The 284,631-nt window shown below is 37.8% G+C and overlaps 20 protein-coding genes, 8 long non-coding RNA genes, 1 other non-coding gene and 4 pseudogenes across 102 annotated transcripts; 10 read left to right on the forward strand and 23 right to left on the reverse strand.

The window, feature by feature from the left end:
* Window positions 1–17,426: 17,426 nt before the first annotated feature.
* On the reverse strand, window positions 17,427–21,443 carry LOC103424006 (uncharacterized). Of its 4 annotated transcripts, none has more exons than XR_011580632.1 (7): window positions 21,218–21,443; window positions 21,053–21,118; window positions 19,645–19,689; window positions 19,467–19,545; window positions 17,937–18,221; window positions 17,749–17,849; window positions 17,427–17,649 (listed from the first exon to the last, which is right to left on the reverse strand). It is a non-coding gene; the product is annotated as an uncharacterized lncRNA (long non-coding RNA). The 4 variants fall into 4 exon arrangements; XR_011580631.1 differs by lacking the exon at window positions 17,937–18,221 and adding an exon at window positions 18,487–18,558; XR_011580633.1 differs by lacking the exon at window positions 17,937–18,221.
* Window positions 21,444–21,970: 527 nt separating this feature from the next.
* LOC139195746 (uncharacterized) lies at window positions 21,971–31,709 on the reverse strand. Its single transcript, XR_011580635.1, has 6 exons — window positions 31,518–31,709; window positions 31,323–31,404; window positions 30,663–31,162; window positions 30,364–30,574; window positions 30,185–30,252; window positions 21,971–22,793 (listed from the first exon to the last, which is right to left on the reverse strand). It is a non-coding gene; the product is annotated as an uncharacterized lncRNA (long non-coding RNA).
* A 102-nt stretch (window positions 31,710–31,811) lies between these two features.
* On the reverse strand, window positions 31,812–39,131 carry LOC108174887 (uncharacterized). 2 transcript variants are annotated; one of them, XR_011580634.1, is made up of 9 exons: window positions 38,971–39,131; window positions 38,648–38,881; window positions 38,321–38,392; window positions 37,884–37,967; window positions 37,471–37,590; window positions 37,227–37,376; window positions 36,228–36,387; window positions 33,512–33,585; window positions 31,812–31,932 (listed from the first exon to the last, which is right to left on the reverse strand). It is a non-coding gene; the product is annotated as an uncharacterized lncRNA (long non-coding RNA). The 2 variants fall into 2 exon arrangements; XR_003773520.2 differs by lacking the exons at window positions 31,812–31,932; window positions 33,512–33,585; window positions 36,228–36,387; ... (1 more) ...; window positions 37,471–37,590; window positions 37,884–37,967 and having other exon boundaries at window positions 38,206–38,392; window positions 38,971–39,126.
* Window positions 39,132–39,486: 355 nt separating this feature from the next.
* Window positions 39,487–42,090, reverse strand: LOC103430805 (ankyrin repeat-containing protein At5g02620-like). The gene is made up of 3 exons (XM_008368944.4): window positions 41,324–42,090; window positions 40,581–41,101; window positions 39,487–40,432 (listed from the first exon to the last, which is right to left on the reverse strand). Exons 1-3 carry the CDS (start codon window positions 41,955–41,957, stop codon window positions 40,130–40,132), a joined length of 1,458 nt encoding a protein of 485 aa, XP_008367166.2. The 5' UTR covers window positions 41,958–42,090; the 3' UTR covers window positions 39,487–40,129.
* Window positions 42,091–55,681: 13,591 nt separating this feature from the next.
* On the reverse strand, window positions 55,682–58,176 carry LOC103415975 (ankyrin repeat-containing protein At5g02620-like). The gene is made up of 3 exons (XM_029102715.2): window positions 57,478–58,176; window positions 56,651–57,180; window positions 55,682–56,477 (listed from the first exon to the last, which is right to left on the reverse strand). Exons 1-3 carry the CDS (start codon window positions 58,103–58,105, stop codon window positions 55,797–55,799), a joined length of 1,839 nt encoding a protein of 612 aa, XP_028958548.1. The 5' UTR covers window positions 58,106–58,176; the 3' UTR covers window positions 55,682–55,796.
* Window positions 58,177–73,923: 15,747 nt separating this feature from the next.
* Window positions 73,924–75,156, forward strand: LOC108172971 (uncharacterized). Its single transcript, XM_017331263.1, has 3 exons — window positions 73,924–73,987; window positions 74,074–74,357; window positions 74,998–75,156. Exons 1-3 carry the CDS (start codon window positions 73,924–73,926, stop codon window positions 75,154–75,156), a joined length of 507 nt encoding a protein of 168 aa, XP_017186752.1.
* Window positions 75,157–81,300: 6,144 nt separating this feature from the next.
* LOC139196219 (uncharacterized) lies at window positions 81,301–89,474 on the reverse strand. The gene is made up of 3 exons (XM_070821890.1): window positions 89,123–89,474; window positions 88,652–88,900; window positions 81,301–81,863 (listed from the first exon to the last, which is right to left on the reverse strand). Exons 1-3 carry the CDS (start codon window positions 89,472–89,474, stop codon window positions 81,301–81,303), a joined length of 1,164 nt encoding a protein of 387 aa, XP_070677991.1.
* Window positions 88,975–89,081, forward strand: LOC114825298 (small nucleolar RNA R71). Its single transcript, XR_003773940.1, has one exon. It is a non-coding gene; the product is annotated as a small nucleolar RNA R71 (small nucleolar RNA).
* A 4,921-nt stretch (window positions 89,475–94,395) lies between the features above and the next one.
* Window positions 94,396–125,937, reverse strand: LOC114825148 (kinesin-like protein KIN-14Q; annotated as a pseudogene).
* On the forward strand, window positions 105,452–115,059 carry LOC139195749 (uncharacterized). 2 transcript variants are annotated; one of them, XR_011580660.1, is made up of 5 exons: window positions 105,452–105,538; window positions 105,750–105,815; window positions 114,266–114,336; window positions 114,421–114,519; window positions 114,776–115,059. It is a non-coding gene; the product is annotated as an uncharacterized lncRNA (long non-coding RNA). The 2 variants fall into 2 exon arrangements; XR_011580662.1 differs by having other exon boundaries at window positions 114,303–114,336; window positions 114,776–114,983.
* On the forward strand, window positions 112,620–113,028 carry LOC139195957 (uncharacterized). The gene is made up of 2 exons (XR_011581041.1): window positions 112,620–112,701; window positions 112,869–113,028. It is a non-coding gene; the product is annotated as an uncharacterized lncRNA (long non-coding RNA).
* Window positions 124,315–124,850, reverse strand: LOC103413491 (cyclin-B1-2-like; annotated as a pseudogene).
* Window positions 125,938–141,547: 15,610 nt separating the features above from the next.
* Window positions 141,548–153,748, reverse strand: LOC103407625 (ankyrin repeat-containing protein At5g02620-like). Of its 50 annotated transcripts, XM_070821148.1 has the most exons (18): window positions 153,307–153,748; window positions 152,940–153,004; window positions 152,212–152,378; window positions 151,965–152,028; window positions 150,739–150,794; window positions 150,160–150,237; window positions 149,843–149,905; window positions 149,062–149,094; window positions 148,655–148,782; window positions 147,787–147,871; window positions 147,065–147,137; window positions 146,132–146,223; window positions 145,582–145,701; window positions 145,128–145,430; window positions 144,437–145,040; window positions 143,398–144,049; window positions 142,597–143,124; window positions 141,548–142,434 (listed from the first exon to the last, which is right to left on the reverse strand). In XM_070821148.1, exons 16-18 carry the CDS (start codon window positions 144,023–144,025, stop codon window positions 141,749–141,751), a joined length of 1,842 nt encoding a protein of 613 aa, XP_070677249.1. In that variant the 5' UTR covers window positions 144,026–144,049; window positions 144,437–145,040; window positions 145,128–145,430; window positions 145,582–145,701; window positions 146,132–146,223; window positions 147,065–147,137; window positions 147,787–147,871; window positions 148,655–148,782; window positions 149,062–149,094; window positions 149,843–149,905; window positions 150,160–150,237; window positions 150,739–150,794; window positions 151,965–152,028; window positions 152,212–152,378; window positions 152,940–153,004; window positions 153,307–153,748; the 3' UTR covers window positions 141,548–141,748. The 50 variants fall into 50 exon arrangements, 29 of the variants coding, with proteins under 29 accessions (XP_070677249.1, XP_070677251.1, XP_070677255.1 ...); XM_070821150.1 differs by lacking the exon at window positions 145,128–145,430 and having other exon boundaries at window positions 144,437–144,553; XM_070821154.1 differs by lacking the exon at window positions 145,128–145,430 and having other exon boundaries at window positions 144,437–144,553; window positions 145,582–145,704.
* An 11,556-nt stretch (window positions 153,749–165,304) lies between these two features.
* Window positions 165,305–174,018, forward strand: LOC103453159 (uncharacterized). Of its 2 annotated transcripts, none has more exons than XR_003773522.2 (6): window positions 165,305–165,454; window positions 165,632–165,718; window positions 165,909–165,999; window positions 166,083–166,167; window positions 166,345–166,394; window positions 173,781–174,018. It is a non-coding gene; the product is annotated as an uncharacterized lncRNA (long non-coding RNA). The 2 variants fall into 2 exon arrangements; XR_003773523.2 differs by lacking the exon at window positions 173,781–174,018 and adding an exon at window positions 166,703–166,980.
* Window positions 174,019–174,354: 336 nt separating this feature from the next.
* On the reverse strand, window positions 174,355–177,052 carry LOC103415976 (ankyrin repeat-containing protein At5g02620-like). The gene is made up of 3 exons (XM_029102716.2): window positions 176,169–177,052; window positions 175,413–175,942; window positions 174,355–175,239 (listed from the first exon to the last, which is right to left on the reverse strand). Exons 1-3 carry the CDS (start codon window positions 176,794–176,796, stop codon window positions 174,556–174,558), a joined length of 1,842 nt encoding a protein of 613 aa, XP_028958549.1. The 5' UTR covers window positions 176,797–177,052; the 3' UTR covers window positions 174,355–174,555.
* A 1,160-nt stretch (window positions 177,053–178,212) lies between these two features.
* LOC108171182 (uncharacterized) lies at window positions 178,213–187,929 on the reverse strand. Of its 8 annotated transcripts, XR_011580659.1 has the most exons (12): window positions 187,562–187,929; window positions 187,306–187,369; window positions 186,080–186,135; window positions 185,501–185,642; window positions 185,185–185,247; window positions 184,673–184,705; window positions 184,406–184,438; window positions 183,997–184,124; window positions 183,123–183,209; window positions 179,723–179,795; window positions 178,786–178,877; window positions 178,213–178,333 (listed from the first exon to the last, which is right to left on the reverse strand). XR_011580659.1 is itself a non-coding variant. In XM_029102751.2 (11 exons), exons 5-11 carry the CDS (start codon window positions 185,239–185,241, stop codon window positions 178,863–178,865), a joined length of 426 nt encoding a protein of 141 aa, XP_028958584.1. In that variant the 5' UTR covers window positions 185,242–185,247; window positions 185,501–185,642; window positions 186,080–186,135; window positions 187,306–187,369; window positions 187,562–187,929; the 3' UTR covers window positions 178,617–178,862. The 8 variants fall into 8 exon arrangements, 7 of the variants coding, with proteins under 7 accessions (XP_028958584.1, XP_028958577.1, XP_070677275.1 ...); XM_029102751.2 differs by lacking the exon at window positions 178,213–178,333 and having other exon boundaries at window positions 178,617–178,877; XM_029102744.2 differs by lacking the exons at window positions 178,213–178,333; window positions 178,786–178,877 and having other exon boundaries at window positions 179,554–179,795.
* On the forward strand, window positions 180,400–182,615 carry LOC139195750 (uncharacterized). The gene is made up of 4 exons (XR_011580663.1): window positions 180,400–180,633; window positions 180,824–180,960; window positions 181,567–181,625; window positions 182,494–182,615. It is a non-coding gene; the product is annotated as an uncharacterized lncRNA (long non-coding RNA).
* A 15,839-nt stretch (window positions 187,930–203,768) lies between the features above and the next one.
* On the reverse strand, window positions 203,769–209,264 carry LOC103401215 (kinesin-like protein KIN-14Q). 2 transcript variants are annotated; one of them, XM_029102753.2, is made up of 16 exons: window positions 208,937–209,264; window positions 208,785–208,859; window positions 208,489–208,572; window positions 207,984–208,387; window positions 207,680–207,890; window positions 207,525–207,601; window positions 207,345–207,444; window positions 207,141–207,239; window positions 206,877–207,053; window positions 206,491–206,776; window positions 205,893–206,054; window positions 205,574–205,789; window positions 205,444–205,481; window positions 205,144–205,307; window positions 204,891–205,016; window positions 203,769–204,811 (listed from the first exon to the last, which is right to left on the reverse strand). In XM_029102753.2, exons 1-16 carry the CDS (start codon window positions 209,007–209,009, stop codon window positions 203,945–203,947), a joined length of 3,159 nt encoding a protein of 1,052 aa, XP_028958586.1. In that variant the 5' UTR covers window positions 209,010–209,264; the 3' UTR covers window positions 203,769–203,944. The 2 variants fall into 2 exon arrangements, with proteins under 2 accessions (XP_028958586.1, XP_028958587.1); XM_029102754.2 differs by having other exon boundaries at window positions 207,984–208,381; window positions 208,937–209,192.
* Window positions 209,265–209,755: 491 nt separating this feature from the next.
* Window positions 209,756–216,693, reverse strand: LOC103445760 (translation initiation factor IF-2, chloroplastic). The gene is made up of 12 exons (XM_029102755.2): window positions 214,496–216,693; window positions 214,318–214,350; window positions 213,985–214,098; window positions 213,646–213,795; window positions 213,404–213,502; window positions 213,253–213,315; window positions 213,019–213,174; window positions 212,837–212,902; window positions 211,662–211,898; window positions 211,109–211,384; window positions 210,789–210,977; window positions 209,756–210,261 (listed from the first exon to the last, which is right to left on the reverse strand). The coding sequence occupies exons 1-12, from the start codon at window positions 216,017–216,019 to the stop codon at window positions 210,094–210,096; spliced, it is 3,075 nt and encodes a 1,024-aa protein (XP_028958588.1). The 5' UTR covers window positions 216,020–216,693; the 3' UTR covers window positions 209,756–210,093.
* Window positions 216,694–218,022: 1,329 nt separating this feature from the next.
* LOC103453152 (heat stress transcription factor A-1-like) lies at window positions 218,023–237,894 on the forward strand. 4 transcript variants are annotated; one of them, XM_070821173.1, is made up of 4 exons: window positions 218,090–218,438; window positions 219,271–219,374; window positions 220,015–221,337; window positions 221,795–222,220. In XM_070821173.1, exons 2-3 carry the CDS (start codon window positions 219,354–219,356, stop codon window positions 221,290–221,292), a joined length of 1,299 nt encoding a protein of 432 aa, XP_070677274.1. In that variant the 5' UTR covers window positions 218,090–218,438; window positions 219,271–219,353; the 3' UTR covers window positions 221,293–221,337; window positions 221,795–222,220. The 4 variants fall into 4 exon arrangements, with proteins under 4 accessions (XP_008390927.2, XP_070677273.1, XP_008390928.2 ...); XM_070821172.1 differs by lacking the exons at window positions 219,271–219,374; window positions 221,795–222,220 and adding an exon at window positions 237,509–237,894 and having other exon boundaries at window positions 218,025–218,438; XM_008392706.4 differs by lacking the exon at window positions 219,271–219,374 and having other exon boundaries at window positions 218,025–218,438.
* Window positions 224,520–228,129, reverse strand: LOC103453218 (G-type lectin S-receptor-like serine/threonine-protein kinase At4g27290). The gene is made up of 7 exons (XM_070821143.1): window positions 226,811–228,129; window positions 226,554–226,688; window positions 226,283–226,437; window positions 225,995–226,205; window positions 225,681–225,918; window positions 225,355–225,505; window positions 224,520–225,178 (listed from the first exon to the last, which is right to left on the reverse strand). The coding sequence occupies exons 1-7, from the start codon at window positions 228,096–228,098 to the stop codon at window positions 224,882–224,884; spliced, it is 2,475 nt and encodes an 824-aa protein (XP_070677244.1). The 5' UTR covers window positions 228,099–228,129; the 3' UTR covers window positions 224,520–224,881.
* On the forward strand, window positions 234,323–237,480 carry LOC103409298 (uncharacterized; annotated as a pseudogene).
* Window positions 237,895–239,194: 1,300 nt separating the features above from the next.
* Window positions 239,195–242,766, reverse strand: LOC139195747 (G-type lectin S-receptor-like serine/threonine-protein kinase At4g27290). Of its 2 annotated transcripts, none has more exons than XM_070821142.1 (7): window positions 241,408–242,766; window positions 241,151–241,285; window positions 240,880–241,034; window positions 240,592–240,802; window positions 240,277–240,514; window positions 239,949–240,099; window positions 239,195–239,772 (listed from the first exon to the last, which is right to left on the reverse strand). In XM_070821142.1, exons 1-7 carry the CDS (start codon window positions 242,693–242,695, stop codon window positions 239,476–239,478), a joined length of 2,475 nt encoding a protein of 824 aa, XP_070677243.1. In that variant the 5' UTR covers window positions 242,696–242,766; the 3' UTR covers window positions 239,195–239,475. The 2 variants fall into 2 exon arrangements, with proteins under 2 accessions (XP_070677243.1, XP_070677242.1); XM_070821141.1 differs by having other exon boundaries at window positions 241,151–241,294.
* Window positions 242,767–243,585: 819 nt separating this feature from the next.
* On the reverse strand, window positions 243,586–244,422 carry LOC114825149 (G-type lectin S-receptor-like serine/threonine-protein kinase At4g27290). The gene is made up of 2 exons (XM_029103520.2): window positions 244,257–244,422; window positions 243,586–244,202 (listed from the first exon to the last, which is right to left on the reverse strand). The coding sequence occupies exons 1-2, from the start codon at window positions 244,420–244,422 to the stop codon at window positions 243,586–243,588; spliced, it is 783 nt and encodes a 260-aa protein (XP_028959353.2).
* A 4,956-nt stretch (window positions 244,423–249,378) lies between these two features.
* LOC103430321 (uncharacterized) lies at window positions 249,379–250,884 on the reverse strand. The gene has a single exon (XM_029103521.2). The coding sequence runs from the start codon at window positions 250,882–250,884 to the stop codon at window positions 249,379–249,381; it is 1,506 nt and encodes a 501-aa protein (XP_028959354.2).
* Window positions 250,885–250,924: 40 nt separating this feature from the next.
* On the reverse strand, window positions 250,925–252,157 carry LOC139196221 (uncharacterized). The gene has a single exon (XM_070821891.1). The coding sequence runs from the start codon at window positions 252,155–252,157 to the stop codon at window positions 250,925–250,927; it is 1,233 nt and encodes a 410-aa protein (XP_070677992.1).
* A 3,697-nt stretch (window positions 252,158–255,854) lies between these two features.
* Window positions 255,855–256,357, reverse strand: LOC139196002 (uncharacterized). The gene is made up of 2 exons (XR_011581096.1): window positions 256,299–256,357; window positions 255,855–256,213 (listed from the first exon to the last, which is right to left on the reverse strand). It is a non-coding gene; the product is annotated as an uncharacterized lncRNA (long non-coding RNA).
* Window positions 256,358–257,900: 1,543 nt separating this feature from the next.
* LOC103439093 (G-type lectin S-receptor-like serine/threonine-protein kinase At4g27290) lies at window positions 257,901–259,175 on the reverse strand. The gene has a single exon (XM_029103522.1). The coding sequence runs from the start codon at window positions 259,173–259,175 to the stop codon at window positions 257,901–257,903; it is 1,275 nt and encodes a 424-aa protein (XP_028959355.1).
* Window positions 259,176–261,025: 1,850 nt separating this feature from the next.
* LOC103428096 (uncharacterized) lies at window positions 261,026–262,673 on the forward strand (annotated as a pseudogene).
* A 221-nt stretch (window positions 262,674–262,894) lies between these two features.
* LOC103428097 (uncharacterized) lies at window positions 262,895–264,920 on the reverse strand. The gene is made up of 4 exons (XM_029102757.2): window positions 264,697–264,920; window positions 264,486–264,569; window positions 263,955–264,026; window positions 262,895–263,567 (listed from the first exon to the last, which is right to left on the reverse strand). Exons 1-4 carry the CDS (start codon window positions 264,895–264,897, stop codon window positions 263,301–263,303), a joined length of 624 nt encoding a protein of 207 aa, XP_028958590.2. The 5' UTR covers window positions 264,898–264,920; the 3' UTR covers window positions 262,895–263,300.
* A 2,222-nt stretch (window positions 264,921–267,142) lies between these two features.
* On the forward strand, window positions 267,143–269,128 carry LOC103439090 (putative pentatricopeptide repeat-containing protein At5g59200, chloroplastic). Its single transcript, XM_029103523.1, has 4 exons — window positions 267,143–267,443; window positions 267,580–267,833; window positions 267,973–268,143; window positions 269,033–269,128. Exons 1-4 carry the CDS (start codon window positions 267,143–267,145, stop codon window positions 269,126–269,128), a joined length of 822 nt encoding a protein of 273 aa, XP_028959356.1.
* Window positions 269,006–272,300, reverse strand: LOC103439089 (G-type lectin S-receptor-like serine/threonine-protein kinase At4g27290). 2 transcript variants are annotated; one of them, XM_070821144.1, is made up of 7 exons: window positions 270,998–272,300; window positions 270,746–270,877; window positions 270,475–270,629; window positions 270,187–270,397; window positions 269,872–270,109; window positions 269,629–269,779; window positions 269,006–269,451 (listed from the first exon to the last, which is right to left on the reverse strand). In XM_070821144.1, the coding sequence occupies exons 1-7, from the start codon at window positions 272,283–272,285 to the stop codon at window positions 269,155–269,157; spliced, it is 2,472 nt and encodes an 823-aa protein (XP_070677245.1). In that variant the 5' UTR covers window positions 272,286–272,300; the 3' UTR covers window positions 269,006–269,154. The 2 variants fall into 2 exon arrangements, 1 of the variants encoding a protein (XP_070677245.1); XR_011580636.1 differs by having other exon boundaries at window positions 269,313–269,451; window positions 269,629–269,753.
* Window positions 272,301–274,242: 1,942 nt separating this feature from the next.
* On the reverse strand, window positions 274,243–282,015 carry LOC103436216 (uncharacterized). 6 transcript variants are annotated; one of them, XR_011580665.1, is made up of 11 exons: window positions 280,851–282,008; window positions 280,479–280,598; window positions 279,646–279,775; window positions 278,281–278,768; window positions 277,980–278,060; window positions 277,749–277,853; window positions 276,045–276,158; window positions 275,834–275,917; window positions 275,633–275,658; window positions 275,303–275,374; window positions 274,243–274,915 (listed from the first exon to the last, which is right to left on the reverse strand). XR_011580665.1 is itself a non-coding variant. In XM_070821180.1 (10 exons), exons 2-10 carry the CDS (start codon window positions 280,515–280,517, stop codon window positions 274,649–274,651), a joined length of 1,380 nt encoding a protein of 459 aa, XP_070677281.1. In that variant the 5' UTR covers window positions 280,518–280,651; window positions 280,851–282,012; the 3' UTR covers window positions 274,243–274,648. The 6 variants fall into 6 exon arrangements, 4 of the variants coding, with proteins under 4 accessions (XP_070677281.1, XP_070677279.1, XP_070677280.1 ...); XR_011580664.1 differs by having other exon boundaries at window positions 275,633–275,673; XM_070821180.1 differs by lacking the exon at window positions 275,633–275,658 and having other exon boundaries at window positions 280,479–280,651; window positions 280,851–282,012.
* Window positions 282,016–284,631: the final 2,616 nt, after the last annotated feature.

Raw genomic sequence — 284,631 nt, forward strand, 5'->3', positions numbered from 1 at the left:
AAAAAAAGAAAGAGAGAAGAAGAAAAGAGAGAGATAGATTTGGAGTGAGAGGGGAGAAGGGAGAAAAAAGAAAAGAGTGAGTTTAAGTTTAAAAACTCTAAAAACTCACTTTTTATGTTTTTAGATAATAGATTATGTTTTTAAGTTAGTCTTGAGTCCAGTTTTTGAAAATAGTCATACCAAACAAATTTTTAATGCCTAAAACTTGAAAATTGCTTTTGAGTTTAAAAAATTGAATTCAAGTATAATACCAAACAGGCCTTTAAAAATTTTGTTGTGGGAATCAAGTATACATACGAAAATAAGGCATACCAAGTAACAAGTCGCTTAAGAAGGATCTTGCTCAACGGTAGCTGGACTGGGATTCATATCTCAGTTAAGGATATTGATATATTATCGACTGTCAATATGTCATACTCAATAACTAAGTTGATTATACAGTCGATATGGATCATGCTACAGTTATATGTTGATGGGATTCCGTGCATAAGAAGGGTCTAGTACCAAGCAATGTCATGAAGTTAATTACCTTTGTCGGTGAAGTATTTTCGAGTGGCTGCGGCGTGCAAAGCTGTCACACCATTTGTTCGCTGAAAAGGAGATATATGAACGGGAGTCTCGTTCAAAATATAACCAGCAATGCTGGTAGACTTGGCTCTAGCAGCTAGGAACAAGGATGACTCCTTGGTGCTATAACATGAACAACACAATTCAGGATCAAAAACTTCAATACTCCAGCATGATAGTATCGAACAACAACATGCAGTGCTGTATAAATTAGTCATTCGGAGTAGCTTTTTGTAAGCTTCACCATCAATTGGTTGCTCTTCTGGATCAACTCCTTCAATAGGTAGCGATATTGTGCGGTCAATGAGGAACGTTAGTACTTTATCACATCCTACTCTCGCAGCAACATGTAGAGGAGTTTCACCATTCTTGTTGGTTGCCCAATACCGGGGAGATTCATGATTTATTTTCTCTTTTTTGAAGAAGTTTATTTGCTTTAATTCAGCTGCGATATGAAGAATATTGTTCTCTTTAGACGTTTTCCGAAAGAGATCAGCTGTTAGACGACCGTGTCCAATGTTTTCCAAGAAGCCAACTTCACCAGTTGCAGCTGCTTCATACAGAGAATATCATGCCTTCCATCTCTCTCTCAGATTTCCTATGAAGTTTTAGAACCAATCAAATATGGATTATATAATATGTATAACAATTACACAGTTTATATAGAAATCTAATTCAGCTATATAATTAAACCACAATATGAATAATTAAATGAAGTTGAAAATGAAATCACAATAGATATCACTGACTTGTTTTCGGAATATAGAGGCTTACAGTAGCAATCTCTTGAGACAGAAATATATCCCACACTTGTGCAGTAGTTCTTGGACGTCTATCTTGCAGAATACAACTATCTAATCTAAGTTCTTGCACTTGAACTTGGATACTTGCCGAGTTGATGTGTATTTCTTAGTGAAAGAATAGGAAGAGAACGTTGGAATTGAATGATATGCTTAATCCTACGACAATATTTATAATGGCTTAAACCAATAGTTATGACTGTTTGAATTCAATCTTATCCTTTCAAAACAGTTGTAACTGTTTCGTAAACAATTGTATCATTTCGTAAAAAACTGAATAGTAAAAACAATAATGTAAATACAATACTTTAGTTTTTAGCCCAAAAGCAACAAGGTGCCCATCTTTGACAGATAATATGCACTCAAATCTAAGGCCCAAGATCCATGACTTTGACTCAATTCTTTTCAAGCAATAAGTGAGAGGACTCACTAATGGTATTGTACATCGTCTAGCACGCCATGCTCTTCACATGGCATTGAACGCTCCTCTCTCAACTTTTAATAATCAAATTAGACACCAGTTAATGGACAAGAATGAAGGACCACAAAGTACGTGCTCTGTAATTAAGTATGAATCCGTGGTTTACTCTCTCACTCTCAGCTTGTCTTGTCTTGCAGTTAAGTCAATTAATCAAATTAAGAAGTAGCCAAAGAAACCCGCGGTTATGTTAAAAATCTCACACGGTTTGTGACCTTTAACTTCAATTTCCTATGACCTTCAACTTCAATTTCATGCATTGACGTTAGGAAAAATAAGATAAAAAACTTACTGGTTATGAAAGTTTAGAATCTTTCATAACTCACACGGTATGTCCTCCTTAACAACAATTATACAGCTTAATATGAAGGTATTTAGTAGGTGTTTTCTGATGGAAAAGATCGCACCATTGGGTGATTTTCCTCTTGTTGCCCGATGTACCCCAAGAAAACAGCTCACGTGGACGGCACATTGTCTTTTAAGACCGAAAGTTTGACGGCGTTGATCAAACAGACCAATGGTGAACGTTTTGTTACATTTAAGGATGTAAATTGACGAAATTTTAGTTCATAAATGATTCTAAACACGGTTACAAATTTAGGAAGGAATCCTGAAGTTTACTCTAATGAGTAATGTTAGACTCCAAGTATTTCCCAACCCTTTTGCATAGTATCGTTTCTACATTTCTCAATATAATTCATTTCATGCAGAAGCACTTCCAATGTGCTTAAGTGATTATAATTTATAACCCTCCCATAATTACTTGACCATAGACAGATCTCATGTGCAAGTGGTGTAAGACTTGGGACGAGACAAACGCCACTAGTAGAATAATGTAAATAGATGATACTAGCAATAATGTATGCGCGTTGCTGTGGGTGTTAAAACTACTGGATGTAAAAATGTATAAAAAACATGAGAATATGGTGTAAAATGATATGTAAGCCAATTTTGTACTGAGAAGGCAGGCACATATCTTAATGAAAGTGAGAAATGATGTCTGAGGATTACATTTAGCATATTTCAGCCATGTTGCAAACTTGGCTAATTGAAAAGCTTCTGAATTTATGGCCTAAATCAGCATCACATCATTAAACCACATTATTAAATTGGAATTAAAACATTGAAAAACATATGAAGTCATGCCCAACAACATGAAAAGTTTTTAAAATGTAATCTAAACTAATGTTTTCTTTCTTCCTCTCCCTGTTTGTAAGACAGAAGGACAAAGCTTTGCAAAATTCCAACGAATTGTCTCATTTCTTCCCAATAATTATAAATCTATTTTAATCCAACAATTATCAATGCATTTCAAAACTGGAAAAAAGCAGGACATAAAACTTACCGAAAATATAAGAGCAGCGTCACAGGTGCTAGCAAATGTCAGATTTATTAACTGAGCAACCAAAATGCAAAATACTCTTTTAGCCGGGAAAGGTCGAACAGAAAGTATAATCACAGTGAATTCTTGGTCCATTGATTGCAACTTTGGAAATCTTGGAAACCAATTTTATGAGTCTCCTAAAAAAACTCTAGGTTTAAATAGATGCAGAACGGTCGTCGAAGCAGAGAGCACAAAGAAAATTCACGAAATCAGGAATTCTTCTTTGTTTTGGCATTGTTTAGGTTTTTAATCAGATGAAAACGATGTGATCTGTGACATACCTGCAGCTACGTCTGTGTGGTCAATTTTAGTTATGAACATTGGTAAACAAAATATGAGACACTAATCATAAAATTGGGTTAAAAGTGTTATGATATCAATGTAAACTTGTGGTGGAGAATCATGAATAAGAGGGTAAAATGATTGTCAAATTTCAAGCAAAGCATTATTAAATGAGTAGAATAGAAGGTGAAAAAGATTCAAAAGTTGCATTCAAAATGGATAAAAAAAATGGGAGTAGAGTGGAAGAAGACATGCAACGCAGTCTTATGGTGATTTTTGTTGTAATAATGGGGATAAAGAATGTTGAAAGATGGATAAGATAGAACTCACTTGGTGTAGATAAACAATCATCATTTCCATCTTTCCTTATAAGAGAAATTGGCTGTTACAAATTTATACACAAAGACTTTCTTTGTTTGATGTGCTATTGATGCATGTCAAATTACTTGGTTAACCACTAAAGGGTTTAAGATGGACATCCAAAAATATAAATGTAGATATTTTAAGTAAATATATATTGTCTCCACATGATTTAATTGAAATAAAGGACATGTTAGGAACAACAGAATTCGAAAAAAAATTCATTGTTTGAATGTTGTTTGGGTTAATTAAGGCATGTGGAATGGGTGCATTTTTGGTGACAGTATGTTCACCAATGCTTTGGATGTCCTGGTTAACTCATTAGTGGGGAAAAAGGTAATTGGACATGCGTTCAGAGCAAATGAAATGAAGATAGTGTGTGCATACATTGGTAAAAGCCAATTTCCCTGAAGAGAAGCATTAGTGAAGGTAGAACTTAAACCTAAAACATTAAAAAAGGTCGTACCCAGTGCACAAGGCTCCCGCTTTACGCAGGGTCTGGGAGAGGTGAATGTCGGCTAGTCTTACCCCCATTTATGGAGAGGCTGCATAAAACATTAACGAAAAAAAATTGAAATTTCTGAGTATTTTGAGATACCGTTGGTAGTTATACAAATGTGTCGACAGAAGAAACAGAGCAGATGATTGGCTATCAAAACCTAATTTTTAGCAATAAGGAGATTTATATTAATATGTTTTATAAGTATAGACGATCTTTTCATGCATATGTTTTTATGAAGTATTAGATAGATGGCAAATCATTTGTTAAAGCTGTTTTTTTTTTTTTTAAATGTTATGCAGCAAGAATGTATGCAGATTATGGAATATGAAATTGGAAAAATGTTGAATCCAATAACGAAGAGAATTTTCTCAGTGCAGAAAAAATAAAAGATTGTTTTAAGAAAAAATGTAAAAGAAAATGGTGAAATTGCGTACCTGAGCTGGAAACGGTTTTAAAGCATGCAGAGCAAAGATGCAAAAAAGGAAGAGGATTGTATGCTGAAACAAAAAGAAAACCAAATTGTTTACATAAAGGAGCAGGCAAAAACTAAAAGAAACGAAATTTTGAAAATTTTGTGAGGGTGGCTTCCAAATGTTTCAAAATGTCAAAAAGCTGCATCATAATTGGTTAATTTATTATGCAAGCAACAAAAACACTTGGATTGAAACTGATGCAAGGGTTTTATTGCAATGGGGAATAAACGCTGTTCTTTATGTAATTTTGGCATTAATCACATTGTTTTTTTTGGGTATGGGAAACGTAAATCAAACAGATTTTAAGCAGTTAAATAAGCATCTGGTTAGAAAGGAACTTGTTTAGGGCTTAGATTAAGTAGATGTGTTTAGATGGGAACAATGGTAGGACAGAGTTTATTATTGTGTAGAGATTAGTTGAACATTAATTTTGAACCAAATGAGAAAGAACAGAAAAAGCAAATCATTGTTATGCTAAAATTTTGGCACTGTTAGTTGTCGTAAATATATAGATTAAGGGAATGGAAATGAAAACAAACCAACTCAGTTAGATATGACCATGGTTCTCATAGGTTTTTATTAAGCTGTAAGTTAAAGGCATATGATATTAGTGTAATAAATTTTGGAGCAAGAAATGAGAATGACAAATAAGTGCTATAATGAGCAAGATTACGTGGCTACTAAAATTTTGGACCGAAAGAAATATAGAATGCAGGTAAAGAAAATGGTCCATCTTGAATACACCATATGTAGTGGATGATAAATTAAGAAAGTAGGAAAGGAAAAATGAAATGGTATGAACTATATGCTGAATGATGACAGAATTGAATCCATTTGATTCTTAGCTTGTGATCATCGGTCCAGTTAATTACCACGCACCTTAAGGTTTGCTCCATAAATGTTCCTTGCAAGCAATAGAGATGGAGTGGTCTCTTTTTCCAAAGACTGCACGTGCGGTTCTTTCTCAGCAGCAAATGCATGCACCATTATTTTGTCCTGATTGAATAGCTGATAAGAAAGCAAAAATAAAAAAAGGAAAAGAATTGGTAAAACGGTTGGTATAGTACTCGCAGAGAGAATATGGTTCATTTTGAACAACGTATATGCAGTGGATGACACAATTTGATCACAAATTTTGCAGGACATCTTTAAAAACTATGTTTGGAGAATAGTTGTTTACATTATTTTCTTCATCTGGAATCAAAATTTTGAGACCTTCTTTTAATGTAACTCTAGATAACGCCACATAAGTGAAAACAGGTTCTGGAAGGTATAAACCAACTTGTTTCAAAGATTGTCCTTGGCTCTTGTTAATAGTCATTGCATAACATGGTCTAATTGGGAATTGACGCCTTTTAAAAATAAAATGCCACTTATTTTTTGTTGCTGTAAGAGTGATCCTCGGAATAAATACTTTGTGGCCATTATTGTTTCCAACAAGTATTTTAGCTTCTATAATTCTGCTAAATAACTGAGTGACAACTAATCTAGTTCCATTACACAAACCCAAAGATTGATTTAAATTTTGTAACAGCATAATTGACATTCCTATCTTCAAAATTAGGTTATGTGTAGGTAAACCATTGAAATCCAATTTATTCAAAAATTCAACAGGATATAATGTTCCCAAATTTTCAATATTTCCATTTGAAGAACACAAAGAATCATAGCTTAGAAACACATGTTGTTCACCAGGTAACAAATCTATAACATAATTGTTTATATCTGTAATAGTTGTGTTTCGAGGTGTTATAATAGCACGTTCTCTCAAATAGGCAAAATTTTCAAAACAATTTTCAAAATCAGGATAAGTTGCAAGAAAAATTGATAAAAACAGATTTCCAAAAGAGTGAACTATCTAATCTTTAGGTATTTCAATCAAAGATGTGTCCTTATCATCTAAACTACTTTCAACAATTTTTCCATCACCTATTTGTAAAATCCAATTTGCAAAATCATTTATTTTTATCTTTTCATCAATGCTTAATCCATTTTTTGATAATCTCATGTTTTCTTTTAGATAAAATATTTTAAAATGCAACCACAAATAAGAACTATTCAAAGAAGCATTTATTATAGGGAACTTTAACAAAAAGTTTCCGGTACTGTTCACTTTAACGAAAAACCACATTTTTACACTAAAAAGTCAATCATGGTACTATTCACTTTATCCTTTATTTTGTCATTGCAAAGTTATACCGGGAGAGAGCTTGACTAATCAACATCGCTTGTTGGTGATGGATGTACATATCAAAAGAGTGAGGAAAAAAAACAAGACTTGGAAGTGCCCAAGGACTAGATGGTGGAATCTAAAAGGAGAAAAACAAGCCATTTTCAAAGAGAAAGTAATCACCCAGTGTGGGTGGGATAGAGAGGGGGAAGCTAGCCAAAGGTGGGATTCCATGGCTAGTTGTATCCGAAAAGTAGCAAAAGAGGTATTAGGAGAGTCCAAGGGCTTTGCTCCACATCAAAAGGAATCTTGGTGGTGGAATGAGGAGGTACAAACAAAGGTGAAGGCTAAGAAGGAATGTTGTAAAGCCTTATACAAGGACATGACCGATGAAAATGGTGAAAGGTATAGAAGAGCAAAGCAAGAGGCGAAGAAAGCTGTGAGAGAAACTAAATTAGCGGCTTATGACGACATGTATAAGAGACTAGATACCAAAGAATGAGAGTTGGATATCTATAAACTAGCTAGAGTAAGGGAAAAGAAGATAAAGGACCTAAACCAAGTGAGGTGCATCAAGGATGAGGATGGAAATGTTCTTGCTACAGAGAATGCGGTCAAAGACAGATGGAGTGGTTATTTTCATAATCTTTTCAATGAATGACATGAAAGAAGTACTTCTTTAGGGGAGTTAAGTAACTCAGAAGAGTGTAGAAACTACTCATTTTATCGTCGAATCAGGAAGGAAGAAGTGGTTGTAGCTTTGAAGAAGATGAAGCATAGAAAAGCAGTGGGCCCAGACGATATACCGATCGAAGTATGGAAACTCTTGGGAGAGATAGGTATAGTATGGCTCACTGACCTTTTCAATAGGATTTTGAAAACGAAGAAGATGCCAAATGAGTGGTGAAAGAGCACTGTGGTGCCTATCTACAAAAATAAGGGCGACGTACAAAATTGCATGAACTATAAGGATATTAAGCTAATGAGTCATACAATGAAGCTCTGGGAGAGAGTCATTGAGCATAGATTGAGGTAAGAGACACGAGTTTCGGACAACCAATTCAGGTTCATGCGAGGCCGCTCAATCATGGAGGCAATCTATCTCTTACGAAGATTGATGGAAAGATATAGAGATGGGAAAAAGGATTTACACATGGTCTTTATAGATTTGGAAAAAGTGTATGATAGGGTCCCAAGAGACATTCTTTGGAGGATTTTAGAGAAGAAAGGAGTACGAGTAGCATATATCCAAGCTATAAATGATATGTATGAAGGAGCAAAGACTGCCGTAAGAACTCATGAAGGACAAACCGAAAGCTTTCCCATAACTGTAGGATTACATCAAGGCTCATCCTTAAGTCATTACCTTTTTGCGTTGGTAATGGATGAGTTAACAGGACATATTCAAGATGATATTCCTTGGTGTATGCTTTTCGCAGACGATATAGTATTGATAGATGAAACTCAGGAAGAGGTAAATGCGAAGCTTAACCTTTGGAAAGAAGTGTTGGAATCTAAAGGTCTTCGCCTAAGCCAATCAAAGACAGAATATATGGAGTGCAAGTTCAGTGCAAATGGAGGCCAAAATGAGTTAGGGGTGAGGATCGGAGATCGGGAAATACCAAAGAGCGATCGTTTTCGCTACTTAGGATCTATATTGCAAAAGAACGGAGAATTAGATGGAGATCTCAACCATAGAATACAAGCTGGATGGATGAAGTGGAAGAGTGCATCCGGCGTGTTGTGTGACCACCGTATGCCACTGAAGCTCAAGGGAAAATTTTATAGGACGGCAATAAGGCCGGCGATGCTGTATGGCACAAAATGTTGGACGGTGAAGCATCAACACGTACACAAAATGGGTGTAACGGAGATGAGGATGCTTCGTTGGATGTGTGGGCACACGAGAAAGGATAAGATTAGGAATAAGGATATCCGAGGTAAAGTAGGAGTAGCCGAAATTGTAGGAAAATTGAGAGAAAATCGGTTACGGTGGTTTGGACATGTGCAAAGAAGGCCTACTAACGCTCCGGTTAGAAGATGCGACTACGGGACAGAGGTTCAAGGCCGAAGAGGTAGAGGAAGACCTAGGAAAACTTTGGAAGAGACTCTAAGAAAAGACTTAGAGTATTGGGATCTAACAGATGACATGACACAGGACCGAGCACAATGGCGTTCTAAGATTCATATAGCCGACCCCACTCAGTGAAGAAAGCTTTGGTGTATTTAACATAATACGTTGAAATGAAGCAAGCTTATTTATTGATATCTCCGATAAGTTACAAATATGTACATATACATGAGTCAAAATAATCAAACAAGAGGGAGCCTTCACAAAGGTTGCTTAGGAGAAGTCTCAACAGTCGGTAGAGCCTTAGAAAGAGAAGGCACCGGAGAGGGATCATTCGAAGCCTCAGTACTGGACAGAACCCTAGAAGGAGGAGGCATCAGAGGTTGATCATTTGGAGCTTCATTACGCGATACAACCTCAGGAGACGAAGGCAATAAATGCCTTTGGAACAAACTCACAAACCGCTGATGATTAAGTAAAACCTCATCATCAGATTCCTTCATCTGGTCAAGCTTCCTCTTTATGTTTGTAGCATAGTCATGTGTGAACCAGTGCAACTATTTATTCTCATGCTTGAGCCCTCTAATTTCCTGTTTGAGACTCATCACTTCAGCCGCCAATGATTCAACTTGGCGGGTTCGAGCAAATAGGCGTTGGGCCATATTAGACACAGAACCTGCACACTGAACACTTAGAGCCAGAGAATCCTTAACAGCCAACTCATCAGACCGTTTGGAAAGTAGTCTGTTATCTTTGGGAGTGAGAAGGTTCCTGGCCACCACTGCAGCAGTCATATCATTCTTCATCACGAAATCCTCAACGGTAAGAGGACCAGTAGGGGATAAGAAGGATGGGCGCCATATGTTGTCTGGACAAGGCGTGGCTTCCTCTTCAACAAGGTTCAAGTCAAAACGACGGTCGGAAGGGCCAGACATTTTCAAAGGTGTTGAAGAGAGAAGAGGTCAGACAAATCAAGATCTTAGAATTGCAATAAGGGAGCTTCTACAGGTGAAGATTCAAGTGTGCTTTGGAACTTAATGCCAGCCTCCATAAAAATCTGCACTTGACGGAGCTTCAGAAATCGAATAGGCGTCTGCCCAGAAATCGAAGAGGCGTTTGCTTTCTCAAAAGCTGGGCTGCTTAGAGACCACGAGGGCCGATCTCAGAAATCGAAGAGGCGTTTGCTTTCTCAAAAGCTGGGCTGCTCAAAGACCACGAAGGCTAATCTCAGAAATCGAAGAGGCGCTTGCTTTCTCAAAACCTAGGCTGCTCAGAGACTACGAGAACCGATCTCAGAAATCGAAGAGGCACCTGCTTTTTTCAGCCTTGTCAGAACCTGTCACATGCACACTCAGCTTTGCTGAAATTACGGGCATTCTGTTGAAGATTTCTGGTGAAGTAGAAAGCACGTGAATCTTACTGTTCAATCATCCACTTTCCACACGCACCATCAGCTCATGGGTACCACAGATAACTTTGCCAAAGATCTTTGACAAAGTTTAGACACATGAAGCTTGCAGCTTCCACTACATCGCTATGACCAAGAAGGGTAAAAGAATTGCAAAGAAACAGCATTAACAAAGTTTAGACACATAAATTTTGAAGGTCTAACTACCATATTATTACCCACAAGGGTAAAGGAACAGCACCACTGCTGGATAATTGGAAAGTCCCTGTGTGTCATCCTCTGTACTCCGTGCCAAGGTAGACTAGCAAACATGCCCAACCTTTACTCACATTCTAGAAAACACTCCCAACAAGATTGCTTGCTCCAAAATCGAAGAGGCACCGTCCTCCGAATCTCAAGAGCCAGACTCCCAATATGATTACTTTCTCAAAAATAAAAAAGACATCGCTCTCCGAATCTCGAGAGCCAGACTCCCAGCAGGATTGCTCTCTCAAAAATAGAAAAGGCACCGTTCTCCGAATCTCGAGAGCCAGTTCCCCGACAGGATTGCTTGTACGAAAACCGAAGAGGCACCGATTTCTCAACTTCGAGAGCCAGATCTCATTGGATAAAGTTTGTCTGTAATCTTCACACGCAACATCAGCTTTCCAGATACCACAGACCACTTTTTCAAAGTGCTCTGACACACGTGAAGCTGGCAGCTCCCACTACCGTGCTATGACCAAGCAGGGTAAAGGAATAGCATTACTACTTGTTGTTAGGGAAACTCCTATATACGTTGACCTCCATCCTCAACGGACAGGCAAACCTGCAAAAATGCTCAACCCTTCCTCATATCTGAGATGGCACTCCCAACGAAGCCTCTCGAAATACTCAGCTTTCTTTCCCCCCGATAATACCTTTGCAAACAAGCTACACCAGAGCAAGAATATCTCATATCATCAGGGTTAAAAGCAAGAGTATCCCATATCATGCTTTTTCCCTATCTTTTCCTTTGGCCTTGTTCTTACCTGCAAGACAAGGAGAAAGAGAGTAATCAGTCAGCACTTGGAATCAAGCTCCTAGTCAGGAACTGACTGCCTGGAACCCCTTACCTGATTACTTACCTGGCATTGCTCTCGAGTACTCATCTTCAACATCTTATGCTTCTAGAGAAGATACCACATCTGCCTGATGAACAGATAGGGAAAGTGAGAAGGATACAAGAAAGCATGTGGAGACAAGCGTAACAGAACACATGCCGATACATCCACTACTTTGTCAATAGCAAAAGTATCCCATATCAGCAGGGTCGAACGTACTCTAGATTTGATGGACTTGTTTTGACCCTCAAATTCTTCAGTCGGCCTTATACTCTGGAGGAAACCAGAAAATCCTTTAGCCCAGTTCAAGAATAAGCTTGTGGAAAGTTACTTCTTCAAAAGCAAAAGTATCTCATATCATGTATTCTCCTTTTCTTCTCTTTATCATTCATGCTGCCTGCAAGATAGGGAGAATGAGAACAATCAGCCGGAACTCGAAATCAAACTTCTGATCTGGGACTAATTGCTTGGAGCTCTGATTGCTTACCTTGTCTGTCACCTCTTTCAGCAGATCCCCTAGCTCGGCGACTTGGGGGACTCCTACTACATGGTTTGTATCGCGCTTGACCAAGCCTCAAACTACAAGTAAGCTTCAAGTGAAATTGATACATTACCTTGTGCATCTCCACCAGTTAAAGATACCACCCCTGGATGGAGTAAGAGTACTTCCAGAGAAGATGTCACATTTACCTATGAGACAGATACGGCAAGTGAAGACGAGAGCTTGAACCTATGTCATTTGTACTAAATCATTCACTTGTACTCACTAAAGAAGAGCTTGAACCTATGTACTTGTGTAAACCCTTCACAATTAATGAGAACTCATCTACTCCGTAGACGTAGCCAATCTGGGTGAACCACGTACATCTTGTGTTTGCTTTCCTATCTCTATCCATTTACATACTTATCCACACTAATGACCAGAGCAATCTAGTGAAGATCACAAACTTAATACTTTCTGTTGTACCAAAGTCCTCACTGATTTTGTGCATCAACAATCCTTAAGTCCTTACCTTTTTGCGTTGGTAATGGATGAATTAACAGGACATATTCAAGATGATATTCCTTGGTGTATGCTTTTCGCAAACGATATAGTGTTGATAGATGAAACTCATGAGGGGTAAATGCGAAGCTCAACCTTTAGAGAGAAGTGTTGGAATCTAAAGGTCTTCGCCTAAGCCGATCAAAGACAGAATATATGGAGTGCAAGTTCAATGCAAATGGAGGCCAAAATTAGTTAGGGATGAGGATCGGAGATCAGAAAATACCAAAGAGCGACCGTTTTCGCTACCTAGGATCTATCTTGCAAAAGAACGGAGAATTAGATGGAGATCTCAACCATAGAATACAAGCTGGATGGATGAAGTGGAATAGTGCATCCGACGTGTTGTGTGACCGTCGTAGGCCACTAAAGCTCAAGGAAAATTTTTATAGGACGGCAATAAAGCCGACGATGCTGTATGGCACAGAATGTTGGACGGTGAAGCATCAACACGTACACAAAATGGGTTTGGACATGTGCAAATAAGGCTTATTGACGTTCCGGTTCGAATATGTGACTACGGGATAGAGGTTCAGAGCCGAAGGGGTAGAGGAAGACCTAGGAAAACTTTGAAAGAGACCCTAAGAAAAGACTTAGAGTACTTGGATCTAATGGAGGACATGACACAAAATCGAGCGCAATGGCCTTCTAGGATTCATATAGCCGACCCCACTTAGTGGGAAAAGGCTTTGTTGTTGTTGTTGTTGTTGTATCGTTAAAACTCAAAGTTTTCAAACATTTTTCATTAGTTTTCCTTTTATTATATCCTCTTTGCTTCCTCCGAGTATAACAGGTAATATTAGCCGAAAAACACCACCTAATAAAAGAGGTTTACCACCAAAAGAAACATTACTTTCTAAACCATTTAAATGGGACATAATATCTGAAAGAGATTTATCTAATGCCTCAAAACAATGTTTGTGATTCATAGGTGCTTCATCCCATATAATTAGATCTGTTTTTTTTTTCAATTAATGTAGCAAGATGAGTTTTCTTTTTTATTACACAAATTGAAGAATCAGTAAGGACCAAAGAAATTTTAAACCTGGAATGCGCTGTTCTACCAGCTGGTAATAACAACGAAGCTATTCCTAATGATGTCACGGCTAAAACAATTTTTCTCTCAGATCTAAGCTTACTTATAATAGCATCCCATAAGAAAGTTTTTCCAGTGCCTCCATGACCGTAAACGAAAAAATAGACCACCTTTTTTTTTATCTACAACATCTATAACAGAATCATATATAAATTTTTGACCTTCATTAAGTTGCAATTTTAAAAATGTGTGTTTTTTTTGACAATTCTTCACAATCATAATTTAATTCTTCTCTTAAAAGTTTATTTTTAATTTCCAACATTTTTGTTGCATCATGCATTGGTAAATGATATTTGGCCAAAGAACCTGATGCATTATTAAAAAGTAATTCTAACTCAAACAATACAAAATTTTTTAATTCATCCTGTGGTATGATCATATCAGGAATCGCAAAATTTTTTCGCAAATTGTACAAAATGTCATCATACATGTTTTGCCAATGAGTGTCGAAAAGAATTTGAGGATTTCCCACATCACAAAACAAAATTATTGTAACAAACAATTGTCGCAATTGATGAGACGACGCTACATTTACAACACTTGATAAGGCTTCAATCCATTCTTTATCATCTCCTAATAATCCTAATGATTGACATGCAGCATGATATCAAGGATGTATAACACCATTAATAGTTCTTAAATCATCAAAGCTTAATGCACATTTTTTCAAATTCAAAAGCATTCGTAAATAATATAATTCACCAAATGAAGGATGCACATATGCTATTCTGCCTATTGAACCTTTTTGTTTTCTAGGTATCCAAATTTTTTTCCGCGTGTCATAAAAATTTGGAAGGAAATTGTGCATAAGTGAGTGAGTGCGCTTCGTTATAAATTTTGTTAGTTTCAAACCAACTTGTTAACATTGTATGGTTAGAAGCATTTTGTTTGATAATTGAATGGAGCGATTGATCCCCACTAAAAACAATATTTTGTTCTAATGGTAAATGCACTGGCAATCGCTCCACAGAAAGTTCCCTATGGTGTGTAGAATATTGAAACAATCTCCAAACAGCTTCGTAAGGCGATATGTATCTACAGTTTAGATATGTTAATATTTCATCATTTGGATCCTATTGAAGAACTAACCGTGCTCTATCTGAACCTTTATTTACATATTTGAACAAATATTTTATAAGCATTGATTGACAATATGATTCAACATTTATGTGAGCATTATATCTTAAAAGCAATTTAGCATTATAAGGAACAACAAAACTGTTATCAATTTTGATCCCATTTTTTATAACATATTTTGTATCATCATCACGACGCTTATAAACTGGAAAACCCTGCTCTTCAAAAATTGTCTCATTTTTATATGGTTTAGGAAAGTTTTTTTAACACTTATTTTCCTGCATGCAAGGATAATTTTGATTAATATGCCCAAATGGACCATGAATCATAAATTATTAACAATTTCATAAAGCTGAGGGTTGAGAAATTTGTCTGGTAACTCAACAGAAATAATTGAATCATATCCAACGCCATGTAACACTTGAAATTCGATTTTAACCATATTAACATATGAGAATGAGGCAAACCTCTTTTTTGAAATTCAATCGTACAAACATCTGTTTGCAAAGACAATTGAAAGAGACAAAAACCCCAAACAAAATAAAAGAAAAGAGTTAGTTTAATGAATCAAAAAAAGGGAAAAAATTAAGATAAGAGAAGGAATAAGTTTTTGGAAACTTACTTGCCTCAACCTCTCCGAAAGGCTTTCCAAATTTGATGAAATCAAGTATATCATCAAGCTTCATTTTAAATATTCTAGAAATTATATCAGGTCTGTCCTCAGGTTTGTAGCTTGGTTTTTTTTTCGAATTCTCTTACAATTTCTGGCCACTTTACGTTACATGTAAATGTTATGAACAAATCAGGATGACCATATTCTCTACAAGTAGTCATGGCATCTTGATAGTTATTAATCATATATCTAGGACTTCCTGTGTACGAAGCAGGTAACACAATTTTTTGCCCTAAATTATTTGCATCATTGTCACCTCTCAACATTGCATCGTATATTCCCTTGTAAATTTCACTTTTAATTTTTTTTGATTTTGACTAATGTAATCCAATCTATCTTCTTCAAGTGTTGCATAAGAATATACCAAATACTGTTGAAAAAGTCTACTTCCTTTTAACAATGTAGTTAAGGACGGATCTCTTTCTTGAATTTGATAAGCTATATAAGCTCTAATAGGTATTCTTTGTCTTTTTGTTGTTGGACCATTATAATTTTCATTCCATTTCAAATCTGGTCTATACCAATCTTCACCATACAGAAAAAGAATAGGATACTAAAGAGCCATAAATTTCGGATTTAATTTTGTAACACATTTTAAACCTTCACTTTTACAGTCTATAATAATATCTCTATTTGAATCAGACAAACCTATGTCACCAACTATTAATCCACCAATTTCATCGCTTGTTGGTTGATCGTATTGCTTGCTATCATTTGGTTGTCTTCCTAACAATGTGAATTTTAAATTGACTAATCCAACGGTTTCAAATTTGTCCCTCACTGTTCGAAAAAGTTTGACCAACCCATTTGACTCGTCAAACATTTTAATCAAATTTTCTACAATTTTTGAATCAAACCTTTCGTTTCTTTCACCACAATTAACAGCTCTTAGTCGATTCTGTGTTTCGTTATATGTGTCATAAACATATAATTGAGCAAATTTTGGAGCTTCAATATCAACAGGTCAAAGAGACCCCATCAGATAACAAACTTGACCACTAACTTTAAAAATGTAAGGACTTAATCCGTCATTAATTGAATTATCAACTTTTGCTCCCATTGAAGTAAATGAAAACATGGAGTTGTAAGCTCGGATATTTTCTCGAAATAATAGACTTTTTTGACCTCCATTTGGATCAAGCAAGGAATCCAAAAAAATGGGTGTTGGTTTTGGAGCTGAAAATTTTATTTTTACTTGTTGACAACAAAGAGTAAAAATGGGTTCCTTTTTTTTCCAGCTTCATTTAAGAGACTCTTTTAACCAAAAGTATGCACCACAATAAACACATTTATAAGTTTTATCACCCTAACTTCATGTAAGAAAATTATTTATTTTCAAGCATAAGACATCGAAAAAATTATACTTAGAAAAACACTTCAAACTCAATAATTTAGAAACACAGGAAGACTAATTTATTTTGTATTGAGAGAGGGAAACAAAAAAACTTCAGGCTTACAAGTAGATAGATGATGAGTTTTGTTTTCCATTTGAACTTTGAATGTGTTTTTGAATAAATCGTGAGGTGTTTTTTTCTTATTTACTAACCTTGTCAATATGGGACTAAAAAATAATGAAGTTTTCGAGTCTTTAATTGATATGTATTATTAATGAATGGGCACTAAATTAAACATTTTGATGACACGTCATATAATTTGCAAATTTGGTCTACGTATTATTCTTTGTTGAAGATTAGACTTGAATTAAAACGAATATTTAAAAATAACAACCCACATAGCTACTAGATAGTAACTAAAAATAAATTAACAACCAAACAAAAATTTGTAAAAATTGAAAAGAATAAACATGCACATAGCATTTCGAACTTAGGACCTCTTGTTAATTTTAAACAACAAAAATCATTGTTTCTAATTAAACTTCTTGATCCTTTAACCAAATTTTATATATTTATACTCTTATAAAAAGAAATTTGTAAAAATGGAAAGTAAATAAGCACATATGATGTTTTGAACCCAAGACCTCCTCATTATTTTCAAATGACAAACCACCACTTCTAGTTAAATTTGTGTGTCATTGAACCAAATTTTATAAATTTATACTCTTATAAAAACATATATAAATATACCACCCTAATAATTTTGGTGCCCCTAATTTTTTTGGGCCCTGGACGGTCACCCTGCTTGCACTGGGCCTGGGCCGGCCCTGCATATAACGTTCAACAACCCCTACAAAAACAACACATAAAAAAATCACTATACGGGAGCAGCAAAATGTTAAAAGATCTACCCAAACGAAATAATAAATGCAGAAATTTTAACACGCACCGTTTCTGTTTTTCTGAAAAAATGCTTGACCCTTATTGATGGCAATACGATTATCAGCAACTAAGGTTTTTTGAACTGTGTTTTCAGAGCTGCTCAAGAAACTAACAACATTTTTCCCTTTTTGGTCAGAAACAGAATTTTCTTTTTTAAACGGAATGGTATCCAAGATTTCTTCATTATTTACACACCTAATAACAAACTGGTCAGCAGAAGATGCACTGGAGCAACACTGATATTTAATGGATGAATTTTCACAAATAAATGTGTTAGCGGAGGATGCAACAACATTTTCAGAATTATGCAGATAACTTCCTCTACGTAATCTTTTTCGCTGGTCATTATGGTCAACCAATGTATTATATTCACTATCTGCGACACTTTTACCTCGTTTTAAACCATTATTTGTTTCATCATTTGTACATTTTTTAGGCATCAAGGAAACAGAAGGTCACACGTATTTCAAAATGAAACAACTGCAAAACAAAAGGGAAATAAAGAACAAATCAATAAAAAGCTAACACATGCATAAAAACAATAATCATGACACTGAAATGAATGACAGGACCACAACGACAACAACAAAGCCTTTGAAATGAATGACAGGACCAAATCAAAATTTTAATTTCAATCTAACAAAATGCAAACAACATGTCCAAATTCATTCCAATCATAAGAAAAATCAAAAGAAAACGTTTGGCTAAACTTTTAATAAGTAAATGCAGGAGTTGAATTAATTACCTTGAGGACAAAGCACCTTGAAAGCAAAGAACAAAGAGGGCAAAATCTAGAATAACCAAGATTTTTGAAACCCTTTATAAAAAAAAAAAGAACATCAACCATGATCAAACATAATTCGATTCAAGTTGACACTAAACTGACAAACATACTTTAAAGTCAGCAGATGCATAATTGATTTAAAAATATTTAGTAAATTAGATCAAAAAAGCAGTCAAAATATAGTAAAAAATAATAAAAATGAACTGCTCATACTCAGTTATCTTAGTCGGTCAACCATCACAAACCATGAAATTAACATCAAATGACCAAATTAGTGAATCTCAACAAAACAGTACACCTCACTAACCAAGCTTAATAACTTTCACAGCATCTCTTTAGTTTCTCCATTACTTTCACACAACAGGCTCATTGATGACCAATGAACTCACATTTTAGACAAAGATAGATGACATCTCATTCGGTTTAATCCTTAACATGTAAGCAAGCTCAAATACAAATGTTGCTGAAATTAAATGAATCATAACTTTTTCTCTCATCATTTTTTCTCCAAATCATTGTCACCCAAGCAGTGCAATGAAAAAAACCCAAAGAAATGACTACACACAAATAAATCACTCCATCAGTCAAAATTTACAATGATGTATGAAGGAAGCTCAATTAATCGTAGGAGTTTAAATCAGCTACCTTTATATACCCGTCTATCAATTGAAGCAACAAAAGTTGTAAAACTGAAATCATAATTTAAGCATTCTATATCACTGCGCATCATTTTTTTGTCAGTTTCTTTTAAATTAAATCTAAACGAATCACAATGAAAAAATATACCAAACAACATTTATTATCCCGCTCTCCAATTTAATCCATATGGCACAACGCCAAATCAAATAAGTAAACAAAGCAAATACACCAAACTGGTCACAGATATTTAATCAGCAAGCAAAGTTAATAATAGTGTTAATTTATAAATGTCATGTACTCACAGACAAATAACGATCTTGGTATTTGCAAATTGTGGATAAGTTGATCTGGAAGCAGAATTTGTAGTATTAGTTTTGAAAGCTGCAAGTGAACAACAATATGTCAGAATAATACTATTTTGTTTTTGCATTAATCCATATGAATAAGACAGAACGGATGCAAAGTTAGTCATGTACTCACAGATAAATAACGATCTTGGTATTTGTAAATTGTGGATAAGTTGATCTGGAAGCAGAATTTGTAGTATTAGTTTTGAAAGCTCCAAGTCAACAACAATATGTCAGGATAATGCTATTTTGATTTTGCATTAATCCATATGAATAAGACAGAACGGATCCATAGGCTTAACAAATCAAACACCCATCTAATCCACATGAGATGAAACTCAAACATGTCAACAAAATGTATGTCTTTCAAACCAACTGATATATGGTTTTATCCACTGACATTCACTTTAAGACTCAAAGAGGTTTTTGAGCTGTAAAAAAGGATTAGCACAAATAAAACAGACAGCGATACTTAACTTTAACAAACGAAATAGACATCCAACCCCACATGAGAACAAAATGAACATGTAAAAAAAAAGAATTTTGGCCCCTGTTTGGGTACTATTGGAAACCATATTTTTCTTCTCACCAGGTAGCTAATTGATAGGGTTTGAGGGGTCTAACTCTTAAGGATATACACACACACACACATGCACATATACATATATATATTGAACAGCAAGCTGTATGTTACTCTCAACCAATCCAAATTATATCTGTAAAGTAAAACATGCAAGTCTATTTCTCTCCAATAATTCATCCAATTCAAAAACCCTCACCAAGCCTTCTATAAAAAAATGATGAATAGCTAGCCACTGTGAAAACATGCAACTATAAGATAACGATTAGGGTGTTGGTTCATCAGTCACCATCATCTGCGTGTTGTTTTCTTCAGTACTATATGTAGACTGCTCTCTGAGTCCAGAATCACCTAAACCTAATCATCTTATACTAAGAAGACAACATTCAATAAGAATGGATTTCTTACACTGCAAACTGTGTATCTACAATTTGATAGTCTTTTTACCGGATACATACCAAATCGCATTAATGATTATTAAACTTGAGCCTACACTACTTACGAAAATTTACCCATCACTCTCACAAATCCAAAATAACGTAGATATCACTCTTCCAATTTTATCACCACTACCTCAAATCTTATGAATCAAGCATAACCATCACAGCAAGTCAAATAAAAAGAAGAAGCTATGGATTTAAATAAAATTGCTACCACAAAAATCAGCACGAAAATATGCATCACCAATTAACAACCCAAACACGCTCAGAAAAAGTCCCAACTCACCTAAACAAAACCAAAAAAAAAATATTCAGCAGCAATGAAAACAAAGGGAAAAACAAATAATACATTTATGTACCCTCAGCACAGAGAGTTCCAAGAATCAGAATCGAAAATCCAAAAATCTGAAAGGGACCGTTTCCCGAATCTAGATAACAAAACGCATCAGACACGCACAACAACGATCCAGCGAAAAACAGAAGATCAAAACCATATAAGCTGATAAACATGCACAACTCACCTGCAAACGCCGGATTAGATCGGTCGCAACCAAGTTCGAAGCGAACCCAAGATAGGCACAAAATTTCTGAAATAAAAAAGCAAAGGCCATGAGATATTAACAAAAAGCATCCAAAAAAACATGGAAAATCGAAAGCCCGTGCGGTAATATACATGTAAAACTCACTTGGAAAACCCGGATCCAACGAACCAAAAACCCAAAAAAATTATTGGAATCGAACCAAAAAGGCAGAGAAATTAATTGTGACCACTAATCGAAGAACAACTAAGCAAAATGGTCCACGTTTTGAACAACGAAGCAACACGATGAAGATAACAGAAGCGAAAGCGGAGAAAAAAGGACAGCCAGAAACAAAGCAAATGGAGATATGCGAGAGAGAATAGGCGAAAGCAAAAGAAAGATCCAGAGTAACCAAAGCCAAAACATCCACGGATGATGGACACGTGGAATCAAAAGGGCAAAACAGACCTTTCACTGTACAGAAGCCGAGAGAAACACAGCTGAGACAATTATTTTGAGGGCATTTCCGTCCCGGCATTATTAATGAACAGTGCCGTTCCCAACCCAGTTTTAGTATATACTAGAAATTAGGCCCGCGCATAGCCGCGAGAACCAACTGGTTCAAGCGTAATCAGATGAATAAAACACATTTAAGTTGAATAAATTCAACACAATTATGAACAAACAAAGGGATACATGAGTGAATAAGGTCGATAAGATAAACAGTTTTGCTTTTATATACATTCAAGTGAGTTGGCATATAAACACATTGTACAATGAGTGGGAAGAAACTGAATGTCTTTGATTAGAAAGAGATGGTTTCCCAAAAAGTTATGTTTCCTTAAGAAACATAAGAAACATTTAGTTCACATATAATATGTGTCATGCAGTGTAAGCAGCCATTTGAACAGGTAATTAAAAATAGAAAGTGTTGAGGACTTGTTTAAGTAGCTAATTTTGTAACCACAACTGTTCAAAGGCAAAAAAATTTAGAAGGTTTGTTTGCATACGAAACTGAAGAAACAGAAGCAAGCTGCAGTACACATATTTTGCCGCTGCAGTTAAGACGACAAAATATATGCCCTGCAGCACATACCTCACTTGTGCAACATATGCCTTACACTGGAAAAACATCAACAATCGAATACAAATTTGTAAATCATGGACGGATTTTGTTTTACATTTTTATAATCAAATCAAGTGGCAGTGTAGCACATAAAATTACAAACTTGAAGCAACCAGAGAGAGCATAAATTAAGATGTAGAGATATTCTCAAACTTGCAACATACTGTATGAAAGCTAACCGTAGAGGTTTGTGAAGCAAACTGCAGAATGAGTTGTAGTCAATTGAACAAAAACACAGTAGTTTAACTTTGTAGTAAAAACTGTAGGCAAATGAAGAACAAGGTTCTCTTTCATAATGAAAAATTTATCTTAATCACTATCCTCATTAGCCAAATCGTTTCACAAATCCAAAAACACAGAATTATATCTTGAACAATGCCAATTAATGATTTCCCATTTACTTAAGCTCAACATCAAAGCCAATGAACTAATGAAAGAGCGAAAAAGAGAAACAACAAACCTCAATTAGCAATTAAATGGAGTATTACTTGATAGAGCTGGAAAATTACCCAATTCTTCAGAAATAGGATCACGAATGACTGATGAGAGTGCAGAGAAACGAACGATTGAGAAATTCAAGCTCTGAGCTCAAAAGTTGGGGCTTCCACTTTCCAACTGGGGGAGAAATAACAGAGAAAACACAAAGAACCACAACAACAAAGCTTTTTCCTACCAAGTGGGGTCGGCTATATGAATCCTAGAACGCCATTGCGCTCGGTTTTGTGTCATGTCCTCCGTTAGATCCAAGTACTCTAAGTCTTTTCTTAGGGTCTCTTCCAAAGTTTTCCTAGGTCTTCCTCTACCCCTTCGGCCCTGAACCTCTGTCCCGTAGTCACATCTTCGAACCGGAGCGTCAGTAGGCCTTCTTTGCACATGTCCAAACCACCGTAACCGATTTTCTCTCATCTTTCCTTCCAATTCGGCTACTCCTACTTTACCTCGGATATCCTCATTCCTAATCTCATCCTTTCTCGTGTGCCCACACATCCAACGAAGCATCCTCATCTCCGCTACACCTACGTGTTGATGCTTCACCGCCCAACATTGTGTGCCATACAGCATCGCTGACCTTATTGCCGTCCTATAAAATTTTCCCTTGAGCTTTAGTGGCCTACGACGGTCACACAACACGCCGGATACACTCTTCCACTTCATCCATCCAGCTTGTATTCTATGATTGAGATCTCCATCAAATTCTCCGTTCTTTTGCAAGATAGATCCTAGGCATTGAAAACGGTCGCTCTTTGGTATTTCCTGATCTCTGATCCTCACCCCAAACTCATTTTGGCCTCCGTTTGCACTGAACTTGCACTCCATATATTCTGTCTTTGATCGGCTTAGGCGAAGACCTTTAGATTCCAACACTTCTCTCCAAAGGTTAAGCTTCACATTTACCCCTTCCTGAGTTTCATCTATCAACACTATATCGTTTGCGAAAAGCATACACCAAGGAATATCATCTTAAATATGTCCTGTTAACTCATCCATTACCAACGCAAAAAGGTAAGGACTTACGGATTTTTGATGCACAAAAGCAGTGAGGACTTTGGTACAACAGAAAGTATTAAGTTTGTGATCTTCGCTAGATTGCTCCGGTCATTAGTGTGGATAAGTATGTAAATTAATAGAGACAGGAAAGCAAACACAAGATGTACGTGGTTCACCCAGATTGGCTACGTCCACAGAGTAGAGGAGTTCTCATTAATTGTGAAAAGATGTACGTGGTTCACCCAGATTGGCTACGTCCACAGAGTAGAGGAGTTCTCATTAATTGTGAAAAGTTTACACAGTACCTAGGTTCAAACTCTCCTTTAGTGAGTACAAGTGAATGATTTAGTACAAATGACATTAGGAAATATTATGGGAGAGTGATCTCGTAATCACGAAACTTCTAAGTACCGAAGTGTGGTATCGTCTTCACTTGCCTTATCTGTCTCACAGGTAAATGTGGCATCTTCTCTGGAAGTACTCTTCCTCCATCCAGGGGTGGTATCTTTAACTGTTGGAGATGCACAAGGTAATGTATCAATTTCACTTGAAGCTTACTTGTAGTTTCAAGCTTGGTCAAGCGCGATACAAACCATGTAGTAGAAGTCCCCCAAGTCGCCGAGCTAGGGGATCTGCTGAAAGAGGTGACAGACAAGGTAAGCAATCAGAGCTCCAAGCAATCAGTCCCAGATCAGAAGTTTGATTTCGAGTTCCGGCTGATTGTTCTCATTCTCCTTATCTTACAGGCAGCATGAAGGATAAAAAGAAGAAAAGAAGAATAGGTGATATGAGATACTTTTGCTTTTGAAGAAGTAACTTTCCACAGGCTTATTCTTGAACTGGGCATGAAGGTTTTCTGGTTTCCTCCAGAGTATAAGGCCGACTGAAGAATTTGAGGGTCAAAACAAGTCCATCAAATCTAGAGTACGTTCGACCCTGCTGATATAGGATACTTTTGCTATTGAAAAAGTAGTGGATGTATCGGCACGTGTTCTGTTACGCTTGTCTCCACATGCTTCCTTGTATTCTTCTCACTTGCCCTATCTGTTCCTCAAGCAGATGTGGTATCTTCTCTGGAAGCATAAGATGTTGAAGATGAGTACTCGAGAGCAATGCCAGGTAAGTAATCAGGTAAGGGGTTCCAGGCAGTCAGTTCCGAACTGGAAGCTTGATTCCAAGTGCTGACTGATTGCTCTCTTTCTCCTTGTCTTGCAGGTAAGAACAAGGCCAAAGGAAAAGACAGGGAAAAAGCATGATATGGGATACTCTTGCTTTTAACCCTGATGATATGAGATATTCTTGCTTTGGTGTAGCTTGTTTGCAAAGGTATTCTCGGGGGGAAAGAAAGCTGAGTATTTTGAGAGGCTTCGTTGGGAGTGCCCTCTCAGATATGAGGAAGGGTTGAGCATTTTTGCAGGTCTGCCTGTCCGTTGAGGATGGAGGTCGACATATATAGGAGTCTCCCTAACAACAAGTAGTAATCCTATTCCTTTACCCTGCTTGGTCATAGCACGGTAGTGGCAGCTGCCAGCTTCACGTGTTTTAACTCTGTCATAGCACTTTTAAAAAAGTGATCTGTGGTATCTGGAAAGCTGATGTTGCGTGTGAAGATTACAGATAAGCTTTATCCAAGGAGATCTGGCTCTTGAAGTTGAGAAAGCGGTGTGAAGATTACAGACAAGCTTTATCCAAGGAGATTTGGCTCTCGAAGTTGAGCATGTTTGCTAGTCTACCTTGGCACGGAGTACAGAGGATGACACACAGGGACTTTCCAATTATCCAGCAGTGGTGCTGTTCCTTTACCCTTGTGGGTAATAATATGGTAGTTAGACCTTCAAAATTTATGTGTCTAAACTTTGTTAATGCTGTTTCTTTGCAATTCTTTTACCCTTCTTGGTCATAGCGATGTAATGGAAGCTGCAAGCTTCACGTGTCTAAACTTTGTCAGAGATCTTTGGCAAAGTTATCTGTGGTACCCGTGAACTGATGTTGCGTGTAGAAAGTGGATGATTGAACAGTAACATTCACGTGCTTTCTATTTCACCAGAAATCTTCGACAGAATGCCCGTAATTTACGCAAAGTTGAGTGTGCATGTAACAGGTGCTGATAAGGCTGAAAAAGCAGGTGCCTCTTCGATTTCTAAGATCGGCCCGCGTGGTTTCTAAGCAGCCCAGCTTTTGAGAAAGCAAGCGCCTCTTCGATTTCTGAGATTGGCCTTCGTGGTCTTTGAGCAGCCCAGCTTTTGAGAAAGCAAACGCCTCTTCGATTTTTGAGATCGGCCCTCATGGTCTCTGAGCAGCCCAGCTTTTGAGAAAGCAAACGCCTTTTCGATTTCTGAGTAGGCGCCTCTTCGATTTCTGAAGCTCCGTCGAGTGCAGATTTTTATAGAGGCTAGCATTAAGTTCCAAAGCACACTTGAATCTCCACCAGTAGAAGCTCCCTTCTTACATTTCTAAGATCTTGATTTGTCCGACCTCTTCTCTCTTCAACACCTTTGAAAATGTCTGGCCCCTCCGACCGTCGTTTTGACTTGAACCTTGTTGAAGAGGCAACCACGCCTTCTCCAGACAACATATGGCGCTCATCCTTCTTATCCCCTACTAGTCCTCTTACCGTTGGGTGTGATAACAGACTACATATGGCGCTCATCTTTCTCACTCCCAAAGATAACAGACTACTTTCTAAACGGTCTGATGAGTTGGCTGTTAAGGATTCTCTGGCTCTCAGTGTTCAGTGTGCAGGTTCTGTGTCTAATATGGCACAACGCCTATTTGCTCGAACCCGCCAAGTTGAATCATTGGCGGCTGAAGTGATGAGTCTTAAATAGGAGATTAGAAGGCTCAAGCATGAGAATAAACAGTTGTACCGGCTCGCACATGACTATGCTACAAACATGAAGAGGAAGCTTGACCAGATGAAGGAATCTGATGGTCAGATTTTACATGATCATCAGAGGTTTGTGGGTTTGTTCTAAAGGCATTTATTGCCTTCGTCTTATGGGGCTGTACCGCGTAATGAAGCTCCAAATGATTAACCTCTGATGCCTCTTCCTTCTAGGGTTCTGTCCAGTACTAAGATTCCGAATGATCCCCCTCTGGTGTTTTCTCTTTTTGGGGCTCTACCGACTGCTGAGACTTCTCCTAAGCAACCTTTGTAAAGGCTCCCTCTTGTTTGTTTATTTTGACTCATGTATATGTACATATTTGTAACTTATCGAAGATATCAATAAATAAGCTTTGTTTCATTTCAACGTATTGTGTTAAATACACCAAAATCTTCTTCACTAAGTTCTTTGAATTTTTCTTTTGTTGAAGCTTGTATGTTGAAGCTTCGTGAGTGAAGCATGTAGGATGAGGTAGTGTTCCCTTAATTTTCCGAGTGAGGAAAACTTCTTGGTTGAAGACTTGAAAAATCCAAGTCACCGAGTGAGGAAAACTTCTCCGTTCTTTTGCAAGATAGATCCTAGGTAGCGAAAACGGTCACTCTTTGGTATTTCCTGATCTCCGATCCTCACCCCTAACTCATTTTGGCCTCCATTTGCACTGAACTTGCACTCCATATATTATGTCTTTGATCGGCTTAGGCGAAGACCTTTAGATTCCAACACTTCTCTCCACAGGTTAAGCTTCGCATTTACCCCTTCCTGAGTTTCATTTATCAACACTATATCGTCTGCGAAAAGCATACACCAAGGAATATCATCTTGAATATGTCCCGTTAACTCATCCATTACCAACGCAAAAAGGTAAAGACTTAATTTGAGCCTTGATGTAATCCTACAGTTATGGGGAAGCTTTCGGTTTGTCCTTCATGAGTTCTTACGACAGTCTTTGCTCCTTCATACATATCCTTTATAGCTTGGATATATGTTATTCGTACTCCTTTCTTTTCTAAAATCCTCCAAAGAATGTCTCTTGGGACCTATCATACGCTTTTTCCAAATCTATAAAGACCATGTGTAAATCCTTTTTTCCATCTCTATATCTTTCCATCAATATTCGTAAGAGATAGATTGCCTCCATGGTTGAGCACCTTGGCATGAACCCGAATTGGTTGTCCACAACCCGTGTCTCTTGCCTCAATCTATGCTCAATGACTCTCTCCTAGAGCTTCATTGTATGACTCATTAGCTTAATACCCTTATAGTTCATGCAATTTTGTACGTCGCCCTTATTCTTGTAAATAGGCACCAAAGTGCTCTTTCGCCACTCGTTTGGCATCTTCTTCGTTTTCAAAATCCTATTGAAAAGGTCAGTGAGTCATGCTATACCTGTCTCTCCCAAGGCTTTCCACACTTCAATCGGTATATTGTCTGGGCCCACTGCTTTTCTATGCTTCATCTACTTCAAAGCTACAACCACTTCTTCCTTCCTGATTCAACGATAAAATGAGTAGTTTCTACACTCTTCTGAGTTACTCAACTCCCCTAAAGAAGTACTCCTTTCATGTCCTTCATTGAAAAGATTATGAAAATAACCTCTCCATCTGTCTTTGACCGCGTTCTCTGTAGCAAGAACCTTTCCATCCTCATCCTTGATGCACCTCACTTGGTTTAGGTCCCTTCTCTTCTTTTCCCTTGCTCTAGCTAGTTTATAGATATCAAACTCTCCTTCTTTGGTATCTAGTCGCTTATACATATCGTCATAAGCCGCTAACTTAGCTTCTCTCACAGCTTTCTTCGCCTCTTGCTTCGCTCTTTTATACCTTTCACCATTTTTATCGGTCCTATCCTTGTATAAGGCTTTACAACATTCCTTCTTAGCCTTCACCTTTGTTTGTACCTCCTCATTCCACCACCAAGATTCCTTTTGGTGTGGAGCAAAGCCCTTGGACTCTCCTAATACCTCTTTTGCTACTTTTCGGATACAGCTAGCCATGGAATCCTACATTTGGCTAGTTTCCCCCTCTCTATCCCACACACTGGTGATTACTTTCTCTTTGAAAATGGCTTGTTTTTCTCCTTTTAGATTCCACCATCTAATCCTTGGGTACTTCCAAGTCTTATTCTTTTTTCTCACTCTTTTGATATGTACATCCATCACCAACAAGCGATGTTGATTAGCCAAGCTCTCCCCCAGAATAACTTTGCAATCCTTACAAGTTATACGATCCCCTTTCCTCATTAGAAGAAATCTATTTGTGTTTTTGACGACCCACTCTTGTAGGTGATCACATGTTCTTCTCTCTTCTTAAAGAAGGTGTTGGCTAAGAAGAGATCATATGCCATTGCAAAATCCAAAATAGCTTCCCCATCCTCGTTTCTCTCCCCAAAACCATGGCCATCATGGAAACCTCCATAGTTGCCTGTCTCCCTATCCACGTGTCCATTTAAATCTCCTCCTATAAATAACTTCTCCGTCTGAGCAATTCCTTGCACCAAGTCTCCAAGGTCTTCCCAAAATTTCTCCTTCGAACTCGTATCCAACCCTATTTAAGGTGCGTACGCACTAATCACATTGATGAGTTCTTGTCCTATTACAATCTTGATTGCCATGATTCTATCTCCTACCCTCTTGACATCTACAACATCTTGTGTCAAGGTCTTGTCCACGATGATGCCAACACCGTTTCTCGTTCTATTTGTGCCCGAATACCAGAGCTTAAACCCTGAGTTTTCTAGATCCTTTGCCTTAAGACCAGCCCACTTAGTTTCTTGTAGGCACATAATATTTATCCTTCTCCTCACCATAACTTCCACTACTTCCATAGATTTTCCCGTTAAGGTTCCTATATTCCACGTTCCTAAACGCATTCTACTCTCTTGAACTTTATCCTTCTATCCTAGCTTCTTCACCTTCCCCTGTCTGATAGGATCAAAGTACTTCTTTTGTGTGTCCTGTGTAAAGTTGATAGGAGCATATGCTCCCAAACAACTTTGAGTGGAGTCGTTCGAAAAGAAGTTTCTATGGCCCCCTTGCTCATTTAACACTGCATCCAAGTGCCGATGGAGATACAGCGACCCTTGCTCATTTATCACTATGCTCGGACCACACAGCGCGCCACTTACGGGTGACGTCCTAGCTTTAGCGTGATTTCGTTCTGGATTCATTTTCATAAGGATTCGACGTAACCGAGGAGTGCCAGCTGTCGACTACCTGACGCCCTCCCCCTCCTCCTTTATCCGGGCTTGGGACCGGTAATGTAAGATAAACTTACATAGACGGAGTTAGAAAACACAGAGAACCAATCCACCAAAAATATTAATCAAATGGGTTTCTTCTAATTCAAAATTTGGGTCAGCCAAATTCTGATGAAGCAATAACCATTCAAAATTCCAACAGATTGAAGCCCTCACAGACTACAAATTACCAATACCCAGCAATAAAAATTTTGAAAACAGTAATAATGAAGGAAAAAGAAAATAAAGCTGCGAGCCATTCTCTAAATCTCAGGCACCAATCCAAATTGCCAGTAATTTGCACATAATGATAAGAATCTAGCAGTATTTCCATTGTTTAAAACCCAAATTCAAGGAATCATGAAAAATGTAAACCTTATATGGTAATTGAAGTTTTACCTACAGATCAGCAGCAGCAAACGGAATCTAATGGCATGTATCTCAAAAGTGAGAAAGAGAGCTGAGAGCTGAGTGAGAGAATCGATAAACAAAACCCCCAAAATCACAAAAGGAAATTGAAAAGAAAACAAATTTGCAAATCCAAAATCACAAAACATTGAGAAAGCTGTAAAACTCACCAGGAAACACTGGCTTTTCTAGGTAAAAAAATAATTCGAATTAAATTGAAGAACTGAGGCATCCGTCTCAGCCTCTCCAACAGCCTTTCCCTGGCGAGCAGACAGACCCAGGAAGTCTCTCGCTCCCGCTCAAAGTGCCACTGCTTCTGGCGACCCTATTTCCAGAACCCTGGTGGATCCCACCCTGCTTGAGCCCAATCGTTGCCCGCTCCTGCAAACAAACCCAAACGCAAGATAAGCCTAAACCCAAACACACGATTCGATCAATTACCAAATTGAATTGCAAATTACGAAATTACCGGGAGGTAGGTGTGGTGGCAGCGACTATGATTAAGGTTGTGACTGGCAACTGTCGGAGGAGGAGGGAGGGAGTCGAACCCTAGATTGGTGGCGGTTCGGCTGTTGTAGCAAGACCTCCGGTCGTAGAAAACCTCTGAAGCGCACATCATACACACCAATCGCCTTGTTTTTTTTTCTTCACCTTGTCCTCCTCAAAACGTGTCTATTTGTTTCAGATTTTTTGACGAATTTACAGTGCTTTTTCGCAGAAACGGTTGGAACGTAATAGGAATGTACTGCTGAGAAAATGGAGGGATGAGGGGATTTGACGGATGGTTGCAGAGAGAGTCGAGAGAGGAAAAGAGGGAAAGAAAAGGGGATGGAAACGGAGTTGAAGCAATCCACGATCATTGACGCATGGGCGCCCTACATGGATAGCTGAAGCAGAACTGCCATTGTATCCAACATATAACAAATTCGCCAAACTTCAGTTTGGATTTAACAGTGTCATGAGGGCCCACTGGAATCACAAAAAAAAAAACAAAGATATAGTTACAATTTACAATTGGCTTAAGGAGATTCTTTAAACAAAGAATATCATCCAAAATAAATGGAAAAAAAAAATCATGAAGAGCATATGTAAGCTAATTTAAACAGGGTAGCAATGAAAACGAAGATACCTCAGACAAAAATGCATTAAGAGGTAAATTCCCACATGCCGTTCTCTTTGCAGCATCCTTATAAGGAGCTTCACTCCAAGGACTGAAAATTCAGTAAACAGCATATTAAAATCTATTTTTGGAGAATAAAAAGAAACCATGATAGGAACATAAATTATTTTATCCACAAATAACAAAAGGGTAAAAGGAACATACTTTATTTTACCCTCACCAGTCATTTATAAGTCAATCCATACCCGTGGCATTTTGTACTCTTCTGGAGGTATCTCCGTAATTTGCTTACTCTGCTTCTCATTTACCAGCTACGACTCATTTCCACATAAAGATACAAAATCTGGATAACAGCAACTAATGCCAAACCACCCAGCTGTCCCTTTACAAACAAAACTGTTTACAATAAGCATATATAACATGATTTGGTCTGCAGTGCTTTCACCAATAGTTATAAAAACAAAGATTCTAAAGATATGAATGCAATAGAATGACTATTACCTCCAAGTAAGCAGTTGCACGGTTGCAATCATAAGTTGCACACATCATGTTCAATCTGATAGCTTCAGTATAACACTCGACAACATTATTTCAGGCTTTTCCTTAAATGTAGTATTTCCTTGGGAAAAGATGAGTAAACATAGAAATTGAAACAGTACCCATTAGTACATTGGTATCACAGTTCTTTTGCTGATAGAAAATGAAATTAAACAGATATAAGCATAATATTTGACAAACAAAGCAAAGGGAAAGTAATTTTCTGATATTTCATTTAATTACGGGGATGTAAATTTCTCTTATTTTCCCTCTCTTTCTCAACAACCAAACAGCAATCGAAAATTACCAAAAACTGAAAAGATTGAAGCACCTGGGCAAGTTGGAATGCCTGGGTTGCCATCACCACTTGGTGTAAAAAAATTAGGGTGGGCATCTTCAAGAGCACCTAAACCTTTCATCCACAAACGTATGTATAAAAATCAACAAAATAATCTTGTGATTACATTAATCCGTAGAAAAAAATATGCTAAAATTCAAAGTTGGGGTGTAAAAACCTAATTTTCAGCAATCCAGAGTCACAGATCCGAGGCATTCAAGCACACAACAGAGAAGAGAGTATATTTTGAGGCACAAACCGAGTCTCCACTCCTATCAATCAAACCCTCAACCTTACAATGTCTTATAACTATGTGATTGATTCAAGCATTTCTTTTCTTTTCTTTTCTTTTCAGATACAACCAAATTATGAAAACAAATCATTGTGATGCAAATTAGATCAGTTTTAGTTGCCTTAAAGCATTCGAGTATATATTCTCTTTGGATCCGGTAAAAAGTGCGCATAAACAACTTTCACCACTTTGATCATATAGATTATTATAGAAATGTAACAGAACAATCAACCTTTTCTTTTTCTTCACTAAAGAACATATTCTCCTTAAAATAAACATATACAGATCTAATCCAATCTATGAACATTATAAATTAGTTTAAATCAACTTTGCCTAATTTACTATTTAGCTACAAAAAATAATAAAACAGAAAATTCATCCGCTGTGAATGCGGTATCTTTCACAGTTCTTAAAATCTCACAGGAAAAGGCTCTGTTTGCATAGTTCGTATATGAACGTACAGATCTGTGGAATGAATTCCCTTTATTTCCAAAACACACACCTAATTTTATCTTAGGGCAACACAACAACTACCCATTGATGCTGCTTCCATTTGTATGTCTGTCAAAGAGGAAGGTTTCTACTGAGAAACTTGTTTGAGAGGAAGGAGACTGATCAGGTTTTATTCATTGTTAACATCACTAATTACTGTGTGAAGCTTAATTACCTTACTACTCCTTATATGAGTCCATATATATATATATTAGAGTGATGTTCACAGATAACTCACCAGGCATGATACAGACCTAGAGGTTATTGATGCACTGTTCAGTTTAGAGATTCGAACAAAATACATCTCAAACATAAACAGACTTTATATAAGCTGATCAAATTAGTAGTCTTTAATTGAAATCAAGCAAGATGGTATCTTCTCGAATATTCAATCACATATTCAATCCAAACAACATGGCTAATATTCAAGAACATGTGCAATCTTTAAGCACATTTACAAAACAGATTTAGAACATTTTAAAATCCTCTTAGCAGCAGAACATAAACATAAAAATCCCACAGAAAGATAAAGCAGCATACCAGTTCTCTATCTTCTATGCTGTTTTCATGTGGATCTTCCTAACTCGTCCCAAAAAACCGTGCACCTAGTTCACCTGCAAGCATCATCCCACAACCAAAAATTAGACAAAACCAACAAATACATAAGGAACCAAGAAATGGGAAAAAAAAATCAACCAACAGAAGAATGAGAAGCAAACACCAGAAATTTTTGAAGAAGCACAGAAATAAGGACAGTGAAACCCAAAAATCGAATGATGGTTCTAACAAAGCAAAAGGAAAACAAAACAACAAATCATTATTGTCAAACAGTGCATAACCTATTGAATCAGAAGGAAAAACCGAAAGGCCATAACCTGCCATACACCCATCTCTGACTCTCTTCTCACCGACCCTGCGCACTAACCCATTAATTAATCCCAACAAATGCACACAGCCATGCTTTCTCCTCTCTCTGTCTATCTCTATCTCCCTATCCATCTCTCTCTAGAAAATGACAAATCTCCCAAAACCAGACCTAACATACTAAAAAAATCAGAAAATCCAAGGCAACATTAAAGAATACAATTAGAAAAAAGAAACTTATCTTTGGATTTGAGACATGCAGCGCAAGATCCTGCACACCCCACTCTTAGTAGGGTTTATTGATGACCCCTACCCCGTCTCACTGAAATCCCGACAACCCATATGGTCTTCTCTGACCATACTGACCCTCCCATCTGCATCAACAGTGCCGAGACCCCTACCCTTCCCCCTCGCTCTCCTTCCATCGCCATCTCTCTCTCTCTCTCTGCCTCTATCTCCCTCTCTCTCCCGCCCCCCTTCTCTCTCTCTCGCAAACCCTCCCCGAAACCCTAATTGAACGGCATCAAATGATAGCTGCCCGTTGACCCTCTATCTCACCCAAAACAGAGAGGACAAAATTGCCCTTCTTAATAGACCATCCCCACCATCGGATTGTAATCTTAGATGGGAAAAAATGTAGTTAAATAATTTGGGCCTCACTGAGAGCCGGGCTTCCCAGCCAAAACCAACACATTTGGGCCTGTTTCCTTAAGAAACAGAAGAAACATGTAGTTCACACACATAATATGTGTCTTGCAGTGAAGGTAGCCATTTCAACAGGTAATTAAAAACAGAAAGTGTTGAGGACTAACAGAGGGACACATGAGTGAATGAGGTCAATAAGATAAGCAGCTTGGCTTTTATATACATTCAACTAACATCTTTTATTGTCGTAGTCTCCAATATATACGTAAGGTATGTAAGCTGAACACGGAAAGAGAGGAAATGACACAAACGATGTTTTGAGGGGAATGCCAGAACTGAACCATGAGGGGAAACTTACACAGAAAATGACCAGATTTGCTGCAATAGAAATTAAATTAATTTATGGTAAAGTCCAAGTTGTTCATTATACACAGGTAAGGAATTATTATTTTTTTTAGAAGAAACAATTTTATTAAAGAATATAGTAATACACAGAAGTGAATAAGAAGTCCAACTATATTAGAAAGGAAAATCCCAATAGGATTTGGCTACAGCAGCCATTTCTAGACCTAGCTCACTTAACTGCTGCTAACAAATCCCACAATATTTGAGATAGAGAGCAATTATTAAACTCTTTAGTGACCGAAGCCCAAAAAGCTGCCCAATATTTTACTCTCCCCAAAAGTACTTCTGCCCCCACTCCGGTATAGTCTTCAAAAATCCTTTTGTTGCGTTCCAGCCATATATTCCAAAAAATTGCCGATACCAGGCAACCCCACAAAGCTTTGGATTTTTTCCCTTTTCCAAGTGCCTTAAAATTTGTACCTAGTAGCTCGAAACACCCTTTAGGAATGACCCAACTTACTTTAACCTCCTGAAACAGTTTCCACCACAATTGGATCGAGTAGGAGCAATGAAGAAAGATGTGATTTACACTCTCTTCCTTAGCTTTGCACAAACTACAACAATGTGGGGATAAACACATAAGAGGGTTTCTCCTTTGAATTTTGTCGCGAGTGTTGAGATTCCCTTTGGCCACAAGCCATACAAGTATTTTGACCTTTGGAGGAGCTTTTGATTTCCAAATCTAAGAGTAGGGTGGATAATAGTGCACAATCCCATTGTTGCTCAGTAATGAACGATAAGATTTGCATGTGAACAAACCTAAAGCTTCCAGATTCCACCTTCTGTTATCCATTTTTGATGGAGACAAGCGAACCTCTTCCACTTTTTGTAATAATGTGGCCGCCTCTTCTATCTCCATCTCATTCAGATTTCTCCTAAAGTCAAAGTTCCAACTCAAGGAATTTGACGAAACTTCTACGAAGCTCGAGATGTTATGACTGTGCTTCCTCGATAGTAGGAATAATCTGGGGAATTGCTCCTTCAGTGGTCCCCCTGCTAACCACCCATCCTCCCAAAACCTCACCCTCTCTCCGTTGCCCACCTCAAACTTGCAACATCTAAGAATGATTTGTAGTTTTACATATTCCTAAAGCGAAGTGTTACCGTGTCACTCCAAAAAGTTCATCATAAACTCCTCGATGTGCAGTTTTGTTCTTATATTTTTATACAAAAACTTAGAAATCTTGGACAACCAAAATGCAAATTGAAAAAAGACCCAGATCATGAAAACATAACAAATTACCTATATCAAAGAATGGAAAAGCATCAAGAAAACACATGAAATCAGATAAAAAACATAATATTGGACAAAACATGAAGAGGGTGAGAAAAGGGAACTGACATGTATGAAGATATTCGCCTATGGTAGTGGCCTCGCTTGTCGCAGAGATTGGAACATATCCATGTGTCTGAGTTGTGTGCAAAGAAATGTTGTTGGTAGACTGAATGTACGTAAACTTGTAATCACATTTCGAGAACCATTGACACATTTGAACTATCGTCTGCACAAAACGGAAACACATAGAATACAGATGATGAGGTCTCAAGAAGCCGTAACAATATGCAAAATCCACAAAGCGCCAACATTGAAATTATTTTGCTACCAAATTTGTTAGATAACCAGCTCTGGAATGCCATTAGTACGTTATTGCTAAAAAATTAATATATAACTACTCAATCAAACCAACTAATCAATAATAACACACCAACAAATTAAAAATGCAAGCTTTATTAATTTCTCACATGAGATTGTATCAATACATGAAATTAATAATTTACCCAATTAAACCAAGCAAGAAGAACCAACCAATGATCTAGGAAGTGAAGGGAGGATGCTCATATCTACTGTGAAGCAAAGAAAGGAATTAACATTGTGACCACGTTAACAAACTGGGCATTAGCAAATACTTCAATCGAAACATAAAATAACCACCAAACATTAGAATTCCAAAAACCTAAAAGACAAAGCAAACAATTACAGTTAAATTAATATTTAGCAAAATCAAATTAACAAACACTGTATACAAATTCCTTTTCCTATTCTCTCTATTTCCTCTCGGATTCTCTCTTATCTTGCGGCACATATGCTCATCTCAAACGTTAACTCAACCTATTCATTTATAGTAACTACTAATATCAAAGAAGAGCTACCAATTTTCTTAAGTATACAACTGTCCTTTAGTAGTTAAAATTTGCTATAAAACCTGAGTAAGTACTCCAATGAACGTTTTATATTCAACAAAAATGATATAGACAGAGCCACGGTTTCACCATTGGTTTTTTTTTTTTCAATAATCATGAAAGTTGAGGTGCATAGCGGTGAGCACAAATAGGGTGATACCTTTAGAAATTCCCTCTGTTCTGCATATTTCCTGAGAATAGTTTCCCCAATAGCATTGGTTTCTTCAAGCATGTGAGCAGAGTTACGAACTGAGTCCCCTGCTTGCGCCTCCTTGTCGAAGATTCTCATAACATGAGCACCATCTCCATTCTACATCACAATAATATAGGCATATATAAAACAAAAGGCATACATGATACTGAAGCAGTAAACAGAAAGTTCAAAGCGATTTCTGGTTTAATACGGCTCTTCCAAGCAACTCTGCCCTCTCTCTCACTTCGTCACCCTCTTCTGATTCCTCGCATCATACCTATCCAAACTCTCCTTCAAAGACTGAGCCTCTTCCGCTATGTGTTCCACTTTTCTGCATAACAAAAAGCAAATCAGGATCCAATTTAAATAATCCCAATCACAATTACAACCACCATATACAAAATTGACAAAATCCTACCTCAACTTTCAAGAATTAATGAACAAAAAACCCCATTCCAATTACAATTACAATTACAATTACAATGTCCAAAAATAACAAAAACCCAACTCAAAGATCATAGTAATTAACGAAATTTAAAGAAACCAAGTCGAATTCCAATTACAAAATGCAAAAATGACAAAAAACCACGTAAAGGTTAAAGGGATCAATGCAAGAAAACCAACCTTTTCCAGAGATCGTGTTGGGATTTGGCGCCAACAGATTGCCCTTTCTCTCTCTCGAGTTTGGGTACAGAGCTTATCCCTAATCTTCCTACCAGAAAAGAAGAACATGAAAAAATTAATCGGAGTTTTCAAAAAATACAATACCTAATTACCTGCTATTGGAAACAAATAATAAATATACAGGGAGTTTTATAGAAAATTACAAAATAGTTCAATTGCAAGCAATTTAATCGAAATTTGCAGAGGAAAAAAAAAACTCAAAATCTTAGTAAAATTAAGAACAAAATTTACTAAACACTTCTCATGATTTCATCCAAAACCATCCAACCAACTGTTCTTAAGTAATCATTTGAATGTCTCCATAATTTTTCTCAGCAACCAATCATAAGGTAATTTTGTGAAGAAAGACTGTAAATTTGACTGTAAATTTGGCTAACCTTCCACATGAGGCTCTCCATGGTTGAACTCTCCCACAACCAATTGCTTATCCAATACAATGAAAGTCTGCTCTGCAAAAACCATTTTCAAATCTTCAATCATTCACCAAACCACTAATACAATCACACAAAAAATCCTCAATCATTTGTCAAAACTAAATTGAACCCTTTTTATAATTTTCCTGATAGATCAAACCTTCAATATCAGATTCCACAATTACCACTTTTTTGTCAAACCCAGAAAACCCAATTCAGTTTTTGTTATGAAAAAGCAAAGGAATCTACCAAAACCCACACAAACACATGTAAGAGAGAGAAAGAGAGTACTGTTGGGGTCTTGGGTCCAGGTAAGCTGCATCTAGTATTCCTGGTCGAGGGTGAGGGGCTCGGAGCCGGTGGCTTGGAGGAGAGCTGGGTCTTTCATCCACTCATGGTATTTTGGAACGTGTTCGTTCATGTACGGCACCAGAATCACTCTCCCTCCCTCCAAGCTCACTCTCTCTTTCTCTCGCTCCATCGCTGGTTCCCTTGCTCTCTCTCTCTCACAGTCGCACGCACAAACTGACAGTCACAATTAAATTACTGAAATAAAAACCCAAATTCCAGAAATGAAGAAAGATGGAACCCCAATATGGAAATTGAAGCTTTACCTGTAGATCGGCAACAGCACATGGAATCCAACAGCAGGTATCTCAAGAGTGAAAGAGACAGAGCTGAAGATGGGTTACACAACGACATGCACCTCACCATTGATTCGAGTTCTGGTAAGGAGTGTGACGAAGAGAAGGCGAGGTGCGCGACACGGAGAAGCCAAGGAGGGCTTGAGAAGGAAACGGAAAAGACCTGCTTTACCATTGTTATTCCGTTCCCGCGATCATCAACGTGTGTGCAAATCAGCGGCAGAGAGAGCATGTGGCAAATTTGTAAATAAGTTGAAATTCACCCCAAAACACTGTTCATTTCTACCGTGCCAATTCCAATGCTTTATTTAGACTAAAGTAATAATGTGCTACGCACTAATTAATTTAGTACTTATAGGACACCTTTAAGCTAAATGCCGTCGTCTAACACCATACCAAACGTTATAAAGTGATGAATATATGTAATACACGATAATAATACACAAAGGTTGTTTGGTAATAGCCGTTGTCGGATACAAGTATGTATGATGGTGAAAAACCGTTGTGGATTAACTTTAAATTATGACACACTTAAGCACAACAATATTGTGAACGATCATTTTTTACATTCGTCTAGCTATTTTTTTTAGGATTATAATTCTTGATTCCACTAATTTTGGAATGGTAACGACGGTCAATGTAATAGAAAATTGGAAAGTAATATAGTTACATTCATTATTGTTGAAAAGTATAAATTATTTTTAAATTGAAACCAAACAACTCCCCAACATTTCCATAAATACCAATTACTTGTAACTTCCAGGAGCCATTAAATTACGTGGTTCCGGAAGTCGTGGATCCTTCTTTTCCGCATGATTATTTGAAATAGAGGCTTCGCAACCGAGATGCCAACTAGTGCGCCTACAATTCCACCAATAAGCTGGAGCGTATTAGAAACAACGGTTCCGTCGCCGTACAAAACATATTTGACCGTACTTTGCGCGGGCCGCTTGGGCTCCACTGCCATCAGGGCTGCAATAAATGCTATCACCATTCCAGCAATGGAAAAATTAATAAGAGACGCGGGAGTTGGTAGGACAGATATCGGATTGGATTCAATATATATCGCAGACACTGAGAGTGCGAAGGATAGCCCGTTAAAACCCGAAAATACTTTGTAAGCTGCTTTTTATCTTAAAACTGATGTTCCATCTTCTTTAAACCCTCCAGGCGGGTTGATAAGGGCTGTAAATGTAACGGTTGCAATGAAGGTCGCTACCATAAGTTTCGCATCATTTCTATTGAAGGTCGGACCCGAATAAGCCTGCAAGTTTTCTCTCGTATTTGTAGTATTGACTAGCGTCTCAGACGTACTGCTCTCCTCTTGGGATTCAAATTTCTTGAACTCCTGCTTGATTTCTTGTTGAAAATGTGGCACGGGAACGACAATGTCTCCATGGTATTTGAAAAAATTGCGACTTTCTATGATTTCCTAAAACATAAATAAAGTACTACACTTTTAATAAACATATACAGGACTTAAAAACAAAAAGGTAACGAATTTGGATTAAGATATGTTCTGCCTTTGATAGAGAGTTCAAAGTTGAAATCCAAGGGAAATAAATAAAAGATTTGCATACCTTTCTTCCCGTGTTCTTGGCGAGCAAAATGTCGCTAACTTGCAAAAATTCTTTATTGATAGCAGTTCTGTTCAACCTACTGTCTCTCCTTAAAATAGCAACAATTTTACTATTTTTGTGAATAGCAGCTAGATGCCAAGGAGTGTTTCCATCGTTATCTGCTTTGTTTATAAGTCTCGCAAGCTTAGGCGTCTTCAAAACGTACTTCACAACATCTATTTTTTCACCTAAAACTGCTGCATGTAGAGCTGTTTGGCCTTTCTGAGTGACACAATCGCAAATATCAGGACAACGTCGAATCAACTCGTCAATAATTTTGGTATGCCCTGCATATGCCGCGACGTGGAGAGCTGACATTCCAATTTTGTCTGGGATGTAACAAGCAGAGTTAGAATTTTGAATCAGTAGTTCAGCTGCTTTATGGTTCCCTTTCAGTGATGCGTAGTGTAATGGAGTCCACCCTATTTCATCAACTTCTTTGATTATCCCAGGATTTCTGGAAACCATAGATTGCACAATTCCTAAAATGTTGATATAGAAAAAATTAGAAATTTTTCTGTGGAATCAAGTATAAACATGAAATAAGGCATACCAACTAAAAAGTCTCCTAAGAAGGACCTTGCTTAGCGGTAGCTGGACTGAGATTCATATCTCAGTTTTATGGATCATGTTCCAGTTATATGTCGATGGGATTCCATGCATAAGAAGGGTCTAGGACTAAGTAGTGTCATGAAGTTAATTACCTTTGTTGGCAAAGGATTCTCGGGTGGCTGCTGCGTGCAAAGCTGTCACACCATTTGTTCCCTGAAAAGAAGGAGACAAAAGAGCGGGAATCTCGTTTAAAATATAATCGGCAATGCTGGTAGACCCGGCTCTAACAGCGAGGAACAAGGGTGATTCCTTGATGCTGTAACATGAACAGCACAATTCAGGATCAGCTCTCATCAAAAGCTTCACTACTCCAGCATGATTGTATCGAACAGCAACATGCAAAGCTGTATCCATTTCCAAATTAGTCATCCGGAGTAGCTTTTTGTAAGCCTCACCGTCAATTGGTACCTCTTCTGAATCAACTCCTTCAATAGGTAGCGATATTGTGTGGTCAATGAGGAACTTTACTACTTCATCACATCCTACTCTTGCAGCAACATGTAGAGGAGTTTCGCCATTCTTGTTGGTGGCCCAAAACCGGGGAGATTCGTGATGTATTTTCACTTCTTTGATGAAGTTTATTTGCTTGAATTCAGCTGCAATGTGAAGAATATTGTTCTCTTCAGGTGTTTTATGAAAGAGATCAGCTGTTAGACGACCGTCTCTAATTTTTTCCAAGAAGCTAACATCGCCAGTTGCAGCTGCTTCATAAAGAGAGGGATTCATGCCTTCCTCCTCTCTCTCTCTCTCTCTCTCAGATTTCCTATAAAGTACGAAGTTGAAATAAAAGCACAACGCAAATTGCAATGGAGGATTTGTGAACAATGTGTGATCACTTATAGGAGGCGACCAGCAATTCCTAAATCCAATTGGATGACAAGCAGGCATATATATAGATATACTAATAGTCAACAATAAGATATCATATAATGCTGATAAACTGATAATTTGCTGATTTTTAATTAAGATTCTAAAAGACGCTAGGTGCTAGTTGGGGGGTAGGATGGGGCGTAGCACCTAGACAGCTAGGTGGAATTAAATAAATCTATTACATTTCGTGTAAACAAATGTGTTTATGCTTAAAATATATATAATTTTATCATAAACAACAAAATAGAATGACATATACATTATGAAGTATGGGAACATAATGAAAACCTGGGGAACAAGTGTATAATGTGTGTTCATTTCATTTATGTATTCAACAAGTCTCTTACAATTTATTGAAGAAAAAAATGCAAAATGAAAGTTATATATTTTCTCTCTAAGTGAGTCGACACCTAGACGGGTGCCTAGGCGGTCTAAGCGTCCTTTCTTAATTTCATACACCTAGGCATTAATTGAGGCAATGACTAGCCGCGGCGCTAGGCGGGGATTTTTAGAATGTTTTTATACGAAGTTGTCCTTTATTTTAGGACGTTGTTATTAGTACTTCAAAAATCTCATTTTGCATTCCAAAATTTTTGTAATTTTTTTTTTTGAACAAACGATATTATCTCAATAAGAGGGTGGGCTTAGCCTCACAATGAGTTAGCAATAATGTTGTTCAAACTTGCTTTTAGTGAGAATCGAACCTAAGACCTCTCACTTACAAGTGAAGAGGAATACCACTAGACCACAATACTAAGTGGCTTTCAAAGGAAAAAAAAAACTTTCTATAATTAGAAGAAAAAAAAATACATTTGTGAGAAGATGATAATTTGGAGTGCTAATAACAGTTCTATTATTTTATTAATGTACGCTTATTGATCGACATGGTAACAAATCTAAATTTAGAAATACTTGATAATATTAATCAAAAAATATAAAATAAACCTTGTCTTTTGCAAAGAAAAATATGTTATTATCATTTTTTTTTAATCATAGCAAGTTGACATGTTATGATACTTATTCATTTTTATTAATTGAGTAATGTTACACTTATCATATTTTTCATATCACATTAATCTAAAGATGAAAGGAGTAGTATCAAGTAAGCCTAGTTGGGAGTTAGACCCCATACTTGGCGTACAAATTAATTTAAGGATCAAATCAACAGTATCAAGTAAGCTTAGCTGGGACCTGGCAATTTAGAAGCCATACTTTGTACAAATTAATCTAAGGATCAAATGAGCAGTATCAACTAAGCCTAGCTGGGACCTGGGAATTTACAAGCCAAACTTTGCCTACAAATTAATCTAAAGATCAAATGAGCAGTATCAAGTAAGCCTAGCAGGGAGTTAGAAGCCATACTTTGCGTACAAATTAATTTAAGGATCAAAGCAGCGGTATCAAGTAAGTCTACTAAAATGACAAAAAATACAATCAATAATATACAATGAACCAAAATTATTTGACAAAAAATGAGGGTATTTTTGTCATTTTATCCTTATTTAGTGAAGATTTTTTTCGAAATGACCAAAATGATTGATGGTAGACAAACTCAAGACCACTTTTATTAATTTCAAATCTAATGGATCAAAGTTAGATATGCTAACTTGAGGGACCATTTTGGGGGAAAAAAACTTTTTTATAATTGCTCAAGTGGCACTACCCTTCCAAAAACATCGAAACAAGGGATTCATTTCCTCCGATGATCTTGTTATATTATACCTATACTAAAATCCAAGCAAGAAAGCATTGTTCATTAACAGTGTACGGATTGTTCTGCCCTCCAATTCCTTTGTGTTTTGTTATTTTATTTCCTGTTTGTACAACAAAAAGATAAATTTATCCTTTCAGTCCTAGCGTCTATCATCAACTTTGGATTCTTTTCGTATTGCCTGCTTTGTACAGCGAAAGGACTGCTTGGTCCTAGCTCGGCAAGGCATTAGGCGGGGATTTTTAGAATGTTTTTAATACGAAGTTCTCTTTTATTTTAGGGCGTTGTCATTAGCATTCCAAAAATCTCATTTTGCATTCCATATTTTCTATAAAAAAAATTTTGAACAAACGATATTATCTCACTAAGGGGGTGGGCTTAGCCTCACAATGAGCTAGCAATAATGTTGTCAAACTCGCCTTTAGTGAGAATCGAACCTAAAACCTCTCACTTACAAGTGAAGAAGAATACTACTAGACTACAGTACTAAGTGGCTTTCAAAGCAAAAATAAAACTTTCTATAATTAGAAGAAAAAATATACATTTGTGAGAAGATGATAGTTTAGAGTGCTAATAACAGTTCTCTTATTTTATTGATGTACACTTATTGATTGACATGGTAACAAATCTAAGTTTAGAAATAGTTGACAATATTAATCAAAGTAGTAAAAAGGAAAACCTATCTTTTGCAAAGAAAAATATTTTATTACCATTTTTTTAATAATAGCAAGTTGACATGTTATGATACTTATTCATTTTTTATTCATTGAGTAATGTTACGCTTACCTTATTTTTCTTATCATATTAATCTAAAGATCAAAGCAGTAGTATCAAGTAAGCTTAGTTGGGATGGGAATTTAGAAGCCAGACGTTGCCTACAAATTAATCTAAGGATCAAATGAGCAATATCAAGTAATCATAGTTGGGACCTGGAAATTTAGAAGCCAAACTTTGCCTGCAAATTAATCTAAGGATCAAATGAGCAATATCAAGTAAGTCCAGATAGGAGTTAGAAGCCATATTTTGCGTATAAATTAATTTAAGGATCAAAGCAGCATTATCAAGTAAGTCTACTAAAATGACAAAAATACGCTCAATAATCAACAATGGGCCAAAAATTATTTGACAAAAAATGCGGGTATTTTTGTCATTTTATCCTTATTTAGTGGAGATTTTTCACGGAATGATTAAAATGATTAATGGTAGACAAACTTAGGACCACTTTTATTAATTTCAAATCTTATGGATCAAAGTTAGTTATGCTAACATGAGGAACCATTTTGGCAAAAAAGAACTTTTTTTTATAATTGCTCAAGTGGCACTACCCCTTCCAAAAACATTGAAACAAGGGATTCATCTCCTCCGAGGATATTGTTATATCATACCTATACTAAAATCCAAGCAAAAAAGTATTGTTCATTAACAATGTGCGGACTGTTCTACCCTCCAATTCCTTTGTGTTTTGTTATTTTATTTCTTGTTTGTACAACAAAATGACGAATGTATCCTTTCAATCCTAGTGTCGTCATCAGCTTTGGATTCTTTTCGTATTGCCTGCTTTGTACAGTGAAAGGACCGCTTAGTCCTTGCTCGGCAAGGCGCTAAGCGAGAATTTTTAGAATATTTTTAATGAAGTTGTCCTTTATTTTAGGGCGTTGTTATTGGCACTAAAAAAAAATCTCATTTTGCATTCCAAACTTTCTATAAATTTTTTTTTAACAAACGATATTATCTCACTAAGGGGGTGGGGTTAGCCTCACAATGGGCTGGCAATAATGTTGTCAAACTCGCCTTTAGTGAGAATCAAACCTAAGACCTCTCACTTACAAGTGAAGAGAAATATCATTATACCACGGTATTAAGTGGCTTTTCAAAGGAAAAAAGATAACTTTCTATAATTAGAAAAAAAAAATACATTTGTGAGAAGATGATAATTTTGAGTACTAATAACAGTTCTCTTATTTTATTGATGTACGCTTATTGATCGACATGGTAACAAATCTAAATTTAGAAATACTTGACAATATTAATCAAAGTAGAAAAAAAAACCTGTCTTTTGCAAAGAAAAATATGTTATTACCATTTTTTTTATAATAGCAAGTTGACATGTTAATGATACTTATTCATTTTTATTAATTGAGGAATGTTACGCTTACTTTATTTTTCATATCACATTAATCTAAAAATCAAAGCAACAGTATCAAGTAAGCTTAGCTGAGATGGGAATTTAGAAGCCAGCGTTGCCTACAAATTAATCTAAGGATCAAATGAGCAGTATCAAGTAATCATAGCTGGGACCTGGAAATTTAGAAGCCAGACTTTGCCTACAAATTAATCTAACGATCAAATGAGCAGTATCAAGTAAGCCCAGATGGGAGTTAGAAGCCATATTTTGCGTATAAATTAAGTTAAGGATCAAAGCAGCCGTATCAAGTAAGTATACTAAAATGACAAAAATACGCTCAATAATAAACCATGGGCCAAAAATTATTTGACAAAAAATGAGGGTATTTTTGCAAAGAAAAATATGTTATTACCATTTTTTTAATAATAGCAAGTTGACATGTTATGATACTTATTCATTTTTATTAATTGAGTAATGTTATACTTACCCTATTTTTCATATCACATTAATCTAAAGATCAAAGGAGCATTATCAAGTAAGCTTAGATGGGAGTGAGATGTAAGATCCCACATCGTCTAGGGATGAAGATCATGTAAGCCTTATATGTACATTCCCATCTCTACCTAGCATGAGGCTTTTTGGGAGCTCATTGGCTTCGGATTCCGTAGGAACTCTGAAGTTAAGCGAGAAATGGGACAAAGCATTCCCAGGATGGGTGACCCACTGGGAAGTTCTGCTCTCTTGAGTTCCCAGAAACAAAACCGTAAGGGCATGGTCGGGGCCCAAAGTGGACAATATCGTGCTAGTCGAGCACGAGATGTGGTGGGAGCTCAAGGCGGGGTGTGACAATTTGGTATCAGAGCCACTCCCTCTTTACGCAGTGCACAAGGCTCCCGCTTTACGCAGGGTCTGGAAGAGGTGAATGTCGGCTAGCCTTACCCCCATTTTATGGAGAGGCTGCTCCCAAGTCTCGAACCCGAAACCTACCGCTCATGGGCGAAGGCACTTGCCATCGCACCAAGTGCGACCTCTATTGGAACCAAACTTAGTTGGTGCTAAAAATGTATAGAGCCTTTAACTATACCATGAATGCAATGTTAGCCAATAAATAATTATAAAAGTAACTTTGTCATGGGCTATAATCATATCCAGCATCGTTCCATGATGATTCTTACCAACCTTTAAAATCAAATTTAGCATCAGTATGTTTGACCTCTCTGTTTCAATCTCAACCACTAGCAGCTACAATTTTGTATTAATCACCGTTATCGATTGTTTATAACATATGATCATCAGATCCCAATATGTCGACCGTCGTTTTCCCTACCTTATCGTATGTGAAACGATTATATTTGCACTCACTTTTATTCATTGGAAACAGTATTTGTGTCTCTCCGTATCCAAATCCTTGGTGCAAAATGTTTTCAATTTGAATCTGTTTCAGCTTCCTATAGCCAAATTGGAATCAATCTGAAAGAAATGCGTCTATTCGCGGTCTTCAAGCTATAACATTGATCACTCTCAAGTTTTAATTTCTTTTTCAACATTTTTTCCTTATGCATTTCTAAAAAACAAACCTTTATTCAATATATACTGATACGGTCACTTATAGCATAAAAAAACTTCATCTTTTTTGTCAATATTTAAGTTTTTCTTATTTTTCTTCATGAACCAGGTCAGCCCATAACTCTGTAACCATCCACGTATAGAACTTATCCATTTTTATCATTGTGGTATCAATACAAATTTACTCTTATTTTTTGAGGTGGGATTGGTCTTAAAACACAGGAACCAGAATTTAAATGATCCCATTGTTCTGTACACAAAAATTCCATCGACCCATAAACCTTACTTGGAAAACAAACGTATTTACCTGTTTTTTTTTTCCTGCTTCTCCTTAGTTTTTACCTATTTCATTTTTTTTTCGCATCATTCTCTCTTTCATGATTAGGTTTAGCACGCAGTGTTTAAACCTCTTAAACCCTGTTCGTTTTAAGTGTTTGCTTCATTATTTAACATTCATTTGGATTTGTGATTGATATCAACTTGGTCAGGTTTTCATTACTTGCAAAGCATCTATAGAGTAATCCCTTTAAACTGTGTCAATTTTTCAATGAAAAATCTTGAGAACCTTATTCAGTATTTGGCGATTAGATGAAACATCAACATAATTTCCCTCGCTTTGACTGATTCTCTGTGATTAAAGTCCGGGAAAATACAGTGAAAAAGATGCAACTTTTTTATGGGATTGACAATTTTCGGTTTTGTTTTGGCTAAAAAAGAATTAGTGTTACTTATTAAGTTGAGTTAACAAATTTGTAGGATGCAACAGAGAACATAGAGCAAGTTTTCAAACGAGTTAAGAAGATCCAGCTGAAAGAGCATACAAGATAGAGAACTGGTATGCTGCTTTGTTTTTGTGTTGGATTTTGATGTTTAGGTTCTGCTGCTCAGTAGACTTTATAGTGTTCTAATTCTGTTTTGTAAATGTGCTAAAAGATTGGACATGTTATTGAATATTAGCCATGTAGTTTGAATTGGATATGTGATTGAATATTAGGTATTTAGTTTGAATTGATTTGGATATGTGGTTTATTGAATTGGAATTTGGATATGTGCTAATTTGAATTGGAATTTGGATATGTGCTAATTTGAATTGGATATGTTGAATTAGAGATGTGCTACTTTGAATTGGATAGGTTGAATTGGAGTGTGCTATATTTATAAATGATGAACTGATGGTTACAGAACACACCCGCACACACTCACCAGTCATCACATACTTTGGGGCTGCATAACCATAGGTTCCCATAACTCGTGTCGAAACAAGAGTTTTATCACCCTCAAGACCATCTTTCGCAAGTTCGAAATCCAAAAGCTTGGCATTGTATATTTCCTACCCAAAGTTTCCCAAACTGTGTTCTCAAACCGCTGCATCGACATATCTTTCCAACTTCTAATGGTCTTTGGTGCTAGAACATCTTCTAACTTCATTCTAAAAAAATTGATTCATAAGTAAAGACACCTAAAAGCAGCTAAGTAAACAGTTTAATCAAGAAGCAATTCGGAAGTAGAACCAAATAAGCCACAGTCCAACTTTCGCACACCCTCCGGCGTAATTTAATATCAGAAACCATCTCCTGAATTCAAGTTTGCCTAGAGCTTCTAATTTTGTGTGCCCATCGTGTCTTTCTTGGTCTACAACCAAGGACTGATTAGTGAGAGCTTCAAAAATAGATAGTTATCACAAACAAACAATTGATCACAATGATGTTTTTTGTAATTTGGGTTTATAGTGCTTCTAAATGCTGTTTTTATTGAGTTTTCTGTGTTTGGTCGATTTGTTGTTTTGGATGGGTGTTGTGTTTTTTTTTCTTTCAGTTAGGAAACGGTGCCTTTCAGAGTTTGTAATTTTTTGTTGGGTTTTTTTCAAGCTGCTGTGTTAAAGGTATATGATGTGTTTTTTTTCTTTTCGTTTTATTCCTGCTGATTTGGGATGGTTTTTACATTGTATTTTTGTTATGAGTTTGTTGTCCCATTTTTGTGATGGACTTGGAATGAAATGGGATTGGAGGGTGATAAAAATTTGTAGCTAGCTAGGGAAAGGTCACAGTGTTCACATTTTGCAGGTGGGATATTAGGGTGAGGGAAAAATGGGAAAGAGAGCATGGAAGACAAATTTAGGATTAGAGATAGGAAACCTAATCAAAAGATTATGACACAGGAATGGGTTGGGTTAATTTGGATATTTTTTATATTTTTGACTGATTTGGGATTTTTTTTTTTTTTTTTTTTATGTGATTGCCAAGTCAGCTTGAAAGAGAGCAATAACCAAATTATTCGAAGATAGGTTCTCAACATAATTAGGGTTCACGCCTGTAGCTGATTTCCTTCTCCATGCATATATGGAAAGGGCCTGCTCATACTCTTTGTCAGTCAGGGATTTTGTCGAACATGTCCCGTGCATTTCGGTAATTGAAATGTTGGCCAAACTGGATATTGTACTGACATTAATTTGCAAAAACAGTGTCTTAATGCTGTTAACGGTGTCTTCGTTTGGTTGAACACTATTATGCGATATGCTCTCCCTGTTTGTAAAGCAAAATAAACTGGTTGGAGTATCTTCTAATGGGCTCCTGCAATCTTATAATGTGCTCTTGCAATCTTTTTAATTACTCTGTTATTTCCTTTAGTTATAGGTATCTGACATTCTGTTTTATTTCTATGTATGTTGTTCCAATGGAATCAAGTGCCAAAATTATAATAAACATCCTTTAGTCAAGTTGGACACTTTTCCATATAATGTTTGGTTCAGGGATCCTTATACAAACATAATATTCTTATGTATTTCAATCAGACTTGACCCTCATGGTTTAATATGTGTAAACTGCAGCTTGGTTCTATTTCTTCAGTTTCGTATGGAAACAGACCACCTGTTTTTTTGCCTTTCAACAGTTGTGTTTCCAAAATTAGCTACTTGAACAAGTCCTTAACACTTTGTGTTTTAAATTACCTGTTGAACTAGCTACCTACACTGCAGGACACATATTATATGTGTGAACTATATGTTTCTTCTGTTTCTTAAGGTAACAAATTTTTTTTGGAAACCATCTCTTTCAAATCAAACACATACAGTTTCTTCCCACTCATTGTGCAATATGTTTATATGCCAACTCACTTAAATGTGTATAAAAGCAAAACAGCTTATCGTACTGGCCTCAGTCACTCATGTATCCCTCTGTTTGTTTGTAATTGTTTTAAGTTTATTCAACTTAAATGTGTTTTATCCATCCGATTACGTCTGAAACAGTTGGTTTGCACAACAACGTGCCGGTGTAATATCTGGTATATTCTAACCTGATATATTTTGTCTTTGTCAACTATAGGGGATGTGCCATGAACTTTCTAAGCTAGAGAACACAAATATCCATCGTTGCCGACGTGTATATAGAAACTTTGCTTATTGTCAACTTGCTTATTGTCAACGACTTCAACTGCAACGATCACTTCCATCATTTCTTTGCAGCTGCACTCAAGTCAACTTACACAAAATTGAAAACAGAACGACCAAGTTTTCAAATAATAATGCGTCATTAACAATGACTTATGTGTCACGTTAATATTAATGGCGATTGGTTTGATTTCAGTATTGTTACATTGAAGAATTCTTAGACGCAACGACTATTCTCCTTTTTGACGTATATGGCTGGTTTGGTATTGCTGTGCTTTGAAAAAAAACTGCTGTGAGAATAAGCGGCTGTGAAAAAAATCAGCAGAGTGTTTGGTAAACTTTTTTGTAAAAGTGCTTTGAAAAAAAAAGCAGTCTGATAGTGGGTCTTTTCATTAAAGGAGCACTGTAGCTCCGTGTGCTTTGAAAAAAAAGCCAGTTTTCCAAAGCTACAAATAGCAGCTTCAGCTTTTTCCTTTGATTTTAGCTTATTCTCACAGTAGCATCCAAAATAAGCCATTTTTTTTCAGTTTACCAAACACTTAAAACCCTCACAGCTTTTTTTCATGGGTGTTTTTTTTTTTAAGCACCTCACTCCCAAATCACCCCTTAATCAGGTGTCACCACAAAACACGTATCGTTGACATTCTCAAACATAATCGAAAGTTCTGTACACTAGTAAATAAACAAATAATGAGTTCTCTCCCTCCCTCTCCATGCCTGCAGCTTACAGGAATATGACCTCTATGCTCATCCCATAGCTGAAGTACATACATCGTCATCAGCTTTTAGTAGCTGTTCTCGCCGCTGTACCAATTACATCATTGATCATGCAAGCATCAAAATTTTCATGTCACTGCTTAATTAGGTGCTTGTTTTAAATCATAGAGAGATTTAGTCAACTTAAATACTTTATTCTCTAGGCCAACTTCAACAAAACCTTCGGGTTGGTCCATATAGATTTCTTCACCTAAATCTCCTTTAAAAAAAATTGGTTTCGCTCCATTTGATGAATAATCAAATCATGAATAGAAGTAATAGCAATAAGCAATCTAATGGATGTTGCTCTAGTAACTGGAGAAAAAGTATCAATCAGTTTTTTGTTTAAAGCCCTTTTTAACAAGTCTGGCTTTAAATTTTTCCATAATTCCATCTAGTTAGAGTTTCTTCCTAGGGACACATTTGCAACCTATTGTTTTACAACCTGGTGGTGAATTCTACCAATTTCCAAGTATTATTTGAAATTTGTGATTCGCTTTCATCATTAATAGTTTTTTTTTTCCTGAAAATAGCATCAGATGAAAAAACATCTTTCAAAGTAGTGGATTTTCCTCAACATTATAAATAAAATCATTTGGGCCAAAACTTTCTTGAATTCTAGCTCTTTTACTTCTTCTTGGTTCAATCTCAATATTTTTTCATCCTAAAAATTAGGAGTAGAAGAAGAAAGTTCATATAGGTTATTTTATTGACCTCCACTATTTTTAGATTAAAAGAAAATTTTTATTCATGAAAGATAGCATCACTTGATTCCATAATCACATTATTTTCAATAGCAAAAAATCTACAAGTTGTACTGTTTAAAGCAAATGAAAAGCACAAGTAGTAGCTTTATCACCCAATTTATGCCTTTTTGGATCAATTAAACTTACAAAGGTTAAACAACCTCACACTTCTATATATACAATTTGGTTTACGGCTTGCCCATACATCAAAAGGTGTAATTTTTTATTTTCTTGTGTAGCCCCCTGTTCAACGCATAATAACCAGTTCAAAGAGCTTCACCTCAAAAATTAGAAGGAGCACCTAAATCAATTAGCATAGCATTTGTCATATCAATCAAAGTTCTATTTTTCCTTTCCGCTATGCCATCAGGTGCAGGAGAATATGGTGGTGTAGTTTCATGTATTATTCCTAAAAATTGTACAAAGGAATTAAACTCAGAAGACTCATATTCTCTCCCTGTTACTTTGAAGTTTTTAAAATTTTCTTCCTAGCTGATTTCAACTTCTAAGAGGGACTCTACAAATTCACTAAATGAATCACTTTTATTTTTTTACCAAATAAACTTAAGTATATTTGAAAAAAAAATTCTTCAATAAAAGTGAAAATATCTATCTCATCCATGAGTTAAAATTCCTTCAAACTCACAAATAACAGTATGAATTAATTCTGAAAATTCATAATTTCTTTCAAAATTTTTATGAAGCATTTTAGTGATTTTACAACTTTCATATTTTTCAAAGTCTTTTTTCACGATTGGAATTAGTAGAGGGAAGGATCTGATCTCAAGAAACGAACATCTCCGGATGTTGCCGTCTTGTAGAGGGAAGGATCCATGGCATGAACGCTTCTCTCTCTCAACTTTTAATAATCAAATTAGACACCGGTTAATGGACAAAAATGAAGAACCACAAAATATTAAGTATGGACCGGTGGTTTAATCTCTCTATCTCAGCTTGTCTTGTCTTGCAGTTAAGTCAACTAATCAAATTAAGAAGTAGCCAAGAAACCCGCGGTTATATTAAAAATCTCACACGGTTTGTGACCTTCAACTTCAATTTCATGCATTGACGTTAGGAAAAATAAGATAAAAAAACTTACTGCTTAAAATCTTTCATAAGTCACACGGTATGTCCTCCTTAACTACAGTCATATAGCTTAATATGAAGGTCTTTATTAGGTGTTTTCTGATGGAGAAGATCGCACCGTTGGGTGATTTCCCTCTTGTTGCCCGATATACCCCAAGAAAATAGTTCACATGGGTGGCATATTGTCTTTTAAGACCGAAAGTTTGATGGCGTCGACCAAACGGACCAATGGTAAACGCTATGTTAAATTTAAGGATGTAAATTAACGAAATTTTTGTTCAAAATCGAATCCTAAACTCAGATGCAAGTTCATGAAGGAATCCTGAATTTTACTCCAATGCGTAATGTTACCACTAGAATAATGTAAATAGACGACATGTGCTATACACACTAATTAATTTAGTCCTTACATGACACCTTTAAGCTAAATACCGTCGTATAACAACATACTAAACGTTATAAAGTGATGGATATATGTAATACACGACAGCAATACACAAAGGTTGTTGGTACAGCCGGTTGTCGAATGCAAATATATATGACGGTGAAAAATCATTGTGGATTAACTTTAAGATAAAAGTAGGGATGGGCAAATACCTATTGATTATGGGTAACTGCGGTTATCCGCTCCTTTAAATTTGACGGTTACAGTTATGATTAACCGTTTAGATAAATAAACGATTATGAGTATAACCATTTATTCGTGAAATTTAAATGAGCGGTTATAGGTATTACCTGCGGTTATAAATGGGTACCCATTTAACCGTTTATTTTAATATATGTAAAACTAAAAAAAAAATTAGTTTCTAACAAAGTTTAGAATCCCAAGATATATTTGGTTATAAAGGGCCATAATATATATTAATATATATATATATATATATATATATATATATATATGCGTCACTTGAGAGAAAAATATAGTTGATAGAACGGGTCAATGTTTAATATATGTGATTGAATGTGCTAAAACATTAGAGTATTCGACAATTTTGTTTTGAAGTCTTTTGGAGATTTGGCCAATTCAAGATAATAATTACCTTGAGCTTTTAGAAACATGTTATTGTCGGCTGATGCGTACCTCTCTCTATATATATTAATTTAATTAGCCTCGAGTTTTCAATAAATATTTGACCCAAAAATTAGAAATCGATTAAATGGCTTGAATCGATGAACATATATTTCTAAATAAAAATTCAAATATTATCAAATTAGCTTATTAGCAGACTGATGCGTACTTACAAATACACACACACACATACATACATACATACATATATATATATATATACACATACATACACACACACATATACATACACACACACACACACACACACACACATATATATATAACACACACATATACATACACACACACACACACACACACACACATATATATATATACATACACACACATACACACACACACACACACACAAGAATATTAAATAACCTAATACCATGCATGATTCTTGTAATAGATTGACCGTCAAATAATTGGGAGACATCGCATATATTCATAAATAATATTGCCGTTAATACAAAAATACATGTTAAATGTACTTATAACGGTATTTAATTGTTAGAAAAAGAAAATTATGACAAATTTCTTTTTAATTTTCAAGTTGTTAAAAAAATAGGTAGACGAGTAAAAAAAAAGTAAACGGGTTAAAAACGGGTAAACGGTTACGCGGTTATGGTTAAATGGATATGTAGTTATGGGTAAATGAGTATGCGGTTATGAGTATGTTAACCGTTTATAAACGGTTATGGGTATGGGAATACCTGTTTATGTAAATACCCAACGGGTAAATGGTTATGCGGGTAAAAGGTTAAACGGTTATGGGTAAATAACCGCGGTTATCCGCCCGCCATAACCGTTGCCCATCCCTAGATAAAAGCCTAGATGTTTTAGGGTTTGATTGTTGTGTATTATTCTTCTCCATAGAGGTAAATATATATTTGTACAAGAGGTCCTATAATAGGAAATAAGTATCCCAATTATACAAGGAATCAATCACATAATTATATTCTTAAACTAAATGGTTGACTCACACCAACACTTTAAACTACGACACATTTGAGCACAACAACTTTGTGAAGACGGTTTTACACCGTCGTCTAGTTACTTTCTTTAGGATTATAATTCTTGATTCCACTGATTTTGGAATGGTAACGATGACCAATGATTCAATGTAATAGAAAACTGGAAAGTAATAATAGTTACATTCATCATTGTTGAAAAGTATAAATTGAAACCAAACAACCCCTAACATTTCCATAAATACAAATTACTTATAACTTCCAGGAGCCATTAAATTATGTGGTTCTGGAGGTCGTGGATCCTTCCTTTCCCCATGATTATTTGAAATAGAGACTTCGTAAAAGCGATGCCAGCTAGAGCGCCTACAATTACGCTACCAATAAGATTGAGGATAGTAGTAACACCGGTGTCGTCGCCGAACAAATAATATTTAACCATACTTTGCCCGGGCCGCTTGTGCTCCACTGCCGTCTGGGCTGCATTAAATGCAATCACCATTCCAGCAATGGAATAACTAATAAGACTCGCAGGTGTGGGTAGATGGGTAGATAGGACAGGTATCGGAGTGGTTTCATTAAATATCGCCAACACTGAGAGAGCGAAGGATACCGTGTTAAAAAACCAAAATACTTTGTAAGCTGCTATTTTTTCTAAAACTGGTGTTCCATCGTCTTTATACCCTCCAGGCGGGTTCATAACGGCCGTAAATGTAACGGTTGCAATGACCGTCGCTACCAGAAGTTTCGAATCATTTCTTTTGAAGGTCTGATCCGAATAAGCCTGCAAGTTTTCTCTCGTATTTGTAGTATTGACTGGTGTCTCAGAAGTACTGCTCTCCCCTTGGGATCCAAATTTCTCGAACTCCTGCTTGATTTTTTGTTGAAAATATGGCACGGGAACGACAATGTCTCTTCCCAGGTAGTTCAAAACATTGCGACTTTTTATGATTTCCTAAAACATAAATAAAGTACTACACTTTTAGTAAACATATACAGGACTTAAAAACAAAAAGGTAACGAATTTGGATTAAGATATGTTCTGCGTTTGATTCTCTCCAATATAAGAAAAGAAAATAGAGAGTTCAAAGTTGAAATCCAAGGGAAATAAATAAAAGATTTGCGTACCTTTCTTCCCGTGTTCTCGGCGAGCAAAATGTCGCTAACTTGCAATTTTTTTTTATTGATAGCAGTTCTGTTCAACCTACTGTCTCTCCTTAAAATAGCAACAATTTTACTATTTTTGCAAATAGCAGCTAGATGCCAAGGAGTGTTTCCATCATTATCTGCTTCGTTTATAAGTCTCGCAAGCTTAGGCGTCTTCAAAACGTACTTCACTACATTTATTTTTTCGCCTAAAACTGCTGCATGTAGAGCTGTTTGGCCCTTGTGATTGACCGAATCGCAAATATCAGGACAACGTCGAATCAACTCTTCAATTATTTGGGTGTGCCCTGCATATGCCGCGACGTGGAGAGCTGACATGCCAAGTTCATCTTCGATGTAACAAGCAAATTCGGAAGTTTTCGAATTTTGAATCAGTAGTTGAGCTGCTTTAAGGTTCCCTCTCAGTGATGCATAGTGTAATGGAGTCCACCCTATTTCATCACGAACTTCGATCATCCCAGGATTTTTGGTAACCATAGATTGCAAAATTCCTAAAATGTTGATATAGAAAAATTAGAAATTGTGTTGTGGGAATCAACTATATATATGAAAATAAGGCATACCAAATAACAAGTCCCTTAAGAAGGATCTTGCTCAACGGTAGCTGGACTGAGATGCATATCTCAATAATTAAGGGTATATTATCGACTGTCAATATGTCATACTCAATAACTAAGTTGATTATACAGTTGTCGATATGGATCATGCTCCAGCTATATGTTGATGGGATTCCGTGCATAAGAAGGGTCTAGTACGGTAGTACCAAGTAATGTCATGAAGTTAATTACCTTTCTTGGCAAAGAATATACGAGTGGCTGCTGCGTGCAAAGCGGTCACACCATTTGTTCCCTGAAAAGAAAGAGATTTATGATCCGGAGTCTTTTTTAAAATATAATCAGCAATGCTGGTAGACCCGGCTCTAACAGCTAGGAACAGGGGTGACTCCTTGGTGCTGTAAAATGAACAACACAATTCAGGATCAGCATTCAGCAAAATCTTCGCTACTCCAGCATGATTGTATCGGACAGCAACATGCAGTGCTGTATCCATTTCCAAATTAGGCATTCGGAGTAGCTTTTTGTAAGCTTCATCTTCAGTTGGTTCCTTTTCTGGATCAAGATCAGCTACTTCCATAGGTTCCGATTTTGTGTGTTCAATGAGGAACGTTACTACTTCACCACATCCTACTCTCGCAGCAACATGTAGAGGAGTTTCGCCATTCTTGTTGGTGGCCCAAAACCGGGGTGATTCGAGATTTTTTTTCACTTTTTTGAAAAACTTTATTTGCTTGAATTCAGCTGCAATGTGAAGAATATTGTTCTCTTTAGGTGTTTTCTGAAAGAGATCAGCTGTTGGATGTCCTTCGAAGAAGCCAACATCACCAGTTGCAGCTGCTTCATACAGAGAAGGATCCATGCTTCCACCTTTCTCTCAGATTTCCTATAAAGTATAAAGCTGAAATAAGAGCACAAATGCAAATTGCAATGGATGTGAACCATGTAGGTTCTCACTTATAGGAGGCGACTAACAATTCGGAAATGCTAATTTATTGCCAATTGCCTGCCCCAGTTGCAGCTGCCTCATACCAACAATTCGGAAATGCTAATTTATTGCCAATTGATTCCTTTTCTGGATCAACTCTAAATTATACTTAATTAGGCTCCCAAGTCGCCTCGAGTTATATTGGGGATGAGGGATGTTAATTCAAACTCGGACATTTTTTTCGTCTACTACTCCAACTTCCATAATTTCTTTGCACCTGCACTCAGTCAGCTTAAACAAATTGAAAACAGAACGACCAAGACTTCAAATAATAACACGTCATTAACAATGACCTATGTGTGATGCGTCACGTTAATACTAATCGCGATCGGTTTGATTTCAGAATTGTTTTAAGACTATTGTCCCACATTAGAGAAAACAAGATTCTCAATGATCTTTATATATGTTTTGTCATCTATAGTATTAGTTAGGTGTTGGACCACTTGGAATGGGAATTGAGGCTTAAGCCACCAATTGTGTGGATTAGGCTTGATGATTATACCATAATATTAATATTAATTAATCAAGACAAGGGCCTTGGGCACTTAGGGCCTAATAATTAAAATTAATCTGATCAATTAGTTTTAATTTTTGAATTAAGTTTTTAATTAAAATTAATTAAAAATGTTTTTAGATACATCCAAAAGGTATTTGAAGAGGTATGAAAGAGCCTATATAACTGGAATCCTCAGTTCCAATCCATATATCTTTTCTTCCTCCTTTCTTCTGTACGAAATTTCCAGAGAATAAACACACAAAGCAAATTCGCTAAAATTCTAGAATCCAATGCGGATTATAGAATTAGGTAGTTGAATCCTGATCGAGCAGACGTTGTTGAACCACAAGCACAAGAGTGGGACATAAATACTGTTCGAAGGACATAGCTATTACGCTAGCCTCTACCTTTTGTAATCACGTTAGTACCATTGATATTTTTGTATTTATTTCTATATTTCATTCTGCACTGCAAGCATTTTGATTAATAAATATTCTACAATTTAGAGTTCTATTAATTTTATTTATTTCTGAATTGTTCTCCAACAATCTTCGAACAGTATGGAACAATCAGGAACTAAACCTTATTCTGAGAAGCCTGAGAAATTTAAAGGCAGAGATTTCAAAAGATGGCAGCAGAAGATGCTGTTTTATTTGACAACACTAAACTTGGCTAATGTACTGCGCGAGACTGAGCCTACTGCAGATGGAGAAAATATTTTTTCTGCAGAAACTTTAACGACTATTGATGCCTGGAAACATAATGATTTCCTCTGCAGAAACTATATTCTTAATGCATTAGATGATTCGTTGTATGATGTCTATGTGGTATTCAAAATAGCCAAGGAACTTTGGGAATCACTTGAGAAAAAATATAAAACCGAGGATGCTGGTTCAAAGAAATTTTTCGTGGGCAAATTTTTGGACTACAAAATGGTGGATTCTAAGTCTGTTGTCTCTCAAACTGAAGATCTCCAGAAAAGCATCCATGACATTCATGTTGAAGAAATGGTAATCAATGAGTCTTTCCAAGTGGCATCCATTATAGAAAAACTGCCACCTTCTTGGAAAGAGTTCAAGAGTTATCTCAAGCACAAACGTAAGGAGATGACCCTTGAGGATCTCGTTGTAAGGTTGAGAATTGAGGAAGATAACAGAAAGAATGAGAATGGCTTGGTTTCGAGTATGCAAGCCAAGGCGAACGTTGTTGAAGGAAGTTCATCAAAGCAAAGGCCGAAATTCCAGAAAACTAAGAAGAAGGAAAACCACTTTATCCCTGGTGCGAAAGGCAAAGACTTTAAGAAAATCAAGGGAAGTTGCTGGGTTTGTGGAAAGCAAGGCCATATGGCTCAAGAATGTCGCCATTGAAGGGATTAAGGTCCTGGAAATCAAGGCAACAACAACCATGCAAACCTGATTGAAAACAATGTGGATGCCCTAGCTGCAATGATTTCTGAAATCAACCTTGTATCTGACCACGCTGATTGGTGGATAGATACTGGTGCGACTCGCCATGTTTGTGGTGACAAAAATATGTTCTCTTCGTACCAGAAAATCAAGGGAAACCAGTAGCTGTTTATGGGAAATGCATCTGCATCTGTTGTGGCTGGAATAGGGAAGTGTGTTCTGAAATTCACTTCTGGAAAGGAATTAACCTTTCTTGACGTGTTGCATGTCCCCGATATAAGGAAGAATCTTGTTTATGGTCCTATCCTTAGTAATAAAGGATTCAAACTAGTTTTTGAGTCCAATAAGTTGTATTAACTAACGGGGGAATGTTATGGGAACGGGTTACCTTGCTGATGGATTATTCAAACTCAATGTACTTGATAATGCTATGAATGAAATAAATAATGCTTCTGCTTATATTGTTGATTCTTCTAATTTATGGCATTCTAAATTAGGACATGTAAATTTCCATTCTCTTTTTTGAATGCATAATTTAGGTTTGCTACCCAAAATTGATTATCTTGATAATGTTAAATGTGAAACTTGTATAGAATCGAAATTTGCAAGTCAAAGTTTTAAATCAGTGCATGAAAAATCCAATGATTTGTTAGATTTAATTCATAGTGACTTGTGTGATTTTAGATCATATCCAACTCGTGGTGGAAAGAACTATTATGTAACATTTATAGATGATTTCAGTAAGTATTGTTATGTTTATTTACTTCATAGCAAAGATGAGACCTTGGATATGTTTAAGACATATAAAGCAGAAGTTGAAAATCAACTTAACAAGAAGATTAAAGTCTTAAGGTCTGATAGGGGAGGGGAATATGAGTCTCATGCTTTTGCTGAATTTTGTGCCACACATGGCATAATTCATCAAACAACAACCCCCTATACGCCACAACAAAATGGTGTTGCCAAACGGAAAAATAGGACTTTCAAAGACATGATCAATTCTATGTTGAATAGTTCTGGGCTTCCACACAATTTGTGGGGTGAAGCTTTACTTACTGCAAATAAAATTTTGAATCGAATTCCACCTAAAACGAGAAAGGAGTCACCATATGAATTATGGTAAGGAAGAACTCCAACGTTTAAATTGCTTAAAGTGTGGGGTTGCCTTGCAAAAGTACAAGTTCCATTGCCAAAGAGAACAAAATTAGGGCCTAAAACTATAGATTGTGTTTTTATTGGTTTTGCATCTAATAGTTTAGCTTATAGATTCTTAGTTTTTCATTTAGAAGTAAGTGATATACATGTCAATACTATTATAGAATCTATAAATGCAATATTTTTTGAGGATATTTTTCCATACAAAATAGGCAAGTCTAATTTATTGAAAAAGAGATTACATGATGATGTATATGAGGTTATTGACGAACCTAGAGAACATGATGATGGTTCATCCTCGTCTAGAGTTCAAGCAGAAGAAGAACTTGAACCTAGAAGGAGTAAAAGGACAACAATTTGAACGGACTTTGGGCCTGATTTTGTGACCTTTTTAACCAAGACAGAACCTCAATCATTCAAGGAGGCCATGTCCACTCCTGAAGCTCCATTTTGGAAGGATGCAGTTAACAATGAGATAGATTCCATTATGCAAAATCATACATGGGAATTAGTCGATTTGCCCCTTGGCAATAAGCCAATTGGGTACAAATGGATCTTTAAGAAGAAATTAAAACCAGATGGTACAATTGACAAATATAAGGCTCGTTTGGTAGCTAAAGGATACCGTAAAAAACATGGTTTGGATTTCTTTGATACATACTCACATGTAATGAGAATTACTTCAATAAGACTATTGATTGCTATAGCTGCACTCCCTAACATGGAAATACATCAAATGGATGTAAAGACTACGTTCTTAAATGGAGACTTAGATGAGGAAATATATATGGAACAACCCGAGGGGTTTGTAGTTAAAGGTAAAGAACACAAAGTGTGTAAGCTTGTGAAATCGCTATATGGGCTTAAACAAGCTACAAAGCAATGGCATGAAAAATTTGACCATGTTATGATCACACACGATTTTAAGATAAATGAGTGTGATAAGTGTGTCTACACAAAAACTCAAAATAATGCTTGCGTTATGTTGTGTTTATATGTAGATGATATGCTTATAATGGGAACTAACAAAGAGATAATAAATTGGACCAAGAAGATATTGAAATCAAGTTTCGATAGGAAAGATCTTAGACTACCTGATGTGATTCTTGGTGTAAAAATAAAAAGAAACCAAGAAGGATATATTCTTACATAGTCCCATTATATAGAAGCTACACTTAGGAAATATGGTCATTTGGAAAGTAAAGATGCAATTACTCCTTTTAATGCCAATAGCAAACTTAAGAAAAATAGAGGTGATGCTATATCTCAATGTGAATACTCACAAGTTATTGGAAGCCTTATGTACATTATGAAATGTACAAAGCCTGATATAGCATACTCTGTGAGTAGACTGAGTAGATATACATGCAATCCTGGGCATGATCATTGGGAAGCTTTAATTCGAGTTTTGAGATACTTAAAGCATACAATGAATTATGGATTGCATTATATGAGGTATTCTCCTGTGCTCGAAGGATTTACTGATATGAATTGGATATCAGATAGTACTGATACGAAATCCACAAGTGGATATGTATTTACTTTGGGAGGAGTAGCAAAATCTTGGAAATCTTCCAAACAAACATGCATAGCCCGATCAACTATGGAATCAGAATTTATAGCTCTTGATATGGTTGGAGGAGAAGCTGAGTGGCTAAGAGATTTTTTGGAAAATGTTCCCATATGGCCTAAACCTGTAGCGGCAATATCGGGCTATGAAGGCATAATACCGAGCTAAATTAGACGAATTAGACGAATTAGACGAAGGCATAATACAATAAAGCAATGGCTCTCTAGTGGTGTAATTTCTATTGACCATGTCAAGTCAAAAGATAATATTGCGGATTCGCTTACTAAGGGCTTATCTAGAGAGCAAGTTAAGCATTCATCGAGGGGAATGGGTTTAAAGCCAATAGAGTAAAATGAAACTGCCAAACAGAAGCCTAACCTAGCTGATTAGAGATCCCATGGTCTAGGTTCAATAGGCAAACTGGTTTGGTTAGTTTCAAAGAAGAAACACACTTACATACCCATTCCTATTATGGAAGAAGTGTGGTGACTATTGATGGTGTAGGATATATTAGTTTAATGATATTGGTACTTGTCAATCAAGTGGAATAGTAGCAGCCTATTCATAATCAATATCACCTATATGAGAGTAAATGTGGGGTCGCATTTATGAGAATTACATGACTACATTCTCTAAAGCTCTCATGAATTCAGGATTTGTTCAGGACCAAAATGAACACAAACGTATGAATTTGCGATGTGTTGGTGTGACATATGTTTTGCTTATTGTCTTGGTTTACTGCGGAGATGAACAGTTCAAGATTTTATATTCACTGCGTCATCTAGTAAATCCGATAAGTATATACTAAAGTAGGTTCAAGTCCAAAAGACACCTCCTGATGTATGTCACATCTATTGTTTACTCTCGTGTCTCAGTTTCTTTAGGACCAAATAATCATCTCAAAATGTGGGGTATTGTTAGAGTTTTGAGACTCTTGTCCCACATTCGAGAAAACAAGATTACCAATGACCTTTATATATGTTTTGTCCTCTACAATATTAGTTAGGTATTGGACCACTTGGAATGGGAATTAAGGCTTGGGCCACCAATTGTGTGGATTAGGCTTGATGATTATACCATAATATAAATATTAATTAATCATGTTTATACCATATTTAGGGCCTCGTATTTAGACCTCATATAAATACTCGGGGGACTTAAATGTAATTATGTAATAAAGGAAGGGGCAAATATGCAATTAGGGGAGGAGCCCTATAAAAGGGCCTCCTCACCCTCACAAACCCTAAGCCTCTCCTGTCTAGAGCAAAGCTTTCACACTCTCTCCCTCACAAATACTCTCAGAGAAATACAATCAGTGTAGACGTAGCCCAAACCTTGGAGTGAACCACGATAAATCTTGTGTTATTTACATTTTTTGCAGATTCACGGTCGGATTTACGTTGTTCCAAGACCTCCGGTTTTGTGCATCAACTTGGCGTCGTCTATGGGAAACGATACAAAAAGTTATGTCGATTTTCTCTCAATTCTTCATCTCACCACCGTGAATCTGCAAAGAAAACCTAGGAAACAAATCTCTCATCTCTCTGTCTTGTAGAGCCTTCAAGACCCACACGGACTCCAACCCGTCCAAATTCCTAAACCATCACCAAAATCCAAATTCCCGAAGAAAACAAGCTCTCTGTCTCTGCAGGTGCACCAATCCACTGTGCCTAGCAGTAGTTTCGAGGCTCGGAGATGGAGCCAAGGATGGTTTCGAACCTGGCAGCAACAGCATCTCCGGATCTGGAAGAGCACGAGCCCAAAGAATGGGTGGCCCAGGTGGAGCCCGGAGTTCTCATCACGTTCGTATCCGGATCTGGAAGAACGCGAGCCCAAGGAATGGGTGGCCCAGGAGGAGCCCGAAGTTCTCATCACATTCGTCTCCCTGCCACGTGGCGGGAACGACCTCAAGAGCATTCGATGCAGTCAAGAGGTTTTCAACAAATGGCAAGCTTAGAGATCCAAATCTCTTATTTCTCTCTCCGTATTTTCTAACCCAGATCTCACCATCTATTGGAAGACCCGACTTTCGACTTCACCGAGGACTCTCGCCAATAGGTCGAGTGTGCCTCCCCGATTGTCGGCTCTTGGATCTGCATCATCGACGCCCTCCCCGATTGTCAGCTCTTGGATCATGACTTAGTCATGACTCGTTCCAATGTCGGCAAGTCCCCGCTGCTCAACTTGCTCGTGTGACGGAAGCGCCTCGCTTTGACGTCCAAGAAACTTGGTGATCAGAGAGAGAATCACGATGATAAGGTTGGGGCTTCTATTGCTCACGACATCTACGGTTACATTGAAAACGCTGCCCACCATGTAATCCAGCCAGTCTGCTTCATAAGTCTACCATCAGGAATGAGTTTCCCCGCGTCGCCAACACTGTTACCAATCAGGTTGCGGGTAACTTTTACAGACCAGATCTGAAGTAAGCTGCCCTCGCCAGACTCAGTATCGTTCACAGGAGCCTCAGGGTTGCTAAGTCTGGTGCGAAGAAGAGGAACAGGCAGGCCGTCAAAACCTCTGACTTTAGCCATTTGACCGGCGAAATCAGCAGGTTCACCGAGCAACAAACCTTCCTTGTCGCCGTTGCTGCAGCCTACGAATCCGAACGCTTACTAGGTTCGCGCTTGGGTCAAAGGCAGAGTCACATTTGGAGGTGATGTACATGAAGGTGAATTACAATCACGTGGTGGGGAGCGCTGATTCGGAGTCGTTTAATCTGATTAACCCGGATCAGTGTTCGAGTCAAGAACTCAGTATCTTCCTGCTCCGGTCCAGGCACTCTTGGGGCTAGCGTACACCAACTGGTTTTCAGACAGCAGCAAAAGAAAAAGAGAAAAGAGAAAAGAAGATGTCTGCCACCTGCTGGAAAAAAGACCTCGGGGAAGGCTAGAACGTGCAGGAAAAGAAAAAAAAATTGAGAAAGAACAGTTGTGGAGCCATCCATCCATCAACTTGTCAAAAAAAAAAAAAACGAAAGCAAAAGTAAAGCAATTTTGCAAAAGCAATAGCAAATCTACCAGAGAGGGTGAAGGTAGAGAGACAGAGATGCAGTGGAAAGAAATCAAGAAAAGCAAAAGATACCTTGCAAAGCAACATGGGTGGACAGAGAAGGAGTAGGGACATCAACAAAAGCAGAAAACAAAAGCAAGGAATAAACACCCCACTAGAATGATGTGATTCACTTGTCTGGTTTTTGTATGATGTAATTTATTCTTCTTATCTTTCGGAGACATCTGTATAAACCCCATCAGAGGGTAAAAAAAAAAAAGGGCAAAGTCCAAAACAAATGGGCTGGCATGTTGTGGAGGGCGAAGACCCATAAGCCCGAAATAGCACCAACCAGGTCATCAAAAGTAAGGCTAGTACTCCACAATTATCCGGCAACCCGTCGCTATTACCACCAACCAGGTGATAAAAAATAAGGGTAAAATTCCTACAAGTAATAACTCTCTAAATGTACTTTTTGCACACAATTGGTGCCCTTATAAAAGAAAGGGCAACAGGGCTGTTGGTTCAAAAATCGAAGAGTCACCACTCTCTGGATTTCAAAGAGGCACCACTTTCCACACGCAACATCAGCTCATCGAGTACCACAGATAACTTTGCCAAAGATCTCTGACAAAGTTTAGACACATAAATTTTGAAGATCCAGCTACCCTACTATTACCCACAAGGGTAAAGGAACAACACCACCATTTGATAACTAGAAAGTCCCAATGTGTGTCAACCTCCATGCTCCGTGGCAAGGCAGACTGGCAAAAATGCCTAACCTTTACTCACATTCGAGAAAACACTCCCAACAAGATTGCTTGCTTAAAAATCGAAGAGGCACCGTTCTCTGAATCTCGAGAGCCAGATCCCCAACATGATTGCTTGTTCGAAAATCGAAGAGGCACCACTCTCCGAACTTCGAGAGCCAGATTTCCTTGGATAAAGCTTGTCTGCAATCTTCACACGCAACATCAGCTTTCCAGATACCACATACCACTTTTTCAAAGCGCTCTGACAAAGTTAAAACATGTAAAGCTTGCAGCTCCCACTACATTACTATGACCAAGAAGGGTAAATGAATAGCATTATTACTTGCTCAAAAATCGAAGAGGCACCGCCCTCCGAATCTCGAGAGCCAGACTCCAAACAGGATTACTTTATAAAAAATCGAAGAGGCACCGCTCTCCGAATCTCAAGAGTCAGACTCCCAACATGATTGCTTTCTCAAAAATTGAAAAGGCGCCGTTCTTCGAATCTCGAGAGCCAGATCCCCGACATGATTGCTTGTTCGAAAACTGAAAAGGCATCGCTATCTGAACTTCGAGAGCCAGATTTCCTTGGATAAAGCTTGTCTGCAATCTTCACACACAACATCAGCTTTCCAGATACCACATACCACTTTTTCAAAGTGCTCTGACAAAGTTAAAACACGTGAAGCTTGCAGCTCCCACTACATTGCTACGACTAAGAAGGGTAAAGGAATAGCATTACTACTTGTTGTTAGGGAGACTCCTATATGTCGTCATCCATCCTCCACGGACAGTTAGACTTGTAAAAATGCTCAACCCTTCCTCATAGCTGAGAGGGCACTCCCAACGAAGCCTTTTGAAATACTCAGCTTTCTTCCCCCCCAATAATACCTATGCAAACCAGCCACACCAGAGCAAGAGTATCTCATATCATCAGGGTCAAAAGCAAGAGTATCCCATATCATGCTTTTTCCCTGTCTTTTCCTTTGCCCTTGTTCTTACCTGCAAGACAAGAAGAAAGAGAGTAATCAGTCAGCACTTGGAATCAAGCTTCCAATCAGGAACTGACTGCCTGGAACGCCTTGCCTGATTACTTACATGGCATGCTCTCGAGTACTCATCTTCAACATCTTATGCTTCCAGAAAAGATACCATATCTTCCTAAGGAACAGATAGGGCAAGTGAGAAGGATACAAGGAAGCATGTGGAGACAAGCGCAAAAGAACACGTGCCGATTCATCTATTACTTCGTCAACAGCAAAAGTATCCCATATCATTAAGGTCGAACGCACTCTTGATTTGATGGACTTGTTTTGATCCTCAAATTCTTGAGTCGGCCTTATACTCTGGAGGAAACCAGAAAACCCTCCAGCCCAGTTCAAGAATAAGCCTGTGGAAAGTTACTTCTTCAAAAGCAGAAGTATCTCATATCATTTCTTCTCCATTTGCTTCTCCTTATCCTTGTTGCTGTTTGCGACATAAGGGGAAGGAGAACAATCAACCAGAAGCTGAAGTCGAACCTCCGATCCAGGTTGCTTGCTTGGAAGTCTGATTGCTTACCTTGTCTGTTACCTCTTTCGGCAAATCTCCTAGCTCGGCGACTTGAGGGACTCCTACTATAAGGTTTTGTATCACACTTGACCAAGCCTGAAACTACAAGTAAGCTTCAAGTGAAATTGATACATTACCTTGTGCATCTTCATTAGTTAAAGATACCACCCCTAGATGAAGGAAAAGTACTTCCAGGGAAGATGCCACATCTACGTACGAGATAGATAAGGCAAGTGAAAATGATACCACACTTCGGTACTTAGAAGTTTCGTGATTACTCAATGGCTTGGATCTTGCAAGTCCCCAACCGAGGAGTTTCCCTCACTCGGGAACTTAGGGGAGCACTTTTTGTACCATACTTGACCAATCTCGAAACTACTGAGCACCGTCAACGTTATACCGTCAAGGACCCAGAAGAGTTTCCCTCCAACCAAGAGGCCAATCACAGCGCGACACATGTCGACATCAGAAGCCAATCATAGCGCGACACGTGTCAATGTCAGAATGAAACTAGAAACTCTCTTCTATAAATAGAGATCGTTCTTTCAAAATATTTCCTAATGTCATTTGTACTAAATCATTCACTTGTACTTACTAAAGGAGAACTTGAACCTATGTACTTGTGTAAACCCTTCACAATTAATGGGAACTTCTCTACTCTGTGGACGTAGCCAATCTGGGTGAACCACGTACATCTTGTGTTTGCTTCCCTGTCTCTATCCATTTACATACTTATCCATACTAGTGATCAGAGCAATCTAGCAAAGATCACAAACTTAACACTTTCTGTTGTACCAAAATCCTCACTGATTTTGTGCATCAACAAATCAAGACAAGGGTCTTGGGCACTTGGGGCCTAATAATTAAAATTAATCTGATCAATTAATTTTAATTTTTGAATTAAGTTTTTAATTAAAATTAATTAAAAATGTTTTGATTAATAGACAGATACATCCAAAAGGTATTTGAAGAGGTATGAAAGAGCCTATATAACTGGAGTCCTCAGTTCCATTCCAGATATCTTTTCTTCCTCCTTTCTTTCTTACGAAATTTCCAGAGAGTAAACACACAAAGCAAATTCGCTAGAATTCTAGAATCCAGTGTGGATTGTATAATTAGGTAGTTGAATCCTGATCGAACAGACGTTGTTGAACCACAAGCATAAGAGTGGGACGTAAATACTGTTCGAACGACATAGCTATTACGTTAGCCTTTACCTTCGGTAATCACGTTAGTACCATTGATGTTCTTGTATTTATTTCTGTATTTCATTCTGCACTGCAAGTATTTTGATTAATAAATATTCTACAATTTAGAGTTCTGTTATTTTTATTTATTTCTGAATTGTTCTCCGACAACCACATCGTACTCTCGTAGCAACATGTAGAGGAGTTTCGCCATTCTTGTTGGTGGCCCAAAACCGGGGTGATTCGGGATTTTTTTTTCACTTTTGTGAAGAACTTTATTTGCTTGAATTCAGCTGCAATGTGAAGAATATTGTTCTCTTTAGGTGTTTTCTGAAAGAGATCAGCTGTTAGATGTCATTCCAAGAAGCCAACATCACCAGTTGCAGCTGCTTCATACAGAGAAGGATCCATGCTTCCACCTTTCTCTCAGATCTCCTATAAAGTATAAAGCTGAAATAAGAGCACAAATGCAAATTGCAATGGAGGATTTGTGAACCATGTAGGTTCTCACTTATAGGAGGCGACCAACAATTCGGAAATGCTAATTTATTGCCAATTGCCTGCCCCAGTTGCAGCTGCCTCATACCAACAATTCGGAAATGCTAATTTATTGCCAATTGGTTCCTTTTCTGGATCAACTCTAAATTATACTTAATTAGGCTCCCAAGTCGCCTCGAGTTATATTGGGGATGGGGGGATGCTAATTCAAACTCGGACATTTTTTTCGTCAACTACTCCAACTTCCATCATTTCTTTGCAGCTGCACTCAGTCAGCTTAAACAAATTGAAAACAGAACGACCAAGACTTCAAATAATAACGCGTCATTAACAATGACCTACGTGTGATGCGTCACGTTAATACTAATCGCGATCGGTTTGATTTCAGAATTGTTACATTGAAGAATTCTTAGAAAAGACAACTTTTTTCTTTTTTGATATTTTTTTGGGGTGTTTAAATATAGGCACCTCGTTTTTCAATTTCATTGATTAAACATATGTTTTTTTTTTAAGAATTTGATTAAACAGTTTTCTTACAATTTTATTACAGCACGTTCGAATGTATGATCGTTTGATTATATTGGTACGTTTGATTACCTATAATATGGGTACATATGGTTTTATGGTACTGTTGACCCTAAAAACTACCAAACATACATGGCATGCTAGCCTAGTAATCAATAAGCTAACTACGTCATTCGGTTGTGTGCGGGGCATACCAACTAGTCGGTCCAGCTCGGCCGGAGAGTAAAATTTGTTGATGTCGCGTTGGGCGCGCTGCTGACTTCTTGATCTTGCGATTGCGGTCGAGGAAGGAACATGTATTGACCTTTGGGTTCTAGAGCCTGAAAACAAGGCTGCTAGTCTTGCGAAGTTCACAGATAGTCGACACTGGGTTCGGTCACGGTGATTATATTCGTAAGAGTATAAGCACGCCGAACTGGCACCAAACTATACGGACACAAGTACTAAAAAAAGATGCATGTCTTGATGGTGAATGTAGTTCGACCGTCAGAATGTCGAACTCTAAAACTTACTTGTGAATATCTAATCATAAAACAACTCGGTGTTTAATGCGCCGAGCCCAGTAATCTGTAACACTTCACTTCGCCGAGAAGGCTGATGAGATGACCTCTACCAACAAGGATTCGAAAATCCTTGTCAATCGAGACTTGGATAGGTAATCAGTCGATCGAGAAGTAGTGTTGTTTATCCAAACTGAAGGTGCTCCTTGATCGGCTGATTCTACGACTCCAGTGCTATTTATCCAAACTGAAGATATCACCAGTTGCCTTCACAGTGTTGTTTATCCAAACTGAAGATGTGTCGGCGAGAAAAAGAAAATAAAAATCTCAAAGTTGTTGAGAGGTTTCGCGTAGAGTGAGACTTTGCGCAGGGCAGTTTGTGTGTTGAATTGGAGAGAGCTGGAATGATTCACACCCTTTCCTATTTATAGCAATCTCTCATAGCTGAGCTAGAACCACTCCTAGATTAGGATTCCTCAACCTAATCTAACTAGGACTCGGCCAATCCTAATTCAACTAGGACTTTGAACCCACCTTTTAAACAAGCCAAATTCACTTCCTGAGTTCCACAGTATCTCTGGGACTCCTTATCATACCAGGTCTCGACAACTTCACCTTTATCCAAAACAAACTCCTCATAACAGGATTCAGCCAACCTTGATAAGGCCGACCCATGACAAGATTTTAAACAAACACCTTTGGGTCGAGGATATTTCTGAGCTTGACCCAAAATAACATTTTGGGTCCAAACATTGCCCCCTCGCTTCTGAGGTCCTTGGCTTAAACACCTAGTCGAGCCTCGACCTTGAAAAAGTGAAATCAAACCTTTAGTATATCTTTAAAAGACAACGAAAAGTCTTGATATTCCGTTCACTCAGGTGCATTTATGAAGCACGATTGCACGATCTTAATTGTGTCAGATGCTCTGCCACGTGATGATCCCTCAGCTTACTCGTCTGCATTTAATAATGACTCTTGAATCGTGCAACCATCGATACGTCTTTTCACCATTAAACCCGTCGCCACATGCAATTGTGCATCCTTTCCACGAGTTCTTCGGACTCTTCACTTGGATTTTTTGAACATTCATCATGATTACAAAATCCTCTGTCGATTTTATCACCCATTTAAAAAAAAAACTAAACTGTTGATCTTCCTCCAAAAATGCCTATAAATACTCAACTCACTTTCATTCGAATTTTACACTCTTAAAATTATTGAATCTCTTGCCAATTGCTCTCACAACCTAGAAATCTCAAACCCAGAAAAACTTAAACTAGAAAATCCCTTAAGTTTTCATCAACGGCTTCCAACACTTTTATTACCAACCTTTCTGAGGAGTGCACCAACTGCAAGGACTTCATCAACCAAAATGCTATCAAGACCCTACGGTTTGAAGGCGATTCAAATGCTACCCACCAAATCTTAGGACCACTTTTCAAAGATGTCGTCCCAAAGGCCATCATCGACATGCTCAAGGTCTAATGCTTGAAACATTTGCTCAAAGGGTATGATTGGTCGAAGTAGGATTTGGCCAGGCCTCAAGGAGCCTGGCCCTCGACCCCTGTATCTTAGGCGGCTTGGGTCGAACGAATGGAAAAGTTCTTCAATACGGAGTGGAAAACTCTTGGCATTTATGATGCCATCAATCTTTCAACTGTTGAAATTGTCATGGACCGGGAGCTTCTCATAGTAGCCCTGAGCTTTTGGTGCTTAACCACCAACACAATGATACTCTCTCTCAACCCTATTGGCTCCACCATGCTCGACATATCGGCCATCCTTGGCACTTCTCCATCTGGTCTTCCAGTTGATACCGTCATTCCTGGGTATCAATTCGACTTAGACCTTAAATCATTATTCAACGAGCGTGCCGCCGAGGCCCTAAAGAAGACAGACCAAGAACCCCTAAAAGATGAAGTCCAGGAGCTGCATAAGAACTTCTTTAACTATAACACTCTCATCTACCACTTTGCTGGCCGAAAGGAGGAAAACCTACAGAAAGGGGAACATGAAGCCTTCATATTCTACTGGTATAACAAATTTATTGTTTGTACCAAGTCAAATAAATGTTTGATCGAAAATATGCCAGTGGCTGAAGCCCTGGCCAGTGGTCACACCTTAGCTCTTAGTTCGGCCATCCTTGCCAACCTTATGCGTTGCCTGGCCGAATCAACAGTCGCCAAAATTGACCCACACCAAAACGACAAACTCTGGGTTTTTCCAGCTCTGGCTGCAGGTCTACTTCACCAGCTTGAGGCCAGAAATCCCCAGCTTCAAGTCCTCTAAAGCACTAGGTCTTCAATTAGCCTTTAGACTAGTTCCTCCTCACTCGGCCGAAGAAGTCTTCAAGTACTTCTTCGGCCTAAAAGATCTTTCTAACGATGAATTCTTGATCGGTCGTCTTCAAAAGTACCCATCTTCCATTAAGCTTCCATCCTCGGCATGGGATGAGACCAAAGACACCATCCTTATACAAAATTGGGGGGCGTTCGTGCTAACTCGCGACCTCCCTCTTGGTTGTGACGCTCGACGCGCGAATTGGGAAGTCTACCACCCCCACTTTACCATTTGGCAACTTGGCTTCCTCCAAGGCTACCATGTGCCTCTACTTACCTCCCAATCTCTTCTAAGTCGAGAACGTCTCTCTAGTTCGTCTGAGAGAGAGTGTAAAGAAGCCGAGAAAGAATTTTAAGAGAGGTGCACGAAATTCCACCTTTGGCCAAATGTCCCGGAAACTCACAGCACCAACACCTTTGCTGATTGGTGGGACACATACATCCAAGAATTCTTTAGCACACCGATCGAGGATGTTGTCAAAATTCTTTTCAACAATCGTCCAAGGAAAGCTCCTGCCCTAAAATCTAAAGAAATGACCCAAGGCATACGTCTTTATTTATTTCTATTTCTTGCCCAAAACTATCAACCTAACTTAAATTCATTTTTAGTAGGTTATCCACTAAAGCGGGCCTACACGACCTCGACGGTTGTAGCAAAAAAGAAGCTTGCTCCCCCAAAGAAGGCTACAACTCTCCAAGTTCCTGCAGCTTCTCGTACTCCAATGGCGGCCACTACTGTGTCAGTAACACGGAATAAATGGCCTCGCCCAGAGATTGGGGTGGTTGGTAAGTTTTCCCCACTCCAAAAACGCATAAAAAGAAGGCAAAGAAGGGGGAGCGAGAGATTCTTGTGATCTCAAGTCAAACAACAGGGGCAACTGTTCTTAGTGTGTTTCTCCCTCCTCCTGTCGTTGATGTCTCGGTGAAAGGACCGCAAGATCATTCGATGGATCAACCGACTGAAGTTCACCCCACTATTCCGGTTGTGGTCGAACCAGTCGTTGTTCCATTGGTCGAGGGTCCTGCAATTCCAAGGTCGGTTGTTACTCTTGTGGTCGGCCCAGTAGCTGCTATTGTGAGGAAGGTGGCAACTTTGGCTGAGAAGAACCCTTCCCCAAGTCCAAAAAAGAAACCAATAATTGTTGTTGAAGAAGAGGTACGACCAGTTTGTTAGCAATTTTCCTCCTCTACCTTACTGGATGTCCTAATTAATGAACAACCTTTTTCTGTATAGGAGGACGAGAGCGAAGAACCCCCAACTGGCCGAGCTGCCACCCACCATTCCTCAGCCGGTAATCGAAATGGCTGGCCAAGTCAACCCTTTTGCTATCGAAGTAAATGCAAGACATGAAGCAGTTTCTTCTGTCGAAATGGAAGCGACGGTAGAAACGCCGATTCATCCCTAAGATCAAAATCTCGGCATTTCTTTACAGGAGGTTACTTCGGCCTTCGTAAGAACCTTCATTATCCTTTTATTAGCTTTCTGGTTTAGAATTCTAAACCAAAAAAATATTAAATGTCAAGTGCCCAATTACTCGTTTCATCGAAAATTCTATACGCCGAAGGGTGTCATCTATATTTCATGGCCACCTCAGTAGCCGTCGAACATAGATAACCTTAATCAGCAGCGTGAATTAAAAAGTAGTCTTAAACACTGGGCTCGGCCATTAAGCTCTCTAGGTTCGAGCAATGAAACAGGGGACATGGCCGAAGTCTTCTATTAGCAGGTCTAAAACAAATTCTCTCTACTATCTTCTTCACGATTTTCCTTTTTTCTAAAATCTTTTCATGTGCAGCCTTCATGGGAAGTCGAGCTCGATGCTCTCCTCTCGAGTACTTCTAGAGTAGCCGGGCCTTTTGTCGCATCGACCGAACCTTCTGCGATTGCTACCGAATCCAATGTCTCCGCCAAGTTGCAGGAACTCCTATCCTTTTCGGCCTCTCAAGTCCTTTAGTGTAAAGGCCTTGACTTTGTAGGAGAGTGCCTAAACGATCTTGTAGCCTGTGGCTTGCTAAGCACCGAAAGTGTCGTCCACTTATCCGATATCCTAGAGTGGACCCGGCAACACTTTACTGCTTTTGAAAGGGCTCTCTCGGCTGAGGATGACCTAAAGGTTGCAAAGGTTGCTCATGAAGCCAGTCGACCGGAAGTTGATGTCGTAAAAGAAAAGAAAACGCGGCTAGCCGACCTTGATCATCAAATTGCCGAACTTCAATGTGAAGTTGCCAAACTTCAACTGCAAAGGTCGACTGTTACTTCAGAACTCGAAAAGGATTTTGAAGTGAATATGGCTCGACTAACAGACTTCGCAGCTGGCGCAAAGCAGATACATCAACTTCAGCTTAATAAAAGAACAAGACAGGCCGAAATCACAATGGGTGAAGTAAGGTGGTTGGAATTAAAAACCACTCTTGAAGCCTCCCTTCCCTCGACCCCTTAAGATTTTGATTTTAGTAATAAATTGTTGGAATTATGTGTAACTTCACTTGTACACCCTTTTGCAAAATTAATGAAATGAACTTTTTATTCTCACATCTCCCAAGTGACTGGATAATAATACTTTAAAAATTTCCCATTGATTGGTAGTTTATGAATTAGATCTGTTCGGTTTTTCATATGGTATGCCCCATTTGCCAAGAACTTTGTGGACGATGAATGGTCCTTCCCAATTCAACGACCATTTTTCGAATCTGAGGTCCTTAATTCCTATTGGTAGCATAGTTTGCCAAATTAGCTCCCTTTCGCTGAATGTTTTTTGTTTGACCTGTCATTTATAAGCTCATTAGGCGATATTTTTCTATGCTACCAATAAATTGTAAGCATCAAGCCAAGCTTCCTCTAAATCCTCTAAATCTTGCCTCATGGCCTAATTATATTCGGCACTACTCAAACTGCTTTGCTCGACTACTCGTAACGAGTTTATACTTAGTTCGACAAGTAGCATCGCGTCGTGCCCGTAGGTCAACGCATATAGGTCGTCCCCGTTGTTGATCGGAGTGAAGTTCGATATGCCCATAAAGCCTCGTTTAACTTCAAATGCCACATGCCTGGCTTTTCTTTTATCATTTTTTTCGAGAATGCCGATCAAAACTTTATTACTTGCTTTGGCCTGTCTATTTGCTTGTGGGTCATACGACGTGGATTGTTCGAGTCAGATTCTCAAGTTCGCCGTATATTCTTTGAACCTATCGGCTGTGAAGATTGTGCTGTTGTCAGTTATGATCGATTCTGGTACAACGAATCTTGTTACAATATTTTCCTCCATGAAAATACAAACCTCTCTCGAGGTTAACTTGGTTTATGACTTTGCCTCGACCTATTTGGTGAAATAATCAATTGCTACGAGTATCCATGCATGCTTTGCTGATTCAGAAAATGACGTAACTTTACTGATTACATCCATGGCCCATCCTTTGAACGGCCAAGGTTTGGTGACCGAGAAGTAATTCGGCCAGGACTTTTTATATAGGCCCATGAATTTGACATTCTACACATCCTTGTGCATACTCGATACAATCCTTCAATATACTCAGCCATAAATAGCCGTGTCGGCGAAGCAGCCAACACGTCTTGCATCCAGATTGATGAGCCCCACAAATTCCTTCGTGTACTTCTGCGATTGCTTAGGCAGCCTCCTGTAGGCTGAAGCATAATAACAATAAACCATCCTCACCTTTCTAGTACAACTCATTCTGATACAACACATAATTTGTGGCATGGAGCCTTGTCCTACGGTCGTGTTTGTCACTGAGGTTATCGAGATATCGCATGATTGACATTCTCCAGTCATCTGGTAATGTCTCGACAACACACACATCTACAGGATCTCCTCATTCTAACAATGAAGGTAAGGACATCACTCGTGTACGGATCACGTGGTCGTGTTAGAGAACTTGTTGATTAACAAGGCCAGGTGCGATTGTCGTACTACAGGTATCAATCGGCCTAACATGCCCCCCATGAGTTGTGCTCCGAAGGCTATTTGAGCCAGTTCGTCTGCGCCGATGTTTCGAACGCGGGATATGTGTTTGAACATGATACCGTCGAACGACTCAGCCAAATAGCTGGAAACCATGTGATAAGGCGCCAGAGTATAACTCATGCAATGACAAGTTGCATTGAGTTGGTTAATCACAAGTTTCGAATCCCCGAGGACGAGTAGGCGGGCTGCCTGATGAACAAATTATATTTCTCTCAAGTGCACGAATTGATATGATAGTATAGCAAGCAAGTGTCGTACCCACAGGGATTTGTAAAGTCACCTAACTAAATCCAATTTTGTAGTACCCACTAGAATTAAAATAACGAAAACAACTAAACTACAAAATTCAAATAATTAACCAAAGAGAAGTTGATCAAGTAATCTTAAGTGTAGTAAATTAAAGAGAATTTATGTAAATAATTTTTGAAAACAATGGTTGAAACACTAGGTATCCTACTTCACCATATCAATCCAATTCTATGTCATTAGATAACTTAGCAAGAACAATTGAATTCAGGTTCTAGGGTTCGTTCTCTCTTTATTATGATTATCCATTAGGCGTCTGGGTGTAACCAAGTATTCTTAATCATCAACTTAACCATGGTGTCTAGTCTAAGTCAATAATAAAAAATCCATTAAGTGCAAGAAGAACAAAGAAAACCAAAAAGTGTCTTAGCATGGGGTCTGCATCAACAACAATTCATTCATCCAAGAGAGCTATCTCAAGGCTAACCATATGGCGTCTACTATAATGTTGTCTCATACATCTAAAAATTCATATTAAAGGTAGCTAATCAATAACATGAACATAAATAATGATTTAAGCACAATGAATGAAACTAGAAACCCTGAATTGATAAAAGAATAAAGTTAACTAAGACATAGAATTATCATGAAGGCTACATCGGATCCCTAACAAAGAATTAGTTCATCACGACCATCAAATTATAATAAGACATAATTATCACAATCATGATCACCAAGTCTGAAAAGATGTAAAAGAAAACAAAGGAGAACCCCCTCGGCGTTGGCGTCTTCCTTAGGTCAATTTGCTAAAACCGTATGATGAACTGCATTCCTCCCCCTTTCCACGTTGCTGCCCTCTCTTCACGTTCCTCATTTTTCTTCTTCTTTTTACAATCATCCAAGGAATATATAGTTAGGTTTAGGTTAGGCTTTGCTTTGCCGCAATTGTTGAATGCCAGCCCAAACAAGAATCCCAACATGTTTCCTGATTCACATTGGACTCCACTTCCGCGTAGAATTCCTGAACTGACCATCTCGTACTAAAACAGGTATAACTTCTTCTCGAAGCATCCAAATCATGATCTGTAAAATTCTACCAAAACTAGACATCCAGAGATTTCCATACATATGTGACACAACACCCAGTTCATCCTGATGAATTTTTGAAGTCCCAACGAAAATGACAGTTCTGCGCAGCACCTTCTAGCTCCAGTTATAATTTTCACACAGCAGCCATTAAATTGTGGATTGAACAATTTAACATTTCATGATTGTTGGAATGCTTCTTGACTTCAATTGTTCTCAATTTTGATCCTTTTTAGTCTTGAAATCACCAAAAGACTCCAACGTCTTCTCTACAGTCCATTATCTACAAAATATGCACTGAACACATCAAACAACCAATTTCACAAGAAAACATAGCATAAAACTTAGGAAATATGGGCAATATAAATGTATAAATATTGTGTTATCACTGCCCTCAAGTCGTGAAGGACGTTGAGGCCGATAATAAGGGCTTCGTATTCGGCCTGATTATTTGTACAATCAAAATCAAGCTTGAGAGAAAAAAACCAGCAGTGTTGATCTGGGGATTGAATGACGATCCCAATATCAACCGAGGCTAAAGTATTGGAGCCATCAAAATACATCATCCAATAATTATCACGTGTTTCCACCATGCCGAGTTCGACGTCAGTGCCCCTGAAACCATATGGAGAAGGATGTTGAGCCAAGAAATCGGCTAGTGCTTGCCCTTTGACGGCTTTCTGTAGCACATATTGCAAACTAAATTTGGACAGTGCCATTGTCCATTTCCTAATTCGGCCTTTGACCATTGGTTGAGTGAGCATATACCGAATAACATTGGTCTGGGTGATGACCTGAGTGACGGAATGGAGCATGTAATGCCGGAGTTTAGACGCAGCAAAAAACAAAGCTAGGCAAAGTTTTTCTACGGCTGAATAATTGATTTCAGGTGAGTTAAGATTCCGACTGAATAAAAGATGGCCTGTTCACGTCCGACATCGTTGTCTTGTGCAAGGAGGCAACCGATGAACTCCTCGACCGCCAAAATGTATAACTTAAGAGGTTTACCACGCCGAGGTGGTACAAGGACGGGTGGGGTTGTAAGGGAAACCTTGATTTGTGTGAAAGTCGCTTCATGTTCTTCACGCCACTTGAACTTGTCCGAATCCTTGAGTTTGAAAAGCGTAGAGAACGCCTTCATTTTTCCTGCTGAATTAGCTATGAAACGGCGGAGAAAATTTATCTTGCCGAGTAAAGATTGGAGTTTCTTTTTGGTTGTTGGGGGTGGAGCGTCAATGATTGCGCGAGCCTTATTTCTGTCCACCTCGATACTGCGATGGTATACAAGACAAGCCAAGAAGTTATCGGCTGATACACCGAGGGCGCACTTGGCTGGGTTCATTTTGAGATTATGTTGGCGCATACGAAGGAAAGCTTGCTGAAGATCACCTAGATACGTTCAGCGGCTCTTCGATTTAACTACTACATCATCAATATATACTTATATGATCGTACCAATCAGGTCATGAAAGATGGTGTTCATAGCGCGTTGGTATATGGTACCAGCATTTTTAAGGCCGAATGGCATGACTACCCACTCGTAGGTCCTAAGTGCCCCTAGGCAACGAAAAGCAGTTTTGTGAACATTGGCTTTGGCGATAAAGATCTGGTTGTAGCCAACATGGCCGTCCATGAAGGACAATATTTCATGATTGGCGACAATGTCAATTAACAAATTTGAGATTGGCATCAGATATTCATCTTTGGGCGTTGCCAAATTCAAATTATGAAAATCGATGTAAATGCATAGAACACTGCTTTTCTTAAATACTGGTATGATATTCGCCAAACATTCGATGTATCGAGTGGTTCGAATAAACCCGGCTTTTAAAAGTCGAACTAGTTCATCTTTTATGTCGAGTTGTACTTTAGTCGAGAATCACTGAGAGGGTTGGCGAAAAGGCTTACAACCAACTTTAATGCGTAATTCATGCTCGAAAAGGGTTCAATCTAAACCAGGCATCTCATGGTAACTCCAAGAAAAATAATGTTTAAACTCGTTGAGTAATTTACAAAGTTCTGTTTTCATAGATTGGGATAGCAACGCATTAATAAATAACGGCTAAGGGTCATCGGCCGTTCCAACAGTTATTTCCTCTAGTGGGTCTTTGACTTAGGGCTGACTGTCTTCGAGCTCAGTCGGGGTAGCTTGGACTTTGTTAGGGAAATGACGAGACCATTATCTCATTCGGCGAGCAACTCCACGAGGTTTACGCCTGAATTCAGTTGTTTGGAAATAGTATACCAGTGGACCAGCAGTCGTTCCATGGTAGATGAAACCGCGACCCGTCGTTCGACCTATTTGGTGTTAGACATCAGCATCAGTAATGAGGTTAGCCAAGCCGAGTCTCGTTGAATCCTGGTGAACAGTCTCGACGCCAACCTCGATGGCTTTCTGAACTAAAATCCAAGTCGACCGTCCTTCATCGTTAAAACCGTGCAAGGTGATGTAGCCGACGTGGTTGTCATAATAACGTGCTTAGATTATGTTAGCTTTGAATAGATGATCGTTGGCTAGATAAACTACGACCGATTTGCCATCCTAGAAAATAAAGACTTGATATAAAGATGAAGGAATACAGCTTGTTTGATAGATACAGTCCCGACCGAGCAGTGCGCTATATTTGGTCTTTGAATCGACTATGAAGAATGCTGTCATGTGATTACGACCTAAGATATTTACTTCTAACGGAAGCACCCCCTTTGTCTGGGACTTGTCACCGAAAAAACTACTCATGGTGATCCCTGATGGAATAAGTTCGTCGTTAGAGCGACGTAGTGCCTTCAGGATGGAGATGGGTATGATATTGACCGTAACTCCGCAGTCGACGAAGATTTTGGAAACTGGATACCTTCGATGTAAGCTGTAACATACAATGACTTTAAATGATGAAGGTTGGCTGAAGAAGAACGGGGAAACAACTCCGCAAGAGCTGCTTTGAGTTTGTCTTCCTTTGTGGTCAGCTGATTCTCTTCAGTGGCCATGAAATTGACTTGTGGGGCTTCTTCGGCCACCACGTCCCTGTCCAAGAAAATTGGTTGGGATGCAGTTGGCTGAAACTCAACGGGTAAGACATGAACCATGCTGATTTCTATGTTGTTGAAGACCGAATGACCCATCGAGTCGTGATCTACTTCCAAATCTTCTGGCGACGTGTGTATAATGTTGGCTTGGTCTTTCTTGGCTGGCGCTGGAGTATGTTCCTGCGATATGTCTACAGGAGCCTTCTCGATTTGTTCATTGGCCTTGGGATCGTTGAAAGGTGGAATTGGGTCTGTGACTTGTGTCGTGGTACGAGCTTGCTCTTGATATGTGATTCGGGCATTTTTGGTGTCGAGGTAAGCTTCTAATTGTACAACGCGTTATGTTTCATCGATCGAAAGGTCGAAAAGGAAGAGGACGAAAAAGACTTAGAAATGGCACCATAAATATTGGAGGTCATCGAGAAAGAATGGAAGTTCAACCACGTCAATATTAGTGTATGGATCTACATCAAAGCTGAGGACTCAAGCCTCACGTATATGCTGGAACCTAGCTTTCAAACCCGGGTCTGAAGTTTTTTGGATGATTCGTTCAGTATCTGGGCATGCTAGAATGAGGTCAATAGTATCTTGGCATGCTTTCAGAAAACCGTATAAGTCATTAGCTGAATGTTTTTTATGAAACTCCTGCTTGTACTTTAAAACGTCCCTGAGGAACGGTGGATGTAAATTTCGTCTGACTTTGATCAATGGTTCCTTTGTGGGTAATAGAGGAAGTTTGCTCTTGGCTTCCTTTCGAAAGTACTCGAGGATAACTTTTATTTCTCCGAGCCGAAGAAGGAGTTTGATCCACTTTTCGGGCTCTTCAATCATGGTTTCAAAGTTACAATCGACTACCTGTTTTCCTTGGAGCAATTCGGTCATAATCGTCGGAGGCTATCGTTCTTCTTCATTGTTGTCTATTTCCTTCAGCTGCCATTTGGGGGCTGAGGTATCTTGGGCTACTCATCGGCAAGCCATATAGTCTATTCTTTGCCATCGACGTTTCTATGATTTGGTTAGTGCATTGTATACACCTTTAGGGGAATTATAGGTATACCAACACTAATCATATGGCTCAGGAGGTCTAAAGGTGGGCTGGTTTACGGGTGAACTTGAACTACCAGAGCTGCGCGTATAATAATCTTCGTTATAAAATGACGCGTCGAAATCAAGGCGTCATCTTGCAGAAGATAGCTTAGTATCTTGGACCTGAGGACCAAGCCTATCAAAGACCTTATGACATTGGCCTATTCCAAGCACATGTTGAGGCTTCATTGCAGCTGTGAGCACTTGTTGTGGTATTCCTACATGACATAGTTTTTCTTTCAGCTCGACATTCGCTTTACACCGACTACATAGGATCATCGGTTCTTTAATTTCCTTGGTACTGGAACTTGACATTGATTCAACAGCAGCTGGCCCAGTTAAATCTTAGGTGGCTCGTTTGAGAATAAATCAATTTTCACTCGTGGCCGAGAGTTCTGTTTTAGGACAAACCGTATTGGGACGAACTCGGCCTTTCCCCTTCCTTTATCCCCAAGCAGACAAGCGTCTACCATGTTTATTGTTGCTGTTGGGAATGGGTCGGTGTCGACGCCCATTTTCTTTTCAGGGAACTTGAGTTTACCGTTGTCGATCCAGCTTTGGATGGCATCTCGAAACACGACGCAGTTGTTCGTTGTATGATTGTCGAGTTGTGGTATTTGCAATAAATTTTCCCTTTTAAGTTGTCGACCTTGGGAATATTATGTCCCGGCGGAAGCTTGTCAATTTTCGAACTCAGTAATTGGTTAAAGATGGCATCGACCTTCGTTATGTCGAAGGTATAAACCTTCGATGTTTTAACGACTGTTTCTACACTAGTTGAGCAGGTCTTGACATCTTTGGAGTTGGCATGTGCCAATGCCTTGCATACATAAGGCTTATTAAACACTATCTTGGCCGCATCTATGTTGACACATTGAGGTTCTTCAACTTCGACTGATGCATAACTGACTGCAGGGTTCTTATAGATCGTCCATCGAGATGAGGGCTTCAAGATCTTTTCTTCTCGAAGTAGATAATCATATTGTTCAACGTGTTGAGCCAACTCATACATATCTAGAAAGTTTTCCCTCAGGAATTTCTTTTTGTATTCCATGTCTAGCCCATTCAAGGCGAGCTTGACAAATTTGACTTAAGGGATAAGTACTCGGCACTGGTTTCTGGCCGATTTAATCCTTGTAAGATAATCCATTGGTGACTCATCAGATGCTTGAGCCATCTTGGCCAATGAAGAAACTGACATTTCTATTCCCGATCGATAGAATTGCTCATGGAATTTTTCGACTAGTTCCTCCCAACTCTAGATGGAGTTAGGTAGAAGGTTGATGTACCATGCGAATACTGAGCCTGTCAATGAGAAGTTGAATAGTCATAGTTTATGGAAGTCGCTATTAACATCTTTGCATTGCGCAGTGAACCGAGCTACATGTTCTAATTAAGACATGGACGATTCTCCAGCAAAAAGGCTGAAGTCTGGGATTTTAAAGCCTTTATGATATTCGATTTTTTCTACATAAGCTGGGTATGGATTGATGAATTTTGGGAACTTCGACCCCTTTTTCAGGGCCGAATCGATCATTCTTTGGACCTCAACCATATCGACGGATGCCGTTTCTGCTCCTCGGTCAAATTCATCCTCCTTGCTGCTTGATCCACTTCTTTTTTCCATATCAATCATTTTGAGCCGAGCAGATCCTGTCTAGGCCGGTAATGCCAGTATTGGATTGTTCTTTGGAATAGCTTGTCTAGATTAATCAGTATGTCCAATATTCTGGGTATTACTACCCAGGACCTTGAGCAATCTAGTGTGCATGGCGCTATAACCACAAACTTCTTCGAGTATCCCTTTTATTTATTGGCTAAACATTTGCTCAAACTGCCGAGATTTCTCATTAAGATGTCTTCAGAAAAACGACCTAGTTGGTGGATCAGATGCTTCACCACCGTCCTCGTCACAATCCTTTACTATTCATTCGACAAAAATTCCTTTTGTCACTCTGGCGGTGATCTCCGCATCATGAGCCTGTCTGCTGAGACTGACTTCTTTTTCTCGGCGTGTCGCACTTGTGGCTTCAGGTGTGATGGCAACAGGAGGATTATGTGTCTGTGACAAACCATCATGATCTAGGTTTGGACCATCGGTGGAATGTTAGTCATGGACTTTCCCATGACTGTTTTCCTTTTAGCCGATCGTGTCTCAATAGTCATGAACTTCGTACTTTTAGCACTGGGTCCCATCGAGAGTGCCAAAATGTTCACCCTAAAAACTACCAAACCTACATGGCATGCATGCCGAGTAATCAATAAGCTAATTACATCCTTCGTTGTGTGTGGGGCGTGCCAACTCGTCGGTTTCGCGTAGAGCGAAAGTTTGCACAGGGTAGTTTGTGTGTTGAATTGGAAAAAGCTGGAATGATTCACACCATTTCCTATTTATAGCAATCTCTCATAGCCGAGCTAGAACCACTCTTAGATTAGGATTCCTCAACCTAATCTAACTAGGACTTGGCCAATTCTAATTCAACTGGGACTTTGAACCCACCTTTTAAACGAGCCAAATTCACTTCCCGAGTCCCAGTGTCTCTAGGAATCCTTATCATACCAGGTCTCGACTACTTCACCTTTATCCGAAACAAACCTCTTCATAACAGGATTCGGCCAACCTTGATAAGGCCGGCCCATGACAAGATTCTAAACAAACACCTTTGGGCTGAGGATATTTATGAGCTCGGCCCAAAATAACATTTGGGGTCCAAACAGGTACATTTGGATTGCTAGTACATTTTGTGTCTTTGCACATTTATAATCTAAACATACCAAATGTCGATACGTTTATTTTCTAATGTACCATAAGTTTTAAATACATTTTTTTTATATAAATATACGCAAAATGTTAACAAATAAATGAAGTTTTCTAAAACAAGTATTAATGATTTTTTGATGAAGGAGAGACTAATTAAATATAATAACAAAAATAAAAAGTTATCTCATTTTTAGTGATAATAACGAATTAGTTAAGTTAATTTTTTTAATAGAAAAAGCCACGAATTTAAAATTCCTAAATTGTATGAAATTAGTTGTTACCTACTTAAGTGGATATATCCCAGAAGTTTGGATCTTAACATTGCACTGCAATTTGCTCTGAAATTAAAAAAATAAAGAGCTGGTTTTGTTTGCTCATGTGAAATTTTTAGAATTAAAGTTAAATTTCAACGTGTATACTCCACTTTTGGCTTTGTGAGTAAAATAACGATAATATAACTGGATGCTGGAACCTTCTCATCTCTGCTAATCTAAAATTAATTAATTAATCATGTTGATACACAAAATCAATAAGAACTTTGGTATAACAGAAAGTGTCAAGTTTGTGACCTTCGCTATATTGCTCCGGTCACTAGTGTTGATAAATATGTAAATGGATAGAGACAGGAAAACAAATACAAGATGTACGTGGTTCACCTAAATTGGCTACGTCTACGGAGTAGAGGAGTTCTCATTAATTGTGAAGAGTTTACACAAGTACATAGGTTCAATCTCTCCTTTAGTGAGTACTAGTGAATGATTTAGTACAAATGACATTAGGAAATATTGTGGGAAAATGATTTCCTTTAATAAAAGAGAGTTTCTAGCTTTGTTCTGACATTGACACGTGTCGTGTTGTGATTGACCTCTGATGTTGACATGTGTCGCGCTATAATTGGCCTCTGATGTCGACATGTGTCGCGCTGTGATTAGCCTCCTGGTTGGAGGGAAACTCTTGTGGATCCTTGATGGTATAACATTGACCGGTGCTTAGTAGTTTCGGGATTGGTCAAGTATGGTACAAACAAATCACTTGATACTTTTTTTACGATTAAAAGGAAACAACTGGTGGCAAGTCACGGTTATTCACTTTTTTCGAATCCGGAGAGGTTATGGGGAATTTCACCATACCCGTGGCCATAATCAAAGCAGACTCACCAGTTCAAAGCATCGAACCTAAGACTTCACACATTTTTTTGTTTATTAGAGAGTCGCAGTCCACTTGCTATAGATTAACTAATGTCTTTTTTTATAGGCAAAGTACGTACCAAACATATGTATAAAGGTTTCTCTGAAAAAAAAAAAAAAAAAACATATATATATGGTCAATGGGAAGCAATGGAAGTGGCCCCACGTGATGAGAGGAGGATTATCTTCCCTCTTAAGCTTTCTCTCATTTTCTCTTCTCTTACTTGAAGTCACGTTGATATTTTATATTTATTTTTTTACGAAAACAATAAGATAAAATGAGAGAAAGCTCTCTGTAACCACACATTTTATATTCATTCTTTTACGAAATCAAATGAGTGGTTACAGAATTGCTCATTTGTTTAGCTAATTTAAATCTAAATTATTCTTTTGTTTCATTTTACAAAGAAAAGTTATTTTGTTTTGCTCAATTGTATTCCCAAGATTTTACAGAGCAAGACCTATCAACACTTGTAGATCAACTTGACATTTATATTCGTTCTATGTGTTTGAAAAGTAATTCTTCTCAGTTGCAAAGGATTAATGATTTTGCTTAAAAACGGTGAAAAAGGATTCCATCTAGTATTTCAATATGTATATTTACTTATCGATTTGGGTTTGGTTTTACCAGTTGCAATTGCTTCAGGAGAGAGAGCATTTTCTGCCATAAATATCATTAAAAGTTAATTCCGCAACAAAATGGGGGATCAATGGTTAAGTGGTAGCTTATGGGGGATCAATGGTTAAGTGGTAGCTTAGTTATTTACATTGAGAAATATATTTTTCTTGTATTGGTAAAATCATTTTTCTTAGGCATCTTAAGACAAAATAGTCTCTTAAATTGGCATAACTCCACACTTTGGTCCTTGGGATTGGAAATCGATAAAAAGTGGTCCTTGAGTTTGCCTATCATCAATCATTTTGTTCATTCCGTGAAAAATCTCTTTTAAATAAGGACCAAATGGACAAAAATACACTCAATTTAATAAACAATGATTCAAAATGATTTGATAAAACTTGATGGTATTTTTGTCATTTTGTCTTATTTGATAGAGAGTTTGTGTGAAAGGACCAAATGATTGATAGTGGACAAACTCATGGACCACTTCTATTGAATTTAAATGCCATGAACTAAAATAAAGAGTTATGTCAATCTCATGAACCATTTTAACTAAAAAGCTTTTTTCTTATACGTGCATTTTTTATTTATCTTCTTATATTCATATTTGATTTATTCAATTCAAAATTCAAAATTAAACAAGCATGCATAAGAAGAGAAAATCAGCGAGAGCGAAATAAATTTCTTTCTTTTATGTGTTTTTGTATTTGTTTTTTGTGAAAAGGTTAAGGTATCCTTCAACCTAGAACTCTGACCAACAAAATGGCACCACTGGGGTGTAGCCATGTAGGTCCAGGATTCTTTGGGCGTTTACATATTGGATTTAGTTTTACTAGAAAAAAATTAAGTGCCAATTAGTAGGGCCATGTGGCAATTGCATGTGTTGACTTTAAAAACTATCTAGCCTATGTGGGGCGTAGACCAAGTAATTAATAAGCTAACTATGTCATTTGATTGAATATGGAGCATGCCAACTCGTCGGTCTAGTTTAGCCGAAGAGTAAAATATGTTTTGGTGTGGCATTGGGGGCGCTACTAACTTTTGCGTCTAGCAATTGTGGCCGAGGAATGAACTCGTCTCAGCCTTTTGGGTTCTAGAGCCTGAAGACAAGGTTGCTAGTCTCTTTGAAGTTCACGAATCATCGGCGTCGGGTTTAGCCTCAGTAATTATATTTGTGAGAATATAACTGGTACTAGACTATATGGACGCAAATACTCGAAAGAGATAAATGCCTTGATTGTAAAGGTATCTAAGTTAAAGCTTCTTCCCAAGAAGGTTTCTTGGGTTCTATAGGCGCTGCTCCTTGTTGACATGGCTTGGATCCTTGGTGAAAATTATTCTTCCAAGCTAAATTAGGATGATCTCTCCTCCCAGGATTATAAGTATTTGAGAAGGGGTCATTTCGTTGATGGTTAAACATATTGACTTGATTAGCCGCTTCAACTTCTGGACAAGTACCACTTTGAGGACAAAGATGAGTAGGATGGGTCTGAGTAGCGCAAATCCCACACGGTTCTGCATTCCTTGAAAACATATTCACCACAGCATCCAATTTCCTTGATAATGCAGCCACCTCATTAGATGAACTTACTTCATATGCCGAATTTCGAGTTAACTCTCTACTATCCCATTGAGATGAATTTGCAACAACATTCTCAATGATAGTAGTAGCTTGCTCTGGTTCTTTTCCCAATATATTGCCAGCAACTGCAGCATCCAATCTATGTCGGCATTCATCACTCAAGTGTTGGTAGAAGTATAAAATTAGTTGTCATGGTAAAAACTGACGGTGTGGACAACTAATTATCAAAGCTTTAAATCTCTACCAGGCTTGAAAAAGTGGTTCTCCCTTGTTCTGCCTAAAGTGAAATATGTGATCCCTCAACCTCTGAGTCCTAAATTGAGTGTAAAACTTTTGAATGAACTTACTAGAAAGTTGAGTCCAAGAGGTAATTGATCTCGCTGGCAGAGTTTTGAACCAGGTTCTAGCATCTCCCATGAGAGAAAACGGGAAAAGCTTTAGGCGAATGAACTCATCGGAGACGCCTTTAATATTATGTGTCCCACAGATATCCAGAAAATTATCTACATGTTCACTAGCATCTTGATTCTCATCCCCAGAAAACTTGGGCAACATGTTAATAAAATAATCTTTGATCTCATAAGAAGAAGTAGCATCAAGTTCAGGATAAACTATGCATGATTGTCGTGAAGAAAATTGCGGAATAGAGAAATCTTGAATGGTTCGAGGTGCACCATCGTTATTGCCGTTCGCAACCATCTCTTCTTGTTCTTGCTCCTCCTTTGCCTTCTCTTCTCTTTGTTCCTTGCGAATTTGCCTAAGCTTTCATTCAATCTCTGGTTCGAATCTTACAAGCTACCCTTCTGAGGAATGAGTATCGATCATTCACCTACAAAGTACCAAGGACTGATTTCAGTAATATGCTTGCAGAGGTGTCTCAAAGAATCTGATGATGGGTAATTGTAGAAACAGAATTCCAATTGGAAGACTAAAAGACTCGGGGGTATAGGAAAACTAAAAGCCAAAAGAAGAAAGTATCTACTGGACAATGATAACCAAACACTAATAGTCAAACAAGGAAAAATCTAATGACAATTAAAAATTTATGCAATCAGAGATTTTTATTTTTTATTTTATTTTTCGGAATATGAAAACAAAAACAAGATAACGAACAGAAACAGAGGTAAAAATAAACTAAAAGAAAAAAATTTTAAAAAAATTAATTAAGTAAAGTGTAATCAACAAGCCGAGTTGGGATTAAGGGGCAATCCCCGGCAACAGCGCCAAAAACTTGATGTATATTTAAACTAACCTAAATAATAGATTAATCTAAACCAAATTAAACTCGTAAGCGCACGAATCAATTGTAGAAATAAACGCAAATACGAGGTCGATCCCACATAGATTGCTTTTAATACCAATTCAACCAATTGATTACGTGAAACTTAACTTAACTAGGAAACGAATGATTGATTAATTGATTATGAAAAAATAATTAAAACTTCAACTTCAAATTAGACTAAGAATACGAATAACGAAAACACGCAACAAATGAAAGTTTAAAAGAAATTAATGTGATGAAAGCCTAAGGTCATGAATCCACCAATAACAATGGCATGTAATCAGACAATAATCAACAAGATACTTCGGAAATAATCATGTCATGGCTTCATCATAAACCTTAGAAAAATAGTTTAGTTACACATAGTCATAATAAAAATCACAAAAGAAATCATGGAAAAAGATAAAACCCCGGAAAAAATGGTAAGAACACGCTAAACGGCCCTCCTTCACTTTGGACGAATTTTCTTGTGTGTATTTCGTTCCCCTCTCAAGATAGCCTTTGGTACTCTATTTATTCCAATAAAATCCTAAAAAGTCTGATAAAAACTATCCTAAAGGAAAACAAACTCCAAAGTAATTAATGAAACAAACTAGGAAAGAGTCCTTCTTGACTTGGGAAACACGGCATCTGTCTTGCACGCCAGATTTGGGGTCGATTTATCTCCTGGAAAATTCTGTAAAAATATGGGAAATGTAGCTTGATCTCTTATCTTTTCAAGCATATGTCTCACGCCACTAGGAAAAATCGGGAAAGCCTTCAAATCTTCATTATCCCACAGCTGCGCAGCTCTGACGGGAAAGTTACTTATGCGGGATTGATTTGTAAAATTGGAACGTTTGACTCCATGAAAAATTACGAAATTTGGACACAATGATCTTCCACCTCTTAGCTTCCTTCTACAATTGGCCTTGCATCAAAAATCCACCGGAAAGTCGAATTATCATCAAAAACGTCTTGCATGCGCAGATTGGCTGAAACAGAGAAAATGAAAGTAATAAGGTTCTTTTAAGACCAATTCCTTAACAAAACTTAGGGAGAATTAACCTGAAAATGTGATAAATAATGCACCTATCATTGGTCCACTCAGTACCTATAACATGTTCAAATTTCAGAAAAATTCAACAATGCGATCATCAATAGCAGATGTTTGAAACACCAACCCAGTTTTCAATTCTGCAAAAATCTGGACAGTCATCTTATGAGTGCCAAAACCCCATTTTAGCATTCATATAGAAATGATATTTTCACAAAAGTTATTCGTTATCCTCTCATCCACATCATACTAAAATTTCAGTCAGATCCAACAATTTGATCTTCCTATAATTGTCAAACACTACTGTTGATACATGACCATGATTAGAAAGAAAAAGGGAAGTGTAGTAAGTTAATATTTACTTTTTCCTTATCATTATTAATCTTGTTATTAATGTGACTGGTGCGGTATAATCGACCATCATACACCATATATATTGTAGTATGAATGGTACGGATTGATCACCCTCACCCTTACTTATGTTATATATATTTGTGAATGGTGCGACACTATCACCCTTCTTACAATAACAATTAGGGAAATTTTATTTGAACCCATATAACATCTTTCTACACCCAACTTATTCTTTACACCCATATAGTTTTTAATTAAATTATCAATATCTCTTTAAATCCAATTTTACTACCTAAACTACCCTCACAAACCTAATATAATATGCAAATTTATCTTTACACCCATTTTAAAATAAAAATCCAGAATCAGTGTTCTACAACTTGTTTTCCACAACTCGTTGATTGAGAGTGTAATGTCCATACATATATGGAGTCGTGTTTGATGAATTGGTCAAACAAGCAATCTGGAATCGGGAAGTTATGTGAGTAGACAAGATTAGATGAAGTAATTAACTCATATGTTACGATGTTTTTGTGCTTATTTGAGATTGAAATGTTAAACCAATATGCTTATTTCTCTTACAACAGAAATCGAGTTGGTTTTAATCCTTGTGTGCTTTATCTGAATTGCATTCCCGTTGTTTTTATCCCATCGCCGCTTCATAAACAAATGCAGTAGTGTTTTTCAAATGCTTTAATCTCAAGTTTTTACCTTGGTTTTAAGATTAGGTGTATTGGGTGGTGGAGTTGTAATCCATATTCTTAGGCATCACTTGGGTTTTAGCCACAGTAATTCAAATCTGCATGAATTATAGGACTCAAAATCATTTTATACATACACATACACTAGTAATAATAATTAACTTAGGCCCTCAGTTGTCATTGGAACCGGAGGTGGGTATATTGATTAGTGGGTTTATTGATAAATTTTAGTTTGATTTCTGGTTTCATCTTGTATTTGGTAATTATACAATAGGGTAAAACTGACCATTCACATTTTAAATTTAAGTTAGGTGTAGAGTGAGGTTATATGGGTTCAAATAAAATTTCTCTAACAATTATTGTCTTTAAGTTTTGATATTTATGTGAATAGTGCTGAATAAAATCCGTGTCACAATCATTACTTATCTAAAGCAATTTATGTGTACTTAATTTTTATGATGAGTATATATAGGATCTGAAGTTCCTTGATCTTTATCATATAAAAAGATTGGACCTGAAGTTCCACCATATAAAAAGATCGAACCTGAAGTTCCTTGATCCTCATCATAGATCGGACCTGAAGTTCCTTGATCAAAATAAAACCTAAAGTTTTGAATCAATTGAGAGAACAACAGTTCCTCAACTTAATTGAAATCACGGTCATAAGCACCTCAATCCACAGACTATTAAATGAGAACCAGAAGTTCCTTGATTCATGTAAATGAGAACCATAAACTCCTTAATCCATGTACAGATTAAGTATGAGCATGAATTCCAAAATGTGAACCTAAAGGTTCTAATGGTGTCGATATCGAGAATAAATTTCTAGTACATATGAATAATGTTTTGGCCTGAAGTTCAAAATATAAATAATGTTAATAACTTGAAGTTCTAACACTTTTGTGTGGACGTGTTTATATGGTATGAATTAAGCAAGTTTTGTCATAACTGAATTTCTTTCTTTCGGGAGTAAGAATATGGTGAACTTAGCAAAACTCGATGTTGTTACCATGGACATTTTATACAAGAGATAATTTCATGAATTCATAATGCCCGAGAATTCATGTGGAAGAATATGATATTAGAAAACATCTTTGCTTAAAAGCTCATTGAATCATATTCATGGAACCAGAAGTTTCCATCGTTTCTTCATTGATTCATATTAATGGAACCAAAAGTTTCCACAGTTTCCTATATCTAACAAACTGAACCAGAAGTTTCAGACATGTAAAAGACCATAACAGAGGGAACTTTTCTATACATACGCGTGCATACACATGAATTACAACTACAACAATAAAATAAAAAAAAGAACAAAAAAGGTGAGCTTTCGCAAAGGTTGCTCATGTGAAGCCTCCGTACTTGGCAGAACCCCAGAAGGGGGAGGCACCCGAAGATTGATCATGTGAAGCCTCAGTACTTGCGGAACTCCATAAGGTGGAGGCACCGGAGATTGATCATTTGAAGCCTCAGTACTTGGAAGAACTCCAAATAGTGGAGGCAATGGGTGCCTTCAGAATAAAGCCACAAACATCTGATGGTACCCTTGAATCTGATGGACAACAAATCTATGGAGGTATTTCTTCTTGTAGGAAATTTCGCTCCAACATATGTTCAATGAACTTATCTAAGCTAGAGAACACAAAATTCCCCTGTTGCCAACATCTATATAAACTTTGCTGTCAATTAAGAAACAGTCTTCTAATACAGAAATATCATCTTTAAATGATACTCAACTCTAAATGATACTTAACTAGGCTCCTAATTTGTCTCGTGTTATATTGGGGAGAGGGGAAGGTAATTCAAACTCGGAATTTTTTTTTTGGTGGACGACTCCTACTGCAATGATCACTTCCATCATTTCTTTGCAGCTGTCTTTGCAGCTGCACTCACTCAGCTTACACAAAATTGAAAACAGAACGACCGTCTTCAAATAATAATGCGTCATTAACAATGACTTATGTGTCACGTTAATACTAATCGCGATTGGTTTGATTTCAGTACTGTTACATAGAAGAATTCTTAGACGCGAGTCGAGACGACTTTTTTCTTTTTTGACTTGTATATCAGTTTTAATCAGGTGTCACCAGAAAGCACATACCATTGATATTCTCAAACATAATCTCAAGTTCTGTACATTAGTAAATAGACAAATGATTAGTTCTCTCCCTCCCTCTCCAAGCCTGTAGGATACAAGAATATACCCTCTGGCTCACACCATAACTGAATGAAGTACATACATTGTCATTAGCTTTTAGTAGCAGTTCTCGCTGCTGTACCAATTATATTCCACCCCCTCTCCTTTTCCCTAAGACTAATAGGCTCCTGGCTTTCTTTAGTTCCCGCTCTTCTGCCATTTCCTAGCAACACCTTGTGCGCCATCCTCCCTCGGCTTCCAATAGAGACTCTAACCTTCTCCATCCCTACATTCACGCCTTTTCTCATGTGTGGCGGCATTGGGGACTTTATCTGGATTTTCTTTTGGAGGCTTCGTCTCAATATGCTGTTTAGCTTTTTGCCGCCATTTCTGATGACTTTTGGACTGCTACAAGGTGTCTGTTCTGGCAAGTAGTCAGTCTCACGCACCTCTGGATCTACTTTCTTATCAGCATGGCATGCTATGGGTGCCAATGGTAATGCAAGTGGCGGGGATTGGACAGGGAATGGTACACTTGGGAGTGGGATTAGGGAGTTGGAGCTGCGGTTACTGGAATCCGCTGAAATGTTGGACAAATAGATACTCTTCCTGTTTTCTTTGGAGCAAGAAATTGTTCAGCCATTTCAGGGTTGTTTTCTTTCTCTGTAGCATCAACATGCTTGACAAAACCATCCGATGTATGAAAAGATGGTGCTGAGGGTTTGTTGTTGGTCTTCTCCATTAGTGGTTGCAAAGGGTTTACTTGATCTTTTCCCAATGCACTGCCTGTTTCACTGAGGATCTTGTGACTTGTTAATGGTCGGTTTGTAAACGGTGGCCTTGTGGGTGCAATAGATTGCTCATCTTGTTGATGTTTGATTTGCTGCTGGTGCTGCTCGGCTATCTTTGTGTCAACGTGCTGACGTGCCAGCTTTCTCTCGATTAAAAGTTGTGCTTCCAATTCTTTTACCTGGAAAATGTACTACATTAGTACCTGAAACTCTTATACTTTATGTATATAAACTGAAAAAAAAGGACCTCTTGTGTACAATACCTTGTCTTGCAGGTTTTTATTCTTCAGGTCTCTTTCTTTTATCTTCAATTCTAATCCATGAACTGTTTCCTCCATCTTCCTGATCTGTACATCTTTGCTCTTGACGTCTAGCTTGGTTTTCTCAAACTAGCATACCAAAGATCCGAGATTGTTAGAAATTTAATAGATGAATTATTCAATCAAAATGGTAGCAAACCGTCAAGGTTTTAAACAAAATCTGGAATCTGCAGTAGCGTCAAGCACAGTAAATTACCATCTGTTTGTATCTCAAAATTTCAGAAGTGTCCAGTTGCCTCTTTGCCGGACCCAACTCTATCCCTCGCACTCTACTTGCAAAGTTCAGTGAGCAAAGTGTCTCACTCACATCATTTTCATTAGGACTTATCTGAACAAACATGAGTGTCTTTGAGTCTCCTCCTGAAACAACGAATGATATTCATTAGTTTTACGTTTAATTTATCCAAGAAACCAGAGAATAAAAAAAATATGAACTTGGAATATTAAACAACTCAGAATAAGAATTGTCGATTCTTCTGTGATCCAAATGAAGTACCTAAAGAGTCTTGAAGCAAGTGGGTAAGCTTCGAGTTCCTGCACAGAAGACATAATTTAGTAAAAGAACGTAATAGCTGAATGCATAATGTGGCAACTTGGCCAATATAAACAAAGAGCTATTCATTAACCTGAAAGGTATGTGTGAGCTTTTAGTTGCAAGTGCAGATATGACATCACCAAGGGAAGACAGAGATCTATTTATGTTTTGAGTTTCCTTGAGTTGTTCTCCTTGCACTTCTGTCTTCGCTACACGCTCACACCCTGCTAGATCCACCAACCAGAGCTTACTTCTTGTGCATTCCCCATTCAACAAATGCTCTCCCTTCACCATTACACAGTGTATGCTGCATTTAGAGAGGACCACTCGAACATTTAGCAATCGATCTTTGTTCCAGAGCCTATTTGACACAAATTATTATTTTATTACTTTAGTCTAAAGAAGACTTTTCAACTCCGCCTGTGTAAGTTTATCTTACATTGCCGGTCCCAAGCCCGGGTAAAGGAGGAGGGGGAGGGCTTCAGGTAGTCGACAGCCGGCACTCCTCAGTTACGTCGAATCCTTATGAAAATGAATCCAGAACGAAATTGTGCTAAAGCTAGGGCGTCATCCGTAAGTGGCGCGCTGTGTGGCCCGAGCACAGTGATAAGTGAGCAAGGGTCGCTGTATCTCCATCGGCACCTGGATGCAGTGTTAAATGAGCAAGGGGGCCATAGAAACTTCTTTTCAAACGACTCCACTCAAAGTTGTTTGGGAGCATATGCTCCTATCAACTTTACACAGGACACACAAAAGAAGTACTTTGATCCTATTGGACGGGGGAGGGTGAAGAAGCTAGGACAGAAGGGTAGAGTTCAAGAGAGTAGAATGCGTTTAGGAACGTGGAATATAGGAACCTTAACGGGAAAATCTATGGAAGTAGTGGAAGTTATGGTGAGGAGAAGGATAAATATTATGTGCCTACAAGAAACTAAGTGGGTTGGTCTTAAGGCAAAGGATCTAGAAAACTCAGGGTTTAAACTTTGGTATTCGGGCACAAATAGAACGAGAAATGGTGTTGGCATCATCGTGGACAAGACCTTGACACAAGATGTTGTAGATGTCAAGAGGGTAGGAGATAGAATCATGGCAATCAAGATTGTAATAGGACAAGAACTCATCAATGTGATTAGTGCGTACGCACCTCAAGTAGGGTTGGATACGAGTTCGAAGGAGAAATTTTGGGAAGACCTTGGAGACTTGGTGTAAGGAATTGCCCAGACGGAGAAGTTATTTATAGGAGGAGATTTAAATGGACATGTGGGCCGGGAGACAGGCAACTATAGAGGTTTTCATGGTGGCCATGGTTTTGGGGAGAGAAACGAGGATGGGGAAGCTATCTTGGATTTTGCAATGGCATATGATCTCTTCTTAGCCAACACCTTCTTTAAGAAGAGAGAAGAACATGTGATCACCTACAAGAGTGGGTCGTCAAAAACACAAATAGATTTTCTTCTAATGAGGAAATGGGATCGTATAACTTGTAAGGATTGCAAAGTTATACCGGGAGAAAGCTTGGCTAATCAATATCGCTTGTTGGTGATGGATGTACATATCAAAAGAGTGAGAAAAAAGAACAAGACTTCGAAGTGCCCAAGGACTAGATGGTGGAATCTAAAAGGAGAAAAACTAGCCATTTTCAAAGAGAAAGTAATCACCCAGTGTGAGTGGGATAGAGAGGGGGAAGCTAGCCAAAGGTGGGATTCTATGGCTAGTTGTATTCGAAAAGTAGCAAAAGAGGTATTAGGAGAGTCCAAGGGCTCTGCTCCATACCAAAATGAATCTTGGTGGTGGAATGAGGAGGTACAAACAAAGGTGAAGGCTAAGAAGGAATGTTGTAAAGCCTTATACAAGGACATGATCGATGAAAATGGTGAAAGGTATAGAAGAGCGAAGCAAGAGGCGAAGAAAGCTGTGAGAGAAGCTAAGTTAGCGGCTTATGACGACATGTATAAGCGACTAGATACCAAAGAAGGAGAGTTGGATATCTATAAACTAGCTAGAGCAAGGGAAAAAAAGACAAGGGACCTAAACCAAGTGAGGTGCATCAAGGATGAGGATGGAATGGTTCTTGCTACAGAGAATGCGGTCAAAGACAGATGGAGAGGTTATTTTCATAATCTTTTTAATGAAGGACATGAAAGGAGTACTTCTTTAGGGGAGTTGAGTAACTCAGAAGAGTATAGAAACTACTCATTTTATCGTCGATTCAGGAAGGAAGAAGTGGTTGTAGCTTTGAAGAAGATGAAGCATAGAAAAGCAGTGGGCCTAGACGATATACCGATCGAAGTGTGGAAAGTCTTGGGAGAGACAGGTATAGCATGGCTCACTGACCTTTTCAAAAGGATTTTGAAAACGAAGAAGATGCCAAATGAGTGGCGAAATAGCACTTTGGTGCCTATCTACAAGAATAAGGGTGACGTACAAAATTGCATGAACTATAGGGGTATTAAGCTAATGAGTCATACAATGAAGCTTTGGGAGAGAGTCATTGAGCATAGATTGAGGCAAGAGACACGGGTTTCGGACAACCAAATCGGGTTCATGCCAGGGCGCTCAACCATGGAGGCAATCTATCTCTTACGAAGATTGATGGAAAGATATAGAGATGGGAAAAAGGATTTACACATGGTCTTTATAGATTTGGAAAAAGCATATGATAGGGTCCCAAGAGACATTCTTTGGAGGATTTTAGAGAAGAAATGAGTACGAGTAGCATATATCCAAGCTATAAAGGATATGTATGAGGGAGCAAAGACTGCCGTAAGAACTCATGAAGGACAAACCGAAAGCTTCCCCATAACTGTAGGATTACATCAAGGCTCATCCTTAAGTCCTTATCTTTTTGCGTTGGTAATGGATGAGTTAACAGGACATATTCAAGATGATATTCCTTGGTGTATGCTTTTCGTAGACGATATAATGTTGATAGATGAAACTCAGGAAGGGGTAAATGCGAAGCTTAACCTTTGGAGAGAAGTGTTGGAATCTAAAGGTCTTCGCCTAAGCCGATCAAAGATAGAATATATGGAGTGCAAGTTCAGTGCAAATGGAGGCCAAAATGAGTTAGGGGTGAGGATCGAAGATCAGGAAATACCAAAGAGCGATCGTTTTCGCTACTTAGGATCTATCTTGCAAAAGAACGGAGAATTAGATGGAGATCTCAACCATAGAATACAAGCTGGATGGATGAAGTGGAAGAGTGCATCCGGCGTGTTGTGTGACCGCCGTATGCCACTGAAGCTCAAGGAAAAATTTTATAGGACGGCAATAAGGCCGGCGATGCTGTATGGCACAGAATGTTGGGCGGTGAAGCATCAACACGTACACAAAATGGGTGTAGTGGAGATGAGGATGCTTCGTTGGATGTGTGGGCACACGAGAAAGGGTAAGATTAGGAATGAGGATATCCGAGGTAAAGTAGGAGTAGCTGAAATTGTAGGAAAATTGAGAGAAAATCGGTTACGGTGGTTTGGACATGTGCAAAGAAGGCCTACTGACGCTCCGGTTAGAAGATGCGACTACGGGACAGAGGTTAAGAGCCGAAGGAGTAGAGGAAGACCTAGGAAAACTTTGGAAGAGACTCTAAGAAAAGACTTAGAGTATTTGGATCTAACGGGGGACATGACACAAGACCGAGCATAATGGCGTTCTAAGATTCATATAGCCGACCCCACTCAGTGAAGAAGGCTTTGGTGTATTTAACGCAATACGTTGAAATGAAGCAAAGCTTATTTATTGATATCTCCGATAAGTTACAAATATGTACATATACATGAGTCAAAATAAACAAATAAAAGGGAGCCTTCACAAAGGTTGCTTAGAAGAAGTTTCAGCAGTCGGTAGAGCCCTAGAAAGAGAAGGCACCGGAGGGGGATCATTCGGAGCCTCAGTACTGGACAGAACCCTAGAAGGAGGAGGCATCGGAGGTTGATCATTTGGAGCTTCATTACGCGGTACAGCCCTAGAAGACGAAGGCAATAAATGCCTTTGGAACAAACCCACAAACCGCTGATGATCAAGTAAAACCTGACCATCAGATTCCTTCATCTGGTCAAGCTTCCTCTTCATGTTTGTAGCATAGTCATGTGCGAGCCGGTGCAACTGTTTATTCTCATGCTTGAGCCCTCTAATCTCCTGTTTGAGACTCATCACTTCAGCCGCCAATGATTCAACTTGGCGGGTTCGAGCAAATAGGCGTTGGGCCATATTAGACACAGAACCTGCACACTGAACACTTAGAGCTAGAGAATCCTTAACAGCCAACTCATCAGACCGTTTGGAAAGTAGTCTGTTATCTTTGGGAGTGAGAAGGTTCCTGGCCACCACCGCAGCAGTCATATCATTCTTCATCACGGAATCCCCAACGGTAAGAGGACCAGTAGGGGATAAGAAGGATGGGCGCCATATGTTGTCTGGAGAAGGCGTGGCTGCCTCTTCAACAAGGTTCAAGTCAAAACGACGGTCGGAGAGGCCAGACATTTTCAAAGGTGTTGAAGAGAGAAAAGGTCGGACAAATCAAGATCTTAGAAGTGCAAGAATGGAGCTTCTACTGGTGAAGATTCAAGTGTGCTTTGGAACTTAATGCCAGCCTTTATAAAAATCTGCACTCGACGGAGCTTCAAAAATCGAAGAGGCGCCTGCCCAGAAATCGAAGAGGCGTTTGCTTTCTCAAAAGCTGGGTTGCTCAGAGACCACGAGGGCCGATCTCAGAAATCGAATAGGCGTTTGCTTTCTCAAAAGCTGGGCTGCTCAAAGACCACGAAGGCTGATCTTAGAAATCGAAGAGGCGCTTGCTTTCTCAAAAGCTAGGCTGCTCAAAGACCACGAAGGCCGATCTCAGAAATCGAAGAGGCACCTGCTTTTCTCAGCCTTGTCAGCACCTGTCACATGCACACTCAACTTTGCTGAAATTACGGGTATTTTGTTGAAGATTTCTGGTGAAGTAGAAAGCACATGAATCTTACTGTTCAATCATCCACTTTCCACACGCACCATCAGCTCATGGGTACCACAGCTAATTTGCCAAAGATCTCTACAAAGTTTAGACACGTGAAGCTTGCAGCTCCCACTACATCGCTATGACCAAGAAGGGTAAAAGAATAGCAAAGAAACAGCACTAACAAAGTTTAGACACATAAATTTTGAAGATCTAGCTACCATATTATTACCCACAAAGGTAAAGGAACATCACCACTACTGGATAATTGGAAAGTCCCTATGTGTCAACCTTTGTGCTCCGTGGCAAGGTAGACTAGCAAACATGCCCAACCTTTACTCACATTCGAGAAAACACTCCCAACAAGATTGCTTGCTCCAAAATCGAAGAGGCACCGTCCTCCGAATCTCGAGAGCCAGACTCCTAACATGATTACTTTATCAAAAATCGAAGAGACACCGCTCTCCGAATCTCGAGAGCCAGACTCCCAGCAGGATTGCTCTCTCAAAAATCGAAGAGGCACCATTCTCCAAATCTCGAGAGCCAGATCCCCGACAGGATTTCTTGTTCAAAAACCGAAGAGGCACCACTTTCTCAACTTCGAGAGCCAGATCTCCTTGGATAAAGCTTGTCTGTAATCTTCACACGCAACATCAGCTTTCCAAATACCACAGACCACTTTTTCAAAGTGCTCTGACACACGTGAAGCTGGCAGCTCCCACTACCATGCTATGACCAAGCAGGGTAAAGGAATAGCATTACTACTTGTTGTTAGGGAAACTCCTATATATGTCGACCTCTATCCTCAACAGACAGGCAGACCTGCAAAAATGCTCAACCCTTCCTCATATCTAAGATGGCACTCCCAACGAAGCCTCTCGAAATACTCAGCTTTCTTTCCCCCCGATAATCCCTCTGCAAACAAGCTACACCAGAGCAAGAATATCTCATATCATCAGGGTTAAAAGCAAGAGTATCCCATATCATGCTTTTTCCTTGTCTTTTCCTTTGGCCTTGTTCTTACCTGCAAGACAAGGAGAAAGAGAGCAAGCAGTCAGCACTTGGAATCAAGCTTCTAGTCAGGAACTGACTGCCTGGAATCCCTTACCTGATTACTTAGCTGGCATTGCTCTCGAGTACTCATCTTCAACATCTTATGCTTCCAGAGAAGATACCACATCTACCTGAGGAACAGATAGGGAAAGTGAGAAGGATACAAGGAAGCATGTGGAGACAAGCGTAATAGAACACGTGCTAATACATCCACTACTTTGTCAACAGCAAAAGTATCCCATATCAGCAGGGTCGAACGTACTCTAGATTTGATGGACTTGTTTTGACCCTCAAATTCTTCAGTCGGCCTTATACTCTGGAGGAAACCAGAAAATCCTCCAGCCCAATTCAAGAATAAACCTGTGGAAAGTTACTTCTTCAAAAGCAAAAGTATCTCATATCATCTATTCTCCTTTTCTTCTCTTTATCCTTCATGCTGCCTGCAAGATAGGGAGAATGAGAACAATCAGCCAGAACTCGAAATCAAACTTCTGATCTGGGACTGATTGCTTAGAGCTCTGATTGCTTACCTTGTCTGTCACCTCTTTCAGCAGATCCCCTACCTCGGCGACTTGGGGAACTCTTACTACATGGTTTGTATCGTGCTTGACCAAGCCTGAAACTACAAGTAAGCTTTAAGTTAAATTGATACATTACCTTGTGCATCTCCACCAGTTAAAGATACCACCCCTGGATGGAGCAAGAGTACTTCCAGAGAAGATGCCACATCTACCTATGAGACAGATAAGGCAAGTGAAGATGAGAGCTTGAACCTATGTCATTTGTACTAAATCATTCACTTGTACTCACTAAATCAGAGCTTGAACCTATGTACTTGTGTAAACCCTTCACAATTAATGAGAACTCCTTTACTCCGTGGACGTAGCCAATCTGGGTGAACCACGTACATCTTGTGTTTGCTTTCCTGTCTCTATCCATTTACATACTTATCCACACTAATGACCAGAGCAATCTAGCGAATATCACAAACTTAATACTTTATGTTGTACCAAAGTCCTCACTAATTTTGTGCATCAACAATCCTTAAGTCCTTACCTTTTTGTGTTGGTAATGGATGAGTTAACAGGACATATTCAAGATGATATTCCTTGGTGTATGCTTTTCGCAAACGATATAGTGTTGATAGATGAAACTCAGGAGGGGTAGATGCGAAGCTTAACCTTTGGAGAGAAGTGTTGGAATCTAAATGTCTTCGCCTAAGCCGATCAAAGACAGTATATATGGAGTGCAAGTTCAGTGCAAATGGAGGCCAAAATGAGTTAGGGGTGAGGATCGGAGATCAGGAAATACCAAAGAGCAACCGTTTTCGCTACCTAGGATCTATCTTGCAAAATAACGGAGAATTAGATGGAGATCTTAACCATAGAATACAAGCTGGATGGATAAAGTGGAAGAGTGCATCCAGCGTGTTGTGTGACCGTCGTAGGCCACTAAAGCTCAAGGGAAAATTTTATAAGACGGCAATAAGGTCGGTGATGCTGTATGGCACAGAATGTTGGGCAGTGAAGCATCAACGCGTACACAAAATGGGTTTGGACATGTGCAAAGAAGGTCTACTGAAGCTCCGGTTCGAAGATGTGACTACGGGATAGAGGTTCAGGGCCGAAGGGGTAGAGGAAGACCTAGGAAAACTTTGGAAGAGACCCTAAGAAAAGACTTAGAGTACTTGGATCTAACGGAGGACATGACACAAAACCGAGTGCAATGGCGTTCTATGATTCATATAGCCGACCCCACTTAGTGGGAAAAGGCTTTGTTGTTGTTGTTGTTGTTGTAGTCTAAAGAAGGCTTTTCAATTGCACTGTACCAATGAACAGTGTTTTGAACTACATTTCAGTTTATTTACAAGACTGCCACTCGGACACTTTTAGCCAACTTTCGCTTTATTTACAAAAATGCCACTCAAGCTTGAGACTCGATTTTCAGCCGCTGCATCTCAGGTTTTACTTGGGGAGAGAGAGGGGAAGGGGACAAAACGGGCAGAGAGGGAGAGAGAGCCTGAGGCTTGCAGAATTACGATGATAACGCCAAGTCGAAGGAACCCTAAAAACCAGAGAAGAAGAAGAATAAGCTCAAAAATCGGGTGAGGATGTTGACAAATCAGCAAGCCCAGTTTCAGGCGACTCTGCAAAACCAACAACCTAACCTCCGAGGAACGATGTTAGAGGGGATTCAAATTTGAGCCGAACTGAGGCCGTCGTCGACTGAGAGAACATCATCGATCCTGACTTTTGGATCGACTCCCTCTACCTCCTCCGTGTCTGCTACTCCTGCTCCGTCTCTCTTCTTGCAAGTTCGCTTGGGTTCTGCTCCCCGGCTATTTCAAGCACAAAAAATTCTCCAGTTTCATTCGTCAGCTCATACATACATAAGCTCTTCGCCTCTTAATATTTTGATTCAGGTCAATTGTTAAATTCTTGAAAAAAATTGAAAGCATTGTTCATTTTTGTCCTAAATTGGTTTGGTTCTAGTTTGGAAACAGAAATTAAAACATATACTCCTTCATCTACGATTCACTTATTCCATTCCAGGTATTTCTCCATTTCTCTCTTAATTTCTTACTTTTTGATTCAAGCGTTTAATTTTTTTATTAATTAAATTACAAATAAGTATTATTGACGAGTTAACGCGAGCAACGAGCAGTTAGCATTGTGTTTGTCGGGTTCTTGTTGTGTGTGTGTGTGTGAGAGAGAGAGAGAGAGAGAGAGACCTTTTGTCTTAGTGGAAACTTCATCATTCGTAACCAGATCAGGTGCAACTGGTACTTTGGTTGGTACATCGGGAAGGTCCAACCTCTCATTTTCTTTAAGAGATAGCACTGAAGCAGGAGCTATAGGTATATCTTGAACGGTGATCTGACAAAGGAGCGAAGTTTCACTTTTAGATGAGATGAAATTATGTGACACCAGAATAGTAAAACTAACAAGAATAAGAAACAAACAAAAGAAAATTCATGATATAATTTGACACGAGGTTAGTTTTTTAATGATTTAATTGGCAATATGAAATCTGCAAGATCCAATTTCAACATACATGAAGATTCAGTGAAAGACCTCAAACATATGGATTAAAATCATAAACTCAAGCCCTCAGGTTAAGTTCTCATTAAACAACATTCATTTAGTAACAATCAATCAAGTGAGAGATGAGTTGTTTGAATGTTTGATTTTACTTGAATCAGAGTCTCCAAGGAGGAGAAAAAGAAGGATCCGAATGATTTAGGGTTTAGGTCTTAGTGTGTGAGTAGGCGTATTGATGACTGTAATCAAGGTATCACTTAAGCTCTAATTGTGACTGGTAAATTTTGAATGACTGCTGGTTACTGTTAAAACCCCAAATGTATGCAATCCCACGTTCCAATTTGTTGTGTGAAGATGCGGACCACAATTGCTTCCTCTCAGCAGAATTAGTTTCCACGATTACTCTTAAACCCTAATTATCTCTCCTCTCTCTAAAATCCATTTTTCGATTTCTGAATACGGTAAATGGATATTGTTTCTGTGTGCAGGTGTTATTCGGAGAAGTTTGAAGGCCCCTGGGACAATGAGGATTGCATTTCAGAGTAGCAGAAATACAAGGCCACCCTCTCTTTGTGTATCCAATCTTACTCTTCTCCTAAATTTTTATCAAACTATAGGATTTATTTTGCTGATTTTAGTTTTTGCGATTTGAGTTTTTATCCCTTGCTTATTTTTTATTTTTTTGCAGAGGTATTACTTTTCCTTTGACTAGAAATTTTAGTGTTTTTAAAGTATAATGTTATCAAATTCTATTTTTCTAATTTTCTGATTTTGGCCTTTTGCAGGGAGTGCTAAGATACTGAATTTTTGGGATTTTTTTATCTTTGCATGATTTTTGGTCTTTGAAATGGGTATGTGTTGTTTTTAACATTTTGGTTCTCAAATGTTCCGTTCTTTGATTTCTGTTTTCTACCTCCTTCTAGGTTGCTTCGTGATTTTCATTTTCCATTGTTGGCTTATGGAATTTATAAAAATGGTTGTAGTTTTGTGACCAAATCCTAGTAAGAGTGTGCCAAAACATAGATTAGCATGCAGTGAACATACATTGAATTAGAACAAAATTTAATATATAAGTGAAGGCATGTGCAGTGAACAGACATTGAATTTAAAATTGATAGGGTAGTTAAGCTTCTACCTTAGTTATTCTTTGTCACTCACTTTTGGAATTTAATTCATTCATTTCAAAGTCACTCATGTGCTCTGTCTTACTCTATTCACTCATTTTTAGTATGCACCATTGATTTTTTTTGTCATATATTATTCACTCATCTACTACACTAATGTTGAGATTTGGGTATCATTTGTTTTCTCATATGAAATTCACAAGATAGCTTCTCCATCCTCGTTCCTCTGCTTTTGTAATAATGTGTTTTAGGTTGCAGATTTCAAAGTGGATGAATCAGAAGGGGATATGCATATTTTCGCCGGTTGAGCATGTCGTGCAGCTGGATTTGATTGGGAAGGCAGAATTTTGCACAAATTGCTATCAAATAAAACCAGTTTGAGCCTGTGGGTCAAATCCTATTGGACATTGTTGCATCATGGAACATGTGATTGTTGGGAAGTTTAAGCTAGGGAGGAAGATTGGGAGTGGGTCTTTCGAAGAACTCTATTTAGGTATGGTAATCAGTGTTTGATATCCTTTTTTCCTTAGAAAATTATTCATTGTGTTAATTTAATGTGTTTTGTAATGAAATTGCTCTTCTAGTGTTAGGTGTAAATGTACATGGTGGGGAGGAGGTCGCTGTTAAGCTGGTATGGGATCGATCCTCAAATCTTAGATTCAATTCTGATGTTTGGTTTATGGCTAAATATTTGCAAGCATTGTATAGTTTTGTGCCTGATTGTAAATGGGCAGCTTCATTAATGTACTAGGATATGTTGAGTGTGAGCTTCTGGTAATTCATTATGATTTCATGTGTGCTTCCATATATATTGAAATTGTCCAGTTTGCTCATGGATGTTTCTGTATGATTTTGCATGTCTCCCTTGATAAAAGCTTGAGCAAAATATGCTTATGAAATCGATATGTGGTTTAGCTTTATAAATGTGCCTGCATCTGTACTGCTTATTTGCTACCCATATAAACATATAACTTTATATGAGATTGCCCCCCATTTGAAAATGAGTGTTTTTATGCGATGTTTATATGTGTAGGCACTGGAATTAGTGTCTTTTGTTTTTATTTTGATCTCAGCTGCTCAAAACTGAATTTTTTTGTTGGTGTGAATATATATGTTAACATATAATATCAGCATTTGGAGTGAATCAAATTCATTTTAAATTTTCTTAAATTTATTGATTATCAGATGACATAGTTAACAACTTCTGTGATTTTAAAACACTTGGAGGTGAGATTTACATAATTAAATAGTCAATTGAAAAATTGAAATGAGATGTTAGTTTTACCTGACTAATTTCTTTGTTGGGTTTATTACTGCTCAATGTTAAAACCCAAAAATGGTTTTTTGGGCAAGTGGTGATTGGCCCGCCTGGGTTAGGAAAGACCATTTACTGCAATAGCATGTCTGAGTATATCTAGCTCATCCGAAGGTAAAAAATTTCACTCTGAATTCTGGGTTTTCAAGTTTTTCCATGGCTTCAATTTTGGTTTTTGAATACATCTGAAATATTTACAGTGGCAATTTGTTGTTTTGGTGTGCAGGAAAGTTTTTGTGGTAAATTTGGATCATGCAGCCGATGCATTGCCGTATCCTTTTCAGGGTTTTATTTTTTTCATGTTTATTGTTCGTAATTTGTAGTGTTGCACTGCATTCCAATATCGAATATTGAGGGTAATAAACTAGAGCTACTGGTTCACCTTTCATTTGATCTTCTACTTATTTCGATTGAATTCCAAGAATTTTTTTTATTTGCTTAGTTTAATTTGTTGTTGTTCAATTGTTATGAAAATCTGTGAATGTGTATGAATTATTGGTTATGATTTTTGTTGAACAATGTGAAGTTGCTTGGTGTTTTAAGTTCTTGATCCAAAGAAAGTTGCGTTATTTCGTAATGACATTGCCGTTTGTAGTGGTTGTTTGGATTACTGTGTCATTTTATTTATGCAACACTTATATGATACCTTTCTTATTGGCTGTATGTGAATCATCAATATCTTATAGATTAATATGCTTACCATTTCGTATACATATGTTTTTTATTCATGTTAAAACTTTTTGTATTATTTTTGTGTTTGTCATTGGCAGGTGAATTTGTAAACATTCATAATTATCCATAGGACCTTGAGGGAGTATGCAATTAGTATTCATATAGATGGTTATTTGTGTTAACGATGAAAGCATCTGGTTTAGGTTTGTCCTCAAAATTTATGCTTAGTTGTAATAATGCTTTTGCTTAGTTGTTCATGTAAAAATGGAACAATTTTTTTTTGTACATATATCATTTTATATTTGTTTAAGTTTGAACTTATGCTTATTAACTTGGTTATTGGTAAGGCTCTTCTAGAGGCAGTGTTGGCGTGTAGATGATGTGGAAGTAGGCGATGAGGAGGAAATGACAAAGGTGGAGGACCAAAAGGTCTTATAGAAGAAAAAGAAGCTCAGAAGTCTGATACACCAAACAACTCCATCTGAAAGCGGAAGAATCCAAAGGTAAACCCCTTCAAACTCTTCGATTATGGTGTTCTTTAGTCGATTGCAAGACTAGAACTTGAAAAACTAACACATGCATATAATTTTTTTGTGAAGGAACTGCGGTCCAGTGGCTGTATAAAACAAAAGGACAACGCATGCTCTCTCCCTCACAGTAGCTCCGTGTTTCTCTCGCCCCAAACCTAATGGCTTCATCCCAATTCAGAGCCTGCTCAGATCGGGACTTCTTGGAGATTCAGAGCTCCAGGTGAGATAATTTTCCCCAAATTGTATTCAATCTATGTTGCTTCATTTCATTTTCCATTTTAATTTGGAATTGTTGATATTTTAGGCGGGTATTGCATGTATAACCACAACAATTTTTGTGTTGGATTGGGGTCAAATTGTCCAGCTTTATTAGCTATTTGGTCGACTTTGTATTTGTAATCTGAATAATATGAATTAGGGTTTTTCTGTTAGTGTCCAATTGGTCAAGAAAGGATGCTTCTGTTTTGTTATCATGCATATTTAAGCTGTAAACATCTGAAAAACTGCTTAATTGAAGTGATATTTCCAGTTTTTGAGCTCAGTTTCAGGTTTTGACCTTTGAATTTGTTTACATGTATCCCAACTGAAGCTATATACATCGTAGTTTAAGGGGATTTTGCTCAAAATCTGGAGAGCTCTCTCGCTTTGCTCTCTATGTAAACCCGAGAGAAATTCCATGGAAACATCACGCCTACAAACGAAGTTGCAGGCCTACACACAAGCAAACTCCATCTGAAAGCCAAAGAATCCAAAGGTAAATCCCTTCAGCTTTCTTAGCTATTTGGTCGACTTTGTATTTGTAATTTGAATAATATGAATTAGGGTTTTTCTGTTAGTGTCCAATTAGTGAAGAAATGATGCTTCTTTTTGTTATCATGCATATTTAAGCTGTAAATATATGAAAAGCTGCTTAATTGAAGTGAGATTTCCAGTTTTTGAGCTCAATTTCATTTCTTATAGACAATTTTTTTTCAAGTTTTCTGGGTTTCTTTTTGCTGCTTCTCTGTTAAATTACTCATCTGGAAGTTAAATTTTGTTCAAATACCAAGTATTGTTCTTCAATTAAAGATTTCTGGGTTTTTTTATTGCTTCTTTTCTATTAAATTACTTATCTGGAAGTTAATTTTGTTCAAAAACTTACTGTTCTTCAATTAATCTTACAAGAAAGCATATGAGAACGTGGCACATTAGGTGTTCGATGAAATGTGTCTGAGAATCTGTCAGTATGATATATTATAATTCTGAATCTCCTCTTCAGCTCTAGCCACAGGTGCGCAAAGGCGACATGGTCCTGGTCGACAGTTCGGAGCTCTGGCGATTCTGACTGAGAAAGAGGTCATTAACAACAAGGTAATGGAATTCAATGTTTTGTGTTTGGAGATTTTTTTTTTTCCCACTTTTTGAGGGACTGATGGACAGGGAGAGAGAGAGAGGGCAGAGAGCATGCTGTGCGTTTTTGGGGGTTAACGGGTTACCCCACGGGGCTGATGAGCAGAGGATGTCCGAGGGAGGTATGGGAGAGGAGAGGGTTTTCAGTTTTGTCATCTAATTCAACAGGTAAAACATTGTTCAGAAATCATTGTTTATTGTTTGTTTCCCATTTGCTTTGTTAAAACTATGATTGACAATTTTTTGTTTCGACAAAATTGTAATGGATGTTTATAGCTTGTTTAGTTGGGTGTTACGAAGATAAGTCTGTTTGGTGCACTGTTTTGTACACTGTTAGAGTAAGGTTGTGTCTTTTAAACTTGGGGTGTTGCACTGTGCTAATTTCTGTTTTCTTCATGCTTTGCTGTTGTTTCCTTCTCAAAAAGTCGAATTCAGGTTCCTTTTCTGCTTTTCATCCTTTGAATATCCCTCTGTTGCTAGGTTGTTTCTCCATGTTTTGTTGATTCTCTATTTGTGTGATAAGGGTGTTAGAAGGCTGTTTTATTTATTGTTTTGCTCCTCTGTTGCTAGGTAGTATAATTTTGAAACAAGTTTCTTCTCTATGTGTTCAAATGCATCATTGTTTTTCGTTCTTTAGTTTCTTTTTCATCATTAGCTATCTTATGATCATTGATAGTTTAATACCACTTGGGAATTCACATGCCACAACAATATTAATTTCCAAGCTCCCCTGTTTGCAGCTTTAGCACGGTAAAACTTTAGTTTGATCTAGGGATGGTTTGGGAGTGAGGTGCTTAAAAAAAAGCACCCATGAAAAAAAGCTGTGAGGGTTTTAGGTGTTTGGTAAACTGAAAAAAAAAAGGCTTATTTTGGAAGCTGCTGTGAGAATAAGCTGAAATCAAAGGAAAAAGCTGAAGCTGCTATTTGCAGCTTTGGAAAACTGGCTTTTTTTTCAAAGCACACGGAGCTACAGTGCTCCTTTAATGAAAAGACCCATTATCAGACTGCTTTTTTTTTCCAAAAACACTTTTACAAAAAAGTTTACCAAACACTCTGCTGATTTATTTCACAGCCGCTTATTTTCACAACACAGCCGCTTATTCTCATAGCAACTTTTTTCCAAAGCACAGCAATACCAAACCAGCCCTTAGTATTGTGCTTTGCAATGAACTTTGAGTGTTGATATAGGTGCAGGCAAGTAGTCAAACCACGTACAAAGTTTGGTGTTCACGTTCTTTGATTGTATTCCTAAATTTGTGTTGGATATGCAATTATATGTTTCAATATTTTTCTGGAAAATGTTGAGATAATTGGAAAAAAAATAAAAAATTGGCTGGTGCTGAATGATGTCCATGCCATAGTTTTTAACAAATTTCAATTAGTTTTAAACAAGCAAGAAGCCACCTTTCAAGTACTGAAGCATATGTAAGAGAATATGTAAAACTGAAAACCATTTATAATTAAAAAAAAAGGGACGGATTTACGGGCCACATGAGATTTTGACATTTTGACTGATGAAATCGAGGATCTGCAGCAATGGCGCTCAAATCCCCACTCCTCCCTCTCCCTTTCTCTCGCTCCCAAACTTCTTTATTCCAAGTTGAAAATATGTTGTGAATATGTGTGAGTAGAGTTGTAAAACAGAGAGAGAAAATGAACTTTAAACAAATGAAGGAAACAAAATTTGAGCAAAAACTTCCAATCTTTAAAAATGTGAGGCTTTTCAGTAGGTGTGTTTTGTAAAAAGGTTTTAATCTTTCTTAGAAATGTAGCTTTCTCAGTTATGCAATGCTTTTAATAGGTGTATTTTTATCTTTCCTGATTGCTGATTTAATTTGGGTTTTGTTAATAGTTTAATTTGGAGTTTAATTGAAGGTTTAATTCAGGTTTGTAGTTGGGGATTAATTGAGGGTTTTACTTTACTTAGCTTAAATTGCAGAATGTGGCTTTAAATTTGAAAGTGTCTAGGTTGCTAACAGATCTGCTTTCTTTGCAGATTACAGAAATTTGGATCGTTTGAGGAAGAAGTTGGTTCCATGCTGTTTTGATGTATATAATTATATGCCATCATTTTTGTTCAAAGCCTACTTAGCTATCCACCTTTTTTATTTATATTTGTGAAGCTTTCATGGTTAGATTTTAAATATATAAATTCAATTTTTGTCATTTAAGCTTATATTGGAACTAAGTTTCTTTCTATTTAGTGTGTGTATCAGTATTTGTCCATTTATGTCAGGGTTGAGATGACTAGGCATCCATTTGGTCGTTTTACGTTAGAATGGAAATGGGCAATAGATTAGGTTGCAAGATAAATTTCTAAAGTTCTACTAGCTTAGGTACAAATTATTTTTCAGAAATCAAACATGCAAAATTTGTATGCATGTTTTGGAATTGGTTGTAGGAAGTGTGCTTCCAAGTCTTAACAATAATGGAGACTATGAAATAAGGGTAACCAAATAGGGGTAACTATATATTTCAAAAATGCAAATTTTACACACACACACACACACATATTCTGTCAAGAATCAGTTTTGATTGGCACAGATGAAGATGAACAATAAGAGGGTTTTCTATTCAAATTTACTTTTTGTAATTTTAGGGGTTTTGATCATACATGTGTATTTCATTTGGTTTTGTTTTCAGTTTCAGAAGACTCTGGTTTTTTTGGGCCTTTTCTTTGCAGCGTAGAAAGCCCTCTGTGCTCAAGGTAAACAATTTCAACTTTTTACTTCTAAAGCGTTGCTCTTATTTAGCGGTAGGTATTCCATTGTATACAATAATATGTTTGTGTTATGCTAGGAACCCTGTTTCCCCTTTTTGTCTTTTTGTGCACTCAGAAAACAAGCCACTCTAATTGAAGCTTTCTATCTTCAGATCACCAGCAATAATCTCATCAAGGTCCCAGGAGGAATCATGAGGATTCACTGCCGAATTGGTATGTACTTATGCTTTTGCAAAAAGCCCTTTTCTTGCCATTTTTCTGTTTTAGAATTGGGACCAAAATGATTATGAGTGATTTTGAAAAACACTAAAAGGTCGTACCCAGTGCACAAGGCTCCCGCTTTACGCAGGGTCTGGAAGAGGTGAAAAAATGGCTATCAAGTAAGCAGGTTGTGAGTATTCAAACATATAATTTTCAGTCAAATGAAATAGTTGGCACCACAAGCTTTTAAGTAGGGAGGGATGTTTGATTATATATTTTTTGGTTTTTATTTTTTCTCCTCAGTTGTTATTTTCCTTTTACTGTATATTGTATCTTCTGTTTGCGAATGCCTCTGTTTTTTTACTTGCTGAGAATGCCTGTCATGGGTGGCTCAACAGGACCGGGAAATCTGGAGAGGGGCAAGGGGTTAGCAGAGGGGGGATTGGGCATGTAGCATCAGGGCTAGGTTACCAAGATGGTGTTTGGGTGGGTTTGGCAGTGGGTCATATGGGGGAGGGTGGTGATGCACTCCGAACTCACGAAGGTGCACAAACATTACGAGTGCATCACCATAAAAAAATTTCATATTTAATTGTTATACCCTTCACAGTAAATAATTTCCACATCAGAGTTTTTTGAAACTTAGAAGACATCGGAAACACGATTCGCATAGCAGACTAGCTTATAGATGATATAATAGTCAGATAACAAAGTTCTCAACTAAGGGTTCAGAGAGACTCATTTCTATGTCCAATCATGAAGCATCTTTTGATTTAAAGACCTTTTCTTTCTCCAATTATGCCTCTGTCAACACTTTTTGGTTTAAATGCACTCATTTAGTATTCACATTTATCTGATAGACCAGATGAAAAAAAAGGAAAACATGGATTATATATGCACGAAGGGCACCACAACAAATTGTTTTGGAATTTGAGTTTGGATTGGAATTTAATTTCGATATACAAAAGCATTCACCTTAAACACAGAGGAATCAGATGCTTGAGTTAAACAATTAGCTGATCACAAATTGGTATTCTTTCGGTATTCTTTCTTCTGATTTTTCTTATAAAAGACCATGCTTAGCAAAGAAAGGAGCCAAATTTATCTCCCTGTACAATGGGTGACCAAAACTTAGAAGCAACTGGTTTTTATTTTCTTTAATTATAGAAGGCAGATAGTAATTCTTCATTTTTTTTAAAAAATATTAAGATAGTAGGACTTACAAGATTTCTGTGATGAGATTTTACTTTTGTCCACGACTACATCATTTTAGAATTGCAGTAGATTATTATATGGTTAACGGGTAAGTTTCTTATACTATTACATACTTATTCTCATGGAACCACAGTTCTTCCTTCTCGACTTATTTGCCAAAATCTTTTCAGTTTCAGCAGCAGCGGTCACCACTCTTCCCCAAAGGTAAATTTCTCCTCGCTTTCTTAGATTCAGAATCTTCAAAATCCTCATCTACATCGTTTGATTTCTGCAATTTCGATTCCACAGAAACATGGACTTGCTTTGTTCTCTCTGCAGCGCTGCCCATTTTCCACCAAAATCACATCTTAAACTCTTCCAATTTCGAACATGAGATGCCCGGAGATGGTCAGTACCCTCACTCATACCCAATTTACCCAAAAATAATTTTAATATCAGTGATGGGTTCGTGTTCTCTCACAAATTTGCTTTGTTGCTTCCCGCTTCGTTTGACTGCATCTTCCTTTGTTTTAACTTTCGTTTTCGTTTTGCTTTGTGCTCTCTCGCCGTCAAACGATGTTCTATTTTTGTGAGAGTTGTTGTCTAAAACATTTCTAAATATTTCTCTCTGTGTCTGAGTCTGGGATTTGGGTCTATTTTGAAGGCATCTTCGCGTCTGTGAAGCTGAGGAGCAGATTCGTGAGATTGAGTATTCTTCTAAACCCCTCTTTTTCGTTGATGGGTTTTGTATATATATGGGTGAATTTTTGTATTTCATTCTTCAGTTTAACTCCTTTATTGTGATGGTGTTACATACATATAATATTGAATTTCGTGGAGTAGACTAATGCTTAGTATTTGATGTTGCTGTACCTTGAATTTGTTTCAAGTTCTTTTATATAAGACTACCCCTTATGAAGAAGTGAACTAAATAGGGTGATTCTTATATTTGCCAAGATTTGGTTCCCCATTATTAGTTTTACATGCAATAAGAATACTGTGGATCAAATTGTAGGTCCAAACGTCTCTTGAATGAGATGTATATACCTGATGAATTGCTTAAACATGATTTGGATGGTAAACCTTTTGTTGATATACCAAGCTGCCCAGTTTTAGTGTTTGTTGCTTATGTTTCTCAGGAAACAGAACATTTTTTGCAGCTGTATCTTTTGTAATCAGCTCGATTGAATGTATATAAAAATCAAACTGCTTATCTTACTGACACCTTTCATTCATCTATCCTTTTTGTTCGTTCATAATTATGCTGAATTTTTTTTCAGGTTAAATGTCTTATTTAATGTGGTTAAGGCTGGTGCATTCAAGTCCCGCAGCAATGCGCAGGCATTTTTGCTAGTTAGAACTAACTTGACTTTAACAAAGATATACAGACCAATGTGATCGGCTACTATGCTCATTGGCATTGGTTGAGCCAACAGCCCTTGCATTACTGCCAGTTTGCAAAACTTCCCAGACTTCACTCATGTTGTTTACATGTGCCTCAACCAGACCTGGAACATGATGTATCCCCTCACCGACTTGTCTTATTTCTAGCCTACAAAATTATCGCAATACTGTGAGATGCTATTATCTTGAAATGATCCCATAACGTCCCATCCTTCGCACTCGAAGACATGGAACATCAAGAGAACTGAACTGAAAGTATCGACGGGTGTGAGGAGAAATGAATATAAAAACTTGACATGCATAGCGAATCATCACATTAGAAGAAAAAAACGAATGTTAAGAAATGGAAATAGAAAGATTTCCCACTTTAAGATGTAGAAAATCAACCGCACAGTGATATTTTAAATGCAAGCTAAATGGGTGGAATTTTATGAAAAAATAAAAAGAAAATTAATGAAAAGTAGTTTAAAATTTTAAGTTTTAACAAAAAATCATCTAATAACTTTATTTAATGATTAGGACAAAACCTAATATCAAACCAACCCAACAAAATTAGCCCCAAAAATGTAATTTATCGAACTTCCGATTTTGCCCCAACATCATGGCTTTCCCGTTTATTTGGTCCGTTTCGCGAGAGAGGAAAGGTGTATAGATCTCAAATTTATTTCTCTGTGTGATGTCTGTAATTTTCTCTATCATGTCTATAGATCTTCTGCTCCGTCAAATCAACGAGCTCCCATTTTACTTGATTCTTTGGTTCTCCAACTGACCAGGTAATTTTCTGGGCGTTCAGACGCTTACATGCGTCTTCTGACTGCAAGGACATCCCTCCCGAGTCCTGACCCCATCAATTTCCAGGACACTTTTGGGTAGATAGATATGCGACTTGATTTTCTATATTTTGTTTGATTGATGAGAAAATTGAGATTAATTAAGATGGGAAATAAAAGCTTTCTCTGTGTAGCATTCTTCAACTCGCAAGCCTTTTGACACTGCCTTTCACAAACCTTTTAAAATCCCTCGCAACCCTTTGAAATTATCTTCCAAAACATCACTGTTTAAAATAAAAACAACAAATTAATGCAAAAAAATAAAAAATAAATTTCGTTGTTCTTTTGTTAGATGAGAGATGGAGTGAGAGATAGTGGCAAGGTGCCAAATCCTATTTTCATCAAGTATCTAGTTTTTGATAATACACCACTAATAATACCTTCGAAGAACTCACAGAAAGATACAGAGATCAAAGAGAAAGAAGAAGAGAAAGAATAGAGAAAGAAACTGTATTGATTTGTGTATATTCCTTACTGAATTACAATATCTGTTATTCAGTTATTTATACATGGAATCCAAACTTAGCTAGTAAGCTATTCACGTAACTAACTAACTAACATAAGCTGAGTTGGCTGTCTATCTGACCCTTGAATGTTGTAATGAGTTGGCAGTTCATCTAGCCATTGATTTATGATACTCAACATTCCCCCTCAATCGTGGCTGGGGTACTCGGCCTAAGATTGTAACAATGTCGAAGAAAGGCAGGGCTGTGAAGACCTTTTGTAAGAACATCCGCAGTTTGATCTTCAGTTGGAATGTAAACCACCTTCAGATCTCCTTGTTGAACACGTTCTCTCACAAAATGAAAGTCAGTATCAAGATGTTTGATACGAGAATGAAAAACAGGATTTGCAGTAAGGGCAATGGCTGACATATTATCACAATGAATTATGGGAGGTGAAGGCAGACACACTTCTAAATCCTTTAGGATTCCCCTTATCCAAGCAACATCAGCTGCGGTATGGGCAAGAGCCTTATATTCAGCCTCAGTTGAGCTTCTTGATACTGAAGATTGTTTATTTGATTGCCAAGACACGGGATTGTTGCCTAGATACACTACATATCCTGTGATTGACCTTCGAGTATTGAGATCAGCTGCCCAATCAGCATCTGAAAAAGCAGTGATTGTCCTTGTTGTCATTTGATCAGCTGAATATAATATCCCATGGTGCAGTGTACCATGAAGATATCTGAGTATTCGTTTCACTGCTGCATAATGCCTTTCTGTCGGAGAACTCATGAACTGACATACTGTATTAACCGCATATGCAATATCGGGCCTAGTAAAGGTCAGATACTGCAACGATCCGACGATACTCCTATAAAGCGATGGATCAGACATTAAAGAACCATCAGAAAATAGCATTTGATCATGAGGTTTGCATGGAGTAGCAGCAGGTTTACATGTGTCCATACCTGCCTTATGGATCACATCCTTTATATATTTTGATTGATGCACAAAGATATCCCCATTATTCTTATACGAGATCTGCAATCCCAGAAAAAATGTCAATTGTCCCATATCCTTAAGATCAAAGACTTCAGATAACTCATCAATCATCTTTTGAATCTTGATAGAATTGGAACCGGTCAATATAATATCGTCAACATAAAGGAGAAGAATAACAATATCCCCATCATCCTGCTTGATAAACAAACTTGTATCAAAAACTGAAGCCTGAAAATTCATGGCAGTCAAGTAAGATGTGAACTTTGAATTCCACGCCCTTGGAGCTTGTTTCAAACCATATAGGGATTTGATTAATTTGCACACATGAGTGGGATGGGATGCATCGACAAACCCTTGTGGTTGTTTCATGTAAATCTCTTCTTGCAAGTCACCATGCAAGAACGCATTTTTAATGTCAAGCTGTCGAAGTTTCCAATGGTTACTTGCTGCTAAGGCCAATACAATCCTCACCGTAGTATGCCTCACTACCGGACTAAAAGTATCCAAGTAATCAATACCTTGTTCCTGAGAAAATCCTTGAGCCACAAGCCGTGCTTTATACCTGGAAACACTGCCATCAGGATTTTTCTTCACTTTATACACCCATTTGCTACCAACAATAGATCTGTCACTTGGAGGTGGTACTAGAATCCAAGTGCCTTGACTTCGAAGGGAATCATATTCTTCTTGCATCGCTTGCTGCCATTGGGGTAGTGAAGCAGCTTTTCTAAATGTATTTGGTTCAGAGGTATCAGTGATGGCAGAAATAAAACTATAGCCTCCACTAAAACAATCGTCTTCAGTGAGCTGCAAAGATTGCAACTCAGGAAATGATGCTATAAATGCAGTATAATCTCGTCTTTGAATGACACCACTTTTCAACCTTGTTACCATCTGGTGAACAGACTCAGAAGGATTTATATTATCAGAAGGATCTGTGGTAATGAAAGATTCATTTTGTGATGAAAATGGCAAGATTACCTGAAGTTGGGAATCTGAATGGACTGGCAACACTGATGATGTACCAGAGTGATGATGAGGGGAATAAGACTCTTGATCTCGCTGCGAAACCAAAACTGACTCCCTGGAATCTCTTGATTGTGACTCAATTACAGTATTCATAACTGGTGTAGCCGATGACACTGAATTGCCTTCTTCTGGAATACCATGATCATCATGTTCTACATTGGGAGTATTTGAAGCTAGATGAGGCATTCGAATAGCTATATAATGTTGATGAGACTTTAGAGAAATTCCTGAATTGACACCTTTGGTACCAGAATCTAGTTGAAAAGGATAAACATCCTCATCATGTATAACATGCCTTGAAATAATGAACTTCCTACTATGAATATCATAACATAGCACTCATTTGTATCCCATTGCAAATCCAAGAAAAACACATTGACTTGATCTAGCTTGTAGCTTATTTCGATTATAAGGTCTAAGATATGGATATATTGCTGTCCCAAACACTTTAAGATTGTGGATTGCAGCATTGTCACCAAACAAAATCTGATAAGGTGACTTATGATCCAAACCTTTGCATGGCATCCTATTTATCAAAAACGCAGCATATGAACAAGCATGATACCAAAACACAATAGGAATTGAAGCTTCTGTCATCAAACTTAAAGCAGTTTCAACTAAATGCCTATGCTTCCTTTCTGCAATGTCATTCTGTTGAGGTGTATAAGGACACGAAATCTGATGCAGAATACCTTTTTGATCCAGAAAACCTTTCATCATACTATTGACATACCACCACCATCAGTTTGAAAACAATTAATTGAACTGTTAAACTGTGCCTGAACAAAAGCATAAAACTTGGCAAAAATCGGAAACACATCTGATTTATTTATCATTGGAAAAATCCATACAAATCTTGAGAAGTCATCTACAAAGCTAACATAATACCTATACCCTTCTATAGATCTCTGTGGAGATGGTCCCCAAACATCTGAATGTATCTTTTCAAATTTATGTGTTGCTCTAGCTTGTTTTACAGAAAAAGGTAATCTACACATTTTCCCTGAAATACAAGTTGTACAAATAGTAGAAGAGAAATCTTTATGAACTGATATACTCGCATTTTTCAACATTGTAGACAGTACTTCTTCATTTGGATGTCCCAATCTCTTATGCCATATTGAACTTGTCACTTTCTTTCCAAGAAATGCTCCACAGTGCTCCAACTTTGCAGCAAATGAACCCTTAAAGACAGATACTGGTATCTTGAACAATTCCCCATCATCACTCTTTCCTTGGTACAAAATCACTCGGGTTGCCTTGTCCTGTATAAAGAACACCAAATCATCACAAATAAACCAACATCCATTATCTCTACATAATTTCTTAACTGACAACAGATTCATGGCAATAAGTGGAACATGTAATACATTATTTAGCACAAAGGTATGAGTATCAGTAACAAGTTCAGAAGCACCAATATTCTTAACATTCAAACCTTCTCCATTTCCTATGGTGATTTTAGAGTCACCATTGTAAGGAGTGGCCTGATTAAGATGTTCAAGATGAGCTGTCATATGATGAGTGGTTCCTGTGTCAACCACCCAAGTATCGGCATTAGAAAAACCATGGACATTCTGACTTGCTTGTGGCACATTTGATGTTTGAGCAGCCATTCCCACAGGTGTGGGATTCAATGATTGTGGTGGAGGAGGTCCTTGATAAGAGTAATTATTCCTGTGATAGCACTGTATAGCTGTATGACCCTTCTTACCACATATCTGACAGAAAATGGGACCTTTAAAATTTCCTTGAGCACTATCTGTCCTGTAATAGCAATTCGGTGCAGTATGGCCTCTTCTTGAACAAATTTGACATTCTGGAGATATGCCATATTTGTAGTTTGTATTGCCATGCCAACTGCTTCCTTGGTTAAATCCACTTCCACTTGAAAAGTTACTGGAACTACCATAAGAACCCTTTTGATTGTCAACAGAACCATTGAAACCACCACCTGAACCATTAGAATCACTAAACCCATAAGACCTATTCCCAAAGTTGGAATAAGATCTTGAATTATTGGTATTACCATTGTTTCTCCTATTACTGTTATTGTTGAAATTCGACCTCTGTTGGAAAGATCTTCCACCATTTGCAGCAAAACCGGAACCCCCATTAAAATTGCCTGGACCATTAAGCTTCTGTGCATTCGAGCTTTCACCGTGTTCAAAATTCTGATATCTTCCTTGACCTCCTTGTCCATTTGGCAAATCACCATTAACATACATTGCCGACATGGTTCCAGCAAGATTATTCATTCTTGTTTCAAAAGAACCCTCAACACCAATTAACTGAGCCCTGAAGTCCTTTAGAGATATAAGTGTATCCCTAGCAAGAATTATAGTCTTGATAACTTCAAACTCTGGTGGCAGTCCAGAAAGTACAGCAATCATCAAATCATTATCAGTTATCTTCTCCCCTGCAGCCACAAGCTGATCTTTAATAGCCTTCAGCCGAAACAAGAATTTATCAACTGAATCAGAACCCTTTTGTGCAGTGTGAAACTCAGTTTTCAACTGATTGACCCTCACAACAGAAATCGAGGCAAACCGTTCATGTAACTTCTCCCAAGCCTCCTGTGCAGTCTTGCACCCTATCACATGATCCATCACTTCATCACTTAATGTAGCAATGAGTAAACTCAGTAATGCCAAATCTTGCCGAATCCACTGTTTGTAAGCCTGAGATATCTCCTTTGTAACACCACCTTCAGCCGTAATACAATACTTCGGAGGACATTGTGATTCCCCATTGAAAAAATCAAACAAATCATATCCACGAAGAACAGACGAAAACTGATAACTCCATTTCACAAAATTATCCTCATACAATTTTACAGTAATCATACCAAGCAGACCTTCAATCTTTACTGAATTTATAGCCATTTTGCAAACACCAAGAAGAAATACAAATGCAGTACCCGAAATTCTTGATTAACAGACAACCAATCTTGAATCTTGACACACAACTCTCACTTCTGACTTCGGCCTTCTATGAAGTAAGAAACTCAACAGACAAAAAAACTCCGCATTCTTTCAATCTTTTAATTCTTCAGCAATCAACAATCTTTCAATTAAACTTCTTCGTAAACAATATGCACCCAACAATATTTCGCATCCACACCAAGCAGTTCATATATTTTCACTGAAACATTCTATCAAACAGTTCATCTACAAGCTTCAAAACACAAAGAAAGACAAGGATCGAGAATACCCGAAAGCCGAACTCCTGAAACAGAATGAAAATTCCAAGAGAAATCCAGAACTTCTTCACAATTACACCTCCTGATGCTCAAATCTCAGCGGAAGAACCCAAAAAAAAAAAAAACACCAACCTTGGCTCTCGATACCATGATAATACACCACTAATAATACCTTCGAAGAACTCACAGAAAGATACAGAGATCAAAGAGAAAGAAGAAGAGAAAGAATAGAGAAAGAAACTGTATTGATTTGTGTATATTCCTTACTGAATTACAATATCTGTTATTCAGTTATTTATACATGGAATCCAAACTTAGCTAGTAAGCTATTCACGTAACTAACTAACTAACATAAGCTGAGTTGGCTGTCTATCTGACCCTTGAATGTTGTAATGAGTTGGCAGTTCATCTAGCCATTGATTTATGATACTCAACAGTTTTCTATGCATGTATAAATCTATGTTTTGTTTCCTTAATTTTAATTTAGAACAGAGAATCAGATCGAACATGTGAGGTATAATACTATTATTTTATAGCTCTGCAGTTTACTAACAAGTTTATTTTTTCTTTCTTTCTTTTAGTATAATTAAATAAATATTACGTAATGGATTGATCTTGCTCAAAGTTTTGTCTGGCTTGATAATTACCAAATTTAATTGTTCATATAGGTACTACTTGTGCTACAATCTTGACCAAGGCTATTTATACCGATTGTCTTATTTTTTCACCTATATTTTTAATTTCATTCACCATAAAAAGTTAAAAAAATTGATATTTTATTTTTCCGCACACCATTTTTTCAAAATGGTTATGTCTGAAACTGGACACGGGTACTATTTCTGAAACTAAACATGGATATTACACTATTTCTGAAAGTGAACACGGATACTACACTATTTCTTGAACTGAATACTAACTATTTTTGAAAACTAAACACTGGTACTATCACTATTTGTTAAATTGAATACTGACTATTTCTTAAATTGACTATTTATGAAATTAACACGAGTACTACACTATTTATTAAACTCACTATTTATGAAACTGACACGGGTACTACACTATTTATTAAACGGATTGATTATTTATAAAACTGACACACGTACTACACTATTTATTAAATTGACTGACTTTATTTATAAAACTGACACATGTACTACACTATTTATTAAACTCAATATTTATGAAACTGACATAGGTACTACAATATTTATTAAACTGATTGACAATTTATGAAACTGATACAGGTACTACACTATTTATTAAACTGACTGACTATTTATGAAACTGACACGGGTACTACACTATTATTAAATTGACTAATTATTTATGAAACTGAATAATGACTATTTCTTAAACTAACTATTTATGAAACTAACAAAGGTATTACGCTATTTATTAAACTCACTATTTATGAAACTGACACGAATACCACACTATTTATTAACCTGACTGACTATTTATGAAACTGACACAAGTACTACACTATTTATTAAACTGACTGACTATTTATGAAACTGACACATGTACTACACTATTATTAAATTTACTGATTATGAAATTGAATACTGACTGTTTTTATAAATTGGAGTTCATGCATTCATGTGTGCCCTTCTAATTAATAGAGGATAATGGTAAAGAAAACCAAATTTTAAACCAAATTTGCAAACCAAATGATAAACACATTAATTAACACTTAAGTAATAATTCAATCATCAACATCCACATCATTTGATTTACAAAATTTGGTAAAAAATTGGTCTCGATAGTATTAACAAATAGAGAGCGAATGTGTGTTAATAATTGGTTGGCACATATATAATTAAGCATGCATGATAAGGAAGGAAGAAGATCGACTCGGGGCTCGAAGTACCGATCAGTGACAACCAACAGTATTTAAATCGAAGATAAATATTAGTTGTTGCTTCCAAGTTCAACTTCAACTTCAAATTCAAGAAGTATATCTAAAGAAGCTTAGTTAAAAGAATTTAGTTTTTTATTTTTCTTATTTTGTTTATAATATATTGTTATTCAAAAGAAGATTGAGGGAGAGGGATGTGGAACAAAGAGATGGTGTCAGTCTCACAGACACACGCATCAGCCATGCATGGCACCTGCCACTGCAGAGTTTAATAATTTATTAACTTTTCGATGAACAAATGAAAAGCCAAAATCCCATCTCTCTCGGCTATTGCTATACTTACTTGACTTTTACATCAATTGGGTTCTTGTTACTTGCTTTTTTTTTTTTTAAGTGCCAAATCGAGAAACTGTCATCGGTTGGAAGAAAGCCAATACCACAATATTAATGCCTGGACCTTTCAACTCACAGGGCGACAGACAATCACATTTTAAGAATAACATTGACAAGGTTACTCATCCTCTTCTTTAGGGAAGGAAGTCTACGAGGATCACATAAAGCTTGGGGAGACTGGACCCTTTGGAAGCCCAAGGTGAACTTCCATTGCATGATGTGTCCACATGCCGGAAGGTTTCAGATTCCCAAGGGGTCATTTAGGTAATCCTCAAAGCCAAAATCATCCAATCTTCCAATCATAGCTTCCAAACCCAGCATTGAAGAAGGAATTGGTCCGGCGTGCCTCTGGAATCAAGAAGGGAATCCATCTTCAGTGGAAAAGCACTTCCATAAGTGTACCCCAAGATTATCGTATTTATCTGCTCTTGAGTTAACTTTGCCGATTCCAAAGCAGATTCGAGAGGGAGAGAGGCGACCAGGTTGCTCTTGATGACGTGAAGTCTGAATCGAAGGGCGTCGTTTGGGATTCCTCCGATTTGGTGCTCCATCGTCTTCGGTGCCTCCATTTTTGCTTTCTTTGTTTCTTCCTTTCCCCCTTCTTCTTGTGTCTTTCATCTCGAAATTTGAATACCAAACACATTAATTTTTGTCTAGTGGATTAATGAGGTAGTGGCATACTTGTAAATAAAATGAAGTTTATTTGTAATAGAATTAGATGACAGAATGGGTTCCGTTAGGGGCAAGGCCTGAAAAAAAAATTATTTCGTTTTAGGCTTTTGATTCAACTCATGTGCTGTGAGGCCTGGTATAGATTAGTCTTGTCCTTATGATTAAATATAAAGCCTTTTTGGTTAAAGAAAAGTGTAGATTGGTTTTTGGTTAAATTAAACTTAATCCAAACCTTTTCATTAAAGCTCCCAAAAATAAAAGCATGTCTAATTATGATAAATGACTTTCCTTGTACACACGAATTTAGAAGAAACCACATATCAAGGAATATACAATAGTATAAGGATCTTTCACCAGATTAAATTGGAAGGAGGAAAAAGAAGAACGATGGGTAAGGATCTTACCTTTTGGCAGCTGTTCCTGGCTGATTCCCTGAAACTAGTAAATCTCGTATCTGCTTGTTGTAGACTTCTAAGACGCTAACTGGACCCACCAACGTGGCCAAATTCTAAATGTAAAATATTACTAAATGCATGATAAGAATTTTAATCCTAGTTAAAGTACTTTGGGTTGCTAATGTAACCGTATCTAAATTCAATGCCTTTTTGGTTGATCTAAAATAAATTATTGTAAATACACATGAATGAAAATAATTTTGGACCATAAGTAACGGTGTGATTCAGTAGGTATAAAAATGCACCAATACAATAAAATAATTGAGCTTATAATTATACAAAAGCTTTACTCAAATTGATCTTATAGTCCAAGGAATGAAATCAGATAGTGCACACTTATATAATATAATTGTTTCTGACTTTAAAGAAATGCTTTGTTCAATATAGTTGGAACTACATAGCAGCTGCAGCAGCATATGAAAAAGATTTACAAACGTAAAGGCTATTTTGGTGCAGTTCATGAACTTGCATGCTTATGCATAAATATACAAATATGTATATATACAACCTGAGTAAGTGAAGAATGCATATTTACATATACTTACAACAACAACAACAACAACAAAACCTTTTCCCACTAAGTGGGGTCGGCTATATGAATCCTAGAACGCCATTGCGCTCGGTTTTGTGTCATGTCCTCCGTTAGATCCAAGTACTCTAAGCCTTTTCTTAGAGTCTCTTCCAAAGTTTTCCTAGGTCTTCCTCTACCCCTTCGGCCCTGAACCTCTGTCCTGTAGTCACATCTTCGAACCGGAGTGTCAGTCGGCCTTCTTTGCACATGTCCAAATCACCGGAACCGATTTTCTCTCATCTTTCCTTCAATTTCGGCTACTCCTACTTTACCTCGGATATCCTCATTCTCAATCTTATCCTTTCTCGTGTGCCCACACATCCCACGAAGCATCCTCATCTCTGCTACACCCATTTTGTGTACGTGTATATTTACATATATACAACCTATGTAAGTATATTTACATATACTTACATAGATATAAAATAATTTGGAAAAAAATAGATATTAATAACAACTACCAACAGTGTGGAAATATATGTATAAAATAGATTGTGAATTGCAGTGGATATAGGTATACTTTTTCCAAGAAAAGTGAATATGTGTAGGAGAAATTATAAATGCTTCAGTACATAAATACATTGGCACATAATTGTATAAGAAAATGGTTCTTTTGGAACCCAATACGTAACCTTATCAAGTGGTTTAAGCACAAACACAATATAGATAAGTAAATTAGAAATAAAATTGTGAGAAGAATGAATATTGCAAAAGCAACAGCCTCATTTCCACAAAAGCCGAAGAAAAACAGTTTTAGTCAACCAAGATTTAGCCCGATTTTGAACACCCATAACTATACCAAATTATGCAAACTTACATGGGATTAGAAGCTTGTTTTGAGTACATTAAAAGCATAAAAGATTTTTAGGAAATGGGGTTCTAAGTTGAAAGTAATGCAAGATACAATATGGAACCCCAAAACTGGTAACCCTATATTTGCTGCTGTCTGGCAGCTTGACTCAAGTTTGTACAAGGTTTTGACGTATCAAAACTCAACGGAATTAAGTGAAATCAGATGGCTTTGATCATGGACATGTCTAGTTTCAAAACACAAAATAATGGATCAAAAGGAATCCATAAGGACATAGAAATCAAGAGCCAAAATTAGGCTACTAGAAACATAGTTTTTCTTTGCAGAAACATAAATTCCCTGCAACTTAGAGACCAAACTCTTCCAATTATAACTTCAGAATACTTCCATAGAATCCAAAAATCATGTCTATAACTTTGATTTCAATTATACTCACAATTAACAAAAGTAGACTTTTAAAGACAAACCCTAAAAAATGATATATTTTGATCAACACACCCAATGTATAAAATTAAAAGTAATAAGAAAGATTGACACAAAGCAGCTATGGAAAGAACAAACAGAGCTGGGAATTTTTACCCATATTGCAGGTCGACAAAAGAAATCATACTTTCGTTATGATTCTCTTTGCTTCCTCCTCCTTTTTCTGCCCACTTCCCCCCCCCCCTCTTTTCCTGGAGAATTCTCCCCTTTCCTTTTATTTTATTAATAATAATATATTATTATTTCATAAAAAAGCACATTGGTAAATCTTCCAACTATGAAGATTAAAGTTAAACACTTTGATCAACAATTCACTTACCACGTTTTAGCATTAAAATGTTATATAGTAAATTAAATAATAAAACTTACGTACATGGATTCACAATGCATCTCATGAGCTCAAAGGTCAACTGAAGTCACCCCTTCCCCTTCTAAGGGCATTTCATTTTACACTGCAAAAATAAAATAAGAAATTTTTTCGGGACAAGTCGCAACATTTCCACTAACAACAAATAAATGACAATTATAACTTATTTAATATTAAAAATGCACCAACAATGGACAATACAAATTGAGTGACATAAAGCACATGTGGACATTGAGTTTCACACGCGGGACAACCTACTTTGATACCAAGAAGAAGATGAGGTTTCACCATAAAATTAATTGACAATTAATATGGGGAGTACCCAACTATTTATAAGCACATGCAAAATCTCTCATTTTCCTAATGTAAGATTGATACTCTCAACAGCCTTTAGGTGTTTTCTAATCGAGAAAATGATCTGATCTCAAGAAACGAACATCTCCGGATGTTGCCGTCTTATAGGGGGAAGTACCATGGCATTGAACTCCACTCAACTTTTAATAATCAAATTAGACACCAGTTAATGGAATCAAGAATGAAGAACTACATAGTATGTGCTCTGTGGTTAAGTATGGACCGGTGGTTTACTCTCTCCCTCTCTCTCTCTCTCTCTCTCTCTCTCTCTCTCTCTCTCTCTCTCTCTCTCTCTCTCTCTCTCTCTCTCTCTCAGATTGTCGTGTCATGCAGTTAAGTCAACTAATTAAATTAATAAGTAGCCAAGAAACCCGTGGTTATGTTAAAAATCTCGAAAGGTTTGTGACCTTCAACTTCAATTCCTGCATTGGCGTTAGCAAAAATAAGATAAAAAAAAACTTTCTGCTTAAAATCTCTCATAACTCACACGGTATGTCCTCCTCAACTACAGTAATATTGCTTAATATGAAGGTCTTCAGTAAGTGTTTTCTGATGGAGAAGATCGCACTGTTGGGTGATTTTCCCTATTGTTGCCCAATGAACCCCAAGAAAATAGCTCACATGAGGTCTTTTTAAGACTGAAAGTTTGATGGCGTAGACCAAACGGACCAATGGTAAATGTTTTGTTAAATTTAAGGACGTAAATTAACAAAATTTTAGTTCAAGAACGAATTCTAAACTCAAATGCAAGTTTGGAATCCTAAATTTTAATCTAATGAGTAATGTTACTGATAGGATTTTTACAACTGTAAAAGTAGGGATAGAAAGACTTAAAAATACTTGCAAGTGTACAAGGTAGTTGTAGTATAGCAGCTCAAACAAGGTCGTTCTCCACAGAGATTGAATGAATAATTTATATTTAAACTAATCCTTAGCTAATTATTTGTAACAAAGTTTCGAAAATGTCGATTTTGGAATTTAAAATAATAAAAACAATTAAATAATTTGCAAAGTAAAATGAACTAAAAAGAAAACGATTTTAAAAATCAATTTAAGCACTAAGGTTCCGCCGTCACCATTAACAATCCTATGCAATTTTATGAATTACATATGAATTTCTACATGCATGCTTTGAAGGTTAGGTTTTCCTAATATATATTTTCCTCGTGATGTTCGAGCAAAAACATATATCTAACATGCAACTCGTCTGTGATGTTCAGATCAAATATAAACATGCAAGACTCATTAAGTTTTGTGAAAACCTTTTGAAAAATTATGCAACCCTTAAGAGCGTGACGTTCACCTTAACTGAACGTACAATTACTAATCACAAGAAGCCATCCTCAATTTCAGGGTGATTTTCCAACATAAATTGCATCAAATTACTTGTCTAAATACCCTAATGGTCGCAAATCACTAAGACAATTAGATAGTTTAAACATGATGATTAATAATTCAAAGCAATCATACATTCATTCATAAGCAAATTAATAAAATTACATATTCATGTTAAGACTCATGGCCTCGCCCTAGCAAAAAGACTAGTTTCACATAATCATAATAAAAACTAAAGAAAATATCATTAACTAGAAAAATAAATGAAAACACCTTGTAGGTAAAAAGTCTGAAATTCTCTAAAATAATGCGTCTCTCCAATCCTAATGGCTAAATAACCTTAATTGTACTACTAGAAAAAGTCTTCTAAAAACTAGGAAACATAATAGAATAAGATAACTTGAAAATACATTCATATTTTAACTTTGGAAAATCTGTCTAGCCACAAAGAATCCCACGTTTCTGCATCTTTAGGGCTCCAAAACAGGCCCAAAACGACTTGAATTAAAGATTAAGACCTCATTTTCAAGTTCCAAAAAGATCACAAGTCCAAAATTCATCATCTTGTAGCCCAAAAGTCGCAAGTAAGCTTTGTAGTCCGATCTGCCAACATTGCGTGCTGGTATAAATTAATTCGCCAGGATCAGATGCTTAAGGATAAAATTACGAAATTTTGAATAACCTTCTTGACAGAATTACAAACCCGCTTCAATTGGAATCACTCAAAAATTTCACCATTTGATTACTTTATGCTCAGAACAAGTTCGCACGTCCTACATTGAAAATAATACAAAGCATCAACATTTCACCAAAATAATAACCAAAATATACCAAGAATGGGAGCAAATATATAGTATAAAATCTACTCATCAGTTACAACTAGAATAATGTAATAGACGACATGTGCTATCCACACTAATTAATTTGGTCATTATACTACACATTTAAGCTAAAAACCGTAGTTTAACAACATACGAAACGTTATAAAGTGATGGATATATCTAATACACGACAGTAATACACAAAGGTTGTTTGGTAATAGCCGTTGTCGGATGCCAATATGTATGACGGTGAAAAAAATCGTTGTGGATTCACTTTATACTATGACACACTTGAGCACAACAATTTTGTGAACGACGGTATTTCACCGTCGTCTAGTTACTTTTTTTTTTTTTTTATGATTATAAATCTTGATTCCACTGATTTTGGAATGGTAACGATGATCTAGTAGAAAATTGGAAAGTAATGTAGTTACATTTTGTTAGAACCAAAAAGGATGGCAAAGAGCTTTTGTAAAAGCAGTCTGATTACAGTTGTAAACTGGGAGAATTCTTATTGAATTGAAATAACATTTACGGCTGTTAAATAGCCTTACAATGAAATTGGAAAGGAAACAACAACCCACGATTTTACAGGGCCTAGAATCGTGGTGCATGACTAAGTCATAAATGGAAAAACAATATTGTCCCTCAAGTATAAGAGGGATTATATGCATGACTTGAATCAAACCCTAAAAACAAGGAACCCTAACCCTAATGGGTAGGAAGTCCCAACAACTTTAACATCCTCCATTAAGTTGAATGTCATTGGCAATCAATTTATTCCAGGGTATTCGCAAACACCCATTAAACCTCGCATCTTCGAAAACATTTCAAGCTTCAATGGTTTTGTCAAGATATCTGCAATTTGCTCCTGAGTAGAACACTATATTAGCTCCACTACTTCATCTTGGACAAGATCACGAAGAAAATGAATATGGACATCTATGTGCTTGCTACAGCCATGCATCACTGGATTCTTCGAGAGTTTGATGGCTGAAGTACACTACCGTAAGACTGGATTGCACATGATTTAGAATTTTCAAAATTCTTCTCTAGCACACAACTTGACACACACTTCATGCTGCAACAATAAACTCTGCTTCGATGGTGGAAAGAGTAACCATGGGCTGTTTCTTTGAAGACCAAGACACTGCACCCGAATTCATCATAAAAACATAACTTGAGGTGCCATTTTTCATATTGGGCACGTAGTAGACATTTGAAATTAATTGGTGACCGCCATTTTTCAAGGGAATAAGGATGTTACCTTTTCCTTTTACAGGTATTTTGGATTCGTCTCCAAAAGAAACGTTGCCACTCGCTGATTCATTGAGCTCTACGAACACGCTTCTTCTTCCACACATGTGGTTGCTGGCGCCGGTGTCAAGATACCATGTATAGTCTTGGTCTCCATCATTGTTCTGGTATGCTAGTAGCACAACGCCATTATCTTCTTTCTCTTTTTTCACATAATTGACCTTCTCATCAGGCATGTTGCTTGGAGCTCTACATTCCCAAGCATAATGCCCAAACTTTTGACAGTTGTAGCATTGAACTTGAGATTTTTCATACCTCAAGTTTGAGCGCCCTCTTCCACGACCTTTTGTTGAGCTTTCTCCTCTATCGTAGTTGCTTTGGTTGTTGAAGTTCCAACCACGTCCACGTCCATATCCACGCCCACGTCCGCGACCTTGGCCACGACTTCTTTCGTATTGGCTTCTCTTGTTGTCGAAGCTTCCTTCTTTCTTCTTTGGCTGAACATGCGTCTTGAGGAGCTGCTCATCATTCCCTTGCCTCTTCTTATGTTTCTCTTCATATGCTTGTAGCGAACCCATTAATTGCTCTATACTAATTTCTTCCAAGTTCTTTGTTTCTTCAATCGTCACGACAATGTGCTCGAACTTGGGGTCCAACGAGCGTAGTATCTTCTCCATAATTCTAACATCTTCTAACTTTTCTCCGTTTCTTTTTAATTGATTGGAAACGGCTAAGACTCTTGAAAAATAATCAGAGATTGATTCAGACCCTTTCATTTGTAGAGATTCGAACTCACCTCTTAGTACTTGAAGACGAACCTTTTTCACTTGTTCGGCTCCTTTGTAAGAGGTTTGAAGCTTCTCCCATGCTTGCTTGGCAGAGGTTGCACTCGAGACTTTCTCAAAGCCATTGTCATCTAATGCTTGGTAGATGAGGTAGAGAGCCTTCTTGTCTCTCTTTCTTGAATCTTTCAAACTCTCCTTCTGGGGTTGGGACAGAGTAGCTTCATCTTCTGGCTCAGTGTAGCCTTTCTCCACGACTTCCCAGACATCATGTGCTCCCAAAAGGGCCTTCATTTTGATACTCCAATTATCGAAGTTGTTGTTGTCGAGCACTGGAACTTGGAAGGCTGCCATAGCGTTGCTAGCCATAGCTCTGGTACCACTTTGTTGGGACTTAAAAAGGCTTCACTACTTTGGAGATGTTTATCTCACAAAGAAGAATGAAATGCAGCGGAATTTATAGGCAAGAGAAAGAACACTCAAAGTGTTATACAAAAATTTTTTTATTCTCACACAAACTTAGTACAAGAGGAAACACTCAAACACTCTCACACTTATTGCTCTCTTACTTGCTCTCACTTCTTCTTAGTTCTTGCTTCACAACTCACACACATACACCTATTTATAGGCATACTTTGCCGACTTCAATGATGCTAGAATTTTCTAGCATATTATACACACACAAGTTTACAATCAGCTAGACATTTCTAGCATGCACACCGACATTGTTTTTCATAATGTCCTCATAATTTTCTAGAACTTTCAAGTGCATGATTCATGCACATCCCACCGACTTACATAGCTGGAATTTTCCAGCTACTACTACCTACACAGATTGCTAGAATTTTCTAGCATTTGCACACATATTGGCTTTGGGTTGGATCACTTGTCTTGGGCCTAAGACAAGATTACTATTCAACACTCTTTTTGTCATACTGATATCCAGAATAAGCATTGTCCATGTAGCCAAAGAGCTCTTCATCTCCTCCTTTCTTAAAGACACCCCAAAGCTAGTTGTGCCCTTCACATACCTTAGAACTCTTTTTGCTGCCATCAAATGAGTCTATGTGGGACGTTCCATGTACATACTGGTTAAGCTTACAACAAACATTAAATCAGGATGTGTGGCAGCTAGATCCATAAGATTTCCCACCATCTACTTGTAAACCTTGTCATCGACTCCCACTCATTATTCATCCCTTGTGAGTTTAAACCCAGAAACCACTAGATTGTGAACTGAGTTGCACTAGTCCATATTAAATCTCTCCAGAACTTCTTGAGTGTACTTCCGTTAGCTAATAAAGATGTCATCTAATATTTGCAACACTTCAATGCCAAGGAAATATCTCATTTTCTTGAGATTAGTCATATAAAATTCAACCATCGTGGACTTCTTAAATTGTTCGAACATAACTTCATCATTGCCAGTAAATATAAGATCATCAACATAAAGACACTTTCAATATTTTACCTCCATCCGTTGTTTTAATGAACAAAGTATGCTCGTAGGACATTTGTTGAAGCCTTCCTTAACAAAGTATGACTCTATATGACTGTACCAGGCTCAGGGAGCCCGTTGAGTTCATACAAAGCCTTCTTGAGTAGATAGACCTTGGATTCATTCCCCTTTTGTTCATAACCAGGAGGTTGATCGACAAACACCTTTTCATTAATTTCTCCATGCAGAAAGGTTGATTTGACATCAAGTTGGTAAATCAACCAACTTTTTTTAGCAGCAAGGGAAAGTACAATTCGAATTGTATCCAAGTGAGCCACTGGTGTGAACACTTCAGCATAGTCTACCCATATTGTTGGATTTATCCCTTAGCGAATAGCCATGCCTTATACTTGTCGACTTCCCCATGCTCATTGAGTTTTGTTTCAAAACCCACTTCACTTCAATGGTTTTTGCCCTGATGGTAGATTCGTTAGTTCTCACAACTCATTCCTCTTTATAGCTTCAATTTCTTGATCCATAGCGTGCCTCCATTTTTCACAGTATCCTTAAATGTCTAGGGATAACTGTCAGTGAACAAAGCTAGATGAGCTATGTTTACACCTTCTTCATCAAAGAAACCTTGACCAGTTTCATAATCTCCCATCCACACTGGTGGTCTTCGTGTTCGTCCTTTTGTGAGGTGAGTTGTCATTATTCAAGGTGTCTTCTTCTTGTAAAAAGTCACTACCATCAGTCCTACCGTCCTCAAATTCTTCATTAGCTTTAGACTCCTCTCCATTGCCTTCATCTTCTATACTTGCTTCTTCGTTAGTTTCCCATTCAAGATCAGCCAATATGGCTTGCTTGTGACTGCATCCATACTCCATTTTTTATCTTTCTCAAAGACCACATCTCGGTTTACAATTATTTTGTGAAATAGGATCAATCTGCCTGTAAGCTTTAGATTCTTCACTTACTCCAAGTAATATGCATTTGAGACTCTTAGCATCAAGCTCCACTCTCTTGTTGTCAAGTATATGAACATGGATATGCAGCCAAAGATTCTGAAATCCTCCACTAATGGTTTGAGTCCGCTCCAGCCTCTTTAGGTATCTTTCTCTTCACAGCAAGGGTCCGACTTCTATTCAACACATAAACCATCCAGTTTACGGCTTCATACCAGAAAGTTTTAGAAATTTTCTTCTCAGACAACATGCTTTGTACCATATTCATAATGGCTCGATTTTTCCTCTCGGCAACACTGTTTTGTTAGGGAGTATATGTAGTCGTCAATTGCATGTGTATTCCATTCTCATTACAGAAGTTTTATGAATTCCTATAATGTGAACTTGCTCTCACGATCTGTTCTAAAACCCCGTATGAATGTTCTAGTTTCCTTCTCAACCCTGGCTTTGAAGGTTTTGAATGTGGCAAAGGCTTCTGATTTTTCTACCAAGAAATAAACCCAAGTTTTTCTACTGAAATTGTTAATAAAGGTGATGAGATACATTCTCTTGCTGTTCGAGATTGGATTTATTAAACCATATACATCAGCATGCACCAATTAAAGAATTTTGAAGGCTCTCCACATACTTTCCTTTGGGAATGGATCATGGTGTTGTCTTCCCACCAAACAGTCTTCTCATATTCTCTAAATAGCTTTGAACTGAGGTTACCCTTCAACCATCTTCTTTTGTTGGAGTACTTTGAGTCCATTCCAGCTAAAATGTCCATATTGACAGTGCTAAAGCATGGCTTGATTTGTGGTCTGTGAGGAGAAATATTTTTGCTCTCTTAGTGGACAACGAGCAAGCACATCAAGCAAACATTCTATTATATGTTATCTCAGGATGAAAGATCTTACATTTTCCATGTTGAATAAGCACAACGAGTCTCTTCTCTTTTAGTTCCCCGATGCTTAACAAGTTGTTCTTTAGTTCTGGTACAAAGAAGACTCATGTGATCACATGTGCAATCTCATTCACCTCCATTTGAACCTTGCCCTTACTTCGTACAATAAGGCTCGAGTCATTTCTCAGCTTCACTGACTCTCTGAAATTTCTATCAAATTCAAAAAATATGTCTCTTTTGCCACACATATGGTTGCTACACCCAGAATCAAGGAGCCAAATGTTCTCTACTTCATCTTTTTTAAAGTCCACATGGACCATCAACAACATCTCTTCTTTTGTTTCTGTGTAGTTTGCCTTTGGATCCCTTGCTTTCTTTGGACACGTCCACTGAAAATGCCCTAATGATGCGAGAATTACTTGACACACAAATTAAACCCTCTTTGTGACAATTGTAGTATAGATGTAAGTAGGGTATTGTTCTAGGCCGGGGATTAGGAGGGATTGCTAATCTATTCTAAATTAATTTAAAAATATTAAATAAGACTCAAGGACACAAAACTAGGCTAAAAACTCTAATAACTCGAAACACACTTAGGATAACTCAAAATAATGAAAACAATCAAATTAGACACTAGGAACTGCAATGGACGGAAATTGAATTAAAAGACTAACAACAAAGAAAACTAACTAAATAAAATAATTTAATAATGGGGGTTTGGTTTTGACGAGAAGTAAATTAAACTTAAATAAATTACAGAATTGACAAAAACATGAAATTAAGGTGAAAGGATAGGTGATGGATTAGCTAGAGGGTTCTTCTCTACACATGACACATATGCAACCTAAATTGATTTTCAGTTGTTCTTTCAATAAGTTGTGAATCTCAACACTTCAGATTAACCGTGAACAGCACTTTTTTAATCTTCAAGTTTTCCTTAAGTTATTGAATTGGACGGGAAAACGCATACAACAATTCAAAACATTCTTCAAAAGTCCCCTACGTGAAAAGCACAATAGAGATACAATCAAAGATCATTAGACTTTGTGAAAACTATAAGCATTGACGAGGCATTCGTAACTATGAAAAGCATGATACTCTTGCCAAGAATTCACTTAACACGATTGTGGATAACAACCTTCACTACTTATGAATATAAGTTCATAACGATTAGGTGAAATTCACTTATATTCTAGCATCAAATTCATGCATGTAAATTAAGTATGCATCCTTAATCGACATACAAAAATAAGTTATCAATCAAGCAGTTAAGCAAATTGAATCACAACTCAGAAATCACAACTGAAGGTAATCAATTCATATTACAAATATATTCATGGTGTTGAATTAACCTCTAGCCAAAATAAATTTAGTTACACATTATTTTCAAATTAAATCAACAGTTAAACATGGGTTCGAGAAGATAAAACCAAGAAAAGAAGATCTGCTGCGTCCGTGCCTCTGTGATCTGCTGCTGATTATTCCCCCATTTTTCTGCGCCTGTCCTCTGTCAGTCCTCACTTCCCTCTTCTTTATTTTCTGTTTTTCCCGCCTGTCACGCTCTCCCCCCGTAGCTGTCTCCCCCCGTGCTCCCGTCTATCTCCCTCTGACCTCTCTCTCCTGCTCTGCCCGCTGTCTCCCTGCACGTGTTTTTCAAAGCTGCAAGGGCAGCTAAACCACCCCCCCCAGCTCTCGGTTCTCTCCCTCTCGTTGCTAATCTCCTGACCTCCTTACCACTTCCTTTATTTTTTTATATTTTTTTCTTTCTTTTTTCGACCTTTTCAAAGCTGCAAGGGCAGCTTACTCCTTTCCTCTCTCACGCTGCCAACGCAGCCCTCTCCCTTTTTCCTTTTTAGTCCCTTTTCCGCATCTTCTCATTTTCTTTTTCTCTCGCCAGGCAGCCAAGTGCTGCTTTTCCTCTTATTTTATGCGCCCCCCCAGCTGCCAAAGCAGCATCTGGCTTCCACCTCATCACGTTTCCACCTTGGATTCCTTCCTTTCCAGCTGCAAAGCAGCTTCCTGTTGTTTTCAGAAGTGAAGAATATGGGAGTCAACGAGGTAAAAAAAAATATAAATCATGATGCTCTCTTGCTCCCTCTTTGACCGACTCTCCCCATTTCTTTTGTTTATGCCGTGACATAATTCTACCAATAATCCATGACAGAATGAGAACGACTAAAGCAATTTTCGACGAATTTATTATTTAAAACTCATTTGTGCTATTTTTATTTTCTTTGCATAACAAATCCTATAAACACAAAAATAACGTAAATAGCTCAAAAATGTAAGGAACTAACTAAGAAAAGACGAGTGAATTCGAAGTAAAAATATATATAAATATGATCCGATCACCTAACTCATGACAATTATAGATTCTAAGGTAGATTTCTCAAACCCAAATCTACCTTTACCTCTTCTCTTCCTCTTCCACGATAAGTACTTTGACCTCCACATTTTCCTCCTTGTTGAGCTCCATAAGTGACTTGCAGTGCTTGTTCATCCGGCTGATTCTTTGTTCATGCACCAACAGGCTACTCTGAAGCTCGTCTATAGACAAGGTTCATTCGATTCCTCAATCAAACACACAACATAATCATATTTTGAAGTCATAGACCTCAAGATCTTTTCAATGATCACCATTTTCTCTTTGTGAACCTTATTTTATTAGCTATGATGAGAGTTCTTCCAAAGTAGTCATTGACTTATTCCCCAGCGTTTATGTGTATCACTTCAAACTCTTTACAAAGAGCTTGCAATTGGGCACGCTTGACACATGTCGTTCCTTGATATTTCTGCTTCAAAGAATCTCATATATCCTTCGCGGTATCCTTCTTCAAGCACCACCACCTAACAATCTTCATCTCAAATCCTAGGCTTGGACGAGATCCCTCTCTCTTCCTTATTCTTTTCCTTTGCACAGTAGTGCCTTTACTGTGCAACCCTTTCTTTAGCGAGTTATCGCTGTTTTCGGCGAAGGTAAGCCATGAACTTCTTCGATCTTCCTCCCTCGTGGTCTAAAGTACTTGTTTGACGATAAATAATAACTTTGGTGAATGGTTTAATCACAAAAACTGCTACGGGAATTTTTTTCCATATTCGGGAAAGTGGGAGTCCGTGACTGTTTGGCCACTTTCAAGCCATTTTTCAAGCTAGCTCCTATCATCATTGGGTCTCGAAAGGGTATAGATCTCTTCCCTACATTTCTAACTTTACATAGGATCTTGAATCACTTGATTTGTGGTTGTATCGAGCTCGGAATTAGCTCTGGGAGTCAAATGAGAAACCTACAAAAATTGCAGAAATTGTGAGATCCCACATTGCCCAAGGGAGTGGATCATCTATGCCTTATATGTACATTCCCACCTCTAATTAGCACGAGGCCTTTTGGGAGTTCATTGGTTTTGGGTTCCATCGGAACTCCAAAGTAAAGCGAGTTCGCGCAAAAGCATTCCTATGATGGGTGACCCACTGGGAAGTTCTCATGTGAGTTCCCAAAAACAAAAATGTGAGGGTGTGGTCGAGGCCCAAAGCAAACAATATCGTGCTACGGCGGAGGCGGGGCCCGGGATGTGGTGAGGGCCCGGGTCAGGATGTGAAAATTTGGTATCAAAGCTAATTCCTGGGCGGAAGGGTGCCGACGAGGATGTCAGGCCCCTAAAGGGGGTGGATTGTGAGATCCCACATCGCCCAGGGGAGTAGATCCTCTATGCCTTATATTTACATTCCCACCTCTAATTAGCAAGAGACCTTTTGGGAGCTCACTGGCTTCGGGTTCTATCGGAACTTCGAAGTTAAGTTAGTTCGTGCGAGAGCATTCCCATGATGGGTGACCTACTGGGAAGTTCTCGTGCGAGTTCCCAAAAAAAAAACCGTGAGGGCGTGGTCGGGGCCCAAAGCAAACAATATCATCCTACGGCGGAGGTGAGGCCCGAGATGTGGTGGAGGCCTAGGTCGGGATGTGAAAATTTGGTATCAAAGCCAATCCCTGGCCGGAAGGGTGCCAACAAGGACGTCGGGCCCCTAAGGGGGGTAGATTGTGAGATCCCACATCGCTCAGGGGAGTGAATCCTCTATGCCTTATATGTACATTCCCACCTCTAATTAGCACGAGGCCTTTTGGGAACTTACTAACTTCGGGTTCTATCGGAACTCTGAAGTTAAGCGAGTTTGCGTGAGAGCATTCCCATGATGGGTGACCCACTGGGAAGTTCTCATGTGAATTCCCAGAAACAAAACTATAAGGGCGTGGTCGGGGCCCAAAGCGGACAATATCGTACTACGGCGAAGGCAGGGTCCGAGATGTGGTAGGGGCCCTGGTCGGGATGTGACATGAGGCGAGTATAGCATACTCGTGGGCTCATGAAGCACACGGGCCTCCATTGGGGGTACTGTGGATGGCGGCGCCAGTGATTTTTCCGGCCAACTTTCCGGTAACCCAACTTAGCGCGTGGTGAGTCGGGCCACCACCCCGTGGCGGCGCATGCGATGGTGAGTAGGGAAACCCGAGGTCTTTCCTTTGGTTTTTTGACATGGCAAATTTGAATCTGCCATTCGTTTTACCAAAGTTCGTCATTTTAGTAGAGTGTTAACGAATGGTCCCTAATTGTGTTTAGGTGCATTGGTTGGTAGTGATCCCGTCCTTCCTAGTTCGAATGGCTTTTCGGTAGCAGAATATTTGTGAGTGGACCCCTTCTCAAATTGCATGTTTTTATAAAAATATTAGGCTTGCATTCATGGAAGGCATATTTTTATAATTCTACATTTCATGAATTAATTATGTTTTATGATAAGTTTATGAATTTCTAAATTTATGTTTTACAAAGAATTTATGATTTATTTAATTTGTTTTTTGAAGTATTTACGATTTATCAGTTTAAGGTTTATGAAATTTTATGCTTATGGAAATCATGTTTATGGAAATGCTTATGATTTCTGATGATGATGTTTTGAGCCCTAAGCTTTGGTATGAGATTTTGAATTACATTTTATGTGCTTAATTAGTGGGTAATCATACAACATATACACACAACACGAGTATGTATACGTTTTTGGCCATAGGACACAATGGAGGAGTAGTGAGATATTTACAACATACTCCCAACTTCACTGGCGAAACCAGTGTCGGACAGCTTCACCTTCGAGTGATGGGACCTACCATGTTTCTTCACTGGCGTAACCCAGTGTCGTACAACTTCACCCTCAGGTGATGGATATGCATTCGAGCAACTACGATGCCCCTATATAAGTACATTAGTGTTTTGATTTACGAGCTCTTTTAGTTTTGTCTTTGGGCGATTTCAATACCACTTTTAGATATGATTTTATTATCTATGAACGTTTTCATGGCATGTAGAGTTTCGGGAAAAACCTATTACGTATTATTATATTGTTTTCAAAACGGGGGGTTACTATGTGCAAAAAGAAAACGGTTTTCTTATTATTACTATTATTATAAACTCTGGTCCACTCACCTTTTGTTTTTGTGCCCCCTTCAGGACCTAGTGACGAGGAATACGACTCGAGCATCGAGGCATTTCCCTTCTAGTGATCTTGTTTTCTCCTCACTACGTATGACCTTTTTATGTATAATTGTAACTTTATGTCCTTCATTTCGCTAGCACTATTGTTTAGTAGTATGCTCTGGACATATTCATGCATCCTTTGTTTCGAATTGTTGACAGTTGGATATTCTCCTTATATTATGACTAACGTTATATTATTATCATTTCTTTAGCGTTTGTATATTCTTTATGATTATTGTTTCTCTTTTGACTTTTCGATTACATGCTTCCTTGTGTTCATGCATATTCATATAATTATGACTTTCGTCATGCTCGAGTGTCGGTCAGCACGTGTCATGCAGGTGTCATTTGGATATTTGGGTTGGGGCGTGTCCATCAAACCTCGAAATGGCAGGTTGCACGAAGCTACTCTCGTATGCCATGTATTTTGTTCCTTCATGCTAGTAACTATGTTGCAGGCTTTGATCAAGCCCCGTGATGGGGCTCTGATACTAAATGTTAGAATAAAAAAAGGATGGAAAAGAGCTCTTGTAAACGCAAAGTCTGATTACACTTGTAAATTGGGAGAATTCTTATTGAATTGAAATAACACTAATGACTGTTAAATAGCCTTACAATGAAATAGGAAAAAAAAAACAACAACCCACGATTTTACATGGCCTAGAATCCCTCCTATACTTGAGGGACAAGATTGTTTTTCCCTTTCTGACTTGTCATACACCAACATTCTAGGCCATGTAAATTATTTTTAAATTATGTGCTTCTTGAGGTCGTGGATCCTTGTTTCCCCGTTGAGTATTTGACTTAGAGAGTTAAAAATAGGGATGCCAACTACTACGCATGCAATTACGGCACCAATACGAGAGAGCAGAGAAGCAACAACGGTACCATCGTTGCCAAACAAAAAATAGTTAACCATACTTTGCCTGGGCCGCATGGGTTCCACTGCTATCAGGGCTGCATAAAATGCCGCCAACATGCCAGCAATGGAATAACTAATAAGACTCGTAGGTGTGGGTAGATGGGTTGACAGGACAGATATAGGACTGTATTCGTTAAATATCGCCGACACTGAGAGAGCGAAGCAAAGCGTGTTAAAAAACATAAATACTTTGTAAGCTCCTTTTTTTGTTAAAACTGGTGTTCCATCGTCTGTAAACCCTCCAGGCGGGTTCAAAACGGCCGAAAATGTAACGGTTGCAATGACCGTCGCTACCAGAAGTTTCGAATCATTTCTATTGAAGGTCTGAGCCAAATAAGCCTGCAAGTTTTCTCTCGTATTTTTAGTATTGACCGGTGTCTCAGACGTACTGCTTTCCCCTTGGGATCCAAATTTCTTGAACTCCTGCTTGATTTTTTGTTGATAATATGGCACGGTAACGACAACGTCTCTTGCCAGGCAGTTCAAAACATTGCGACTTTTTACGATTTCCTAAAACATAAATAAAGTACTACACTTTTAGTAAACATATACAGGACTTAAGAACAATAAGGTAACGAATTTGGATTTAGATATGTTCTGCGTTTGATTCTATCCAATATAAGAAAATAAAATAGAGAGTTCAAAGTTGAAATCCAAGGGAAATAAATAAAAGATTCTTCCCGTGTTCTCGGCGAGCAAAATGTCGCTAACTTGCAAAAATTCTTTATTGATAGCAGTTCTGTTCAACCTCCTGTCTCTCCTTAAAATAGCAACGATTTCACTATTTTCATGAATAGCAGCTAGATGCCAAGGAGTGTTTCCATCATTATCTGCTTCGTTTATAAGTCTCGCAAGCCTAGGCGTCTTCAAAACGTACTTCACAACATTTATCTTTTCGCCTAAAACTGCTGCATGTAGAGCTGTTTGGCCCTTGTGATTGACACAATCACAAATATCAGGACAACGTCCGATCAACTCTTCAATTATTTGGGTGTGCCCTGCATATGCCGCGACGTGGAGAGCTGACATGCCAAGCTCGTCTTTGATGTAACAAGCAAATTTGAAAGTTTTGCAATTTTGAATCAGTAGTTGAGCTGCTTTAAGGTTCCCTCTCAGTGATGCGTAGTGTAATGGAGTCCACCCTATTTCATCACGAACTTCGACCATCCCAGGATTTTTGGTAACCATAGATTGCACAATTCCTAAAATGTTGGTATAGAAAAATTAGAAATTGTGTTGCGGGAATCAAGTATATATATGAAAATAAGGCATACCAAGTAACGAGTCCCTTAAGAAGGATCTTGCGCAACGGTAGCTGGACTGAGATGCATATCTCAATCATTAAGGATATATTATCGACTGTCAATATGTCATACTCGATAACTAAGTTGATTATACAGTTATATGTTGATGGGATTCCGTGCATAAGAAGGGTCTAGTACGGTAGTACCAAGCAATGTCATGAAGTTAATTACCTTTCTTGGCGAAGGGTATACGAGTGGCTGCTGCGTGCAAAGCGGTCACACCATTTGTTCCCTGAAAAGAAAGAGATTCATGATCCGGAGTCTTTTTTAAAATATAATCAGCAATGCTGGTAGACCCGGCTCTAACAGCTAGGAACAGGGGTGACTCCTTGGTGCTGTAAAATGAACAACACAATTCAGGATCAGCACTCAGCAAAATCTTCGCTACTCCAGCATGATTGTATCGAACAGCAACATGCAGTGCTGTATCCATTTCCAAATTAGGCATTCGGAGTAGCTTTTTGTAAGCTTCACCGTCAGTTGGTTCCTTTTCTGGATCAAGATCAACCACTTCCATAGGTTCCGCTTTTATGTGCTCAATGAGGAACGTTACTACTTCACCGCAACCTACTCTCGCGGCAACATGTAGAGGAGTTTCGCCATTCTTGTTGGTGGCCCAAAACCGGGGAGATTCGGGAATTTTTTTCACTTTTTTGAAGAAGTTTATTTGCTTGAATTCAGCTGCAATGTGAAGAATATTGTTCTCTTTAGGTGTTTTCTGAGAGAGATCAGCTGTTAGAAGTCCTTCCAAGAAGCCAACATCACCAGTTGCAGCTGCTTCATACAGAGAAGGATTCATGCTTCCACCTCTCTCTCAGATTTCCTAAAAAGTATAACGTTGAAATAAGAACACAAATGCAAATTGCAATGGAGGATTTGTGAACCATATATAGGTTCACTTACAGGAGGTTGCCAATTGCATGCCAAGTAGGCAAGTAGCCATGCCAAGTAGGCAATGCCTACTACCATTCAAAACACTTGTGCCGTCCACCATTCAAAACACTTTGTTTATTTTTTCTTCTCTTCTTGTCAGTAACCCATTCAAAACTTTTATTTTTTATATTATTTTTCTTTCTTTTTCCCACATGGTGCCGGGCACCATTCAAAACTCTTTGTTTATATTATTTTTTATCCTTTTCGGTGTCAGAAAACATGTGCTTGTGTTTATCTCCTAACATTTTTTAATCTTAGATTTTTGTCCACTACAAACCTTATCCAAAGCAGATGAGAGACGTGAGGCAGGGAAGGACAAAACAGACTTCTTGCTGTAGCAAAGTGTGAACAGTACGGAACCAAAGCAGAAACCAAGTGCATTCCCGCTCTTTAACTGTTGGTGAACAGTACACGCTCTCACATAATGAACAGTGCCAATCAACTGGACTTTAGCATGTATAAATATATATACACACACATATATATTATGGTTGTTGTATTTTATAGTTAAATTTTATTAATAATTTAAAAAATTAAAATCATCGAAATAATTTTTTTTTAACGTATCAAAACGATTTACCAACGTGTCATCCTCGGATAAACTTGTTAAGGATACATTATTAATAAGTTCTTATCGTGTAATCCAATAACAACCTAATTAATTATTGTGTTGATCCAAAATTCTTTATTTTTATGTTTATGTGTCGTGTTAACAAATCATGTAAAAAAAATGTCCGGTTTACTTTTCAACTTTAAATTATTAATTCGTTCAATGTTGGTGTCTTTGTCTTTTGGGTTAAAAAATGCACTGTCAACTATCATTGTCATCGAATAGTCTGTCAGTCTTCCAAGGAAACTTGTAAGTATTTTCGTCCGGAAAACTGCCAAAACCAAGATCACAATTTCTGTCAAAGTATTCCATAAACGTGAATAATTAGTGAATTAATGCGTTATATGAAAATGCATACATTTACTATTTGGTCTTGGCAGAAATTGTGATGCAATTTCTGGAACGAGAATTCTCTCCGAATTCTCTTTGTGAGGATTCCGAAAATTCTTCAATCATGTCTGTTCATCATATATGATATGATCATTTTTTGTCAGGTATTATTTGTATTTAATTTTAAATAAAAAAATTAAAATACTTTCTGACAGCACGATATATGATAAACGGATACGATTAAAAGATATATGGAATCTTCACAAAGAAGATTAAAAAAGAATCCTCATTCCGATTTCTGAATGGACTTGTCAAAGTCCCGTGTTGTCTCCTACCATGAAATTCAAACATGTCACATGGGCTCAACGCACTTAGCTTAAACTAGAAAATGTGTGCGTGCTTTGTTGCGGACATTGAATGTATTATCCACAGACACACGTGAATAATTTCCACACAAAGTAACTAAAAAGATGGGGTATTACCTAAGAACCAATGAAGTGAAACTTTGCTTGCTATGTATGGATATGCATGCTATAAGAAACCATTCATTTGTAGATCATATTGCGTCATCAGTATTATACTCATACTCTCAGGTGATCAGCCTACTACATGAGAAAAACACAGAAAAGGCAAATCACAAAAGTAGAAGACAACATTTGAGCATCTAGCAAGAATAGTTAGTTTTTGAAAAAATTGCTAAACAGTCTTACAAATTCAATTGTTAAATGTTACACTATGACCTAAGATAAAAATAAAGTATAGGAAACTTTAACGAAAAATCACATTTTTACACTAAAAAGTCAATCCTAATACTATTCCCTTTACCCTTTATTTTGTCTTTATCGTTAAAACTCAGTTTTCAAATCATTTTCATTAGTTTTCCTTAGTTTTCCTTGAAGTTATATAGTTCATTCACATATCAAAACAAAGTGCGATCAAAGGAAAATGATTAAGAAGTTGAAAATACAAAACTGGATTAGGCAACCATATCTTTTATCGGTAACTAAACAAATAATTTAGAATTGTACAAACCCGATTCTAGCTCATCTACCTCCTCTCATCCTCAGCTCTGTATTTCAAAGGCTGAGTAGCCACGTTTGGAGAAGTTATCAAATAATCACCATCTGAAGATTGAGAATAACCTCCATTCACATTGCAAATTTTTTTTTAGAAAATGGGACAAATTAACATATTTAGAGTTAATTATTCTGATGCAAACATTCTTAAGATAAATTAAGTAGAAAAAATGTAACGAATCCAATGAAAAAACAGAAGGAAAATGATTTAAAGAAAAGTTAAACTTTAAATACATCACATTAGTGATTAATCAACTAGATAGTTAGTCTCAAACCAGAGTCTCAATGATCTCGCAATACCAGGGACATCACTCTCCCTGTTAACTCTCAACTACCTCAACTCCATCACTCTCCCCCCCATTGTTTCTAATTCACCTCTCCTTCGAACTCTTCGACTACAAATTTATATATAGCAACTTGAACTGTCCATTTCAAATCATATATACATAGGCAGAAAAGCAAAAACTAAATTCCTGCCGCATAAATTAATTGGTAACCAAACAAAGAAAAATTCTTGGAGACTGGAACAAATCCAATTGAATTTTCATGAAACGTATACTTAAGTGCCCAAAATTTGAGTTTTACATCATATTATGTTCTTACAAAAACAGTTTCTCGGCTGCTAGGTAATTTCTGTGGCTTTTGATCAATAGTTGTACTTATATACCCAAAAAAATAAAATAGTCAAACACAAATGAAAGAAAGACCTATCAAATTAATAAGAAATCCAAGTTAGAGTTGTTAAAATTCACTTTTATCTATACAATTCAAACTTCCACACATTTGTTCATACACTTCACCAACTGTCAAACACTGCTAATTACCAAGATAGCAAGATAATGAATTCTGTGAACAAAAAAATGAAAAATGATATGCAATTTGAACTTACATGCCAAAGAAGCTCCATAAGAGTAGTAGCTTCCTACTTATTGCATGCATCAAAAGCATTGCAACCGCAGATCCTGAAAATTATCAAAATTCATCGAGTCAAGAGGCAATATCATAGTTGTGTGAAGGTGAATATGCAACCAATAATCTAAGATATACCTGACAATTTTGCAATTCCGTTGTAATTTCACACAAAAAAAATATCAAATTTTGATTCAAACATCAAACAAAATAATCCCACCTGTTACAGATTGGACCAACGAAATAAAGAATCTATTAATATGATTTTCAACCTAACTATAAAAAGGAGCTTTATAACTATCAATATAATTTCAACCCATCTGAAAAGAAACTGATTGTGTGTCATAAATTCTATGGGTAATTTGATTTTGCAGATTAAAAAGAATTGAAGAATACTAAAAATTACAAAACCCTATCACAACATACCATCAGCGATGAATTAAATCCAAATGTAAACTGCAGTTTCTTATAGAGCATATCCAAAAGTAAATTGCAGTTTCCTATCTCTCCGAGCATCTAAACAGAAACTGTAATTCAAAACTCTGATTTCAATAACCCAAAAAGTTTAAATTGCTTACCGTTCTCTTGACTGTGGATTACATTAAGTATATGGAGTTTAAAATTTAAAAACAAAAAGACAAAAAAACAAAAAAACAGATAACAAATAGGGAGTAAGATCAAACAGTGAGTGGTTCAATTAACCTTTTTCTGTTGGTCGCGTCTGTGAATCCTTTAATTTGCAGAATGAGCTTGGGAACTCTTCCCAAAACTCCCACAATCAACGCACCTGCGTCAAAAGGGAAAGGAAAAACAGTTGAATATTTGAACTGCACCAAACAGATTGATTGATAAAAAATAAACGAACATGACACGACCAATGAATTTCACCAAACGGGAAGTAATAAAATATTGGACACTGAATGAGTTGGAATAAAAACACAACTGCATTTTCTTATTCTTCTCCCACATTCATGAGGCTTCTTTTTCATCTTTTTCTCTTCTAATTTCAAAGAACACAACAATTAGCACAGCCTGCTATAAGGTAGAGGAAGCATATGAGTCTCCTCAAAATGGATGTCCAAGGCTGACCCTTATGCAGAAGGAAGCATGGGAAGCATAAATGGGATATCAAGAGACGATCTCAAGTAAATTTGCAACACAAAACCCAACCAGCAACAATTTGTTCATGACATCTTAAAACATCAAATTTCAAAACAGGACATTTAATGCAAAGAGCTCAAACTATAATAATTGGTGAATCAAATATTTTCTATTGAATTTATCCTTTCAATTGGTTGGTATTTTCGTTTATTCTCGTATCTTTCAATTGTCACCCAAAACTAACATCTGAGAGAGCATTGCACTTCTTATCTTTAAAAGCACGAATGGTGAACTAAATCAAAGAATAAGAATCAGCAATGAACTAAACAAAAACACACTTTTTACGAACATTATTCGCACAAAAATTAAAACTGTATTGAGAAACTCACCACCCCATTTCTAATGAATGACGTATGATGATAGGAACATCATACGGTGAATTGCATATAAAGTAAAACATCAAGTATACCTCGAGGCGACATTAGATACGATCATTATCCAATCTTCATCTTTGACACCAAGAGCACTCAGCATCTCAGAATTCCTCATCTCCCTACCCTCACATAGCAACTTCTGCTGCTGAAGTAGTACCCGTGTCTGCTCATACGCATCGAAAAACATCACACATTCAATATACATTTCTCTATTAATTAATCAGCTAACTAAATTTAAAATTAGTTTTCAAACCAAAAAAATTTCTAAATTTTTTATTTTGCAATCACACCCAGTTCTTCATCTCTTACTCTAAATTCCAATTACAAAAAAATCTAAACTTTACTTCAATTTAATATTGTTTTCCCCAAAAACAGCACAATCCCATAAAAATAAAGTTTAAAAAAAACAACAATAAATCATGAATTAAATTAAACTTCTCACCTCCACCTCCAACATAGCTTTCACATTCTCAACCTGTCATAAAAAAAATCAAATCAAATTCAAGTAAAAATAAAAAAGAGAACTTGAATAAAGCAACCCTAGTCCACCCAGTTCTTCGTCTCTTACTCTAAATCCCAATTACAGAAATATCTAAACTTTACTTCAATTTAATATTGTTTTCCCCAAAAACAGCACAATCCCATAAAAATAAAGTTTATAAAAAAAACAACAATAAATCATGAATTAAATTAAACTTCTCACCTCCACCTCCAATAGAGCTTTCACATTCTCAACCAGTCATAAAATAAATAAATAAATAAATCAAATCAAATTCAAGTAAAAATAAAAAAGATAACTTGAATATAGCAACCCTACTCCCCCTCCTTCTCCCTCTCCCTCCGCAATTCACGCGTGCACCCTCTCCCTCTGTAACCCTCCCCCTGTGAAACCCCTAAACCCCACGCATATGCCCTATATCTTGTGGCTACAACCTCACAAATCGTCCCCATCACCTCGATCCCATCGAACCACAAATCAGGCACAATTTATGAGAGTAATTGTAAAAATGGATAAAACACTTTCAATAAAAGTTTTATAAAAAAAGCTTTTCAATCCAACACCATCCAAAACCATAAAAGAACAGAATAAAGACACCAAAAGTAAAAAATAAATAAATTTCCACATATTCAACTTTCACAGTATAGAAACACACAACTTTCACGATATTAAAAAAAAAAATTGTTGGAGAAAAGGCTCAAAGGAAAAATCCAAAATTATTTACCTTGAGCATAAAGGGCTTTGAAAGATGTAAACAAAAGCCCCAAAAAACGAAGAGCATAGTGACCTGAAATAAAAAAATAAAAGCAAATTATACAACCGAAAGATCTAATGATATAAACAAAATACCCAAAATTATAAAAACTAAATTACAAAAAATGAAGAACAATGTGTTCTGAAACGAAAAAAAAAAGAAAATCATATGCCCAAAATTATAACGGACGATTTCATATTTTGTAGATAGATGACACTCCCTTTTGTCATGTATGATAAATATTCAAAGTTATAACATCTCAATTCCACATAAGGCAGTACACAAACCTTTGGAGAGATGCCAGTGGACAGTCAAAAGCTGGGTCTCGTGTTGTGGCAACGACTCATGCTGCTGTTCATCGATCACTGCAAAAGAACGCAAAGTTCTATATTGCTATAGTACATACTAGAGATTTATGCCCACGCGTTGCTGCGGGATTGGAAATTGTATCAAATGGTCTAGATTAAAACAATCAATTCAATCAAGATCCATATTCTCAACAAACAAACTGTAACGGAGAACGTGATAGGATTTGATCACAATGCACAGCGGAATCAACAACTAATATTCAACACTACACAATCCAAAACGGTAATGATATTAAGTTTTTTTTTAAACCTGATTGTACTAAGTGATTCTTTCAATAATATGATAAATTAAATAAAATGATCACTACCAATAGTTTAGATTACAACAATCAATTGAATCAAGATCCAGACTCCAACAGGACAACTAAAAGCAAAGAGTTGAGAGAAGAAACAACACAAATGACTGGTTCCCCGAAAACCATTTAAGTAGAGTTAAAAAAAAGGGGTTAGTCATGACCAAATTTAAGAAGTCACTAAAACCAAAGCTCAATTGCAAACCTCCTTGTATTCCATGTATGCAATGACTCTACTAATATGTTCACAGTCATGTTGACCTGTATAAAGAAAAACTCATTTAGTTCATAGCAAATTGTGAGTCATTCTGAATATAAAAACTTGCTTTTTCAATCACCCATCTAAATAAAAAAATCAACTCCAAAATTGATGGTCAGAAGTATAACTAAATGAAATGGGAAAACAGTTCAAGAACCTGCCAATGTCAAGTACTATGACTTTGTGGGATTAAAAATTGTATGAAAGATTGTGTCATAGAATATTACTAAAATTTACATTGAAAACGTTAGAAATTTTTTTACATACAATATACTCATTTACAAAAGAAAACAGAGCCACTGAAACGAACAGGGATATCAACCAATCATCGCAGTACAAAACCAGTAAATACAGCATTCACAGAACTGAGTGACTCTTACACAATCCAAACATAGAATTTTAGCTTGTTGGTATCAGATGATTAACTCTAATTACACTAACGCGGACACTATCTCTGAAGAAAACTAAAGAGAAGGACAAAAGTTGTGAAGAGTTATCAACCAAAGTACAAAGACCATAAAGCATGAAATGTTAAAGAAGAGCAGATTTCCTCGCAACTGATGCATATTGCTGTCATAGCTCTGAGAATAGCTAACCAAACCAATCTAACTCTAAAGGCAGCCATCATAAATTAGAAAGCTCATTCGACAAAAGGCTATATTAAAAAAAGGTTCATGTATATGCCCAATTATACAAACAATTTTGCTAAGGAATGCCTTTCCAACCTCCTCCTACAGCAACAGACTCTGCATGTACAATTTGATAGTGTTTCTACCAGATAATATAGCCAATGGGATTAACAATCATTAAAGTTGACCCTCCACTACAACTATACATTCTGCTATACATTCATTCTCTTGCAAAACGTTCAAAAGGATGATAAGAAAATCTTGTGTATATAAATTATAGCCGATGGTATATGTCAGTTCTCTTCTACCATTACAACCAATGAGATATATACATTCTCTTCTACCATTAAGATATATAAGAAAATAACTATTTAACTGAAAATGAAGATCTAAAAGCTAGCCACTGTACATGTTCTGTCCATTCTATTCTACCATTGAAGCATGCATGTTAAAAAAAATTTGTAAATCTAAACGCTTATTTCAAACAGAGCATGTCCATTCAGCTCTTAAAACCGAAAGAAAAGATTTAGGTTTCTTTCTTACCCAAATCCACCAATTTGAATCAAATCTCTGCAACCCTTCCAATCAAATGCAAATTAATACAACTCTGCAATCAATAAACAAAACCCACATAAAAAATTCAACAAAGAAAGAGAATCCAGAAACCAAACCTATCAATCAATTCCTAAATCAACAATAAAAAAAAATCAATAAATTAGTATCTAACTCCACAAATAAACAAAGCCCATATCAAATAATTCACAAAAATTTATTACAACTAAAGAATTACCTTCCAAGGGATGGAGATTCCAAGTAGGCTTCCAATAATGATCTGATCGATAAGAAAATACTTGTAGGTCATGGGATATCACTTTGAGATTTTCATGGTTTACCTTTTCTTTTAAAATGGGTTAATACGTGATCATCCAGTCCTCCAACTTTCTGTTTCTCAATCTTCTGCAAGAGGATTGAAATCAGAACCATTAAGTTTCAGAAGAAACAAAGTCGACAGGAAAAAAATGGTGTCTCCTACATCAAACAATGAAAATGCAAATTCCTTGGGCGTAAAAGAAGGGAAGCGTGGAATGCTTACTCAAGCTCAATTGAAGTTGAAAGGGTCAGAGACAGAAACAGAAGCCAAGGAGGAGAAATAACGGTCAACGCCAAATTTGTGGGTGAGGCGAGTTCGAGAGCGATAGATTCAGATTTTTTTTGTTTTGAATATATATACAACTAATTTACCATTCAATCATATTAGTGGAAAACAATTAAACCGTAAAATTAACAACAATTAAATCTTAGGAAGACCAAATTTCCTGTAATTTAAAAAACCCATATGAAAAGCTGTAGACAGTCACCATCCAAAACCGTAAAACAACACAACAAAGACACCAAAATTAAAAAATAAATAAATCCCACAGATTCGACTTTCACACTATAGAACACACAACCTTCACAATATTAAAAAATAAAATTTGTGGCAGAAAAGGCTCAAAGGAAAAAACCAAAATTATTTACCTTGAGCATATTAACGGCTTCCAAGCTTGTACACAGATTCCCCAAAAAATGAAGATCAAAGTGACCTGAAACAAAATACAGAAGCAGATCATACAACCAAACAACATATCTAAGGATATAAACAAAACACCCAACATTACAAAAACTAAATTCCCAAAAACGTAGAGCAACGCGTTCTGACACGAAAAACACAAACAAATCATCGACCCAGACAACGGATCTAATGATATAAAGAAAATACCCAGAATAAGAAAAGAAAAGAAAAAAAGTCATTCACAAATCCCACCCCAACATGGAAAACTACCAAAAAAAAAGTCATTCAGAAATGAAGATAAATAGAACCTTAATATGGAAACTGAAGCTTTACCTGCAGATCGGCAACGGCAAATGAAATCCAGCGGGTACCTCTAGAGTGAGAGAGACTTACAGGGATCGCAGACAAAAACAGAGAATAACACCAAAAAAATGGGTACTGACTCGGGTTTTAAACGCAAGATGCAGCAACTATTTATTTTTCAAAGCGTTTTAAACGCAAAAAATTTGCACAGATGATTTGGCTAAGAAAAATGAGAAAGATGAGAAAATCGAAAACGGAGAAAACGAAAGCTTGAGAGAGAAAGAAAGGCAGGCGGAAAAACAGGGTGAGGGGTGAGGGGTGAGGGGTGAGGGAGAGAGAGAGGGGGACAGATGGGAGAGGCAGAGAGCAGTGAGGGATGAGAGAGAGTGACAATGTTGGGAGATGGGGAGTCTCAGGGGTGGAGAAAATATTAGATAGCAAAAACCAAACACACTTTTCATATGTTCTAATCATTTTTTTTCTCTCTAAACCAATTTTTTTATTATTTGTTATCCTTTTCGATGTCAGAAAACATGTGCTTGTGTTTATCTCCTAACATTTTTTTAATCTTATTTTTTTGTCCAATACAAACCTTATCCAAAGCTGATGAGAGACGCGAGGCAGGGAAGGACAAAACAGACTTCTTACTGTAGCAAATTGTGAACAGTACGGAAACCAAAGAAAAAACCAAGGGCATTCCCGCCCTTTCACTGTTGGTGAATAGTGCACGCTCTCACATGATGAACAGTACTAATCAACTGGGCTTTAGAGCAGCTCCAGCGGGAGCTCGTGCTCGAGGGACAGGCTGCGGAACAGGACTTGATTGCCCGAGGGAAGAAGTCCAGCGTTGGCTGACGAGGGAGCCCAAGCAGGACCGAGCGCCAGACCCGTGGATTCGTGCCGGCCCGAGCGCCCAAAGGGGATGTGACGTGGGTTGACGTCCCTGACATCAGCCACAATATAAAATTAATAAAAATACAAAAATATTAATACAAAATACAAAATTAATACAAAATTTAAAAAAAATGAAAACCCAGGCTTCGAACTCAACGGCTCTCGCCGGAGTTCGTCGTCGAGGTTGATGATACACCCACAAACAAATGGCAGAGACTAAACCCAAGGGTTTCAACTCGAAACATATAAAAAAACAAGAGAATAACTCAAGCAATTGAAGTAGGGCAATAACCTCATCTGGGTTTGAGCAATGGAAGCTTGAAGCTCTCGGCTTCAATGGTGGATCACCCAAATGGTGCTGTGATGATGCATGCAAGGATATATTCGAATTCCTCTCATCCAGGGGATTGAGATTTCAGAGTTTGTTGGTTTGATTTGCTTCGGTTTCGAAGAAGAGGAAGGATGAAAAGGAAAATGAAGGATATATGGATTGGAATCTAAGCTTATGCCTTGGCGTCGGTCCATTTTTTTATTCATATGAGAGAGAGAGAGAGAGAGAGAGAGAGAGAGAGAGAGAATAAGAAAAGGGAGAGTGTTCTGGAAAAAAAATGAAAAGGAAGAGTTCTGGAAAAAAAATGAAAAGGGAGTGTTCTCTAAAAAAAATGAAAAGGAAAAGGAATAGGAAAAAGGAAAAAAATTAAAAATTATTTTGTATTATTTTATAGATAAAAAAACTAATATTTTATTACCTATTGCCAAGGCTATTCAAGTGCAACGGTAGAGATGCAAAAGGCAGTTACTGTTCATTAAGGGCGATTACTGTTCACATAGTGGATTGAATAGTGAATAGCCTGGGGAAAGGGCTCCTGGAGTAGCTCTTAGTATATATAAATAAATATTGAATCAATTCCAAAAGGGTATTTATAGTAAAAAATAAGCCTCATATACTTTTTCTTAGAATGTCAGCCCCATACTTCTTCGTAAAAACATTAACAGTAGCTATAGCCTGTAAAAATAGAAAATCAATTATTTACCTGCATCATCACAGAATGGCAGCCACAAAAATTACCCAGGTAAAAACTGAATGGAAAAATTACCTATCTAATGCCTTCAGAGAGGCATGAGATCTTTTATCAGTGCAAAATTGATTTGACATCATTTTGTAAAAAAAATTAGAAAGCATAAAATAGATGAAAATTAAGGCTTACATGGTGAACATTATTTTTTTGCTTGTCATACCATTGAATTTTTATTGCATTCGCAGATGATATACAGGGGTTGTCAAAGCAAAAGATATATGTTCTCAAATTGTTAATGGAAATGGAAACACAAAGGAAAACAGTTATTCATATCTAATGACCAAATAAAACAGGTGCATAATATATGTTCTAACCAAATAAAAGTAGGCCGACTTGGTACCATTTAAGAAAGCCCGATCCGCATTCACCACATCTACATATAGTAGCATTTATGGGAAACGTGAAAATCATTGTTGATATATCATATATCAACAACAATCCTTATAGAGATGTGACAACAAACCAACTTGAACGAAATGTAGTCAGATCGATTGGCGAAAGTTATTATCCATTTCGTATCCTGCTTTAGCACTGGAAAGAGATGCTTTAAAATATTTGCTGCCCTTTCACCCAACTATGAACAATCAAGAAAAGAAAATCATATTCAATAGAACAGTAACTACGCACGCCAACTCATAAAGATGTGCTGATGCAGTGATATCAGTGTGCATAAGATTAAGACGTAGCAGGAGTGGATGGATCATAATTAATAAGCATTAATCAGGGATGGAGAGAGAAAAAGAGAGAAAGAGAGAGAGATAGAGAGAGAGAATTATATCACAATCAAGGTAGGTTATCAACTATAATCAATCATCCTCATCCCTGAACCGTTATAAACTATCTCTAATTGGATCAATGGGGTCTGATCAATCTTGGCATAATGTACGGAGTAAAGTAAGCAATCAAGATGCTGAAATATTTAATTGAGATATAATACCTTGGTTGTGAAACTGTCAAGTATCAGATGTGGATAAACATGCATTCACGTGGCTTCCCTTTCTCCAGCCAAAACCACACAGCATCATGCTCATCCTCTGCGATTAAAATACAACAACGAAAAAATCAAAATGATAGCAATTCAAAATTTAAAAGAATCATTTTTTTTAAATGAATCAGTGAGCAAGCATAGATTTGCACATAGAAAGAGAAAAGAAACAAGGAAGATATGAATACCCACTCTCTGTCACCCATCTGCAAGCCCACCCACCCTGTCAACCAAACTGTTTGAGATGGACGAAACCCCAACCCCCAACTCTCCTAAGGATGCAATCAGAGCTTCGGGTTTCAGGAAGCAAATGAAAAACGAAGTGCGTTTTCATCCCCCACCCTTTCTACGATCGTCGACACGTGCACGAGAGAAGCGGTGGCAATTTCGTAAATAAATCAAAATTTTCAATCTGAAACGGAAAGGGTGGTGGCAATTTTGTAAATAACTCAAAATCCACCCCAAGTCACTGTTCATTTGTACAGTGCAATTTCTTCTTCTTCTTCTTTTTTTTTTTTTTGGACAAAGGCTTACTTTATTTATTGGGTAAATATCAGTTTACTACTCTCAAGTTTCGTGGTTTTCAACATTTGGTATATGAAGTTTTTTTCGTCTCAGAGTCATACCTAAAGTGTTAATTTTGGGACAGTCTCCTACATCTGTTAGTTTAACTATTAAATCAGCAGTTAACTGATGACGTGGCACCATGTAGACAATGACTGGGCGCCACGTGTCAATATAACGCCCACGTGAATATTAAAAAATTTAAAATTAAAAAAAAAATCTAGGCACCCACCCATTCTCCTTCCCCCCCTCCCTCTCCCTTCTTCTCCCTCCCTTCTCTTCCATGCACCCATCGTCCCCGCACACCCACTCATTCCCCTTATTCTCCCTCCATTCTCTCCTCTGCACCCACCCACCTCGCACACCCACCCACCTAAAATCAAACCACATAAAAAAACACAAATTTCCCCCCAAAATTTCTTACCATCCAAATACCCTCTGCTTCCCCCTTTCTCTCTCCTAGGTTTTATTTGTATCCCTTACATCCCACACTTTCTCGCGCTTTCCCGGAAAAATTTTCATCTTCAAATCTTCAACATGAGGCAATAGAAAGGTATGCCGCCTTATTGGGACCCGCCAACTCCGTTCGTCGAGCTTTCAAATGATTCAAATCGCAGCTGGTTTGGAGAAAGAGATCGCTATGATGAACAGCGATTTTGGATTGGATGGAAAATCGGATGCCACTGGAGAGGCTGAGGAAGCTAGAGCTCCGGTTTCCTAAGGCGCGTAGGTAAAGATGGAGCTAGGTTTTGCCAATGAAGCTTGATTCGGGAAGTAAGGTTGGCGGAAGATCTGAGGATGATAGGGCTAGGGTTGGTACAGAGAGTGAAGTTGGAAATGTAGATAAAGTGATGGAATCGAATGGTTTTGGAAGCATGGTGGCAGAGTAAAGGGTCACTCGGGTCTCATAGGGTTGGAGAGAGAGAGAGAGAGGGCGGATGGGTGGGTGTGCAATGTGAGTGGGTGTGCAGGGAGGGTGAGTGCAGAGGAGAGAATTGAGGGAAAATGAGGGGAATAGGTGAGGTGTGCGGCCAGGATGGGTGCAGGGAAGAGAAGGGAGATATGAGGTCGGAAATGAGGGGGAATGGGTGGGTGCCCAGAATTTTTTTTATAATTTATAATTTATAATTTTTTTAATATTCACGTGGACCCCATATTGACACGCGGCGCCCTAGTCATTTTTCACATGGGTGCCACGTCATCAGTTAACGGTTGATTTAACAGTCTAACTAACAGATGTATAAGAATGTTCCAAAATTAACACTATAAGTATGACTCTAGGACGAAAAAAAACTTCATATACCAAATGTTGAAAACCACGAAACTTGAGGGTAGTAAATTGATATTTACCCTTATTTATAACACAACATATTACATTATAGAAGGCTCAAATACAAGAAATACACAAACAAAAAGATGAACCTCTATAGTAACCTAACAGCCCAAAACATAGTTTTGAGGCCTGAACAGGAAAAACACCAAAGTAAACCCTAGCAGCTTCCTACCTCCGCCGTCAACCCGCTTACCAAACAAACAGCCTCTGCAACCATCACAAATCAACAGAACTAAAACCCCAAAGCTGGATGAAAACGTATGAAAACAAGACCCCAAAACAGAGCCCCAAACTCTTCCACAGTAGACCATAACAGTAGCTGACACAAATTGAAGGAAGCTAGCGGGACAAAACCTATTAGCATAGTGGCAACAAAGGCAAACCAAAGGAAGGAGGTGGTGTGAACACTCGAACAAAAGCTTTACTCACCTTCCAGGAGAAGCGTGAAAAATCACGTTGAAAAAAAGTGGGAGCCAAGCCGAACTGTGAAGTCGGAGAAGGATAAAGCCGATCCAGATTGGGGAACGTGGGGGAAAATGTAACACCCACCCCCATTTATAAAAATATAATTATGTAATTACCCCCAAAATATTATGAATCTATCAATTTTGGTCCTTTTTTACTACCAATGAAAATCTGAAAACATTGGATTCTTTCTTCCTCAAGCTGCCACGTGGCAGCACCCCCTTCACTCCTCTCACTTCTCTCTCTGTCCCCCCCCCCGTGATCCCCTTCCTTATTCTTCTTCTTTTTTGTCTGTCCCGTCTCTCTCCCTCTCGGATATCTCTCATTTCTCTCTCTCATCTCTCTCATCTTTCTCATCTCTGCACTGTGAACCCACACACACGCACACCATCGCACATGCTCGAAGTAGACACCCATCACCATCGCGTCCTGTTCTCTCTCTCTCTCGTTTCCGCCAACCCAAAAAACCAAAAAAATGAGCTCCGGCGAGATTTTTCAATCTCAGGTTAGGTAAGCGCCAAATCTTCCCTTTTTCGTCCTAGAATCTGGTGAAATGTGGTTTAATGGAGTTTATTTCGTTATTTTTGGAGGTTTTTAGGACGAATCGAACTCGGGTGTAGGAACACCCATTTCCGGCGAGCTGTGGGTGTCGGGGGAGATTCCGACCATCTTCGGCCGTTCCACGACGAAATGAAGGTATAGAATTACTCCATTCGTCTTACTCTTCGTTTTGGTACCTAGATTAGAGTCTAGGGTTGTGTTTGGTGGTCGGCCGGAGCTGTTGAAGCTCCGATGTTTGTTCTCCTGCGAGACCAGGCCTCCTAGGCCGGTTCCAAGTCAAGCAGGCCTTAGGCCCGTGTGGGGAGTCAAGCCCAAAATCCTAACCCAATTTCCTTTTTATTGTTTTTATTTAATTGTTATTTGTTTTAAGACCCTAAAGGCCTTCGGGCCGATAAGTTGAAGGCTTGAAGCCCGTGACCCAACCCAAAACCCTTTTTAGGTTTTGTTATTTTTCTGATTTAGAAAGAAGGCCTTGGGCCAATTAGAAAGTGGGTTTTTAGCCCTTTCCCTTTTAAACCCTTTAACCTTAGTTAAGCCCAAAACCCTTAAGGCCCTTAAGGCCCTTTCGGCCCAACCCAAAACCAAAGCCCAGTCTGACCTTTGACAGTTTGACCGTTGACTTTGACTTTGACCGGTCAACGGTCAGCGTTGACTTTTTGAGTTGACTTTTCGGGGTTTCAGGGCCTTTCCTAGGCTAATTTCGACGTCCTGGACCCGTTTTTGAAGTCTATTTTCCCAAATTCAATCGTTTGAATAGAGTTTGACTAAAGGTACTCCTTTATGTGATTAAGTGCAATTACTAACGGTGATTCCGTTATTCCTTGTTGGTATAGCTTTGCACCATCGGTGTAAGGTGAGTGGACCCCTTCTAAAATGCATGTTTTAATAGTAGAAATGCATACATGAAAAACATGATTTGATGATTACGTTTTATGAAACGTTTTGTGAGATAACATGCTTACTGATGCTACTTTGAATTATTACTATTTTTCCTATAACCCGTGTTCTTATAGAATATCTGATGGATGACGATATGATATTTAGAACATGTTTCGAACACCTCTTTATAGTATAGATGATGAATGACTTTATACTATGAAGTTGCCTTTCAACATATATATGTTCAATGGTTTTGTACTTACCTAGTGGTCCTTTACGCTACGGGATGTAGGGATAGATTCCGGTCCGTCCCAGACGACGATTTGGTGTTAGCATAGGGCCTGGAGTGTGTTTTCTCTGGCTATTTAGCACAAGGACGGGGAGCCGGCATGGGGCCTGGGGGTTATCAGACAATTCACTAATAATTATTATATATACAAGTTATGATTTGAGACACTGCACGACATGCTAGGTTTCGGAAAACCTATGTTGATCATTATATATGTGTTTTCATAAAACCTGGGGGTTAGTACGTTGATAACTGTTTTACTATTTATATATCAAATTGGTCCACTCATGTTTGTTTTGCGCCCCCTTCAGGGCTTAGAATCGAGGCATACAATCCCAATGTCAAGGCACTTCCACATTGGCATCTTCGAGTCTTCTTGGTGTAAGATCCATTTTTTTATTCATTCAATTTTATATTATTTCTTTTAGTATTCTAGTTAGTTGTATGCTCTGAACACGTTCCTTAAATGCATATTCCTCATTCTTTTACAATTATAAGTTTTATCTATTCCTTGTTTTCAGCATTTGCACTAAATAAATGGCTTTCGTCACCCTTGAGTGTCGGCCAGCACGTGCCTATCCTGGTATTCGGGGAATATCGGGGTCGGGGAATATCGGGGTCAGGGAATATCGGGGTCGGGGCATGTCAGAAAAGAGGGGGAAAAGGTGGAAGGAAGACAAAAGGAAACAGAAGGAAAAGGCGGAAGAAAAGAATGAAAGGGAGAAATTGAAAAATAGAGTAAAAACAGAGATAACAGATGTAGAGGGGTTTGAGTGGCAAACAGGCCACTGGGCGGGGGTAGAAGGAAGACAAAGGAGGATGAAAATCAACAAGAGAAGAAAATAGAAGAAGAAAAGGAAAATAGAAGAACATAGCAGAGAAGGGGAAAATAGAAGAACATAGCAGAGAAGGGGAAAATAGAAGAAAACAGAAGAAGAAAATGAAAAGTGGCAACCAACTCCAGCCGAAGCCGGAGTCGATGCTTGAGAAGGTGGACAAGTTGAAGACCCTCACCAAAGGGGGAAAGAAAACTCTCACAGAGGAAAGAAGGTCTCTCACGGAATGAGAGATTCACTTCTTCCCCTTCTTTAGATTAAAGTAATTTGGTGTCCATTGGTTTCTCAAGTGGAGATGAGGGAGAGAGAGATCGAGTTGGGAGTTTGGGAGATGAGGAGGGTAGGATTGCCATATTGAAAATTTCATTAATGACTACGGTTAACCTGTGTTATAAAATAGCTGGTTTTTTTAAGGGAGTTTTAACGAAACACTTCCGGTATTGTTCACTTAAATGAAAACGACAATTTTACTTTAAAAAGTCACTTTGACACTATTCACTTACAACACTTTTTTGTCATTTCGATTAAAGCTTAAAATTTTCAAGCCATTATCATTAGTTTTCCTATTTTAAAAAACATCTATGAGAGATGCTTTTAATAGAAATTTCCAAGGCCTAACTTTGAATATAATATTCCAGATGAAATAAGTCGTTTCTGCCAGGTGTTGACATGTGTCATGTTTGATGACTTTTCCAACTTATTTAGATTTTTTGTTTAGACACACGCTACGCGTAAAATTTATGTAATACATGAGCGTTGAAACTTTGATTTATCGGTCAACATTTATTTACTGAAATTTCGATGTCTACAGAAACACTTAAAAATAATTGCAAGAGTACAAGGTAGTTGTAGTATAGCAGCTCAAACAAAGTCGTTCTCCACAGGGATTGAATGAATAATTTATATTTAAACTAATCCTTAGCTAATTATTTGTAACAAAGTTTCGAAAATGTCGATTTTGGAATTTAAAATAATAAAAACAATTAAATAATTTGCAAAGTAAAATGAACTAAAAAGAAAACGATTTTAAAAATCAATTTAAGCACTAAAGTTCCGCCGTCACCATTAACAATCCTATGCAATTTTATGAATTACATATGAAATTCTACATACATGCTTTGAAGGTTAGGTTTTCCTAATATATATTTTCCTCGTGATGTTTGAGCGAAAACGTATATCTAACATGCAACTCATCTGTGATGTTCAAATCAAATATAAACATGCAAGCCTCATTAAGTTTTGTGAAAACCTTTTGAAAAACCAAGCAACCCTTAAGAGCGTGATGTTCACCTTAACTGAACGTACAATTACTAATCACAAGAAGCCATCCTCAATTTCAAGGTGATGTTCCAACATAAATTGCATTAAATTACTTGTCTAAATACCCTAATGGTCGCAAATCACTAAGACAATTAGATAGTTTAAACACGATAATTAATAATTCAAAGCAATCATACATTCATTCATAAGCAAATTAATAAAATCACATATTCATGTTAAGACTCATGGTCTCGCCCTAGCAAAAAGACTAGTTTCACATAATCATAATAAAAACTAAAGAAAATATCATTAACTAGAAAAATAAATGAAAACACCTTGTAGGTAAAAAATCTGAAATTTCCTAAAATAATGCGTCTCTCCAATCCTAATGGCTAAATAACCTTAATTGTACTACTAGAAAAAGTCTTCTAAAAACTAGGAAACATAATAGAATAAGATAACTTGAAAATACATTCATATTTTAACTTTGGAAAATCTGTCCATCCACAAAGAATCCCACATTTCTGCATCTTTAGGGCTCCAAAACAGGCCCAAAACAACTTGAATTAAAGATTAAGACGTCATTTTCAAGTTCCAAGAAGATCACAAGTCCAAAATTCATCATCTTGTAGCCCAAAAAGTCGCAAGTAAGCTCTATAGTCCGATTTGCCAGCATTGCGTGCTGGTATAAATTAATTCGCCGAGATCAGATGCTTAAGGATAAAATTACGAAATTTTGAACAACCTTCTTGACAGAATCACGAACCCACTTCAATTGGAATCACTCAAAAATTTCACCATTTGATTACTTAATGCTCAGAACAAGTTCGCACGTCCTACATTGAAAATAATACAAAGCATCAACATTTCACCAAAATAATAACCAAAATATACCAAGAATGGGAGCAAATATATAGTATAAAATCAAGGGAGACTTTGGATGTGGTCCCTAGTTATGAACAGTCTTTGACTGAAACCTTGTTGGTTTTCAATTTTTGATCCAAGTCCCTGAAATTAATTGATAATTTATTTCTATGTACATTACTATATTTTTTAAATTAAAAATTAAAATTTATAGTTGTTTATAGTAATGAGATTTTAAATAAAAAACCATAATTTGTGGGATTAAAAATATTAAAATATAAATATACTATTGTGTGTGTGTGTGTAAACATGGGTACATTCATAAAAAATAACCAAAAAATTATTGTATCAAAACATGGGTACATTCTTCAAAATAGGTACATTTAGCAAAAATAAAAATGGGTACAAATAAATAAAAAAGTATGGGTACAATACAAATAAAACTTTAAAAAATATGGACACAAAAAGAAATTAATATATGGGTACAAATTAAAACTGAAAGGAAAATTGGTACAAATTAAAAAAGGGTTGCAAATTAAAATGGGTACAAATTAAAAAAAAAATATGATAAAAAATTTAGCCATAAATATAAATATACTAATTGTAACATTTTTAATATTAAATGAATATATTTAGAAATAAAAAATATTTTATTATTGAAATAATTAATGATATTATTAATACAAAGGACCTTGATCAAAAATTGAAAAGTAATAAGGTTTTAATCAATAGAGTAGTAAAAATAGGGATGAAAACCTAATTACTCCTAAAATGAACTCATCAGTTACCACTAGAATAATGTAATAGACGACATGTGCTATACACACTAATTAATTTGGTCATTATACTACACATTTAAGCTAAAAACCGTAGTATAACAGCATACGAAATGTTATAAAGTGATGGATATATCTAATACATGACAGTAATACACAAAGGTTGTTTGGTAATAGCCGTTGTCGGATGCAAATATGTATGACGGTGAAAAAAATCGTTGTGGATTAACTTTATACTATGACACACTTGAGCACAACAATTTTGTGAACGACGGTATTTCACCGTCGTCCAGTTACTTTTTTTTTTATGATTATAAATCTTGATTCCACTGGTTTTGGAATGGTAACGATGATCTAGTAGAAAATTGGAAAGTAATGTAGTTACATTTTGTTAGAACCAAAAAGGATGGCAAAGAGCTTTTGTAAAAGCAGTCTGATTACAGTTGTAAACTGGGAGAATTCTTATTGAATTGAAATAACATTTATGGTTATTAAATAGCCTTACAATGAAATAGGAAAGGAAACAACAACCCACGATTTTACAGGGCTTAGAATCTGTTAAACATTAAAGTTGATATTTTGGAGAATCTAAATAGCCATGTATTTTTTGTTTTTTGTTTGTATGTGCTGGCAGTGTCTAGAATTATCTTTTTGGGTATTATTTATTAGGTCCAGCTTTATTGTCTCTTAAAGAGAAAAAAGAGGAGTCTTTAGAAAGAAACGAAAAGTCACTAGTTGTGCCTTTCCTCCTCCCTGTACCAGATCTTTTTTGTGTGTGCAGAAAATAGAAGTTGGAGTATTTTTTTATTCATCTCTTTAGCTTGTTCTTCTTTACATCTTTGTGTGTTGATCTTGGGCTAGTGTATTGTATTACACTATTGTTGTTATTTACAGAATCGTGGTGCATGACTAAGTCAGAAATGGAAAAACAATCTTGTCCCTCAAGTATAAGAGGGATTATATGTAGGGCTGGAAAAAAATCCCAAAAATCCCAAACCAAACCAAAAAAATCCCGATCCCAAACCAAAAAAATCCCAAACCAAAATTCCCGAAATTTTCAGGATGTCATCCCGAACCAAACCGAAATTTTCGGTATGGGATTCGGTACTGCATCTCCATTTTTCGGTATTCCCATACCGAACCGAAAAAAAATTATATATATATTATTTTTTAATTGTAAGAGAATTATTTCAACCATTGATTATTTTGGATTTAATATGTGCCGTTGATTTGTTTTTAGGTCAGATCCAAATGGTACTCTACTCTTTCCGTTCATTTGTTTCCATCCATTGAAGTCTCGAAACGCAGCCCTCCCTCACCGAGCCCTCATCTCTCATCTAATCTCTCATCGAACTCGAAGTCACTCTCACGGTCTCACCTCACCCCAAATTAGGTAATTAATTTAGTGTTTTGAAACCTAATTTATGTCTTCCTTTTGAAATTTAATTTAGGGTTTGAATCTTGAATCTTAATTTCTGTCTTCGTTTTGAAACCTAATTTCAATCTTGAATCTTCCCTTACTGGTTTCAATTTTGAAGAGTGAATGTTTTTATGCGCTGCATGTTTGCAGGATTACCAGATTGCTGCGGCTACCAGGATTACCAGGTTTATGCGCTGCATGTTTTTTGCAAGTCTCATCCTCTCCCAAATGAAATTGGTATGTAGAAGGGATGTATGGGGAGAAAATGCAATATCTTTCGATGTTTGAATAAATACGACAAAAAATTTGATTGAGTATCAGTGAAAAGCTTGCAGTAGGATCATCTTCAGATTGTGAATATGTGTGTTCTACGTTTAAATACTCTATTGAGTCCCAACTGCTTACCTGTACATAATGCATTATGCAGTGGCTCCCCAGAGACAGAGCATTGTGGATGGAATGAGGATGATAGCACTCAAACTTGAATTTGGTGTATCCCACAATCAGATATTTGAGAGGTATTTTTCTTTTATTTTGTTCTACTTTTTGTTCTTATCTTTCAAAATTGTAGATGTCTTTTATTGATTATTAATTTGTGCAGGACCCTAGCAGTGCATTTTACAGATCCTTTCCATGTGAGCAAACGGGTTGCAGATAAATGCAATGATGGTACTTTGCTTCTCTAGGTATGTGTGATATGGTTTTCAAAACTACACTTCTGTATGTAACTTTACTTATGCATCCCTGGCTAGGTGATTAGATAATAAGACGTGAAGTGTGTGACATCCTATTCCTATGTGTTGAAACATGGAAATTGTTTCTGTTTCACCAGATGGATATTAATCACTTACTTTCTGATGCAGGGTGTTGATCCAAGTATTCGAGCTGAAGTGTGGCCGTTTCTTCTTGGAGTGTAAGTATTTTCATATCTATGCGATTGCTTTAATGCTTCAAGTTTTGTATGTGTTATATGAAAATTAGTTAGTATACGATTTTCAAATTTTCACCCTGGTTTTTATTTGCTTTGTAGTTCAAATACACGATATATGCTCAGATTTTTCTATGTTGAATGCTCAGATTTTATTTGCTTTGTAGTTCAAATACACGATATATGCTCAGATTTTTCCATGTTGAATGCTCAGATTATTGATTGGAATTTGGATATATGCTGAACTGTGGTTGTGATATATATTAATGTGCATTGTTATTTTATTTGTTAAGTAGGATGAACGGGTCTAGTAGCCAATCTAGTGCACATATGGTCTCGGTATTAGGGGCCGAAGAGGCCAACAATCTTCATAAATTTTAGGCTTTGTTTTTTTGCTTTTGGTTTGTAACTTAATTATTGAAACTTTGGCTTGGAACTAATTTTTTTGCTTTTGAGTTTGTTACTTTATTTATTTTAAAACCTTGACTTGTAACTAATATTTTTGCTTTTCGATTTGACTTGTTGTACGTCACTATGGGCTGTTGAATATATTTGGCAAATTGCTTTAAAATAGATTTGTACACAGATTTGACATGTGTAGTAGAAATAAAATTGTTTTTTGTTGAATTAGGTTAAGCCCATATGGGCTGTTGAATTGAGTGACTATACAATTGGACATATTCATTACTAGGCTGGGTGGACAGATTTTGGGCATGGCCCAATATTGGCTTTTTGTCCAAAAGCCCAAAACCATTTCGGGATTCCCGATTTGTCCCGAAATCACGAAACTATTTTGGGATTCCCGAAAATTTGGTTTGGGATCGGTATTGAAATTGAGATTCCCGAAAATTTTGGTTTGGGAATCGGGACAAGGGTTTCGGTATGGGATCCCATACCGAACCACCTCTAATTATATGCATGACTTGAATCAAACCCTAAAAACAAGGAACCCTAACCCTAATGGGTAGGAAGTCCCAACAACTTTAACATCATCCATTAAGCTGAATGTCATTGGCAATCAATTGATTCCAGGGTATTCGCAAACACCCATTCAACCTCGCATCTTCGAAAACATTTCAAGCTACAATGGTTTTGTCAAGATATCTACAATTTGCTCCTGAGTAGAACACTATATTAGCTCCACTACTTCATCTTGGACAAGATCACGAAGAAAATGAATATGGACATCTATGTGCTTGCTACGGCCATGCATCACTGGATTCTTCGAGAGTTTGATGGCTGAAGTACACTACCGTAGGATTGGATTGCACATGATTTAGAATTTTCAAAATTCTTCTCTGGCACACAACTTCATACACACTTGATGCTGCAACAATAAACTCTGCTTCTATGGTGGAAAGAGTAACTATGGGCTGTTTCTTTGAAGACCAAGACACTGCACCCGAATTCATCATAAAAACATAACTTGAAGTGCTCTTTTTGTCATACTGATATCCAGAATAAGCGTTGTCTATGTAGCCAAAGAGCTCTTCATCTCCTCATTTCTTAAAGACACCCCAAAGCTAGTTGTGCTCTTCACATACCTTAGAACTCTTTTTGCTGCCATCAAATGAGTCTATGTGGGACGTTCCATGTACATACTAGTTAAGCTTACAACAAACATTAAATCAGGACATGTGGCAGCTAGATACATAAGATTTCCCACCATCTACTTGTAAACCTTGTCATCGACTCCCACTCATTATTCATCCCTTGTAAGCTTAAACCCAAAAACCACTAGATTGTGCACTGAGTTGCACTAGTCCATATTAAATCTCTCCACAAGTTCTTGAGCGTACTTCTGTTAGCTAATAAAGATGTTATCTAATATTTGCAACACTTCAATGCCAAGGAAATATCTCATTTTCTTGAGATTAGTCATATAAAATTCAACCATCGTGGACTTCTTAAATTGTTCGAACATAACTTCATCATTGCCAGTAAATATAAGATCATCAACATAAAGACACTTTCAATAATTTACCTCCATCCGTTGTTTTAATGAACAGAGTATGCTCGTAGGACATTTGTTGAAGCCTTCCTTAACAAAGTATGACTCTATACGACTGTACTAGGCTCAGGGAGCCTGTTGAGTTCATACAAAGCCTTCTTGAGCAAATAGACCTTGGATTTATTCCCCTTTTGTTCATAACCAGGAGGTTGATCGACAAACACCTTTTCATTAATTTCTCCATGCAGAAAGGCTGATTTGACATCAAGTTGGTAAATCAACCAACTTTTCTGAGTAGCAAGGGAAAGTACAATTCGAATTGTATCCAAGTGAGCCACTGGTGTGAACACTTCAGCATAATCTACCCATATTGTTAGATGTATCCCTTAGCGAATAGCCATGCCTTATACTTGTCGACTTCCCTATGCTCATTGAGTTTTGTTTCAAGACCCACTTCACTTCAATGGTTTTTGCCCTAATGGTAGATTCGTTAGTTCTCACATCTCATTCCTCTTTATAGCTTCAATTTCTTGATCCATAGCTTACCTCCATTTTTCACAATATCCTCAAATGTCTAGGGATAACTGTCAGTGAACAAAGCTAGATGAGCTATGTTTACACCTTTTTCATCAAAGAAACCTTGACTAGTTTCATAATCTCTCATCCACACTAGTGGTCTTCGTGTTCGTCCTTTTGTGAGGTGAGTTGTCATTATTCAAGGTGTCTTCTTCTTCTAAAAAGTCACTGCTATCAGTCCTACCGTCCTCCAATTCTTCATTAGCTTTAGACTCATCTCCATTGCCTTTATCTTTTATACTTGCTTATTCGTTAGTTTCCCATTCAAGATCAGCCAATATGGCTTGCTTGTGACTGCATCCATACTCCATTTTTTATCTTCCTTAAAGACCACATCTCGGTTTACAATTATTTTGTGAAATGGGATCAATCTGCCTGTAAGCTTTAGACTCTTCACTTACTCCAAGTAATATGCATTTGAGACTCTTGGCATCAAGCTCCACTCTCTTGTTGTCAGGTATATGAGCATGGATATGCATCCAAAGATTCTGAAATGCTCCACTAATGGTTTAAGTCCGCTCCAACCTTTTTAGGTATTTCTCTCTTCACAGCAAGGGTCCGACTTCTATTCAGCACATGAACCATCCAGTTTACAGCTTCATACCAATAAGTTTTAGAAATTTTCTTCTCAGGCGACATGCTTTGTACCATATTCATAATGGTTCGATTTTTCCTCTCGGCAACACCGTTTTGTTAGGGAGTATATGTAGTCGTCAATTGCATGTGTATTCCATTCTTATTACAGAAGTTTGTGAATTCTTATAATGTGAACTCGCTCTCACGATCTGTTCTAAAACTCTGTATGAATGCTCTAGTTTCATTCTCGACCCTGGCTTTGTAGGTTTTGAATGTGGCAAAGGCTTCTGATTTTTCTACCAAGAAATAAACCCAAGTTTTTCTACTGAAATTGTTAATAAAGGTGATGAGATACCTTTTCTTGCTGTTCGAGATTGGATTTATCAAACCATATATATCAGCATGCACCAATTGAAGAATTTTGAAGGCTCTCTATATACTTTCCTTTGGGAATGGATCATGGTGTTGTCTTCCCACCAAACAGTCTTCACATATTCTCTAAGTAGCTTTGAACTGAGGTTACCCTTCAATCATCTTCTTTTGTTGAAGTACTTTGAGTCCATTCCAGCTAAAATGTCCATATTGACAGTGCTAAAGCATGGCTTGATTTGTGGTCTGTGAGGAGAAATATTTTTGCTCTCTTAGTGGACAGCGAGCAAGCACATCAAGCAAACATTCTATTATATGTTATCTCAGGATGAAAGATCTTACATTTTCCATGTTGAATAAGCACAACGAGTCTCTTCTCTTGTAGTTGCTCGATGCTTAACAAGTTGTTCTTCAGTTCTGGTACAAAGAAGACTCATGTGATCACATGTGCAATCTCATTCACCTTTATTTGAACCTTGCCTTTACTTCGTACAATAAGGCTCGAGTCATTTCTCAGCTTCACAGACTCTCTGAAATTTCTATCAAATTCAAAAAATATGTCTCTTTTGCCACACATATGGTTGCTATACCCAGAATCAAGGAACCAAATGTTCTCTACTTCATCTTTTTTAAAGTCCACATGGACCATCAACAACATCTCTTCTTTTGTTTCTGCGTAGTTTGCCTTTGGATCCCTTGCTTTCCTTGGACACGTCCACTGAAAATGCCCTAACTCATGACAATTATAGATTGTAATGTAGATTTCTCAAACTCAAATCTACCTCTACCTCTTCCTCTTCCTCTTCCTTTTCCTCTTCCTCTTCCACGATAAGTACTTTGACCTCCACATTTTCCTCCTTGCTAAGCTACATAAGTGACTTGCAGTGCTTGTTCATCCGGCTGATTCTTTGTTCATGCACCAACAGGTTACTCTGAAGCTCGTCTATAGACAAGGTTCATTCGATTCCTCAATCAAACACACAACATAATCATATTTTGAAGTCATAGACCTCAAGATCTTCTCAGTGATCACCACATCCTCCATTTTCTCTCTGTGAACCTCATTTTATTAGCTATGATGAGAGTTCTTCCAAAGTAGTCATTGACTTATTCCCCAGCGTTTATGTGTATCACTTTAAACTCTTCACAAAGAGCTTGCAATTGGGCACACTTGACACATGCCGTTCCTTGATATTTCTGCTTCAAAGAATCTCATATATCCTTCGCGGTATCCTTCTTCAAGCACCACCACCTAACAATCTTCATCTCAAATCCTAGGCTTGGACGAGATCCTTCTCTCTTCCTTTTTCTTTTCCTTTGCACAGTAGTGCCTTTACTATGCATCCCTTTCTTTGGCAAGTTATCACCGTTTTCGGCGAAGGTAAGCCACGAACTCCTTCGATCTTCCTCCCTCGTGGTCTAAAGTATTTGTTTGATGATAAATAATGACTTTGGTGAATGGTTTAATCACAAAAACTGCTATGGGAATTTTTTTCCATATTCGGGGAAGTGGGAGACCGTGACTGTTTCGCCACTTTCAAGCCATTTTTCAAGCCAGCTCCGATCCTCATTGGGCCTCGAAAGGGTATAAATCTCTTCCCTACATTTCTAACTTTACATAGGATCTTGAATCACTTGATTTGTGGTTGTATCGAGCTCGGAATTAGCTCTGGGAGTTAAATGAGAAACCTGCAAAAATTGCAGAAATTGTGAGATCCCACATTGGCCAGGGGAGTGGATCATCTATGCCTTATATGTACATTCTCACCTCTAATTGGCACGAGGCTTTTTGGGTGCTCACTGGTTTCAGGTTTCATCGAAACTCCGAAGTAAAGCGAGTTCGCGCGAGAGCATTCCCATGATGGGTGACCCACTGGGAAGTTCTCATGTGAGTTCCCAAAAAAAAACTGTAAGGGCGTGGTCGAGGCCCAAAGCAAACAATATCGTGCTACGGCGGAGGTGGGGCCGGGGATGTGGTGAGAGCCCGGGTCGGGATGTGAAAATTTGGTATCAAAGCCAATCCCTGGCCGGAAGGGTGCCGACGAGGACGTCAAGCCCCTAAAGGGGGTGGATTGTGAGATCCTACATCGCCCAGGGGAGTAGATCCTATATGCCTTAAATGTACATTCCCACCTCTAATTAGCAAGAGGCCTTTTGTAAGCTCACTGGCTTCGGGTTCTATCAAAACTCGGAAGTTAAGTTAGTTCGTGCGAGAGCATTCTCATGATGGGTGACCCACTGAGAAGTTCTCGTGTGAGTTCCCAAAAACAAAACCGTGAGGGCGTGGTCGGGGCCCAAAGCAAACAATATCATGCTACGGCGGAGGCGGGACCCGGGATGTGGTGGAGGCTCGGGTCAGGATGTGAAAATTTGGTATCCAAACCAATCGCTAGCTGGAAGGGTGCCAACGAGGACGTCGGGCCCCTAAGGGGGGTGGATTGTGAGATCCCACATCGCTCAGGGGAGTGGATCCTCTATGCCTTATATGTACATTCCCACCTCTAATTAGCACGAGACCTTTTGGGAGCTCACTGACTTCGAGTTCTATCGGAACTCCGAAGTTAAGCGAGTTCGCGCGATAGCATTCCCATGATGGGTGACCCATTGGGAAGTTCTCATGTGAATTCCCAGAAACAAAACTATAAGGGCGTGGTCGGGGCCCAAAACGGACAATATCGTGCTACGGCGAAGGTAGGGTCAGAGATGTGGTAGGGGCCCTGGTCGGGATGTGACATAAGGCGAGTATAGCGTACTCGTGGGCTCGTGAAGCACACGGGCCTCCACTAGGGGTACTATGGATGGCGTTGCCGATGATTTTTCCGGCCAACTTTCTAGTAACCCAACTTAGCACGTGGTGACTCGGGCCGTCACCCCGTGGCGGCGCATGCGATGGCGAGTAGGGAAACCCAAGGTCTTTCCTTTGGTTTTTCGACATGCCAAATTTGAATCTGCCATTCGTTTTACCAAAGTTTGTCGTTTTAGTAGAGTTTTAACAAATGGTCCCTAATTGTGTTTAGGTGCGTTGGTTTGAAGTGATCCCATCCTTCGTAGTTCGAATGGCTCTTCGGTAGCATAATATTTGTGAGTGGACCCCTTCTCAAATTACATGTTTTTATAAAAATATTAGGCTTGCATTCATGGAAGGCATATATTTATAATTCTACATTTCATGAATTAATTATGTTTTATGATAAGTTTATGAATTTCTAAATTTATGTTTTACGAAGAATTTATGATTTATTTAATTTGTTTTTTGAAGTATTTACGATTTATCAGTTTAAGGTTTATGAAATTTTATGCTTATGAAAATCATGTTTATGGAAATGCTTATGATTTCTGATGATGATGTTTTGAGCCCTAAGCTTTGGTATGAGATTTTGAATTACATTTTATGTGCTTAATTAGTGGGTAATCATACAACATATACACACAACACGAGTATGTATACGTTTATGGCCATAGGACACAATGGAGGAATAGTGAGATATTTACAACATACTCCTAACTTCACTGGCGAAACCAATGTCGGACAGCTTCACCTTTGAGTGATGGGACCTACCATGTTTCTTCACTGGCGTAACCCAGTGTCGTACAACTTCACCCTCAGGTGATGGATATGCATTCGAGCAACTACGATGCCCCTATATAAGTACATTAGTATTTTGATTTACGAGCTCTTTTAGTTTTGTCTTTGGGCGATTTCAATACCACTTTTAGATATGATTTTATTATCTATGAACGTTTTCGTGGCATGTAGAGTTTCGGGAAAAACCTATTACGTATTATTATATTGTTTTCAAAACGGGGGGTTAGTATGTGCAAAAAGAAAACGGTTTTCTTATTATTACTATTATTATAAACTCTGGTCCACTAACCTTTTGTTTTTGTGCCCCCTTCAGGACCTAGTGACGAGAAATACGACTCGAGCATCGAGGCATTTCCCTTCTAGTGATCTTGTTTTCTCCTCACTACGCATGACCTTTTTATGTATAATTGTAACTTTATGTCTTTCATTTCGCTAGCACTATTGTTTAGTAGTATGCTCTGGACATATTCATGCATCCTTTGTTTCGAATTGTTAACAGTTGGATATTCTCCTTTTATTATGACTAACGTTATATTATTATCATTTCTTTAGCGTTTGTATATTCTTTATGATTATTGTTTCTCTTTTGACTTTTTGATTGCATGCTTCCTTGTGTTCATGCATATTCATATAATTATGGCTTTTGTCATGCTCGAGTATCGGTCAATACATGTCATGCATGTGTCATTTGGATATCTGGGTTGTGGCGTGTCCATCAAACCTCGGAATGGCAGGTTGCACGAAGCTACTCTCGGATGCCATGTATTTTGTTCCTTCAAGCTAGTAACTATGTTGCAGGCTTTGATCAAGCCCCATGATGGGGCTCTGATACTAGATGTTAGAATAAAAAAAGGATAGAAAAGAGCTCTTGTAAACGCAAAGTCTGATTACACTTGTAAATTGGGAGAATTCTTATTGAATTGGAATAACACTAATGGCTGTTAAATAGCCTTACAATGAAATAGGAAAAAAAAACAACCACCCACGATTTTGCATGGCCTAGAATCCCTCCTATACTCGAGGGACAAGATTGTTTTTCCCTTTCTGACTTTGTCATGCACCACGATTCTAGGCCATGTAAATTATTTTTAAATTATGTGCTTCTTGAGGTCGTGGATCCTTGTTTCCCCGTTGAGTATTTGACTTAGAGAGTTAAAAATAGGGATGCAAACTACTACGCCTACAATTACGGCACCAATACGAGATGGCAGAGAAGCAATAACGGAACCATCGTTGCCAAAAAAAAAATAGTTAACCATACTTTGCCCGGGCCGCTTGGGCTCCACTGCTATCAGGGCTGCACAAAATGCCACCAACATGCCAGCAATGGAATAACTAATAAGACTCGTAGGTGTGGGTAGATGGGTTGACAGGACAGATATAGGACTGGATTCATTAAATATCGCCGACACTGAGAGAGCGAAGCAAAGCGTGTTAAAAAACATAAATACTTTGTAAGCTCCTTCTTTTGTTAAAACTGGTGTTCCATCGTCTTTAAACCCTCCTGGCGGGTTCAAAACGGCCGTAAATGTAACGGTTGCAATGACCGTCGCTACCAGAAGTTTCGAATCATTTCTTTTGAAGGTCTGAGCCAAATAAGCCTGCAAGTTTTCTCTCGTATTTGTAGTATTGACCAGTGTCTCAGACGTACTGCTTTCCCCTTGGGATCCAAATTTCTTGAACTCCTGCTTGATTTTTTGTTGATAATATGGCACGGTAACGACAACGTCTCTTGCCAGGCAGTTCAAAACATTGCGACTTTTTACGATTTCCTAAAACATAAATAAAGAACTACACTTTTAGTAAACATATACAGGACTTAAAAACAATAAGGGAACGAATTTGGATTTAGATATGTTCTACGTTTGATTCTATCCGATATAAGAAAATAAAATAGAGAGTTCAAAGTTGAAATCCAAGGGAAATAAATAAAAGATTTGCGTACCTTTCTTCCCGTGTTCTCGGCGAGCAAAATGTCGCTAACTTGCAAAAATTCTTTATTGATAGCAGTTCTGTTCAACCTCCTGTCTCTCCTTAAAATAGCAACGATTTCACTATTTTCATGAATAGCAGCTAGATGCCAAGGAGTGTTTCCATCATTATCTGCTTCGTTTATAAGTCTCGCAAGCCTAGGCGTCTTCAAAACGTACTTCACAACATTTATCTTTTCGCCTAAAACTGCTGCATGTAGAGCTGTTTGGCCCTTGTGATTGACACAATCACAAATATCAGGACAACGTCCGATCAACTCTTCAATTATTTGGGTGTGCCCTGCATATGCCGCGACGTGGAGAGCTGACATGCCAAGCTCGTCTTTGATGTAACAAGCAAATTTGAAAGTTTTGCAATTTTGAATCAGTAGTTGAGCTGCTTTAAGGTTCCCTCTCAGTGATGCGTAGTGTAATGGAGTCCACCCTATTTCATCACGAACTTCGACCATCCCAGGATTTTTGGTAACCATAGATTGCACAATTCCTAAAATGTTGATATAGAAAAATTAGAAATTGTGTTGTGGGAATCAAGTATATATATGAAAATAAGGCATACCAAGTAACGGTAGCTGGACTGAGATGCATATCTCAATCATTAAGGATATATTATCGACTGTCAATATGTCATACTCAATAACTAAGTTGATGGGATTCCGTGCATAAGAAGGGTCTAGTACGGTAGTACAAAGTAATGTCATGAAGTTAATTACCTTTCTTGGCGAAGGGTATACGAGTGGCTGCTGCGTGCAAAGCGGTCACACCATTTGTTCCCTGAAAAGAAAGAGATTCATGATCCGGAGTCTTTTTTAAAATATAATCAGCAATGCTGGTAGACCCGGCTCTAACAGCTAGGAACAGGGGTGACTCCCTGGTGCTGTAAAATGAACAACACAATTCAGGATCAGCACTCAGCAAAATCTTCGCTACTCCAGCATGATTGTATCGAACAGCAACATGCAGTGCTGTATCCATTTCCAAATTCGGCATTCGGAGTAGTTTTTTGTAAGCTTCACCGTCAGTTGGTGCCTTTTCTGGATCAAGATCAACCACTTCCATAGGTTCCGCTTTTGTGTGCTCAATGAGGAACGTTACTACTTCACCGCAACCTACTCTCGCAGCAACATGTAGAGGAGTTTCGCCATTCTTGTTGGTGGCCCAAAACCGGGGAGATTCGGGATTTTTTTTCACTTTTTTGAAGAAGTTTATTTGCTTGAATTCAGCTGCAATGTGAAGAATATTGTTCTCTTTAGGTGTTTTCTGAGAGAGATCAGCTGTTAGAAGTCCTTCCAAGAAGCCAACATCACCAGTTGCAGCTGCTTCATACAGAGAAGGATTCATGCCTTCCACCTCTCTCTCAGATTTCCTATAAAGTATAAAGTTGAAATAAGAGCACAAATGCAAATTGCAATGGAGGATTTGTGAACCATATAGGTTCACTTATAGGAGGTTGCCAATTGCATGCCAAGTAGGCAAGTAGCCATGCCAATTGCATGCCTATCACCATTCAAAACACTTGTGCCGTCCACCATTCAAAAACACTTTGTTTATTTTTTCTTCTCTTCTTGTCAGTAACCCATTCAAAACTTTTTATTTTTTATATTATTTTTCTTTCTTTTTCCCACATGGTGCCGGGACGGAAACCAACGGCAAGCTGGCATCAAACAGGGGCAAACACGTAATTTTAATGTGCAACAAAGAAAGGAACTTGAAATCTGGCATCAAATGAGGGGCAAATCCATCATTTCACTGTTGGTGAACAGTGCTTCCTCTCACATGATGAACAGTGATCTTTTCTGCTGAACTTTAGTATATATAATAATATATATATACATATATTATGTTTTATCCTTTTCGGTGTCAGAAACCATGTGCTTGTGTTTGTCTTCTAACATTTTTTAATCTTAGATTTTTGTCCACTACAAACCTTATCCAAAGCAGATGAGAGACGTGGGCAGGGAAGGACAAAACAGACTTTTTACTGTAGCAAAGTGTGAACAGTACGAATTCAAGGTCATTCCCACCCTTTAACTGTTGATGAACAGTGCACGCTCTCACATAATGAACAGTGCCGATCAACTGGACTTTGGCATATATAAATAAATATACACACACATATATATACTATGGTTGTTGTATTTTATAGTTAAATTTTTTTAATAGTTTAAAAAATTAAAATCATCGAAATAATTTTTTTTTAACGTATCAAAACGATTTACCCGAGTGTCACTCTCGTGTAAACTTGTTAAAGATACATTATTAATGAGTTCTTATCGTGTGACCTAATAACAATCCAATTAATTATTGTATTGATCCAAAACTCTTTATTTTTATGTTTATGTGTCGTGTTAACAAATCATGTAAAAAAATGTCCGGTTTACTTTTCAACTTTAAATTATTAGTTCGTTCAATGTTGGTGTCTCTTTGTCTTTTGGTTTAAAAAATGCACCTGTCAACTATCATCGTCATCGAATAGTCTGTCAGTCTTCCAAGGAAACTTGTAAGTATTTTCATCCGGAACACTGCCAAAACCAAGACCACAATTTCTGTCAAAGTATTTCATACACGTGAATAATTATTGTGGTGCGATTTCTGGAACGAGAATTCTCTCCGAATCCTCCGCTTTGTGAGGATTCCGAAAATTCTTTAATCGTGTCTGTTTATCATATATGATACGATTATTTTTTGTCAGATACTTATTATCCACGACAGACATGAATAATTTCCACACAAAGTAACTAAAACGATGGGGTATTACCTAAGAACCAATGAAGTGAAACTTTGCTTGCTATGTATGGATATGCATGCTATAAGAAACCATTCATTTGTAGATCATATTACGTCATCAGTATTATACTCATACTCTCAGGTGATCAACCTACTACATGAGGAAAACACGGAAAAGGCAAAGCATAAAAGTAGAAGACAATATTTGAGCATCTAGCAGGAATAGTTAGTTTTTGAAAAAAATTGCTAAACAGTCTTACAAATTCAATTGTTAAACGTTACACTATGACCTAAGATAAAAATAAAGTATAGGGAACTTTAACGAAAAACTCCCGGTACAGTTCACTTTAACGAAAAACCACATTTTTACACTAAAAAGTCAATTCTAATACTATTCTCTTTACCCTTTATTTTGTCCTTATCGTTAAAACTCAAAGTTTTCAAGTCATTTTCATTAGTTTTCCTTGAAGTTATATAGTTCATTCACATATCAAAACGAAGTACTATCAAAGGAAAATGATTAAGAAGTTGAAAATACAAAACTGGATTGGGCAACCATATCTTTTATCGGTAACTAAACAAATAATTTAGAATTGTACAAACCCGATTCTAGCTCATCTGCCTCCTCTCATCCTCAGCTCTGTATTTCAAAGGCTGAGTAGCCACGTTTGGAGAAGTTGTCAAATAATCACCATCTGAAGATTGAGAATAACCTCCATTCACATTGCAAATTTTTTTTTAGAAAATGGGACAAATTAACAGATTTAGAGTTAATTATTCTGATGCAAACATTCTTAAGATAAATTAAGCAGAAAAAATGAAACGAATCCAATGAAAATATAGAAGGAAAATGATTTAAAGAAAAGTTAAACTTTAAATACATCAAATTAGTGATTAATCAACTAGATAGTTAGTCTCAAACCAAAGAGTCTCAATGATCTCGCAATACCAGGGACATCACTCTCCCTGTTAACTCTCAACTCCTCAACTCCATCACTCTCTCCCCCATTGTTTCTAATTCACCTCTCCTTCGAACTCTTCGACTACAAATTTATATATAGCAACTTGAACTGTCCATTTCAAATCATATATACATAGGCAAAAAAGCAAAAACTAAACTCCTGCCGCATAAATTAATTGGTAACCAAACAAAGAAAAATTCTTGGAGACCAGAACAAATCCAATTGAATTTTCATGAAACGTATACTTAAGTGCCCAAAATTTGAGTTTTACATCATATTATGTTCTTCTTACACAAACAGTTTCTCGGCTGTTAGGTAATTTTTGTGGCTTTTGATCAATAGTTGTACTTATATACCCAAAAAAATAAAATAGTCAAACACAAATGAAAGAAAGACCTATCAAATTAATAAGAAATCCAAGTTAGAGTTGTTAAAATTCACTTTCATCTATACAATTCAAACTTCGACATATTTGTTCATACACTTCACCAACTGTCAGACACTGCTAATTACCAAGATAGCAAGATAATGAATTCTGTGAACAAAAAAATGAAAAATGATATGCAATTTGAACTTACATGCCAAAGAAGCTCCATAAGAGTAGTAGCTTCCTGCTTATTGCATGCATCAAAAGCATTGCAACCGCAGATCCTGAAAATTATCAAAATTCATCCAGTCAAGAGGCAATATCATAGTTGTGTGAAGGTGAATATGCAACCAATAATCTAAGATATACCTGACAAATTTGCAATTTCATTATAATTTCACACAAAAAAAAGATCAAATTTTGATTCAAACATCAAACAAAATAATCCCATCTGTTACAGATTGGACCAACCAAATAAAGAATCTATTAATATGATTTTTGTGACAGCCCGTCCCTGATTTTAAGAGTTTTAAAGTTTTAATAAAGGATTTACAAAAATGCCCTTTGAGGCACGCGCATTATTCGAGGTTAATCGTTGTGTCGTGCCATCTAAGATTTATTTTCTTGACATATCCTCGTAGTATTCGTCACTACGGACGTGTGGGCGCTGACGGTTCATGATTTGGAGTTATATCGAAAAAGTTATTAACGTTTGAAATTTGGGATTTTAAGGAATTATAATTTTAGTAAAATTTAGAATTTCTTTTATGAAAATGGACGGCCCAGATTTAATGAAGAATTAAATGGATGGTTGGGATGAGAGAAAGAAGGTTTTATGTGTGTAAGTGTGTGTGCGTGACTGGTGAAGAAAGAAGAAGAATGAGGATTGGGCAAAACTGCCCAACCAGAAGGAATAAGAAGACAGCTCCGGGAAAGAAAGGAGAGAAGTTGGGCGAATGGGGAGAAGAGAGAGAAGCTTTTGGCCAATCAGAGAAGGGGAAAGGAGGAAAGGAGAGAGGGCGAGAAGCGGAGGAAGAAGAACAGAAATGGGTTTTCAACCCATGACCCGCGCGACCCGGTGGGTTTTCCACCCATTTCCGTCGAAATTTCTTCACTTTTCCGGTGAGTTACTTCAAACTATCACTTGGAAAACCCTCTATGATCTTCCCTCTTCCTATTACACCCAAAAAATCAAGGAATTTGGCCTTGAAATTGGTTGAAACTGTTCGGTGTGTGCGGTGGCTTAGTGTACAAATTCTTCAAATCTTGAAACGTTTTCTTTCAATTACTAACACCTTTAGCATTCCCTTAGGACCTAGAACAAAGCCCAAGCATTGGTTGGGACGACGGAGTTGATTTGAAGGTCGAATTGAAAACACCCAATCTAGGGTTCCACACGGATTGTGGTGAAATTGAAGTGTTTCCAGGCCAAATTGGCCTTGGCCTCAGGTATAAAGTTTACACTACTCACTGAGATCTTCAATTCTGTATTTTTTTAGAATTTTTGGAAATAGTTGGATTTTACGGTGAGCCGGGGCGGCCAACCGCCACCCTCGGCAGCCCGTGGCCAATGGCCCGCCAATGTCATTCTTAGTATGTGTTTAAGGTTCTAGGTTCAGTTTTTATAATTGATGGACGTAAATTGAGTAATTGAACCTAAGTTCGTTACGATTCGTGGTTAGGTGAAAATATGAATTGACGATCCGACCGTTTGATCGTCACCAAACTTTGATACATTGTAATACGTAATATTTGAAGATTATAGGAACTTATGGATTGGGAATCCGATTTACGAATCTTCCGGAATTGGAGTTGTAAGTTCATAAAATAGAATGTTAACCTTCACTTGGTTTTGGAAATTGACGGAGATCCGACCGTTGGATGGTAATGAAATTTTAGGATGTTGTCCTAGAGGTATATTGTGGACCTTTGGAAGTTATGGATTTGAAATATGAGTTGCAGATCTTTCGGATCGAACTACGTAGTGACGTGTTTTATATAAGTTATATATTCTATCGATATGATTTCTGAGGTTGAATTTGATTATTGTTCTAGGCGCCGATCGTCATAACGCCTTGATGTGTTGTGCTAAGGAGTTGTTGGGCGAACTCCAGGTGAGTGGGCAGTATTTCTGTTTATACCTATATACTATTTATATTTTTCCCAGAAATTGAGTTTAAATGAAAGTACGTTTTAAAATGTCATGCATGCATATTATGGGATATATGAATTGATAATTGATGTGTGTATATATATATATATATATATATATATATATATATATATATATATATATATATGTGAATTGGTGCTGTGGACGCACATGTGAGTATCATGTGAGTTTTATGTTATTCATGTGAATCATTGATGATGTGAATTGTGTTGAGAGCTCATAACCTGCACCCCTGGTGTTAGTGCTTATATGATTCACCGCACCGCACGCTCACCTTGGATCCAAGTAGGTGCATGTCGTACAGACCATGAGAGTGTTCCGACATGCTAGTCGTATAGATCACTAGAGGTGGTTCCGACTAGTAGGTGACTTTAGATTATGTGCACAGATGATTGATGAGAGAAGCACTAGAGCGTATTCTTACACCATTCTTATCATACAGACTACTTTAAGTAGTTCTGATTTATGTGCAGAGTAGTGTCGTACAGGTCACAGTGGTGACTCCGGTTGGATTGGATATTGAGCTATAGAATTAACCGTACAGGACCAACTGCAGGGTCTCCGGTTGATTCTTTATTTCACCTATTATATTGATGCATCCATATTCTGTTTTTGACATTATAGCATGACATACTTTCTGGTTTTGATAAAGATTGATGATTTGAGATATTTGAAGGTATATGCTATTATGTTATTTTCTGAGAAAATATACAAGTTTTACAACGAGGGGTTAAAAATGTTTTAAATGAAATATTTTCGAAAAACTTTCGTTTTACTGACCCACTCAATTTTGTTTTGCGCCCCTCCAGGTTCTAGATAGCAGAGCTTTGGTGGCCACGAGGAATCCAACGGTGTTCTGACAGAATTCACAAAAGTAGGACTCACCCTCGGGTGTTTCATCTTAGTAATTGTATTTTTAAAGCTTCCGAACTGTGTAAATGGTTGCGTCACACTCACGTGACGGCCAGCATGCCCTCCTTCGGGACGGGGTGTGTCAATTTTCAACCTAACTATAAAAAGGAGATTTATAACGATCAATATAATTTCAACCCAACTGAAAAGAAACTAATTGTGTATCATAAATTCCATGGGTAATTTGATTTTGCAGATTAAAAAGAATTGAAGAATACTAAAAATTACAAAACCCTATCACAACATACCATCAGCGATGAATTAAATCCAAATGTAAACTGCAGTTTCTTATAAAGCATATCCAAAAGTAAATTGCAGTTTCCTATCTCTCCGAGCATCTAAACAGAAACTGTAATTCAAAACTCTGATTTCAATAACCCAAAAAGTTTAAATTGCTCACCGTTCTCTTGACCGTGGATTACATTAAGTATATGGAGTTTAAAATTTAAAAACAAAAAAACAAAAAAACAAAAAAACAGATAACAAATAGGGAGTAAGAGATCAAACAATGAGTGGTTCAATTAACCTTTTTCTGTTGGTCGCGTCTGTGAATCCTTTAATTTGCAGAATGAGCTTGGGAACTCTTCCCACCAAACTCCCACAATCAACACTCCTGCGTCAAAAGGGAAAGGAAAAACAGTTGAATATTTGAACTGCACCAAACAGATTGATTGATAAAAAATAAACGAACATGACACGACCAATGAATTTCACCAAACGGGAAGTAATAAAATATTCGACACTGAATGAGTTGGAATAAAAACAAACACAACTGCATTTTCTTATTCTTCTCCCACGTTCATGAGGCTTCTTTTTCATCTTTTTCTCTTCTAATTTCAAAGAACACAACAATTAGCACAGCCTGCTATAAGGTAGAGGAAGCACATGGGTCTCCTCAAAATGGATGTCCAGGGTTGACCCTTATGCAAAAGGAAGCATGGGGAGCATAAATGGGATATCAAGAGAGGATGTCAAGTAAATTTGCAACACAAAACCCAACCAGCAACAATTTGTTCATGACATCTTAAAACATCAAATTTCAAAATAGGACATTTAATGCAGAGAGCTCAAACTATAATAATTGGTGAATCAAATATTTTCTATTGAATTTATCCTTTCAATTGGTTGGTATTTTCGTTTATCCTCGTATCTTTCAATTGCCACCCAAAACTAACATCTGAGAGAGCATTGCACTTCTTATCTTTAAAAGCACGAATGGTGAACTAAATCAAAGAATAAGAATCAGCAATGAACTAAACAAAAACACACTTTTTACGAACATTATTCGCACAAAAATTAAAACTGTATTGAGAAACTCACCACCCCATTTCTAATGAATGACGTATGATGATAGGAACATCATACAGTGAATTGCACATAAAGTAAAACATCAAGTATACCTCAAGGTGACATTAGATACGATCATTATCCAGTCTTCATCTTTGACACCAAGAGCACTCAACATCTCAGAATTCCTCATCTCCCTACCCTCACATAGCACCTTCTGCTGCTGAAGCAGTACCCGTGTCTGCTCATACGCATCGAAGAACATATCACACATTCAATATACATTTCTCTATTAATTAATCAGCTAACTAAATTTAAAATTAGCTTCCAAACCAAAAAAATTTCTAAATTTTTTATTTTGCAATCACACCCAGTTCTTCATCTCTTACTCTAAATCCCAATTACAAAAATATCTAAACTTTACTTCAATTTAATATTGTTTTCCCCAAAAACAGCACAATCCCATAAAAATAAAGTTAAAAAAAAACAACAATAAATCATGAATTAAATTAAACTTCTCACCTCCACCTCCAACAGAGTTTTCACATTCTCAACCTATCATAAAAATAGATAAAAAAAAATCAAATCAAATTCAAGTAAAAGTAAAAAAGAGAACTTGAATATAGCAACCCTACTCCACCCAGTTCTTCATCTCTTACTCTAAATCCCAATTACAGAAATATCTAAACTTTACTTCAATTTAATATTGTTTTCCCCAAAAACAGCACAATCCCATAAAAATAAAGTTTAAAAAAAGACAACAATAAATCATTAAATTAAACTTATCACCTCCACCTCCAACAGAGCTTTCACATTCTCAACCTGTCATAAAATAAAAAAATAAAAAAAATCAAATCCAAGTAAAAATAAAAAAGATAACTTGAATATAGCAACCCTACTCCCCCTCCTTCTCCCTCTCCCTCTGCAATTCACGCGTGCACCCCCTCCCTCTGTAACCCTCCCCCTGCGAAACCCCTAAACCCCACACGTATGCCCTATATCTTGTGGCTACAACCTCACAAATCGTCCCCATCACCTCGATCCCATCGAACCACAAATCAGGCACAATTTATGAGAGTAATTGTAAAAATGGATAAAACACTTTAAATAAAAGTTTTATAAAAAAGCTTTTCAATCCAACACCATCCAAAACCATAAAAGAACAGAATAAAGACACCAAAAGTAAAAAATAAATAAATTTCCACATTCAACTTTCACAGTATAAAAAACACAACTTTCACGATATTAAGAAAAAAAATTGTTGGAGAAAAGGCTCAAAGGAAAAATCCAAAATTATTTACCTTGAGCATAAAGGGCTTTGAAAGATGTAAACAAAAGCCCCAAAAAACGAAGAGCATAGTGACCTGAAATAAAAAAATAAAAGCAAATTATACAACCGAAAGATCTAATGATATAAACAAAATACCCAAAATTATAAAAACAAAATTACAAAAAATGAAGAACAATGTGTTCTGAAACGAAAAAAAAAGAAAATCATATGCCCAAAATTATAACGGACGATTTCATATTTTGTAGATAGATGACACTCCCTTTTGTCATGTATGATAAATATTCAAAGTTATAACATCTCAATTCCACATAAGGCAATAAACAAACCTTTGGAGAGATGCCAGTGGACAGTCAAAAGCTGGGTCTCATGTTGTGGCAACGACTCATGCTGCTGTTCATCGATCATTGCAAAAGAACGCAAAGTTCTATATTGCTATAGTACATACTAGAGATTTATGCCCGCACGTTGCTGCGGGATTGGAAATTGTATCAAATGGTCTAGATTAAAAAAATCAATTCAATCAAGATCCATATTCTCAACAAACAAACTGTAACGGAGAACGTGATAGGATTTGATCACAATGCACAGCGGAATCAACAACTAATATTCAACACTACACAATCCAAAACAGTAATGATATTAAGTTTTTTTTAAAACCTGATTGTACTAAGTGATTCTTTCAATAATATGATAAATTAAATAAAAAGATCACTACCAATAGTTTAGATTAAAACAATCAATTCAATCAAGATCCAGACTCCAACAGGACAACTAAAAGCAAAGAGTTGAGGGAAGAAACAACACAAATGACTGGTTCCCCGAAAACCATTTAAGTAGAGTTAAAAAAAAGGGGTTAGTCGTGACCAAATTTAAGAAGTCACTAAAACCAAAGCTCAATTGCAAACCTCCTTGTATTCCATGTATGCAATGACTCTGCTAATATGTTCACAGTCATGTTGACCTGTATAAAGAAAAACTCATTTAGTTCATAGCAAATTGTGAGTCATTCTGAATATAAAAACTTCCTTTTTCAATCACCCATCTAAATAAAAAAATCAACTCCAAAATTGATGGTCAGAAGTATAACTAAATGAAATGAGAAAACAGTTCAAGAACCTGCCAATGTCAAGTACTATGAATTTGTGGGATTAAAAATTGTATGAAAGATTGTGTCATAGAATATTACTAAAATTTACATTGAAAACGTTAGAAATTTTTTTACACACAATATACTCATTTACAAAAGAAAACAGAGCCACTGAAACGAACAGGGATATCAACCAATCATCGCAGTACAAAACCAGTAAATACAGAATTCACAGAACTGAGTGACTCTTACACAATCCAAACATAGAATTTTAGATTGTTGGTATAAGATGATTAACTCTAATTACACTAACGCGGACACTATCTCTGAAGAAAACTAAAGAGAAGGACAAAAGTTGTGAAGAGTTATCAACCAAAGTACAAAGACCATAAAGCATGAAATGTTAAAGAAGAGCAGATTTCCACGCAAATGATGCATATTGCTGTCATAGCTCTGAGAATAGCTAACTAAACCAATCTAACTCTAAAGGCAGCCATCATAAATTAGAAAGCTCATTCGACAAAAGGCTATATTAAAAAAAGGTTCATGTATATGCCCAATTACACAAACAATTTTGCTAAGGAATGCCTTTCCAACCTCCTCCTACAGCAACAGACTCTGCATGTACAATTTGATAGTGTTTCTACCAGATAATATAGCCAATGGGATTAACAATTATTAAAGTTGACCCTCCACTACAACTATCCATTCTGCTATATATTCATTCTCTTGCAAAACGTTCAAAAGGATGATAAGAAAATCTTGTGTATATAAATTATAGCCGATGGTATATGTCCGTTCTCTTCTACCATTACAACCAATGAGATATATACATTCTCTTCTACCATTAAGACATATAAGAAAATAACTATTTAACCGAAAATGAAGATCTAAAAGCTAGCCACTGTACATGTTCTGTCCATTCTATTCTACCATTGAAGCATGCATGTTAAAAAAAATTTGTAAATCTAAACGCTTATTTCAAACAGAGCATGTCCATTCAGCTCTTAAAACCGAAGGAAAAGATTTAGGTTTCTTTCTTACCCAAATCCACCAATTTGAATCAAATCTCTGCAACCCTTCCAATCAAACGCAAATTAATACAACCCTGCAATCAATAAACAAAACAAACATAAAAAATTCAACAAAGAAAGAGAATCCAGAAACCAAACCTATCAATCAATTCCTAAAATCAACAATAAAAAAAAAATCAATAAATTAGTATCTAACTCCACAAATAAACAAAGCCCATATCAAATAATGAAATCCAGCGAGTACCTCTAGAGTGAGAGAGACTTACAGGGATCGCAGACGAAAACAGAGAATAACACCAAAAAAATGGGTACTGACTTAGGGGTTTTAAACGCAACATGCAGCAACTATTTATTTTTCAAAGGGTTTTAAACGCAAGAAATTTGCACAGATGATTTGGCTAAGAAAAATGAGAAAATCGAAAACGGAGAAAAAGGCAGGCGGAAAAACAATGAGAGAGAGAGAGAGAGAGAGATGTGAGGGATGAGGGATGAGGGATGAGGGGATGAGGGATGAGGGGAACTCGACCCTTGGTGGTTGCTCGGGGGACAGGCGAAGGGAAAGGGCCCGAGGGCCGGTGGATAGAGCTCTAGCGTTGGGCAGCCCGAGTGAAGGTGGGAGCTCGAGGGCTAGGCCGTGGAGGATTGCCAGCCCTGCAGCCCGAGGTGGGTGTGACGTCAGGCTGACGCCAGGCCTGGCGTCGGTTTTTTTTTTATTTTTTTTGTGTCAGGCACGTGCCCCTCACTTGCGAGTGGGGGCGCGTCAGACAACAGCTTTACAGGGCACAGGGCCTGTGCGCCAGTTTCAGCAGGTGGTCGTTGGAAAGCCACGTGGCTTCCCACGATCCGTTCGATTTCAACGGCTCTTTAATCTGAGCTGTCCGATTTGCAACGGTAATAAAAAAACTAATTTAATATCAACCGTTCGATTTGAGATTAACGGTTGATATTAATCTGCTTTATAAATTAAAAAAAATAGTTTTAAAATTAAGAAAAGTTACCGTTGTGACACGTGGCACAATCTGGAGTGTTAGAATTCAATTTTTTTAAATCCAACGGCAGAGATTAATTATTTGAATAAAAAAATTTAAAAATTGTAAAAAATCTGAAAAAAATATCTGAAATTTTTTTTTAAAATGTTTCTACTTTTCTATAAATACATTCTCATTATCATCTACCTTACACCACAATTTCATATTTTCTCAACTACTTTCAATCACATTCCTATCTTTCTCTCAAAGTTTCAATCCAATTTTTTTCAACAAAACGACACGTGGCACGATGACATTGGATAAAAATCTTATCGAAATCTATGACCAATAATAGTCGTTTTGGGTAAATGACATATGGCGCAACGAGAATGATTTAAAATATCTTATCCGAAATTACAAATAAATTTATTTAGTATTATTTTGTAAAAAAAAATAATAATAATTTTTTATTGCCTATTGCCAGGGCTATTCAAGTGCAACGGTGGAGATGCAAAAGGCAGTTACTGTTTATTAGGGTAGTTACTGTTCACATGGTGGATTGAATAGTGGATTGCCTGGGGGAAGGCTCCAAGGGTGGAGTTACTCTGAGAGAGAGGGGGACATATGGGAATGGCAGAGAGCAGTGAGGGATGAGAGAGAGTGACAGTGTTGGGAGATAGGAAGTCTCAAGGGGTGGAGAAAATATTAGAAAGCAAAAACCAAACACACTTTTCATATGTTTTAATCATTTTTTTCTCTCTAACCAATTTTTTTATTATTTTTTATCCTTTTCGATGTCAGAAAACATGTGCTTGTGTTTATCTCCTAACATTTTTTTAATCTTATTTTTTTGTCCAATACAAACCTTATCCAAAGCTGATGAGAGACGCGAGGCAGGGAAGGACAAAACAGACTTCTTACTATAGCAAATTGTGAACAGTACGGAAACCAAAGCAGAAACCAAGGGCATTCCTGCCCTTTCATTGTTGGTGAACAGTGCACGCTCTCACATGATGAACAGTACTGATCAACTGGGCTTTAGAGCAGCTCCAGTGGGAGCTCGTGCTTGAGGGACAAGCTGCAGAACAGGGCTTGATTGCACGAGGGAGGAAGTCCAGCGTTGGCTGGCGAATGAGCCCGAGCAGGCCCAAGCGCCAGGCTCGTGGATTCGTGCCGGCCCGAGCACCCGAAGGGGATGTGACGTGGGCTGACGTCCCTGACGTCAGCCACAATATAAATTAATAAAAATACAAAATATTAATAAAAAATACAAAATTAATACAAAATTTTAAAAAAAATGAAAACCCAGGCTTCGAACTGAACGACTCTCGCCGGAGTTCGTCATTGAGGTTGATGATACACCCACAAACAAATGGCAGAGACTAAACCCAAGGGTTTCAACTCGAAACATATAAAAAAAACAAGAGAATAACTCAAGCAATTGAAGTAGGGTAATAACCTCATCTGGGTTTGAGCAATGGAAGCTTGAAGCTCTCGGCTTCAATGGTGGATCACCCAAATGGTGCTCTGATGATGCATGCAAGGATATATTCGAGTTCCTCTCATCCAGGAGATTGAGATTTCAGAGTTTGTTGGTTTGATTTGCTTCGGTTTCGAAAAAGATGAAGGATGAAAATGAAGGATATATGGATTGGAATTTGAGCTTGTGCCTTGGCGTTGGTCCATTTTTTGATTCATGTGAGAGAGAGAAAGAGAGGGAATAGGAAAAGGGAGAGTGTTCTGGAAAAAAAAATGAAAAGGAAGAGTTCTGGAAAAAAAAGGAAAAGTGAGTGTTCTTTGGAAAAAAAAAAAGAAAAGGAAAAGGAATAGGAAAAAGGAAAAAAATTAAAAATGATTTTGTATTATGTTATAGATAAAAAAACTAATATTTTATTGCTTATTACCAGGGCTATTCAAGTGCAACGGTGGAGATGCAAAAGGCAGTTACTGTTCATTAAGGGCGGTTACTGTTCACACGGTGGATTGAATAGTGAATAGCCTGGGGGAAGGGCTCCCACGCTAAAGTTGCTCTTAGTATATATAAATAAATATTGAATCAATTCCAAAAGGGTATTTATAGTAAAAAATATGCCACATATACTTTTTCTTAGAATGTCAGTCCCATACTTCTTCGTAAAAACATTAACAGTAGCTATAGCCTATAAAAATAGAAAATCAACTGTTTACCTGCATCATCACAGAATGGCAGCCACAAAAATTACCCAGGTAAAAACTGAATGGAAAAACTACCTGTCTCATGCCCTCAGAGAGGCATGGGATCTTTTATCAGTGCAAAATTGATTTGATATCATTTTGTAAAAAAAATTAGAAAGCATAAAATAGATGAAAATTAAGGCTTACATGGTGAACATTCTTTTTTTGCTTGTCATACCATTGAATTTTTATTGCATTCGCAGATGATATGCAAGGGCTGTCAAAGCAAAAGATATATGTTCTCAAATTGTTAATGGAAATGGAAACACAAAGGAAAACAGTTATTCATATCTAATGACCAAATAAAACAGTTGCATAATATATGTTCTAACCAAATAAAAGTAGGCCGACTTGGTACCATTCAAGAAAGCCCTATCCGCATTCACCACATCTGCATATAGTAGCATTTATGGGAAGCGTGAAAATCATTGTTGATATATCATATATCAACAACCATCCTTATAGAGATGTGACAACAAACCAACCTGAACGAAATGTAGTCAGATCGATTGGCGAAAGTTATTATCCATTTCGTATCCTACTTTAGCACTGGAAATAGATGCTTTAAAATATTTGCTGCCCTTTCACCCAACTATGAACAATCAAGAAAATAAAATCATATTCAATAGAACAGTAACTACGCAAGCTAACTCAAAAAGATGTATTGATGCAGTGATATAAGTGTACATAAGATTAAGACGTAGCAGGAATGGATAGATCAGAATTAATAAGAATTAATCAGGGAGGGAGGGAGAGAGAGAGAGAGAGAGAGAGAGAGAGAGAGAGAGAGAGAGAGAGAATTATATCACAATCAAGGTAGGTTATCAACTATAATCAATCATCCTCATCCCTCAACCGTTATAAACTATCTCTAATTGGATCAATGGGGTCTGATCAATCTTGGCATAATGTACGGAGCAAAGTAAGCAATCAAGATGCTGGAATATTTAATTGAGATATAATACCTTGGTTGTGAAACTGTCAAGTATCAGATGTGGATAAACCTGCATTCACATGGCTTCCCTTTCTCCAGCCAATACCACACAGCATCATGCTCATCCTCTGCGATTAAAATACAACAACGAAAAAATCAAAATTATAGCAATTCAAAATTTAAAAGAATCATTTTTTTTTAAATGAATCAGTGAACAAGCATAGATTTGCACATAGAAAGAGAAAAGAAACAAGGAAGATAGGAATACCCACTCTCTGTCACCCCTCTGCAAGCCCACCCACCCTCCCAACCAAATTGTTTGAGACAGATGAAACCCTAACCCCAACTCTCCTAAGGATGCAATCAGAGCTTCGGGTTTCAGGAAGCAAATGAAAAACGAAGTGCGTTTTCATCCCTCACCCTTTCTACGATCGTCGACACGTGCACGGGAGAAGCGGTGACAATTTAGTAAATAAATCAAAATTTTCAATCTGAATGGAAGAGGTGGTGGTAATTTTGTAAATAACTCAAAATCCACCCCAAGTCACTGTTCATTTGTACAGTGCAATTTCTTCTTCTTCTTTTTTTTTTGGACAAAGGCTTACTTTATTTATTGGGTAAATATCAGTTTACTACCCTCAAGTTTCGTAGTTTTCAACATTTAGTATATGAAGTTTTTTTCGTCTCAGAGTCATACATAAAGTGTTAATTTTGGAACAGTCTCCTACATCCGTTAGTTTAACTATTAAATCAGTAGTTAACTGATGACGTGGCACCACATGGACAATGACTGGGCGCCACGTGTCAATATAACGCCCACGTGAATATTAAAAAATTAAAAAATTAAAAATTAAAAAAAAAATATGGGCACCCACCCATTCCCCCTCCCTTCTTCTCCTTCCCTTCTCTTCCCTGCACCCATCGTCCCCGCACACCCACCCATTCCCCTTATTCTCCCTCCCTTCTCTCCTCTGCACCCACCCACCTAAAATCAAACCACATAAAAAAACACAAATTTCCCCCCAAAATTTCTTACCATCTAAACACCCTCTGCTTCCCCCTCTTTCTCTCCCAGATTTTATTTGTATCCCTTACATCCCACACTTTCTCACGCTTTCCCGGAAAATTTTTCATCTTCAAATCTTCAACATGAGGCAATAGAAAGGTATGCCGCCTCATTGGGACCTACCAACTCCGTTCGTCGAGCTTTCAAAGGATTCAAATCGCAGTTGATTTGGAGAAAGAGATCTATATGATGAACAATGATTTCAGATTGGATGGAAAATCGGATGCCACTGGAGAGGCCGAGGAAGCTAGAGCTACGGTTTCCTAAGGCGCGTCGGTAAAGATGGAGCTAGGTTTTGCCAATGAAGCTTGTTTCGGGGAGTAAGGTTGGCGGAAGATCTGAGGAAGATAGGGCTAGGGTTGGTACGAATAGTGAAGTTGGAAATGTAGATAAAGTGATGGAATCAAATGGTTCTGGAAGCATGGTGGCGGAATGAAGGGTCACTCAGGTCTCGTAGGGTTGGAGAAAGAGAGGGCGGATAGGTGGGTGTGCAAGGTGAGTGGGTGTGCAGAGGAGAGAATGGAGGGAGAATGAGGGGAGTGGGTGAGGTGTGCGGGGAGGATGGGTGCAGGGAAGAGAATGGAGAGATAAGGTCGGAAGGGAGGGGGAATGGGTGGGTGCCCAGATTTTTTTTTATAATTTATAATTTATAATTTTTTTAATATTCACGTGGGCCCCATATTTACACGCGGCGCCCCAGTCATTTTTCACATGGGTGCCACGTCATCAGTTAACGGTTGATTTAACAGTCAAACTAACAGATGTATAAGAATGTCCCAAAATTAACACTTTAAGTATGACTCTAGGACGAAAAAAAACTTCATATACCAAATGTTGAAAATCATGAAACTTGATGGTAGTAAACTAATATTTACCCTTGCTTATAACACAACATATTACATTATAGAAGGCTTAAATACAAGAAATACACAAACAAAAAGATGAACCTCTATAGTAACCCAACAGCCCAAAACATAGTTTTGAGGCCTGAACAGGAAAAACACCAAAGTAAACCCTAGCAGCTTCCTACCTCCGCCGTCAACCCGCTTACCAAACGAACAGCCCCTGCAACCATCAAAAATCAACAGAACTAAAACCCCAAAGCTGGATGAAAAAAAATGAAAACAAGACCCCAAAACAGAGCCTCAAACTCTTCCACAACAGACCATAGCAGTAGCTGACACAAATCGAAGGAAGCTAGCGAGACAAAACCCATTAGCATAGTGGCAACAAAGGCAAACCAAAGGAAGGAGGTGGTGTGAACACCCGAACAAAAGCTTTACTCACCTTCCGGGAGAAGCATGAAAAATCGCGTTGAAAAAAAAGTGGGAGCCAAGCCGAACTGTGAAGTCGGAGAAGGATGAAGCCGATCCAGATTGGGGGACGTGGGGGAAAAGAGGGGGAAAAGGTGGAAGGAAGACAAAAGGAAACAAAGGGAAAAGGCGAAAGAAAGGAATAAAAGGGAGAAATTGAAAAATAGAGTAAAAACAGAGACAACAGATGTAGAGGGGTTTGAGTGGCAAACAGGCCACTGGGCGGGGGTAGAAGGAAGACGAAGGAGGATGAAAATCAACAAGAGAAGAAAATAGAAGAAGAAAAGGAAAATAGAAGAACATAGCAGAGAATGGGAAAATAGAAGAAAACAAAAGAAGAAAATGAAAAGTGGCAACCAACTCCAGCCGAAGCCGGAGTCGATGCATGAGAAGGTGGACAAGCTGAAGACCCTCACCAAAGGGGGAAAGAAAACTCTCACAGAGGAGAGAAGGTCTCTCACGGAATGAAAGATTCACTTCTTCCCCTTCTTTAGATTAAAGTAATTTGGTGTCCATTGGTTTCTCAAGTGGAGACGAGGGAGGGAGAGATCGAGTTGGGAGTCTGGGAGATGAGGAAGGTAGGATTGCCATATTGAAAATTTCATTAATGACTACGGTTAACCTGTGTTTTGGTAATAAAAAAAGCTGGTTTTTTAAAAGGAGTTTTAACGAAACACTTCCGGTATTGTTCACTTAAATGAAAACGACAATTTTACTCTAAAAAGTCACTCCTGGCACTATTCACTTACAACACTTTTTTGTCCATTCGATTAAAGCTCAAAGTTTTCAAGCCATTTTCATTAGTTTTCCTCTTTTAAAAAGCATCTATAAGAGCTGCTTCCGCTTTTCTGCTTTAAATGGTTGTGATTTTGAAAAAAAAAAGTTGAGTTTGCTTGAATTACCAAACAAAAATTCGAGCCTAGCCTTTTTTCACCCCTGTTTAAAAAAAAAATTTTAAACAGTCCCAAACCAGTACTTGGGCTACTTTGGTTTTGCTGTGCTTTTAAAAAAAATGTTTTTGTTGTGCTGTGAGAATAAACAGTTGTAAAATAAAACAGTTATGTGTTTGGTAAACCTTTTTTTTTAAAGTGCTTTAACAAAAAACAAAAAAACAGTATTCACGTGTTTTGTAAATTTTATATAAAGAGAACTACTAAACTCATCTCATTGTCTTATTTTCCCACCCACATTATAAACCCACCCCCTTAAAAAGTTAAAAAATTAAAATGTTATTTCCCCACCCACTATTATTCCCAAAATAACCTTTAATATATACATACATATGAAATTATAAAATTGTATCTTAAAAAATATAACAAATAATATCTAAATAAAAACCACTAAGGTCTACAAATTCAAATGGAAACGACAAAGGTATCCAAATTCAAAAGAATTTGACAACAACAATTTCAAAAATACGATGGACAAATTCAAATGACATACACACAAATTATTATTCTTCTACATTTTCAATAGAAACATAATCTTCTACTTTTTCTGTAGAAGCGTCACTTCCACATGTTCAATGAAAATGTCATCTTCTAAGTCCATTGATATTGTTTTACTTTCTCTGAATGAAAGGAGATGAAAATATGAGTTAGGGTTTAAGGTAGACAAATCGTCTCCCACGCCCAACCATATTTTTTTTTTAAATTAAGCAAAACAAGATAATTAATGTCCTTATCAGTCTTTTTGCAAATGGACAAATTTGTAATTAAATTTTTTATTAAAATGTGGGTGGGAAGATAAGACATTGGGGTGGAAATAACATCATTCTATATAAAACTGCTGTGTAGATGTTAAATGATTAAAAAATGTATAATATTAAATGTTATAATAATTTAATTGTTGTAAACATTCCTAGTTTAAGTATGATTGTGTAAATCCTAGATAAGATTTGATTCTAGTTATCCTTTCCTATTACAACTTGTATTACTTGGAGGAGAAGAAATATCTTCTCTCCCTTTACTACTATAAATAAAGGCACAATGTAGGAGGGATAACAACACACACACACATTCCCCTACAATTCTACAAACACACATCTCTCTCCTCTCTCTCTCTGCCGCCGGCCCTAGTCCCTCTGTCAGATAAAATAGACCACAACACGTTATCAGCACGCTCCTACCGCTGCGCTTAGGAATCTGACGTTGGAGATTTTTTTCTGCATTAAACCAGTTCATCCATATCATCACGCAATCAGGTTCTTTCCAAACAACGGTTTTTAACTCGATATTTTGCAAGCCCTGATAGCATGAACATTCACCATGATGCATGACCCAACTTTACGTTTTACGTATTTTAGATTCTACATAAATTGTGTATGCTTCATAATCAAAATTGCTACAATTATGTGAATTTGATATTTGTCATGAATTGAATCTTACATATGTACATGCATTGAAACTATTATTTGCATATGCATCAAAGTAAATATGTGATTCATTGAATTATACATGCATATAATCTAATTAAATTGAATTGAAAAAAATATTTTTTTTTGCGATTTGGGAATTAGGGTTCTTCGAACCCGTGCACTTGCACCATGCAAGCCGCAAGCCACCAGGCCCGCAGCCTGCGATGGCCCAGCTCGGTTTCCTCACTAGGCCTGCAGCCTGCATCGATCCTCCGAGCCCAAGACCACGGCTGGAGCTTCTGCTCCTCGTCCAAACCCCAAACCTGACACCCAGCAGGTGTCGCCACCCATCCATCACCGTACTGCACGGCCTGTCGCCGTGCCTAGCCTACTCAGACGACCTACAGATCGTCCACGGTGTCCTATGGTCTGAGATTTGCTGAGATCTCATCGGAATTTTTCATAAATCCGATTGAAATTTTCTAGGGTTTGGTTGATATAACGTCGAGATTTCTCCAATCTCCGTTCATATTTGGTTCCCCAGTTGGACCCCCGTGTTTCCCACGATCGATAGCCTCCTAGAACACGGCCACCTACAGTGGCGGCGCTCCGGCAACCGTTCCCAGCAAAAGCTGGGGTGTTCCTAGTTCCAACCCGAACCCTATTGGGCTCCAGCCTCTCGGCCCGTGTGAAAAAAAAAACAATTTTTTTTGCTGGGCTCGCTTGCAGCGGCCCAGCCCACAAAGAAAACAATTTGTTTTTTATTTTCCTGGGCTCGCCTGCAGCGGCCCATACCGAAAAAAAAAAGAAATTTTGTTTAGGGCTGCACACAGCAGCCCATTCATTTCTCACCCTGTGGGCCTGCAGCCTACACCCGGGGGTACTCGGCCTATATTTTTAGGCCCCGAGATTTTATTATTTAATACTTTTAAATAATATGGGTTTATATTTTCACCCACACTTTAATTTGGCCTCGAAGACCAAAAATAAATTAATTCACTTATCATTATACAATATTTCTGCATATATTCTTTGCATATTTGTTTGCATATATATTTGTGTTTGCCTGCAGGAATATATGAACCTGAAGTTCATAATTACTTTGAAACCCGAAGTTTCTTATACACATGCCTTGTTAGAAAACCCGAAGTTTTCACTTAAACATATCACCCATGAAAACCCGAAGTTTTTCATGCAAAATTAAACCAATACATGTCTATTAGAACCTGTATGTTCTACTCCTATGTGAATGGATTGATTTTTCTCCATTACACTAACCACATCTTGTCCATCTATTTTGTGATAGGAACATGTCGAACTTGAACAAACTCGACTTCACCGCTTTGGAGGTTTCTGGAAGGAACTACCTCAAGTGGGTTCAAGATGTGAAGCTCCACCTCACTGCAAAGAACTTGCGTCCTGCTATTGAAGAAGCAACAGATAAACCTGTTGGCGAGGCTGAAAAAGCCACTGCTATGATCTTCATCCGAAGACATATCCATGACACCCTACAAACTGAGTACCTTGCTGAGGAGGATCCACGTGCATTATGGGTCGCTTTGGCTGATCGTTTCGATCACCAAAAGGACATATTCTTGCCTGAAGCAAGACACGACTGGCAGCACTTGCGCTTCCAAGACTTTAAGTCTGTGAATGAATATAATTCTGAAGTTTGTCGAATCCGATCACTTCTCAAGTTTTGCAATGAAACTTTGACTGAAGAGGATCTCCTGGAGAAGACCTACTCGACCTTCTCTGCTTCTAATATTGTCCTGCAGCAACAATATAGAGCTCAGAAGTTCACTAAGTTCTCGGATTTGATCTCTGTTTTACTTCTTGCTGAAAAGCAGAACCAGCTGTTGATGAAGAATTATCAAGCTCGACCTACTGGGGCTACTGCTGTGCCTGAAGCACATTATAGCACTAATCAGCACCCAAAACACCAAAAGAGGCGTGGTAAGGGCGGCCAGAAGCCATCCCACCAAGGTCAACAGAGCCAAGGCCCATCCAAGGGAGGAAACAAAGCCCAGAAGCGCCCAAACCTCGCTCCCAAGGCCCCGAACTTCAAGAATAAGGGCAAAGCACCTGCCACAATGAATGACGATATGTGCTATCGTTGTGGTTCCAATGACCATTGGTCCCGTATTTTCCGTGCTCCCAAGAAGGTTGTGGATGCATATCATTCTCGTCGTACGAAGTTTGAATCAAACTTCCTGCAAGTGGACGAACCGGAGACTACAAAGATGGAGGTTTCTGATTTTCAGGAGGATACCACTCCTATGGAAGATTAGAATCTTAGACATAGACTTATTTTTCAGTTAAAATAAGACAATTGGGGCCGAATTCCACCTTGTGGCCGAACCCCACCTTGTTTTTTGGTTGATTTTGAACAATTTTCCTTTATGTTTTAGATTATTAGTTGGCGATTTATTTTGGATATTAAGTTTTTAATCCTTGAATAAATGAAATTATTTTGAATTGATACTTGTTTTTATAAACTTTTATGCATGTGACCGATTCAAATTAATTTTTCATTCTAGGTATGACTAGTGGGAAAGTTAGTTGTCTGGCAGATAGTGCAACCACGCATACTGTTTTGCGTGAACGCATCTATTTCACTAACTTCGTACCTAAGAATGCACCTCTGACAACCCTCTCAGGCCCATCCAACCTGATCGAAGGATACGGTAAGGCACGTATAATGTTGTCCAATGGTACAATCTTGACCATTGCTGAGGCACTCTATTCTCCACGTTCCGGAAGAACGTTACTCAGTTTCAAGGACATTAGAGATAACAATTACCACGCTGAAACCCACGTAGAAAACGGAGTTGAATTTCTGTGCGTAACTTCCTACGAATATGGCCAGAAGCGTATTCTAGAGAAGATGGAGCGTAACCCGAGTGGTCTGTATACTACGACCATACGCCCCATAGAATGCCACTATGTGGCCGGCCTTACCACAGGGACCGCGCACGAAATTACACTTTGGCATGATCGTTTGGGACATCCTGGACGAATAGCGATGCGCCGTATCCTCAAAACTTCACACGGGCATCCACTAACCCGAAGCTTAGGTTTGATCCTTGAAATTGCATGTCAAACATGTTCTATGGGAAAGCTTATTACTAAGCCTTCTTATGACAAGATTCGTTCGAATCCTCCTATTTTTCTACAACGGATTCAGGGGGACATTTGTGGACCGATTCAACCTCCCTGCGGACCATTTAGATATTTTATGGTTTTGGTTGACGCTTCTACACGTTGGTCACACGTGTGCTTGTTGTCCACAAGGAACGCTGCATTCTCCAAACTGTTGGCTCAGGTTATCAAGCTCAGGGCTCACCACCCTGATTATCCGTTCAAATCTATTCGATTGGATAATGCTGGAGAATTCACATCTAAAACTTTTGATGACTATTGCATGTCGGTTGGGGTTGAAGTTGAACATCCTGTACCCCATATTCACACCCAGAACGGCCTGGCAGAGGCTTTCATTAAGCGTTTACAAATGATTGCTCGATCGTTGGTCATACGTACCAAGCTCCCGATCGCTGCTTGGGGCCATGCAATATTGCACGCAGCAAAGTTGGTCCGCCTGAGGCCTGTTGCGACACAACCATTTAGTGCCCTTCAGTTGGTCACCGGATGCGAACCCGACATATCGCATCTGCGCGTTTTTGGTTGTGCGGTCTATGTGCCGATCTCGCCGCCCTTACGTACAAAAATGGGGCCTCAGCGAAGGATGGGAATCTATGTCGGATATGATTCTCCTTCGATTATTCGTTACTTAGAACCTTTGACAGGCGATCTGTTTACCGCTCGTTTCACGGATTGTCACTTCTATGAGACAGTCTTCCCGTCGTTAGGGGGAGATAAGAACGTCAACGTTCCTAATGAACGACGTGAATTATCGTGGACGACTCCCACTTTGTCTCATTTAGATCCCCGCACCGCTCAGTCTGAAGCTGAAGTGCAGCGCATATTAGATCTCCAGAGCATAGCTCAGAGCATGCCAGATGTTTTCACCGATCTAGCGCGCGTGACAAGATCACATATTCCAGCTGCGAATACGCCTGCAAAGATGGATGTACCAAATGTACGACGGATTACCCTCCTGGAAGCCCGGGACGCCAATTCTGGTGATCCACGTACATTAGCGGCTAGCCAATCATCTGCCCCTACACAAAAGCGTGGCAGACCCTTTGGTTCAAAGGATTCACACCCCCGGAAGAGGAAAACCACGGCACAAGGTCCTGAAGAGCCTACCGTGAATCCGACTATCGCTTACTCATTTTACCCAACTCATGAGGAAATTCTAGATTATGGAAGCGTCCTTGAAGAGACGAATCCTCCTCCCGAGAATCGTGAGATTTCGGTCTATTATGCTAGCTTAGATGATGTGTGGCGTAGAAATGAGATGATTGTCGACGATGCATTAGCATTTGCAGTAGCTACTGAGATCATGTTGAGCGATGACATTGAATCGCGTTCCGTTGATGAATGTCGACGTAAAGTTGATTGGTCAAACTGGAAACAAGCAATCCAAGTCGAACTTGATTCACTTGCGAAACGTAAGGTGTTTGGACCTGTAGTTCCTACTCCTCCATATGTGAAGCTCGTTGGCTACAAGTGGGTTTTCGTTCGGAAGCGTAATGAGAAGAACGAAATTGTGCGTTACAAAGCTCGTCTTGTAGCACAAGGTTTCTCACAACGCCCCGGGATTGACTATGACGAAACTTACTCACCCGTTATGGATGTGATTACTTTTCGATACCTTATCAGTTTGGTAGTTTCCGAAAAACTGGATATGCAGCTGATGGACGTAGTAACCGCGTATCTCTATGGGGATCTTGATACGGAAATTTATATGAAAGTTCCCGAAGGACTTACATTGACTGGTTCAAATATTTCCAAACCCCGGAACACGCTCTCAATTCGGCTGAGGCATTCACTATACGGTTTGAAACAATCCGAAAGAATGTGGTATAACCGTTTAAGTGAGTATTTGACTAGTCAGGGATATGTGAATAACGAACTATGCCCTTGTGTGTTCATTAAGAAGTCACATTCCGGATTTGCGATTGTTGCAGTATATGTCGATGACATGAATCTCATCGGAACTCCTGAAGAGCTCGCGAGAACTGCTTCGCACCTGAAGTCGGAATTTGAGATGAAGGATCTAGGTAAGACTCGATACTGTCTCGGTCTCGAGATAGAGCATTGTTCGGATGGAATCCTAGTACATCAATCGAACTACACCCAGAAGGTGTTGCGCCGTTTTAATGAGGATAAAGCGAAGTCTTCGAGTACTCCTATGGTCGTTCGTACGCTAGATGCAAAGCGAGATCCCTTCCGTCCGAATGAGGATGATGAAGAGATTTTGGAGCCTGAAGTTCCTTATCTAAGTGCGATAGGCGCTTTATTGTACTTAGCTCAATGCACTAGACCCGACATCTCCTTCGCTGTTAATCTTTTGGCAAGATACAGCAATGCACCAACACGCAAACATTGGACTGGCGTGAAAGACATCTTCCGTTACCTTAAGGGTACTACGGATTTGGGCTTATTCTATCCCTACGAATCCTCGAGTGATGCCGCACCCTATGCTCATCGGGTTGATTCTCGCCTTGTTGGTTATGCCGACGCTGGATACTTATCTGATTCGCACAAGGCGCGTTCTCAAACGGGTTATGTCTTTACCGTTGGAGGCACCGCAATATCTTGGAGGTCAACTAAACAGACCTTAGTTGCCACTTCGTCTAACCATGCTGAAATTCTCGCCTTACATGAAGCAACTCGGGAATGCTTTTGGTTGAGAGCAGTAGTGGGCCATATTCGAAGCTCCTGTGATCTTCATCCCGCCGTTAATGCCCCGACGACGATTTTTTAAGACAACGCAGCTTGCATCGAACAGCTCAAGAAGGGTTACATCAAAGGAGACAACACCAAGCATATTGCGCTGAAGTTCTTCTTTACACATCAACAACAAGAGCATCAGAAGATTGAAGTCACGCAAATCCGATCACAAGACAATCTGGCCGACCTCTTCACCAAATCACTACCGAAGGCGACGTTTCAGAAGCTTGTTCATGGAATTGGTATGCGTAAACTTTCTGAGTTGTAACTTTGCTATTTCTCTTTGGAATTATGTCAAACTCAGGGGGAGTATCTTCTAGATACTTGCTTGATCTTAATGTACTCTTTTTCCCTACGATTAGGAGCATTTTTCCCACTGGGTTTTTGCTACCTAACTAGGTTTTAACGAGGCACCCACCTTGGGCTGGTCATATCCCTGATGACGTCCTGTAGACGTTTCTTTTGACTTTGCATTTCTCACGCATTTTTCCTTAGACTATGGATTTTGTCCCTACTTGAGTTTTTGCCATAGCCTTAGGGTTTTTTAGTGAGACTTACTACTTATGCAAGTTCCTACCTTATTGAGAATAAGCGTTGTTCCTTGGAATCAGTGCCAACGAGTCGACTTCCTCAACTTCTGCATGATGTTGAATCTACCTTGAGTATTTACCCACTCAAGGGGGAGTGTTGTAAACATTCCTAGTTTAAGTATGATTGTGTAAATCCTAGATAAGATTTGATTCTAGTTATCCTTTCCTATTACAACTTGTATTACTTGGAGGAGAAGAAATATCTTCTCTCCCTTTACTACTATAAATAAAGGCACAATGTAGGAGGGATAACAACACACACACATTCCCCTACAATTCTACAAACACACATCTCTCTCCTCTCTCTCTGCCGCCGGCCCTAGTCCCTCTGTCAGATAAAATAGATCACAACATTAATTTGTTTTTCTTTTATAATTTTTTTATTTATAATCTCTCATACATTCAATCTCTCTCTCCTCTCCCTCATTTTCTTTGCTGCTCATCCCCCTCATCTCAACTTCACCGGATCTTCGGGTGTCAACTTATCCAACCACACCTTCGAGGATAGACAAATTTGTTGAGGTATAAAATTAAATAAATAAATAGTTTGTTTATTGGGTTTTAAATTAGGGTTTTGTTATTGAATTTGATGAATTTCTTTGTGTCGTGCGAATAAGATTGGTTGGCATCTTATTAATTTATTGGGTGTTAATTTGGTGAATTCCTTGCGGATGAGAATCATCATTCCTGTTATCGGATAAATCATCGGTCCTTTTATCATCCTAAGCATTTCCGTCCATTAAATTAATTATGGGTTATTTTTTAAGTTTATTTTACTATTTAATCATCGCATTTGATCTTGTGTAGGATCTGAAAGGAGGAGAGGGATAATCGTTGGTGCAGTGGTGGTCGGTGTCGAGCAAGAGAATAGGAAAGAGATCCTTCCAGTTGTTTTAGGGACAAGAATTGTCATTTTGTAAAACTAAGGAGGGTGTTATTGAAATTTAAAAAGTTTCATTAACATTGCACTGTAGCTTCGCATGTTTTGAAAAAAAAAACTATTTTTTCAAAGCTATGACTTGTGGCTTCAGGATGTTGGCTTTTTTTCACCTCGGCGGTGGAAAAAAGCTGATTTTAGTGTGTTTACCAAACACTAAAAAAAACCCCAATTTTTTCTCATACCTGCTTTTTTTTTATAATTTCAGCCGTGCCAAATTGGTACTTAATCAGGTGTTACCACAAAGCAAAAAACCATTGACATTCTCAAACATTTCTGTACATTAGTAAATAAACAAATGAATAGCACGACCCAGAATAAGTGACCTCTCTCCCTCCCTCTCCATGCTGCAGGCTACAAGGATATAACCTCTATGCTCACACCATAACTGAATTAAGTACACTCATCGTTATCAGCTTTTTGTAGCAGTTCTCGCTGCTGTACCAATTATATTCCACCCCCTCTCCCTTTCCCTGTGACTAATAGGCTTCTGGCTTTCTTTAGTTCCGGCTCTTCTACCATTTCCTAGCAACCCCCTGTGCGCCATCCTCCCTCGGGTTCCAATAGAGACTCTAACCTTCTCCATCCCTACATTCACGCCTTTTCTCATATGTGGCGGCATTGGGGACTTTATCTGGATTTTCTTTTGGAGGCTTCTTCTCACTATGCTGTTTAGCTTTTTGCCGCCAATTCTGATGACTTTAGGACTGCTACAAGGTGTCTGTTCCGGCAAGCAGTCAGTCTCAGGCACATCTGGATCAACTTTCTTATCAGCATGGCATGCTATGGGTGCCAATGGTAATGCAGGTGGCGGGGATTGGACACGGAATGGTACACTTGGGAGTGGAATTAGGGAGTTGCGCCTTGGAGCTGCAGTTACTGGAATCCGCTGAAATGTTGGACAAATGGAGGCTCTTCCGGTTTTCTTTGGAACAAGAAATTGTTCAGCCATTTCAGGGTTGTTTTCTTTCTCTGTAGCATCAACATGCTTGATAAAACCATCTGTTGTATGAAAAAGGGGTGCTGTGGGTTTGTTGTTGGTCTTCTCCATCAATGGCTGCAGAGGGTTTACTTGATCTTTTCCCAATACACTGCCTGTTTCACTAAGGATGTTGTGACTTGCTAATGGTCGGCTATCAAACGGTGACCTTGTGGGTGCAATAGATTGCTCATCTTGTTGATGTTTGATTTGCTGATGGTGCTGCTCGGCTATCTTTGTGTCAACATGCTGACGTGCCAGCTTTCTCTCGATTAGAAGTTGTGCTTCCAATTCTTTTACCTGAAAAATGTACTACATTAGTACCTGAAACTTACTTTATGTATATAAACTGAAAAAAGGGACCATTTGTATACAATACCTTGTCTTGCAGGTTTTTATTCTTCAGGTCTCTTTCTTTTATCTTCAATTCTAATCCATGAACTGTTTCCTCCATCTTCCTGATCTGTACATCTTTGCTCTTGACGTCTAGCTTTGTTTTCTCAAACTAGCATACCAAAGATCCGAGATTGTTAGAAATTTAATAGATGAATTATTCAATCACAATGGTGACAAAACGTCAAGGTTTTAAACAAAATCTGGAATCTGCAGTAACGTCAAGCACAGTGAATTACCATCTGTTTGTATCTCAAAACTTCAGAAGTGTCCAGTTGCCTCTTTGCCGGACCCAACTCTATCCCTCGCACTCTACTTGCAAAGTTCAGTGAGCAGAGTGTCTCACTCACATCATTTTCATTAGGACTTATCTGAACAAACATGAGTGTCTTCGAGTCTCCTCCTGAAACAACGAATGATATTCATTAGTTTTACGTTTAATTTATCCAAGAAACCAGAGAATAAAAAAAATATGAACTTGGAATATTAAACAACTCAGAATAAGAATTGTCGATTCTTCTGTGATCCAAATGAAGTACCTAAAGAGTCTTGAAGCAAGTGGGTAAGCTTCGAGTTCCTGCACAGAAGACATAATTTAGTAAAAGAAAGTAATAGCTGAATGCATAATGTGGCAACTTGGCCAATATAAACAAAGAGCTATTCATTAACCTGAAAGGTATGTGTGAGCTTTTAGTTGCAAGTGCAGATATGACATCACCAAGGGAAGACAGAGATCTATTTATGTTTTGAGTTTCCTTGAGTCGTTCTCCTTGCACTTCTGTCTTCGCTACACGCTCACTCCCTGCTAGATCCACCAACCAGAGCTTACTTCTTGTGCATTCCCCATTCAACAAATTCTCTCCCTTCACCATTACACAGTGTATGCTGCATTTAGAGAGGACCACTCAAACATTTAGCAATCGATCTTTGTTCCAGAGCCTATTTGACACAAATTAGAACTAACTGACTGTAACAAAGATATACAGACCAATGTGACCGGCTACTATGCTCATTGGCATTGGTTGAGCCAACAGCCCTTGCATTACTGCCAGTTTGCAAAACTTCCCAGACTTCACTCATGTTGTTTACATGTGCCTCAACCAGACCTGGAACATGATGTATCCCCTCACCGACTTGTCTTATTTCTAGCCTACAAAATTATCGCAATACTGTGAGATGCTATTATCTTGAAATGATCCCATAATGTCCCATCCTTTGCACTCGAAGACATGGAACATCAAGAGAACTGAACTGAAAGTATCAACGGGTGTGAGGAGAAATGAATATAAAAACTTGACATGCATAATGAATCATCACATTAGAAAAAATGAATCTTAAGAAGTGGAAATAGAAAGATTTCCCACTTTAAGATGTAGAAAATCAACCGCACGGTGATATTTTAAATGCAAGCTAAATGGGTGGAATTTTATGAAAAAATAAAAGCATGTCTAATCATGATAAATGACTTTCCTTCTACACACGAATTTAGAAGAAACCACATATCAAGGAATATACAATAGTCTAAGGATCTTTCACCAGATTAAATTGGAAGGATGAAAAAGAAGAACGATGGGTAAGGATCTTACCTTTTGGCAGCTGTTCCTGGCTGATTCCCTGAAACTAGTAAATCTCGTATCTGCTCGTTGTAGACTTCTAAAACGCTAACTGATACATCATATCGATGTAACTTTTTTCGCTCTCTAATTATACGAAACAATTCCTGAAGAGTCCTAAAATTGACTCCTCGAGCTTCTTCTGTCCCCTCCATTGTAAAGGTTTTACCACTTCCGGTCTGCCCATATGCAAATATGCACACATTGTACCCATCTAAAACCGATGTTGCAAATGGAGCCGTGTCTTCAAAAACATCAACTAAATAGGACAAAGAAAAAAGGAAACATTTTACTGTATGGAGCTTTTGTACTTCTATAGATATACCAAACAAAAATCATGTATATTATTGTTTGTATACCTTGTTCTGCTTGAGGACCAAATACAGCATCAAACTTGAAGGTCTTTCTGGTGACCCCATTCGATTTGACACTGAGCTCACCATCTTTAGCAGATTCAAAATCAATAGCCATTGCAGCTCCTGCTGCAACTTCCTCAGTGTTTAGAGGCCTGCAACGGCAAAAGACCCGTATGTTTCCTACAAGCGAGAAAAATTAATGTCAGAAATCCCCTCTGTCTCATACCCTTTTAGACCTCTTCAACTAAAATATAGCAAACTCCTAACCTTTCAACTCTAGCACCTTGTTGTAGAGTTCTTTCCGTTCTTTGGCCCCTTCAATAAACTTAGTCTTCAGATCATTATGCAAATTGACTTGCTGATTTACTATTGCAAACGTAAAACAGTCAGAGTCAGAAAAAGCAAAACAAATATCATATCTTGAAATTAAAAAATGTCGTCACCTGGAACGCATGGGCACGTCTAACTTACTAGTGGAATGAATGCTAGTCCTTATTTCATTCATATCTTCAAGGCACTTCTTATATGCCAACGCCTCCTCTGATAGCTTGATGTGGTCCATTTTCATGATCTGTTGAGTCAAACTTTTTAAATCACTGGAATCATATCTAGTGTAGTCAAAAGGCATCTTGTTTTTTAACAGCTTCGTACCTTCAGTTTTCTTGTCAAATCTCTCAGTGATGAAAACCATCTGCTCTTCTCTTTCACTTGTCCCTCGATGGCGAAAGCTGCAACGGGCAAGCATCAATGTACCATGTTTGCAGATGGTTCAAACGGTTAAGAGGCACAGAATAATATTACCATACCCAAAGATCCAACATGCATAGACTTGCGCATGAGTTCGTTTTGGAGTTCCTTTAAAGAATTGCAGGCTTCTTGGCATTCTTTACTCTTGGAATAGTTTTGCTTTTTCAACTCCTCCAATGCACTCCTCATCTCTTGTATTTCCTTTTTCTGTTTCTCATAACATATTAGCAGCTTATGATAGTCTCCTTCTCCGTCGGTATTACCTGTATCCTGTAATGAAATGATTTGCACAGAAGATCTAAATATCCTAATTTATTTTGCTGCTAAACTACATCGAAGGTGAGAGCGTTTAAGAAGCTTTACCTTTGGTGATCCACATTCTGCCATTTGAGAATCACTGCTCAGGAAATCATCAGTGCAGCCTCCGTTGTTGCTCATATCAGGAAGGGAAGCCTCCTCTAACTTGTCATTTTGCGTCGGAGGCGGAAGAAGCTCGAATGAAGCTTCAGGTGACAAATCTTCCTTAAAAGTTTGGCACAATGTGGTGGAGAACTTCACAGTTGGAGTCTTATGGGTATCTGTTACTTGAGACTCGTCGATTCCATTCTCAAAAGAGAGCTCAATAGAAGAATCCATCTTCTGATGGAACTTGCTTTCCATGAGCTCAGGGGAATCCTCATAGCTGGTTTGGGGTAAATCGGGTGACACAGCACAGATCACCAAATCAGGAGAAGTAAGCGAAAAACCCATCATCGAACGGCCTGGAACTAAAAGTAACATAAATCAAATTCTAGAAAACCCTGAAGTCAAATCCAAGAATTCTGGCTAAATTTACTGATAGTAAAAAGGAAAGGCTACTCCAATTTACCATCATTTGAAACTGGGTCCCTTGAATTTGGCGTACTAACGACTTCTGAGCTTTCACAATTTTCCCGAGAGCAATCTACACGGACTGAAATCAAGAAACCGAAATCACTACACCTGACCGATCCTACGTGCTAGTCGGGATTCATGCTCTTGACCGAATTAGAGTTAAAAGCAGATCCAAATCCACAAATCGACTCATAATTCAATTCCCGCAATTGGGATTCAGAGAGAACACGAAATCGAATACTGAGAAACCAAAAAAGAAGTAGAAGTCTGGTTCTTTTCTCATGAAATTACCTTCATTTGCATCCGCATCATGATAAACAGGATCCACCATTGTCAAGCGCTGCAACTGCGAGCAAAGCCAAGTGTCTGCCAAAGCACAAAAGAGGGGCAATCGACATTAAGTAATTATACAACCACCCATGAAACTGAAATCTCGGACTTACAGTCAGAGGGAGAGTTGTTGGTGGCGGCAGTGGAGCTGTTCCGAGGAGAGTCGCACTGGTCCTGCTCCTCCATTAATTGACAAATGCCGAATGTTCTGCTGCTGAAACCGCCGTCGTTTTGAATTGAATTAATCAACGATTATGATGATGGCGATGATGAATCTTTATCGGCGAACCCCAAAAAGGTAAGTGGGAAATTTGAATCTGAACGAACACCGAAGGAAAGAAGAGAAAGGCGTTAATCTCGTTGGTCCATTCTCTCTGCGTTACGCTTTTTCGGAGGCAAATGAGAGTCAAACGACCGTTGGCTTTTTTCGAATTTTGAAATGTCTTGGCCGGGGAACGAGCGTAGGTGATCATAGCTTTTCCGTACTGTAGCTTCTCCCACGTGGCACTTTAATCTTTTGTCAAGTCCCTTTGTTTTTTCCTAAGTTGTTTTAGGATCCTTTGATTCTTTGTATTTTTGGCTTGATCTTTTTATAATGTAAGAAATTAGAATCATATCCATATAAACTATTCAAATTGCTCCCCATCGATTGTCAGAGATATTCAAACTCGAGTGCAAAAGAATAGTACTTTGTCCTGATTAACTGATCTAACCCACATTTCCAACATCATATGTTACTCATCAAATATATATTTGACATGGCGGAAGAATTGTACAAGATATTCTTCAACTCTAGTCATCTATGTTGTTTGAAATAGTATTGTCAGCACTCCAAAAATATTACGGCGCATTACAATGGAAGTTTTGTATAACGGAAGGGTGCAAGATGACATTTTCAAAGTGAGATGAGATGATGCATCAAGGCCAGATCATCAAAAAGAATTTTGTAACTTTTTCTGGAACTTTAATGTTATGTGTTACAAGTGCCCTTCTTCCCCAAATTGGAACTACAAGGAACTTGATGAATGTCCCTTTCCCTCTTTACAAAACAAGATCAAGTCTACATTGTATGAATTATATACAGTGTAATACCATACAACACAAGGGTACATTCATCTTTGCATCAGATCCTTTGCACCTCACACTCGAAATTAAACACACGTGCGGGTATTGACCGATGCAAACCTGTCGAGGCGCTGATCATAGTGGCATGCTGGACTGAGGGTGATCGTATTTTGCTTCCGTCAAAACATGCGCAAAAGAGGGTTCTTCAATTTTGCACCTTTCTTCCTGTTCCTTCCACTGCAGCTGCCATTGAAGCGGAAGCCTCCTCAAGTGTCCGCTTCTTTTGAACTGTGTTGAAGAACTCAAGGCTATCTCCCTCCTCCCAGTCGTCGTAGTCTTCCACCCCAATTCCACACTCTAGTCCAGCATTTACCTAGCCAAGAGGAGAAAATATAGCTCATCACCAACAGACGACATTAAAGCACGTGCCAAGTACCAAAAGAGTTCTGAACGCGGGATCACCACAAAAACTGAGCCAATTTAAAGAAACGCCAAAAACAAAATGGTAAAAACAAGAAAGAACCTCTGTCAAAGCTAAAGATTGACACCGACTATGCACTTTGATCAAAATTAATTATTAGTTTTCGTGTATTCACTAACTTGTACAATATATAGTATCATGAACTAAACCTTTTATGCCACAATGGAAATGCAGACACACACCTACGAAGAACGAACACAACTGAAGCTATAGGTTCTATCATTCAGCTACTTGTGTACTTTGAAATCCAGGCTGGCCGCAGATCCAGAAGACAGGAAGTATGCAACATGCACTAGGTTGTGACTTTTAAGTATATCTATTTTACAATTCCCATGCAGTAGGTTGCTCGCTCCCCTCTTTGCAATTTTCTATAAATTTGACAAAATGACCCAACAATTAAAGTAAGCTATAAAAATTACCTCTTTCACAACTTCCTTGACCCGTTTCAATGAATCAACAAGACCAACATGTACTACTTTTCCCCTTCGAATGACCTCCACGCCACAGCCTTTAACAACTTTTCCCTCATTTATCATGCATCCAGCAACACGACCACTACCAGAGCTGAATATGGCCCGGACTTCTGCTGATCCAATTGTTACTCGTTCCTATCGATACACAAGTAATAATGTCAAATGTAAATCTCAGTCTGAAATTTCCAACAACATTAATCCCCTAAAATTCAGTGCTTTCAATAAAATTAAAACCAAAGAGATATGGTGCTTGAGTTTATTGATACCTCAACAGGCTCTAGGAGTCCTTCCATTGCATTTCTTACATCATCAATGAGTTCATATATAACTCTATATAGGCGAATCTCAACCCCTTTATTATCTCCATAGCTTTTTACAGATCCTGGTACTTTGACATTGAATCCAAAAATTATTGCCTTGCTAGCAGCAGCAAGATCAATATCGCTGGTGCTTACATCGCCTGTTGTTTCCAAGAGAAATTTCAAGGTGACATTATCTTGTGGAAGCACCTGCAGAGCTTGTCTGACGGCCTCGATGGATCCCTAAACATGATAGGGGAATTTATGGTATAATTACAGTATAGTTTAAATAAATACTGATTATCAAAGGACCAGTTACCAGATAAATTTTTCAATGTAGCGGGAACACAGCATGCTACACCAAGTGTCATGATACAAATGTTTGGAAATTTATTTTTCAAGTATCCAACCATTTGAATTATAACACTTGGTGTAACGGGCCGTGCTCCCAGTACACTGAAAAATCTCTCCAGTTACCAAACGAATTACTGACTCATGACAATTAGATGAATATGCATACCTGAAGATCAACCTTCAGAATAATATTTAGCTGGTGCAAGTCTATTCCAGACAGCTTTCCTGCTGAGACTGCAGAAGCTAAGGAAGAAAGAGTAACCCTGCCATCGCCAGCCTTAGCTGATATACGTTCATTTCGCAATGACTCAGCACGCAACTCTGCCCTTTCACGTGCAATATCAAGGGAGCTGACAACTTCAAATTCATCACCAGCAATAGGAACATTATTTAATCCAAGAACCTACAAGAAGACAAAGTGATTGTCATTCAGGGCAGTGAAACAAGTATCATGCAACAAAGGGGGCATAATAAAACATTAAGGAGATATAGAAAATAAAAAATACTTTGAAGAATTCCAGGAATATGTGGAAGCAACGTTTAAAGAATAATGTTATTAAAGATCAGAGAAATCTGTACCAAATCAAACCTGTTTACTGTTATGTTACAAACATTAATGATTAGAGACAGCTGTGCCGTTGATCTTGTCAAATGTAATTGCTGATAGTAATTATAATGCCAGCAAAATGGCAAGCAGAGGAGTAACATGTACCAATACAAACACTTGCATGTCAAGAGCCACACTGATTAACTCGAGATTATAACTGCTGTGACAGCATACAGAAAACCCAAATAATGAAAATGTACCAATGCAAACACTTGCATGTCAAGAGCCATATTGATTTACGTGAGATTATAACCCAAAAGATGTCACAGTGGAATACCCAATGCCCTATCTATTGCGTCTTTATAATAGAAACTAGAAAGGAACCCAGGTACAATTGACAATTCAATGTGCTTACAAAAATGTTGCTGACTAGTTTACCACTTCAATTGCAACCAACAACAACAAAGCCTTTTCCCACTAAGTGGGGTCAGCTATATGAATCCTAGAACGCCATTGCGCTCGGTTCTGAGTCACATCTTCCGTTACCACTTCAATTGCAACCAAACTTGCAAAATTTCACCATCACATCACTTAAGTATCTCACATATGTCACCTTGTAATTCTCCAATTAGAACCCATAAGATGAATTTTGGGTCTACTTGATCCACTTAAATTGCAAACAAACTTGCAAAATTTCAATATCTACTTTTGAATTAAGCCACTGCTTAAAACAACAGAAAAATAATTAAAGAAGATTAAATCAGAAGTACAAGAAGAAGAATATGAAGAACAACCTGAACAGGTATAGAGGGTCCAGCTTCATCGACACGATTTCCACCATCATCAAACAAAGCACGCACCTGACCATAGCGATTACAAAGAGTCCTTCATGTTAGTCAAAAGGGTGGCCATTTGAGCTACATAAAGGTGGATTAGATCTAAGTAAAAGAGATGTTCAAAATTGTTATCCACCAACCTTTCCGAATGCTCCTCCACAAACTACTATGTCCCCTTGTTTGAGGGTTCCATTTTGCACTATAAGTGTAACTACAGGTCCCTTAGATTTATGAAGACCGGCCTCAATGACTGAGCCTTTTGCACTTCTATGAGGATTTGCCTTTAAATCTTGCAACTAGAACAATCATATAAATGGTTAGTATACAAGAAGGAGAATAGCTAATTTGTAAACATCCATAGACATCAAATTTACCTCTGCAACTAGCATAACAGTTTCCAAAAGCTCATCTATATTCTTCCCTTTAAGAGCACTAATCTGTTCAAACCCATGCAGGAAAGCACTCAGAAAGAGTTTAAAACATAAATGAAATATGCAAGCACAACTTCTCTGCATGAATACCAACCTGGACCATTGGGATGTCACCACCCCAGTCCTCTGGCATTAGGCCGATAGAAGAAAGCTCTTGCATGACTCGATCTGGATTAGCTCCATCCTTGTCTATCTGGTACAATTAAAATAGATAAAATTGAGATTCAACAACTCGGGATTCCATGTGAAATGCAAGCAAAACATCAATTCTTCCTTTTTCTTTATTCAAATAAAAAGTTGGAAAAAAAAAAAAAACTACCGCTGTGTTTGGCATACCTTATTTATAGCAATTACAATTGGCACTCCAGCAGCTTTAGCATGAGCTATGGCCTCTTTTGTTTGCGGGCGGATTCCATCATCAGCTGCCACTACAATGATAGCAATGTCTGTCACCCTTGTTCCACGAGCTCTCATTGCACCAAATGCCTACAGGAATGGATATAATAGATCACCTAAAGGAAATTAAAATTTTAAAAAAAAAAAATCTAAAGGAAATAAAAGTGCAGGAAAGTTACATAACCCGAATCCTGAAAAATAAAGATAAAACAAGGTGCTTAAGTGCAAAGAGAGAGAGAGAGAGTTTTCCAAGTGTTAACAACAGGGAACTGATTGTACCTCATGTCCAGGAGTATCAAGGAAAACACATGATCGCAACTTTCCATCAATTGGTACAAGCACCTTATATGCCCCAATTCCTTGTGTAATTCCACCAGCCTCTGAGGCAGCAACCTGTGAATATATACCAGTTTATTAGCACCGATTTCACACAGCTCCACAGTTTAATACCAATGCCAAACTGTAAGTGGACATTCAATATATTATTACCAAACAACTGAATTAAGTGTATAAGTTTACCAAAAATAATGAAGATCCAAAATCATGTACCACTAAGGTCATTTCAAAATAAACTGAAAGGAGGAATTAGAGTATTATAGCAGCCCTGTTTACCTTGCTCTTCCGGATATGATCCAACAGGGTAGTCTGCCAAGTGACCAACAGAAAATATTAGAAATGCTGAAGTATAAATACAAACTACAGAATAAATAAAATAAACAACAGGAACTACAAAAGAAACGAGGATGCAAAAAAACAGACTAGGAAATATAAACAAATGAATGACATTTACCTTGCCATGATCCACATGACCCATTATAGTGAGGACGGGAGGTCTGTCTTGTAGTTTGTCTAGGTCATCTTCATCAAGTATTTCCTTCTTTCTTGCCATTTCTTCCACCTTCACAGGATCAACATCTATAACTTCCACGACATACTCTTTACAAATCATCTTTACCATATCTTTGTCCAGAGTTTGAACCCCATCTGGTTTAATTCCCATAGAGTACAGATATCCAAGAATTTCGGATTCAGTTGTTGCCAAATGGAACGCCAAATCGTCTACCAACATACCATCTTCACCGACCTCTAGAATTTCGACTTTAACAGGAGCCGCCTCTTTCTCAGCCTGAAGTCTCGCTGCCTTCCTGCTTGCTTTATTCCACTTCCTCCCTTTCCTTGCTGCTCCAGGAATAGAGACATTGAGTTCTGACGTGTCTTCGTCCAGAATATCCTCAGCAACTTTCCGCCTCCGTGGTCCAGGTGCATCCTTCTTTCGAAACCCTTCTTTGACCTTTCCAGGGGAAGGGCCCTTTCCTGGTTTTGAAGGAGCTAAAACTGCTTGAGAAATCACAGAATCGACCACTGCCTTTTTGGAAGCAAATTTGTCAATCAAAATTGGTCCCTTCCGTTCTTTAGTTTTTGTGGACGAATCAGCTTCATCAATCTCTGACGACTTCGGAGCTGCCCCCACATCCTTCAACACAACAGGTTTCTTCACTGTGGGTGGAGGAGCTGTAGAAGGCTTTGCTTGTAATGTTGGTTGAGGTCTCAAGGGGGGCTGAGGGGTTCTTAAAGGAGCACGGGGTTGAGACTCTACCTTTACCTCTCCTCCCTTCTTTGTCTCCTCATTCTGAATTGTATTGCTAACTTTAGGTGATTCCTTTACAACCTTTTTCACAGTTGCGACCGTGTCTCCTTTACGCCACACACTTTTCAAAGTTTTAGACTTACTAGTTGCCGCCGTGTCCACTGGTTTAGTATTTCGCAAATTAACACTTGCATTAGATGGTGCACGTTTATTTACAGAGCCACTATCCGTCTTAGTACCCAGTTCACCCACTCTTGCAGTTTCTAACTTTTCAGCCTTCTCCAAAACCTCTCCAAGCGATTCAATCACCGTATTTCTCTCTTCTTCGTTTTCTTCATCTGAATCCCCACTAATTCTTGAGGGGTCCCAGTCAGCTGCATCAATACCTAAAAGGGGTTCAGTACTGGAACCCCCTGAGGACTTCAATACTGGCTTCGGACTGGGCTTAAGTACAAAATCAGCACTGGCATCAGAAACAACTTTAGTTCCTCCGTAGTCGTTAGAATCAAGGGATACCTCATTGCCTTGCTCGGCAACAAAATCAGTAGTTGTGACCGAATATTTACACACGGATAACCTTAGACAATGCCATCTCCTGCTACCCTTGAAACTTGTCTTAGGCAAAGAAACTTTCCTAACAAGCAAGCGTGACCTTTCGGATGAACCCGCAATTGTAAGACCTCCCCAACTAACCAGGGAAACCAAAGAAGCCATTGTTCCCTGCATGCTTCCTACCAGAACTAGCTTGGAGACCCCGCAACACAACCACCCATTAATATTCTATACTCTCTCCAATTCCCACACAAAAATGTAAACTTGTATGGAAATTACTACAATTTAAAGAAAATTCGTGCTACCCAATACTCCAATTCAACAACTAACAACAAAAGTATGGTTCCCAACACAAAAAAAAAAAAAAATGGAACCCCAAATCAAAAATCCAACACTTGGTAGAGAAAGATAGCAGCTTTACCTCCCTCCAAGAACAATGATTGAAATTCCAGCACTTGGGTTTATTGGGCTGAGAGAGAAAGAGAGTGAGGAGAGAGAGAGAGGGAGGGTGGTGTGTGTATGTAAACAGGAAGTTGGGAAAGAGAGTGAGGACGGAGAGAGGTTGTGGTTGTGGTTGTGTATATGTGTGGCTGCTTCTTTACCTATCAAAATACATTTGCGATAAGGCAACGTTTTCTAATTCCATCCTCTCTCTCCCATAATATTTGTAGTTTTCCTGCAACTTTGCCTTTTGACGGTAAAACGCATAATAATATCAAAGCCTCAAAGAGGAACGAAGGCAGTGCGAGAGACGACGCTGTTGGGTCTGTTGGGATTTTGGCACCTTCCTCTAAGCCGCTGAAATTTCAGTACCAACTAAATACCGGTGGCTCTCCTTTCTTCCTTTTTTTTTCTCTTTTTCTTTCCCCCTTTTTATTAACATTTAATTTTTTTATTAAATTCTCAATTCTTAAATATTTTCAATTATTACGAAATTCCGAAAATAAAAATTAATAGGAATTAATTGTTGAATTAACTTTGAAGTTTATCACGGTACAAGGTATTTACCTAAATAATTTGTGTGATATTTTTTTTCACTCGTAAATAAAAAATTCGCCATAACTTTTATAGATGACGAGTTAAGTAATTAATCAATTTGACTTTAGTTATATGTGGCCCACTCAACGAAGGCATGGGTTTAGCTAGCTTCATTGGGTTCATTTTTTGTCTAAATCGAAAACCATACTAAAATTACTGGTTTGATTCGCTTCGATTTTCTTTTATTTTCTTTTAATTCAATTATTTTTTCAGTTTAGTTTTTTTCTTGTTCGGTTTGATTTTGGTTCTTTTTTTTTTATTTTAAAAAACCTAAAAATTGATTCTTATAAGTAAAGAGTAATATTAAGGAGCAGGTATTTGTTAACCATGTGTTATTATTCGAAATTAGAATTCTGTCTCGATCACACTACTGTTGATATTCTCTTAATTTATCTATAATTTTTATACCGTTGGATAATATTTTTTTTTTGCAATCCAAGAGTACATATTGTGCCACGTGGACACCATGTCGTTTTCATATTTTTCTTTTTTGGAAATTTTAAAATCTGGATTAACAAGGACGTCAGATTTGGGAAATCCAACGGGCCAGATTCACCGCAATTCCCACTGCCGCGATGCGGGCTCCACCTCCTGCATTTTTGTCAGACCACTGGCACTGACGAGGGCGTGAAGCGCATGCGCCTGGTGCAAAAAATTATAACGTGGGTTGAGCGTTTGTAGCCCGATTGAGCAGGAGGACCTGCTTCCTTTTCACTGTAGCCCGACTGATTGGGCTTTAGAGCGGAGAGGATTTGTTGATTTTTGGGAATTCGATCACTCAATTGGTTGGGCAAATTAGGATGATGGTGGACTTGCTCTAAATGAGAGGTAGTTTTAAATAGAAAAGCTCGTTATTAAAATGGGAACTTTAACGAAAAGTATCCGGTACTGTTCATTTTAATGAAAAATCACATTTTTACATTAAAAAGTCAATCATGGTACTATTCACTTTACTCTTTATTTTGTCCTTATCATTAAAATTCAAAATTTTCAAGTCATTTTCATTATTTTCTTTATTAAAATTGCTTCTGAGGATAAGTGATTTTGAGAAGCCGCAATTCCAAAAAGCCCCCAAATTTATGGCAAAAGCGCCAACGCATAGCAAAAACTATTTAAATGTAAATCCACCCAATTTCCGTGTAAATAATTGGACTTGTGTGCGCTGTTGTTGTCATCAAAACTTGCCGCGAGTCGTGATTTGTGACTAATGCATCTTCCCCCATCCCCTTCTCACTCATCATCTCCTGCAATCTAGGGCTTTTCTCTTCCCACTCTCTCTCTCTAAAACACCCAGTTCTCCCAAGCACTTATGCAAACAACCATGGAGGGAGTCGAAGACGCCGCGTCGGTCATCAACTCCGCCAACGCTCCTCCGCCGTTTCTCAACAAAACCTACGATATGGTGGATGACCACTCCACCGACGCCGTCGTCTCCTGGAGCAACGGCAACAACAGCTTCGTCGTCTGGAACGTCCCCGAGTTCTCGAGGGACCTCCTGCCCAAGTATTTCAAGCACAACAACTTCTCTAGCTTCGTCAGGCAGTTGAATACTTATGTGGGTATTCCTACCCTTTCCTAAATTTTGATTCTTTTGTGCTTTTCTGCATTTGATTCTTGTTTTCGCGGTGATTCCGATCGGAACTGTTAAATTTGGAGTGATTAAGCAGGATCAATGTCCGATTTGGTTTTGCAATTGTTATTTTGGCAAAAGGGTTATCGATTTCAAGGATGTAAATAAGTAAATTGTGAATTCTGTTTGTGTGTATTTATATCACATGATTTAAGCCATTGTTGTTGAATTGGACTCTTTGTCATTCACTGGGTTCCATTGAGTCTAGGCGATCACCATGTCATGTAATCGAGTAGAAACGATTTCAATTTGTTTGGTTTTGTTTTGAACTAGTGGAAAACCTAGAAGGAAAAAGGACATTAGAGGTAGAACTACATTGAGATTTAAATTTCGAGCCAACTACTTATGCGCAAACTGCCTTATTTTACGTGTTTCTTGGAAAAATTTGTTCCGATTGCATTTTATTTACAATTGACGAAGATATTTTCTTTATAAAGTAAGACTGGAATTCTTTTTTTTTTTTTTGGTAATGAATCCATTCTGTATAAAGTGGAATGAAAATTTTCTTAGACGTGCTGATAATGTCCCGAAATTCCCATCTTATCCCGATGACTGAAAGGTTTTTTTCCCTTGCAGTTCATTAAAAACCTGGTGATAGGCATTGTGATCTTTTAAGTCAGTAGTTTGATTTTTCTACATGTCAACCTAGTTAGTGATGTGATAGTTTGACATGTTGAAAATGTTTCTCTGTACAAGGACGATGTAGTTATATGCATAATACAAAATGTAGTAATACATGTTGTCTGAACTCTTACAGATAACAGGTATCAAGTAGTGATCCAGTTTTGGTAAATACTTATTGGCATTGTTAATAAAAACTAGCGAGGTGTAATATTTCAAATGAACTGGTATGTTCTTGAGGTTTGTTCCTTTCCTCTTCTCTTACTTTTAGAGGTTTTAAGTTAAGAATTACTTTTTTCTTCCTTTCCGATTCATTCATTCCCATCAAGACTTACTGTTTTAGAGTATACATGATATCAACTTCTCTTTTCGAGTTTTTTATTTTTGGTCTAGAAAAAAACATGAAAGGTGAAGTTAAGCTATTTTGTTTCTGTGGTTGCATTATCCATGTGAGTATTCATCTACAAATACATACATACATATACATCCGTAATTATATACCGTAAAAGTCTCCTGCTCACAGTTGAACTAGAAAAAATGCTTGTTCACCAAGCAATACATCATAATCAAATGGCTAAAATATGTGTAAAAGAAGTTGTATTTGCGTTCGTTATTGGAAATAAAGAAATAAATAGTGAGAGTAGAAAAAGAGGCGAAAGCTAAGGAGTTGCTCAGCAGCACTGGGCTGTTGGAGGTTGGAAACCACAACTATGAGTATGAGAAGGTGCTTGTTACCTAAAGGCAAGATCATGAGATGAGAGAATCTGGCTCTGTCTTGTGCTCCAAAATAAATTTTAGTTTATGTTGTTGGTATAACTTCTAACTGACTCTATTTTCATTATATAGAATTAGTATTTATGTTTTCACATTCAATTTGCAGGGTTTTAGAAAGGTTGATCCAGACCGATGGGAATTTGCAAACGAAGGGTTTCTTAGAGGCCAGAAACACCTTTTGAAGACTGTAAGCAGGCGAAAACCAGCTCATGTACAGAGTCATCAACAACCACCACCTCAATTGCAGAGCTCTCAGGTTGGGGCATGTGTAGAGGTGGTAAATCCTGGGCTGGAGGAAGAGGTTGAAAGACTTAAAAGAGATAAGAACACTCTTATGCAGGAACTTGTTAGGCTTAGGCAGCAACAGCAAGCAACAGATAATCAGTTGCATAATGTTGGGCAACGTATGCAGGGAATGGAGCAGCGGCAGCAGCAAATGATGTCATTTCTTGCAAAGGCTATGCATAGTCCCGGATTTTTATCACAGCTTGTCCAGCATCAGAATGAAAACAATAGGCGCATCACTGGAAGCAATAAGAAAAGGAGACTCCCAAGGCAAGATGATGAAATTTTGGTTGGGAACCTTGGCAGCAAAGTTCTTGATGGACAAATGGTGAAGTACCAGCCTTCAATGAATGAAGCAGCAAAAGCAATGCTGCTGCAGATCTTGAAGATGAATACATCTCCAAAGCTGGAACCATCATTGATCAATCCTGATGCTTTCCTAATTGATAATGTTCCTTCCAATGCAACAGATAGTAGGAACACCTCTAGTCGGAACTTAGGGGTGACCCTTTCAGAGGTTCCACCAATTTCTGCAGAGTGTTATATGCCTGAAGAGTCTAGATTTCCTGTCAGTTGTCATTCTACAGCCATTTCTGAGATCCAGTCTTCCCCTTATGCGGTTTCCAACTCTGTTAAAGAAACTCAAGTTTTGGAAGAGAACATGCATAATTTTCAACAAGATACAGTTATCCCTGAACTAACTCGAATGCAAGGTATTGTTTCAGAAAGCAATGTGGAAATCCCCAATGCAAACTTCATTGGCTCTGAGATTGGGAATGCAGGATACATGGGCATGTCAGCAGGTTTGGATGGGAGACTGCCTACAGATATTTTACCATTTTCTCCTGAGCCTGATGCAGATGCCTTGCCAGATGGGGTCTCTAGCCTTCCAGGCATTAACGATATCTTCTGGGAACAATTTCTCACAGCAAGCCCACCGCCTGGTGACACTGATGAAATTAGTTTTAGTTCCGATGATGGAGTGGCTGTGAATCAGGATTTGCAGTTGGGGAAGGAGAATGGATGGGAAAAGAGTCAACATATGAATCACATCACTGAACAAATGCAGCTCCTTGCATCGGGGAGCAGAACTGGTTGATCTCGTCTTTCCAATTGTATATACATGTTTCTTGCTTATCAAGAGGTAAATTTACAATCCACCATTTACGGTTAAAAGATTGTGAATAGTTACCGTCCCTCAATGTCAACCTTACTAAAGGCAGTCAACTACTCACGGTTGATCTTAAAGATGAAAACATATGTGGCCTTGCATGGATAACTTTTAGCTTTACAAATCTTTTCACCTATGCATGACTATATGCAATAATAGCTGTATTACTTACTCCTTAACACACAGAAACTAGCTTAAATGGCAACATTGGTTTCCAATTTGTACGATCGATGATGTGCAATGCTTCTGATGCTACTATTTTCAAATCCCAGTCTAGTGAGGATTCTTCTTTTTTTGAGCTCCGACCGAACATCTGTTGCCTTTTATCCTTGGAACTGTTTTTGACTCGATCTGTTAGCAATTCAATTATATGCTGCAGGAATATTAATCTTGAGTTTCCAATTTTGCAATGTTTATGATGTTTGCACAGGTTGATGTTGTGCCCTAATGAGCAGGAAAATCTAGTATTCAAAAGACTACTGACCACCTAGGATCCAAGTTTAAGGAACTCTTATCCGCCGTGTTATATCTGGAATACCGGTATTTCTTTGTTGCATTTTTGTCCAAGACCTTTATGCGCGCATATAGTAAAGTTTATTGTAACTAATCTAATAAGCGGCCTATCCTGTTTCGGGTCAGACGTAAATAGGTTGGGTGTTTGTTACTAATTAGGCATGGAGTTTTTCTTTTTGTTGATTTGCATACGTGTATGTTATGTGCCGCTTATGAGGGAGAAATTTTTCGGTATGCCGGGAACTTGGTCCAATGCATCAAGTGTCATGATGCAAAACTACATGAAATTTGAGCTTAATGCTACTGGCATGTTGAATCAAAGTAAAATGTTGGATCCTGGTTACGGATCGTTCATGGCTTACTAATCATAGAGGAATTAAAACCCAAAATTAAGAATTTAAACTTTTGATTTTGGAGGAATTTTACTTTTGAAGCGAGGTGCTATTTTGATTTTGGGTAAAAGACTGTTTACTACCCTCATGTTTGGTGGTTTTCAACATTTAGTACATCAAATTTTTTTCGTCTCAGATTCATACCTAAAGTGTAAATTTTAGGACAGTCTCATACATCCGTTAGTCAAACTGTTAAGTCTCCCGTTAACTGTGACGTGGCGCCCATGTGGACACTGACTGGGCGCCACGTGTTATCCACGTTTTTTTTCTTCTTCTTCTTTCTTCTTCCTTCTTCTTCCTCCGACTGCAACTTTTTTTTTTTGTTCTTCCTCCTCTTTCTTCCTTTCTCCTTCCTTCCCCTTCTTCCCTTTCCTTCTTCTTCCTTCTCCTTCTTCTTCTTCTTCCTCCAAATCAAGGAAAGTTTTTTTTTTTTTTTTTTTCTTCTTCTTCTCCTTCCTCCTTCTTCCTTCTTCCTTATTCTTCATCTTCCTCAAAAAAAAAAAAAAAAAAAAACCTTCATCTTCCTCAGATTCGGATGAAGAAGAAGAAGAAAGAAGGAAGAAGGAGGAAGGACGAAGACAAAAAAAAGTTGCAGTCGGAGGAAGAAGGAGGAAGAAGAAGAGGAAGAAAAAAGAAAAAAAAACTGAATCTGGGCAGATTCGGAGGAAGAAGAAGAAGAAGAAGAAGAAGAGGAAGGAAAAAGGAGGAAGAAGAAGGAAGAAGGAGGAGGAAGAAGAAAAAAAAAAAACTTCCTTAGATTCGGAGGAAGAGGAAGAAGAAGGAGAAGGAGAAGGAAGAAGAAGGAAGAAGGGGAAGAAGGGGAAAGAAGGAGGAAGGAAGAAGGAGAAGGAGGAAGAAAAAAAAAAGTTGCAGTCGGAGGAAGAAGAAGAAAGAAGAAAAAAAAATGTGGATGACACGTGGCGTCCAGTCAGTGTCCACATGTGCGCCACGTCACAGTTAACGGGAGACTTAACAGTTTGACTAACGGATGTATGAGACTGTCCCAAAATTTACACTTTAGGTATGAATCTGAGACGGAAAAAACTTGATGTACTAAATGTTGAAAACCACGAAACATGAGGGTAGTAAACAGTCTTTTACCCTTTGATTTTTAGAGAAGCTTGCCATTGGGAATTCATTATTTTACTTGCACTCTTAAAAGAGAAAATTAGATTCCCCCACATCTCTTTCGCAGGTTTTAGACTTCATTCGTTTTAAAGATTTGATCAAAGTGTTTTGCCCAATAGACACATCAGTATTTTTTAATTTATTTAAATTACATGTTATTTTTGTGTTTTTTCTGAAATAAAAATAGTATAAATCTAAAATTATTTTTTTAGTTACTGGGTAATTGTATGTATCCTTGCCTGGTGGTTTTTTTTATTTATTAATTATTCGCAATAATTGAATTCAATTAATCACCAAAATAATATATGTTTAGATATGTCAGTCAAAATTAAAATTCTTTTATTTTTAATAATGATGGACGTCTTGATTTTTTTTTTTTATCAAACTATTTTTTCCGTTTTTAATCTATATCTTGCTCTGGTATTTATAATATATGTATGATTATGATTTAGCACTTATTATTGATGGGTACATTCAACTTTAGTTTTGATACGTATGATTTAGTAAATAACTTTTTTTTTCTAAGGATTTCGTAAATAACATGGATTGTTGCATTTCTGTTGGGTTGTGGTACATTTGATTTTATACATATTCTTTAAAGCAATTTTATATATATTGTTGATTGGTACGTATATATTATATCAATCATATTTTTATTATGTATTTATAAAAAAATATCGATTACCAAATGAAGACGTACCATTGCCAAATGAAAGCTATCGAAGACAAACTAAATCATATCAATGCTAAATTAAAACATATTGATGCCAAATGAAGAAGTACCAATGCGAAATGAAACGGCCCAAGCGCAACCCGAATTGTGAGTTTAGACTACCTCTAAGCGCTCCGTTTGGTTCACGAGAAAACGTAGGAAAATATTCACTCTTTGATTGCCCCAAGAGTGAAAAATCCAACGCACAACTAGATTTCTCTTGATTCAATGCACCATAAGAATCCATTGCTACCATTGAGCTAAGGAACAATTTTAGGTTTTGATGATATCAACATTGTGGATAGAGCAGAAGAAATATTTAGCATGTAACGATAATTATAACACACAGGCAATCTATAACTATTGTAGACAACATCGATAATTATAACAACACATCGACAATCTATAGCTATTGTAGACAACATCGTGGACATAGAGACAATATACTCACATTATAGACATAGCATCAATAATGTCTAAACAATATATTAGTACCATATGATATTAGCCAAATATGGCAATTCTTTAAAATTAATAAATAATAAACACAACTTTAGCTATAACTTCAATTTTCTTCAACAACCTAACAACCCCAAATCAATTCTTTGTTATGATTTAGGAACTGCTAAACTTGTAATCACAAATATTTTTCTTGCAGAGTTATAATTGCATGTCTCATTGTTTGCCAACAAAGACTATAAGCTTCATGTAAACCTTCCAAACACGTTTTGTGATGGTAGATTGAAGGATTAACAAGCACTTCAATGATGTTCTACCGAGCTTCTATCATCGTAGTGCTGAAAGTATTCTCTGAACATGGAAGCGACCTTGTTGGTGATTCATGGACGCTTCGTTCAATGTAAAAACCAGGCTGCTTTGGAGGCGGCAAGACATCACCACTGCTCAACATCAAAACCACAGATGACATGCTTGGTCTATCCTCAGGTACTCTTTGCACACATAACAGCCCCACATGAAAACACCTTATCACTTCAGATATGTTGCATGAATCACAAAATGTCTTATTGATCAGTTCTAGTGGTTTATCTTGAATCCATAGTATCCATGCCTTCAAACAAATTGAAACATGTATGATATGTTAGTGGGCTAATATGTAAGAGGGGTTTTGCTGCAGACTTCTATACTGTTAAATGCATGTCATTAGAAAACTATGCTTCGAAGAGCACCGTCTAATTCACTCTTCTTTTTAAAGTAAAATATCATCACCTCGTTTGTTATACTTACATGTCCAAGAAGGTTGTGGTCGTGATCTGGATGACGAAATCCCCTGTTTTTCCTCCTGCTCAACATCTCGAGCAGTATGACTCCCAAGCTAAACACATCAGATTTCATCGAGAAAGTTCCATCTGCTGCATATTCTGGAGACATATAACCACTGCCAGATCAATATGCAATGACCAGTGAGAGAGAATTTCAAAAGCAGAACAATAAAATTATAAACCACAAAACAAGTCTAAGCATGCTTACTAGGTTCCAACCACTCGGTTTGTAGAGAATTTCAAAAGCAAAACAATAAAATTATAAACCACAAAACAAGTCAGCATGCTTACTAGGTTCCAACCACTCTGTTTGTATTGGCTTGACTTTGGTCACCGCCAAATGTTTTAGCCAGGCCAAAGTCTGAAATCTTCGGGTTCATATTATTATCTAGCAGAATATTACTACATTTCAGATCTCGATGTATAATCCTTAATCTAGAGTCTTGGTGAAGATAAAGAAGCCCTCGAGCAACTCCACTGATAATGTGGAAGCACTTAGGCCAGTCGAGCAATTTTTGACCCTCTTGATCTGAAGAAACTTTAAGCCTGTTATTTCAATGCCACATTGAATCCTAGTATAATAGGTTGAAAATGAAGGATCGTACCAAAAATATAGAAGTCCAAGCTTTTGTTGGGCAGGAATTCATATATTAGAATCTTTTCGTCTTTTTGAATGCAACAACCGAGAAGCTTAACAAGATTGCGATGTTGAAGTCTGGCTATGAGAATAACTTCAGTTTTGAACTCTCTTATTCCCTGTCCGGAATTCTTTGAAAGCCTATTTACTGCAATTTCTTTTCCTCCTATCAGTGTACCCTATGGACCATCATGTCGAAAAGACTTAAATTTTGTATAGCAATTTAGCTAATTTTGATTGCATGAATTCATGTTACCTTGTACACAGGTCCAAAGCCACCTTCTCCCAGCTTGTTGCGGCTTGAAAAGTTGTCAGTGGCTTTAGCTATGGTGGTCAAGTCAAACAGTGGTAACTCCATCTCTTCCCCGTCTTCTCCGAGGTACTCGTCACTGCAATCCTTTCTTCTGTGTCCTGAAATAGTAGGAGATCTCTTCAGCATGGATAAAAAGATGCGAACAGTTAGCTACACTATCGAAATTAAATACTACCTTATCTAATGCATTTTTAATGTGTCTGAAAATGGTTACCTTCATTTCTAAGTTTCTTCTTCTGTATGTACAATATTATTCCAACTATTAGCAGTCCCATGAGAAAAACTGCAGAGCTGAGGAGAATTGCTAGTAGCTTTCTCTTGTTGAAATTGCTCCTTTTCTTAACATGATCTGAAATATCCGTATAAAACAAACTTTTCATGTGATCTCGTAGTGTTGCAGTAACTGTGGTTCTAACACTAACTTATTTAAACCCTACTTTGCATAATTGCGGATAAAGGTCTAAGACGTACCTAGTTCTGAAGCTGCCACCCGTATATAGAGGTCTTGACCACCGCCAGGAGTGAATTCTTTTATGTCGATGAGGTTACCAAACCAAAGCACGCAGCCACTTCCTCTCTCCCTGATGTCTAGATTTGCACACGCAGTACATAAGCAGTTTCCCAAACATAATCCCTTGCATTCTTTAAGGCTCGTGCTTTTATCATACCACGAGGTTGATGTGTCTGGCAATTTAATCCCACTGTACTTTGTGAAGCCATCTCCATGGCTGCAGGTCAACAGAGTCCTTCGAACACATCCATCAGACCAATATCCCGAATTCCAATCTTTCAAAGATTTTGGTACAAATCCCTTCAAGCATGCACATATTGCAGAGTTACCATTGCTTTTGCAACTAGAAAATGGACCACACAAGGCATAACTTTCACACCGATCTGCTAGGAATGTAGAGGCAAGTTCCCAACTCTGTGTTTGGTACACCCATGTGAACTTCTCTGCGACTCCTAATGAGTTCAATACATATCTCGAGAACACTGACATGTTCTTTAGCCTGTACTTCAAAGAGACCTCATCCTTGTTCATCACAAATTTAGTCCCAGATATTGGATTTGGTTCTCTGACACCATATTCGGATCCTGTAAAATAAAGGCCATTCCATGACCCTCGTCTGGTTTGTATCTTAGCTCCTTTCATAATAAAAAATTGTGGTAAGCCACGCAGATCCACTCGTTCCGAAAACTCTCCCGGAGCAGGATCTTCTGTGCTCTTCCAAGACGAGAGATACCTCTCTAAACCGGCAACCAAGTCCCAACCAAGCTTCATTTCCGGTAGGTATGTGTCACAAGGATAATCAAAACTCTGCCACAAGAAGTTATCCAGGTTAGTTTCTTTCCCATCTTGCACCACAAGATTTCCAGAATCCAATAGTTGCGATACTAGATTCCCCGCAGTTCTTGATGAATTCGATGACCACACAATGCTGTTTGAGCTATTCAGGATGACTAGAACTCCTTGCTCCGTGAGCTTCAAAAGTCCTGAAGAATCACCAAGTGGTGTTTCTCTGTTGGCTACCCACACAACTGCATCGGTAGAAACAGTGTACCATATTCCCAAGTACCGGCTTTTCGATTTACCAGGGCTGAAGAATCCCAGTTCATAGCTTCCACCTACTGAAACCAGAGTTTCGCCATCTCTTATATATCCACTCGGAGTGATTGTGCCCAGTGCAGTTGCAGCTGAGATTCTTAGAAGGGAGAATAAGAAGAACAAGCACATAAAAAAGCTTCTCAAGGCTTGCATCGTTGTTCTGAGATTGCATGCTTTATCCAAAGAAATTATACAAAAAATTATGCGGAGAAGATGGAAAAATCAAAGTCAATTGAAAGACTTGGATTTCTTGATTGACCCTACACCTTTGGTTTGGAAAGTAAGTGATGGACTATTGACAATTCAGACTTAACTGAGTTGACAGCTGATAATAACACTGATCAGATTTCAATGGTGGATTGCCAAAGAAATTCATATGACAAATACCTCTCTCTCGGCTGTCATGAAACTATTATTCATTTATTATCAATTAACGGAAATTATATAATAGACCAGCTCATAAAATCTCATGACCATTAAATCTTTAATCGTCGAATCTAAAAAAGGACAAACATAACCGTATCATTGGGGTAAAAGGAACCAACTTTTTGTACCAAGTTTAGTCAATAAATATGTCTGTATTTGAGAAAATAAATAATGTATTTGTATACATGTCCAAGTTTGAAAGTGTAATTAAGTTGGCTATTTCCTAGCAAATGTAAAGAGTCTGTAAGTTGGCTATTCCTAGTCTTAGGATTAATTGTAACATGTGAAGGTTGGAGCTTGCGTTAAATGAGGAGTATGATTGACAGATGTTACACGACAAAGCTCTTTTCTGGCGACACGCCCCGATCCCGATATTCCCTGAATACCAGGATAGGCACGTGCTGGTCGACACCCGAATGTGACAAAAACCATTTATTGAATGCTGAGAACAAGGAATAGATAAGGTTTATAAATGTAAAAGAATAAAGAATATGCATTTAAGGAAAGTGTCAAAGCCTACAACTAACCAGAATACTAAAAAAAATAATATAAAATTGAATGAACAAAGGAGTAGGTCCTACACCAAGAGGACTCGAAGATGCTGCTGCAGAAATGCCTTGACGCCGGGATTGTATGCATCGATTCTACGTCTTGAATGGGGGCGCAAAACAAAGGTGAGTGGACCAAGTTTATATATATATATATAACAGTTATCAACGTACTAACCCCCAAGTTTATATAAAGAAAACTACTAGCATAATAAGTGATAGGTTTACTGCAAACCCTAGCATGCCAAAAATATCTCAAAAGACATTTCGCGGAAAAACATCGCGGAAATCAAAACATCAATCGTCTCACAGATCGTCTCGTAAGCGTGATGTGCTGCCAGTAAGATCATTGAATAAATATAACTCCCAGCCTTATGCTAGCACCGTGGTCTCTGCGCCCGTAGCCAAAGATTACCAACTCCCGGCCCAATGCCTGCTCCGTGTCCCTCAACCCGTAGCTAGGGATTATTTCTCCCGGCCTATCTGCCAACACCAGATCCTCACCCCAGGCGACATAGTGTCCACTAGGTATGCACAAATAGTTACGCCTCTCATAAATAACCACTTCATAGTATAAAGTCATCCATCATCTATACTATAAATAAGGGTTTCTAAAACATGTTCTAGCATCCTATCGTCATCCATCAAATAGTCTACCAGTTCATGGTTTTTATAGAAAATACGATATATCAAACTATAGCTCAATATAGGCTAATAATTAATTCCTCACCAAAAATGAGACAATAAACAACATATTTCATAAACATGCTTAACATAAAATCAGTTCATAACTCGTAAGACATGCTATTCATGTATGCAATTAAACTATGAAATCATGTAATTTTAGAAGGGGTCCACTCACCGTACACCGATGGTGCAAAGCTGTACCAAAAAGGAATAACGGAATCACCTCTAATAATTGCACCTAATCACATAAAGGGGTACCTTTAGTCAAACTCTATTCAAACGATTTAATTTGGGAAAACGGACTTCAAAAACAGGTCCAGGACGTCGAAATTAGCTTATGAGAGGTCTCGGACGAAACCCTGAAAAGTCAACTCTAAAATCAACGTTGACCGTTGACCGAGTCAATAGTCAGAGTCAACGGTCAAAGGTCAACTGGGTCAAACGGGTCTGGGCTTAGGGTTTGTATTTGGGTTGGGCCTAATAGGCCCTAAGGGTTTTGGGTTTAAAGGGTTTAGGGAAATAGGTTTAGGGTGATGGGTTTTTAGGGGTTAGGCTTAAAGCCCATAACAGAAATGGCCCAAGGGCCTAAATTTTAAAACAAGAATTAAATAAAACCTAAAAAAGGTTTTGGGTTGGGTCAACGGGCCACATGCCCTAAATGCAACGACCCGAAGGCCTTTGGGTCTTTAAAACAATTAACAACAAAGTAAAATAAATAACAGAAAAATAAAATAAGGGAGATGGACCGAACGGGCTTAAAGCTCGAGTTCTAGAATTGCCCAAAAAGGGCCTGGGTTCACCACCGGCCTAAGGCCCGAGAGCCTTGGAAACGGCCTGGAAGGCCTAGTGTCGATGAGAACAACGGAGAAGAACGCCAGAGCCTTCCCAGCTCCTGCCGACTGCAAACCACGACCCTAGACTCCGATCTAGGTATTAAAATGAAACACAAGAGAAGATGAGTGTGTTTATACCTTCCGTTTGTCGTGAAACGGTCGGAGGTGCCGGAAAACCCCTCGACGACTACGGGTTCGCCGGAGCTGGGTGTGTTTCCCTCGAGCCAAAATCAGTCTAAAACCTTGGAAATAATGAGATAAAATCAATAAACCACATCCAAGCATCGATCTATAACGGATAGAAGGAGACTCGATGCTTACCTAACCGGAAAAAATGAAGGAACCTCGCCGAAGAGTTCCTGGGTTCCACAGCTCCTCGCAGTGACGGAAGATAGAGAGAGAGATACGAGGTTTGATGATGATGATGGTGGTGTCTTCCCTCGCAAGTGGTGCAGCTCTGTGTGTGTGTGTGCGCGCACGCGCGCACGCTCACGGTGCAAGAGAGGGAAATGGATGAGAGTTTCGAGAGAGATAAGGGAAAGTGAGTGTAGAGACAAAAAGAGAAAAAGGAAAGGGGTCACGGGGTAGGGGACAGAAAGAGAGAAGGATGAGGATTGTCAGGGTGCTACCACGTGGCAGTTTGAGGGAGTTTAGGAATCTAGATAAAGGGTCCAGATTTACTCAAGCTAGGGGACCAAAATGAAAAATTCAATAAAACTTTGGGAAATTATAAAATTACATATAAATTCGGGGGTGGGGTTTAATATTTGGTAAGAATCATTTGCATTCATATAGGATTTGTTTTCCCTATTAAAGATTGATTTGGTGTGGGATTCTAGAAGTCTATACAAATTTGCATAGAGTCTTAAATAAGGAAGAGGTTTAAATAAGGCCAATCTCTTTGTTTATTAGGTAAAAGAGTTAACCTAGTATATAAAGGATTGTGCTAGGAGTTTTATAGGACACCTTTTACACTCTAATCAAAATCGTGAGATTGTTTTATAAGGTTAAGAGGAGAGACAAAAAGCTGTTAGGTTCTTAGATTTATCTAAGTGATAGTCTGAGAGCATAACATGTCATTCATTCATCATAGAACTTTGTGTAAGCTTTGCCTGTGAGGAAGATCATCAATCTGCGTGAATCGGTGTTCATCCAAGAGAGGGTGAAGAGGGCGTGTTCTACAAGACAAGAGTATTTGATCAAGCTTCTTTTGTGTTGTAAGAAAGTATCAATTGAGTCTTGTATAAGTCCTTAAGTTTTTAGTGAAATTGGTTGTGTGCCTTGAGGTTTTTCTCTCTTGTGTCGTACAAATACTATGTCTTCGTTTATTTTCTCAGTTTGTTGTGTTTTGATTTTTGTTGTGAAGAACCAGGATTGAATCACATATCAATCCTACTGTTGAGCAAAAATTGTACACAATATGTAAACAAATAATTCACTCGACATAACTTCACCCTCATTCATTTTTCCAAAGAATGTTTTATTAATTTGAGTTCGACCCATTCTAGGCTACACGCCTATTAATTACAACCTTTTTTTTTGGGAAATGAATACCCTTTTGATTCCAATATGAACAAATCGTAACATAGAGATTTGGGTGTTTATTTGATTTTGTGACTGCACCTAGGTAGATCCCTAGGTTGCCTACGTACCCTTGTTGAGGGATCAAGTCACTCATAGTTCCTTATGTATTTGTTGAGGTTTGATGCCCTGTGCAGTTTCAACTCGTGCAGGTAAGGAGCATTTGATGCCTTGTGCAGTTTTAGCTCGTGTGGGTGAGGACTTTGAACCATTGGAGTATTTGATGCCTTGTGCAATTTTAGCTCATGCGGGTGAGTACTTTAAGCCATTGGAGCGTTTGATGCCTTGTGCATTTTTAGCTCGTGCATGCGATGACTTTGAGCTGGAGTGATTGATGCCTTGTGCAGTTTAGGCTCTTATAGATGAGGACATCGAGCCATTGGAGCATTTGGTGCCTTATATAGTTTTAGCTCATACGGGTGAGGACTTTGAGCCATTGGAGCGTTTGATGCCTTATGCAATTTTAGCTTGTGCGGGTGAGGACTTTGAGCCCATTGAGTGTGTTAGTGCCTTATGCAATTTCAGCTCGTGTGGGCAGGGACTTTGTGCCGTTGGAGCGTAATACGACTTCGTGCCATTTGAGATTTGATGCGGCCTTGTGCCATTTGACCACTTCGGTAATTAAAGGGATTTTGATCCATTGCGTGAGTTTCACCAATTTGAAGTGGTGAGTCCATCGAGTTTTGTACTTTGAGATGGTTTGCATCCACAGTTTTGAAGTAGTTCGAAGTTGTCTATATTTGTATTGTTTTTGTCCTCCACTTTGCTCCGTGTCTTGATTTGATCTTGGCCCAACGATTAACAATGACCACCCAAAAGATTTTGAAGACAAGCATTAATTCAATCATGCCCATGAATTAATTCAAGCCATAAGTTGCGTGAGTTTGTCCTTGTGGGATCAAACCAACCTTCAACTAAAGTTATGACAAACTTTGTCTCTTCACCTACTTAATTGCTTGTTGAAGATCTTTATTCCAATTCCTAACTTAGGAATTTGAATGAAACTTGGTCAGCAACTACACTAATGTTGGTGCACCTTGAGCCTGAGCGTATCCTTCAACGCTAGCAACAAGCTTCTTTTCCGGATAATTATCTGGTCAACTTTGTGCGTTAGTGCAACAATGGGTTTCGAGCTTTGTTTTCGAGACTTCCGTCATGATTTGGAGCTGACCATGAAATTAATCCGTTGCGTTCCTCGTTTACATTTTTCTATGCATGTGATTGGGTATAAACGAGGGAATATGTGTGTGGAATTTAGCGGTTTTATACCATTTGATATTTGATACAGCTTCGTGTCATTTGGGATTTGAATAATTAATAGGTAAATGACCCATTAATTAGAATTTGAGTATGACATCTAGAAGGGTTTTAGAGCCACGTCGCATTCACTTTTTTTTTAAGGGAACTTGATGGTGCTTTGACTTGTCTTGTTGCACTTCTTTTTCTTCCCCATTTTTTTTTGTTTGGTGTCGATGAGATAGGGTTGCCCACTTTTTCTTCCTCGCTTTTCTTTGTCTTGGGACCCCTATCAGTTTGTCTCCATCTCATCTTTTCTTTGTTCTTCATATGAGCAACATTCCCTATAAAATTAGGAACTTTGTTGCGTGAGCAACATTCATTAAATGGAAATCTAGGAACTGTGCTTTGCAGACTCCTCTTTTACTCTTTGTAGAATTTGTAATTACTTGGTCAAAGTAGCAGGATGAATTTAGTTTATATAAACCAGGGATTCATTATGGTTTCATGGTTGTGTCTAAAATTTGATATCAGACTACCTACGTATCCTTAATGGAATCAAACCGGCGGAGTTCATGAAATATTTGATTTGGATTTGTAGACTTGCATTCAGACTTGACAAAATGAGAAGCCAATTAGATTGATTTAAAACCCATATATGTGACCTTCGGTAATCGCCTAATAGGCTTTGTAAAATAGGACTTTGATTTGTCTTTTCCTTAAGTAGCTCAGGACTTGAAGACATAAAGAAAGACTCCAAGTCCCACGTGAGGTGCATTCTACAAGTGAAAGAAGCTCATATTTTCCTCCCTTGCTGCAGCCTTCGGTGTTTAAAACTCCACAAATTTGACTGATGAATCAAACATAATGATGACTAAAATTAATAACTTATGGTGATGCATGATTAGGATTTGCCATCCTTTCACCATTTTCTAATAATATTTTGTCCCTTTTTCTAGGGAATCGCATGCATGGGATCCCTATTTGTTTGCTCTTCATCACGTGTTATTTGTATTTCCTTTCTTCATGGAACTTATGAAAGCTTTAAACAGACTTTTAGAACCCCATGTTATACTGGTTTCCTTCAATTAATCCTTCTACCGTCATTACATTGAGGGTGATCAACAAAAGAAAGAGAAACATTCATTTCCAGCAAGCCTTCTATGCATCCCTGCGCATCGTCCCCTTTTCTGCAACTCCTGGCTACCATGAGATGCTTGTTTGGTCCCAAAAGGAACTCTTATGTGGCCTTTTCTTTCTTGCTGTACGTGACTAACGACGACAATAATTGTCCATACGAATCCATGAGCTTGCCACCTAGAACATCATGCTCAGATTTGTGCGGTGGTTGTGTAATGGCAGCGTTAAAGTCACTGGTGATGTCCTTGGCTTTGTCTTCCGTTTGACATCGGAAGTGGTGATGTAATGGCGGCCTCCATAAGGTTATGCAAACGATCATTTGATAGCATCTTGTCTTTAGTTTATTCGAAGAGGTTACGAGTTCAAATCTCAAAGAGAAAAATGTTCAAAGTTTAAAGAGGATTGTCAACAATCTTCTTATTTGAAATTCTTTATTCTACATTACTGACTCTCTTTTTCATCGTGCAATGTTACACAATGGTCCAAATTGTAGATTTTTTAAATCATTCTTCAAAGGTCAAATCTACTAAAAATCAATTAATTTAAACATCGTTTAGTGTCATATCAAATAAATAAACAAATTGTGATTTTATAAACATTAAAATTTTGAGAACGTTAATCGAAAGATCAAACTATCTTTTATTTGACTATTACAAAGTCTTACAAAAAGGAAAAAGAACAAACAAAACAAAATAAAATGCAATCGGGTGGAATGTCGTTCCATGCCTAAAATAAAGCTAATAAACCTACGGGCATGTCGTTTCTTGCCTAGAGAGTCGTCGTCCGCTTATTAATGCATATTAATTTAAAATTTCTGTTTAAAATACTAGTATTTCTGCCGTCCAAACATATTGTAAAAGATAAAAACCCCAAGAGGTCCGAGACTCTCACAGTTCCTTAAACCTTCTCTTTTCACAAACCTCCACCGCTCCGTTTGCTCTTCTTCTTCAATACCATCACCACGCACCTCCCCAAAACCCCAAATCCCTCTCTTTCTACGGCCACCCACCCACTCAGCCACCGCCTCCCACCTTCAAAAATGGCACGACTGGGCCAACACCCTCGCTTCATCTGTTGTACAACGTTCGTCTACTTGGACAACGGTCCGGACTCGACCCTTCTGCGTAGAGAGCTCAAATGGCTCGTGGAGGACGCAATTGAAGAACCTGAAAATCTTGATAACAATGGGGGACGCGTTAGGCTGAGGGTGGAAATTGAGGGGCTTTATATGTTGTGGAAGCAGAGGGTTGAGGAGAGGAGGCCTTTTCAGTATGTTGTCGGGTGCGAGCATTGGAGGGACTTGGTGTTGTGTGTTGAAGAAGTGGTTTTGATTCCGAGGCCGGAGACTGATCTCATTGTTGATTTGGTGGGGGGGGGGGGGGTGTGGTTTTGGGGAATGAGGGGTTGTGGGCTGATTTGGGGACGGGGAGCGGCGCCATTGCGATTGGGATTGCGAGGGTTTTGGGGAGTGGTGGGAGAGTCATTGCTACGGATTTGAGTCCCGCGGCAATTGGGGTTGCAGCTTTTAATGTGCAGAGATATGGTTTGCAGGTTAGTGTTTAAAGAGTAAAGTTATCTTAAAGGGAGAATGCTAATGTACTGAGGACACATTTGGTTCCTATGATTGGATTGGATTGGATTGGATAACCGATAACTCACGAGATTCAAGGTACATTGAAGTTAGAAATGAACGTCAACTTCCATATTTTGGTCCATGTTAAAGACTTTAGATAGATTACAAACTGACAAGAATGATAGTTGAGTTCATATGCTATGTATTTACATTCTATGCTGTGTTATGAAGAGAAATATTGAGTGGTGACTTATAGGCTTCGAAACATTCGATAAGTTTTAAGGAAATGATAATATCAACTCATGTCAATTGGGTAACAAGTGTGTTTTGATTGCCACGTAACTTGAAGATGGAAGTTCCAAATATTTGAACTTTCATCTCTTTCTTTACTACTTTCAAAGTTTTCTATTTGTTTTGATTTGCCAATCAGGATGTAGTGGAGCTAAGGCAAGGATCTTGGTTTGAACCATTAAAGGATGTGGAAGGTAAAGTCTCAGGTTTTGTGAGTAATCCACCGTACATACCAAGTGCCAATATATCAGGGCTGCAAGCTGATGTTGGACGGCATGAACCTAGAGTTGCATTGGACAATGGTATCAATGGCATTGTTGATCTTTTACATCTTTGCAAAGGGACTGCTTTTATGTTGAAACCCGGTGGATTCTTTGCGTTCGAAGTATCTATTTTTGCGTTTGCTAAATGTTGAAAGTGTTATCATTTGCCTTTCAAAAGTCAGTTATTTTATATTTTTATGTTGATAGAGATCAGCTGAAGTACAATCAACATAGATAGTTAAAAACTAGTTTGTATGCCGTAAATTGTGTAGTCTAGGCTTCGGATCCCATCCATTCCTCTTTTTGCTAGAACTTTAGAAAGTAAAAATGAGGTCTGAGTGAAAGCAAAACTAGTTTGTTTCCAAATTGCAGCTGCGAGGTGCCTCATGAGAAAGACATCGTGATATGCATTTACTGTTTTCAGCTACTTTGTAATTGATCTAATCTCTCTTCCCCTTCAATCTTATGATGTTGCAGACAAATGGCGAGGAGCAGTGCAAGTATCTTGTAGAGTACATGGAAAATGATGTTGCAGACAATCCACCATTTACGGTTAAAAGATTGTGAATAGTTACCGTCCCTCAATATCAACCGTACCAAAGGCAGTCAGCCACTCACGGTTGATCTTAAAGATGAAAACATATGTGGCTTTGCATGGATAACTTTTAGCTTTACAACTTATCTCTTCACCTATGCATCAATACATGCAATAATAGCAGTATTACTTACTCCTTAACACACAGAAACTAGCTTAAATAGCAGCATTGGTTTCCAATTTGTACGAGCGATGACGTGCAATGCTTCTGATGCTACTATTTTCAAATCCCAGTCTAGTGAGGATTCTTCTTTTTTTGAGCTCCGACCAAACATCTGTTGCCTTTTATCCTTGGAACTGTTTTTGACTCGATCTGTTAGCAATTCAATTATGCTGCAGGAATATTAATCTTGAGTTTCCAATTTTGCAATGTTTATGATGTTTGCACAGGTTGATGTTGTGCCCTGATGAGCAGGAAAATCTCGTATTCAAAAGACTACTGACCACCTAGGATCCAAGTTTAAGGAACTCTTATCCGCCGTGTTATATCTGGAATACCGGTATTTCTTTGTTGCATTTTTGTCCAACACCTTTATGCGCGCATATAGTGAAGTTTATTGTAACTAATCTAATAAGCGGCCTATCCTGTTTCGGGTCAGAAGTAAATAGGTTGGGTGGTTGTTACTAATTAGGCATGGAGTTTTTCTTTTTGTTTATTTGCATACGTGTATGTTATGTGCCGCTTATGAGGGAGAAATTTTTCGGTATGCCGGGAGCTTGGTCCAATGCATCAAGTGTCATGATGCAAAACTACATGAAATTTGAGCTTAATGCTACTGGCATGTTGAATCAAAGTAAAATGTTGGATCCTGGTTATGGATCGTTCATGGCTTACTAGTCATAGATGAATTAAAACCCAAAATTAAGAATTTAAACTTTTGATTTTGGGGGAATTTTACTTTTGAAGCGAGGTGGTATTTTGATTTTTAGAGAAGCTTGCCATCGGGAATTCATTATTTTACTTGCACTCTTAAAAGAGAAAATTAGATTCCCCCACATCTCTTTCGCAGGTTTTAGACTTCATTCGTTTTAAAGATTTGATCAAAGTGTTTTTTCTGAAATAAAAATAGTATAAATCTAAAATTATTTTTTTAGTTACTGGGTAATTGTATGTATCCTTGCCTGGTGGTTTTTTATTATTAATTATTCGCAATAATTGAATTCAATTAATCACCAAAATAATATATGTTTAGATATGTCAGTCAAAATTAAAATTCTTTTATTTTTAATAATGATGGACGTCTTGATTTTTTTTTTTATCAAACTATTTTTTTCGTTTTTAATCTATATCTTGGTCTGGTATTTATAATATATGTATAATTATGATTTAGCACTTATTATTGATGGGTACATTCAACTTTAGTTTTGATACGTATGATTTAGTAAATAACTTTTTTTTCTTCTAAGGATTTCGTAAATAACATGGATCATTTCTGTTGGGTTGTGGTAGATTTGATTTTATACATATTCTTTAAAGCAATTTTATATATATTGTTGATTGGTACGTATATGTTATATCAATCATATTTTTATTATGTATTTATAAAAAAATATCGATTACCAAATGAAGACGTACCATTGCCAAATGAAAGCTATTGAAGACAAACTAAATCATATCAATGCTAAATTAAAACATATTGATGCCAAAGGAAGAAGTACCAATGCGAAATGAAACGGCCCAAGCGCAGCCCGAATTGTGAGTTTATACTACCTCTAAGCGCTCTGTTTGGTTCACGAGAAAACGTAGGAAAATATTCACTCTTTGATTGCCCCAGGAGTGAAAAATCCAACGCACAACTAGATTTCTCTTGATTCAATGCACCATAAGAATCCATTGCCACCATTGAGCTAAGGAACAATTTTAGGTTTTGATGATATCAACATTGTGGATAGAGCAGAAGAAATATTTAGCATGTAACGATAATTATAACACACAGGCAATCTATAACTATTGTAGACAGCATCGATAATTATAACAACACATCGACAATCTATAGCTATTGTAGGCAACATCGTGGACATAGAGACAATATACTCACATTATAGACATAGCATCAATAATGTCTAAACAATATATTAGTACCATATATTAGCCAAATATGGCAATTCTTTAAGATTAATAAATAATAAACACAACTTTAGCTATAACTTCAATTTTCTTCAACAACCTAACAACCCCAAATCAATTATTTGTTATGATTTAGGAACTGCTAAACTTGTAATCACAAATATTTTTCTTGCAGAGTTATAATTGCATGTCTCATTGTTTGCCAACAAAGACTATAAGCTCCATGTAAACCTTCCAAACACGTTTTGTGATGGTAGATTGAAGGATTAACAAGCACTTCAATGATGTTCTACCGAGCTTCTATGATCGTAGTGCTGAAAGTATTCTCTGAACATGGAAGCGACCTTGTTGGTGATTCATGGACGCTTCGTTCAATGTAAAAACCAGGCTGCTTTGGAGGCGGCAAGACATCACCACTGCTCAACATCAAAACCACAGATGACATGCTTGGTCTATCCTCAGGTACTCTTTGCACACATAATAGCCCCACATGAAAACACCTTATCACTTCAGATATGTTGCATGAATCACAAAATGTCTTATTGATAAGTTCTAGTGGTTTATCTTGAATCCATAGTATCCATGCCTTCAAACAAATTGAAACATGTATGATATGTTAGTGGGCTAATATGTAAGAGGGGTTTTGCTGCAAACTTATATACTGTTAAATGCATGTCATTAGAAAACTATGCTTCGAAGAGCACCGTCTAATTCACTCTTTTTTTTAAAGTAAAATATCATCACCTCGTTTGTTATACTTACATGTCCAAGAAGGTTGTGGTCGTGATCTGGATGACGAAATCCCCTGTTCTTCTTCCTGCTCAACATCTCGAGCAGTATGACTCCCAAGCTAAACACATCAGATTTCATCGAGAAAGTTCCATCTGCTGCATATTCCGGAGACATATAACCACTGCCAGATCAATATGCAATGACCAGTGAGAGAGAATTTCAAGTGGAGAACAATAAAATTATAAACCACAAAACAAGTCTAAGCATGCTTACTAGGTTCCAACCACTCAGTTTGTAGAGAATTTCAAAAGCAGAACAATAAAATTATAAACCACAAAACAAGTCTAAGCATGCTTACTAGGTTCCAACCACTCTGTTTGTATTGGCTTGACTTTGGTCACCGCCAAATGTTTTAGCCAGGCCAAAGTCTGAAATCTTCGGGTTCATATTATTATCTAGCAGAATATTACTACATTTCAGATCTCGATGTATAATCCTTAATCTAGAGTCTTGGTGAAGATAAAGAAGCCCTCGAGCAACTCCACTGATAATGTGGAAGCACTTAGGCCAGTCGAGCAATTTTTGTCCCTCCTGATCTGAAGAAACTTTAAGCCTGTTATTTCAATGCCACATTGAATCCTAGTATAATAAGGTTGAAAATGAAGGATTGTACCAAAAATATAGAAGTCCAAGCTTTTGTTGGGCATGAATTCATATATTAGAATCTTTTCGTCTTTTTGAATGCAACAACCGAGAAGCTTAACAAGATTGCGATGTTGAAGTCTGGCTATGAGAATAACTTCAGTTTTGAACTCTCTTATTCCTTGTCCAGAATTCTTTGAAAGCCTTTTTACTGCAATTTCTTTTCCTCCTATTAGTGTACCCTATGGACCATCATGTCGAAAAGACTTAAATTTTGTATAGCAATTTAGCTAATTTTGATTGCATGAATTCATGTTACCTTGTACACAGGTCCAAAGCCACCTTCTCCCAGCTTGTTGCGGCTTGAAAAGTTGTCAGTGGCTTTAACTATGGTGGTCAAGTCAAACAGTGGTAACTCCATCTCTTCCCCGTCTTCTCCGACGTACTCGTCACTGCAATCCTTTCTTCTGTGTCCTGAAATAGTAGGAGATCTCTTCAGCATGGATAAAAAGATGCGAACAGTTAGCTACACTATCGAAATTAAATACTACCTTATCTAATTCATTTTTAATGTGTCTGAAAATGGTTACCTTCATTTCTGAGTTTCTTCTTCTGTATGTACAATATTATTCCAACTATTAGCAGTCCCATGAGAAAAATTGCAGAGCTGAGGAGAATTGCTAGTAACTTTCTCTTGTTGAAATTGCTCATTTTCTTAACATGATCTGAAATATCTGTATAAAACTAGCTTTTCATGTGATCTCATAGTGTTGCAGTAACTGTGGTTCTAACACTAACTTATTTAAACCCTACTTTGCATAATTGCAGATAAAGGTCTAAGACGTACCTAGTTCTGAAGCTGCCGCTCGTATATAGAGGTCTTGACCACCGCCGGGTGCGAATTCTTTTATGTCGATGAGGTTACCAAACCAAAGCACGCATCCACTTCCCCCCTCCCTGATGTCTAGATTTGCATACGCCGTGCATGTGCAGTTTCCCAAACATAATCCCTTGCATTCCTTAAGACTCATGCTTCTATCAAACCACGAGGTTGATGTGTCTGGCAATTTAATCCCACTAAACTTTACGAAGCCATCTTCATCGCTGCAGGCCAACGAAGTCTTTCGAACACAGCCATCAGACCAATATCCCGAATTCCAATCTTTCAAAGATTTTGGTACAAATCCTTTCAAGCATGCACATATTGGAGAGCTACTATTGATACTGCAACTAGAAAATGGACCACATAAGGCATAATTTTCACACCGATCTGCTTGGAATGTATAGGAAAGTTCCCAACTCTGGGTTTGGTGCACCCATGTGAACCGTTGTACGATGCCAAACGGGTTCAATACATATCTCGAGAACACTGACATGTTCCGGAGCCTGTACTCAAAATAGACCTCATCCTTGTTCATCACAAATTCAGTCCCAGATATTGGATTTGGTTCTCTGACACCATATCCGAATCCTGTCAAATAAAGGCCATTCCACGACCCTCCTCTGGCTTGTATCTTAGCTCCTTTCATAATAAGAACTTGTGGTAAGCCATGCTGATCCATTTGTACCGAAAACTCTCCCGGAGCAGGATCTTCTGTGCTCTTCCAAGACGATATATACCTCTCTAAACCGGTAACCAAGTCCCAACCAATCTTCATTCCTGGTAGGAATGTGTCACAAGGATAATCAAAACTCTGCCACAAGAAGTTATCCGGGTTAATTTCTTTCCCATCTTGCACCACAAGATTTCCAGAATCCAATAGTTGCGATACTGGATTCCCCGCTGTTCTTGATGAATTCGATGACCACACAATGCTGTTTGAGCTATTCAGGAGGACTATAACTCCTTGCTCCGTGAGCTTCAAAAGTCCCGAAGAATCACCAAGTGGTGTTTCTCTGTTGGCTACCCACACAACTGCATCAGTAGAAACAGTGTACCATATTCCCACGTACCGGCTTTTCGATTTACCAGGGCTGAAAAATCCCATTTCATAGCTTCCACCTACTGAAACCAGAGTTTCGCCATCTCTTATATATCGACTCGGAGTGATTGTGCCCCGTGCAGTTGCAGCTGAGATTCTTAGAAGGGAGAATAAGAAGAACAAGCACGTAAAAAAGCTTGTCAAGGCTTGCATGGTTGTTCTGAGATTGCATACTTTACCCAAAGAAATTAATACAAAAATTATACAGAGAAGATGGACCGTTGGCCCAAAGAAAAATCTAAGTAAATTAAATGCTTTGGGTTTCTTAATTGACCCGACAACTTTGGTTTGGAAAGAAAGTCAGGACTATTTCCAATTCGGACCCAACTAAGTTGACAGCCGATAGTAACACTGATCACATCTTCAATGGTGGATTGCCAAAGAAATTAATATGACAAATACCTCTCCCCAGTTGTCATGAAACAATAAGTCACTTATTATACGTCAACGGAAATCATAAAATCAATAGATTCAACTGTTGAACAATGTATCTGTGCACACGTCAAACTTTTATGTGTCAAAATTAAATGACATCTATGGTGAATTGTTGAAATTCATACCATAGCGTTATGCAAACGATCATTTGATAGCATCTTGTCTTCAATTTATTTGGGGAGGTTACAAGTTCAAATCTCAAAGAGAAATGTGTTCTAATTTTAAAGAGGAGTGTCAACAATCTTATTTGAAATTTTTTATTCTACATTACTAACTCTCATTTTCATCGTGTAATGTTACACAATAGTCCAAACTGTAGATTTTTTAAATCATTCTTCAAAGGTCAAATCTAATAAAAATCAAACAATTTTAAGATCGTTTAGTCATTTAACAATTATCAAATAAATAAACATATTGTGATTTTATTAAACATTAAAATTTTGAGAACGTTAATCAAAATATCAAACCATCTTTTATTTGACTATTACAAAGTCTTACAAGGAAAAAGAACAAACAAAACAAAATAAAATGCAATCGGATGGAATGTTGTTCCATGCGTAAAATAATGCTAGTAAATCTCCGGGGCATGTCGTTTCTTGCCTAGAGAGTCATCGTCCACTTACTACTTGTCCTGGCTTGAAGAAACGGTACTTCTTAAATCTCGAGAACATTGACATGTTCCAGAGCCTGTAATCAAAATAGACCTCATCCTTGTTCATCACAAATTCAGACCTAGATATTGGATTTGGTTGTCTGACACCATATCCGTATCCTAGTCCTGTCAAATAAAGGCCATTCCATGACCCTGCTCTAGCCTGTATCTTAGCTCCTTTCATAAGAAGAAGTTGTGGTAAGCCACGATAATCTATTCGTACCGAAAACTCCCCTGGAGCAGGATCTTCTGTGCTCTTCCAAGACGATATATACCTCTCTAAACCGGTAACCACGTCCCAACCAAGCTTCATTTCCGGTAGGAATGTGTCACAAGGATAATCAAAACTCTGCCACAAGAAGTTATCCGGGTTAGTTTCTTTCCTATCTTGGACCACAAGATTTCCAGAATCCAATAGTTGCGATACTGGATTCCCCGCAATTCTTGATGAATTCGATGACCACACAATGCTGTTTGAGCTATTGAGAAGGAGGACCAGCACTCCTTGCTTGGTGAGCTTCAAAAGTCCCGAAGAATCACCAAGTGGTATTTCTCTGTTGGCTACCCACACAACTGCATCAGCAGAAAGAGTGTATCATATTCCCAAGTACCGGCTTTTCGATTTACCAGGGCTGAAGAATCCCAGTTCATAGCTTCCACCTACTGAAACCAGAGTGTCGCCATCTCTTATATATCCACTCGGAGTGATCGTGACCAGTGCAGTTGCAGCTGAGATTCTTAAGAGGGAGAATAAGAAGAACAAGCACATGAATAAACTTCTCAAGGCTTGCATCGTTATTCTGAGATTGCATGGTTTATCCAAAGAAATTAATACAAAAAAATTATGCGGAGAAGATGGAAAAATCAAAGTCAATTGAAAGACTTGGATTTCTTGATTGACCCTACACCTTTGGTTTGGAAAGTACGTCATGGACCATTGACAATTCAGACTTAACTGAGTTGACAGCTGATAATAACACTGATCAGATTTCAATGGTGGATTGCCAAAGAAATTCATATGACAAATACCTCTCTCTCGGTTGTCATGAAACTATTATTCATTTATTATCAATTAATGAAAATTATATAATAGACCAGCTCATAAAATCTCATGACCATTAAATCTTTAATCGTCGAATCTAAAAAAGGACAAACATAACCGTATCATTGGGGTAAAGGGAACCAACTTTTTGTACCAAGTTTAGTCAATAAATATGTCTGTATTTGAGAAAATAAATAATGTATTTGTATACATGTCAAAGTTTGAAAGTGTAATTAAGTTGGCTATTTCCTAGCAAATGTAAATAGTCTGTAAGTTGGCTATTCCTAGTCTTAGGATTAATTGTAATATGCAAAGGTTGGAGCTTGCGTTAAATGAGGAGTATGATTGACTAATGTTACACGACAAAGCTCTTTTCTGGTGACACGCCCCGATCCCGATATTCCCTGAATACCAGAATAGGCACGTGCTAGCCGACACCCAAAGGTGACGAAAGCTATTTATTGAATGCTGAGAACAAGGAATAGATAAGGTTTATAAATGTAAAAGAATAAAGAATATGCATTAAGGAATGTGTCAGAGCCTACAACTAACCAGAATACTAAAAAAAATAATATAAAATTGAATGAATAAATGAGTAGGTCCTACACCAAGAGGACTCGAAGATGCCGCTGCGGAGGTGCCTTGACGCCGGGATTGTATGCCTCGATTCTAAGTCCTGAATGAGGGCGCAAAACAAAGGTGAGTGGATCAAGTTCATATATAAAACAGTTATCAACGTACTAACCCCCATGTTTATATAAAGAAAACTACCAGCATAGTAAGTGATAGGTTTACTGAAAACCCTAACATGCCAAAAATATCTCAAAAGACATATCGCAGAAATCAAAACATCAATCGTCTCACAGATCGTCTCGTAACCGTGGTGTGTTACCAGTAAGATCACTGAATAAATATAACTCCCGACCCTATGACAGCACCGTGGTCTCTGCGCCCGTAGCCAAAGATTACCAACTTCGGGCCCAATGCCTGCTCCGTGTCCCTCAACCCGTAGCTAGGGATTATTTCTCCCGACCTATCTGCCAACCCCAGATCCTCACCCCAGGCGGCATAGTGTCCACTAGGTACGCACAAATAGTTACGCGTCTCATAAATAACCACTTCATAGTATAAAGTCATCCATCGTTTATACTGTAAAGAGGGGTTTCTAAAACATGTTCTAGCATCCTATCGTCATCCATCAAATAGTTTACCAGTTCATGGTTTTTATAGAAAATACGATATATCAAACTATAGCTCAATATAGGCTAATAATTAATTCCTCACAAAAAAACGAGACAATAAACAACATATTTCATAAACATGCTTAACATAAAATCAATTCATAACTCGTAAGGCATGCTATTCATTTATGTAATTAAACTATGAAATCATGTAATTTTAGAAGAAGTCCACTCACCGTACACCGATGGTGCAAAGCTGTACCAAAAAGGAATAACGGAATCACCTCTAATAATTGCACCTAATCACATAAAGGGGGTACCTTTAGTCAAACTCTATTCAAACGATTTAATTTGGGAAAACGAACTTCAAAAACAGGTCTAGGACTTTGAGCCCATGGAGTGTGTTGGTGCCTTTTGCAATTTCAGCTCGTGTGGGCAAGGACTTTGTGCCGTTGGAGCGTAATACGGTTTCGTGCCATTTGAGATTTGATGCGGCTTTGTGCCATTTGACCAATTCGGTAATTAAAGGGATTTTGATCCATTGCATGAGTTTCACCAATTTGAAGTGGTGAGTCCATCGAGTTTTGTACTTTGAGATGGTTTGCATCCACAGTTTTGAAGTAGTTCGAAGTTGTCTATATTTGTATTGTTTTTTTCCTCCACTTTGCTCCGTGTCTTGATTTGATCTTAGCCCAACGATTAACAATGACCACCCAAAAGATTTTGAAGACAAGCATTAATTCAATCATGCCCATGAATTAATTCAAGCCATAAGTAGTTTGTCCTTGTGGGATCAAACCAACCTTCAACTAAAGTTATGACAAACTTTGTCTCTTCACCTACTTAATTGCTTGCTGGAGATCTTTATTCCAATTCCTAACTTAGGAATTTGAATGAAACTTGGTCAGCAACTACACTAATGTTGGTGCACCTTGAGCCTGGGCATATCCTTCAACGCTAGCAACAAGCTTCTTTTCCGGATAATTATCTGGTCAACTTTGTGCTTTAGTGCAACAGTGGGTTTCGAGCTTTGCATTCGAGACTTCCGTCATGATTTGGAGCTGACCATGAAATTAATCCGTTGCATTCCTCGTTTACATTTTTCTATGCATGTGATTGGGTATAAACGAGGGAATATGTGTGTGGAATTTAGCGGTTTTATACCATTTGATATTTGATACGGCTTCGTGCTATTTGGGATTTGAATAATTAATAGGTAAATGACCCATTAATTAGAATTTGAGTATGACATCTAGAAGGGTTTTAGAGCCACGCCGCATTCACTTTTTATTAAGGGAACTTGATGGTGCTTTGACTTGTCTTGTTGCACTTCTTTTTCTTCCCCTTTTTTTTTTGTTTGGTGTCGATGAGGTGGGGTTGCCCACTTTTTCTTCCTAGCTTTTCTTTGTCTTGGGACCCCTATAAGTTTGTCTCCATCTCATCTTTTCTTTGTTCTTCATATGAGCAACATTCCCTATAAAATTAGGAACTTTGTTGCGTGAGCAGCATCCATTAAAAGGAAATCTAGGAAATGTACTCTTTGTAGAATTTGTAATTACTTGGTCAAAGTAGCAGGAGTGAATTTAGTTTATACAAACCAGGGATTCGTTCCGGTTTCATGGTTGTGTCTAAAATTTGATATCATACTACTTACGTATCCTTAACGAAATCAAACCGGCGGAGTTCATGAAATATTTGATTTGGATTGGTAGACTTGCATTCAGACTTGGCAAAATGAGAAGCCAATTGGATTTATTTAAAACCCATATATGTGACCTTCGGTAATCGTCTAATAGGCTTTGTAAAATAGGACCTTGATTTGTCTTTTCCTTAAGTAGCTTAGGACTTGAAGACATAAAGTAAGACTCCAAGTCCCACGTGAGGTGCATTCTACAAGTTAAAGAAGCTCATATTTTCCTCCCTTGCTACAGCCTTCGGTGTATTTAAAACTCCACAAATTTGACTTATGAATCAAACATAATGATGACTAAAATTAATAACTTATGGTGATGCATGATTAGGATTTGCCATCCTTTCACCATTTTCTAATAATATTTTGTCCCTTTTTCTAGGGAATCGCATGCATGGGATCCCTATTTGTTTGCTCTTCATCACGTGTTATTTGCATTTCCTTTCTTCATGGAACTTATGAAAGCTCTATAGACTTTTAAGAAAATTGCAGCGACATGTCTTCGATCTTCGAAGCAGCAACATATCTTAATATTTAGAGTAGCGATCATTATATGAGGAAGGCAACAATGCTCTTTGTTATCACTACGAACTCCATAGAAACAATAGGAAAACATGGAGCCCTTTGTGCAGTAGATTTTTGGGAGCCTCCTTTTGACCTTTAAACAGACTTTTAGAACCCCATGTTATATTGGTTTCCTTCAATTAATCCTTCTACCGTCATCGCATTGAGGGTGATCAACAAAAGAAAGAGAAACATTCATTTCCAGCAAGCCTTCTATGCATCCATGCGCATCGTCCCTTTTTCTACAACTCCTGGCTGCCATGAGATGCTTGTTTGGTCCCAAAAGGAACTCTTATGTGGCCTCTTCTTTCTTGCTATACATGACTAATGACGGCAATAATTGTCCGTACGAATCCATGAGCTTGCCACCTAGATCATCATGCTTAGATTTGTGCGGTGGTTGTGTAATGGCGGCGTTAAAGTCACTGGTGTTGTCCTTGGCTTTGTCTTCTGTTTGACATTGGAAGTGGTGATGTAATAGCGACCTCCATAAGGTTATGCAAACGATCATTTGATAGCAACTTGTCTTTAGTTTATTCGAGGAGGTTACGAGTTCAAATCTCAAAGAGAAACATGTTCAAATTTTAAAAAGGAATGTCAACAATCTTCTTATTTGAAATTCTTTATTCTACATTATTGACTCTCTTTTTCATCGTGCAATGTTACACAATGGTCCAAACTGTAGATTTTTTAAGTCATTCTTCAAAGGTCAAATCTACTAAAAATCAATTAATTTTAAGATCGTTTAGTAGATGAAAACATTAAGTACTCGTAGCAAAATACAAAACAACTTAAATGTCAAAATATAAAACCTACATCACAATATGTACATTTTTCACAATACCCATAAAGTCTATATGTCACTGTTTCTTTTGGTATGAAAATTGACATCAATGCTGCAATTTCCACCCATTTGTTCCTGATTAACGCTTCAAATTTTCATTGCCAATCTACAAACAATAGTGAGAAAATTAAAAATCAAATAAAAAGAGTTAAATGATAAGTGAGAAATGCATATTGAAATGTTATCGTTAATAAAGTTGTTACCTATTAGGAATCACCATAATTAGCTGGAATGAAGCAAGACTTCTTTGTATACTACATTCCGTGTAAATACACCTTGTTGGCCGACTATGGAGCTATTTTTTACTAACACAGTTGTGGTTGACTTTGAGACCCCCCTCGATAAAGCCACATATAATTGTCCGTGACTGAAGACGTGATCTGGAAGGTAAACGCCTACATGTGGTATTGTCTGACCTTGAGATTTGTTTATAGTGATAGAGAACTTAGTTTCACTGGAAACTGCTTTCTTGTAAGTTCAAATGGAAGCCCAGCAGTATCAGTACTTTTGAGAGGGATTCTTGGTAAGAAAACTCTGGATCCGGCAAATTGTCCAGTTAGAATTTCAGCATCAATAAGATTTCGGTAAGAACCACGACACAATAATCTTGTACCATTACACAATCCCAATTTCGGATCAATATTCCTTAAAAGCATGATTGGAGCACCTCTTTTCAGAGTTAACTTGTGCGAAGGCAAACCACCAAGTGAGATTGAATTCAAGAACTCTGGCTGATACAAATTCCTTTCATCATCCTCAACTGAATCAAATGAATACATTGTCTCTTCTAAACCTGGAAACATATTGATTATCTTTTCATTTAACATATCAACGTCTTCATTTGTAGGAGTTACCACTGCCCTTTCCACCATGTAGGTTGCATCATTCATATGATCCTCTAAGTCAGGGATGATTTTGGCAATTAATTGATTAATGGAATGCTCACTCTCCCATGGTATCACCATGCATTCAGGTAGTTTTACCATATCATCCATAATAACATCTTCATTCCCATCACCAACACGAAGTAAAAATTCTGAAAATTCACGATCATTTATGGATCTCATGTTTTGTTTGAGTTTTAAAATCTTTACCTGTGACCAAAATGATGCCTTAACAACACTTGCTTGGATTAGTTCAGACTTGGTTCCTTTCCGGATAACAGGAAGAACTTGTCGAAAATCTCCCCCAAATATCATTATTTTCCCCCCAAATGGTAAGTCAATATCTGTTAGGTCTCTGAACGTTCGATCGAGTGCTTCAAATGCATGACGATGCGTCATTGTTGCTTCATCCCAAATAATTGCCTTTGCCTTTTGTATTAGCTTTGCTAAATCAGATTGCTTACCAATCGAACACATCGATGATGCATCAAGACTAAGTGGTATCTTGAATTTAGAATGTGCTATCCTCCCACCAGGCAATATCGTAGCTGCTATTCCAAATGATGTTGTTGCTAATATTATGTGGCCCAACCTTCTCAAGCTTGCTAACAATGCGCGATATAAGTAAGTTTTTCCAGTTCCACCAGGACCATCCACAAAAAAAGTTGCATTCTCTGATCGTTGAACTGCACCCATTATTATGTTAAACGCATTTCTTTGGTCATCATTTAAACGTTCAATTGCATCAAGATCTTGTTGTGGAATACCTATGGATATCTCATCTTCAATACATCTTGTCATTCCTGAACTTGATTCATTTCCTCTTGTCATTTGGGGCAAATCAAACTCGTTTATACTCTTATTAAATTGAACCAAAAGTATGTTCAACTCACGCAAGAGTCTGTTGGTAGCAAATGTGGGAGTTATGTTAGTCATGGAAACATAATCTTCTATCATGAATGGATAGAACTCATCCCATAACCCTCGAACACCAATTGGTGCACAATATGCCAATATGGTGACGAATAATCTTCTTAAAGCCGACGGCATTTGAATTGTGGAGGCCTCTAACAAACATTGTCGAATACTGTCATCTCTTTCTAAAAAAACCTCGTTGTTCTGCTGCCTGCTTAAATGTTGGATGCAAAACCCCATTAACTGTTCTCAAGTTTGTGAAAGATGTTGGTCCTCTAACATGATTAAGAAGAATCCGAAGGTAAAATTTTTCACCTTCAGCAGGTGAAACTGCATATATTCGTCCAATAACCTTGTTACGATTCATTCTTTTAGACCACTTTCTTTGAGCTTGAATCCATCTGTAATGTGATGGGATTTCCATGTATACGTACCGTCGCGCTTCTGCATCCACATGATTAAGTGTAAAAAATTCAGTTAACATTGTCTTTCTTGTACTCTTATCATGTAGAATATTTATTATGCTCTCGTCGGCACGAAACTGAACTTGGTGCATATTAGGAAGATGTATTTGCAATCGCTCAACAGATGGGTAAATTCGATTAATAATGAACTTGAATATCTTCCATAATGCCTCTGGTGCGCAAACCCATCTTACATCCTGAAACTGCTTTATTTCATCGTATTCAGGGTTTGATTGCACTTCGACTGTCACTCTATCTGGGCCTTTGTAAACATACTTATATAAGTACTTGACACTTTTTATGCTTGCACAAATTTCAACATTGATATGACAATCATACCTTAACAGCAACCATGGATTATATGGAATGACCCAACTATTATCAACCATTATGTTTCCTTGTCGATCAAGAGAGACGGGCAATCGATTTCCTCGCCTTTGATAAATTGGATACGAATCATTCCCTTGAACAGTGACTGGTGCAAATGGTTTGGGATACTTTCTCTTACATCTCCCATTTTTCATACATGGAGATTGAGGATTATGAATCCCACACGGGCCATGAATCATATGCTTTAACACCACATTGTAAAGTTGAGGCTCTACGTCTTCGTTTGGTATTTCAGCTCTAACAATTCGGTCATACTCATCTGGGTTATTGATCTTATCATTTTCATCTAACACCACCAGCATATGCACATGTGGAAGACCACGTTTCTGAAACTCAATAACGTATGCGTAGGCAACAACATTGCCCAGTACCCCCTTTTCAATGATGTCTTCTTTTAGTTGCTCAAGTTTTGCACGAAATACTCTAGTGAGTAAGTCAAGACGATCTTGTGGAGTTTGTCCAGCGAGTAATTCACTTTTGATTTCTTCCCAACTTGGGTTACATGTCATGGTAATAAAAAGATCTGGCTTTCCGAATCTTTGAACCAGAGTCATTGCATCTTGATATCGTTGGTACATGTCACGTGGGCTTCCAACAAATGATGATGGTAAAATAATTCTACGCCCAATGCTACCTGTTAATTTTTTATTTTCAATTAACTATATATATTGTACAGATTTTGAACAAAGTTATATTTTAAATAACGATAACTGAAATGATATATATACCTGCATTGTGTTGACCTGCATTTAAAGAGTCTTGAAGTCCTTTATAGAGATCCGCTCTAACTGTGGCTTGATTAGAACGCAGCCATCGAAGTTTTTGTGATTCAATTTTAATGTAGTTATCTACAGCATATTGTTGCAAGAGACGCCCACCTCGAAGCAAAAGTGATGATCCATTATGGCGTATCTGCAGAAGCAAATTTCATATATTGCTTTTAATATGGGAATCATCATTCATTTGTATATATTGGGAAGTAAATTATGTTATCAGTACAAACCTGTAACATATAAGCATAATAGTCGCAACATGTTATTGCTCTTCCACCATCATCACGACTATTAACATCCCAACCATATGTACCGTAAGGTAGCAATAATGGATACTGTAACGGATCATAAAATTCGACATAGTCTCGGACGTGAGAAAGTCTTCCACTAATTGTCTCGACCACGATATCCCTTCCATTTGCAATGGTGGCATCATCTCCATCTATTATAATTGCTGCAACTTGTGATGCTGATGGTAGACTATATTGACGCCGATCTATTGGTTGCTCTTTTAGGATCAACTTGCAATTCGGCAAATCTTGGCGTTGTCCGAGGCTTCGCAATGTATGAACAAAAGGATTATGGTTGTTCAACATATGTTGTATCTTTTCAACCACACATCTATCTAAAAGTTCACTTTCACACATTCGGTTTTCAACTTCATGCTCAGTGTCATATATATCCGCTTGTAAAAATCGCGGTCTGTTTCCTTCATGTGGTAAAAGTCCACCAATCTTATGATATAATGCACCTTGAGCACGAAATGTGTAAATCCCACGGCCACCAATATTTATTCTTTCATCCACGTGTACTCCCATTGAAGTGAATGCAAATGCGTGATTGTAAGCTCGAATATTTTGCCTAAAGTGTCTACCCTCATTTGTTTGGTCAGAGAAAAGAGCAACCATTTCTGGTGGAGACTGTATTGGGGGTAAAGCAACTCTTCCTTTCAAGCAACACATATTCAAAGTTTCTCGAGTAAACAATTGTGCGTAGCAGTACGGACATGTGGTTGGAGCAGGTAAGCGGTAACCTAGGATACCCCGATTCTCATTATAATTTCTAGCACAATTGTGGTTTCTTCTTCCTCTACTTTGCCGCACATGACGATTGGTTCTAGTTGCATGTTCTTCTTCTGATATTTGTACATGAATATCCAACACTCAGTATAAGAATTTCCTTTGTAACTAATAGTATATCTATATATAGATAGAATTATATACTAAGCTCACCATGGGGAACAGTTGAGAGCATCCCATCATATATTTGTGACCTATTCGAATGTGTCAATTGGCCTATATGAGTACGCATTCTAGCAGAAGTTTGGTCATCACGATTTGTGATATCTGACAGAACCCTTGAACTCGCGCTTTCATGCTCAATTTGTTCTAATAAATACATCACATTATAATATGATTAGTTAAAAAATTAATGTTTAATATTTAATATATTTAGTTGTGGTCTAATATTTTGTAAGACTACCACTAAAAATAACTACAACATTGAGATCAATATGAGAGTACGAACAAAAGAATAAAATGAGATTTCAATGCACAAAATAGTGTTCTAAAAATTACCTAATTTTTATAGTGTGAAACAAATACAAATAAAGAAATTTAAATAAATACCTGGAATTTGTTGTTGTATATTACTGGGGTTGACCTCAACATCATAGTTAGCCAAATGAACTCGTTCTTGTATATTACTGGGACCTACTTGTTGCATAGTTAAAAAAAATAGAAATTAGATGTTTTTAATTTTTTTAATTATGAGTTTAAGAAAAAATAATATGCAATAAATACCAGGAATTTCTTGTTGTATGTTACTGGGGGATGTCATAGTATGATCATCACTTGGAGTTGAAATTTGTTGTCTTTTTTCTTGTGCTATTAGACGTCGTCGAGCTAGATATCTTTGACGTTCTTCAGGACTCAATGATTGACGCCATTGTCTTGTACGACTTTGAGCACGCTCCATGGAAAAATTTATCTAAAAAATTAATAAACATAATGAACCTAAATAGAATACAAATTTTGTGACATTCCACAAATACGAAAAGGTGTATACAGATGCCTACGAACAGAAGAAAACAAAAGCTTTATGTTCTACATGTCCTCCATTTGTTGTATTCTTTTTTCTCCATTTCTATTTTATTTGATTTATAAATACATTCAGTTCTCTTTTAATTGGCTATATACTACATGTGAGAGGAGCGCACAACGGGCGTCTTACACATTTGTCATATTTAACACACGCCAAGAATAAAACTAAGAAAAATATTACTCTTTATCTTGATAGATTAAAAAACATGTATTAGCATGTCCTAACATATGATTCTGTTTTGAGGGTCTAATTTGTCAATATTTGAAAGACACTCTTGTGCTCTCTTCAAAACAATAGGCAAGACAACAATATTGTTGGGCACTTTATCTTTGTTCAATCGCATCTTCTCGGTATCTCCATTAGCCGTTAAAACCTTCTCTATTAGAAGCAACTTGTCCTACAGCTGCATAATATGCTCGTATTAAATGGTTCAATAACAATTGGAGTGTTGTCAAATGGCATGTAGGCATACTCAATTGAAGGTGAGGTTCTGATCATGACAGAGTGCAAGAAATCCTGCATCAGGTTCAACCAAAGCACCAATTAAAAGGCAAAAAGCTATGTAATAAATTTTAGCTGGTGTTTGTGCTAAAACTTTAATCCATCGGAACCACAAAGGAACCTAAAAAAGTAGGAACAACCACATTAAGCTATAAAAACGATAATTTTTCATTTTAAGTTTTTACTTATACATGCACTAGCCTCTTGCACGCACTAACGTGCGTGTGAGAGGCATTTTTGCATCACGGGCGCTACGCGCCCCACAAATGTGTTATTTTAAATATTCTTATATTTCTTAAGTGGTTATTTTATAAATTGTGGGTGTGTGTTCATCACAACAATTTCTCATTATTTTCAATCATCTCCAAAGAATTGCGTAAAAATTATTTAAAAATTAATTGAATGCAAATATGTGATTAAAACTGAAAATGGAGAGAGAATGCAAATTGAAAACATGAATTACTAACCCAATAAAATTTTCGATTTTAGGAAAAGAATTTTTTCTGAAAATAATTTTCACCCTAAAATTCATCACCATCTATTTGTATAAACAATGAAGAAGCAAAACTGAAGAGAACTGGTTGGATTAATTGGAACACTGCCAATTTCATTGATCCTTCTTCCCATGCGAATAAGAAATCAAATTGAGTATCTAATTATAGCTTTAAATGTAAACAAACAAATTAAAAGGCTAACTAAAACTATTAAAGCAAAAAACAACATTAATTTAAATTTTGAACAACCTGATTTCTGTATTTTTCTTCTTTGGTTCTGCAAAGATATGAAAAGATGAAAATCAACTTATTCCTTTTATCTGTTGCGTAACTTGCATTACCAACATTCACAAAGAAAGATTCATGTAGGAAAACTACAGTTTTGAAGTTAAATTGGGTTTTAATGAATAAATTTAGACAACGTCTGTCCACAAACACATTGATCTCTAAGACATCAAATGATATGAATTACAAAGAACAGGAATAAAATGGGTTCTATCACAGAAATGAACAACATATAAGGCAATAATTGTGCAAATGGTTCTCTGCAAGTGCAGGCTGTGCAGGCCATGAGATTTAGTTGCGTACGTTCACAGCAACACCAATGGTTCTTCCATGCTTGAAAATATAGACGGATTACTTCCAAACAGAAATACATTGGCATCAGATACGTGTGAAATCAAAGCCATGCTTGCCACCCATTTGCTTGCACTTGGTGCTTTAGATTTTCATGGTTAATCTGCAAGTAATGATGATAAAATAAGAAGTCTAACTATAATGCACAATCCTAAATATAAAGGTTGTAAGCAATTTAACCTAAATACCTTTAACTTTGACAATTTTCTGATGGCAATACTTTTACTCCAGATACTTTTAGAATACTGAAAGATAAATAATTTGTCAAATTTGAGATAACAAATTGTAATCATGTTTACAAAATTAAATAGTAAGAAATGTTACCTTAATCTTGTACTTCAACCTTTGTACTTTGCGACGGGTGTGATGCTTGTAAAACTGACAAAAAAATGCAATTTTATTTCTATTTGAAAATTGAATGCAATTTGAATTTCCAGTATACTTCCGTATGAAAATAAGAGAATACTTACCGTATTTAGAAAAGTTGTTTGGTCACTATTAATCTTTTTCCTGCGCCCATAATTTTTTTTTTATAATTCGAGATAATTAATTTGTAGATTTTTTTTAATTTTATAATTTGAGATAATTAATTTGTAGAATGATATAGACAATGCCATTAAAAATAAATAGGTAAGAAATGGTGTTGTACCTAATTTGTTGGACTTTATTCCAAATTCGTATGATGCAAGGAGTTGTTGAAGGTTTTAATTCTTCTACAGCCTTTTTCATGCGCCACCTATATATTGAAGATACATATAATGTTAGAATTTTTTGTAACAAATTTAATAAAGAATTTAGAATACATACTGCTCATGCTTCTTTTTTTTCCACTCTTTGAGAATCAGTTGGCTTAGATCAGTAGTTTTTACTCCGACAGATATCTCCCACCCAGGTGTAAAAATAGAGACACGTCTGTTTGTGATCTTATCAATAGGTAGTTCCTTCTCCATTTTTTTGTGGGTGTTCTTGTAAATATCCTGAGAATGAAAACAAATAATTTTTTTAATTTCGATAGCACACGTATAGGACATCAAGATAATCAAAATTGAAACTCATAATCTAACCAAAATTTAAAAATCACACAATGGAAATTTCAAAGGAAGAAGTTTAAAAAACTAAAATTGACTTAGAAATACTAAATACAAACTCATATATACATCCTGAAAGCTGCAGTAGACCGCATCAAATTCATCACCTAAAAGATAAACCGTAAAAAAAAACCTAAAAACTGAAAAGGTAAATTTAGATTGAGATTAACCCAAAGTTACTCAAACCTTTGAACTTTGGAGCCTAATAGAATCGTCTTGACCCTATAACAAAAATGAGAGAGAAAGAATAAGAAAATTGAAATAAAAAGCACCAAGATTTTAACCACAAAAGCTATAGCATATACGTTTCAAAGGCCCGTGAAGAAAATAAAAAAAATGAAAGCCTAACCTATCAATTGATTTATTTGATAAGATAAGGGAAGAAAAACCTGCAGAGAACAAAAACCACAATCAAACCACTACAATTAACGTGCAGAATTTTCAATAATCCTGTGAAAATGCATGAGAAGAATAAGGAATAAGAAGCATTTTGATAGAGAACAAAACACACAAATTTAATAATTGAGAACTACAGAACTACCAGTTCTTATTGGTTTTTCGCCAATTTGATCTTCTCCTTCAGACTCTAGCATAACATTTTGAATTTGTTCTCTTGAGGTTATTTTATTTCGTGTTTTATTTACATGTCCCGCAAAACCGGTTCCTCTCCCACGTTTGCTTTATTTTCATGCACGTTCGCATTTATCGTTCTTCAAAACTGTTTCCTTCACACACTTCAAGCCTGCAACTGCTGAATAGCAGTTCTATTCTAAAAAACCAAAGCACGCAGCCACTTCCTCTCTCCCTGATGTCTAGATTTGCACACGCAGTACATGAGCAGTTTCCCAAACATAATCCCTTGCATTCTTTAAGGCTCGTGCTTTTATCAAACCACGAGGTTGATGTGTCTGGCAATTTGATCCCACTGTACTTTACGAAGCCATCTCCATGGCTGCAGGCCAACGGAGTCCTTCGAACACATCCATCAGACCAATATCCCGAATTCCAATCTTTCAAAGATTTTGGCACAAATCCCTTCAAGCATGCACATATTGCAGAGTTACCATTGAAACTGCAACTAGAAAATGGACCACATAAGGCATAATTGTCACACCGATCTGCTTGGAAGGAATGTTCCCAACTGTGTGTTTGGTACACCCATGTGAACTTCTCTGTGACTCCTAATGGGTTCAATACATATCTCGAGAACACTGACATGTTCCGGAGCCTGTACTTCGAAGAGACCTCATCCTTGTTCATCACAAATTCAATCCCAGATATTGAATTTGGTTCTCTGACACCATATCCGGATCCTGTAAAATAAAGGCCATTCCATGACCCTCCTCTGCTGTGTATCTTAGATCCTTTCATTATAAAAAATTGTGGTAAGCCACGCAGATCCACTCGTTCCGAAAACTCTCCCGGAGCAGGATCTTCTGTGCTCTTCCAAGACGAGAGATACCTCTCTAAACCGGCAACCAAGTCCCAACCAAGCTTCATTTCTGGTAGGTATGTGTCACAAGGATAATCAAAACTCTGCCACAAGAAGTTATCCGGGTCAGTTTCTTTCCCATCTTGCACCACAAGATTTCCAGAATCCAATAGTTGCGATACTGGATTCCCCGCAATTCTTGAAGAATTCGATGACCACACCATGCTGTTTGAGCTATTGAGAAGGACTAGAACTCCTTGCTCAGTGAGCTTCAAAAGTCCCGAAGAATCACCAAGTGGTGTTTCTCTGTTGGCTACCCACACAACTGCATCAGTAGAATCAGTGTACCATATTCCCACGTACCGGCTTTTCGATTTACCAGGGCTGAAGAATCCCATTTCATAGCTTCCACCTACTGAAACCAGAGTTTCGCCATCTCTTATATATCGACTCGGAGTGATTGTGCCCCGTGCAGTTGCAGCTGAGATTCTTAGAAGGGAGAATAAGAAGAACAAGCACGTAAAAAAGCTTGTCAAGGCTTGCATGGTTGTTCTGAGATTGCATACTTTATCCAAAGAAATTAATACAAAAATTATGGAGAGAAGATGGACCGTTGGCCCAAAGAAAAATCTAAGTAAATTAAATGATTTGGCTTTCTTAATTGACCGGACAACTTTGGTTTGGAAAGAAAGTCAGGACTATTTACAATTCGGACCCAACTAAGTTGACAGCCGATGGTAACACTGATCACATATTCAATGGTCGATTGCCAAAGAAATTCATATGACAAATTCCTCTCCCCCAGTTGTCATGAAACAATAAGTCACTTATTAAATCATAAAATCAATAGATTCAACTGTTGAACAATGTATCTGTGCACACGTCAAACTTTTATGTGTCAAAATTAAATGACATCTATGGTGAATTGTTGAAATTCATACCATAGCGTTATGCAAACGATCATTTGATAGCATCTTGTCTTCAATTTATTTGGGGAGGTTACAAGTTCAAATCTCAAAGAGAAACGTGTTCTAATTTTAAAGAGAAGTGTCAACAATCTTCTTATTTGAAATTTTTTATTCTACATTACTGACTCTCATTTTCATCGTGTAATGTTACACAATAGTCCAAACTGTAGATTTTTCAAATCATTCTTCAAAGTTCAAATCTAATAAAAATCAAACAATTTTAAGATCGTTTAGTCATTTAACAATTATCAAATAAATAAACAAATTGTGATTCTATTAAACATTAAAATTTTGAGAACGTCAATCAAAATATAAAACCATCTTTTATTTTACTCTTACAAAGTCTTACAAAAAGGAAAAAGAACAAACAAAACAAAATAAAATGCAATCGGATGGAATGTTGTTCCATTCCATGCGTAAAATAATGCTAATAAATCTACGGGGCATGTCGTTTCTTGCCTAGAGAGTCATCGTCCACTTACTACTTGTCCTGGCATGAAGAAACGGTACTTCTCAACTGCTTTTCAGTACTAGGCCTATAAAAATGATAGAGGCCTGATGGGTCGGCCTAAAGCCCAACCTTATTTTTAAGTGGTGGGCTAGCCGGATACATTTTCAAAGTCGGGCTTTATCCAACCCGATTTTAGATGGGCAGGGCCTAAGCCTTGCCTTTTAAGCCCTGACCCTTATCTTAGACTACTCAATACGCCCCATGTACTTTAAATATTTTTTTTTGAACAAACGACACTAACAGGGAAGGGGTCTTTCTTTAAATTAATTAACTTTTTTTCTAATATTTATATAATTGAATTGATTATATTAACCAAATAAATATCTTAGTTCAAATAGTAATTTACAACTAATAAAAGAAAAAAAATCCTAGGTTGATCTCTCAAACTTTACTATTTTTTATAGTTAAATGAACATGATTAAGGGGCCAAAAATTAGGATGGAATGGGCGGCCTGCTCATAGGCTCGAATTTTTAGGTTCATGGGCTAGGGCAGGGCCTTACATATTTGCCATTGGGCTAGCCCGATCTACCCTATTTATTTCCTATGTCCCAAACATTTGGGGCCGATTAGGGCTTAGGCCTTGAGGGCCGAGCCGGCCTGACCCAATTTACAAGTCCATGAATCAGTACCATGTCATTCATACCAATATTTCTATTTCAGCAAACAAAATTTGCAATGTTTCTATAATAGTTAATTTCCCCCAAAAAATTATACAAACAGATATTTGACAAAACTAATTATACAGAAAGAGAACAAATTATACATAATGATATTTGGCTTTTCGGTTGAAAATTATTGTTACTGTTAATGCTAATTTGAACATTTTAATATTTTCTTTGAAAAAGAATTAATGCATATTACTTTAAAATTTCTGTTTAAAATATAAGTATTTCTGTCGTACAAACATATTGTAAAAGATAAAAACCCCAAGGGTTCCAAGACTCTCACAATTCCTTAAACCTTCTCTTTTCACAAACCTCCACCGCTCCGTTTGCTCTTCTTCTTCAATACCATCACTACGCACCTCCCCAAAACCCCAAATCCCTCTCTTTCTACGGCCGCCCACCCACTCAGCCACCGCCTCCGACCTTCAAAAATGGCACGACTGGGCCAACACCCTCGCTTCATCTGTTGGGTCAACGTTCGTCTACTTGGACAACGGTGCGGACTCAACCCTTCTTCGTAGAGCTCAAATGGTTCGTGGAGGACGCAATTGAAGAACCCGAAAATGTTGATAACAATGGGGGACGCGTTAGGCTGAGGGTGGAAATTGAGGAGCTTTATATGTTGTGGAAGCAGAGGGTTGAGGAGAGGAGGCATTTTCAGTATGTTGTCGGGTGCGAGCATTGGAGGGACTTGGTGTTGTGTGTTGAAGAAGGGGTTTTGATTCCGAGGCCGGAGACTGAGCTCATTGTTGATTTGGTGGGGGGTGTGGTTTTGGGGAATGATGGGTTGTGGGCTGATTTGGGGACGGGGAGCGGCGCCATTGCGATTGGGATTGTGAGGGTTTTGGGGAGTGGTGGGAGAGTCATTGCTACGGATTTGAGTCCCGCGGCAATTGGGGTTGCAGCTTTTAATGTGCAGGGGTATGGTTTGCAGGTTAGTGTTTAAAGATTAAGTTATCTTGGTTTGAACCATTAAAGGATGTGGAAGGTAAACTCTCAGGTTTTGTGAGTAATCCACCTTACGTACCAAAGTGCCAATGTATCAGGGCTGCAAGCTGAAGTTGGACGGCATGAACCTAGAGTTGCATTGGACGGTGGTTTCAATGGTATGGATGATCTTTTACATCTTTGCAAAGGGGCTGCTTTTATGTTGAAACCTGGTGGATTCTTTGCGTTCGAAGTATCTATTTTTGCGTTTGCTAAATGTTCAAAGTGTTATCATTTGCCTTTCAAAAGTCAGTTATTTTATATTTTTATGTTGATAGAGATCAGCTGAAGTACAATCAACATAGATGGTTAAAAACTAGTTTGTATGCCGTAAATTGTGTAGTCTAGGCTTCAGATCCCGTCCATTCCTCTTTTTGCTAGAACTTTAGAAAGCAAAATGAGGTCCGAGTGAAAGCAAAACACTCTGTTTCAAATTGCAGCTACGAGGTGCCTCATGAGAAAGACATCGTGATATGCATTTACTGCTTTCAGCTAGTTTGTAATTGATCTAATCTCTCTTCCCCTTCAATCTTATGATGTTGCAGACGAATGGCGAGGAGCAGTGCAAGTATCTTGTAGAGTACATGGAAAACGATGCTGGAGGCAGCTTTTGTAATTTGAACGTGGTTCCCGATTTTGCTGGTATTAATAGATTTGTTACTGGAATCCGAGTCACCCTTTCTTTTACTCTTAGATATACAACAACAACAAAGCCTTTTACTCTTAGATATAAACAAGAAATAATCAAAATTTGTTTATGAGTAAGATTGAGATTAGGCGGAAGTGTTATGTCTATACGCTAGTTTTCTAGTACTAGAGATCCTTCTTTAATTTTCTAAGTTCCAAGTTTCCTACATTGCTGCTAGCACAATCTCCTATTTGTTTGACAATGATATAGATTGTTTTTCTTCTTTGGTGGAGAATAGCCAATAAAATGATAGCATGTTTACGTATTTAGAATAGGAAAAGTCATGTTTACTTACTTGGACGGAAAAAGTCGCGAATTGAACAAGTTGGAATAACTCCATTATGCATGGTAACGTAGAGCCCACGTACTTTCATTTCCGAATGCGTTATCAAACACAACGAAAGTAAAAAATAACTCAATTACGCATTCCATGAAAGTAACACTAAAATAAACGGAGTAAAAATTTTATTGAGGAGATAAATATGTACAAAAAGTTGAACAGTTGGTGGTGGCTTTTCATCCGTAGAACACTTTGAGATTAACATATGTCAGATGTGATTGGAAGTATGGGGTTAAAGTAAATGTGCAACAAGAGCAACAAAAACCTGAGCTCTTATGCCTGAAATCAGGCCCTAACCCTTTGGGTCGAGATACAAAGCGTGTCAATCTTTGGTCTTAATTTTCAAGACACTCAACCATTCCCCTTCTTTGTTAAGCACCAACCTTCGTTTGGTGACACTAGCAACAAACCTATTAATCAGTATCTTGACAAATCCTCACTACATCCTGAAAAATCATTTGCTCTTTCTTGAGATGGGAACATCTTCCGGCATAGCCCTCTTAAGCTGCTCAGCATGACGTTCTTCGCGATTGCCTCTTCACTCTCTGGGGCAACTTGAATGGACTCCAGCTCTTTCGGCGTTTAGAGGACTCACAAAAGAGGCCAGAGGCCAGAGCTTGCTGAAGCCACACCTCAAATTCTTCTTCATCTTCATCCATCATTTCAGCATCCAAATCCCACGGGAATCTACTTGAGTTGGATCTTTGAGTTTTCTCCAAACCAACCATGTTAACGTGGAAGCTAGGCCTATGAGTGTTGGGCCTGCACGCCATTCCCTGCATGGAACAAGTTGAAGCGATAAGATACCAACCTCGTTTCTCCCTGGCACAAAGTAGAGATGCACACCAAAAACATAATCATGGATCAAGGGTACTTGTTCTATTAGTCCAAGGAACAATTAAAAGTCCTTCCAATATAGTGTCTTCTGTGCTACAAGGTTCAGTAGGATGTCTGCCAGGTAACTGGGTCCGCTCGCTCACTGTTCTACTCAAATTTGAATACTTTCCAGATCAAGTTTTAAATAAGAATGATGCTTTTGAGGCAATTTGCCTGATTCATGTAATTTTGCAGTTCCACCGCTGTATAGGGTACAAAACATGCAGACTGTAGAACAAGGACAAGCTTGCAGAACTTAGATATTATATCCTGATTAAAACCATTACCTGACAAATAGCCCATTCAGATACATCAAAGATTTTGCTCTCAGCACAGACGAAGGCCCGTGGTATTTCCACCTAAATGAAAAGAAAAAAAAACAACAAAGACAACAAAAATCATAAGGGATGCTTAAATGTACATGTCTGCAACGAGGGAAATGATTCAGCTTAACAAATCATGCAAATCAGTGTTATGAAGATATTAACATGCATTATAGAAACAGGGAATGCGTGTGAAAGTCACGAGAGCCCTTGAAAGCTGGATCTCATCCCTGAAAGTCACGAGAGCACCATTTAAGCATTTGAATTCTGAACTTCTAACTCTCAAATTCCTACCTTTATTTATAGTCATTTCTGCAGTTCTGACATGCAACTCGCTTCAGTGAAAAATTGTTTTGTTGTTTAACGCATTGATAAATGCATGTGAGGACAGCAGAACCATTTGCATAGGGTGAGAAAAAGGTGTTCAGGTAAAAACTCTCAAGGTATACACAATTAAGCTTGGAAAAATAACACAAAAAGTACTGTGTAAAATACCTTATGTGGCCTATTAAATACTAAAGTTCCTTTGTACTCAACCCATCCATCTCCATCCTTTGCTTGGTGATATTGACAGCAATCCTAATTGCACAATGGATCCAATACATCAGATGCATACAGCAATGATGCAAAAAAAATGAGAAAAGTAACATATTTGACATTGAAATTAGTTAAAAAGAACAGCAACAAATAGAGAATAATGTCAGACCTGACACCATCTAGCCTTGGCCTTGCTTCTGTTTGTGCATATCCATATATGCGAATTTCCACACTTAGTGCACTGTATACGTCTCGACTCTTCAGAAAAATAATCTGGACCATCCTGCTTATACACAATTAAATAGGGGTTATATAACAAAAGCAGTAAATTGACTCGGAAAAATGACCCAGTGAAATACAGATTTATCATCGGACAATAAGATGTGGAAGTACAATGCAGACTGCTATAAAAAAAGATAGCTTCTTCTACATTGCATAATTGATATAAATTGGAAATTATGCACCATAGAAAATTTAATTAATATATTTTGAATTTGCAATTACTAAGACAATATAGAAATATGGGTTAATCTCAGTTTACTACCTTGGTTTTCAACATTTGTTACATCAAGTATTTTTTTTATTCCAGAGTGGTACCTGAAATCATAAATTTGGGACACTTTCATACATCCATTAAGGTTGCTGTTAAATCAGCCGGTGACAAGGCGCCCACATGAACACTGATTGGACGCCACGTGTCAATATGGGCCCATGTAAATATTATAAAAAAAGGGTTAAAATATCTGGGCAGCCCAACCCTCCCTCCCTTCCCTCCTGCACCCACCCAACCCTCCCTTCTCTCCTCTGCGCCCACCCAACCCTCTTCAATCCCCCGCACATCCAACCTTCCCCCTCCCTCTTTGACTCCACTCTTCTCTCCCCTGATCCTTCCATACCCGAACAACCTCTCCCTCACCACCATACCCCAACCCCACCCATTTGACGGCCGGTGGTCAACAAAACCTAGATTTACGGCCGGAGAGTCACACCTACCAGATTTGACGGCGGTGAAGAACAAAACCCAGCGGCCGGAGAAGACAGTGGCGGGGAGCACAAACCCAGCAGCCAAAACGATTTTTTAATCTTTTCAAATTTTCTTTCGATTTTTGCATTGAACATGGCCTCTGTTCTGCCATCTGTTATGCAAGATTTGGTCTGATTTGGATTTTTTTTTTCTGCATTCGTTGTGGATTCGGATCCCAGGTGCCAAATAGGGACAAACAAAGTGAAAGGGGTTGGGTGGATATGAAAAGGGAGTACAGCGCTGCCCAGATTTTTATTATTTTTTAATCTTTAATGTCTAAATGCGCCCATATTGACACGTGGTGTTCACTCATTGTCCATGTGGGCACCACGTAACCAAATGTATGAAAGTGTCTCAAAATTATGATTTTAGGTACCATTCTGAGATGAAAAAAATTTGATGTACCAAATGTTGAAAACCAGGAAACTTCAGGGTAGAAAACTGAGATTAACCCTAGAAATATTATAACTGCTCTCATATCTAGAGTTATTGATGACCTCCATCAAAATGACAATCAGATAAATCTCAGGAAAGTGTATGACACTAAACAACTAAAGGCTCGTTTGGATGTGCTTTTAAAATAACTAAAAGCGCTTTTAGAGAACATATTTTTGGGTTTCAAAAGTACTTAAAATGTTTTCTATAAGAAGCATTAGTTATGTGCTTCTTCCAAGAAGCACTTAAAGTACTTTTTCAGGATTTACTTGCATCTTTACCAAAGATTAGTTCTAAAAATATCATGCAACGTTGCACCATGATTCGAAGAGTAAATTTTTTATGTCACTTTTTAATTCTCATGCCAACATTATATAATATTGTACTAAAAATATGAGGTGGCAGAGAGTCCATAGAGTCTCAATTTTGAGAGTGCATTTCTCATCGGCTAAAACTCAACAAACTCTAAGATCGTTTCACTTTTAACAATTATCCAATAAATAAACAAACTATAATATTTATTAAACACTGAAGTTTTAACAAGGTAATAGAAAAATCAAACTATTTTTTATTTGGCTATTACAAAGTCTTACAAAAAGGAAAAAGAACAAACAAAACAAAATAAAATGCAATCTGGTGGAATGTCGTTCCATGCCTAAAAATAAAGCTAATAAACACACGGAGCGTGTCGTTTCGCCTAGTCACAGTCATTGTCGCTCATTACCTGTCTTGGCGCGAAGAAACGACACTTCTCAACTGCTTTTCAAAATCACTTGCAAACTCAAAGCTTCTCCCTGCAGAGTACAAGATGCAAAAGCCATTAAAACAACAATAATGTTATTCTTATCATATTTTTGTATCACAGTTCTATACCACCTTAGGCGGTATTTGATGTGAACAGCTACATCATCTAAATTAATTAGTATTTAATTTCAAAATGTTAATCAATAATTAATAAAAATATTGTTAATTAAATGATGATTGTGGTATACAAGGAGTCTCCTTCTTCCACCTAAGATTATTAAGTGTTTTAATTAATAAAAATATTGAAATTAAATGATATAGCTTGTCCAAACACATCTGTCACCTAAGATGGTAAAAAAATATGGTATAAAATTGTGGTAAGCATCAGTGACTCTTAAAACAATAATATCACATGATTTCAAAGCTACCCACCAACGTCCCGCCTCACCTGAGCCTTAGGTTCTTGAAAATCTACTGTAATTCCGGCGATTTACAACGTGCACGCCGCCTGTTCAATCAAATTCCCGAACCAGACCTGCGTGCGGGGACCGTGCTCATATCAGGCTACACGCGACATGGGTTCCTCAAGGAATCCATAGATCTTCTGCTTCTGTCAGTTGCTAAGGCGTGTGCTGCTCGTGGTGATGTTAGAAATGCTAAAGAGCTTCACGATGATGCAATTCGATTCGGGTTTCATTCGGATGTCTCTTTGGGCAATGCAATGGTCGATACGTTTGGAAAATGAAAGTATGTTGATGGGGCGAGAAGGGTTTTCGATGCCATGGCAGTGAAAGATGTGGTGTCTTGGACCTCTTTGTGTTCTTGTTATGTTAACTGCGGGATGCCCAGACACGGTTTGGAGGCATTTCGCGAATGGAGTGAGACCCAATATAGTAACAGTTTCTTCAATCCTACCTGCTTGCTCGGAGTTGAAAGATTTGAATTTGGAAAGAGTGATTCATGGGTTTCTGGTCAGACATGGAATGGAAGAGAATGTTTTGGTTAGCAGCGCCCTTGTAAATATCTATGCTAGTTGTCTGAGCACTAAACAAGCTCAGTTGGTATTTGATATGATGTCTAGACGAGATGTCGTGTCCTGGAATGTACATCTAACTGCGTATTTTTCGAACAGAGATTGCAAAAAGGGTGTAACTTTATTTTCTAGGATGAGAAGGGAAGGTGTTAAATTGGATGGTGCTTCATGGAATGCTGTTATTGGTGGGGTGCTTGAATAACGGGCAGACGGAAGAGGCGCTGAAAATGCTCGGACAGATGCAAGAATCAGGAATTAAGTCCAATCAGATCACAATTACTAGTTTGTTACCAGCTTGCAAAGATTTGGAGAGCTTGAGGGCAGGCAAAGAGGTGCACAGTTACATCTTTAGGAATTGTTTAATGGAGGACTTGGCTGTGGTAAGCCACGGGGATCCATTAGTATCGAAAACTCTCCTGGAGCAGGATCTTCTGTGCTATTCCAAGACGATCCATTACTTTAGTCTAAAGTAGGAGGGGGAACGGCACTGTGCAATTTTGCCTCAATTTCACTTTATTTACGAGCTTGCCTCAATTTTGCATTTCATTCTTCGTTCAGTGAGGGATTCGGGGAGGGGAGGCCATGCCGCTCTGGGATCGAGATAGAGAGACAGAGGGAAAGGGAGACAGAGGCAGAGCGACCGAGAGAGAGTGAGAGGGAGGAGTGGGGATCCTCGATTTCATGAGTGGGAGAGGGGGTACAGTCGGAGAAAAAGCATGGGGGCCGTCGGGATTTGAGGGGGAGGCGTCGGGATCGTGAGCGGGGGTCTGGGTTTGTCCCTTTGGACCGTTTGCGACCTCTCTTGGCGACTTACTCCAGCTTTCCGGTGATGGAAAAACTGTATCATTCACTCCTCAGGTATGTTACTTTTCGGTCATTGTTTTATTAATTCCAGTTCTCATTCTAATCTCTGTAAAGTTTGTGGCTTTGCTCTGTTTACTGTTTGAAGAGGAGATAGAAAGTGCAGCCTTTCTTCGCCTCTGAATATTGTCAGAATCTCTTCCCTCTTTTTTTTTTTTTTTTTTTTGGAAAACTGGAGAACTAGTATTCCAGGGCACAGCCAACAAAGTACACACAAGAGGGTCCAATTACAAGATTAATACAAAGCAAAAGTGCACCCTAACCAAAGCCCAAGGAGAACTAAGTACAAGCACAAACGGGCCAACAGAGTAAAACAGAAAAGAGCCCAAAAGAGCAAAAGAAACCCTAGTCTTCTGCTTCCACCTCGCAAAAGAGCTAAACTTGTAATCATAAATATTTTTCTTGCAGACTTATAATTGCATGTCTCATTGTTTGCCAGCAAAAGACTATAAGCTTCATGTCAACCTTCCGAACACGTTTTCTGATGGTAGATTGAAGGATTAACAAGCACTTCAATGATGATCTACAGACTACCGAGGATCTATCAACGCAGTGCTGAAAGTATTCTCTGAACAAAGAAGCATCCTTGATGGTGATTCAGGGATGCTTTGTTCAGTGTAAAAACCGGGCTGCTTTGGAGGCGGCAAGGCAACATCACTGCTCAACATTAGAACCACAGATGACATGTTTGGTCTATCCTCAGGTACTCTTTGCACACATAATAGCCCCACGTGAAGACACCTTACCACTTCATATATGTTGCACAAATCACAAAACTTCTTATCGATCAGTTCTAGTGGTTTATCCTGAATCCATAGTATCCATGCCTTAAAACAAATTGAAACATGTATGATATGTTAGTGGCCTAATATGTAAAAGGTGCTTTGCTGCAAACCTTCAACACTGTGAAATGGCATGTCATTACAAGACGTGCTTCGAAGAGCACCGTCTAATTCACTATTCTTTTTAATGTAAAATATCATCACCTTGTTGGTTAAACTTACATGTCCAAGAAGGTTGTGGTTGTGATCTGGATGACGAAATCCCCTGTTCTTCTTCCTACTCAACATCTCGAGCAATATGACTCCAAAGCTAAACACATCAGATTTCATCGAGAAAATTCCATCTGCTGTATATTCCGGAGACATATAACCACTGCCAGATCAATATGCAGTGACCAGTGAGAAAGAATTTCAAAAGCAAAACAATCAAAATATAAACCACAAAACAAATCTAAGCATGCTTACTAGGTTCCAACCACTCTGTTTGTATTGGCCTGACTTTGGTCACCGCCGAATGTTTTAGCCAGGCCGAAGTCTGAAATCTTCGGGTTCATATTATTATCTAGCAAAATATTACTACATTTCAAATCTCGATGTATAATCCTTAATCTAGAGTCTTGGTGAAGATAAAGAAGCCCTCGAGCAACTCCACTGATAATGTGGAAGCACTTAGGCCAATCGAGCAATTTTTGTCCCTCCTGATCTGAAGAAACTTTAAGCTTGTTATGTCAATGCCACATTGAATCCTAGTATAATAAGGTTGAAAATGAAGGATCGTACCAAAAATATAGAAGTCCAAGCTTTTGTTGGGCATGAATTCATATATTAGAATCTTTTCATCTTTTTGAATGCAACAACCGAGAAGCTTAACAAGATTGCGATGCTGAAGTCTGGCTATGAGTATAACTTCAGTTTTGAACTCTTTCATTCCTTGTCCGGAATTCTTTGAAAGCCTCTTTACTGCAATTTCTTTTCCTCCTATCAGGGTACCCTATTGACCATCATTTCGAAAAGACTTAAATTTTGTATAGCAATTTAGCTAATTTTGATTGCATGAATTTATGTTACCTTGTACACAGGTCCAAAGCCACCTTCTCCCAGCTTGTTACAGCTTGAAAAGTTGTCAGTGGCTTTAGCTATGGTGGTCAAGTCAAACAGTGGTAACTCCATCTCTTCCCCGTCTTCTCCAAGGTATTCGTCTCTGCAATCCTTTCTTCTGTGTCCTGAAATAGTAGGAGATCTCTTCAGCGTGGACAAAAAGATGCGAACAGTTAGCTACACTATCGAAATTAAATACTACCTTATCTAATGCATTTTTAATGTGTCTGAAAATGGTTACCTTCATATCTGAGTTTCTTCATCCGTATGTACAATATCATTCCAACAAGCAATCCCACGAGAAAAACTGCAGAGCTGAGGAGAATTGCTAGTAGCTGTCTCTTGTTGAAATTGCTCTTTTTCTTAACATGATCTGAAATATCCGTATAAAACAAACTTTGCATGTGCTCGTAGTGTTCCAGTAACTGTGGTTCTAACATTAACTTATTTAAACCCTACTTTGCATAATTGCAGATAAGGGTCTAAGACGTACCTAGTTCTGAAGCTGCCACCCGTATATAGAGGTCTTGACCACCGCCGGGAGTGAATTCTTTTATGTCGATGAGGTTACCAAACCAAAGCACGCAGCCACTTCCTCCCTCCCTGATGTCTAGATTTGCACACGCCGTGCATGAGCAGTTTCCCCAACATAATCCCTTGCATTCACTAAGGCTCATGCTTTTATCAAACCATGAGGAGGATGTGTCTGGCAATTTAATCCCACTATACTTTACGAAGCCATCTCCATCGCTGCAGGCCAACGGAGTCCTTCGAACACATCCATCAGACCAATATCCCGAATTCCAATCTTTCAAAGATTTTGGTACAAATCCCTTCATGCATGCACATATTGCAGAGTTACTATTGATACTGCAACTAGAAAATGGACCGCACAAGGCATACTTTTCACACCGATCTGCTAGGAATGAAAAGGCAAGTTCCCAACTCTGTGTTTGGGACACCCATGTGAACTTCTCTGAGACTCCTGATGGGTTCAATACATATCTCGAGAACACTGACATGTTCCGGAGCCTGTACTCATAATAGACCTCGTCCTTGTTCATCACAAATTCAGTCCCAGATATTGGATCTGGATGTGTGACATCATATCCGTATCCTGTCAAATAAAGGCCATTCCATGACCCTCGTCTGGCTTGTATCTTATCTCCTTTCATAATTAAAAATTGTGGTAAGCCACGCAGATCCACTCGTCCCGAAAACGCTCCCGGAGAAGGATCTTCTGTGCTCTTCCAAGACGAGAGATACCTCTCTAAACCGGTAACCAAGTCCCAACCAAGCTTCATTTCCGGTAGGTATGTGTCACAAGGATAATCAAAACTCTGCCACAAGAAGTTATCCGGGTTAGTTTCTTTCCCATCTTGCACCACAAGATTTCCAGAATCCAATAGTTGCGATACTGGATTCCCCGCAATTCTTGATGAATTCGATGACCACACAATGCTGTTTGAGCTATTCAGGAGGACTAGAACTCCTTGCTCCGTGAGCTTCAAAAGTCCTGAAGAATCACCAAGTGGTGTTTCTCTGTTGGCCACCCACACAACTGCATCAGCAGAAGCAGTGTACCATATTCCCAAGTACCGGCTTTTCGATTTACCAGGGCTGAAGAATCCCAGTTCATAGCTTCCACCTACTGAAACCAGAGTTTCGCCATCTCTTATATATCCACTCGGAGTGATCGTGACCAGTGCAGTTGCAGCTGAGATTCTTTGGAGGGAGAATAAGAAGAACAAGCACATAAAAACACTTGTCAAGGCTTGCATCGTTGTTCTGAGATTGCATGCTTTATCCAAAGAAATTAATACAAAAAATTATGCAGAGAAGATGGAAAAATCAAAGTAAATTCAAAGACTTGGGTTTCTTGATTGACCCAACACCTTTGGTTTGGCAAGTCAGCCATGGACTATTGACAATTTTGACTCAACTGAGTTGACAGCTGACACTGTTCACATCTCCAATGGTGGATTGCCAAACGACTATTTGTACCAAGTTTATTTATTAAATATGTCTGTATTTGAGAAAATAAATAATGTTTTTGTATATATGTCAAAGTTCTACGTGTAAAAAATAAATGACATACATGGCGAACTGTTGAAATTCAAACCATAGGGTTATGCAAACGATCATTTGATAGCATCTTGTCTTCAATTTATTTGGAGAGGTTACGAGTTCAAATTTCAAAGAGAAACGTGTTCAAATTTTAAAGAGGAATGTCAACGTCTTCTTATTTGAAATTTTTTATTCTACATTACTGACTTTTTTTTTATCGTGCAATGTTACAAAATGGTCCACACTGTAGATTTTTTAAGTCATTCTTCAAAGGTCAAATCTACTAAAAATTAACCAATTTTAAGATCGTTTAGCTATTTAACAAGTATCAAATAAATAAACAAACTGTGATTCTATTAAACATTAAAATTTTAAGAACGTTAATCGAAAGATCAAACTATCTTTTATTTGACTATTACGAAGTCTTACAAAAAGGAAAAAGAACAAACAAAACATAAAATGCAATCAGGTGGAATGTCGTTCCATGCCTAAAATAAAGCTAATAAGCCTACGGGGCATGTCGTTTCTTGCCTAGAAAGTCATCGTCCGCTTATTACATGTCCTGGCGTGAAGAAACGGTACTTCTCAATTGCTTTTCAGTACTAGGCCTATAAAAAGGATCGAGGCTTGATGGGCCGGCTTAAAGCCCAACCCTATTTTTTGGTGGTGGGCTAGCCCGATACAGTTTTAGAGTCGAGCTTTATCCAACCTGATTTAAAATGGGCAGGGCCTAAACCTTGCCTTTTAAGCCTTGACATCTTTAGACTACTTAGTACGTCCCATGTAATTTAAATATTTTTTTTTTTGAACAACGATATTATCTACACTAAAAGGGAGGGGATTTGATCTACATATTTTTGTATGCTATAAATTGTGTAGTCTAGGCTTCAGATCCCGTCCATTCCTCGTTTTGCTAGAACTTTAGAAAGTAAAAATGAGGTCCGAGTGAAAGCAAAACACACTGTGTTTCCAAATTGCAGCTACGAGGTGCCTCATGAGAAAGACATCGTGATATGCATTTACTGTTTTCAGCTAGTTTGTAATTGATCTAATCTCTCTTCCCCTTCAATCTTATGATGTTGCAGACGAATGGCGAGGAGCAGTGCAAGTATCTTGTAGAGTACATGGAAAACGATGCTGGAGGCAGCTTTTGTAATTTGAACGTGGTTCCCGATTTTGCTGGTATTAATAGATTTGTTACTGGAATCCGAGTCACCCTTTCTTTTACTCTTAGATATACAACAACAACAAAGCCTTTTACTCTTAGATATAAACAAGAAATAATCAAAATTTGTTTATGAGTAAGATTGAGATTAGGCGGAAGTGTTATGTCTATACGCTAGTTTTCTAGTACTAGAGATCCTTCTTTAATTTTCTAAGTTCCAAGTTTCCTACATTGCTGCTAGCACAATCTCCTATTTGTTTGACAATGATATAGATTGTTTTTCTTCTTTGGTGGAGAATAGCCAATAAAATGATAGCATGTTTACGTATTTAGAATAGGAAAAGTCATGTTTACTTACTTGGACGGAAAAAGTCGCGAATTGAACAAGTTGGAATAACTCCATTATGCATGGTAACGTAGAGCCCACGTACTTTCATTTCCGAATGCGTTATCAAACACAACGAAAGTAAAAAATAACTCAATTACGCATTCCATGAAAGTAACACTAAAATAAACGGAGTAAAAATTTTATTGAGGAGATAAATATGTACAAAAAGTTGAACAGTTGGTGGTGGCTTTTCATCCGTAGAACACTTTGAGATTAACATATGTCAGATGTGATTGGAAGTATGGGGTTAAAGTAAATGTGCAACAAGAGCAACAAAAACCTGAGCTCTTATGCCTGAAATCAGGCCCTAACCCTTTGGGTCGAGATACAAAGCGTGTCAATCTTTGGTCTTAATTTTCAAGACACTCAACCATTCCCCTTCTTTGTTAAGCACCAACCTTCGTTTGGTGACACTAGCAACAAACCTATTAATCAGTATCTTGACAAATCCTCACTACATCCTGAAAAATCATTTGCTCTTTCTTGAGATGGGAACATCTTCCGGCATAGCCCTCTTAAGCTGCTCAGCATGACGTTCTTCGCGATTGCCTCTTCACTCTCTGGGGCAACTTGAATGGACTCCAGCTCTTTCGGCGTTTAGAGGACTCACAAAAGAGGCCAGAGGCCAGAGCTTGCTGAAGCCACACCTCAAATTCTTCTTCATCTTCATCCATCATTTCAGCATCCAAATCCCACGGGAATCTACTTGAGTTGGATCTTTGAGTTTTCTCCAAACCAACCATGTTAACGTGGAAGCTAGGCCTATGAGTGTTGGGCCTGCACGCCATTCCCTGCATGGAACAAGTTGAAGCGATAAGATACCAACCTCGTTTCTCCCTGGCACAAAGTAGAGATGCACACCAAAAACATAATCATGGATCAAGGGTACTTGTTCTATTAGTCCAAGGAACAATTAAAAGTCCTTCCAATATAGTGTCTTCTGTGCTACAAGGTTCAGTAGGATGTCTGCCAGGTAACTGGGTCCGCTCGCTCACTGTTCTACTCAAATTTGAATACTTTCCAGATCAAGTTTTAAATAAGAATGATGCTTTTGAGGCAATTTGCCTGATTCATGTAATTTTGCAGTTCCACCGCTGTATAGGGTACAAAACATGCAGACTGTAGAACAAGGACAAGCTTGCAGAACTTAGATATTATATCCTGATTAAAACCATTACCTGACAAATAGCCCATTCAGATACATCAAAGATTTTGCTCTCAGCACAGACGAAGGCCCGTGGTATTTCCACCTAAATGAAAAGAAAAAAAAACAACAAAGACAACAAAAATCATAAGGGATGCTTAAATGTACATGTCTGCAACGAGGGAAATGATTCAGCTTAACAAATCATGCAAATCAGTGTTATGAAGATATTAACATGCATTATAGAAACAGGGAATGCGTGTGAAAGTCACGAGAGCCCTTGAAAGCTGGATCTCATCCCTGAAAGTCACGAGAGCACCATTTAAGCATTTGAATTCTGAACTTCTAACTCTCAAATTCCTACCTTTATTTATAGTCATTTCTGCAGTTCTGACATGCAACTCGCTTCAGTGAAAAATTGTTTTGTTGTTTAACGCATTGATAAATGCATGTGAGGACAGCAGAACCATTTGCATAGGGTGAGAAAAAGGTGTTCAGGTAAAAACTCTCAAGGTATACACAATTAAGCTTGGAAAAATAACACAAAAAGTACTGTGTAAAATACCTTATGTGGCCTATTAAATACTAAAGTTCCTTTGTACTCAACCCATCCATCTCCATCCTTTGCTTGGTGATATTGACAGCAATCCTAATTGCACAATGGATCCAATACATCAGATGCATACAGCAATGATGCAAAAAAAATGAGAAAAGTAACATATTTGACATTGAAATTAGTTAAAAAGAACAGCAACAAATAGAGAATAATGTCAGACCTGACACCATCTAGCCTTGGCCTTGCTTCTGTTTGTGCATATCCATATATGCGAATTTCCACACTTAGTGCACTGTATACGTCTCGACTCTTCAGAAAAATAATCTGGACCATCCTGCTTATACACAATTAAATAGGGGTTATATAACAAAAGCAGTAAATTGACTCGGAAAAATGACCCAGTGAAATACAGATTTATCATCGGACAATAAGATGTGGAAGTACAATGCAGACAGCTATAAAAAAAGATAGCTTCTTCTACATTGCATAATTGATATAAATTGGAAATTATGCACCATAGAAAATTTAATTAATATATTTTGAATTCGCAATTACTAAGACAATATAGAAATATGGGTTAATCTCAGTTTGCTACCCTTGGTTTTTAACATTTGGTACATCAAGTTCTTTTTTTTATTCCAGAGTGGTACCTGAAGTCATAAATTTGGGACACTTTCATACATCCATTAAGATTGCTGTTAAATCAGCCGGTGACATGACGCCCACATGCACACTGATTGGACGCCACGTGTCAATATGGGCCCATGTAAATATTAAAAAAAAGGGTTAAAATATCTGGGCAGCCCAACCCTCCCTCCCTTCCCTCCTGCACCCACCCAACCCTCCCTTCTCTCCTCTGCGCCCACCCAACCCTCTTCAATCCCCCACACATCCAACCTTCCCCCTCCCTCTTTGACTCCACTCTTCTCTCCCCTGATCCTTCCATACCCGAACAACCTCTCCCTCACCACCATACCCCAACCCCACCCATTTGACGGCCGATGGTCAACCAAACCTAGATTTACGGCCAGAGAGTCACACCTACCAGATTTGACGGCGGTGAAGAACAAAACCCAGCAGCCGGAGAAGACAGTGGTGGGGAGCACAAACCCAGCAGCCAAACCGATTTTTTAATCTTTTCAAATTTTCTTTCGATTTTTGCATTGAACATGGCCTCTGTTCTGCCATCTGTTATGCAAGATTTGGTCTGATTTGGATTTTTTTTTTCTGCATTCGTTGTGGATTCGGATCCCAGGTGCCAAATAGGGACAAATAAAGTGAAAGGGGTTGGGTGGATATGAAAAGGGAGTACAGCGCTGCCCAGATTTTTATTATTTTTTAATTTTTAATGTCTAAATGCGCCCATATTGACACGTGGTGTTCACTCATTGTCCACGTGGGCACCACGTCACCAAATGTATGAAAGTGTCCCAAAATTATGACTTTAGGTACCATTCTGAGATGAAAAAAAATTGATGTACCAAATGTTGAAAACTAGGAAACTTCAGGGTAGTAAACTGAGATTAACCCTAGAAATATTATAACGGCTCTCGTATCTAGAGTTATTGATGACCTCCATCAAAATGACAATCAGATAAATCTCAGGAAAGTGCATGACACTAAACAACTAAGGGCTCGTTTGGATGTGCTTTTAGAGAAAATATTTTTGGGTTTCAAAAGCACTTAAAATGCTTTTTGTAAGAAGCATTAGTTATGTGCTTCTTCCAAGAAGCACTTAAAATGCTTTTTGTAAGAAGCATTAGTTATGTGCTTCTTCCAAGAAGCACTTTAAGTACTTTTTCAGGATTTACTTGCATCTTTACCAAAGATTAGTTCTAAAAATATTTTTGCCAAAAGCGCTTTCAGTCATTTTAAAAGCACATCCAAATAAGCTCTAAATCTACGATCAAATAACATAGCTCACCTGATGTGAAGTACCATAGGACTTCTGGCACACACTCTTAGTCTTGGATTCTTCCTTCCGCAACTGCTCATCATAGTCTCTCTTCTTTGTGGAATCAGAGAGAACCTAAAAATGCGTCATTGTGACAGGCACATACAGAATCACAATGAAGACATTATTTAGGTCTTATAATTCTCATTTCAGACATGCAATGATTACTATACAACTCGAATAACAAGTATGTATAATTACCTCAAATGCACATTGAACTCTCTTAAACGCTTCACTTGCTAATGCACTTCCCATATTTTTATCAGGATGCACAAGCATGGCCTATACAAGAGATAATCACGCACAATATAACTCAACTGCACATCAGATTCTTCAAAATTGTATTCAGACACTAATGCTACCACTTCTTAGTCAAATGGTAAAAATAATGTACTTCCTCTACTTCACATAAACAATTTCACAATTCATACATAAAATAAGAGGGAAAAAGAGAGAACTCCCATTGATGAAACAGAAGAAAGAAGGGAAAGGTAATATCCACCTTCTTCCGGTATTCTTTTTTCAATATTGCTGCATCAATTTTTTTGTGGCGAGGAAATCCTAGTGCTTCATAATGATCAATACTGTCCAAAATCTTTTTCATTTCATCAGCTGAACTTTTTTCCTCTTTGACCACCTTAATAGGGAAAGATTCTTTTCGGTCATTTATAATAGTTGAAGTAGCTGGCGTGCTAGATGAGTTACATGAGTGCAGCTTTTCAGGTTCATCAGTAGGAATAGAGTATTCAAATTCCCCAGAAAAATCATCCTCCATAATTGTTTCTGATTGCTTTTGCTCTTCGAAGTGTGTGCTTTCGCTCACTTTATCACACCATTGGAGCACATAATTTAATGCATCATTAGAGAAAAATGCAAGGTTTATTGAGAGAACTACACCATGCCATCCAACTTGAACTTTGACACAATAAATAGCATAAACAGTTGCCATCAAGACCAGCAACCGTGCATGATTTAGGGAGAACAAATAACCTGCATTTGTAATAGAGTTTTTAGTATTTTCAAAATCAATAGAAAAGCCACTATATATCAGAATGCTGATCCACTTATATGACCTCTAAATGCTTAAGTCTTGGAACTATTACCCAAGATTGTTTAGTACAAAACTGCCCACGCATGAGGACACTAATTAAATGAAGGAAATAGCAAAAGCACGAGACACGTGTTCTAAAACAAGAATACGAGAGCTTTAAAGTTTTGACTTCTTTGTTTCAGGCCTGGTGCCTCCCCTCTGCTATATTACCTTCCCCACTATGACAATCACAAGTATCTATTTCTATATCATTAGCCACCTACTCAGCAACATGAGAACATCAAGGGACAAATCTTATCAGCATTATGAATCTCTCACTACGTTAAAAGAGAGTTAATTCTCAAAATTCTATACAATTCACATATCCTCTATTTCAAATTGAAACATTAATAAGAGTTCGTCGACAGTTTCTCTAATAAAATAAATAATTGAACTTAAAACTTTTTCTATTATAATCTGTTTTGGTAGGATGATTTCTAAGATAAATTACAATCTTCTAGGTTGATGCGGTCAGAAGGCTAAGGATATCCCCTCAGTTCTTGCATTATTCCTAGATATCATATTGAATGGGAAATCATCCAACAGATTGCAGCAAGGCTGCTAAACTCAACTATGGATGCCAGAACTATTTTTGTTCATGTTTTTCTTTTAGGTACATATTCATTTATGTGTGGTACATATGCACCCTGGCATATTTCATAGAGCACAAATAACGGCAACATGGGTACAGTGAGAACAATGATAGCCACGTAGAAATCAAAAGAATATTGTATTGCATCAAGTTATAATTCAGATTTCACAAAAAAATTAGAATACCTCCAACTATAAATAAGATTCCCGTTATCCAAAAGTTAGCGTACATCCATAAAATCAGAATAGCGAAGATCCCTACAATAAAAAGTCCTGGAGTGTAACCCAAGTACTGGACAGCAGCTCCAGCAGCTCCCTGAAATATTGGACCCAACTGTAAGTCACAGTTTGTTCTGTAGCAATGTAAATAATTTAAGTAAATATACCATAATTATGTATGTTTGAGTTACAAAAAAACCATTACTGTCATCTCATAGATATCCATTATTCCAAATTATGTCACCCTGCATTAAGTAATTCTAAGAAAAGAACACTATGATGGTTCCACAAACTTAACGAAAAAATTCACTACTGTCATCTCATGGCTATCCATTATTCTAAGTTATGTCACTCTGCATTAAGTAGTTCTAGGAAAAAACACTATGCATGTTCCACAAAGTTACAAACCTTGGCACAAGTACTATATATTGGTATCTAAAGTATGAAAATTTTCTACATTATTCGTTAGATTTTTTATAAGGGTAGCGCTATTCACATGCCCATTTTTACTTCTCACACACCCTTGTTAATTTTTGTCAATTGATCTTCTTCAATTCATTCGATCTGACAGCCGAAAATTGAGATGGGTGTGTGAGACGTAAAAATGGGCATGTGGATAGCACCACCCTTTGATAAATACTTTCTTTTGTGTATTTTTTTTTTCCATTTAAGACCCTATTCTGGCAACCTGAAGTATTTTCTACTAAGTCTTCGATAAGACAGCGTCAAACTTGAAATATTCAGTTCACAATAGACCTGGAACCTGAATTCTTAAACCAAGCTTCTGTAATTCTACATACCCTACAACCTTGATATTTACGTGTCCTGGTTGACCTCATGAGTAAACATCCACCAGTGTTGCAGCCTATCCTTTCATCATTTTTTGCACTCCTAAAATCTTCTCCAGAAATACCTAAGCGCTAAAGTTGCACATCATAAACTGTCCATGAAAAACATTACTTCTACACTACCCCTATAAGAAAACATCTGTCAGACTTTATAACCAGTTATATCTTTAAAGGATACATAATTCTTTTATGGGTCTGAAATTGCTGCATATCTTTCCCATCTAATAATCAAATTAAATGGCTGTAATAGAAGACGAAGCATTGAAAGAAAAAAAAAACAACTAAATGCTCAAGAGTAAAAAAGGAAATACCAAGGAAACATACCATACTAAGAAGTACATAAACCAAGCAAGAAATTGAAGTCAAACTGAGAAAGCAACTCCACATTATAAGGAGCAAAGCTGCAGAACCCAACCCAATAAAGGATTGAAAACCTCTTATGATGCAGTCCCACCAATAAATCAACAACAGGATCAACAGCCTCCCTGTCCTGGCGCACCCACTGCACACCATCGGCCAATGCCGTTCTACAAACATCCCGATTTTATCTCCACACCCACCGATCGCAGTTCCCGATCGTGAATAAATGTGTTTCTGTGACTGCAGCCATTTCCAAGCTTGTCTAAACAACCCTATATCCTCCATCACTACAAAATATGAACTTATGGGTTCACCAGAGAAGCAGATTATTGTCGAATACAGACCCTGATATCTATAACCATAGATTCGAAACCGGAAACTGAAATTGGTAACAACCCAAACTCTGAGATGCTAAATCATCAATGAAGTCCATAGAACCGAGAGCAACCGAAATCCTGATCCGCTAAAATATCAAGCTGGAAAGCGGTAAAATCAGCTGAAATTCACGGGTTTGGAGCAAGATCTAGAATCTCCAACCTCCCGAACCAAAACCAACAAGTAAATTCAATCACGTTCTTCTTTCAGTGAGTGAGTCAGCTCTCGCATTGCTTCACATGCAAGCTTCCAATAAATAAAGCAACCAAAACCCAGACATTCAAAAGCTAAAAAGCACGGATAGAAAATTGGCAAATATTCCGCTTTATTGAAATAATGTCTCACTAGCTTTTCAGACGCGAATATCTGTGTCTATGAAAACCCACAGCAAGTAGTCCCAATTCACATACCAAAAATAGACGCTTTTGCTGCTGCTGCTGCATCAGTCGCTTCCGGAACAAATTGAAATGGGGGAGATGGAGATTGAGCTGCAGAGCTGGCTATGGCGGAAACCCACAGAGAGAGGGAGTTGATTGAACCACCGACAGGGGAGAAGAGAGGGTTGGAGCCTTAAAGGCGGATGCTTTAGGGGATTCGGGGAGAGAGGGGTGGAGAGAGAGGGAGAGAGGGAGAGATAAACCCTAGCTTTTTGCAGGCATTGCTCGTGAAAAAGAGAGAGTTTGAAAAGTGTGGATAAAGGTGTAGAAAGAAGGGGGGGGGGGGGGAGAGAGGGGTGAAGGAGGGTGCACAGGAAGAAGAGAAGAGACTCTCCTACTTGAACTTATCTTGTGTCACTTTTGTCACTTTGTGACCTCTTTCTTTATCATAATTATTATGACCCACTGGTATTTGGAACCCACTTGACGCCACTGTTTTTTATTCCTCAAAGAAAAAATATGTTTTGTAGCGTGTGGTTTGTATTCAAACAAGATATCAAATCTTTTGATGGAATGTAACTCAATCAAATTTAAAGATAGAAAAAAACTTTAGCCGGTATGCGAAGGGTCAATTTCTTTTCATCACTACGATAAAGGATTACTTGCGATAGATGAACTTTTTGTTGTTAAAATTTTTTTTAATAAATGATATTATCGACACTAAGGGATAAGGAAGTGGGCTAAAGCCTCGTAATGAGCTAGCAATAATGTGATTCAAATTCGTCTTTGATCAGAGTTGAATTTAAAATCTCTCACTTCAAAGTGAAGAGTACTAAGTGAGGGTGTCAACTTTAACATATGAGATTGAGTAATGTGCTGTTAAATAATATTTTTAATTATTTTATAGTGTGCGTCTCATTGATGTATCAATTTTAAATTTTAAATTTTATTTTAATGAATTATTTTTTAAAATGAATGCTACAAATATTATTTATAATAAATAACATATAAGTTGGAAGAAGAGAAAATTTGACATTATCACGTCAGTCATCAAATTTGTCACAACCCGTCCTGGAAATATACATTATTTTGTTATCGTTGATGTGAAAAGACTAAAATACCCTTGAGCGTTTGTGGCATTATGAGTCGTATGTGACAAGTTTTAGAAATGGACCAATGTGATTATTTTCCGAAGTTTTGGGGCCAATGAGAATGAGAACTTAACCTTGGTTAGTTATGATTGGTGTGTAGGTTGGACCACACACACACATCCACATCACCTTCATTCTCTCTCTCACTCCGGTGCACCCTTTCTCTCTCGGACTCACTCTCTCTTCCCTCTCCTTCGTACGGACAAGGTCAAACCAAGCCAAATCTTCACCGATCGAGGAAGAAAATGGTACCATTGTGTTCATGAGGACCATACGAGTTCAAAAGTACCCATTTCAGGTAAGAACTTGTTCGATATCACGTTGAAAATTCAAGCTCCGAGTTGAGCACTATTCATGAACTTTTAAATGGTTGTGTTTTAGGACAATCCAAGCTTATAGCGAGCTTAGTGAGGTCCCAAGGAAGCTCGGAGTGCTTCGTTTGAAGGTTTTGGACGTCGGGATCACGAGGTTCGAAGGTGGCCGGTTTTGGTGAAATTGTCCCGATGAGTTTTCCAAGGATTTGGAAGTTTTAAAAGGTATAACCTTCTTCCTCTCGAAATTTGTGAAGTTCTGGTGAAAATTTCATGAAAAATGGTGTAGAATCGAGTGAGAAATCATCGATTGCAGGGTTGCCCAGTTTTCCGGCGTCGGCGAGTTTTCCGGCGTCTAGACGAAGAAGATGATGTGCGTGGGGGGCGCGTGGCACCGTGGCCTCCCTGGCGCGTGAGGGCGTGTGGGTCCTAGGAAAATTATTTTAAAAATATCTCGAAGTTCGCGACGTCGAGTAGATCACTGTGGTATATTCATATACCTATTTTGAGCAATGTATGAGAAGTTATTAGCTAGTTTTGCCTATATGCTTTAAAATAACATTTTTATAGTTAATTCGCATATAGGTGAGACTTATCCCGAGGACGAGCGTATCCACGGGCGACTCGGGGGCTACGACCCTTCAACATATCAATGAGTGGGCTTTTGTTTTCAGTATATATTTATGTACTTGATTTAGTTCTCATAAATGCATTTTTAAAGAAAGTATGCTTTGAAATATTATGCCAAATGTTTTTATATTTTGAATATGCACTCATAGTTGCATATATATATATATATATAATAGTGGTGCTGTGGAGGCACAGATAAGTTCAGGTAAGTTATGTTTGAACATGTGCACTACGAACGGCTTGATCCCTGTTTAGGGTACGTAGGCAGCCTAATGAAATGTTAGGTGCATCCATTCAATATATGAGATGAAATAAATGACATTTAAGTTTAATTGAGGAATTGAGAAGTGTGACGAACATGTTTGGCTGGCTATGTGAGATGTGATTGAGAAACGATAGCTCATAACCTGCACTTGGGTGATTGCGATTTAGCCATAGAGAGAGTTGGCATAGGCCTGTATATTATGTCACCTCCCGCACCATATGCTCACATTGGATCCACTTAGGTGCACAGTCTTGTCGTACAGACCACTATAGGTGGTTCCGACTTGTAGGTGACTAACGTATTATCGCACAGCTAGCATTGAGAGAGTAAAATTGAGTATAATTATATTACACCCAACCTTGTCGTACAGACCCTTTCCATGGATTCCGACTTATGTGCAGTATTGCCGTATAGGTTATAGTAATGACTCCGGCTAGATTGAGTTTTAAGCTATGAATTCAACCGTACAGACTACCACAGGAGTTTCGGCTAACATATCATACTTCTATGAAATTAAACTTACTTGGATAGCTTACTTTGTTATATTTTGGCATGGCATACATATGAATATGACTATGTGACATGAACTGATTTATTATGATTTCAGATATATATGTATATGCTTATATCTTGATT

The sequence above is a fragment of the Malus domestica genome, chromosome 05, assembly GCF_042453785.1.
Source record: "Malus domestica chromosome 05, GDT2T_hap1".
NCBI classification, from domain to species: Eukaryota; Viridiplantae; Streptophyta; class Magnoliopsida; order Rosales; family Rosaceae; genus Malus; species Malus domestica.

What these genes read in the sequence shown, in the direction of transcription:
- LOC103430805 (XM_008368944.4), bottom strand. Translation starts at nt 41,957, where the DNA reads ATGAATCCCTCTCTTTATGAAGCAGCTGCAACTGGCGATGTTAGCTTC. An exon ending in AGAATCCTTTGCCAACAAAG is followed by an intron (nt 41,102 to 41,323) that starts GTAATTAACTTC and finishes TCAACATTTTAG; the next exon opens with GAATTGTGCAATCTATGGTT. An exon ending in CCAAGAACACGGGAAGAAAG is followed by an intron (nt 40,433 to 40,580) that starts GTATGCAAATCT and finishes TTTATGTTTTAG; the next exon opens with GAAATCATAGAAAGTCGCAA.
- LOC103415975 (XM_029102715.2), bottom strand. Translation starts at nt 58,105, where the DNA reads ATGGATCCTTCTCTGTATGAAGCAGCTGCAACTGGTGATGTTGGCTTC. An exon ending in TATATTCTTTGCCAAGAAAG is followed by an intron (nt 57,181 to 57,477) that starts GTAATTAACTTC and finishes TCAACATTTTAG; the next exon opens with GAATTTTGCAATCTATGGTT. An exon ending in CCGAGAACACGGGAAGAAAG is followed by an intron (nt 56,478 to 56,650) that starts GTACGCAAATCT and finishes TTTATGTTTTAG; the next exon opens with GAAATCATAAAAAGTCGCAA.
- LOC108172971 (XM_017331263.1), top strand. Translation starts at nt 73,924, where the DNA reads ATGGCGGCCACTACTGTGTCAGTAACACGGAATAAATGGCCTCGCCCA. An exon ending in CCCAGAGATTGGGGTGGTTG is followed by an intron (nt 73,988 to 74,073) that starts GTAAGTTTTCCC and finishes GTCAAACAACAG; the next exon opens with GGGCAACTGTTCTTAGTGTG. An exon ending in TAATTGTTGTTGAAGAAGAG is followed by an intron (nt 74,358 to 74,997) that starts GTACGACCAGTT and finishes TTTCATGTGCAG; the next exon opens with CCTTCATGGGAAGTCGAGCT.
- LOC139196219 (XM_070821890.1), bottom strand. Translation starts at nt 89,474, where the DNA reads ATGGTTGCGAACGGCAATAACGATGGTGCACCTCGAACCATTCAAGAT. An exon ending in CTCTTGGACTCAACTTTCTA is followed by an intron (nt 88,901 to 89,122) that starts GTAAGTTCATTC and finishes TGGATGCTGCAG; the next exon opens with TTGCTGGCAATATATTGGGA. An exon ending in TCATCTTTGTCCTCAAAGTG is followed by an intron (nt 81,864 to 88,651) that starts GTACTTGTCCAG and finishes TTGTACAATTAG; the next exon opens with AAGCTTACCTCGACACCAAA.
- LOC103407625 (XM_070821164.1), bottom strand. Translation starts at nt 144,025, where the DNA reads ATGAATCCTTCTCTGTATGAAGCAGCTGCAACTGGTGATGTTGGCTTC. An exon ending in TATACCCTTCGCCAAGAAAG is followed by an intron (nt 143,125 to 143,397) that starts GTAATTAACTTC and finishes CCAACATTTTAG; the next exon opens with GAATTGTGCAATCTATGGTT. An exon ending in CGCCGAGAACACGGGAAGAA is followed by an intron (nt 142,435 to 142,596) that starts TCTTTTATTTAT and finishes TATTTATGTTTT; the next exon opens with AGGAAATCGTAAAAAGTCGC.
- LOC103415976 (XM_029102716.2), bottom strand. Translation starts at nt 176,796, where the DNA reads ATGAATCCTTCTCTGTATGAAGCAGCTGCAACTGGTGATGTTGGCTTC. An exon ending in TATACCCTTCGCCAAGAAAG is followed by an intron (nt 175,943 to 176,168) that starts GTAATTAACTTC and finishes TCAACATTTTAG; the next exon opens with GAATTGTGCAATCTATGGTT. An exon ending in CCGAGAACACGGGAAGAAAG is followed by an intron (nt 175,240 to 175,412) that starts GTACGCAAATCT and finishes TTTATGTTTTAG; the next exon opens with GAAATCGTAAAAAGTCGCAA.
- LOC108171182 (XM_070821174.1), bottom strand. Translation starts at nt 185,241, where the DNA reads ATGCTCTTCGTTTTTTGGGGCTTTTGTTTACATCTTTCAAAGCCCTTT. An exon ending in AAACTCTGTTGGAGGTGGAG is followed by an intron (nt 184,125 to 184,405) that starts GTGAGAAGTTTA and finishes GCGTATGAGCAG; the next exon opens with ACACGGGTACTGCTTCAGCA. An exon ending in GTATCTAATGTCACCTTGAG is followed by an intron (nt 183,210 to 183,996) that starts GTATACTTGATG and finishes CTTTTGACGCAG; the next exon opens with GAGTGTTGATTGTGGGAGTT.
- LOC103401215 (XM_029102753.2), bottom strand. Translation starts at nt 209,009, where the DNA reads ATGGAGGAGCAGGACCAGTGCGACTCTCCTCGGAACAGCTCCACTGCC. An exon ending in TGGTCCTCAAGCAGAACAAG is followed by an intron (nt 206,777 to 206,876) that starts GTATACAAACAA and finishes TGTCCTATTTAG; the next exon opens with TTGATGTTTTTGAAGACACG. An exon ending in ATAAAAACCTGCAAGACAAG is followed by an intron (nt 204,812 to 204,890) that starts GTATTGTATACA and finishes TACATTTTTCAG; the next exon opens with GTAAAAGAATTGGAAGCACA.
- LOC103445760 (XM_029102755.2), bottom strand. Translation starts at nt 216,019, where the DNA reads ATGCAGGGAACAATGGCTTCTTTGGTTTCCCTGGTTAGTTGGGGAGGT. An exon ending in GTGACATCCCAATGGTCCAG is followed by an intron (nt 213,316 to 213,403) that starts GTTGGTATTCAT and finishes GGGTTTGAACAG; the next exon opens with ATTAGTGCTCTTAAAGGGAA. An exon ending in TTCTGAAGGTTGATCTTCAG is followed by an intron (nt 211,385 to 211,661) that starts GTATGCATATTC and finishes TATCATGTTTAG; the next exon opens with GGATCCATCGAGGCCGTCAG.
- LOC103453152 (XM_008392705.4), top strand. Translation starts at nt 218,193, where the DNA reads ATGCAAACAACCATGGAGGGAGTCGAAGACGCCGCGTCGGTCATCAAC. An exon ending in TCAGGCAGTTGAATACTTAT is followed by an intron (nt 218,439 to 220,014) that starts GTGGGTATTCCT and finishes TTCAATTTGCAG; the next exon opens with GGTTTTAGAAAGGTTGATCC.
- LOC103453218 (XM_070821143.1), bottom strand. Translation starts at nt 228,098, where the DNA reads ATGCAAGCCTTGAGAAGCTTTTTTATGTGCTTGTTCTTCTTATTCTCC. An exon ending in GAAGAAACTTAGAAATGAAG is followed by an intron (nt 226,438 to 226,553) that starts GTAACCATTTTC and finishes CTACTATTTCAG; the next exon opens with GACACAGAAGAAAGGATTGC. An exon ending in ACCACAACCTTCTTGGACAT is followed by an intron (nt 225,179 to 225,354) that starts GTAAGTATAACA and finishes ATTTGTTTGAAG; the next exon opens with GCATGGATACTATGGATTCA.
- LOC139195747 (XM_070821141.1), bottom strand. Translation starts at nt 242,695, where the DNA reads ATGCAAGCCTTGACAAGCTTTTTTACGTGCTTGTTCTTCTTATTCTCC. An exon ending in GCTTTGGACCTGTGTACAAG is followed by an intron (nt 240,803 to 240,879) that starts GTAACATGAATT and finishes GATGGTCCATAG; the next exon opens with GGTACACTAATAGGAGGAAA. An exon ending in CTTGGACTTCTATATTTTTG is followed by an intron (nt 240,515 to 240,591) that starts GTACAATCCTTC and finishes AAGTTTCTTCAG; the next exon opens with ATCAGGAGGGACAAAAATTG.
- LOC114825149 (XM_029103520.2), bottom strand. Translation starts at nt 244,422, where the DNA reads ATGCAAGCCTTGAGAAGTTTATTCATGTGCTTGTTCTTCTTATTCTCC. An exon ending in ACTGGGATTCTTCAGCCCTG is followed by an intron (nt 244,203 to 244,256) that starts GTAAATCGAAAA and finishes CTGCTGATGCAG; the next exon opens with TTGTGTGGGTAGCCAACAGA.
- LOC103430321 (XM_029103521.2), bottom strand. Translation starts at nt 250,884, where the DNA reads ATGCCGTCGGCTTTAAGAAGATTATTCGTCACCATATTGGCATATTGT.
- LOC139196221 (XM_070821891.1), bottom strand. Translation starts at nt 252,157, where the DNA reads ATGACTCTGGTTCAAAGATTCGGAAAGCCAGATCTTTTTATTACCATG.
- LOC103439093 (XM_029103522.1), bottom strand. Translation starts at nt 259,175, where the DNA reads ATGCAAGCCTTGACAAGCTTTTTTACGTGCTTGTTCTTCTTATTCTCC.
- LOC103428097 (XM_029102757.2), bottom strand. Translation starts at nt 264,897, where the DNA reads ATGATAAATCTGTATTTCACTGGGTCATTTTTCCGAGTCAATTTACTG. An exon ending in CCAAGGCTAGATGGTGTCAG is followed by an intron (nt 264,570 to 264,696) that starts GTCTGACATTAT and finishes TTGTGCAATTAG; the next exon opens with GATTGCTGTCAATATCACCA. An exon ending in CTGAATGGGCTATTTGTCAG is followed by an intron (nt 263,568 to 263,954) that starts GTAATGGTTTTA and finishes TGTTCCATGCAG; the next exon opens with GGAATGGCGTGCAGGCCCAA.
- LOC103439090 (XM_029103523.1), top strand. Translation starts at nt 267,143, where the DNA reads ATGATTTCAAAGCTACCCACCAACGTCCCGCCTCACCTGAGCCTTAGG. An exon ending in TCATTCGGATGTCTCTTTGG is followed by an intron (nt 267,444 to 267,579) that starts GCAATGCAATGG and finishes CGGGATGCCCAG; the next exon opens with ACACGGTTTGGAGGCATTTC. An exon ending in TAATGGAGGACTTGGCTGTG is followed by an intron (nt 268,144 to 269,032) that starts GTAAGCCACGGG and finishes TTTTTCTTGCAG; the next exon opens with ACTTATAATTGCATGTCTCA.
- LOC103439089 (XM_070821144.1), bottom strand. Translation starts at nt 272,285, where the DNA reads ATGCAAGCCTTGACAAGTGTTTTTATGTGCTTGTTCTTCTTATTCTCC. An exon ending in GAAGAAACTCAGATATGAAG is followed by an intron (nt 270,630 to 270,745) that starts GTAACCATTTTC and finishes CTACTATTTCAG; the next exon opens with GACACAGAAGAAAGGATTGC. An exon ending in GCTTTGGACCTGTGTACAAG is followed by an intron (nt 270,398 to 270,474) that starts GTAACATAAATT and finishes GATGGTCAATAG; the next exon opens with GGTACCCTGATAGGAGGAAA.
- LOC103436216 (XM_070821178.1), bottom strand. Translation starts at nt 281,171, where the DNA reads ATGGAGGATATAGGGTTGTTTAGACAAGCTTGGAAATGGCTGCAGTCA. An exon ending in GAGTTCAATGTGCATTTGAG is followed by an intron (nt 277,854 to 277,979) that starts GTAATTATACAT and finishes ACGCATTTTTAG; the next exon opens with GTTCTCTCTGATTCCACAAA. An exon ending in CCTATGGTACTTCACATCAG is followed by an intron (nt 276,159 to 277,748) that starts GTGAGCTATGTT and finishes GTGTATAAGCAG; the next exon opens with GATGGTCCAGATTATTTTTC.